This window comes from Phoxinus phoxinus (assembly GCF_949152265.1).
Source record: "Phoxinus phoxinus genome assembly, chromosome: 23".
NCBI lineage: Eukaryota > Metazoa > Chordata > Actinopteri > Cypriniformes > Leuciscidae > Phoxinus > Phoxinus phoxinus.
Window position 1 is genome coordinate 17,122,519 of NC_136898.1, and position 249,348 is coordinate 17,371,866.

At 38.1% G+C, this 249,348-nt stretch overlaps 7 protein-coding genes and 1 long non-coding RNA gene across 11 annotated transcripts; 5 read left to right on the forward strand and 3 right to left on the reverse strand.

Annotated features, from left to right (window-relative positions):
• Window positions 1-13,384: 13,384 nt before the first annotated feature.
• ppp3ccb (protein phosphatase 3, catalytic subunit, gamma isozyme, b) lies at window positions 13,385-38,331 on the reverse strand. 2 transcript variants are annotated; one of them, XM_079599725.1, is made up of 14 exons: window positions 37,946-38,331; window positions 30,751-30,948; window positions 29,567-29,691; window positions 26,015-26,126; window positions 24,463-24,608; window positions 23,350-23,489; window positions 23,123-23,200; window positions 22,904-22,998; window positions 22,563-22,688; window positions 21,954-22,031; window positions 20,314-20,398; window positions 18,900-18,997; window positions 16,359-16,385; window positions 13,385-14,037 (listed from the first exon to the last, which is right to left on the reverse strand). In XM_079599725.1, exons 1-14 carry the CDS (start codon window positions 37,995-37,997, stop codon window positions 13,862-13,864), a joined length of 1,536 nt encoding a protein of 511 aa, XP_079455851.1. In that variant the 5' UTR covers window positions 37,998-38,331; the 3' UTR covers window positions 13,385-13,861. The 2 variants fall into 2 exon arrangements, with proteins under 2 accessions (XP_079455851.1, XP_079455852.1); XM_079599726.1 differs by lacking the exon at window positions 16,359-16,385 and having other exon boundaries at window positions 37,946-38,310.
• A 3,209-nt stretch (window positions 38,332-41,540) lies between these two features.
• Window positions 41,541-50,541, forward strand: LOC306991628 (5-hydroxytryptamine receptor 7). Its single transcript, XM_079599671.1, has 2 exons — window positions 41,541-42,233; window positions 47,723-50,541. The coding sequence occupies exons 1-2, from the start codon at window positions 41,767-41,769 to the stop codon at window positions 48,471-48,473; spliced, it is 1,218 nt and encodes a 405-aa protein (XP_079455797.1). The 5' UTR covers window positions 41,541-41,766; the 3' UTR covers window positions 48,474-50,541.
• Window positions 50,542-52,833: 2,292 nt separating this feature from the next.
• Window positions 52,834-57,903, forward strand: LOC306992086 (uncharacterized protein). Its single transcript, XM_079600551.1, has 2 exons — window positions 52,834-54,286; window positions 54,389-57,903. Exons 1-2 carry the CDS (start codon window positions 53,562-53,564, stop codon window positions 54,474-54,476), a joined length of 813 nt encoding a protein of 270 aa, XP_079456677.1. The 5' UTR covers window positions 52,834-53,561; the 3' UTR covers window positions 54,477-57,903.
• Window positions 57,904-64,490: 6,587 nt separating this feature from the next.
• On the reverse strand, window positions 64,491-90,430 carry dmtn (dematin actin binding protein). Of its 3 annotated transcripts, none has more exons than XR_013796218.1 (15): window positions 90,120-90,430; window positions 78,306-78,365; window positions 77,900-77,962; window positions 77,574-77,729; window positions 77,277-77,321; window positions 75,600-75,732; window positions 75,478-75,522; window positions 75,221-75,364; window positions 74,654-74,763; window positions 74,321-74,426; window positions 73,053-73,117; window positions 72,748-72,805; window positions 70,610-70,675; window positions 70,229-70,309; window positions 64,491-64,980 (listed from the first exon to the last, which is right to left on the reverse strand). XR_013796218.1 is itself a non-coding variant. In XM_079600553.1 (15 exons), the coding sequence occupies exons 2-15, from the start codon at window positions 78,312-78,314 to the stop codon at window positions 64,867-64,869; spliced, it is 1,197 nt and encodes a 398-aa protein (XP_079456679.1). In that variant the 5' UTR covers window positions 78,315-78,365; window positions 86,920-87,056; the 3' UTR covers window positions 64,491-64,866. The 3 variants fall into 3 exon arrangements, 2 of the variants coding, with proteins under 2 accessions (XP_079456679.1, XP_079456678.1); XM_079600553.1 differs by lacking the exon at window positions 90,120-90,430 and adding an exon at window positions 86,920-87,056 and having other exon boundaries at window positions 72,746-72,805; XM_079600552.1 differs by lacking the exons at window positions 64,491-64,980; window positions 70,229-70,309; window positions 70,610-70,675; window positions 90,120-90,430 and adding exons at window positions 72,382-72,532; window positions 86,920-87,056 and having other exon boundaries at window positions 72,757-72,805.
• A 1,503-nt stretch (window positions 90,431-91,933) lies between these two features.
• Window positions 91,934-94,367, forward strand: pbdc1 (polysaccharide biosynthesis domain containing 1). Its single transcript, XM_079600677.1, has 6 exons — window positions 91,934-92,022; window positions 92,433-92,498; window positions 92,601-92,660; window positions 92,748-92,888; window positions 92,972-93,083; window positions 93,212-94,367. The coding sequence occupies exons 1-6, from the start codon at window positions 91,993-91,995 to the stop codon at window positions 93,322-93,324; spliced, it is 522 nt and encodes a 173-aa protein (XP_079456803.1). The 5' UTR covers window positions 91,934-91,992; the 3' UTR covers window positions 93,325-94,367.
• Window positions 94,368-95,756: 1,389 nt separating this feature from the next.
• On the reverse strand, window positions 95,757-112,018 carry xpo7 (exportin 7). The gene is made up of 28 exons (XM_079600676.1): window positions 111,911-112,018; window positions 108,478-108,624; window positions 108,199-108,292; window positions 107,939-108,105; window positions 107,164-107,229; window positions 106,916-107,020; window positions 106,625-106,790; window positions 105,812-105,885; window positions 105,581-105,700; window positions 104,964-105,110; window positions 104,687-104,859; window positions 104,397-104,590; window positions 104,217-104,322; window positions 103,449-103,584; window positions 101,845-101,918; window positions 101,656-101,739; window positions 101,442-101,502; window positions 101,138-101,246; window positions 100,908-101,014; window positions 100,646-100,734; window positions 100,361-100,468; window positions 98,607-98,689; window positions 98,265-98,479; window positions 98,046-98,184; window positions 97,782-97,942; window positions 97,419-97,517; window positions 96,518-96,645; window positions 95,757-96,028 (listed from the first exon to the last, which is right to left on the reverse strand). The coding sequence occupies exons 1-28, from the start codon at window positions 111,926-111,928 to the stop codon at window positions 95,935-95,937; spliced, it is 3,264 nt and encodes a 1,087-aa protein (XP_079456802.1). The 5' UTR covers window positions 111,929-112,018; the 3' UTR covers window positions 95,757-95,934.
• A 4,576-nt stretch (window positions 112,019-116,594) lies between these two features.
• Window positions 116,595-131,676, forward strand: dok2l (docking protein 2-like). Its single transcript, XM_079600012.1, has 5 exons — window positions 116,595-116,815; window positions 118,301-118,597; window positions 118,722-118,839; window positions 127,011-127,183; window positions 129,603-131,676. Exons 1-5 carry the CDS (start codon window positions 116,756-116,758, stop codon window positions 130,464-130,466), a joined length of 1,512 nt encoding a protein of 503 aa, XP_079456138.1. The 5' UTR covers window positions 116,595-116,755; the 3' UTR covers window positions 130,467-131,676.
• Window positions 131,677-212,748: 81,072 nt separating this feature from the next.
• Window positions 212,749-213,158, forward strand: LOC306991949. The gene is made up of 3 exons (XR_013796196.1): window positions 212,749-212,903; window positions 212,974-213,032; window positions 213,098-213,158. It is a non-coding gene; the product is annotated as an uncharacterized lncRNA (long non-coding RNA).
• Window positions 213,159-249,348: the final 36,190 nt, after the last annotated feature.

A 249,348-nucleotide genomic window follows, 5' to 3' on the forward strand; every position in this document is an offset into this window, starting at 1 on the left:
TACATGTATATTTCCATGGCTGATACGCAACATTTCTGAGGAAACAGCACCACACTATAATAAAAATAGCTTAATGTGTTCTATCGTCAGATGGGAACAGCTGGGAACACTATCTGGGATCAAAGAATGCCATTAGGTCCTTTATTCTATTGGCTCCAGTAGTACAACAGCGTAACATCCGGCACTGAATACACGTGCACACTCACAATTTTATATTCAAAGCAAAACTACATGATTTAAATTGTACTGCTCCTTCAATGGAAGGAAGGATCACGTCACATTGACTTCCCATTTGCACATACGCTGCTGGTTGCATTGTTAGAGGCTCTAATGCTGATCACACTCTCAGTTATTCACTGCTTATTATGTGTCTGACAACCATCAACAGGAGGACTCTGTTATGAAGCACGACAACAGTAACTAACAGTGACTCTCTGTACTCTTCCTTTACATGCCTTTTCTCTACAGTCACCCATGAAGAAGTCCTGGCTGGAAGAACTGTTTCTATGTCCATACCACACATCTATTTGCAGACTTTTTTGGTATTCTTTTTTAGTTTTAATTTCATTTTTATTTCCTCTTAGAAATAATAGCCTACATTTTGTGTCTACCTCACTTGGGGTTTAGCATAATTAAACACTGTCACTCACAACACGGTCTGAGTCGGACTGAATAAATATGAACTCGATGCACAGTTAGTGGTTTGAGAACAGCGCTCTCTAGTGGCTGAAAATAAAGGGGCCAGATTTACTGATATTTGTAGGTGATCATCCAGTCTCTGACCGGCATGAAACAGAAGTCGTGATAGTCTTTTCTTCCCTATTGGATGTCAGGTACAGTCATGTGAAAAAGAAAGTACACCCCTTTTGAAATCAATGGTTTTATATATCAGGACATGCACTGTAAATCTGGTCTTAAAATTACATTAAACGTCAGATGAACAACAAAATGACATATTACACCGTGTCATTATTTATTTAACAAAAATAAAGCCACAATGGAGAAATCATGTGTGACAAACTAAGTACACCCCATGATTTAATAGCTTATAGAACCATTTACCAGCAATTACTTGAAGGAATCGTTTTCTATGACTATCAGTCTCTCACGTCGTTCTGGAGGACTTTTGTCCTGCTCTTCTTTACAACGTTGCTGCCGTTCACTGCGTTTTAACACACACCTGGAGGCTCCAGACCAGCCAACTGCAAAAACGTCTGATTTTATAGATTTGAGCACACTTGCTGATGATCAATAAATCAAAGACATTTGGATTATCAGCTCCCGACTGCTTAAACTCTTAATTCCTGTACTTAGTTTGTCACACATGGCTTCTCCATTTTGGCCTAGTTTTTGTAAAATAAACCATGACACTGTGTAATGTCATGTGGTATTGTTCATCCAAGGTTGTATTTTCCTAATTTTAAGATCTGTTAAGAACCAGGTGATTTTATTTATTTCCTACTCCTATATACTTTTCTATATTTTCACATGATTGTATTCTTGAACATGAAAATAGAAGGCTAGAATTTCCAGCCAGAACTGCCGGGGGTCAAACACAAACAATGTAAACTCTAGGTTCATTATACTGAGACAGAAAGCCAGTTTGCCAAGCAAATTATTTATGTATTATCGAGTGTTCTTGACGTACTTCGTGGGAGATGCGACTCACTCCATTCAGTTTGGTTTAGCAACATCCATTCTCCAGATAACACAGAAGCAGAACAGGTGAGTACTTGAGCACAGACAGCACATGGGAAACTGCAGACACACAAGGACATGGTCAATGTATAGGATTATTATTGTGATATTGACATTAAAAAATGAAAAACGTCTGGACAAATTACTTGTCCCTGGAAAATAATGGTGCTTTGTCTCCGGACACAAATTCGAAAACACAAGTATATAAACATATACCGGTATACATTTTTGTCTTCAGTTGAATCGACAAATGATTTTAACACTAGTGAACAAGTTTCTTAATAGAGTTGAATAAAATAAAAAACACAAAAGAAGAAAAAAAGAGAACACCTTTGATTGGATTCTTTCAGCTGCTGTGGTTGCCATGGATTCCTGTAGGACTGAATGTAAGAGGAGCACAATGGAAAAGGAATACAGGGTTGTGTGCTGATCAAGGTTACTTCAACAAGAAAAGTCAGAATTAACCCTGTGTCTTATCTACAATCCCTGGCAAACATTACGGAATCACCACACTTAGATGATGTACATCGAGCTTTTTAAAAACTTTCTAGCAAAAAAACAAATCAAAGATATGACATAAAATAAGTTTTGTTCAATAGCTTAATATTCTGTCTTTATTAAACAAACCTCAAACAAATTCAATTACACTTTTGGTAACACTATTTTACAGAGTCATTGTTACATGTTGCATGTACTCACTACAGTATTAACAGTAAATACAAGCAATTATTAACTCTAAACAAAACCCTAATCCTAAGACTATTGTAAGTAGCTACACGTTAATTAGTGTAAACTGTAACAAGGACACCATCAAATAAATTGTAACCCATTTTTTTATTGCCATGTTTTTTCAGTAGAGGAAAAAAGTATGGAATCACTAAACGTTGAGGGGGGAAATTATGGAATCATCTTTTAATTTGCATTTCTAAAATAAATACTGGGACTAAAGTCAAAGGGGCAGTTTACCTGACACCTTTTCCAACTAAAAACGGAAAAATGTTGGCCATTCATTTACATAACGGCGTTTTGGGGGCCTGAAAACACAAACGTTTTTTGAAAACGATACCGTTATCGTCTAAACTACAAAAACAAGAATTTGTGAAACCGGTTACCTCATGTATCATGTGTTCAGTCTTCAGTCTAGGCATAATGTTTCTTTACAAAGTGACATCGCCATCTACTGGCCTGGCACGAATACAGCTTTATTATTCGTAACTTTTCCGTTTTTACTACATCATTGTCATGTAAATTTACCCTGCTAATTAGTCAGCAGTTAAAATAGTGCATACACACCTTAACGAGCTACAGTAGCTGTCAAACGAAAACCAGCTCTACAACCTAAACAGAAGAAAACAGGTTAACGTTAGAGCTAAAGAGAAGCAATAATGGAGAGTAGGCTACCATTGAAATCAAACATAACTGCCTGAAGAAAACAAATACAATTGTCCAGCTCATTTATGAAATGGGGTTGCATGCAGTAGCCTAATGGAAGGTTCGGATCATTTTACTGACTCGGATCTTTTAATCTCGTTCATCAAAATAATCGAATCTTTTTCAAATTATTTCGTTCATTTCATATAGCCAAATTCCCCAACACACCAACTTACGCTACGTGGATCACATTTAGAATAAGAAAAAAAAATGCAATGCAAGACCAAGGCCAATTTATGAGAAACAGAACTGATTAAGGCACTGCTTTGGTTCTTCAGGCTTTGCAGTCTTTTAGTTTACCTCACCTCCCGATCCGAGTTCGTTTATCCCGTGACATCTTCATAAAATGAGTTATGCTGTCGGTACCGGATACAGAAATGATTAGTTTACCAGGACACACACACACAAAAAGAAAAAAACTTCCATCACAATAAGTGTATTGTGATTGTCAAAACATTTGGTAACTAAACAGAATGTAACAACATGTAGGCTACAATGTTGTAGTAGGCTACATGTAGCTATGGGTTTTAGTATTGCTTGACACAAATTTCTCGATTTCAATACAATTCTTGTGATTTGATTCCGACCTTGTTTCAATATCGATTCAAAAATCTCACCTAATGTGCATTTGAGAGTCCTGTCAGCTGGCATTATTAGGCTATTAAAGGTTAAAAATAACAAAATGCGGTTTTTATTATAATAAAGTTATAATATTTTAATTAAATGTAAAAATAGAATAAATAAGTAATATAGTGCACATATTTAGCAAAATACTCTCTATAGCTAATTTTTCTAGCCAACTATAGCCTATGGTCTAATGGTCTATGGACTAGGCCTATCATTAATGGTTTTCCTGAGGTAAATGTACCCTAGACAGCAGGTGGAGCTGTTTACACGTTTATATAAACATGAAATGCTCAGATCAGGCTTGATTGTTTGAAGTACTGTAAATGATATCATGCTTTTTCTGCTAAGCATTTTTTGGACTCTTTATTAATTAAATATCATTGTGTGCGCACCATATATTCCGCATGAAACCGCAACACATGACAATATTCTGAAGATCTGCACACAATAGCATGATCTCATTCTTACATTTTTTTTTAAAAGCTCCATCAAGGTCAAGTTACAGCCTTAAAATTAAAATAGAAACATTTAAAATTTGTTCAGTAATACAGTCAAATAAAAGGGACTAGATCTTGCAGAGGGATGGAATTTAATGCTGTTTTAAAAGCATTAGTCAAGGCCAAAAGAATCATGTATTGTTCTGCGAGTCTTGCAACACCCTTTATCAATACAGCACATGCCTCTACTCAAGAATGCAAGCTGCACGTATTATAAACAAGTCAAATTCTTAGAATTTGGTTCTATTGTAAGATACACAAGAAAAAAACAGCCATGCTATGATGAGCTTTCTGGAGGAATCTGAAGACAACCGCTTTGACAAAGACAGTCCAAGATAAAGAGAAATACATCACAAAGAACAGCCAAAAGTAGCCACGCCAGTATGTGTGGGTGGTCAATAATGCTGTACAAACCATTTACGCCACAATGGGCAATTGCAAGAATCCAACTGTTCGGCTATTGCTAAACACACACACACATATCAAGTAGCCTACATAGAAACCAAGCTTCTTTTGACAAAAAGTAACGTGCACAGAATCCACTCATTAAAACATAAAAATAGGAAATTAAATGTTATCGTTCTAAAGTTTGGGGTCATTTTTATTTTTATTCAGCAAAGATGCATTAAATTGATCAAAAGTGAACATTTATGTTACAAAAGATTTCTAATCAATGCTGTTGTACTTCATCTTTCAAGATTCTTCGATGAATATAAAGGTAATGTATCATGGTTTCCACAAAAGTATTAAGCAGCACAACCATTTTCAACATTGATGATGAGAATAAATGTTTCTTGAGCATTAAAGCAGCATATTAAACTTATTTCTAAAGGATCATGTGACACTGAAGACTGGAGAAATGATGCTGAAAATTCAGCTTTGCATCACAGGAATAAATTCCATTTGAAAATAAACCGTTATTTTCAATTGTAATATTTCACAATATTACTGTATTTTCATCAAATAAATGCAGCTTATAAATGCTTATTTTAAAACTGCACCAAGCTTTTGAACAAAAGTATATTTATATACTGTAACCGCTCCAGGTAGAACGTCACAGGTTGCCATATTGTAATTACGGTTATGACATGGTGTGAATGCAACGTGTGCAGGGAGGTATGGAAATACATGGTGACAGGCAGACCGAATGCAATGACACTTCAACCTCTAATATTTATTGCTATCAGGATGTGAAGAGAGTTTCAACCAAAGAAATTGCCTACCCTACCTTTAAGATGTTTAAGTTGTACATACAGTAAACATCTTGGAAACAAAGATCAGTTGAGCACAGAGCATCCTTAGGGACAAACACCACCCAGCTTATGCTCGGTTTAAGTGGGTGGACAGAGGCTACAATCTGAGACACCACACTGAGCATCAGCACTTACGTCTGTTTAGCTTCTACTGTAAAAACATTTTAGGTTTCACAGACCTAACTTAAAATTTACAGTAATAAACCATATTTCACTATCTGATATAATGTTCATTTACCAACCTATTGAAGGGTTAATATCTGTTTTGCACTATTGTAATATACTTGACAACCAACAATCACAGCAGTGATGAGTCACATGATCAATCAAAGCTCATCACAAGCAGCTCTTCCACAAGAACGTTAATACTAATATATAGAAGCTGCACAGTGTCATTCACACAAACATTGAACACCATCATGGTAACACATGACATTTTTAAAATGCAATAAACATTAATTTAACAACATTAAATGTAACAAAACCCTGATGTACATAACTGATTAGAATAAAAACTAAGAAAACCATGAAGAAACAGTTATTTCAACAAAAATACATCAAATGTGAAGTGTCACGCAGGGAATTGTGGGAATGCCAATTTACGTTTTTTCACTGTTAAGTTGAGTTGTTCTTTTTCACTTTCAAAAACTGTAAATTTAACGGTATTTTACAGTAAAATTACATTAAATGTACCATTAGATCTATCACAGTTATTTACCGTACAGTAAGGAAACTTTCTGTTAACCAATTAACTTTTTCACTGTAGCATTTTGAGTCTTTTACCGTTAAAAAAAAAAAAAAAAAAAAAAAAAAAAAAAAAAATCACGATCATTTTTTACAGTAGGTTAGCGGCACAGGACATTAAGGAGGGCCCCATTCCATGTTTTTAATCCAGTTCCATTATCATTATCATTGTAATAACTTTACAATGGTGTCAAAATATTATTAATCCATTTTTATCTTTTATAATGTGTACTTATTTAAATTAGAAAGTCTATTTGTACACTGTAAAAAATGTGGCTGCGATTAGTTAAAATTTGTTCAGATAACTTAAATATCCAGTTTAACCAAACTAAACTAAAGTTAACTAAACTTAATATTTTAAGTCAAGCTTGAACACATACTTTTTAAAGTTGAAACAATGTTGGATTCTAAGTTGTGCTAAATAATCGCAGCAATTTTTTTTACAGTGTACATAGTTTATTTTTTTTACACTTTTAAAATGTTTGCTGCTCCTTGCTCTCCCTTAAAATAATTGAATAAAAGCTGACTGAGAAACGCACAAGAATTCCAATGTACCTGTACTGTAAACTTCAAACTTAATATATAGATTGAATGTAACAAGATTTAATAATAATCGCTCTAATATGAGGAAGTTCTTCTCTCACTTCCTAAAATGTTTCTTCTATTCAGCTCTTCTAATAGCTCACCGCCATTGTGGGTTGCATTGTTTACTCATCCTCCAGTATATCGGGGGAACTAATGTGGGCAAAATCGAATGTTTCCACATTACATGACCATGTCCTTCACAGTAGCAAAGGAGAAAATGTTTTTCTTTAATTTTTCTTCATTTACTGAAGAAAACACGAGTGTCGCTCGCCTCACAATGCTAGGGAGAACTGTGGACAGACACGAGAGCGGGAAAATATTTTTAAAAGCATCCGTTGTCATCAGATTACAAAAGCATTATTACAGGTACAGATAAATGATCCCTCAGATTAAATACTGCACATGATGACTGCATTTCATCTATTGGATTAGATAATCCCATTTCTCATTGAGCATAATGGATGAGACTGGCTTACATTAAATAAGCCAGTTTGTTGTTAGTACAATAGCATCTATACAGGGACAATGTGCTTTCAGAGGATTATAAAAAAAATGAGCTTGTGAAGCCAATCACATCAACGACAAAAAAAAAATCAGCAATCCTGACAGCAACTAGCTTGAATAACCGCTCCAATCCACCTACAGAAAGCGATGTTAAGTGTGGCCCTGCCCCTGCAACACCTCACTATTCAACAAGAGGGCGCTCTCCACTTGAGATACTCACTTGAGTCTCTTAAAGTGAAATAAGACATTCTGATTGGTTGATAACTTCTGGCAACATTAAATCCTGTATCCATCTTATTTTGCAACACTGAATGAACCGATTTTATCTTAATGTGTAATTCACTAAAGGGGTGATGAACTGAGAAATCAAATTTTCCTTGAGCTTTTGACATAAGAGGTCATCATACTAAGAACGACAGGTTTTTCAAAGTGGGGATCTATGACGTCAAAGGGTATCAAACACCGCCTCCGCAGAAGAAGACAAACGCCTATTTCAACACTGCCTGTTTAACCCCGCCCACCCATTCGTGCATTACATAAAACTCATTATGCAAAACTGTTATCCAATCATAGCAGTGGGCGTTCTTCAATGCGACGCCCATAAAAACCGAGCGTTTCAGGAGCTAGGCTCAAAACCAGGGTATAAAATAGCCTATTACTTATTCATCTTGATGTTTTTAAATGTAAAAACCAAGAGAACATCATAAGTTGACCTCAGACAACAACATATATATATATATATAAAAACAAGCCAGTTCATGACCCCTTTAACTATAGACAAATATGAAGAAAAACAAAATGCATTAAAAGATACAACTATTTGTGCTACAAGCCAGTGCGTTTATGATTATAATAAAATACTATAAAAATAAAATAAGACTACAAATAACTGTTTGCAATATCAAACAGTATAACAGACTTTCATCAATGCACACATCAGTTGTGATAAACAGAAGTCCAAGCATTTTTGTTTAACGTGCAAGAACCAATGAGGTTCATTCTCGTGTTACGCAGCACGTAAGAACCAATGAGGTTCATTCTCGTGTTACGCAGCACGTTTGAGCTTCTGTAAGAACCAATGAGGTTCATTCTCGTGTTACGCAGCACGTTTGAGCTTCTGTAAGAAGAACCAATGAGGTTCATTCTCGTGTTACGAAGCACGTTTGAGCTTCTGTAAGAACCAATGAGGTTCATTCTCGTGTTACGCAGCACGTTTGAGCTTCCGTAAGAACCAATGAGGTTCATTCTCGTGTTACGAAGCACGTTTGAGCTTCTGTAAGAACCAATGAGGTTCATTCTCGTGTTACGCAGCACGTTTGAGCTTCTGTAAGAACCAATGAGGTTCTCGCATGTCAAGCCGGTTCGGTTGAGCTTCTGTTTATGTTCACTGGTCAATGTTTATGTGAATAGAATTCAATCTGTTCATCATATAAAGCGATCGAGTCTCATCAGAAAATGTGGACTACACCCCTCAATTCAAATGGATTTGTTTTACAAACTTTTTGAAGCGTCAAAGTGGTAGTTAAGTAGCTGCCAATGGAGGAACAATCACTCAGATTTCATTAAAAAAATATCTTAATTCGTGTTCTGAAGATAAACGAAAGTCTTGGTTTGGTTAAAGTTTAAACTATCCCTTTTAAGCTCATCTTTGATCCAAATAACATTTATAAAAAAATAAAAATTGCTGTAAAAATGTATTCATCCCTTAAAATAGCTTCGCTTCATTTAGTCACGGATCCATGAATATGCAAACTAGTCCCCGCCTCCACACACCAGCTCAGACCACCTGACCGACAGTAGTAAACGCTACACAATGCAAATGGAGATATTGGTTTAACTCAATAATATATTTTTGAACCAGAAATTAAAGCATTTTAAATAAATCACATTAAAAACGTGATTTCACCTCAGGGGGTCTTTAAATAACACTCATATTCAAAAGGCATTTAAGAGAAATCAACAGGATGGATGTAGATCACTCGCCTTTGTAATAAAGAAGTAAAAGCTTCATATAGCCTACTATCATCATCATTATACATCATCGATGATGATCTCACCCTCCTGATGCTATGCAAATGAAGGAAAGAGAAATATGACCTAATTAACTGGGTTTTTTTATATTAGTAACTGCTCAAACGAAGGTCAAAAAGGTCTGTAAAGAAAACTTGCTGCATGAATGACTACAAAGTCATACATCAATATTTTTTTAGCTTTAATGCAACCAAATGCAAATTCATTGCACTATAGAGGAAACTTTGCAAGAACTAAAAGCTGTCATACACATGAAACAAACAAAACAGCCTCTAAACATAATATAATAACCATTTCTTAGTAAACAACCTAATCTCCGATCAACATTGATTCAAACATTGTGTAATTCTTCAGAGAGAGTAACGGGAACGCTTGTTTCTGACAGGACTGCGGAACAAATAGACTGGATTGCATGATATTAAGCAATCCAGCAAAAATTAATCTGATAACCTCCCCACTCGGTACATTTTCAATCCAGAAAGATGTGGTAGTACTTTATAGGCTCAGTTACACTTAAATTATACATTATCACATTTAATTATGTTGGTTCTCAACCTCACATGAAGAGAGCTTTATTACGTACTAATTAAAAACGGTGTATAATTGCAATCATAATTGGGTTGAGCAGTTACAAGTTAATTTAGTTACAACTAATTTATTGTAAAATCATGCGAGTGGTTTGTTTTCCTGCAGGACTTTCAATGTATGCTCCACGTGATCCGCTGACTGATAATGGAAAACTGACATTCATCCTTTTAGCACTTCTTGGAATTATTCACGTTGGTCGGGAACGAGCAGGCTTTAAAATGGCATTGAATAGGTGAATAGAAATATTCTGTGGCGCAACAAATGCCATTTCAAGGGCCTGCTTCAGTTCAAGGCCCTTCAATAAAACAAAAGCATGATTTTATTTTGTGTTCAGCTGCATCCTTCACTCGAATCTAGTCTGAAAACACCATTCAACAAGACCTTCGGATTTGAAAACTAAGCTTTTCAAATAATAAACATGTTCAGGGTATAACACAACATGGACCCACCATTTTATCATTGCTGCACGATTAATATTAATGCATACATGTAGTTATTAAAATATCTAGTAGCTTGATAAAACAACCAAATATAAATGTTTTTTTAATATATATATATATATATATATATATATATATATATATATATATATATATATATTATTTCACTATAAAAAGCGATCAGTTGACAACTTAAAAAAGAGGGGAAACCAGTTGCAATAAAATATGCATAATTTAACAAATTAAGTTATGTGAATTTGACAATTCCACAACTTATTTTTTTCAATTGCGTATGGTTTATTTACTAAATTAAAGCTACCAGTTTCCTCACTTTTTCAAGTCAAGTGATCACACAATTATTTATATACCAATAAAGTATTCATCAATATTTTGAATCAGCATTTGTCATTCTAATTTTAGTAATTTGATGTGCTTGTCATTTTATATTCCTTTTATAAATCTATATTTAGCTTCATTTTTTTTCCAGTTTTAGTTTGTCATTTTAGTGCTTCAACTTAAACCTTATTTTAGTTGTGCCAAGGCAACACTTATTTTATTTCAACTTAAGCAAGTTTTTCATCTAAAGTTTATATTTTAGCTTTATTTAAATTAACGAAAAAGGATTTCAATAGTTTTAGCCAACAATGTCTTAGTGTGCATTCTTTATCTCAAGCCTAAAATCAGCATGTGCTTGTGTGTGTGGGCTGTGTTCAGACAGGTAACTAGCTGTCCTTCAAACACAGAATGTAGAAAATGTGAGTGTCGTAATCATAGGAAACCTTGACGAGCACAGACATGGATAAAGAAGAGCAAGACAAAGGGAGTCTCACAAAACACTAGTTAACCATCAATCAGGAACTCAAATTGTAAAAGCAGATGCAATATAAAGAATCTGGAAACACAATTAAAGCAGACAAATAAAGAAACACCACAAGGTTTTTTTTTTCCCCAACATTTTTTGTATTTCATTTTACTTTCATTTTTAATGGAGCGATACATCAACATAATTCGAGATTTATAGAGGCCTCGCAATACAAGTACTTGACACAAACTCCTCCTTGCCCTCTTTTAATAGCTATTAAGAAAAGAAAAAAAGATCTTAAACATTTTTAGTAGATTCTGCAAGATATGTTTGGAATTTGCAACAGAAGCCCTCCTATAACGGGGTCAGTGGTCCGAACGCCCCAATTCCTCTCCCGTATGAAACTAAACCCTGCCCCTTCCGCCCGAAACCCCTGACTGTCTCACACCAGACATCCCCTTTTAAATTAAACATGAAGGAAACTAAACAAAATAATAGTTTGCAGAGGCTCATAACATAAAACAAAGACTCGAAGAGACAAACACTTAAAAAGAGGACACGAAAAGGTGGTCATGGGGTCATGATGATCTTTTGGTACCCGTTTAAGGATGTAGGCCTCCCTCATATCGGTTTTATATCGCAAAGAGTAAAGCGTTAACAGGTGTTTTTTCTTTTTCTTTACACGACTGCATCGATTTGAGCACTCGCCTCTTCTCAAGCGGATGCAGAGGCAATGATCATATACAATCAGCAGTTGTTTTTTTTGCCAATGATCAAAAGCCATATATTACATTAAAACACTGATTTTTCTTTGGATGAAATGTACTTTAAATACAGTAATGATAACATGTAGGTTTATCCTCGTCAAGTCTCGTATTACGATGCGCCATGAAAACGGAGTATTGCGCAAGGCATACAGAACCTGAACTGCCAGCGGCGTTAAATGAAGCAAAAAAATAATGTGCGAGCGACTGCCTCAATGCCTGCACACCGAACTCTCGCTAGAATTATTAGCATGGCACATGACCTCAAACGTGTAGCGTACGGGAAGTCAGAGTCTTTGCGCAGCGAAATCTCCAGTCGCCGGATTTTATGCAATGATAACGGTACAGTGTAGAAAAAAAAGAAAAAGAAAGAAAAAACAGAAAACAAAAGGTCTGAAAAGACGATTCGGTAAACAGTTCTTGCAAAACCTGTCCTTCTCAAAACACTCAGTATAGTAAAAGCAATCAAAATAACATTGTTTTACTTTAGGTAAAAGCAAAAGATGAGGCTTCAGTCACTCATATGCGTGGAAAATGGTCCACTAGAGAATACAGGCGTTTAGAAGAGCGTTCTGCTCAGCTATAGAAATACTAGCGCTGAAGATACTTACAAGTTTGTTGATGCAAACCTTTATAGGTACAAAAATTAGACAAATTGAAAAACAATTAAATGGGGTTTAATGTTAAAAACATCCAACTGGTGGGCTACAATGGTTTTGTAGAAACAGAAAATAAAAAAGGCAAGCGAGACTTTTTCGGTTTAACTTATTTCATTTAGCCGAGATGAGACGGGATGTAAGGCATGTATGCTCATTTTCTGAGATGCTTAACGTTTCACCTCATCCAATCACATTTCACATATACATTATGGGCGGCAAGAAAAACGTCTGTGTAAAATCATGGCAGTTAAACCGTGCCTTTTACCACTATGGTTCTGACAAAATGCGTCTAAAAGTGTTGGAAATTATGGCAGAGGCCGATAAAAGCGTGACTGACTACAAATCGAAGGGAAAAAGTAACGGGGGAAAAAACCAAGCTCCTCCAACCATCTTGCGGGATGGCTTTTTGCTTTTTCGCATTGATTACAAATCAGTATAGTAATTTGAGTTATGAACAGGAAAAAGAAAACAAAGTAAACATTACATTTGGTTCAGGGAACACTTGAAAATGTACATGTACATATAAATGTGTCAACACTTGTTATTAATGCACTCCCCTTAGCTATAATTGGCATTATGAAGGTTTTTTTTTTTCACATTGTTTCAATAAAACTTTTTTTTGTTTTGCATCAACAATTATCATACTTGCTTTGGGTATTCACAAATAAGCATTCTATATAATTATGCCGGCCAAAAAATTCCTTTGCCAAGCGCACAAACAACGATAACGTAATTCTGCCGAGCAAGTCTTGGTTGTTTAAAAAAAAAGAAAAAAAGAAAAGAAATGAAAAAAAAAAAATGTCAGAAATAAATCTAATTTATAAACGTAAATTTACAAAATGGATTGTTTTTTTTGTGTTTGTTTTTTTAAACTACTGAATCTAAGATGACCTTACACCACCCCAATGCTATGTCTATATATATATATTCTGTTTATGTACACATGTAATATTCATCACGTATGTATTCATTCATCTCAATTTTTCCACCATTACAGATCTTACATTTCTTATCATCTATATCAATAAATAAATAAGAACCATGGTTTGTTTTTCACTACGCCCTCTTCATGGTATTGTGCGATTCTCCCCGAAATGGTCCTGGAGAGTTTTGCATGTAGGGGGCATCACCTCTACCAAAAAGAGAGAGAATGAGAGGAAAACAGAGGGAGAGAGAGGAAAAAAAAAGAGAGACAGAAAGGAAAGGATGAGGGAGAGCGCTAGGTAGCTGCTGGGTTACTACGCCTGTGCGTTGGTGCCGTTCTTGTCGGGGGAATTGGCTGCGTTGATGGAGTTGGCAGTGCCTTCTGGCTGCACGCTGTCCCTGCGCGGAGGCATTCGCTCGTTTATCCGGTCCAGTCCACGTGCTTCTTCGAAGCTTTGGATCTTGTGTTGAGGGTTGAAGCCTTGGATGGCTGGAAGTATGGAAGCACGAAGTTAGATAATGCTTATGAAGTGACATACAACAATGACAATGTTTGCTTCCGTTTTGAGCATTACTGGTATCCTTGTGCATATTACCGTGTCAGTTTACAGATTGCACTAGCTTTAAGATTTCACGGCATGTCGTAATCACATCATTAACACTATCAATGCCAAAATTAATCTCTAGGGGACTGGTGGTACAGCCGTCATGTGGTACAAGTCGGATCTCTCAGAAAAAAAAAGAAAAAAAAAAGTCTACAAGTTCTATAATGACGTGAACACTTTTTACAAGTCGTCATCTCATAATAATGGGAATTACGACATGGTGTGAATGCACCGTAAGATTTGAGACTAGATTTTAAATTTTCAAAAAATTATTGGAAATTAAACTAACTAAAATTGCAATATGGATTTTTTAAATGTAAAAGCTGTGATTGAATTAAATAAATGTATGCACCAAGGCCCCATTTACACTGCATGGCTCAAGTGACCCAATTCCGATTTTTTTCCTCATGTGGCACAGATCGGATATGACCGGCGAACGTGTAAGCAGGAAAAGAGCACATGGATTCCGATATTCTCAGAACGGTTTCAGTAAATACGTCATTAAAAAAAGGGACGTCAACTCAGGTGGACACCAACTGCGATCAGATGACTTATTAATGGCGCGATGATGACGAAGGCTCAACACAGTGGAGTAATACGGAGGTTGTATGTCTTTTGAGCCTTTGGGGCGAAGAGACAGTGCAGGCAAAAATGCAGGGTTGTTAACGAAATAAATCTGTGTTTGAAGAGATTTCTGGAGAGATGGGAAGGCACGGTTTTAAGCGCTCGTGGCTACAGTGCCAATGTAACATATATATATTTTTTGCTGACCTTTGAAAATAGTGCAGAAAATAAAAGACTTGATAATCATTTTCATCCATTGCATATCGTGCCGTTTTACTTCCTTTTCCGCATCAGAACGTCTACATTGGGATGTTTCACCACTGTATAGCGTAAATGCAAATATCGGATAGGGGTCACTTTTAAAAGATGCAAGCGTGTCGTCAAAAAAATTGGATATAGCCAGCAAATCGGAATTGGGCATCAAGGGCTGCAGTGTAAACGCAGCTTAAGTGTTTCAGAGTAAGTGTGTCTTTTACACGCAAGCAGCTCAGTTCACAGGAAATGCCACACAAATTCGGCTCTGAGCTTGGGTTGCTTATAACGTGCATTTGGGAACGCAACATGCGCCAGCCGTCTTACCAAATTTGTAATGAGAAGTGCTTATAAACCGGCTACCGGCTTCCTATGGTTTTCCACCAAAATAAAAGCTTTATTTTTTAAATAAATACTATTGTAATTTTACAGTGATATATTACAATAGTAACATTAATTATTTTGGTTAATATTTTTATTTAGTAATAATAATTACTAGTACTACTATTTTATAGTAATATTGATGTACAATAAATAAAAACCGACAGCAAACCTGGAGCTTAAAAAAAACAAGTTCAAGGAAAAAATTGCAATTAGTCTTTTGTCCCACCCACAAATCATGCAGTCCTACATTCCAACATTAACTTATTAGACATGAACATTTCCAGTCACTAAAGTCGCATGACTACTAAGAGAGGTCTGTTCTTCCCCAAACAGTACCCAAAAAAGGCTGATGAAAAGTATGAGAAAGTTTAAAAAAAAGAGAAGTTGAGGGTGTACAGTAAGGGTACGACTAGTTCAGATCGCTTTCCCCAGAAAAACGCTGACATTAAAGGCAAAACCAGGCCTAGATTTGAGTTTATCTGTGTGCTCTTTGGTCAGGAAGTGAAACTGATAAAAACAAAGATTCAGTCTCATGCTGTGGTCTGCTCACACCCCTGCCTCTGGCTTCCCCCTTTAAACAGCTGTGACTGAAGCGCTGGCGTTCACGATTGTGAGACTTTGTGAAACGTCCTCTCTCAACGGCCAGATCTACCAAAAAGTTTATCCTGGGATAAAGAGATAGTTTACCCAAAAATAGAAATAGTCATCATTTAATAATGTCATTTTTATCCGTTTAGTGGCGCAGAAATTACATGTCACCTTTAAATACAAACAGACGAAATGCAACAAAACAACACAAAGGAACAACAAACAAATATCTCAACGTGCAAATCAAACTAAATTGCTAGCTTTTAAAAGTAACAAGCATGAGAACTACACACACAAATAAATAAATGATATTGGCGACTACAAAAGGACGAAATGCACACGGACGACAGACAGTAAATCACAGGGGGAGGGTAACAGACAGACAACACTGAGAAGGTTTCACAGATGTCTTGCATACCTTGTGCTTCCTCTGCTTCTATGGTGGCTGTGTAAGCATGAGTAGTAGTGCCATGCCCAAAACGAACGGGGAAAGAAAGTGAGTCAAGTTATCAATGCAATCACAAGTACATTCAAACCCCCTCCCTGTTGCCCATTCATTCATCTTCCCCTCCCAACATCAGCCCAAACGCTTCGCATGCCACACGGGAAGAAACCGAAAAGAGGTTAGTTTAGTTGCTTCATTCAGAACATAAACAGATTTCAAAAGTAGTTTTCACTTGGTGAGGGTTGTTTTTGAGAAACCATGCTTTTGAACCTGAGACGCAACGACTCTTGACATGGACAGTCTATTTTTACAGCTGAAGGTATACAATAGCCAAACAAGGAGAGGCTTTCGCCGTAAAAACGCCATGCAATGTACTGTATATGTATGAAGACAGTTTATTTGTGGCCTTCACAGGAAGATGAGAGACGAGACAGCTTTGAGCGATGTGTTGTTTTATTTCTATTTTCAGCTTCTGAAGAATCCTTTTATTTACATCCCCTCCCCCAGCGCACCATCAACACGTTACAATCACAAGACGGTGTTGTATTTTATTGTGCCTTGACGTTTGACCAATAGAGCAAGGCCTTTCAAAATGTAATGCCACAGACCCACTAAATATGAAGAGTCCCTTAGAAGTGCCTTTCAGTGTATTTTCCACTAATAAATACCCTTTTATACTACAGCTGCACGATTCAATATTGGAAAATATTTTTTATTTTACTTCGGTGAAATGGTTGTCATTTCACAATATATATCAGATGACTTGAATGGCTCTATTTGGAAAAGGATGAATCATTCAAAAATTATTCAGGTGATTTTGTAGGGGAGATCATCTGCATAGAAAATAAATTACATGTAGGGATGCGATGCACAATACTGTTCGCCATGATGGTTCTGAATTGCTTTAAAATGCGATTTAAATGACTTTGCAATGTAGTGCAAAATATGCAGCGCACATATGGGCTACATAAAATTATAATGAGAACATTATAATTATGTGCTTGGGACATGGCTTTTAATGCTTTTGTTTTTGTAATCAGGCTCTCAAAAATTAAATATTTGAATTTGGATTTATCAGCTTTTAAATATAAAGAATTATCGGTATGGGCCAACATTTTCATATCGGTGCATCCCTAATTACATGCATAGATCAATATAACCGAACACAAATACAGAAATTGTTTTCAGAAATTGAATAAAATGTAAAAATACACTTCATAGTCTTTAACAAATATTAATTATATTTTATTTATACATTAAAGTGATTTTCCCTGTCTTTTGTTTGATTAACAGCATCAGTTTTATTCAGATTACACATCCGTTTTCTTTCTCAATTGTTTACGTTTACGCTGCGTTTACAAGGACACTCGCCGAGAAGGGCATTTTGACGTGTATATGTCTGTTTAAGCGCAAAAAGACCAGAAAGAGACCTGAATTCGGTCTTCGCGTGCTGCCTGCACACAGAAAACAGGGCACAAGCTCCGAATTGAGTTCTTTTTCGCGTGTTCTTGTGCTTGAATGTTTTAAACTCATTTGAATGTATAAACTGAGGCCTTAAACACGTGCAAATTATAAACTTTCACTCTGTGATGGTTAAACTTAGCAATTAATATGCAAATCGCATGCATTCTGAAGGGGGCGGGGGGTGGGGGGTGCTGGAGCGTATGGATCAACTACGATCCCTACTTGCTTGACACCGCACATCCTGCGATGTGACAGCATTTATTTGAAATTAACTTTTTTTGGTTACAACTTAAAGTCTATGCTTTAGAAAACCAAATCCATTTAAAATGAGCAGTTTTGGCAGAACGGTGGCCTAGGAGTTTCATAGGAGTGCAGTGCTCAGACATGTTAAGCTATTGTGCCCATATGGGAAGCAAGCCAATTTATTCGCCCTAACAAACAAGTGTTTTGAGCATATGAAACTAGTCACTGTGATATCAGTGTGTTTTTCCAAGTGGATATAAAGATCCACTAGTTTCATCAAAAACAAACCTGACCATGTTAATGTGGCTGTGAGTAGGATGGCAGCAGGATGCAGCAGGCTGGTGAGTTTTTACATTAAAGGCCAGGAGAGGAAGCGTGGCATACCGACAGGCGCTGGCTTAAATTGGGTCATATTGCGTCATAGTCATAAGCTCACAGGAGCCCCTCTCACTGTGAAAGCATCACCCGCAGCAGCTCCTTGGCACTCGCTATGATCTCAGCAGTGCTTGGAAGTTTTTTAAGTCCCTGTCAGGGCAGGAAATCTGAAGCGTGTTGATTGAAATCCCCTTCATGACCAAACCCTTCTAAAATCTCCCCCCTCTCTAAACGATATCACTTTCGATGATGGGTGTGTTGCACCGTGAGAGAGGCAGAGCTGCCGGGCAAGGCGGTGACAGCAACAGGGTGAGAGAGAGAGTTATAGACAGAAAGACTGAGAAAGAAAGAGCGTAACAGGAGCAGGGGGTTGGTGGAGAGCCGGTTACACCCTCCACAACACCACTCAATAAGGGCAGGAGTAAGACTTACCGCTCTGTATGGTCTGTCTGCCTCCTGACAGGACACCCAGAGGCAACGTCCCAGTAGGGGTCAAGCCCTTTAACTGCAACACACTCTCGTTCTCCTCTCTGAAAATAAAAATGTTATGCATTTACATCAATGGCAAATAAAAGGGTCCACAAAGAAAAAGGGTTTTGAAATGTGCAAAGCTCTTAGAAATGTACTCACCATTCATTTTTTTGAAAATGGTATAACAAGGTATTAATGGTATTAATTCATTGACTCGAAATTGTCATGTGGTCCAATCAGAAAAAATAAAAATTAAGACTTATTTTAAGAGTTTTTCTAAATAAATGCATTTTAGGAAACACTATCTTTAAGGTGACGTAGTTACACATGTACTTACAATAGTAATAACAGTAAATTATGCATAATTACAAATAACTAACCCTAAAGCAAATCCTAATCCTATTCCTAGCCATAACTTTATAGTAAGTACATGCAGTTAATATATTACTCAGTACTTAAGTACAATGTAACTACGTCACCTTAAAATAAAATGTAACCCATTTATAAATGGATTGACCAATTTTAAATTCATTAGTCATATTTTACAAACATGCATCAAATGCTTTTAAAAAAATACACAGCAAAAAATGTTTGTAATTCTTACAGAAAACACTGTAAAAATACTACAGTAAAAACATGTTCATTGATTAAATGCAAGTTAGATTACCATATACGGAGAAAAACTGTAAATGGTTTAACATCACTGTGTATTTTTACTGTAAAAAAAAGGACATTCCCAGAAGTCTCTACTTTACACACCACATTTGATGAAACTGTTTTATAAGTGATTTTGTTTCTTCTTATTTTCGTTGTCAGTAATGCACATTAGTGTGCTAACGTTAGATTTATTTGACATTTTATTACATACATTTTGTTATTTAGTTAATGTATATTGCATTATTTTATTTGTCTGTTTTACCCTGATGGTGTTTTGTCTCTTTCTGTGTGTGACCCTGTACATCATCTATATATTGTACTGACCATGTCAGTTTATGGTCAGATCGCTTACAATAAACCGATTCATCATGGTTTTCTATTGTGCCATCTGTATTACTGTTGTGTTTTTATCAGTACTTTTTAAGGTAAAAAGTCAGATTTTAGTAGTTAAAGCAGGTATATTATCATTATAACACTTTTGAACACAATTGAAAAAATATACACAATTGAAAAAAAAATATATATATACAGGCATCCTGTAACGCTGGAAACAGTCACACTGTTTTTTTTCTGGCAACCACAGCTAAAAGTTTCTTACTGTAAGAATAACAGGATATTTGTTTTACAGTGGTCAACATCTCTGTTGTGCAGAAAGAAGTGTGTGTGCGTGTCAAATTCCTGGCCATGAGGGATTTGTATGTGAAGTGTCTATATTCACCTAAGAACAGAGAAAACTCTGGCCATCTTGCCAATGGCACGAATCTTATTTCGGATCACCTCCTTGCGGACTGCCGGGGTGCCACCTGCCACAAACATGCACAAACGGGGAGGGACAGAGGAAAACAAAAATAGAGAGAAAGAAGGTTAGAGTCTAGTTTCATTAATGGTACATGGGGACAATTTTGCTATATACCCGTCTACTTAAAACCTTGTTGTACATGTTATAAACTCATTTTATCCAGAAAAAATGATAAAGTAATGAGGTAATAAACATCATTACCTGCAAAGTGCAAACTAGTCCTAATCTGATGGCTAGCATCATAAATACTGCAGATCAAATGAGGCATTACATCCTGAATCCCATAAGGAATAAATAAACCCCATTTCAAAACTCAAAGGCTCACAGACACACAGAGGAAGTGTGTCAGGCCAAGTTAAAATTATGCACCATTCAAAAAAAAAAGAAAAAGAAGGACAAATCAAATGGGCATCAGGAACAGTAAATGGGACACTGTATTCCTTCATGACAGCTCCTCGATGTGTGCTCAGAACGGGTTCATCTGGTTTCATTACAGCAAGAGAGGCATCACTGTACTTCATGGCTCTTACGTTAAGAGCAGCAATTCATTTTGAATCGCTGACGTGACTGAATGGAGACCCAGTTTGGGGTCGTTTTTGAAAACGGTTAAGGGTGCCGCATGTTTAGCTAGAAGGTTTGTAATAAATTTGATAATTTAAAAAAGAAACAAAAAGAACATGCCTTGAAGGCATTCATGATGTACAAACGAAGCACTGTCTATGTACTTCCTGTCTCTGCAGTGTTATATGCATCAAACAGATAAAACAATAAGCAGGATGCCCATTTAATCACACAACGCTGAACACGTAGTTTGTATTTAAAGCAACTTTCACACGAGACCTAAATAGAAATATATGGGCTATTCACAGAGGACTAATGCACACTAATCAGAGAACTATTATTTGATGAGATGAGGGGCATGCATATATATATTTAACACAGCTGAAATCCATTTGAGGAGAAAAAAGAAAGGAGACATTTATGCGCGAAGGCTAATGGAGCACACTTTTGTTACATTTAAATTCAAGTAAATGTTGATTACATTATTTTTGCTGAGTGGAAAGTAAAAGACCGTACCAAATATTTTTTATGATATACAAAAATATTTCAGTCTGGGGTGAGTCATTTGATGAGCACCTTTCTTAAGTAAGGATCCATTAAAGTGATAGAGACATTATTAATATTACAAAAGTTTATATTTTAATAAATGTTGTTCTTTTGAACTTTCTATTTTCTATCAATGACATTAGGTAACCATTACAGTTTCCTTACAGGAAAAACAGATAATTTTAGAATGGAATCCAAATATTTTAACATTATATTAGTTCGTAGTTTTTGCTGTGGTATCGGCACATATTCACTAATTTCACTGGTATCTAAAATATGAATTAACCTTCTATGTATTTTGTGGTACTTTTATTTAAATCTTTAGCAATCTTTGAGCCCTGATCACTCACCTCTAAAAAGAAGTGGTATCAACTTTAAGTCTAGCTGAATTTATTTGGAGTAAAATAAATAAAAACATTACAATGCAGTAAAACAGCTTTACATGTTCTTACCTTCACATGTGTCGTCTCCCTCTGACATAAGCTCATCATCTGAGCAAATGTTTAACACGTTGACCAGCATCTCTGTTACTGAAGGCACATGAGAGAAGACATTACATAGACCGCCAACATATGCTCTCTGAACCAAATTTGGTCTACTTCTACTATTTATTACATGCTTAGGCTCAAATACTACATACATGTCATACTTCATAGTGTTCAACATAAGGACTATGGTCATTTTGTACAGATATGTATTTGCTTAATCCATCTCTTAGTTAGCAGATGTTTTGTCTGAATGTTTCCTTGAGGATTTATTTGGACATTTTATTTGTTTTTCATGTATCTTAGCTTAACATCAGCCTGCCCAGGGACTACGGGTGAAAATTAGCTCTTGAGCTAAAACCCGGTACAATGCATCTCTCCCTTTGAGGTTAATGTTTATTGTACGCTGTCCCTGTTTTTTTCTAAATAAAAAAATAAAAAAATAAAGGATCAATAAAGTAAACCATCAGAACTGATAAATCGCAAAACTAATTTTTAAAACCACATCCAATAATTCAGCAAATGCACTTCTGATGGGTGTCAAAAAAGACTAAGCTGTTCCCATTTGCTCTTTACCTTTCTCCCCGACGAAGGGCAGTGACCACGTGAACACATCCATGAAGTTGGGCAACCAGTATGGGTGAGGGGAGCAATTGAACTGCCGGATGTTCATAACGTTGTTCTCGTATTTCAACACAGCAGCTTATGGGGTGAAAGAACCAAACAAAAAAAATCTGAAAATATGTTCTGATTTTGTGAGACTTAATATTTAATTAAACTTGAAAAAGAGAGCGAGAAAAAAAGGACATTTTCATTTCAGCAAAAACTGGCTTACCTTGTTGAGAAATTGCATACGGCTAGATATTAAACTGCACAGCATGATAGCACAGGCTCAAAAGCTTTTTGAGAGTTCTTACCTTTATTGTTATACACATCTAAGTAGTTTGGTGCAGAGAAGATTGTGATTAATGAGGGGAAGCCTGTCGTCTGACTTTTTCTGTACATTCGATACCTAAGGAGGTCAGTGAAATGGGACCGAAATTGTCAGGGGTTCATTTAAAAACAGCTGTTAAAATTGAATTGAAGCTCTTGCTGCAAATAGCCTGGTTTAACAGTGTGCTGTGCAGTGGACTCACCCTGCATCTTGGGCTTCGTGTGCTCTTATAACTGACAACAAGTTATTATTCATCAAAAAGTCACATACTGCAGGGTAGCTGTTAGAGACGGAGAGAGGTGTAATTAGCGATTCCAGCAGTCCATCAGTCAAAACGGCATGACTAACATTGAGAGGTGCGACTGAACGGGGACTGAGTAGGCAGCTATCGAACAAATGTGCATGTGGGTAGACTGTCAGCTGGAGTACCTGTAGAAATAGGAACATCCTCTCACACTGTTGTGACAAAAGTGCTCTGAGCTCTTTTCACTGCCGTAGTCCTCGCCAGGGTCAGACCACAGCAGGTCGCACATCGGCCCGAAAGCTGGCGGCTCTTTAAACCGGTCTAACTGCAGAGCAAAGCAAACAATCAGACCGTCTCATCCATCACTGCAACAATACAAACTCAATCTGTTGGAATTCGCTTAATCTACATCGGTGAGGGATTACTGAAAGAACAAATCGCGAATCATCATCTTGTTCAGGCCAGTGCCAATTTCGTTGATGAATAATTTGTCATCAGTTGTCAACGACATTTTATCCCTGACGAAACGACAAAATAAAAACCAGTATTGAAACCATGCATTTTCGTCAGATAAAAACAAGATGAAAATGTTGGGGGAGGGTCGATTTTGGGAAGAGATCCAGTCAGAACTGATGTCAAACGTGGTAGATGCGCACATTTGAATTGTTATGTGCTTATCAACCTGACGGGTTGACATAAGTTGGCATACACTTGCTGCATGTCTCATACAGAAAATGTAAATGTCTGGGAGAAAGAAGAGCAGACATATGGATAAATCTGAAAAAGCGTGATGTAAAAAAGAGCATACACAGAAAGACGCCTCTCAAACGCCCGTGCACGAGTGCTGAATTGAGCTCTCTTTCGCATCTTTTAAAATGTCTCTGACTAAATGTAAACGACAAAAACTAAAAAACATTGTCAAAAAACTGACTAAATATAAATTTGCTGTCAAAATTAACACTGGTCCAGGTTAATAATAATTAATAAGGATGAGTCAGGGTGGTCGCTAGTTGTCCAACAACAATTTCAAATGATGAGGTAGACAAGTTTTTGGTATCTTTCTTATCTTAGTGGCAGTGCTTTAAATGGGATCCATTTAAAGAAGCAACTTCTCAGAGAGGGTTTCAACATGTTGACAGCGTCCTGTGATTTAGCGGCACAACTCCCCCCTTTAAAAGCATCATCACGACACGGATCAAAGCGCTGCCTTTGTAACGTATTCACCATCGTCTGGTACTGTCATACCCAGAATACCATATGTACACAGGACACAAAGTGATGCTTTACATCTTACTTACTTTTCGGATGTCGTCGAGGCAGGTGACCTCGGGGGACAGGCCTCCGTGAACGCAAAGGAACTGCTGGTTGAGCAGAGCGGCCAGGGGAAGGCAGTCAAAGGCCTCCATGCAGGCATCATACACCAGCTCAGAGTACTTAATCCTGCCTGCAATGAGAGAACCACAATAAAAACACTCATGTATCTCTGAACAGGCGCAAAGCGGGGTGAATGAGCTTTTCAAGCCAAGGCTGTCACGCTGTTCGTTTGACATATCGCAGTAATGCTGGGTGGGTGAGGGCAGATGGGCTTGCCAACTTTCCAAGGCTGGAGGAATAGATGGAGGAGGAGGAGGATGTTGCATGCCTTGTTAGGTGATGTTACAGCAGATCCGAGTGCTAATTGGGATGAACTGAAGAAACCAGCGTGGCGGGAGGCTGATTAAAGGAAGCTGAGGCCAGACACAGGTTACACGTGGAACAAGTGCCGCATACCGCCGTTAAATCCTGACATTTTAGAACGGGCCAACCGTGCAGTGTATTGTAAACAGCAGCACTGACAGATGAGAAACAGGCTGCCTCGTGATGAGCAAAGAACAACATTGCAACGCGCCGGCAATTGGTGAAGTAGCACATCATAATCAAAGGCTTTTTGATTAGCTCGATGGAGAAACAGCCAGGATTCTGCGGATACAAACTAGGGATGTGCAGCATGACTTCATTTCCATAATTTAGGCAAGGCAAGGCATACATGTGATGTGCTTATCTCGCAATATAATCCTAATGCCAATTTAGCCTATTTATTACAAATCAACTGAATCAATAAGCAGGACCAGTAAGTACAAACTCAATACTATTAACAAAATGCCTCAAAAGTCAGTTAACAGACTATAAGACAGAACATGTCAAGTTATTACGGTTCGTTACCATGGCCAATACTAGCCTAATTATAATATTCCAGTTTGACATGAGTCAAAATACTCCATTACCCTAATAGTCTTCTGAGTGGACATTTCTCTCATCACTCGCGAGTCGCGGTGGGTTCAAAGAAAGCAAAAGCATACAAGGTCAAAGGCAAATTTGGCTTTCTGCTCTAGATAAGACTTTTTAACACTGTAAAAAAAAAAAAGAGGGCTGAGAAAACCGCACAGTGGCAGCTGGAAGCATATTTATACTAGCCAAATTATTTAATGAACACATACAGGACAAGGACTTTATAAAATTGCATAAATGACAGGTGTTTCATTTTTGCACAGATTCTGTGTGGGTCTGCTTATGATCATCAGCTGCTGGTGGAAGGGTTTCAGTTAGCTGTCAGAGTTTGTCATGACTGAAATGATGGCTGATGTAAATCTAAGTGGGGAGGGAAGAGCCCTGACGAGCGCTGAGGGATTGTGATTGAGCTCTGCGCCCGTGGCCCGTCATCCAATACTCTCAAGAAGACATGAGCTCTCTCGGGATGCCATGGAAAAAATTGCCATGACAGAGTTGAATGATAGGATGTGGTAAAATCTCATTTCGCTCTCTTTATAACGTTTACACACACACACACAGTTTCTAAAGAGCTGAGCTTACATTCTTGTTTAAAGGTGAAGTACTCCGTGAGATGCCGACACTCGTGGTTGCCCCTGAGGAGGAAGAGGGTGGTTGGGTGGTTGATCTTCAGGGTCCACAGATAGAGCACACACTGCAGATGCAAACAGAACTCACAAATCACCAAAATGAAACACATACACTAGCAATACTGTCATATATATGATAAAAGTGCTGATGATCTGAGCAGATTATATCCTGTCAATCAAAAGGGGGCGAGAAAACATGTCTATATACTGTGTTTGAAGTTAATGTGACAATGCATTAACAGCAAAAAAAAACAACAACGTTAAAGCAGGCTCTATTTGAACCTATAAATACCCTATGAAACAAATGGCATTTTGATGCTCTTAAATGTGACAGATCGCAGCAACTCAGTTCAAGCGGCAGCGTTAGCCATCTCTTTCTCTAAATGCATGTTATAGCATGAAATAACATGCATGAATATCAGAGGGTATGTTGAAGGATACAGTACAACTTACCGAAATGTGTCATGACTTGTGTAATCGCTCAGTTTTTCAACTGCTGAACGACGTCAATGAACAATGTCACTTAACGTTGCATGTAGCTCAGGAAAGTTATCCAATGCTCACAGTTTGTGAGTTAGCTATAAACACACTAGAGAGGAGCTTATTCAAATAAATAGTTGAATATAATAATTTGGCCTCTGTTGTTAATTGTTATCTCTAATATTATAGTAATGTAGTTGGGTGATATTTTACTCCTTTAAAAAAAAAAAAAAAAACAAGATAGCATTTTAAAAAAATCAGGTATCGGTATCTCTAATCATTAGTATTTTGATTTAGCTCAAACTAATATGCAGGTTCAGTCTTTAAGAGGATTATACCTCCATTACTCCTGATATTTTAATAAAGAAATAGATCATAGAAAAATTAAAATCATTCTATCACCATAGACCACTAGTATTCACAGTATGCAAATTTCCTTTATGCACGGAACACCTAAATGGCTGACATCATCTGCCACTGAGACTAATACACTCTGTAAAGAATACTATATCCCATAATGCAATGGGGTTGACTTGTCCTTCAATTACAAATATTTCCAACAAATAAAATTTCTTAACTCCAATCAAATGAGTTGACATTTTTACACAAAACTGAATGCTATTTTTTTTTAAATAGATATATTTTGTATATCTATTTTCAAGATTGTAACTGGACAACTACCGGTACTCTTTTTTTTTCTGTAATGTGCTAAACATTTTTGTGAACTGCAAAAGTAATGATGCTGAAAACTCAGCTTTGCATCACAGGAATAAATTCCATTTTAAAATATGCATTAAAATAGAAAAGTGTCTTGAACCGAATCTCATGTACACTTCAAACACACTGAACCACTAACACATCTGAGCAGACAAAGAATATTTTGCTACATTAAGCAAGACTAAGATTTCAATCTTTTCACATTCTCTTCTGATATCATCTCAACTGGCACTGAAACGTCTAAAGTTCTCAATATTGTTTTCTTGAAAAACTTGGCCTGTCTTGTCATAGGCATGCTATCCCATTAAACACCTGCAAGGCTTTTGGGTTCACTGGTTAGATTAAATCACAGAACACTAGTATAACAATGGACAGGATGTTTTCTCTATCCTCTAAGGAAAGATACACTGCGTTTAGGTTGAAGTTATCTTTAACAAGGCCAGTCCTATAGTGAAAGAAATACTGAAAATAAAGCGTACTCCACACAGATCTGGATGTCGGGGTGGGGCGAAGTCTGGTGGCCTAACCTACGAAACGTTTGATGACTGCAGTGTCTCAGTCAGAGGGCATTAGCAGGTGGTGTGGCGGATGACTGAAGTTCAGTCCTTTGTGGTCTGTGATGTCCAGGGAGGGAGTAGGAACTTAGCGTGGCCTTTATTGTGAAACGCACATGCTCTCTTTCTGTGCATCTTAGGTGGCCCGCGGCCCTGAACCCTCAACTGTGTTTGATGGTATTGAGCAGCGGTGTGTCCGCTCTCTTACGCCGCCTCTTTTAACCATGACATTTCTCCCGTCCCTGAACTTTGCAACCAAAGCGAGATGCAGAGGTGGAAGCTTTTTGAGGACTCGCATTAGACGGCCCATTCAGAATGACAACAGACATCAAGGCCAACGATATAAAAGACTGCAGCTGATAAACTGGACCAGAATTTCTCTCAAACCAATTTACACGTAACCTCGATGTTGAGAAACGCTTTCTCTGGCCTACAGGATGGCAGGATCAATAATCCTTTAATGCCATCTGCTTCATCATTGTGGTTGCTTCACAATGACACAGTGCTACAGGCCGAGGCGACATGCTGATTGCATCATCGCAATGCATGCTGGTACAACAGAGGCTGTTTGAAAAGCACAGCCACATGGCATCTTCTGAAGGCCAAGTTACTGTGAACATCTTAAATGTGCAGTGCAAGATTTAAAATTACAAAGTACTTTTTATAGTGATTACAAAGTGGTTTAAAACACAAACTAGCCTCTTTTAATTAAACAATATTCTGGATTTAAATTGATTTGGCTATTGACAACATTTGTGGCATGCACCAAGGTAAATTTTTAATTTAGACAAAATCTAAAACCAAAAATGAAGTCAGGGTAGTTAAATTTGGGTAACTGAACGGTTCAGGGTGTTATGTTTTCAGGTGATAGTAACGTTTTTCGAATACTTTTTATGTTCCGCCTCTCAATGTTTCAGCCAAACAAATGTTATATGTTGCTACTTTAGCATCCATTTTGATCACACTGCTGACATGTTTACCTGTTGTAGCTTTGTGTGCACAAAATAAATGTTGACATGGTCAAATGCATCCTAATTGAACATCAAAAATTCAAATTCGATTTGTTTTGGCATTTAGACAAAATATATTTGGTTGTCAAAAATGCAGTGTATCACTATGGTATGCTGTTGATTACCAGAGAAAATAAGGTTGTCCACCAGTTTTTAAAAAAATAAACAAAACTTTGTTCAGTACAGCACTTATAATGGAAGACAAGACATTCTGTACAGTTTAAAAGCATAAATCTAAAGCTATACGTTTGTTAATGCGTTTATGTTGATTTTTTTTATACCAAAGGGGTAAGCTAAAAAGTTTAAATCGGAATCATTTTTATTGTTAGCGGGAGAAGAACGTCTACGAATGTAACTTCTGAACATAGTTTTCCTCAAATAACCCTTGTGTTATATTTGTTCCAATGTGAAAATTACCATAATTATCAGGGTTACATGCTATAGGGGGAAGTGAAAGATCACACCAGTCTCATGTTAGCAGGTATAAATGTAAATTCTAGTGACTGTAATTTCAATAATATATGTATATTTTAACTTTTCTCAATGTATAATGCCTTGGCAAATAGACTTTTTGCAAACAGAGAAGCAAGTTTAAATGATTTTCTATGGTATTCGACAGCATGCCACTGATAGAGCTTAATATGAATTGAACCTGTAGGATTCCTTTAAATATTCTTATAGGCATATTATAAAAGTTGTTGACCACATAACCATAACGTGCGACCATTACAGAGTAACACTCACCTCAATACTGAAATAGCCTCGATCCACATAGTCTCCCAAAAATAGATAGCGTGTGTTTTGCGGGGAACCCCCCACCTCAAAAAGCTTCATCAGGTCGAAGAACTGCCCATGGACATCTCCACACACTGAAGATGGAGACAAAACATAGTGAGAAAAACACTTGAAGTTGAAACAAAAAGAGAGTGACATCATTGGATATTGCCAAATGAAAAACATTGGAAACCCTTGTGAAACTAAGAAATATCACACTGTGTACATGCAAGGTCATCTTAAGATGGATGAAAAAAATTGGTAGCAGAAGTGCTAAGATTTAAATAACTGATCTTAAAACCACTAGACAGAAGTGTACAAATACTAGGTCCACCCAAAACAGCAGAGTGAAAAATATTAATAGTGGTCACCCTAAACAGGATGTGGCCAAACCAACATTTCCTCTTAAACCTTCACAAGGTAAAATGTGTAGAAAACAGCAAGCAGAGACACTATCTCCATTATGCACGCCACCATTTTTTCTTTTTGCTTTTCTCTTGTAGGCCAATTATTACGCACACAGTGTGTGTTATGAAAAGCATGAGAGTGTGCAAAGGGGGGGTTGAGGGGGGATAGATGTGGATAGACGTGCCCATTTATATCCACACACCTGTTTGTGTGTTTGCTCGAGTGTATGGCGAGTGTTGGGGGTTTCCTGTGGCCTCCGCTGGGGAATTAAAGTGTGGGGGTGTGTGTGAGAGAGAGTCTAGGATGCAACTGTTTCTCTGACCTTTATAGAGCAGCCACATTAGGTTGCTGTGGAAGACTAGCTCCATATGAAAATAATCACGCTCTTCTCGCTGGCTTGAGGATTATTTTGGGGTCAAGACTAAACCTTAAAGATTAAGGACGAAATCAGAGACGTCCTATCAAGTAACCGCAGAACCTTGATTGTACTTTCATAATGTTCTTCATATTACTGTGAACCAAAGCTAATCTAATTTTTCATCTAAGGAAGCAGGCATGTGGGCGAGCACCGTCAGCAGTGGGCATCGTGATTGTCTGTGATCGTACGGCATTAGGTGTAGCGAAGATCCTGCGAGAACCACATCCTGGATGTAGATGCTGGTTGTGAATCACGACAGGTTTGTAGTGTCGCCGCACAGTGAGTCATCAGAACAAGCAGCACATGGCTGAGTGCGCAAAAAGCCTACCTGTGATGGGGGCCTCCACTTCCAGCATGCACTTCTCGTGGCGGAGGATGTTGGCGCCGTCGTTGATGATGCGCAGGGCCAAGTCTTCCTCCAGGCGGCCCTCTTTCACCAGGTGGCTCTTCAAAAGCTCCACCTTGGGCTTGCCGTCCTCGTACAGCTCTTTCATGGTGAGCCGCGTCGTGGGAGGGTACGGCACCGCTGCGGGAAAGAGAAAGGAAGACTCAGTTCTTTACTCTTGTTAGTCACAGGGAAACCCTGCTGGCAAGCATTTGATACATTAGAAAAATAAACTAAGCAACTACAAGAAGACATTATGTGTGTTTTTGACTGTACAAAATGGATTACAGCTTTGTGCCAGAGCAATCCAGACCCCATATTGATTTGGAGCTACCCGTTAGAACATCGCAACAAATGTCTAAATTTAAAACAGCATGTTTACAGTCACGACCATGCAGTCGATAACCGTGTGGTGAAGTCTCAGAGTCTCTCATAGCATCCGAGACCGGGGGTGTCTCCAAGTTAAGGAAGTGCGGCTCCTTCACAAATTCAAAGCCAGATGGTGTGTGATAAAAGTGCTGAGCCATAAACAGAAAGGTGTTACTCCAAATATAAATATCTCAGCCCAAGATTTTCTGATCCACTTTCAGGCTTCCATCAAAAGTAACTCAAAGCTTCTATCTATATTGTTCAAACTAGACTTTTAAAATGTTCAGAAACTGAACCAGCCTAATTATTCAAGATTTTAAGACTAAGTGTTGGAAAAATATGCAGTTTTGCACATCACTATTGCTTGCCTGTGCAAAACTCGCCGTAATGTTGCTAGGGTGTTCTGGGTGGTTGCCATGGCATTGCTACGGTTGCTGTTCTGAGTAGCTGCTAAGGTGTTCTGAAAAAGTCAACATGATTTATTTTCTTCTGTTTTATTGTCCACCAGCCAAAAACCATACAATAAGCCACACGGTTTGAGGTATCATTCATTGCCATAGCACAAAGGGTGCGGTATGAGTTAGATGCTAATGTTTAATACTAAGCATTATGGATTTTGAAAACAACAAACTCTAAAAATATTTTTTTTTCCCTAAATGTCATAATGTGTTCTGGGAAGTAGCCATGTCTTTGCTATACAGTTGCTAAACTGTTCCGAGTTGCTGATAGGTGGTTTATTAAATAGTGCCCACACCATCTTCTAAAGTTGTGCATCTTTGGAAGCAGAGCTGCTCGCAAAGTTACAAAAAATGCTGAGTGAGAGTGAAACCTGAGAGCTGAACACTGGGGCGGGGCAGCATATATTTAAAAAAATAATAATTTCTGCAAAAAACTGAAGCTGGCATTTCTGGCCGATAATTTCGGTGCATCCCAATTAAGCACTAATCTTAATCTCAATATAGTGTTGTTGGTAACACATTATGAAGTTAGCATTACGGTTTGTCACGTTCGGATCAATTTGTGATTCTTCTGAACTTGGATTATGAAGTCGGAAATTTTCTTGATCGGTGACTGTGAATAAGTTGACCAATGACGCTGGCTGCATGGCATGATACTTGCACGTGATTCAACACTAATTAGCATTGCTTCAATTCTTTCCCTGAATACAAGCGAATTAAACTGATGTGTGAAACTTGATTGCAAGATGACAATTTATTACTCAATTCATTACGATAACTGAAAACATACAGTTTGCAATGAGGTTGTCTGAAAAGCTTAATGCCAAGCTGCCTGTCAGAAACTAAAAGTAAAACATATGCAGGGTAATAACGGATACAGTTATTGGTCAGAATTTGGGACTCTCCCACAAAGCTATGTGGGTTATCAGAACACATATGGCCACAGCTGGTCCCATCCCTTCCCCCAACCAAAGCGCACAGGCCTTGTTAAGAAGACATGAAGCCCTTGCTGTTGTGGAGAAGACAGCTTAAACAAACCCTTGACAACCTGGGGGCTGGGATATTACATTCAGACACCGTGCGCATGGGCGAGCGGCATGCAAACAAATGCCTGCTGGAATTGCTCTGCAACCCCCCGAGCTATAAGCTATTTTCAGTTGCAGGAATTCCACAACATTCAAAGCAGTTCAACAGGAGTGGGGAAGTTACGTCCTGAAGTTAGGGTGGGGTAGAAGGCCAGCTGTTGGCATTGATACGGAATCCTCTCCGCTAGGGTCACAGGCCAGGTTGGCACGACTCGCTCTTCAAAAGAATGTGGGTCTGGCCGACGGCCACAGCTTTCAGCGCTGGGACCACAGGCATGATAGACCACAATAAAGCTTCGAGCTCAGATGACAGGAACCTTCCAGGGACTCCAATAGCAGAATTAGGATCAATTTGGGTTTACAAAATCAACGATTTTTCGATGACTTCGGAGTCTGCTCAGGCTGAAATTATCAGGGGGTGTTGGTCTTGTTGCACGCCAGTATGAGGAAGAGAAACAAGGTGAATCTTTCATGCTTGACAGAATAAAGGAAGGACACCTGCTCATTTGCCTATATTAACTAAAGCCGTAACAGGGCTATTATCTGGATCGAGGGTTGAGTTCACTCTCCTGCAGCAGCGGCAGCGAAAATGTGTAACCTCTCAGTGTTGTGCATTTGCATGTGAAAATTAAGCCCTCAGGACGGGAGGGGGATTTTACTATCAAAGTACCAACATACTGTGTGTATATGATCTCAAAACCTAACCCAATGAAGGCCCACTTAAAAGGAGGACAGTTTTCAAGAACAAAAACAGTGCTTTTGCACTTGGTCATTTCATATCTGTCCAACCAAAATAAAGTTAAATTCATTCAAAGATGCATTTGAAACCAAATTTATTTGGATTCTGTAATCTTAAAGGAATAGTTCAACCAAAAATTTTAATTCAGTCATCATTTACTCACCCTCATATCGTTCCAAACTTGTATGACTTTTTTCTGCAGAGCATTACATTTTGAAAAATATTTTCAAGCTTTTTGCTCATATAATGGAAGTCAGTGGGGTCTAACGTGGTTGTTTTTGGACCTTACTGGCTTATTGTTTAGACAAAAAGATTTGAAACATTACTGAAAATATATTTTTTATGCAGAAGCAAGTAAGTTGGTGATCAAATGATAATAGAATTTGTATTCATGGATGGACTAGCCTATCCCTTTAAGAATCATTTGGACCAGACTGCATGTATATTAATAAGGAAGCTAGAAAAGTCGTTACTTCCTGTGTCAGCCTGATCTGTGGTTTTATGTGGTTTAACTGTTTTTTGACTGAATACTAGAGAACATTTTAGGTAAGAAATCTCATGGACTTGTTCTGGGCAAGGATGACGAGAGCTATCTTGGGAGGTACAAGCAAACCTAGAGAGACGCCGTTGTGCGAGACGGGCCCGAGGTCCGTTAATCATGCATGAGGACAGAATAATTACACAAGCAGGGTGACGTTGACCCTGACAGCTCTAGTTTCTATCTGTAAATAAGCCAAAAGGTCAAAACATCAAATTTACCAGCAGCCTGACAGGGGTCCAAAACTTTATAGCATCAGCTGCATAACTCATTTCCAGATGACATGCATTAGATGGTGATAAGATTTCATGTTGTTGATTAGAGGTGCACCAGTAAACCGGCTATCAAAAAGTCAACCGCCCGGGTTGCCGATCATGCGTTCAAAACAAAAAAACAGTTCTGATTGATGGCAGTTTGTGTGTGGGGTTGATCTCGGTTTTGGACTTGTACACAAACTGCATTGCAATAATTTCCCAAAATATCATTTGTGTGAAAATATTACAAAATCTATAACCATGACGTTAACACAGGCCAGAGTTGGGACATGCAGAAGGACGTAAAGAGGTGAGCACAGATGCGCAGCAGAGAAAAAAACTGTAGCAGGCAGATCAAGCTCAGATCTTAAAAAAATATTGGGAGAAAAATATATTGAATTGGAGGTGGGGGTTTATATGAATACGTCTCTGAAGGGAACGGACTGACGGAAAAGTTGACGGCATTTTCTATTTCCTCTGTATAATGCCTATTAAAGTGTGCAGTAACAAGGAAACGCTATATAGCTGCTGTTCCATAAGCGCCACCTACAGAGAGTGAATTAGCATTTTCATTCAGTCCATCTGCTGGTTTTGTTTTGTGCAGGTATGTTTTATGTAGCATAATTTCAAAAAGCTAAAGTCTATTCTGTATTTGCTTTGAATATTGAAATGATACAATCTAATTTAAATAAAAGAAAACTGCTCATGCTACATAATATAGCATATTTTTTTCGGATCTTGAGTAAAATGCAATGTTGCCTCTAGTCTTATTTCAAATAGATACAGAATTGAAGGCCAGTTTGGCCTGTATAATAGAGCAAATAGCTACAAAAACAGCAACCCAACTTAAATTGCTCTTTCATGCCAACCTTACAAGCTTTCAACTGACTGCTGGCCCATGTTTAAATACACAGCACAACAACTACAGCACTGTCTGCCGTTCTCAGCAGGGGAAAGTGAGAAAAGAGTTGCGTGGAAACGTCTAGCAACTAATCAAAGCTTTTAAAGGCACTTAACCTCAGCTTTCCTCCGCCTCCGTGGTATTGTTCCAAGCAAGGCTCGGCTGATGAGTGCGGAGTAGAAAAGTGCCGCTGCGATCCTTGATTCCCCACGCTCCGTGCTTTAGCTGTGGGAGGACTCATCAAGACACGGCCTTGGCGAGAACCTCAACTCCCACTCAGCACTTCAATCATGCTGGAGTTCATTCTCACAAAGATTATAGTCCTTTTAAAGACAAGCTTTAGTTATTTTACCTTCCAAACACAATATTTTCTGGACGAAACAACAGGCGAGCATGGAACATTTTTCTTCTTACACTCGAGTTGACTGAATTCACCCATCATCGGCCAGAAAAAAAATACTTACCCAGAACATCTCAAGGTGGTATCAGAATACGGGCGCAACAGCACGCAATGCTTGATTGGTCATTGGGTAGCGATGGTTTCAAGGTGCTAACACTTAACAATAGAGTGCAACAGTCAGGTTCTGGAAGAACAAAAACTCACCATTCATTTTCTCCACAGGGAAATTGACAGTATAACTTATTTACCTTTAAAGACAGACCTAATACTATGAGGTATGAGGTTGTTAGTCGATGGTATACGTTTTTTGTTGAAGCCATCCATCATCCGTTTGCATTATATCAACTTACTCTTAATATAACTGTTTAAAAGCTAAATGTATGGTGAGAAACTACATTACCCATGATCCTCAACAGAAAATTTCACCAATCAGAGTCCCAGAGAGAGAGAGTTGCTCTATGCAAGGATTCTGATTGTGCCACTAAAGTCTTGTACCTCCGTTTCTTTTTTTGTCTGATTTAAAAAAACATTTTCACCTTGTATCTAGTTGGCTTGGTTCATGGCTTATAACGCTTTAACAAAGACTTTTAAAAAATCCCTATGGGATAAAAATGAATGGAAAAACGCCACTGGAAACGTGGGCAGGCACTAATGCACTCTATTAACACTTGCATCATTCCACAGACAATGTTCCCTCTCTGTTGTCTTGTTATTGTTACGTTGAATAATTCTCAAGTTTGAACCTTCCGCAACATGGATGTCTGACCACCGTGGCCTACAAATAAAACATTTTTCAGACAGCCAGCAAGTAAACATACGTGTAGCGTAAAATCCAGGTGTTGGAGTGCTTAAACTGAAGAGAGGCATTCAGTGAAACCAGCTGAAATGCTGCCGTTCCTGCAAAACGGGGACCACAGATTCTAGACAGAAACAGGCTTTGGCTCTTTTTAATGAGGAGTTTTTTTTTTTTGTCTGTAGCGATTTAGATCGCTGAATGGTCTGACTTGGGAAGGAAGATGCAAGTCATTACGGATCCAGAACTAGACTACTAGAGAGAGCCCAGTGCTATCAGCTCATTACAGAGACCGTCTAATTGAGCCCGATCAGCCAAAACACATCGAGCTGACAGCAGCACATAAAAGACTGAGAGGAGAGAACACACTATATATGTCAGCGGACACACTAGTTTTAATCAAAAACAAGCGCAAGTTCCCCGGGTGCTTTATACCCATAAAGCCACGGACCAAATGATCCAATTAGCGTATTACTCTACTCTGTCTCACTCCTTTGATATAAGAAACTCCCACGAGCCCTTGATAGGGAGCTGATACACCACAACGTAACCAGGGGGTCAATCCTTTCTCGAGTTTAAAGATTATTTGTATGAGGTTAATTGGGATCACACGGATAACTTCAATTAGTTTAGTTCCATCTCAGTCAAGGGAGCAAGGTAAAGTAAGTGACACCGTTTTTGAGCATAGCGTTTTCTGAACTAAACCATCTCAAGATCACTGATGTTGCCTAAATCCAAAGGAAGGACGGAAGCTAGAGGATGAAAGCAAATGTACTACATTAATGTGAATTAATATTAGCAGAGTCAATGTTGTGCATGTAAGGCATGCAAACTTCTAACGTTACAGCATTTCTGAAAAATAAGTGGCTTTTAAGCTCACCAAAAAATTTTAACATTAAAAAAAGTTTGATTAATCTCTCATTTTAAGATTTATGTTTATTCAGTTATATATATTTCATGTAAAGTAAAAAAAAGTAGTAATTTCTTATTTTAAGATTTATATTATTTATGTATATTAAGTGTAACCAGAAAGACCACCAACATCGATTCACATTTAAAAAGTTAGATAAATCTATTGCACACACAATCATTTAATATTTTAAAATGGTTGCTGTGATATATATATATATATATCACATATAATTATTAAAAGAGAAAAACACCTGCAATATGTAAAATGTTTTTTTCTTCTTTTTGACACGGCTTTGGCAGTTTCAATTTCATGAATCATCGGGGCTTTGCATATTCAGACCACTGAGTAACATGCATTCCCACTAATATCCCTACAATGGTCTAATTCACTAAGAGCTTTTCCTTCTGCGTACTGTTTGCACACTGCAGCTTAAAACTTCATTGATCTCATTTAATTCATGCCAGTCCATCCCATGCAGCCTTAGCCAACCTGTCAAATTAGCCATCAACATGTGTGTCATTAGACTTTCTAAGTTATCCAAAAGTCAGTCAACACAACATATGTCTACACTTGTTTATCTTTATATTACACATAAACGGAATGTCACCCATCAGCTACCAGAGCGGGTTAGCTAACACAAAACCAGCAAAACTGAACAAAAACGTACGGTTTCACATAGAAAATGTACCTTTTACGAGCCGTTCGGTGGTGGATTGTTTAGTCTGCTCCTTCCCCGACATCCTTCAGTGTTTCTTGGTGGAATAATTGTAATTCCTCCTTGTAGCTGAACCCAGCTAGTCGCGTTAGCCCGCTAGCTCGGCTAAGCTACTGACGTTTCAGTTCGCGAGGAAAGTCCTGACCGCTCCGCTATAAAAGCGGGGAAACGGAGTCAGCGCGCTCGTCCGGGTCGGCTTGTTGATATGTACACTCAAACGGTGGGGGAAAGGGGAAGGGGGAGCCCACTGTAGCGGCAGAGTTTTATTTTCTGCCGTGTCTGTCCTTCGGGTTTGCTCACACAGGCGACCCAGCTGCTGTCAATTTCTCCGAGGGAGTAGCGATGTCCGATTCGTGAACGAATCGTTCGCTTGAGTCGGATCTTTTCAGGGAATCGTTTGAACCTGTTCATAAATCCTGTTTGAACGGCTCGTTGCCGAATATGACTGAATCGGTTCTTGAGTCAACAATACACCGACTCATCGACAGAACTGTCTCTCCATATGTTTAAATTGTTATTTATGTTTAAAATGTAATTTAAACTAAACATATAGCCTAAATAAGAAGACTTAGGCTATATACGTGCTGCCAGAAAAAGGAAATAGGCCTAATATAATAAATTATAGCCTACACGAGGGCACAGAAGATTAATACATAAATACAGTTTTTGTTGCTTTAGGATTAACAGAGCTTTTTCCTTATCTAGATCAATTTTGAATAAAGAAAAGAGAGGTTAAGAGCCCGAAAAAGTTTTATGATATGTGGAATTTTGCTAGCATGACATAATGTTATGTCACATGTACATGTACAACATGTAATATATTCCTTCTCTTTTGAGTATTCAAACAATCCAAATAAACATTTCAAAGATAAAGAAAAGTCACTTACAACATGAAATTGGATAAACAGTAAAAAAAAAAAAATCTCTGAGCGTAGGTATAGCCAAAACAAGCGAATAACATTTTCCTCAGAGTGACAGAAAGAGCATTTATTAAGGCTTTAGTTGGGTAAACTTTATGAATCAATAAAATTTTTATTTATTTTACGTAAGCAGATACTCAGGACCACACTTTCCCCTAATATACAATGTAAGTTATTGTTATACCTCTCTCTGAAAGAGAGCTTTTATACCAGTTATTTTTTGTTGTTCGAAAAGCATGCTTCCAATCATCGTGTCAGAGAGATAGGCTATATGCATGGAAATAGAAACATGCAGCAATAAAGACACTCCAGAGGTGATGGCATGGAAAACAACAGCATATTCATTATAGCAGTAGGAATTGTGTATTTCTGTAAAAAAAAAAAAACAAAAAAAAAAACATCTTAATAGGCTTTAAACCTGCCCTGTGAACAAAAATAGGCCCTACGCTTGTTTTGAACCAGATAACTACAAAATATAATTAGGGATAATATTCCAAAGTGAAGAGGGCTTATTCCCAAGCGTCTCCTTTAGACATGTTCGATTCACAAACAGAGAAGTGAGTTAGCCCTTTTCCTAATAAAATGCAGGCTACTGGGAAAATGTTTGTATTTTATTAACTTTTTTATTTATTTATTTGGACATGTAAACATCATTTTATTAAAACTCGTAATACAACTCGTAGTATTTATCAATATGTGCTTACAGATGGCTTAATTTCAAGGTTAGACAGAATATAAATGCCACGCCGGTGACGCAATCACGTCACGACGTAAAAGAATCGCTAAATTGGTTGCTGAGCCGGTTCTTTAAAATTAGCTCTTCAAAAGAACCGATTCCGGAAAATGGCTCAGACTTCATGAGGGAAAGGAGGCGGGGGGACAATAAAAAGGCTGTGCGCGAGATGTTGCCAGTTTTTGTCAAGCGGCCACAGTGGCCTGTAAATAATAAAGATGTTTTCTGGTTTGGTTTTATTGTAACGCTCGAATTCCGTGCCTCACTGTTTTGTCTTTCTTCTTTCTTGTTTGATCCACTGAGTCGTCCTGACTCCCTTCTTGCGGATTAAACTCTAATCCACAGTGCAAACGGATTTCCTACAACATGGCGACTTGTGCTCAGCATACATATTTGTGGGTAGTGTAGTTTTTAACATAGCCTACATCTTGCGATATATGAAGTCATATGATATGCATCGCTATAAAATAATCCATACGTCTGGGATAATCCGATGATTTTGATTAGCCAACACGAATAGCTGTTATAGGCCAGTACAATTATAGAGAAACACATTGTGGAGGTTAGAATTATGAATGGGAGATAATTCATAAACAGTAATCCAGCATTGTCACCCAGTGGTCAAATAGAGAAAAGTCAGATTGAACGATATATTATGTAGGCCTACTGATTTTCACCAACTAACCACAGCAGATGTATAAGTGTCCAGACTTATATTTTACAACCCCATAATAACATGAATATTTTTTTTCTTCTAATTTTAGGCTTTGGGGTCAGGCCTATTGTTTTTTTCTGCACACTGTAAAAATATTTCATGATTTGCTATCACAACTTTTTTTCTTTTGTCATATACACTTAGATAAAATAATGTGGTTCAGATAACAGCCTAATGAGAGTTTCTGTTATTAAACCAATCTCTTTCATTGTGTAACTAAAAATTTTAAGACAACCAGGTTACTTATTATTTTTTTACGTAAAATATTTAAAAAATACAATTGTTTACAGTGCATTTATGAAACTCGATCAGAGAAACCATGAATAATTTAGTTGTTTTAACATAGACCGTATAAAGATTGTTATGATATTACTATGATGGAGTACATTAAAATATAAAGAGAGCATTTGACAGTATAGAAGTCTATAAATATTACTGAAGAGGTGTTTATCTAACAAACTATATCCTCCTTATAGCTAATTTTATGTGGGCCTATTTTATGGAAAGTTTTTGAAGCCAAGAGTCATCCCCAGAGGGCGACCTTCTACTGATGTAATGCCTGGACATTCAAATATGAGCAAGGCGAGTGTTTGCTTTAATAAAATATAGCCAATCATCAAACCGTCTTAAATGTGTTACTTATCATGCTGAAATATGGTAATTACACATCTTTAATTTTATATCTAACACACTGCAGACCCAAAAAGGAGTGTTTCGGAATTGGATCGAGTATTTATAGGCTATTGAATGAATTAAATAAAAAAAACTAAAAAAAAAAAAAAACTGATCTGAATAAGCAATAGGCTGTTGTTATTTTTTATTTATTGATCTGACTAATATTATCATAGCTTTCATAATAGGCCTAGATAGATCTAATATTTAATATTAATAGAAAACTTGACGTTGCTATGCAACAAAAATAATCCATAAGCATTTATGTCAAAGCTGTTATATTGTGGAATAAACCAGGACTGGAACATTGTATTGGCCAATCAGAAGCCAGAACTTTTCTTAATGACGTAGGCTATAGTCTTTTTAAATTAGAATATCGTAAAGTTATTTAATATCAATATTCTTTTATCAACGTTTTGTTTAAGTGGCGTTAATTGAAAGCATATTTTAATTTCAAAACTAAAATTTGTATGTTGGAAGGAGTTGTGCACTAGCGTCTGTCAGGGTTCACTGGCAGGTTCACTATTCTTCACAGAGCGGCTATCAGAACTACTTATAGCCCGTGTTTTGTTTCTCCCCCTCAGCGGAACGAGGCTGAGAGAGTTCTCTGTGTTTCTCATCACTCTCCTCGGGTGCATTTGGTTGTTTGGACCGCTGAAGCCGGACTCGGAAAGGTCGTAGGCACCATGATGACGTTCACTGTCCACTCCAGGCGCGCGGAAGTTTTATTCACTGTCAAAATATCGATACAGTGATGTTCACGACACATGGGGCTGAACTGGTTTTGGGTTCCAGGGAGACCGAAATCGCCTTTTTCAATGGGACAACTGAGTTTCCCCCCACTGTTCTATTAACCACCGCGGAGCCCAAAAGTAATGAGTCGTGTGGGGAGCAGCAGACTCTGGACCTGGACTTGACTAAGACTGTGGTCATTGGGATGATGCTGAGCACCATCACTGCGGTCACTGTGATGGGAAACACTCTGGTCGTTATTGCGGTGTGCGTCGTGAAGAAACTCAGACAACCGTCCAACTATCTGCTTGTATCTCTGGCTATAGCTGACCTTTCTGTGGCTGTAGTCGTGATGCCCTTTGTCATAGTGACTGACCTGACAGGGGGCGTCTGGCTGTTTGGGGAGGTTTTCTGCAATGTCTTTATTGGGATGGATGTCATGTGTTGCACGGCTTCAATAATGACTTTGTGTGTGATCAGTGTGGACAGGTAAGATCATATGAAGAGTTCGAGATTCTTTAAAGGTTTTGGTTCAAGAAATTGAATTCATATGCAGTTCTGGAAAATAATTTGACACTTTTTATTGACAAACGTTAATAGATGTTATAATGCTTAACAGATAATTATTTAAATATGGGTGTGTTATATATATGCTTTGCTTGGCTATAATCAAGATGTTATGGTTTTCAAATAATCATTCAAATAAGAATAATTTAGAATTCAATTAATATTCAAATATTTTCCAAACTAAATTATATAAAATCTCTCTATATAATATAGAATCTATATAGACTAGATATTCAGAAAATTAAATACTCTTGGCTAGTTTTCAAATAATATGCAACAAAATTATATAAAATCTCTATATAGTATATAGATATTCAATGAATTGTATATCCTTGGTTGTTGTCAAGATGTTATGATATTCAAATAATATGCAACAGAAATATATAAATCTATTTTGTATAAAAAATATATAGATCGGTTATTCAATCAATTAATAGAAAAAGACCCTAAATAAAACTTATTATTATAACTTAATGAAAAAAATAGAAAATTATATAAATAACCTGTAAGAAATATTCACTGACATGCTCTAATATCAATGTGAAAAACCTGCCCCAACCTGTTATTCATTAAACATACACACACACACACACACACACACACACACACACACACACACACACACACACACACACACACACACACACACACACACACACACACACACACACACACACACACACAAATTAATTAATAAAAAAATGTCATAAACATTTATTTTGTTGAAATCTGAACTTGCTATTGCAAAATATGATAATTATGGAATTTTTCTTTGGAAGATAAAATCCACAATGTCCTAATTTGAGACTCCAAACATTATACTAAAATATATCCCCGGTCTCCTAATTGAAAGTGCATGAGCTACTGATCTGTTAGTTAAGCAAATATTGCACAATGTTTATTAATTATTGTTTAATGAAAACTGAAAAGCATGTTGTGTATCCATTTCCATAATTATATATTATATATATATAGAAACACACAAGAGACACACAACACACAACCCTAAATAAATAAACTGAACATTAAAAAAATGCTTCCAAATGTAATTTGAGGCTGAATGAACTAGACTTTGAAGCTGCGTCCTGGTGCGTATGCAATTTTGATGGTGCTCTTTGATAAAGTTCTGAGCTGGAACCCCAGGAGTGAGGACTGCATGCTGGAACACCCTGCTTGCTTGGCCGCAGTTATTCGATTAAAAAGTTAGGTCCTTTTGACGAGTCTCAATGATAAGCGCGCTGGCCTGACAACGTGTATCTGCTGCCTAAATCTGAATGTTTCTGGCATTCGTGGGACAGTGCAATGTGTAACTGTAGATGCATGGAAGTAGAATAACATACAGTAGGACCTGTGATTGGAGGTGGGCTGAGAATTATGCCTATTTTTACAACCACTTTGTTTCATGAGTGACTATAAGATTATTGCAAGGCTGCAAAACAGGTTTAGACTTTGACTACTTCACTAACCTTTAAAATTATACTGTGAATTGTAAATTTCGCAAGTGCTGAAGATAAATAATTCAAGGATTATAGATGGCTGTAGAAATATTCTCTTTTAATGAGCTTTGTGAAAAGTTTTCTCTACAACTTGAAGTCATCATTTAAGGCAACTTTAAGGCTTCAGATTTAAAAATACCAACCAACCAAAGTCTCCATGGACCTGATGGAGATGTTTCTGTTTTCAATATGGCTTATCATTTCAATACAATAGCTAGTTTTTATGTTCCCCAACAACCTTAAATCCAAATGAGTACAATATGGCATATGAAATATATATGTTCTTCAAAGGTGACTAGTAAAATCAGGTATATTGCACACTTAATATCATTCACAAATGCATGTGAAAGCAAAATACAACAGACATGAAAGATCCAGTTGAGGTAAATTAGTGTTTGAACAGATCCTCTTAATAAAACTATTCACTAAAGGGGTTTGAAGGTGACTGCTGTTCTCTCAAGTTAATTTCCTCTGATACATTTGACGGTTCAAGAGGCTTTTCGTTACTGAACAACTGTTAGTGCAAATTCAGTAATATTGATGTAATCTAAACATTACCACCCATAACAATACTGTCATAAGACCTTCAATTTTGCTTTGATCTGTTTTTTTCGCTTTTGTCTGCCCATCATGCTACAAAAAAACTCTTGCTTTGAGCTAGCTTCAGACAATCAGCTGCTACCACATAACATGGGTTCCAAACCCTACTGAGCTGCAAATAGACAGCTTCCTTCTAAGTGAACTTCCTAATTGTCATGAGATTTGGAATGCTACAAACGGCATACAAATGGTGTTCCACTCAGAAGACTTGCATTTGATTTCAATACAATTGCAAATTACTTATTTAAAATCAATTTAGATTGCGATTTATAATTGATATTAGCATGTTGCTAAGCTAACAGCTCAATACTCGTCTCAAGCATAAGGGGCTTTCACATCGGATAGTTCTAGGAACTTAGTTTTACTTTTAGGAACTAACCACCAGGGTGGTTTTCCCGAGAACTAATGGTTTCCTAGGAACGTTTTCTGGTTGCATTTGCACCGCCAGTAGGAACTCAGAAGTGACGTAAGCCCCGCTTGTTGTTGTGACTTTTATTTTGACGCCGATGAGAACGCCAGAGTGTTCATTAGTTTACGATCATGTTTGGCTTGGTCCCCTCAAAGTTGCTTTGGATTTTCTCCTCAGCGTAAAGGTTAAGAGGCCCAATCTATCACTGTTTTCCATGTTCGTAGAGTTAGTTTGTGGAGTAAATATTTAGGCGGTTATAACCGGTGTGTTTACACAGCCTTTTTTAAAATGGCGGGTGCTGGTGTTTCGCGTGTGTTCGGCAAATCAGCGTACACTAACGTCACTGTAGATCTGGATAAAATAGGCACTGGAACCGCCTTCTCTGTAATGGACACATTTGATTATTTTTATTTGGCCAGCTTTGGAGCTTGCCTTAGTTTTTGAGGTGGAGTAAACCTATGAAGCCTTAAAATACTAGGTATCTCAATTGGTTTTGCAACGGCAAATGTTGTTTTCAAAATCAATTACAGCAGCAGCGATGTTCTGCTGTGATTACATCATGCCCATGACTGAAGTACGCTGACACTGACTTAAGTGCTTGCTGATGATACTCAGAATGAAACACATTCATCCACCTGTCTGTCTGAATTAAAGCTTGTTAATCTTACGTTTAGCATCAGCTTCTTTTGTCTGGCGTACTGTCTCTAACGACCAAATATGGCATTCAAAGCTTGGGTTTCGTAACTACCAATGTCTGTCCTTTAAGTCCCTTGTAATCATTTGGCTGGTTCTCAAATCATGTCTCATTAAGTCACAGTAACTTCCGCTCATTTGCTTGACCTGCCACTGTTAGCATCAGCCGTCCAATCTTGAGAAGTGCCTCAGAGCAGACTATATTGTTCATCTCCCATTCCACTTATTTCCAACTGAGTACTGTTTTTAATCCAGTTATTATTCCTGTTTTCTGAGAGGCCTCTGCAAGTGTGCTGTATTTCATCCAGTATGACAGGAGGCACAAAGAGCAAGCTGGAGTGTAGACAGTACTCAACATCAAAAGATGCTACCCTGCTGATTTAGCCTATCTGATAGCACAGTGTTTGATGATGACATGAAGAGGCTTTTTAGTCATCTGCATATCATGAGTGGTGCTTGCTAATACAAACATCACTAATACTATTGCTCATATGTACTGTAGGGTTATTTAATAATAATAATAATAATAATAATACGTTTATTTGATATAGTATCTTTCAGAATACTCAAGGTCGCTTTACAATAAAGTACAAATAAACATGACATAGAAACATGACATAGAAACGATACAAATAAACTGAGATGGATAACAATAGATAGAGGTACATATACATAAAAATCAGATCATAGAGTCAGGGGTTAGGGAAACAAGTAGCAAAAAGATAATGTTTTAAGGTGGGTTCTGAAATCGTGTTATGATTTAAATGTATTTGAACAAACGTAAATAAATAAATACTGATTTCTAATTTACCTTTAATATAACCTCCAAATTATATTCGATATCTTTAACTCATGTTTTAATTGTCTGTATAATAAACAAAATTAAAAAAGTTAAAGAGAGCACTTTAGCAACTAATATAAAATGGTTTCATGGTTCAGCGATTTATATGGAGTTTCTGTATAGGTGTATGAAAGGTTTTAACTACCTTAAGTGTCAGGTCCAATAAGTGTGTCTCTAAGCCCTTTCTTGATCAGAGGGATTCTCATGCGTGAAATGAAAGCTTTTATTTTTAGAGCTATGGGCAAGGGTATAGAGACTTTCTGCTTTAGTAGGTAAAGAGAAGCCAATGTACCGTATGCTATTCAAAATTTAGAGCACCTTTAGTTACACTGAAGTCTTTTGAAATGCTCACTGCAGTGAAACAGATTTTGATGAAATCTGATTTTGATGAATGAATGCAGTGATTTGTGGGAAAATCTCTTGAGAATGTGATTTTTTATTTTTTATATTCAAACTCGTATCACCAAAGCTAAACATGTTGGATCACAATAACCCCCAAACCACAGGTGCGTTTCAGTCTCAACATTAATGATGTGGACAATGAGATCAGAAACATCTGTAACAGGCTATATTCCTTATTTCATGCCAAGGGTATACCTAAGAGAGAGATGCAGCAAGAATTACTACTAATGCAAACATTACATATTTATAATTAGTTCTTTTTGAAAACTTTTGAAGCTATCTAGACTAGAGTGAATATGCTAATGCTGTCTGAAACTTTTTGACAAAGCCAACTGAAACATGAAGTTAAACATCTTAATGCAAGTTTAACGCACACAGAGAACTGTCACTTTTTCCCTTGACACTGAGTGCATGGAGAAAGAAGAACTGATTGTGAACCCAATCCAATACTGTTCTTATATGTCTCTGAATCCAATGGAGCGTCCGAAAAACTGAGTAGGTACTACATTTGGTGAGGAACACAGGTCGTGTGCCTTTCGCTGTCAGTCGATTTACTACTCAGAATCTCGGCAGTAGTAGTAGGTCATCCTGGTACTTTACGCCTAATGTTTTATGAATACTGTGATTTTGGACTTGCTACACATTTTATACAGTTTTCCCCCACTATATGGTAGGGATGTAGGCATATTCGGATGCTACTTTTGTTGGCCGAGTTGCTTGGTTAGTTGAATTGTCTGACATACCAGAGATTTAGCTGTGAACACAATGTCTTTTCCACTCCGTTTGTTGGCAAAATTCAGGTCAGTAGGAATTTCTTGGGTCTGGTGCTTTTGAGGAATTCTGAGCCATATCTGGCATATACCAGGGTAGGTGCAAGATGTTTGGGTTAAGTCGTTTTGAGGAATGCAGTTCTCTGCTAAAACGTGAAACATGTCATATGAAGTTACCTCATTATCCTCTGTTTCCGCAGATACCTCGGAATCACTCGCCCTTTGACCTACCCAGCGAGACAGAATGGACAGCTTATGGCCAAGATGATAGTCGGCGTTTGGTTGGTGTCTGCATCCATTACTCTGCCACCATTCTGCGGTTGGGCTCAGAACGTCAACACTGCGGGAGTGTGTCTGATCAGCCAGGATGTGGGCTACACCCTCTACTCCACAGCTGTGGCCTTCTACATCCCAATGGTGGTCATGCTTTTCATGTATTACAAGATTTTCAAAGCTGCCCGCAAAAGTGGGGCCAAACACCACTTCGCAGCACTTCCCCCAATTCAGATGGCCTGTCCTGAACCAGCGTTGGCCACCGTAGAGGGGCTCTGCATGCAAGGAATGAAGAACCCTGCAGCTACCGAAGAGTTTTCCACCCTCTCCTGCCTGTTGAACCGCGAACGTCGGAGCGCCTCGATTTTCAGGCGGGAGCAGAAGGCGGCCACCACTCTTGGGGTGATCATGGGAATTTTTTCGTTCTGCTGGTTGCCATTTTTCCTCTTCACCACAGCGCGGCCGTTCATCTGCGGGCTGCTCTGCAGTTGCGCCCCTGTCTGGCTGGAGCGGGTACTGCTGTGGTTGGGCTACACCAACTCGCTCATGAACCCTTTCATCTACGCCTTCTTCAACCGAGACCTGCGTTCAACTTATAAAGACCTGTTACGCTGCCGATATCGAAACATCAACCGCCGACTGTCGGCTATGGGGGTGCATGAGGCTCTAAAACTCTGACTGCTCTCAATCTGTTTATATAGTGGGATGGTGCAAAATATATCCTCTTGACTCTTCTAATAGTCAAGAAACACAGTTTGGAAGGAATTCACTGGGAATCACAATAAGTCAGATTCATCAAAACATCCCAAGACAGTAAAGTTTCCTACATAGCATCACTGGAAAAACATACCTTTTTTTAGAAAAACTTTAAAACATACCTATACACACACCTTACTGCAGTTTTCAACTGAAATGTTGTATGTTCTTTTCAAACGCGATTTACCATTTAATGCCACTTACCTGACATTTAATTCCCGTAATACTTACAACAACCATCTAAATAAAACATTGCCAGATTCACAATCTGTTTCAGATAGAAACTGAACGTTCTTTTAGCACAAAAGTGACACGAAACATGCAAGAATCAATGTAGAATCACTTTGCGGAAATGTCGCCACAGGCACGTTTTTCCAGTGAGCTTAGGTTGAAAGTTTCAGGAACCCACATTCACTGTAATTTGTAAGAGACTTGAATTTATGCGTTTCAGTGGCACTATCAATGCTGAAATGAATCTGCAGCAGTCAGGCGGTACAGGTCAGAGCTCATTAAGTTGTTTTTGTTCAGTATTATTGTAATGTAATGTGCTTTGAGACAAGGTAGTTTATCGCCGTCTCTTGTGATGCTTTTGTCTGCTCGCATGCCATTATTGTCAGGGTTTGGGGGGTGGTGAAAGGAGCGAGGACTCCAATGCAAAACAATGAGCTTCAGGTTTTATTAATAAAAAATAAAACAAAATGCAAACAAAACTACCCCGAGGGGGGAAACAAGACAGACTCGACAGCAGGGAAACACACAGCGTAAATACGACGACAAAACTGATCAGGACTAAAAAGGAGAATAAATAGGGAGAACAAACAACGAGGGAGGTCAGGTGGGGCAAATTAATCAATCAGGTAACGAGGGAGGACAGGTGGGGCAAATAAATCAATAATCAGGTAACAAGATGGGAGGGGCTAGACAATCGACAGGAGAACACATGGCACAAGGAAACATATATGACAAGCCATGTGCTCACACCAAACATGACAAAAACACAAGCACATGGCCAGTAAAACAAATCACCAGCCATGTGCTCACACTTAACAAGACATGAACACGCAGCCAATGAGAACGGTCATAAGCCACGTGTTCACACAAAACATGACAACATGAAAGCACACAGCTAGTGTAAACACAAACTGTGTGCTATACAGCACAAGACAAAACAAGACAAGAAAGCACATGATACAAGGCACACAGACAAGACAAAACAGGAGTGTCAGGGCTCTGTCACAAAACCAAGAAATAGACTAGACAGAAGTGACAGAACCCTGACAAGTATCATGTGTTTTGAAGGAGGCGTGGCTTTGGAGACGCTCTGAAGGGAAGCTGGGATCTTATTCTTTCAAAGCTAGCTCGCTATTGCTAGCCTCTCCGAAGATTGCCTATACCCCAACCTTTAATTCCTATCTGTTGTGCTTCTGAGCCTTGAATTTAACATGAGATAGCTTTATTTCTATGAGTGACAAAACATATGGTATTTTCTTCAAAAACAAATACAGATGAATTTATACACAATAATTTAAACAAATAAATAGGTTAAAAAATGATGTGGGTACTAATTTCAGATTTTTAGTGATTTCTACATCAGAAATATGCATGTAAGTCTATTGCATTATTAACCCTTGAAAAGTGTTGTGGCATTTTATTTAAATTAATGTGTAGATAATAGGCCTGTGGCACATTGCCTTATTGTCTTTTTTTATTTTTAGATCTGCACTTTTACAATGTAAATGTGTTGTCTGATGTAATGTAATCCAAATGGCGAAATGCATTGATTCACAAAGGGTTTCAAGAACTTTATATAGAAAGATTGTACATATTGTGACCAAATGTGATAAATATTATATTTATAATTTAAACTTCTTAGTCAACACATGTTGTATCAGTATTCTGCTTGTACATGTTCTGCACTGTGTTTGTTTTGTAAGATGGTGTATAAACCTAGCTGTCTCAATACTCATGTTTTCTTAATAAACATTACCCTAATAAATATTCGATTACACATGCATTTCATTAGCTTGCGCTAGAAGCCCAAGTGTCTCCGATGCTTGTTTACCATGTGGTAGGTCTAGAATATGATTAGCGCAAATGTGTTTACTTAAAGTCAGCATTGTAAATTTGACTGATGCAAATGTTAAAAAAATATACTGACTAGTAGGTTTTGCACAGGCAAGCACCACTAAGCAACCACCTAGAAAACCGCTGAGAACATCCTGGCAACCACTTAGCAACACCCTAGCAACCACACTGCAAAGTGCCAAAAAACACTAAGGTGCAAATAATACACTTTTTGTTCTCCTGCTTATCAGCTAAATAAATCCTTCTTTACCTTAATGGCAAATGTGAGTTTGCCGTATTGAATGTTATGCTGTGTACAGCGATAATTACAAGAAATGTCTTTCTATCGATTTATCCTCAATAGAGCAACATACAACACAAACAGTGGCTGTGTTCGAAAGCTTAAAAATGCTGCATTCCAAGGTAAGAAAGGCATCAAGGCTCATCCAAATCCAATGATAGCTTGACTTCCTGTCTCCTGAGATACCCTCATCTGATTGATTTTTGAAGGCGGCATAGATATTTCCTTCGCTACCTTTGATATCCCACAATCCTGTGCGTTCGGCTCTTTGACAGTTGAGCTAAAAAAATAATGATGGCGTCTGAATGTTGTGGTTGGTGGTCAGTTTGTGCGTAAATGTACGTTTTTGACCAACGTTTTCCACTTCTGATGGCATTTCTAGCAAGACATTACTACTGTAGTAATTAAATGCTCACTCTATTTTGTTGTAGATCATTAAACCATTACGCTGCCTCAGAAGTCTGGTTGAAATCAGTTTTCTGAGGTACTAGTGCAAATGCTGCCTGCAAAGTCATTGCCTGTAAGAAAGCGGGGCAACAAGTAAGCTGCCTAAGTGGTTATTTTTAATTAATCCTTTAATTCGATTTCGATTAATTCAGGCATTTATAAGTCCATTTTGCTTTCATTTGAAATAAAGTGTAAATTCTACAGGGCCGTGTTTCAGATTTATCGATCTTGAGGAATCGAGCTGTCGCATAAGTTTTTGATCCACTAATAAAATGGGTCAATACGAGTTTTGTTGTTTCTGGAACGGGACTTTGGCCCTGTTTACACCTGGTATTAAGATGAGTTTCGGTCGATCAGATCACAAGTGCACGACGCTAAATACAGGTGTAAACGGAGTCTGAAACGTTTTGAGCTTGTCCACTTTCGACCACTTCCAGAGGTAGTTGAAAACGCATTTGACTGGATTGTTTTCGTAGTGTAAACGCTCATTCGGTTGAAAGCGATCAAACAGCCACAAAAGAACGTCTACGCTCTGCCTACTGACCTAATGCATAAATATTACAGGAAGTGTGCTAGCCAGACGGGATTTAAAGTCCCCTGTAATCAATAATTTATCCCTTAAAACTCATCTTTGATCACCAAAATGACATATTTAAACGGTTTTTCCTTGAAAAAAAAATATTTATGCCTTAAAATAACTTGAATGTAACAACACCCTTGTCTCATTTAGTATACACGGTTCTATGAATATGCAAATGAGCCCTGCCTCCACTCACTCACTCACGCCAGCTCAGAGATCCACTCGTTGATGATCACATGTTGACGGTAGTTTGTGACGTCAGAAACACCGGTGATTTCAAACCGCATATTTGAGGCTTGCTTTGGTTCACTGCAGTTTTAAGGAGATACTCAGCAATAGTGTTGACTTATGAATTTGCACATGGTTTGTCTTAAAGCATATTAAAAACACCACATAGACATATAAACAACATTAAAATGATTTTTAGAAAAAAAAAACCATATATGTACATAGATCCTCCCCTTGAAAAAAAGCAGGACAGAAGTGGTTATAAGTGCAAGAGACACATCTTAATACCAGGTGTAAAGGCGCAGGCGCATGCGTCGCGAGTGAGCACTGTGTTTGTGTTTGAAGCTCCGTCGACTTGATTCATAAATCGTTGATTTTGTTCTTTACACTAATTTAGAAACGAGCATTTTCTATTTTTCCAGCGTGTGAACATATCTCCGATACTACTCTCTATAAAAAACAATCGGATTGCTTTGATATCGCTAGTTATATCCAACTTTCCGAACTTCCGTTACTATCTCTAACAATAGCCCGCTAGCATTGCTCGCGTGGCCTCGCCTATCGACCGTCTTATTTACACTCGAATCACTGAAATCGCTCTGTTTGTGTTGGAGTTTGTGCTTGTGCTTCGAATCGCTTGTTGTGTTTGAAGTTTGTGTTTGTGCTTGTGCTTCGAATCGCTTGTTGTGTTTGAAGTTTGTGTTTGTGCTTCGAATCGCTTGTTGTGTTTGAAGTTTGTGTCTGTGGTCGAACCGCTTTGGTTGTGTTTGGAGTTTGTGTTCGAATCGCTTAACTGTTAACGTTAGTTTGTGAGCGTGTGAACATATCTCCGATACTACTCTCTATAAAAAACAATCGGATTGCTTTGATATCGCTAGTTATATCCAACTTTCCGAACTTCCGTTACTATCTCTAACGATAGCCCGCTAGCATTGCACGCGTGGCCTCGCCTATCGACCGTATTATTTACACTCGAATCACTGAAATCGCTCTGTTTGTGTTTGAAGTTTGTGCTTGTGCTTCGAATCGCTTGTTTGTGTTTGAAGTTTGTGTCTGTGTTCGAACCGCTTTGGTTGTGTTTGGAGTTTGTGTTTCGAATTGCTTAACTGTTAGTTTGTGAGCATGTGAACATATCTCCGATACTAACGTTACTCTCTATAAAAAACAATCGGATTGCTTTGATATCGCTGGTTATATCCAACTTTCCGAACTTCCGTTACTATCTCTAACGTTAAGTTAGCCCGCTAGCATTTGCACGCGTGGTCTCGCCTATCAACCGTCTTATTTACACTCGAATCACTGGAAGGATACGGGTTCTATCCATGATTTCAGTCCTAAATTAGTAGTGATATTGGTAGCATCACTGCTAATTTATTGTTCATCTGTCATAATGGCGAATATATCGGATGTGTGTCTACCTCTGAGTGCAGGTGAGGACACGTTTGAGCTGCATTCGGTGCGGTTGGAGCTGGAGTCCGTGGAGAAGCAGATCCGTGATCTGCTGGGGAGGCAGGCCGAGCTGCGAGACCGACGATCAGCGCTTGAAGCATCACGCGCCGATGCTCACAAGTCAGTGGTTAGTAACTTTTCGACTCCGGCCTCCTCTACTCCGTGTATTTCTCTGCACAGGACCCGAGCACCCCTGGTTTCGTTTACCCCGACACCGACACAGCACCATGGACCCTGGATGATGCCACAGCGGAAGACACGAGCCAGGACCAGAGCAAGGACCTCTCCGCCCCTCCCGGTCTTCGAGATCTCCACCCGGAACCGCTTCTCCCCTCTTCGCGAGACGGAACGCGACGACGCTGTGATCATCGGCAGTTCCATGGTCCGGCATGTCCGCGCTACCTCAGGTAAAGGTATGGTGCGCACTCACTGCTTTCCTGGTGCTTGTGTTCTCGATGTCGCTGCGCAGGTCCCCGAGATCCTGAACGGTGACGAGCGCGTCGGAGCTGTCGTGCTGCACGCGGGGGTGAACGACATCAGGCTGCGGCAGACGGAGGTTCTGAAGAGGGACTACAGGAGCCTGATCGAGACGGTACGCAGAACATCGCCTGAAGCAAAGATCGTCGTGTCTGGACCGCTTCCCACGTACCGACAAGGACAAGAAAGGTTCAGTAGATTGTTTGCACTAAATGAATGGTTGATGTCATGGTGTAATGAACAGAGACTGCTCTTTGTAAATAATTGGAATCTGTTTTGGGAGCGACCTAGGCTCTACCGTGCTGATGGCCTGCACCCCAGCAGAATCGGAGCGGCTGTTCTGTCGGACAACATCTCCAAGACGTTACACACCATATGACTAGTAAGTCAAAGTCCAAATCACATTCTTTGCTGTCCCAAATTAATTGATATAAGTACCAGTGTAGAACACTATATAGAAACTGTGTCTATTCCTCGTTTAGTGAGGCCAAACAATAAATCTACTGCAGGATCTAAGAAAAATCTAATTGTGATTAAACCAGAAAATCTCAATATTAGTGAACAAAAACAATTTCTAAAGCTAGGTCTTCTAAACATTAGATCGCTTACACCTAAGGCGGTTATTGTAAATGAAATGGTCACTGATAATAGCTTTGATGTACTCTGCCTTACTGAAACCTGGCTTAAACCAAATGATTATTTCGGTCTTAATGAGTCCACTCCACCAGGATACGGTTATAAGCATGAGCCCCGTCTGATTGGTCGTGGCGGCGGTGTTGCAACAATCTATAGAGATATTCTTAATGTTACTCAGAAAACAGGCCACAGGTTTAATTTGTTTGAAGTACTTGTTCTAAATGTTACGCTCCTAGATGTAAGAAAGAAATCCCTATTATCTCTAGCCTTGGCTACCGTATATAGACCGCCAGGGCCTTACGCTGATTTCCTAAAAGAGTTTGCAGATTTTCTCTCAGATCTATTGGTCAATGCCGATAAGGCAATAATTGTTGGAGATTTCAACATACACGTTGATAACACAAATGATGCGTTAGGAGCTGCGTTTACAGATTTATTAAACTCCTTTGGGGTCAAGCAAAACGTTAGTGGTCCCACTCATCGTCTTAATCATACTCTAGATTTAATTATATCATATGGAACCGATCCAACCGATATAGATATTATACCGCAAAGTGATGATATCACTGATCATTACATGGTAACTTGCATACTACGTACGGCTGAAATGTGTCATGTTGCGCCACGTTATCGACCAGGCAGAACAATCCTTCCAACCACTATAGATAGATTCTTGAATAGCTTACCTGATCTATCTCCGCTCCTCAGTGAACCCAAACTAACAGATGAGCTAGAGGAAATGACTAGCAGTATGAGCACCATTTTCTCTAGTACATTAGAAACTGTTGCACCAATTAGATTAAAAAAGGTTAGAGAGAAAACTAAAGCACCATGGTACAACAGTGCTACGCATGTTATCAAGAGAGAAACTCGTAACTTAGAGCGCAAATGGAAACAAACTAATTTAGAGGTCTTTAGAATCGCGTGGAAAGACAGTATGTCACGTTATAAAAAGGCTCTAAAAGCAGCCAGGTCTGAGCATCTACGCAAACTAATAGAAAATAACCAAAACAATCCAAGGTTTTTATTTAACACCGTGGCTAGATTAACAAATAAACAGACATCACCTGAACAAAATATTCCGTTACATTTTAATAGTAATGATTTCATGAATTTCTTCACTGAGAAAATAGAAAGCATCAGAAACACAATTGTAAATGTACAATCTTTGACAGCGTCTTATGATTCAGCCTCAATTATCGCCCCTCAAGAACAACTACAGCGCTTTACAACTATAGGACAGGAAGAGCTAAATAAACTTATCACTGCATCTAAACCAACAACATGTTTATTAGATCCAATACCCACTAAACTACTGAAAGAAGTGTTACCTGTAGTGGAAGAGCCTCTTCTCAATATTATTAACTCGTCTCTATCTTTAGGACATGTTCCAAAAACATTCAAGCTGGCAGTTATAAAACCTCTTATTAAGAAACCACAATTAGATCCAAATAACCTAGCAAATTACAGACCCATTTCAAATCTTCCATTTATGTCTAAAATACTAGAAAAAGTTGTGTCCGCTCAATTGTGCTCTTTCTTGCAAGAAAACGATATCTATGAAAAGTTTCAGTCAGGATTCAGGCCACATCATAGCACAGAAACTGCGCTGGTTAAAATTACAAATGATTTACTTTTAGCTTCTGACCAAGGCTGTATCTCAATACTAGTTTTACTCGATCTTAGTGCTGCGTTTGACACTATAGATCATAAAATACTCTTAGATCGACTTCAAAATTACACTGGTGTTCAGGGACAGGCATTAAGCTGGTTTAGATCGTACCTATCAGACCGTTACCATTTTGTCCATTTAAATGGGGAAAAATCAAAGATAACGTCAGTAAATTATGGAGTGCCACAGGGATCTGTATTAGGCCCCCTGCTATTCTCAATTTATATGCTGCCACTTGGTAATATTATAAGAAAACATGGAATAAGTTTCCACTGTTATGCTGATGACACTCAATTATATATTTCATCACGACCAGATGATAACACTAAATTATCTAAAATGACAGAGTGTGTTAAAGATATAAAATATTGGATGACGTGTAATTTTCTTCTATTAAATTCAGATAAAACGGAGGTATTACTGATTGGTCCAAAAAACTGCCCACAAAACCTCTTACAATACAACCTTAATCTAGATGGACGTCCTGTTACTTTATCCTCTACAGTAAAAGACCTGGGTGTTATACTAGACCGCAACTTGTCTTTTGAAAATCATATTTCAAATGTCACAAGAACAGCCTTTTTCCACCTTAGAAACATTGCTAAGCTACGTAATATGCTATCAGTTTCTGATGCAGAAAAGTTAGTTCATGCATTCATGACCTCGAGACTAGATTACTGTAATGCTCTATTAGCTGGTTGTCCTGCATCCTCAGTAAACAAGCTACAGTTAGTCCAAAATGCAGCTGCTAGAGTTCTTACTAGGTCAAGAAAATATAATCATATAACACCAATTTTATCATCTCTACACTGGTTACCTATTAAGTTCCGTATCAATTACAAAGTATTGTTACTGACCTATAAAGCCCTAAATGGTTTAGCTCCTGTGTATTTAAGAGATCTTCTATCGCCATATATTCCATCGCGCTCTTTAAGATCGGTAAATTCGAGGCTTCTGGTCGTACCTAGGATATCTAAGTCCACTAAAGGAGGGAGGGCGTTTTCACATCTAGCTCCTAAACTCTGGAATAGCCTTCCTGATACTGTCCGAGGCTCAGACTCGCTCTCCCAGTTTAAAACTAGATTAAAGACGCATCTCTTTAGCCAAGCATTCACATGATGCATCTCATACCTTTTATACTACAGTTAAATCAGATCAAATGCATTCATATTAAGAACAGCAGCTACGCTAATTATTTCCCATCTGCCTTTTTTGTTGTTATCTCGGGACGCCTGTCCCGAGATAACTCAAATAGAGTTTGTCAGCTCCAGTTAGTATCCAGCCTCTCATGGAGACTTCAGATGCCCCAACGCCTGTGATGAGACGACTCGACGCCTGTGAAGAGACGACCCAACGCCGGCGATATGTTATGCCCTAAATTTCATGATTAACTAACTGTATTTTTGTATGTATATTTTTGAAATGCATTTTCTGTAAAGCTGCTTTGAAACAATGTGTATTGTGAAAAGCGCTATACAAATAAACTTGAATTGAATTGAATTGAATTAAACAGGGCCAAAGTCCCGTTCCAGAAACAACAAAACTCTTCTGACCCATTTTATTAGTGGATCAAAAACGTATGCGACAGCTCGATTCCTCAAGATCGATAAATCTGAAACACGGCCCTGTAGAATTTACACTTTATTTCAAATGAAAGCAAAATGGACTTTGTAAATGCCTGAATTCATCGAAATCGAATGGAAGGAGCTCTTCTAGAGCTTATGAAATGGAATCAAACTGATTCTCTGCCCAGATATCTCTAACTCTTCATTTCTTTAAGGAAAGTTGGGCATACTAAACTCTAATATGTGTAGAGCCTCTGCAAAACAATTTAGCAGAGTGTGCAGATGAAACATGACGGCTGCATCAGAGGCACTGAAGAACCACACGCATCTACACCATGAGCGGAGGTGTGATGAAGCTGCAAGATGCATCATTTAGCACTAAGGATATAGTGCAAGTCTGCTGCTCAGAATCATCACATAACTTTTTTTGAGTGCTGCTCAAGGCCTTCCGCACACACTTTCGAATTTGTGTACTGAAATGTACGTTCTGAATTAGATCTTCTCACTTGAGGGTTAGCCATCTGCCCTGGTTTCTCCATCCCACAACATTGCTTCATTGAAGTGACAGTTTCTGCCATCTCCATTTCCCCTTCTGGGTGATAAAGACACACTGAACTTTGCTTAAAGCCAGCATGAAACGCAAGTTGCGATAGGCTTTTCTTCCCTATTTTGATTTAGGCCTAATATCCGAGTGAAACGGCTTCTCAAACAAGACTAAATGTAGGGCAAGACTTTTTTCCATGTGGAATTGATTGGATGGTTGTGGTTTACTATTGGTCGATGTGAGTGACAGGCTATTAGTCACACATATAATGAGCAGATCATTTTATACTTTATAGTTTTAGAATTCTGTAGCAAATAAAAACGTGCATTCAAAATAAGTTACATTTACAATATTGCATCTGCTGGACTCGTGCTGTGTTTTGAGTAATTAAAGGTGCAGTCTGTAAGAATGACCACTAGTGGTCGAAATAGGTACTGCAGTCCAATTCAGAATATCAGAGATCGTCTTTCTCCCGCCACCTGTTACTCGGACCGGACGGCGCTTACACGGGTTGCCAGTTTGAGCACACGCAACAGGAACAAGCGCAATGGACAATCAAAATTGCAAATTGTAAACATGCAGTATCACAGACCAAAACAAAAATTCCAGCCTGGAAACACACATTTCAAAATAAAATAACTGGCTGTATACGTGTTTTTCAGATAAATGAGTAGCCTATGTGAAGTTAGCATGTTTCCTCAATATAGCCTATGCATTATGGTATTTTTATGCTTTAGTAGAGTGAAAAAGTTACATACAGCACCTTTAACATGACGTGCATTTAATTAAAATGGGATCAAAGTTGAAAGGGTGAAACTTAAAAGTGGTTCAGTTTGAATTTATGCTGCTTTATGTGGGATTATTAGGCTTTACTTCTGATATCTTTGCACATTTTGACGTTCACTGCACTCTCACATACAAAGTTTCATTAAGCCTAATTGTCATTCATGTCTTAAAGCTTCGTGCTGAGAAGACATGAAAGGAATGGAAAAATACATAGCAGATTACCGTGTTCGTGGGCCGCGTTAAAGATAAGCACAATGGAGCAGCGAGCACTGGGTAAAACGGACTCACTACTGAACCAGCTGCTGTCTCGGAACCGGGGAGAGAGAGAGGGGCGCTGTTTTTTTCAATGCACTTGGCTTCCCTGTGGCTATCTTTTGTCTTGGTCTGACTCACAGGTGGTCATGTGACCTGTCTCCAGTCATTCTATCGTGGGAGTGAAACAGCCAGAAGCCCATTTAGACCTCCAGAAAGTGAAAGGTACGGCAGCAAAGTCTAAAGACCTGATGGGCCACCTGAGGGGTTGCCTCTCCAAACACACAATGGAGATCTGCAGCAGCGCTCCTGCGAATACAATTGAGCTCCACATTGTGGACAGGTTGTTTAATGAGGGAACGGATATAGTAACTAGAAGTAAACTTCCAAAAGTGTGGAAGAAGTTAGTTTGACATTTAACATCCTGATATAACACTTAGTTTGTGTTTTATTTTTTTCGCCGATTCTGCTATAGATTTCAATGCGAAAATACACATTTTTGGGGGGCATTTGTTTTCAATTGAACCCTATAGTATACAACTATATTTATTATACAAGTAGCTATAGGAGGAGAGTCTCAGAATAGACAACACAGTAGTCCTGACAGAAGTATTGAACACTGCTGACACCTTGTGTTCAGTTACATGAAACAGACTAGACAGGAAATAGGAAACACTTTTCCAGTGTCTGTTATTCTCTAAATAAGCAGGTAATTAGGTTAATGGAACTACATTAAAGTGTCTTAATGTTATGTACTAAATAGTTTATTCTACTTTGTGATTAATAGTGGTGTCCACATTTGCTGCTTAAAATCAGTAAATGCTTTGTACACCGACAGTTCCCTTTTCCATCACTATAAACTGGTTATAATTTAAAGGGGTGGTAATGCCCTTTTCACAAGAATGATGTAAAATAAATCTCCGATGTCCCCAGAGTGTGTATGATAAGTTTTAGCTCAAAATACCCGACATATATTTTTATATAGCATGTTAAAGTTGTCACTTTTGAGGGTGAGCAGAACACACCGTTTTTGTGTCGGTCCCTTTAAAGTCCACATGATATCAAAATTGACCATATTTACTTTGTTTGCCTAAATTGATCGTTTTGTGGTGATCAATTCATCCATGCAAGTCAATCCACACAAAAAAATGTTTTGGCTTCGTAATCTTTAATCAAAATCTGAAAATGCCCCTCCCCTCTGCATTGGAGGACCTTCCCTGATGACGTAGGTTTGACGTTTTTTTGTGTCTGCTTAACATCCATAACCACGGCACCCCTCCAACTGACAGTAGACAGGCTGAATGAAACACCTACTTTTCTAGATCCAATCAGGTGCTAGTTGGAAAAAAAGCCACGCCCACTATTTTTACTCATTTAGTATTCCGTTTCTCTCGGAAATACGTCACAACACTGAGATAAAGGCCCCGTTTACACGTACATGGTTATTTTGAAAAACTGAGACATTTTCCTTCGGTTGTGCCCCTCGTTTACAAGCAAACAGAGAATTCTCCCCTGAAACCGATTCTTTCTAAAAACTCCGGCCAGAGTGGAGATTTTGGAAAACTCCGTTTGCACATTTGCATGTAAACTGAGAAAAACTGAGTTTTAGGCAGTCGACGTCACAGTATGCGACAGAACTTGCCCTGCGTCAAAAGTGCGACCTATATTTTCGAGATTCTGATTGGCTAACGTGGGCTTGAGCTTCTCGTTACACTGCCACCTATAGGTTTGGCATGCTCTTGACAGCATATACGCAGACTTTAAATGTAAATGAGCTGCTGCTCCCGGCACAGGGGGCGGAGCTTCAAGAGCTCCTTTTACCTCACACAGACACACACTGAAAACATCAATGTTTATGTTCAAACTGGAGTCAGACAATGATGGAGAGACTCAAGAAGTGACAACATGTAGAATGCAACAGGACATTTCTGAATGGTTAGTTGATTAATTTAGTTTTTGTGTAGTATCTTCTAGTCATTGATTAGCATATTCTGTCATGATAATCTATTAATGTGTTCCCAGGGGCGGGTTTATGTAAATTATAGGGTTGGTGATGTCACTAACCCGTGAGGAATGTCATGTAGTCCCAACCAACCGTTTGTTGTAGTCCTTAAAAAGCGATTTCTTTAAAAGCATTCAGCGTTGTAACTTTGCAGACGTTGTTTATGCTCAACAGTGGTGGGAATAACAACGGCATTACTTTTTCCAGTCACGAGTAATCTAATTGATTACTCTTCTCATCTTAATAACACCGTTACCGTTACTGCCAAAAAATGCGGCGCGTTAGGCTACTGTCTATAACTGATGAAGCTGGGTTTTTTTTCATCAGACCAACTAGATCTCTGAGCGAGAGGCAAATACTTTTTTTTACTGTTCTTCCTTGGTTAGTAGGCAGAGCACGAGACAAGCGCATAAATGCTGACGATTGGCTGAGGTAGAGTAAAATTTCATTGTATGCCAATCAGAGTTGGGCGGGTGTTCGAAAGCACGCATAGTAGCCTAGCCTAGTGATGGGCATTCGGCTCTTTTGACTCAGCTCACTGAAAAGAGCCGGCTCTTTGGCTCACAAACGGCTCTTTAAATGACTTTGACTATAATAATATTTACATTTTTATTACATAATTATTTAATTTATATAGGCTAAATTTGTAAAAATAGAGTCGGCTCTTCAGATATGCGAGCCAGCTCCCGACGTTCACCTAAAAGAGCCGGCTCTTAGAGTCGGCTCATTCGCGGATCGCGAACGACCCATCAAAAGCTCATTCGCGAACGAGTCGATCCATCATCACTAACGCTCATTCGCGAACGACCCATCATCACCAACGCTCATGAATTGCGAACGACCCATCATAACGCATAGTCGGACAGGACAGGACACACAAGGAACAACACAAGCCAGTCAGTCAACGAGAGACAGGTATGGCGACGAGCCCAAATAATCCAAAAGTAGCCTTCTCTAAATGGAAGTAGTAGGCCTATCCATAAATACACATTATGCCCTGGGCAAAAGTGAATATATTTGTTATTTCTTTTTGGTATATTGCTTAACAAGCTTAATTTAATTTTGCCCAGTTGTGGCCTGTGGAGGGGCAGTATATCAAGTTCCAAAACATCTAGGCTATTGTGTTATTTGCATGGATCCACTAAAACATAATATATACATACATGGCATTTGATTGGAGGCTAGTCTCACTTGTCCCACAGCAACATTTTTTTTAGATGTGTGTACAATGTTTCATGTTTCTGTTAATAATGTATTGTATTAAGTGTCCATTTCATTATAATATTCAGATTTATCATAAATAATTGAACATGCACATGTATTTTAAGTTCTGTTAAAGAGGTGGGGTCACATTTGAGCATTTAAAATTTAATTTTACTTGAAAGTAACGCAATAGTTACTTTCTTAAGTAACTAGTTACTTTTAAAATTTGTAACTGAGTAACTAATTTAGTTACTTTTTGGAAGAAGTAACTAGTAACTGTAACTAATTACTTTTTAAAAGTAACTTGCCCAACACTGATGCTCAAACAGCAACATTACACACTAACTAAAGTTAGAAAAGTGAAATCATAATAAACCACCCCTTTAAACATTTCAAAAACTCTAAAAGCCAGTTTATTGGTTATAAGTTATCTTATCATATAGATTGTATATTAAAAAAATATAGTAAAATAATAATAAAAAATAAATAAAAATGTGTTCATAATATAAAATATAATAAATAAAAATGTTAAATCTTTTTAAAAGTAAGTTACAAGTAACTTATAATGTACAGTGAAAAAATATTTTAATCTTTAAAGTTTTAGGGTACGATTTTTAAAGAAACTATTAATTTAGTTATTTAGTTCTTAGACTTTTAGTTGATCAGAAGTGACAGTATAACATTTACATTGTTAAAGAAATTTAAAATAAATGCTTACTTTCTATTCATCAAAGAATCCTGAAAAAATATTAGTTTACACACACACACACACACACACACACACACACACACACACACACACACACACACACACACACACACACACACACACACACACACACACACACACACACACACACACACACACACACAAAACGAAGCAGAACATCTTTTATCAACATTAATAACAATCATAAATGTTTTGCAAAAACATTCAAAATCTCAGACCCTAAACCTTTTTCTATTTAACAAGACAATACATGTGCGCATAGTTAGCAGATTATTATAGTAATGCGCCATGGTTTTTCATTGAATATAATTGTACCTTACAAATGTTTCTTGACACAAAATCTAACATGAAGCTTTTATTTTTTCAACATTACACCGTGTTGTTACAGAAAAACAGTGATGAGACACAACTATGACCAGACACATAATGGTTGGACAGTCTCCATTAAGTGTGCAGTGCATGATTTGAGAACACCTATGCCATTTAAAAGACCGCAATGGAGAATAACTACTAAAGGCAGTGAAAAACCGTGTGTATGCATCGACAACAGACATAGGAAATGTTAGTGGCTTCGTGTGGAACAAAGATCTTCTAGTGTTGTTCAGTTATTACAACCTACTGCATGAAGCAGCAACAGTGTACGAGAACCAACAGCCAGAGCTTTCCAGCAAGCCTGAGCTTAGATATTTCAAATGAGTCCACAATAGAGCACTGTTGCTATTAGCACAAATAAGTGTCATATATCGCAGTGGCTTTTATCGGTAAAACTCAATAAATGATGTAGACTCTGTGTCCATGCATTTTTTTTAATGAATGAAAAAGGAACATTTGATTTTTTCTAGGTGTTAGAAATGTTCATCTAGTGATTTTTAAGCTGAACTGAATCAACATCACGAATAGATAAAAATAACATGATATATGTACAGTGCCATACATGTTTGGGATACAATAAATTAAGTTTATAGTGTAATATCAGTGAGCACAGTTGAAAAAAAAGTGATGGTTTACAATTTAAACTTTGTTTAAATATATAGGCCTATTATTATAAACTTCTCTGGGCACTTTAAGATTTTGAATTAGACATAAGGCGTAAAGAAAGGGCTGGAGCGGTTTATGAAATCGATATTCCATCACTAATAATCAGAGTTTTCAGATATGGAGAGACTGTAGGGGATGCGTGAATAATCATCCCTGTCTTTATTATGTACACCAGAGACATATTGAGAGACTGCTGTATATGTGATTGAAATAACGTCTGGTAATGTTGCGTCATCTTCCTTGCTTATCTTGAAATGTCTGCATAGCATCCGTATTAGATTGGAGTGGTTATTACTAGCGTCTCTGGAGGGAGAGTGTTTCAATGTCCAAATGTCCAAATGTTAGAAAAGGGACACTTTCTTCTTCAGGTCATTCCGTTTCCATAGTGACAGACGATCAAATTCTGTGATGGGCATTCCAAATAAGCTCTGGAAGTCTTCTGGAGACAGATGCCTCTATTAAAGACAAGATAACAACATTCAGCCACTTTACAGTAGACGTGCAGTCTAAACCCTAGAACTTAACTTCAAATAATGCAATCAATATTATATGAAAATAAGTCAGCTTATTGTTTCTCACCCAAAATGAGATGAGATACATGGATACCATAATCATAATATTTGTTTAGAAAAGAAAAAGTGTGTCATTTTTAATGGAAACATTTTAAATATATATATTTTTTATAAAAACTTAAAACAATATAATTTGTATTTTATTTAATAAAAATAAAAACATATTAAGAAATAATATTAAGAAAAATGTATATTTGTTTTATTTTATGAAAATACATTCATTTTTTTTACTGTGGTAGGAGTGTTTGGAAAAATGTAGTAATAATAAAAAATAATATTAAAATATTTATATATATATATAAAAAAAATCTATATATATTTAAGTGTTTGGGAAAATTTAATAATAAATAAATAACAATAATTAACAACAATAATAATAAATGAACAATGGAGAATATGATTTCCATTACACGAGAGTAGATGTTACCACTTCATGCTGATTTGAACTTGGCTCTCGCCAAGATAAGCACCAACTAAGACGTAGCTTTACAGTAAACTAATGTGATCCATATGTGTCCATCCATTTACGTTTCCTTCCATATGATGATGTAGATATCCTTCTGTCTGGTATTAATGACTAAAGTGTAACGCTGGTTCCAGATATCAGCTTGTTTTGCCTCCCTGGCGCATCAGAATGACAACCGTCTGGATTGAGCTAAGTAGGGTACATCTCTGGGGTCTTCAAGTGGGCACCTTCCATCCTCAGTGTTTCGTCGACTAGCCCACGACACCTCAAGAGGGCTCGACGGTGATCCTGGCGTCCCAGCATCACCCCCCTCCGTCCCCCACTCAACTCAGCCCAGCTTAGGTACATCAGCGTTTCTTTCTTTCTATTGTGCTTGAGATCCCCAGCCAGAATCTTTCCGTCTCAACCACAGCCAGTTGCTGCTCCTTTCTGCTGCTTCAGATAAGTTCTTCACTGTGCGACGCAACTCTTGGCCCCTGAATCCGACGTCTCTGAGAAACCGGGTTGTAGAGTGTGCCACAAATCCTCGACAACCCACTTCCACTGGGTAAACCCGGACTCTCCATCCTCGCTGTTCCGCTTCAGTGGCTAGTTGAGCATACCGCAGTTTCTTCCTCTCATACGCCTCATCTACAGCATCCTCCCATGGCACTGTTAACTCTATCAGGTGAACAAGGCGTGCTGATCCAGACCACAAGACAATATCTGGTCGAAGGTTAGTGATGGCAATCTCAGGTGGAAAAATAAGCCGTTGACCAACATCTGCCAGCATTTTCCAGTCTCTAGCAGCTTCCAGTTGTCCTGGGCGAGGATTGGTTTTAACACCTTTTCTTGGTGGTTGCTCTCCTGGGCGGAGGAATGTTGTCTTTTGTGTGTAATGTTTTGATGGAACAGGTGGCAACTTATTGGTCATGTTACGCTTGTCTTCCAATGCTAAGGCCAAACATCGCAGCACCTGGTCATGGCGCCAAGTAAACCGTCCTTGGCTAAGAGCCACCTTACATCCTGTCAAAATGTGCCTTAATGTTGCAGGTGATGAACACAAAGGGCATGAGGGATCCTCTCCTACCCAGAGGTTTAGGTTCTGTGGTGATGGGAGAACATCATATGTTGACCTGATGAGGAAACTGATCCTGCTCTGTTCCATTGACCATAGGTCTTGCCAGCCAATCTTGCGTTGTTCCACACTCTCCCATCTCATCCATTCTCCCTGCTTGGCCTGGGAAATGGCCTTTATACACCTCATCCTCTCCTCCTGCTTTTGCACCTCGTTGACTACCAGCTTCCTCCTTTGCGCTGGGGCTGCCTTGTTCCATGTAGGAGGGGCTGAACTGAGACCAAGACCCCCTCTTCCATGCTGAACTTGCCCCATGATGTCACCAATTCGAAGGGCAGCTTTTGCATCTTCCACAGCTTTCTTTGCCGCCCACTTTCTTCCAGTTTTCAACACAGGTGCTGCCTCCCTTACGCATTTGTCGCGTGACTCTACTAATGTCATTTCCAGTCTGACCTTGGCGCACTTAAACTCCTCGGTTAGAGCGGAGACTGGTAGCTGCAGTATTCCTTTACCATAAAGTCCCACTCTGCTGAGGCAGCGTGGAACTCCCAACCATTTCCTGATGTATGAACTGATTAAACCTTCCAGCTTCTCTACTGTTGTCAAAGAAACCTCGTACACAGTCAATGGCCACAGTAACCTCGGCAGTAGACCAAACTGAAAGCACCAGAGTTTTAGTTTGCCTGGTAGAGCGCAGCAGTCTATGCTCTTCAGCCCTTCCACTGCTTGTTGTCTAACTTCTCCCACACGAACTGTGTCCTTTAGATCTCCATCGTACCATCTCCCAAGACTCTTCACTGGCTTCTCAGACACTGTTGGTATTGCCTCACCATTAATGAAGAATGTTTTATCTACTACTTTGCCTTTAATTATAGAGATGCTCCTTGATTTAGTGGGCTTGAATTGCATTCGTGCCCATTCAATGTTATTGGTTAATTTACCCAATAACCGCTTAGTGCAGGCTACCGTTGTAGTCATGGTTGTCATGTCATCCATGTATGCTCGAATTGGTGGTAGTCGCATTCCAGAAGCCAAGCGCTCTCCTCCTACTACCCATTTTGATGCCCTAATGATTACTTCCATTGCCATGGTAAAAGCCAGTGGAGAAATGGTGCATCCTGCCATTATTCCGACCTCTAGGCATTGCCATGTAGTGCTGAATTCTGAAGTTGAAAAACTAAATTGCAAATCTCCAAAGTAGGCTTTCACTAAATTTGTTATTGTCATCGGTACACTGAAAAAATCAAATGCTGCCCAAAGAAGTTCATGTGGCACTGAACCATATGCATTAGCCAAATCCAGGAATGTCACATGGAGCTCCTTCATTTCCTTTTTAGCCGATTGAATTTGTTGCCAGATCACATTGATGTGTTCTAAGCATCCTGGGAAACCTGGAATGCCCGCTTTTTGTATTGAAGTGTCAATGAAGCAGTTATTTAATAGGTAAGTTGACAATCTCTGAGCAATAATGCTGAAGAAAATCTTGCCTTCTACGTTTAATAGGGAAATAGGACGAAACTGACTGATGCTTGTAGAATCTTTTTCTTTAGGTATAAAGACTCCACCTGCTCGACGCCATGCTCTTGGTACAACCTGTTTTTCCCATGCCACTTTCATCAATTTCCACAGAATTCGTAGAACTCCTGAGGCACTCTTGTACACTTTGTACGGAACTCCATTAGGCCCTGGAGATGATGAAGCCCTTGCTTTTTTCACAGCTTGCTCTACTTCTTTCCACTTAGGTGCACAGTCCTCTATTTGGTATTCTGGTGGATTGATAGGTGGGATGTCTGACGGAATTGACATAGGCTCCTGCCTTTTTGAATCTGTATGTGTTTCCTCCAAATATCTCTCCAGCTCAACCTTAGATGCTTTTAGTGTGCCATTCTTCTCACTGGTGAATAACTTCTTTACAAATTTGAATGGGTCTTTATAAAAGTTAGCTCTCGCATGCTCCTTCTTTTTGTAGCGTTTCCGTAGGCGCTCAGCTCTGCGCAATGTTGCAAGCTTATCTTTTATGACCCTTTGTAAGAGATTGAGGCCCTCCTTCTGACTTTGTTCTGCTCTTCTCCATTGCTTCCTCAGCTGTCTCCTTTCTCGAACTAAGCGTTCAATCTCTTGCTGCCGTCTAGACTTTCCAGGAATAGTTTGTACTTTTTCCTTCCTTTTTTCAACTCCAAACCTCTCACTTCCATATGCGTAGATGATGTCCCCAAATTTATCCAGCTTCTTTTCAACTGTTCCACTTAATCTTTCCAACACAAAGCAGAGATCTGTGTTTACTGTGTCCCATGCAGTTTTCTCACAAGCTCTTGGCCATTTAACTCCAGGCTTGTGCCCGTCGAGGTTCTTTTCTCTCTTATGCTGGTTTGTCTGACCGGGTTCACAAGGATCATTAGGTTCATCACTAACTGTGTCCATGCAAGTCCTCCTCACGTCTATGACAGGGGTGCTGATATCCTGCGAACTGTGGTTTGCTTCCTGTCGCTGGATTTCATTCGACTGACTTGACTGACTTCGTAAGAAGTACTGATCAATGCGAGGCCCTTGTCCCTTCTCACTCAAGCATTTCATTCTCCCTTGATGAATCTTCAAACCCCTGACTGTTGTCGCCTTGCTCCAGCCGCAGACACAAACCTGGAGTTCCATGTCTTTGCTAACTGCAGCTCTTGAACTAGTCTTTTGTGAAGTACTCTCCATACTCATATCCGTTTCCGTTCCTAAGTCTTTAACCGTGTTATCCAACGTTGAGTCATCTTCCGCCCCCGCTCTCGCAGACTCTAGGGGTATTTTTCTTTTTGATTTCTTAGAAGCCTTGGGCGGGTGTCTCCAGCATCCTGTAACCACAGAGCTGGATACTGCCGACAAGGGTAGCTAACCCTTACCAGCCCCAATGGGGTCTCTTTCCTCCTGTCAGCTGTCTCTCCAGGCTGTCACAAGGTCTTCCCCTTGTTGCCAGCTGCACTATTCACAGCAGTCACTGGACGTATCCAGATCTTCATGATTTCCATTACACGAGAGTAGATGTTACCACTTCATGCTGATTTGAACTTGGCTCTCGCCAAGATAAGCACCAACTAAGACGTAGCTTTACAGTAAACTAATGTGATCCATATGTGTCCATCCATTTACGTTTCCTTCCATATGATGATGTAGATATCCTTCTGTCTGGTATTAATGACTAAAGTGTAACGCTGGAAAAAAGCATTACACAATTTTATTTATTTGTCGAAGGGTTGTTTGAGAAACAACAATAATAATAAGTATTATTATTATTTATTGAAAACAGTATTTATTTTATTAAAATGTATAATTTTTTATTAGAATTTAACAATTTGAAAATATTAAAGTCCATTAAAAAAAGATGATAACATTTTTTTTTTTAAATATAATTGATCTATTGTAGAAGTGTTTGGAAAACATAATATAATAATAATAATAACTATAGTAATAATAATACTTTAATAAATATTTATTATTCATATTGTTTTATGAATATTCATTTTCTTTTTGAGCTGATAGGTGCACATTTTTAACACTTTGCCTTTCAAGGACCTCAAACTGACTCACTTTTTACTAATGTTAACTAGAGCTCATTTGCGACTTACTTCTAATCTGGTTCTGTCCACACCTGGAGGAAGCTTACTGCGCCCTCTGTGGGTCACAACCAGCATTTCATATGGATATATCTGAAGGGAGAGGTGAGATTTGATGATGTTTTGGGAACATTATATTCAGTACTCATCCTTTTTGATTCATTGGACACAGAAAACAGGCCAAAGGTTTCCTCTAGGGAGAATGTGTACTGCACACTCAGCCTCCAAAGTTTTCAGTTCAATGTTGCCTTCAGTGATAATGCCATATTGAATTCTGCATTCAATGGATGCAAGGCTTAGAAGCAACATGGCTGTGAGTGAATGTATGGCATGGGGTTAGAAGAGAGAAGCAGAGCATGAAAACTTTGGAGGGTCTCTTAAGATCTGCCTCACCTTCTGTTCCAGAATACTAGGAAGAGAGTTTCCTCTGTCCATTCTCCCACTCTGTGTCCCGCCATTCTATGAAGACACCACCACCCCAGCCCGAGAAAATGCCCCCCAGGACAAAGGAGATCAATATGAGACAGGTACATTTAGAGAGGAGGGTTTCATTACATCCATAATAATGAACCAGGATCTTTTGACTCATTATTAAAGGGGTCCTATTATGCTTTTCCACTTGTTCAACTTTAGTTAGTGTGTTATAATGTTGCTGTTTGAGCATAAAAAAGACCTGCAAGGTTACAAAGCTCAAAGTCCACTTTCCAAGAACTACAAAGAAACGGCTCGTTTTGACAACAACGCGATTTTTCCGGATCTTGTGAAGTCGTAATGTTACTAATTCAAATAATCCCGCTATAGAAAACACGCAAATAGGGGACGAGGCCTGGTTGAGCTGCTGCTATGTCAAAGAGACGCTGTTTTTTTTTCACTCTGTTTCCCGAAACTTAAAAAAATATTTTGACCTTCCTAAGGCTGACAAACTTTAAAGGGGTGGTTGATTATGATTTCACTTTTCTAACTTTGGTTAATGAGTAATATTGCTGTTTGAGCATAAAATGCTCAAAGTTCAAAGCAAGGGGAGATTTGCTTTTTTTTTTTAAATGGCTTTTTAAGGACTACAACAAACGGCTGGTTGGACATGTTGTCACTTCTTCTTGTGTCTCTCCATAATTCTCTGACTCCGGTTTAAACATAAAAGGCTAAAAGTTGTAGACATTTTCAGTGCATGTCTGTGTGAGGTAAAAGGACACAAGCTCTTGAAGCTCCGCCCCCTGTGACGGGAGCAGCAGCTCATTTGCATTTAAAGGGACACAAAAACGGTGCGTTTTTGCTCACCCTCAAAAAGTGACGATTTTAACATGCTATATGAAAATATCTGTGGGGTATTTTGAGCTAAAACTTCACATACACACTCTGGGGACATCAGAGATTGATTTTACATCTTGTGAAAAGGGCATTATACCACCCCTTTAATGATTTAATGGAGAACAGCTTCCAGAACCACAACGCATGCCACACACAAAAGCTTCTCCTGAAATAGATGTTGTATTATTTGTAGTTGCGTTTTCTATCAACCGTTCAAATTATACGTTTTATGATGTTGCTACGATGCAACTTCGACCGCCCTTTCGAAAAATTAACCATATTTGTGTGATCAATTACTGTTTGTATTACCATAGTTTTCCGACAAGTTTCAAGATTAAATGGTGTATAGCATCGTATTTATGTCTAAGAAAATTAAAAACAAAAAACACCAGTCTGAAACGTCCAGTGAAATCCGTGCTTGCAAAGTTCTGGACGATCCTCTTGTTTGTTAACATTCTTAAGTCTGAATCAGGCTTGAAATGGTTTTGAAATTGACGCCATCCTTAATATTTACATCTGAGTAGATGAAACTCGCGGTTGTGGTAAGGGGCAGGACATTTCCTGATCACGCGGTGCCAATCACAACACAACGGTGCCAGCTAACCAATCACAGCGTATTTCGGAAGGAGTGGCTTAATCGAAACCGGAACTAAGCGACGCGTTCGGGTCAGACTGGGCAGAGAGGTGCTGTAATAATGTAAAATGTGTGAAAAATAATGTGTTTTTTGAACAATCAAGCGTGAAAGCATATTCTAGTACACCCCAAAAACTAAATCAAGACCTTGTCAAAGGGTATAATAGGATAATAGGACCCCTTTAAACAGTATGTGGTGATCACATGAGTCAGAAGCCATGAGAAAGGAGTGTAAGCTAATGTCAGGGTAAGGATACATTAGTAGCAGGAACAGGATGTGGTTTCCATGTCAGAGCCTGTAGCTGTCAGCAAATTATAAAACCCAAACGCCATGCTTGTTAAATCAAATAAACAAAGTCATCTTACCTGTACACCTGAGGAACATATAAAGAAAAAAAGAAAGATTAGAATGAGTAAAAAAAACAAAACAGAATAATTTAGGAAATATTGAGAAAAATACATTAAGGTGTATCAATATTTGTTCATATTCATGTGCATTTCGATTCAAAATCGTACTCAACTGTATTATTCTGTTAATATAATGTATAGTGGAACTTTAATGCACGATGAGAATCTTGCTTGTGTACACTAACTTTACCTGTTTTTACTTTTCCGTTGTCTGTGGAGGTAAAGTCTGCAGACTGCAGCTATATGCAGAAAGAAAAACAGTTACACACATTAGATACAAAAAGGACTACCGTACATGAACATCTGTGAGATGATGTTTGACACATCTTTAAGAGGGTCACATGATAAATCTAGGATTTTTAGAAAAGTCTAAAAATGTTAATATTATGAAAACTTTGATTAACATTATAGGCACACTCAGGGGTCAGGGGAGGAACATATGATTCAAATGTATAAAAGACCCCTTTAAAGATGAATCTCTCTTACCCTTGTGAGGCCTGTTCGACTGCAAGGAGGTAAAGAGACGGATTTAGTAGCACTGGCTGATGATCCTGCAATGAATGTAAATGAAACATTTAATTATAAGCACAAAAGACATTTCTCTACAGACTTTCTATTCACACAAACGTATTTCATAATTTGAACACTGGGTGTCCTCTGTGACTTGCTTGTTGAGGCAGTGATGCGATAGAAGAACCATTTTTGGTTCCCCAAAGAACCTTTCTTAATTTAAAGTATATTTGAACAATCTAAAGAACTTTTTTTGAATTTATTTTTAATGTTATTTTTATTTAAATGTTTATGTAAACAAAAAGTGCATATTAATGCTAATTTTATTTGTTATTTGCTAGTTTTCAACATAAAACTTCTTGATTGATTGACTTGATTTCAATAGTTGAACTTTTTGAACAGGATTCTGCGATAACCGTGATCATCTGTCACCCTAATCATGAAATGAAATGTTCATGCCATTTCATCTCTAGTTATGATCAACTAAAATCAACTATGATTATGTGTTTTTACAGTATAATATGCAAAGTACAATTTTCTATAAAAAAATAATAATCTCTGATTCTGTTATTTTCTCTGACATTTAAAGGCGACATATATAGGCCTACAAAAACTCTTTTAGGTCTAAAACAGTTTGGATAGTTGTTAGTATGAGAGTTATGAGACATTATTTAAGATATTTAAGTATTTATTGTAACATGAGTAGCTCTTGGCCACTTTCATTTTTATAAAGTAGCTCTCAAATGAAAAAAGGTTGGAGACCCCTGGTATAGAGCAATACTCTAATGGAATTAGTGGGCTAAAGTCAGTCACACCACCTCGACTTTCTTCCAAATAACGCACATTTAATTCATAATAAAATAAATACAGGTAGGCCTATAGTTCTTGCACATTTTTGTTTTTCTGAAATGTGGGAAATGGCTAATAAAAATAGGTAATACAAATCGATTATTTGGTCACCAAGGTGAATTGGTTTAGTCTTGACTTCTGGTTGTGACTCGTGAGTGACAGTGTTGGGGGGATGGGAAATAATGTTGGTTGTGAAGGATTTGTGCAATTGAGAAGATGAAAAGGGTATGTATGGACTTATCTAACTCTGGGGGATACGGTGAATAAGCTAAAGTCCCAAAAAGTTGGCGTGTTCCTTTAAGAGTGTATCCTTTTTGCATAAAAAAACCAAACAAATCCTCAAGCACTTCACTATGTTGAAGTGCACCAAGAAGACTAAAACAGACGTCACATACCCAAATGTATGTTTGTCCCATCTGGCAAGGAACGTGTTTTTCTGCGGATGAGCCCTGATTTCTCTATTTCCTCCTTCAGGATCAATTTTCCCAAGTTGGACTGTATCTGAAAAACAAACAGCCCAGTCATGATTACAGAGCTCCATTAAGCGCTTATACTTCCAGCACTCCCTTCCATTTAATGGCCTGAAAACAAAACACTTCATCATCTAGCCTTAGAGAAAATATTCTGATTTATTCTAGGCAGACAGACAGTCGGTGAGGGATATTAATTTGAACAGGATTTATTGATATGGGGCAGTGAGTCCTGCTCCAGACAAAAGCTGCTTTCACCTTCTGAAGTTCCTGTTCCTGGAGTCTCTTTGCATCTTCAGTCAGGTCCTCAAACTCATCGTCCTCCATTGGTTTTCCCTGCTCGGCTGCTTTCTTTCTCCACTCGATCTCTGTGAGGAATTGACAGATTGTAAAAAAAGTGTATCGCCCTTGAGTGTGTACCAACTAAGGGGCTTTCGCACCGGGTAGTTATAGGAACTAGAGACCAGGGGAGTCCCCCGAGAACTAAATGTTCCCCCAGGACCATTTTCCTTGTTGCATTCGCACCGGCAGTCGGATCTTTGAAGTGACGTAAACGTTCACATGCGTGGTCTACAGTTCAAAAGTTCACATACGGTTCAAAAGTTATTAGTGCAAATTTGGACAGTTGATGGCACTAAAGGGATTGAGTTAGAGAATTTTTAACGTATATGCTAAAAAGTTAACTACTTTCTGTAAGTCTGCATGCTTCTCTAAAGATGCAGTGACAGAATGGGGAAACAATGCCACTTGTGGAGCAGGAGACCAATAAAATGTCATCGTGTACTGTCCAATGCGACAGAAAGATGAAAGCTGGTGAGCATTTACCCATAGTAGCTAGAGAGGGTGGACAGGGCCAGTACTCGGTCTCTATCTTTGAAGGCTGGTTGGGATCGGGTGCTTGGGCTGCTGGGAACTTGGAGGACTCAATGATGCCATCCTGTTTATTATGAGACATTCCAGTCTCTCTTTCTGAGGACAGGGAGAAGATAAACATCAGGATGTTACCAGTGAATCTGTCCTTACACCTGGGAAAACCAGCAATTCATGATATATAACAAAACACATTATAAATGAACAAATACCGTGTTTGTAAATTGGAGGTTTCTTATAGTAGATGATGCCACTATCTGAAACATGAATGGATGTACAGTTACAACACGTTTGAATGATTATGAAACATTGTGGTATAAAATGAACACAGTACCTGGCCTGTGGAAGTGCTGCATGGGGCCTTTAGAGGCAGGGCTGATTTTGCGGAGCTGCACCGTGGAGCCCATGTTGGACCCTCCTGGAGACCCCTGCTCTGGCCACTCCTTTGACTCTTTTGAGGCAAATATCTGAAGAAACAGGAGAGTTGCATATACCTTCTATTAGTCTGGAATGCTAATAATGAAGCGCTGGCTCATGGTAATATAAATTCATGTTTCAATCCCGAAGTTAAGAGTGGACACAATTTATGCACTCAGCATGTTAACAGAAGCCAGCCAGACCATCATATTTCACTGCCTGCATCAATAATATGACACTGCAAACTCATGCTTTACTGTAAAATATGCTAACGGAAGTCAGAAGCATAGAGAGCTGTTTGATTCCACTGTGCAATGTTCTAGAGTAAGTTAATTTAATTAAATAGCAGTGCACAATATTACAATTCTGGCTGACATCAATATGCTAATTATTTTCAGTGAGTTATTCAAATTCAATACATTTTATTATTTTATAAGATAATACACTAAAAACTAAAATGAAAAATATAGATAATACGTGGATAATTCTTTTGATATTTGCTAAATAATGATTTGTTGAATCATGTTTTACACTACAATAATGTGAATTAAAGACATTAATAATAATTGATCATTTAATAGTTCTATATTACAAGAATATTATAATACTACAATATTTTATGAAAAGCAGTATTTATTATAATAGAAATTACTAATATTTATCAGTGGAAAAAGACTACATGTTAATTATTATAAATAATGTTAATTAATAGATTTAATTAATCTTCACATACAATATTTAAAATATTACAATGCAACACTATTATATGATAATGAATAGTATTATAATAATAAATTAATAAATATTATATCATGTTAAAATTCATGACATTCAAATTCTATCTGATTACAATATGCTGCTAATTATTATAAGTGTCCAATATTAAAATTCAATAGTATTTTGATAAATAAATAAAAAGAAATATAATATGGATAATACGTGGATAATTATTTAGCTATTAGCTAAATAATGATTAGGTCATATGTCTGCACTGAAATATAGGTGAATTAAAGACATTAAATTAAATTATAATAATATTATTAATTCAATTTTATATGAAATATTACAACAATATTATAATACTATAGTATCGGCCAAATATTGTGCTATCCTAACAAACCATACATCAATAGAAAGTTTATTTATTCAGCATTCAGATGATGTATAAATCTCAATGTAAGAAAATTGACCCATGTGACTGGTTTCGTGCTCCAGGAGTAGTACAATTTTACAATCTTACACAAAATCATTTCCTGAATCCTCAGCTTTCGGGGATGTCCCCACCAATCTCAATATAAAACCTACGCCTCTGCTCCAGGGTCACATATTATTAATTATAATGAATAAAATTTCATATAAAATTCAATATAATATGGAAAATAAGCGGATGTCTTTAGTGTGAATTAAATTATACTAAAGTACACTGTGCCATATTCACGCTAGCAAGCATAAGTAAAATACAGAACCGAAACTGAATGTCATTTAAAATGGCGGCGTCATTCAGTTAATTGAGTGTCTCAGTAAAACGATCACATGTGAAGTGTGCAGGAAGATAAGCGTGCTAGTTAAAGCTAAAGCGACCGTGGTGTCTCACCTCAGGGGAAGGAGGCGGCGAGATAGAATGAGGTGACATTGATCTCTGTAGAGACAAAACAGAACACACACATACAGCGCATGCTTCGTCTTCAAGGCCTGACATTCAAATGCCACTTTTACACACACAAATCATTTAACATGCATAACAAAGCTTGACTAATAACATTACATCTCACCATTATATTCAGCTTCCTGTTTGCCAAAACACATATATTGATTCTACTTTAAGTGGAAGCTGTAAAACGTACAATAGCTCTTCTCAATGAAACAAAGACTCGATTGGTTCTGTCCTGACCTCTCTGCTTCTGGAGAGACCCGTCCGATCCAGGGCTGAGATATTAAAATGCGGCTCGTACACCATCAGATCGGGCCGTTCCACCTCAAGTATGGCTTTGTCTTTGGGAATGGCGGCCAAGTCCTTATATCCAATGACCTGATTGTCCATCCGTGCCTTTGGGGAGTTAAACAGAAAGAGGCTGAGTTCAGTTTGGCGTGAAAGAAGCGGTTGTCCTCTGAGATGGCTCACGGGGTTCCTAGGAACTGGGATATTGAGCATGTGCTTTATGGCAGATAACAGAGCGGAATGTGTTATCTGTGAAACTGAAAGCCAGTTTGACTTACCACAATAGAGGTGGCCGGGGATCCAGGAGCACTCGGACCCCGGGAAGACGGGGCCGTCCCTGTCTGCAGCGGTGGAGCAGATCAAAAAGGTCAGAGGTCATAATTTAACCGCTCCTATCCAATGACATGTCGTTAATGAGAAATAAGGCCTATATCTAATATCATCAATCAAACTGATGATGTCTGTCACTCGGCCACGCCCCCTTTCCATTCTCACTAAGGGAAATAAACCCAGTGCAGATATGATCATGCTTTAATGGGTTTACTTTGACAGAAATATAATATAGATTAGTATATATGAGAATAAAAAAATACAAATAAAAAGCTATACATATTTCAGAAACCCATAGTGTTTGGAGATGAATGATTCATGGCAACAAGATGAAATTAATTCAACATACTTTACCTTCTGCATGACTGAGGACAACTATAAAACTCCTTTCTTTGTTCTTCCAGATACACAGATCTGCAATAAACCATAAAAAAAAAAAACACAAACAAGTTAGGTTACGGTAGGTAGGTTACTGTAGGTCTCTTGTAGAAGTAACGTATTTGTTACCTGGATATTTTCTTACCTGCATACCAATTTCCAGTGATAATATATATTATTTGAATTATGTTTATTTTACTTTATTAGAATTTAAATTATTATTATTATTGTAAGTTTTCTTAAAATAAGTATTCTTACTAAGGCTGCATTTATTTGATTAAAAAGTACAGTGAATATTGTGAAATATTTTTACCTTTTAAAAATGATATTCAGATTTTCTATTTGAATATATTTAAAAATATAATTTATTCCTGTGATGGCAAAGCTGAATTTAAACAACTGTTGAAAATTGTTTTTTATTTTATTTTTGATTGAAAACTGTGATACATTCCAGGATTATTTGTTAAATAAAAAGTTATTAATACGAGCATTTATTTGAAAACAGAATCTTTTATAACATTATAAATGTCACTTTTGATCAAATTTCTTAAAAAACTAAATTAAACATTGTACCTCTTACTTAGAAAATTTAATGAAAATTAGCCCATGATTTACACCCTCCAGCCATAGGTGTATATGACTTTTTTTCTTTCAGATGAATACAATCATAGTTATATTAAAGGGGTGGTTGAGTATGATTTCACTTTTCTAACTTTAGTTAGTGTGTAATGTTGCTGTTTGAGCATAAACAACATCTGCAAAGTTACAATGCTCAAAGTTCAAAGCAAAGGAAGATATTTGCTTTTAAAGAAAAGGATTACAACGGCTGGTAGGGACTACACTACATTCTTCACCGGTTGGTGACATCACCAACCCTAAAATTTACATAAACCCCGCCCCCTGAACACGCAGTCCATGTTGAGAAGAGGGAGAGTTGTTGTAGTCGAGTACATTTGTGAGTCAGCTCAAACTTTAGCATCTGTCTTTTCACATGCAATAGAAAGTCACTCTGTGTGCATCTCACAACAGTTCCTATACGAGCGATTTATAGATTATCATGACAGAATATGCTAAGTGAAGATAGTGAACGCCACATCAGCAACATAATTCATCAACCAACCATTCAGAGACTGTTGCATTCATGTTGTCACTTCTTCTTGAGTCTCTCCATCTTTGTCTGACTCAATTTAAACATAAAAGGCAGAACAGTTTCTGTCATTTTAGTGTGTGTCTGCCTAACACACAAGAGCTCTTGAAACCCCGCCCTCTGTGTTGGGAGCAGCAGCTAATTTGCATTTAAAGGGCCAGACACACAACGGTGCGTTTTTGGGGTATTTTGAGCTAAAACTTCACACACACTCTGGGAACATCAGAGACTTATTTTACATATTGTGAAAAGGGCATTTTAACACCCCTTTAAAAAATGTAAATGCTCTTCCTAGCTTTATAATTGCAGTGAATGGCCATTTCTGTTTTGAAGTCCATAAAAGTGCATCCATCCATCATAAAAGTACATATATCCATCATAAAAAAACCTCCACATGGCTCCGGGAGGTTAATAAAGGCCTTCTGAAGCAAAGCGATGCGTTTGTGTTATAAAAAACATTAATGTTTAAAACTTTATAAAATAAAATAACTAGCTTCCGGCCAAACAACTATATGGATTCCACTTAAGTCTAAAGCGCAACTTATGCGAGTAATGCGATGTACTGCTGATATTTACGCTATGCACTACGCTACTTCCGACATCACAAGTTGCGTAAGTTGCGCTTTAGGCGTGAGTAGACTGCGTATGGCCGGATGTCTACGTGAATATGTCTAAATATGAATATTTTTCGTGCACAAACTCATCGTTTCGTTTCAGAAGGCCTTTTTTATGATGGATAAATGCACTTTTATGGACGTCAAAACAGAAATATGCTAATACGGGTCAGTCCTTCAGTGGGCGTGGGCGGAGCATGAGCATTATGACATCATAGTGCTCAGAAAATCCAAACGGCTTGATTATTGAGAGCGTTTAGAGTTTTTGAGGATTAAAAAATTTTTTTTTTCATTGTATGGTGTTGTGTCCACACTTTTACACATTTATATGCAACCACCATATAAGTGAATGTTGCACCCGGTGAACCCTTTAATATAACTCCGATTGTATTCGTCTGAAAGAAGAAAGTTATATATATACCTAAGTTACGGCTTGAGGGTGAGTAAATCATTGGCTAATTTTCATAAAGTGAACTACTCCTTTAAATCAAGTCTTAGTATTGATTGCTTCTCAAAGAAATTTTGTAAAATCTTCAAATGTTGTATATTTAGATATTTTTAGTGGAAAAATATATTTCCCATACTTCCGAAAACATACACATTAAATTGGAAATAGAAAGTTGGTCTTGATATTCTGCTATTAGCTTTGATCAAATCATAAGTAAAAAATAAATAAAAACAACATTGTGAAATTCAGATGAGTTCAGAATTTAATTGAAACATCCCATTAGCAGACTCCATCTCCGGAGCGTTCCTGAAAATCAGTCCGAGCTGATCCCCCTGAGGGTGTTCAACACACCCACTCATATCACACATTTCATGTCATCGCCCACCACAGGATATTTGGATAACAAGGTTATCCACACACGTATCTTCTGCACTGTATTCAGAGATGCATCTGTTACCTAGAACCCTATAGGGTGCTCGACTCAATTTTAAAGGACCCTCTATGGAGAAATGTCTTAAATGATTGCATAATACTTTCATGTTTAATGGGTTATTTAATTACATTTATTTCATTTATTCAGTTTTATTCATTTTAGAACTCCAACTCATTTTATTTCAGTTAGTTGCTGAGGCAACAGTTTTTCATCTAATATTTCTATTTTATTTTAGCTTTATTTCAATTAAAAAAACAATCTTTACTAGTTTAGTTAACAATAACAACACTGATTCTGTGACACTTTTAACACTTGCCTCCATCCCAAACAGCCCGACACAGCAGCACTGGCTCAACCAATAGCACGAGATGAGGGTGGTACTATCTTTTTTCCCAAATATTGGAAGAATTTCCTTTAAAAGCTGCTGTCAGTATGACTAAACATGAAGAAAGCAGTTACACCAACCGTCTGATCTCCAATAAGAGGATCAGTGGACTAATGTCTTTATGAAACGAGACATTAATTCATTAGACGCAGAGACATCCTGTTAGTGTGGGGGAGGGGAAGTGACATCACGATTGCTCACCCAATTTCACCATGAGCAGAGAATTGTCCACATAATTTATCAGGTTCCAGCATCGGAAAACAGCAGAGAATTATACGGAGTACAGCAGAGAATTATACGGAGATGGTTTCGGGTTGGCAAACGTTAATGTGCTAATTAGTTTTAAAGGTAATTTCAACTTCATATGAGCCTTGAATATTTTATGACAAGAGCATAAGTAACACACAGGGTACAAGCCTCAAGGCGTTTTGAATCCATTTCCTTGCATTAAAATAGCTGACAAAGATGCTCTATTTGCAAAAACAGCTTTTTGATATAATAAAGTTCACTCGGGGTAATGCTAGAGCTTTTTCGTTCCGGTTTGTTTTGACTGCTCATGTGTTGCTTCAGGGGAAAAAGACACAAATGTCAAGGGAAACGCATAACATTTACGGGCAAATATATAAAAAAGAAAAAAATGTCTGGGTCATATTTCACCTCAAAGTCAAAAGAAAAAAAATACTACCGGTAAATTAAATTCTATAATAAATAAACTATTTCACACAAAAAAAAAAAAATATGGCAATGTGACATTGTGACCCAACTTCTCAATACTGCAATATAATTTCAAATTAAAAGCTTTAATTAAGTACTGCAATAAAATTTCCAATTAATGTTATTGCATAAAGTTATTGTTATAAATAATTATAACAAAATACAGAAATATAATTTTAAATGATAAAATCGAATTATTATAAACATATTTAAATACTATAATTACATAAATCTTACTAAATCAAATAATTAAAAAATATATTAAAATAAACATTATTTTAGTATGGCTTAACACTTCTGAAACATTTATTAATCTCAACTAATGTTAATTCCAACATTTACGGTACTAACATATTATTAAAATCAAAAGTTGGACCTGAACTGAACAAAGAGGAATAAACAATGTAACAAATGTATGGCACATCGCCAGTTATTGTTAGTGAACACATTAACTAATGTGACCTTATTGTAAAGTGTCACCCATTTTCTTTTGCTTTTTGATAATCCAGACAAGTTTTCTTGGCAGTTTTAAGACACCCTTAAACAGCATAATAAACCTTCCCTTTTCTGTTTACTCTAAAGCCAAAAATATTGATCTCTTTTAAACCTCCATGTTTGACAGAACCAGAGATAAATATATTTTAGCACCAAACATCACTTCCTTTCCTCAGCCATAGACATCTGTCCCTGCTGGTTATAGGGTTAGCGATCGGCTCGAGTCAGGTTTACTCTGGCGTGAAGGACATGTGTGTGTGTGTGTGTGTGCTAAAGACGTGATTGATCACCCTGAGCACATTGTAAATGGCCTGTCTGTCCTCTGAGACGAAGGGACCCATGTGCATCAAGCTCCCTGTAATCCAAGTTCAATCTGGCTAAGAAGAGTCCCTGAGCACCAGGCTCAAATAAAGTTTGATTTAGTGCTGATTCACATGCCGAGAAGACAATTCAGCACTTAAACAATTGCTTGACATACTGACCAGTTACCTACTGTGTGGAGATGTCATTGTGTTTTTGTGCTGTGAACTCCAGGATATGCTGGTGCACATTAAAACGGAGCCATTTGCTGTTCCAGCGGGAATCTGATAGCACACATCACCTCAGAAGGTATGAGAACGTTTGGAGATTTTCTTTCACAGTGAAGGTCTACTACTGCAAAACTATCTGCCATCTTTTGTTAATAGTCATAATGGCCATTATCAATACAATATTGATCTTATTAGAGGAAATCAGAGACAATGTCAAAAACATTAACCAAGTTAATCTTAATAGCATACAGAAATAATAGTGGTGCAGGGCTTTCCATTGGCTTTTGGATTAGAAAATAAAAGCTTATGATTCTTGCACATTTTGTTCATCTTGATAATCTTCACAAATTAACATAAATTATGAATTTTGAAGTGTAAAAAGCTAAACACGGGTTATAAACAAACTACACCACCGCGGTCACATGACAAGGTCACCATCACTAAGCTTCCGACAACTCTTTCTTTCTTTAAAAACACTGAAAGGTCTGAGTTATAACAGTTTGCGAGAGCATGGTTATAAACACAATGAGGCTGTGGAAGCCGACTAATGTTTATGAGTTTATCTGTCCGTCCTGATGACATTTAATGTTCCGACAACCTCTGTAATCCCATTTAACCACAGCAACTGCAAGACAAGTAAAAGCTTTTTAAAGGGGTGGTATAATGCCCTTTTCACACGATGTAAAATAAGTCTCTGATGTGTGTATGTGAAGTTTTAGCCCAAAATACCCCATAGATATGTTCATATAGCATGTTAAAATTGTCACTTCTTGAGGGTGAGCAAAAACGCACCGTTTTTGTGTCTGTCCTTTTAAATGCAAATGAGCTGCTGCTCCCGTCACAGAGGGCGGAGCTTCAAGAGCTCCTTTTACCTCACACACACATGCACTGAAAATTTCAAAAACTTTTAGACTTTTATGTTCAAACCGGAGTCAGAGAATGATGGAGAGTATCAAGAAGAAGTTACAGCATGCAACAGGACATTTCTGAATGGTTAGTTGATTCATTTATGTAGCTTATGTCTTCAAGTCATTGATTAGCATATTCTGTCATGATAATCCAATATTTGTGTTCCCGGGGGCGGGGTTTATTTAAATTCTAGGGTTAGTGATGTCACTAACCCGGGAGGAATGTTGTGTAGTTCCTACCAGCCGTTTGTTGTAGTCCTTAAAAAGACATTTCTTTAAATTCTTTAAATCTTCCTTTGCTTTGAACTTTGCAGATGTTGTTTATGCTTGAACAGCAACATTACACACTAACTAAAGTTAGAAAAGTGAAATCCTAATCAACCACCCCTTTAAAAAAACGACAAGGGGGTATTACTGATGCATTTTATATCGTAGAGTAAAACGTGAAAATATCTTGAGCTTGCGTTCACCAGACCTTATTTCGAGCATTTAACAAAAAACCATTAAAAAATATACATCGACTTCAGGATGATGAAAACCAAAGTTGCAAAAATGAAAACTTGTTTTTGGGTTTTGGCCTACAAAAATACATCATCAAATGTCACAAAAAAATACATAATCAAACGTTGTTGCTTTTATGCAGAATTCTTTATTTTAGCGGTCAGAAATAACGTAGCAGTCAGTGGGACAGCTGACATTTGGACTTTTACTCACTGTCATGGATCACTGTTGAATTTTGTTTCAATTAAAAAAATTTGATCAACTTTGATATTGCGACATTGTTTCAACATAGCCTATTATTTCTACAAAATCTTGTTCAAATTGAAAGTATTTTGATTTAAGTATTTGAAAAAAAAAAGTACTATTAAATGTGGTTTCAATGCTTATTTTATTTTTTCAATTTTGAAACAACCTTGAATGTTGGTCATTTTTTTCTGACTGGCATATTATAATAATTTAAAATGTGCTAATACTTTCAGCTTTTCATTATTCATAACTAGAGGTACAATTGACTTTGACCTCAGTCACAGCCATTATAAATGAGCATCTATAATTCATGTTAACTTTGTGGAACACAAAATAAGATATTTCGAAGAATGTCGGTAAACAGTTTCCATACTATGGAAGTCAATGGGGTCCAACTTTTTGGTTACCGAAATTCTCTAAAATATCTTCTTTTGTGTTCAGCAGAAAAAAATAAACAGGTTTGGAACAACTCGAGGGTGCGTAAATGATGACAGAAATTTCATTTTTGGGTGCACTATCCCTTTAAATAAAAATAATGAGCAACAACTTTTATTAACTTTAAACCAACAACCTCTTTTAACCAAAAACCTATAGATACATTGAATACAATGAAATAAAAATTATTAGCAACAACAAAATATACTTTAAATGATAGCCCTCAGATATTAAGTAGCTAGGCTGCTAATTACTATCGATACACTTATGGAATTCATCTATTCCATTGCACTGAGAACATGAACTGGATTCAATAGTACACTGTACTACTACAAAGTACGCTGATCAACCACAGAAAAGCTTAAATGATCTACCATTACTAACGCTACTCTGTAAAAGACAGCATAGTGTGTCAGACCGGTAATGGGCCTGCTTCAAGCATTACTGAAAAAAGTGTGTGTTGATAAGGAAGCCAGGCAGTGCACTTACGAGATCCAGAGAATGCCCTTATCTCTCATCGGAGAGGTTTAGCATGAGTAATATGATTCTTATTCACAGCAAAATCTTAAATCAGCATTTGTGTCTGAAAACTAAACATCTGACACAGTTGTTAAAGGGATAGTTCACCCAAAAATGTAAATTCTGTCATTTACTCATGCACCCTCAAGTTGTTCCAAACCTGTATGAGTTTCTTTCTTACGTTGAACACAAAAGAAGATATTTTGAAGAATGTTGGTGATCAAACAGTTGACGGGGGACCATCGACTTCCATTGTTTTTTCCTACTATGGAGGTCAATGGGGTCCATTAACTGTTTGATTACCAACATTCTTCAAAATATCTTCTTTAGTGAAAGAAACTATTACAGGTTTGCTTGCGGGTGAGTATTATGACAAAATGTTCATTTTTGGGTGAACAATCCCTTTGAATTTCTATTGTTTTAAAGATGTTTAAATATTTTTACTGGAAGACAAGACAAAAATACTGATTAAGAAAATTATCAGAACTCTTCCAACACCATATAGAGGCAAACAGACCAGCTTTAGCATCATCACAACACACTTCCAAAGCATGTGCATCAGTGTTTGAGAGTTAAAGACACACGCACGCACACACACAAACACACACACACAGTCTGGTTTACCATCTATGTGAAGACTCTCCATAGACGTAATGGTTTTTATACTGTACAAACTGTATATTCTGTCCCCTTACACTGCCCCTATCCCTAAACCTGCCCATCACAAGAAACATTCTGCATTTTTACATTTTCAAAAAAACTCATTCTGTATGATTTATAAGCATGTGTACCCATGGGGACCTCAATTTAGGTCCCCACCGTGACACGAGTCCCCATGAGTCTGTGTGCATTCAGTTTAAGTCCCCACCGGGATAGAAAAACAGGTACAGGTACAGGTACAGACACACGTACACACACGAATTTTAAAAAAAGTTGAATTTTAAAAGGAAAATATCCACATTTTAATCTGGTCTTGAATATAAATAATATATATTTTTGTTTTTATCGAAGTAAACAGAAGAAACCAGTGATAAGTTTATGGTATGAAACAACTTCAAAATAAATGATATATTGCATATTTAGGTCAAACTGCAGGACCAAGCACCAAAAATCCATAGCTTCATAAAAAATGTAAGAAATTAAATTAAGGAAGGGATCGCTGAACCAATCATAATTAGTCTGAAAGGAAAGGGCAAAACAAGCCACAATACACACCAGGATTCCACCTCAGCTCCAGCTCTGTGATGAAGAGGAAATCCTACGCTGAGAGATCCAGACTTCCTGTCATCCTTCTCCCACTCCTCATCGTCTCTCTCTCTCTCTCTCTCTGCACGCTGTCTAGAAGACCCACCCACTTCTCTCTCCACCCAAACTGAAAAGCACTTATCTCAGCAGACCAAGAGCAGCCAACGCCCAATCAGACGAGTCGGTTGCGTCACCGGGGCAACGCTCGGCTCCGTCTGAAGAGAATTCTCAACAGCGCCGATGGATACAGGATCCATTACCTTGGCGAGGCCTTCCGGCTCCACTGGGAGCGCGATGTGACGGGCAGAGGAGCTGGGGAGCTTGTGTTTCTGGCTTGACATAAACAGCCTGAGGAAGCCCTCCTCTTGAAGATCTTTCTTGTTTGAACAATGGCCATGCTGCACATCACGTCCCAGAAAACTAGCCCTTCCTAACTCCTCCCCGTCACGTCTGATGTGCCGCACGTGCTCAGGGCAGACATATTTCTTTAGGCTTAGTTTTATTCTGCATGTAGAGCTATCCAGGTCAGAAGCCTGGGGGTTTAGCAGAGCTCTGCGTTGTCTTGACTTTAGTTCAGTCAACAATCCTGTGAAGATCAGACCAGCAGAGAGACTGACTGCTGGATTTGCTGGATCAGATTAGTGTCCCATTGATTAAACCTTCTCAATGTCCACTCTTAGTGAATCGCTTCACTGCAAACTGAATGACAGGAGGACACCGTCAGTGTCTTATCACAACTCTATTATACATACATTTTTACAGCCTATTTTGCAGTTTTAGGACAGGATAGAAGACCAGACATGGAAGAATAGAATAAAATATGACAGAAATGAATAGAATATTACAGAATAGAAAAAGAATAGATCTAGACCATAAATAAATAAGGGGGAAAAAAAGAATAGAATAAAATAGAATAGAATATGTCTAAAGAATAGAATATGCCATAATAGAATAGAATGAAATAGATCTAGACTGGACAGGAAAGAATAGAATCGTCCTAAAATTAGCAAAATAGAATAGTATATGACAGGAAAGAATAAAATATGACAAAAAATTAATCTAATATTACAGGAAGGGAATATATCTAGCATAATAAATGAATAAGGAAAGAATAAAATAGAATATGACAGAAAATAATTGAATATGCCATAATAGAATAGAAGGAAACAGATCTAGACTGGACAGGAAAACCCCCCCAGAATAGAATAGTCCTCAAAACTGCACAATATAAAGAACAGAATATGACAAAGTAAAACAAAATAGAAGGGAATATATCTAGGCCAGACAGGAAGGAACAGAATAGAATAATCCTAAAACTAAAAGAATAGAAGGACAAAATATGACAGAACAGAAGCAAATAAAAGAGAAGCGAAGGGAATAGATCTATACAAGACACAAAAGAACAGAATAAAATATAACAGAAATTAATAGAATATGACAGAATAGGGGGAATATCTAATAAGGAAAATTAATAAGGAAAGGAAAAAATAATAGAGTAAAATAGAATATGACAGAAAATAATAGAATATGCCACAATAGAACAATAGAATAGAATTAAATATATCTAGACCAGATGAAATAGAATAGACCTAAAAACTTCACAATGGAATAAAATAGGAAAGGAATTAATAGAATATGGCAGAATATGACAAATTGACAAACCCTAAAAACTGAAAAATAGAATATGACAGGGGAGAATAGAACATGACACAATAGAGGAAAGGAGAAGGGACCACACAGGAAATAATATAATGATAGAAAAGTCCTAAAACTAATAGAATATGATAGGAATTAATGCAATATGGTAGAATAGAATAGAGTGGAAAAGAATAGCCCTGCCCTAAAAAGTGCAAAAGGAAACAGAACAGAATAGACCAGACTAAAATAATGGAATACATCCAGCAGGCAGAATGGAAAGAATTGGACTAGATAAAATTTCTCTTCAGAATTGACTTTTCATGCAAAGTGGATCTAAATGAAACAGACAGCAGATGACCTCCTCTTCCTGCACTAACTGGATTTATAATATCCAACAGACGATCAGCCTGCTTTAAGTGTTTCATTACACAGCATCACATCTGTCTCTCGACCATCATGGGGAATATGAAATAAATGCTTATTTAGCGACAGGTAAAACCAGCAGGGGATCTGCCGTCAGGAACTGGACAGTCTCAACACTCCTTACAGCCTTTTCTCTGATGACGAGAAAGCCTTTTCACTGCCACATCAATGCTGTCAGTTCAGACTGTGTGATCATGAGGATATGTGACAGCAAATTGCTCCTTTGTTTTGTTTTCGTGTGCAAGCAATCCTTCTATATTTCTACAAATATGAATCAGAGCGTTATTATATTACTCAAACACTGGTACCTGTAAAACAGGTCTATACACTAATATGAATAATTATTATAATTATCATCATCATTGCATATTAAATTAATTCTGACAACCAATGAAAAATAAGAAGTGCTCCTCAGAGAAAACCCTGCAGGAGTGAGGTATCCTTAAAGGAAGCAGTGGTTTCCTGTTGCTTTAGACAGGGAAACGCGCGGGGACGCGCAGCTGTATTCGGGGGCGCGCAGCTGTATTCGGGGGCGCGACTTTTAGTGCCAGCAGTGAGACTTGCTGTTTTCCTTTCTGTTTTCTCCGTTTGCTGTTATTTCGTGACGCTTGTAGGGTACAAGTAAATGCAATTCGCAAATAAATCAAACAAGCGTTTATATATCTCGGACATTTAATTGAATCAATTTGTTTTAATTGTACGACTGAGTCATGAATAATAATGCGTAGAGGCCCATACACAGAACATTCATATTTAAGGTCTGTCTGAAGTCAAGATTCTGTTGAAGGTTACAGCTGTACATGGCCAACAAAACGATACATTTTATTTTAAAATCGTTGAAAAATCCCAATCTGACGTTTTTCAAATAGAACTGATTTGAAATTGTCCTCTGGAGATCGCGAGACTCTGTGCGTGTAGAAGGACAAGTGACCGATGATGTAGCCTACAACCTCTACCGATTATCATAATCGAGTACGGAAAAATATTAATACATCCATCATACAACAACAAACATGACTACACATCAGTCATTTGAACATTTCTCTGCACATTTAACTCCACTGCATCCCAGCTATATGATGAGAAATAAACATTTCGCGTGCTCGTACCTCAGATTTTAAAGCAGCGGTTTATTCTGTCCGTTCCGTCCAGAGATGCAGAATTTCAAAGGTCTCTTGAACACTCACTCAAGATCATTGCGTGGATTACGCGTTCACATGCTCGTGCCACATTGGCCGTGGCTCAAACACCAGTGAGCTGCCTACCTAGACCGCATATTGTGCGTCATAGTCGCTTTAGGCGTCAGCTGACTCGGAACGCGCTAATAAATCCCCAAAACGCGGGCTGTAGTTTTTGAAACACAGCCGCTGTGGAGGAAATGTGCGTCTGAAGCATCTTTTACAGTAAATGGCCAGCCAATGAGAGTAAAACAACTGTAGGCTACTACTCAAGACGGGACCGTCCTGTTCCTTTTAATAGGGCACTTATTCCTGATGTAAACCTCTCTTTAAACCTATGCAGTATTAGGCCTACTACAAGGGTTTGTGCTATTTATCAGGTAGGCTACTTCTGGGATTATTATTAAGACTTCTACGTTTCACATTATTCAAAATTTGCAAGTCGACTCTTACTTTAGTATACACCTGATAGGCTACCTGAATAACACAAGGTATTTAAAATAAAATAACTAACAAACACGAATGTTATAATCGATTCTCACCACTAGAGGGCGCGGTAAAGCCTTTTATTATTATGACAGCTACAATACATTTTATATGAGTAGGCTACATTTTATTTCACATGAATTCTAATACACTAATAGCTCGCTTAAAAATATTCTATTCTATTCCTTCCTGTCTGGCCTAGATATAATCCCTTCTGTTTTCTTCTATTGTGTCATTCTATTTCTTGTCATATTCTATTCTATTCTGTTCTATTCCCTTTTGTAATGTGTAGGGCATGGCTATTCTATTCTACAAAATTGTATTAATTCCTATTATATTCTATTCATTTTAGGACTATTCTATTCTTTCCTGTCTGACCTAGAGCTATACCCTTCTCCTTTCTTCTATTGTGTCATATTATATTATTTCCTGTCATATTATATTTTTCAGTTTTTAGGATAGGGCTAATCTGTTATATTCTGCCATATTCTATTCATTCCTTTTTAATTCCTAGTCTATTCCATTGTGAAGTTTTTAGGTTCTATTCTATTCTTATATACATTTAATTATATCTACTGTGGCATATTCTATTATTTTCTGTTATATTCTATTTCAATCTTTCCTTATTCATTTATTATGGTCTAGATCTATTCCCTGTAATATTCTAATAATTCTGTCATATTTTATTCTGTTCTTTCATGTCTGGGTAGACTTATGCCCTCCATTTTCTCCTATTTTATTCTGTTCTATAGTTTTAGGACTGTTCTATTCCTGTCTGGCCTTGATATATTCCCATTCTTTCCTGTCATATTCTATTGTTAAATTTGTAGGTATATTCTATTATTTCCTGTCCAGTCTAGATCTAATTTGTTCTATTCTATTGTGGTTATTTAAATAAATAAATTACAATTGTTTAAAAGCTCACAAAAAAAAAATACTGATCACTGAAGCCTCTTATTATTAGGCAATATTTCGCATACATGACATTTTATATAAATGTAGCATTAATTTTTTTTTACATTATGCTTCCACATCCACGATGTGAACTTACTTTTGTTGTAACATATCCGACAGAGAGCTGTAACACAGCCCCATTACATAACTTTTTAGTAGAATGCCGTTTTTTTTTTTTTTACATCTTAATATAAATGCTTTTACTTTTTGATTTTTTTTTTACATGATTTTAATTATTTTAAAATCAATTCCACTGCAACAATACCTGATCCGAACGGCAAACTGAAAACAACAAAACGCATTTAAATCACATGACCTGTCGTCATGACGTGTTTGTAGCTCATCCGGGTCAAAAGGCGTCAGCATGGACACAGGGAATGTTCTGTCATCTCTGGTAGGGAAATAATTATTTTAACGTATCAACAAACACAACGCACTGTACAATAACGCGACAGGCAAGCCTAGTATTTTATCGAACCGATGCTCTCAGTTAACGGATATTCACTACTGCTTGCAGCCCATATTGCTACAAATCATAGTTAGCTTGCATGCTAACAAGCATGTCATGAGCATATGGCAACAAAAACAAAACAGATCAAGAATAAGAAATAATATCTTTAATAAATCACTGAAATTTATATTAATCCAGGTTTAAAATGCTTTGATAGTTATTTAGTAGTCTAACATGAGTATTGACAGCGTTGATAATCACGGTTTCTTGTGTGCTTTTATGGCACGAGGCTTACGTATTAAGATGTATCAATGCTCCAATGTTTCATTCAATATTTCTGTTTTAATAAACAGGGGGTAGAAGGAGCCACCGCTGCTGCGCATGCGCTCTCTCTTCCAGCAGAAGCGTATGGAAATGATGTGAGATGGGATGTTTTGATATTTGCACAAATAAGCAAAACTTAAAATGTTCTTAAAAGCATTATCACTTCAAAACACTAACCGTATTTTGTTCCCTATCAGGCCCAGTTGGAAGTAATGTGGGCTATGAAAGCCTACAATCACGCAGAAGTTTACTTTAATGTAAGTGAATGAATGGTCACAATCTATCGTGAGGTGATTTTGGAACACTTGAATGTCCAGTTTAACTGACAGTTTCTTTCTCCACAGCTTATTTCCTCCGTTGAGCCTAAATTTCTAAAACTAACTAAATCAGACGAGCAGATATACACTAAATTCCGGGAAGCATTTTCTGACCTCAGTATTGAAGTTCTGGACCCGGACCTGTTAAAGTCAGCAGACGCTAAAGAGGTTTGGGACGTTACTTTTGCAGATGAGTTTAATTTTATACATTACTCATAGTCTGTCAAGCTCTGTTTCAATTTTGTTTCCAGAAATGGAGGCCCTTTTGTAACCAGTTTGAAGGTGTTGTAGATGACTTCAACTATGGTACATTATTACGTCTAGACTGTCAGAAGGACTACACCGAGGACAACACGATATTTGGTATGCAATGCCACACATGCACTCAGTTCAGTCCCCCAAGAAATGGACCAGTATCTTGCAAATATAAAACAAAATATTTCTAGAAGGAAACGCACAATGCCTAAATTTCCTCCCCGTTTTCTTTTCAGCTACCAGAATCCAGTTTTACGCCATTGAGATTGCCAGAAACCGAGAAGGATACAATGACGTCGTCCACAATGCCAATTCAAAAACCAAACAACATAAAAAAGATGAGAGTTAATCATGACAGTGTATTATTTAAAGTGGCCTTCTTGGTGTAGTAGAGATCTTACACATCAAGTTAAAAAGTGGATAAATACATAATATACGTTGTATGTAAAAGAGCTTTTCTGTTCTGTTCTTAGAAGTCAGAAGGTGGATAAAATGTAGTTTTGTTTTTCCTGTAATGTCTCACCTTTTTTTGTGTAATAAATAACAGTACATTTCCCCCTGAGAAGTTCTGATGTACTGTGTGAATTTATCATATTGTAACTGATTAATCATGGGTTAAAAGCCATGAAATTGCATTCACATTTCACTGTATGTCATTCTAAGTAAAAACGGGATATTCAACAAAAAGCAGAACTCCACAGTAATTGAGCATTAATAAAATTAGGAGTAACATCAAAGATTAATGCAATTATGCGCAGTATGAATTCAAAAGGTTATTTTGTGGAGTTCTAAGTTCACCCTTGAGAACATCTTGATGTATCCGAATGCCAACTTTCTTGCAAGTTTGTCATTATTTGGCATTTTTGCAATAACCTTTACTGCCACACTGAGATTACTCTAACAGATAGTACATTCAGTCCAAAAGTATATTGAGCAGAGCATAACTAGTAACATTATTAATATTCACTGCAGACTACCATGAATTAGATTTACAGTTAATGTTAAAGGGATAGTACACCCCAAAATGAAAATTCTGTTGTCCCAAACCTCTAAGAATATATTTCTTCTGCTGAACACTAAAGAATATGGGCAACCAGACCGTAGATGGACCCATTGACTTTCCATTTTTTGTGAACTATCCCTTTAATTTTCTTGACATTCAGGTTTTCTATGACCATGGGAACCCCCGTCGCTATTAATAACAAGAGCATTTATTAATCAAATGTGTCCATGTTGACTAAAAGCATGACAGTTTAGTCACGATGTGGCGGTCACAAAACGTGCACATACTAGTACAAACCAATGATGTTTATTTTGCAGTCACAATGCTTACACTATATGTAGCAGACATCCAAACAATTCAACCTCATCACTCAATGGACCCAACACACAGTCGCCAAAAACACATTCACATCAGGGAACCAAAAAAAGAAAGTTAACATCCATGAGTGTTGGACATGGTTAAGAGATGAGCTAGTTCTTCACAAACAGTTAGCAGCAACATCTGTTGAGTAGCACAAGTTGCTAATATACTCCTCCATTCACCTCTGTTTAAATCTACCATATTCCGATGCGTTTTCTGTGATTAAAAATAAATCTGGAATCCAGGGGGAGAAAAAAAAAAACACAACAGGGTTAAAGCTAGAGAAACTGTCGAGAGTGATCCTGTCGCAATGACTCGAGTACCAGGGTCTCTTTTTTTTTTTTTTTTAAGGACACGGCTACATTCTATAGGCTTCACTACCGAAGAACGCCAGATCAACAATAAAGCCACGAGAGACTGGAAGTCTGTGAGATTAAAAAGCAAGGAAAACAGTTTGACGAAAGCTCAGAGAGCAACTTCACCACAACCAAGTCACTTTATCTAATCAAATCCACAGACGACATGATCAAACCCTTCAGAGACAAAAGGGAAAAGGTTACACGTGCGTTCTCCTTTAACGGAGGTCTCGGAAATAATCATACACTAAAATGAGTGATTTTGGGACCGTTTCCAGGTCAGAGGTGAGCAGAACTAAACATCCTCAGCAATGGAGATGGTGGGGATGTCACGATGACCTCAAGGGGAAAGGTTGATGCAAGACGGACTTCATTATGATTTTAGGGAAACTGTATCCCTCCTGAAAAAGCTAACGCGAGGGGTTGTGTATTTACAAATCTCCCGTTTTTGTTCTATAGAGTCAATTTGAGGGGGGGGGAGGAAATAAATGTACAACTTGTGACCCTAAACGACTTTTCACCCCGCCCCCTCTGCGGACAGGTGTCAATCCCAGCACTCATGCCACAATCCCACATGGTCACCCGGATATAAACAACTCTCTCCATACAGACAAATCCGCACTAACTTACTAGACTGTAAAAAGTTTTCAATCACACTCATTATTTGTCTTAAATTGTAATAATTATAAACATTGTTGAAAATGTTATGAAAAAAAATGTACACTTTTTTTTTCCTTATGTGTTTCTATACAAGGCAGGCAAAAGCAGAGCACTATGTATACCAGCTCATCCTAACCCTTCCTCCCACAGACATGCTCTCAAACACACACACACTCACACACGCAGACGCCCACTTCCCATCATCCCTTGGAGCGGTTTGGGTGTGCCATCCACTCTAGAGTCCACACTGGTGCCGTCCCACACCCCAAACCCATTCCCCAGCCGTACCCTCTTCACTCTCTTTGGACTTTGAGCCCCAAATGACAAGAGAATGGTCAAGGAGAAGGACCTCTTGAAACTGGCTTTAAAATATGTATATATTTATGTGTATATATATATTTATATATATATAAAAAAGGGTGGGGGAGGAGATGTGAGGGGAGAGAGGTAATGGTTTTTTTTAGGGACTGGGGAGCGGGAGGTGCAGGCTTGCGCAGTGGTGGTCCCCCGGCAGCCGGGCCAGGGGCGGGTGGGAGTACGGGACGGGGCCGGGCCACATGGCCTGGTGCTCTATGGAATGTCAGCTCATCATATCGTTGCTGTTTACCCCGTATGTGGAATTCTTCATGGAGTCATTGACTTCTCTTCTAAATACTGAAAGATTCTGTGTAAACCTGCAAACAAAGAAAATGTTTGAGTTATATATGCATGCATGCATGTGTATATATAAACTTAAATGACATCTGAAAAGAAAGTGCGAGTGTCAGCTGTCCTTTAGCATGGCAAAATCAATATCAATGAAAAATTAATTTAATACTCTCAAAACTTTAGGGATGTAAGATATAGTAAAAGTGAAGCTTCTAGGGCTGCCCCCTAATAGTTGAGGAGAAGGCTTAGTCAACCAAATTTTAATTGGATTGTCACAAAAAAAAGAATAAAAAAAAAGAATCCATGTGGCAATTACAGTATGTCAGGCAGGAAATCCAAACTTTCGTCTATCATTCATCCTGACTCAGAAAGCACTAGTTTATTAAAATTACATTCATAATCATTACTTTTGTCATTGTGCGCACATGGGTGCTTAATTTATATTTTAAAGGAACTTTATTATGGTTTAGTATTTCTCTGTAAAGCAGGATATAAATCATATGAAATCAAATGACCTGTCTCTGTTTTTGGTGAGCAAGTTTCGCTCTATGCCCTCCATGAGATTTTCGAAGCATAAGTGCATGGCTTGCTGCTTTTCTGGTGGTTGGCTGTTCACAATGCTGTTCCTCAGATCTGCAAAATACTACAAACACAATGCTCTGATCACAAGTGGTGCTGTAGTGCTAATTAAAAGTTAAAAAGAATGATGGGCCTTTCATGAAAAAGACCCCAATGATTGTATAGTCACAACTATATTCAAATAGGCATGTATAGCTGTGACTATTTACAGAACTGACACCATATTTACATTACACTGTTTTCACACACACACTAACGTTTAAAAATGTAGGGTCAGAGATTTTAAGGAATTAATACTGTTATTCAACAAGAATGCATTAAATTGACCAAAGTTACAGTTAAGACATTTATTATAATTTAACAAAAGATTTCTATTTCAATCCTGAAAAATGTATACTTTTCTTGAGGAGCAAATCATCATATTAGAATGATTTCTGAAGGATCATGTGACACTGAAGACTGCAGTAATGATGCTGAAAATTCAGCTTTGACATCACGGGAATAAATTAGTTTTAAAATATATTAAAAAAGAATTTTTTATTTTGTAATAATATTTCACAATATTACAGTTTTACTGGCATTTTGATCAAATAAATGCAGCCTTGGTGAGTATAAGAGACTTCATAATTTTTTTTTATATATATATATTATAATAATAAAAATAAAATAAAAATAATATATATATATAAAAATCCAACTCCCCAAACTTTTCATATATATGCATACAAGTTTTCAGAATCGATTCAGAAGAGTTGAAGAGAGAATCATGAAGTATAAGAGAATTGATTCCCCCCCCCACCTCTAACACACACACACACACACACTCACACACCATACCTTCTCATTGAGCAGAATCAAGCCAAGCAGTGGCCGTGACATTGACCACTGATTCCTACAATCTTCAAAAATTATGATATTCAACACTGTCGACAGCATCTGGATAAGAAGATTGAGAGAACTCTGTCAGATCAAATATCTCCAATAAACTTCAAAAAGTAAATAGACGTATATAAGAAACATATTTTAAAATAAACAAGTTATAATATATATTTGCAATGAAATAGTCAAATATTTAATTGCAAATGTTTTAACAAGTCAAAAGACTAAATTCTTGAACTTCAAATAATTGAATTAATGATGCAAAAAAAAAATGTTTTATGTGTCTTTCAAAGCCTCAGATGGCTACAGATGCAGCCTCACCTGCTGGATCATCTCAGGGTGCTGCTGCATTATGTGAAGGAAGCGGTCGCTCTCCTGGGCCATGGGCGCCGCTCTTTTCTTCGTGCTGCGGGACAGCTGCTTGAATAGATAAGTGACTATGTGATCCAGGCTTGAGCAGCAACCAGTGCATACCATTGTGTCTGTGAAGGGACAAACAGAAACAAAGATCAGGCTCATAGGTTAACAAACACCCAAGTAGGATGGAACTGAAGGGGAGTCTCTGTTTGAAGAGAAGGTCCTTACCAAGTGCAGTAAGCCCTTCTGATATTGAGGACAGGATGTACATGACCACATGAGGCTCCAGGCTGGCGATGAAGTTCATATGGTCTTGGGTTAGCACCTCCAGAAGAGAGTAGTAAGACTGACTAAGCTTTGGATAGTCCTGCAGGAAGAACAACCAACAAAAAAAATCAACCAATCTGAATGCTGAAGGACACAATCCTGATACCTGACGGCTCATACCAGCAGGTCACTGTGAGGGATGGACAAGAGCAGCTTAATAAAGGTCTGCAGGGCGTTGTCCAGGGCATCATCGCCGTACAGACGGAAGACGCCGAAGTTGACATAGTTGCCGCTTAATACGGCTTTCAGCATAGAGAAACAAATGGAGATTCCCTTCAGTTTCAGTGCATAAACCTGATCTTTTGGCACCTCGCCCAGTGTCAGGATACGATTCCCTTGAAGCGAAAAAAAAAAGACAAATGAACAAATGATTATTTAACTTAAGTCATCAAAGTGTTCACAATATAATACTACTACTACCCCAAACCAGAGGAATAGCTGAAAACTGGGTCACTATTATACCATATGTTGTGATCATCTTGCTCGTCTCTCTGAACAGCAGGATTCCATTCGGTGACGACACGTCAAACTGTAATCTCTGTGACCTTCATGTAAAAAACACACTGCAAGTCAGAGAACATGCATAACCTCTCAAGGACATGTGCAAAATGCAACATATGCATACCTAAAATCAAATGTGAGTGGAAATCGGTGTTGGCGAGTATATGAAGCCGCATCAATCGCTAGCTGGCTGATAACAATTTTATGAATCCTAACGATGCAATGATGTGAGAACATGAACAACGCTCAGGACAATTGATGGGCCAGAAATGAATCGTCATGAAAGTTTAAGCCTTACCAATTTAAATTAAATTTCAAGCGCAAGAAGATGCGAAATCGATCTCTCGCAAACATTTGAAGCACGCGGCTAAAAATCCGTGTCTCAGACAGCACGCGAATACTGAATTGAACTCTTTCATGTCGTCTTGCACTTGAAAATGTACCCGTTGTTGAGTATCCTCGTAAACAGTCAAGTTCTGTTTTAAATTAACAAAGAGTTGAGAAAGAAAACATGTGTATCAGTATATTGGATCTGTGCATTAGCTCTCAAAGTGAAAGTAGCCTTAAGCCAGGGACACACCAAGCCTACGATCGGCCTTCAGGCATGTCAGGCCGTTTTTGAGCGTCGGCCAACTTGTTTTTTTCGGTGTGTTCTGCACCGTTGACTAGTCAGACAGGGTCTGTTTTTTTTTTTTTCACATGCTGAATCGGCGTCGGGCTGTGGAATAGAGAAAGTGATCAGCATGACGAAACGGTAAGCATGCGCTGCTTTGTTTACGGTTTGTGTATCTGCAGTGTTGGTTTTTCTTTTTGAATGACGAATATATCTGCAGAAATGGAACGCGCGTGCTAGCTGACAATCGGCTGTGGTCCTTTTGGTGTTCAAGCACAGCTTTTTTGCCCAGACTCAAGGCAAGTTCACACTACAGGATTTTAAAACGTCGGGCTGAACTGTGCAGTTCACACTACATGACTTGCTCTCTGTGAAATCAGGAGTGTTCAAGTTGTTGAGCTGTTCACACCACACGACACAACGTGATTGATCCGCAACAGGAGGTAACTCACTACACGAGGTGACAACAACTCTGTCAGCCAACGATTCTATCTTGTCTACAAACCACGTTTTATCACGAAGAAATCACGCGATAAAACGAACCGGAAATGACGCAATACAGCACGCGCGCCACTACCCAGCGAAGAAGAACACAAGTACACAACACGCGAGTCTTTGTTTGAATATGGACGTCAGGCTGCAAACTGTTTGCGCGATGATTTGCTCTGGAAAAAAATAAAAAATTTCCATAGACAGTATATAAACGGTATTTTCCCAGTGACCTCAACCCATGCCTTGCTCTGATTGGCTGTAGCTCATGGCATCACATGTGGTTGAGTCGTGCGACAGCTCCAGATATCTACCATGCTTTCATCAGTGTATTTAAATATATAAAATAATTATACACAGTACACACACATTTATTTACATTTATAACACAAACTTTTATTTTGGATGTGATTAATCGGACTGAATAACTTTTGAAACTTTAATAAGGACTTGAATTTCTGTACCTGGAAATTTAGAATTTTCATTGGTATCTAAATTGTTGGTGTCATAACAATTTGCTTCTGCAAAAATAGTTTCCTGGCTGGTAAAAAAATACTAAATACTAATAAGTCTCTGGCAGGTGGCAAAAAGGTAGTTTAGGCCCTGTGCGTACCTGTTGTGAACAAGCTCAGCCATGAGTTTGAGGACCGGTGTGGTGCAGGCAGGTACATGGTACCAGAGCTCTATTGCCCTCTGTAAGATGGGCATATAAGTGGGGTAACTATGTTCTGTCAAGGAACATATTAAAATTGACATTCAATATGAAATGCGCAGTTTGAATTAATTAAAATAGTTTTAAATGAAAATTTATGAAAAAATAAATAAAGAAACACACAAAATGAAGAGATGCACAAATAATTACACATAAAAACAAAACAAATACAGGTTAAAAGGATACATCCAATCAAAGAGCATCATAAAGCTGGTCTTGGCATTGAAGGCAAAGGCAATTCCCCTCAGATCTCTCACCAGTCCTACTAACGTTCTCTAAAAGAAAGAAAGAAAAAAGAAAAACATTTCTTCATCTATTATACGTAAACACACTGAGGCACAGATGCATTATAAAAGGCCCGCAACAATAAAGAAAACAAAAAGATATTTTGCAAATGCTGCATGTCACACAGAGGAGGTGCTGTATAATAAAGAATATGACATCTCACTTTTGCTTCTTGTTCATTGAAGGTGTTGGTGCTGAACATCTGAGCTACGACTTCAAACGCAGCAGTGAGAGGAAGCATGAACTGTTCAAATTGGTCCTCGTCCTCACCTGTCAGAGACAGAACATCGTCAAATATGTTCTTTGACATGACAGTTATGCTCACACAAGTCTGATGATTAAGGCCAGCCCACTGTGAATTTGATATATGAACTATAATAGGTACACCCTTACCCAAATCTACCATAAGAAGTCTTCCCAGGGCGGTGTAGAAAGTGGTCCGACACCTCATATCACTAAGGTTGGCCTGATTGTTCACGCCCAGGAAAGAAAAGTGCTCACTCTGTCACATGGAAGAAAAACAAGACATTGTCAGCTTGTCACTGAAGAAACTATTTTATGAATGAAGGAGCAAAATAGTTTTTATAAGAAATTATTATTTTTAAAAAATGACATTACGATTTTATTATTTATATTACAGGGTCAAATTAATCTGAAGTAAAGAAAAGTAAAAAAAAATCTCAGGTTGATCACTTACTGTGTGGTTGTTTAGCATGAACTGGACAGCGCTGAGTTTCACTAGTTTTCTAACACTGCTGTATGTGACAAATAAGGTTAAGGAAACACACAAGGAAATATTTACTGTCAAACACATCACAGACTGTTCTATACATTTACATTTAATTTGAAACAGTGTCAGCGTTGTTACTGAGGTTGATGGACTTGTATTTAAAGCAACATGTGTGTAAGGATATCCAATAGAGAGGTCATTGAGGAGCTGTAGTGTCTTCGATGTGATTGGTTCACACTGTCCCCAGTACTTCAAATTGGTGATTCTGCATTAAAACAAAACTCTTTGTTAAAAATGTTTTTCAATTATAATTCTTGACAAAGTAAGGTTTCCTATTAATTATATCCATCATTAGTTGACATATACTCACATTTTACCAATGAAAACACTGAGTACCATGGTCTCATCATTCAGGCCAAGAACCTCTGATAGTCTCCGATACAACTAGGGATAAAACAAAAGTAGTATTAATTCAGGTCATCTTGAACAGGTGTTTTGCACTGTAGCTCTCACTAATGTATCCTGCATTTTAAATGGAATGATTTATTAACCCAGTGTTTCCCATACATTGATTTATTTGTCCGCCACAATATCAGCATTGACCGCCGCAAATAGATAGGCGGCCTGAAAATACATTAAAACTTCTCGTAATAACATATAAGGTCGTGTTTTGCGCCATTGCTGTCAAACAAGCTAAAATCTAAAGCGTGCCCACAGACCCCCATAGAGGGACAGAGGTCCACCCTCCACAGTTTCACAAAATCCTGTGGGAAACACTGATTAACCAATCAGCATCCAAGATTGGAACCATCCATTTTATAACGCATTTAGTATGTTAAACTACTGAAAAAAAGGGGTTGGGGAATAAAGCCACGAGAAGCAAGCAACTGTGACCATTCACAGGGGTTTCTCACAAAACCTTAACCTATGTTTGGTGAGACTATGGGGATAAAGCAGTTCAATTTCATTTACAAATTAAAAACTTAATGTAACATTTAATGGCAAATACAGTATACATATTTTACTAATACGAATAAAATTAAACTGGAAGGAAAAAAAAACATTGTAGTTTATGATTATGGTTATGGCCCAGTCACAAATGGCACCCTTCCCTGAGTCTACACTATGTTGCATGGGCTGTTGGGTAATTGTACACTGTAAAGTCTGCATCTCTACAATCCAAATTAGGTGTGCCATTTGGGACACTATACACAAATTCGCCATTAAAGTCAATATATCAATGATTTTTGAGGAGCACTTTTAAGGCGTTTAATTCCAAGGTTAAGGACAACAGGCTAAAGCAGAACTAAACACAGTTTAAAGGCCAATTCGCACTGCACCGACACACGCCGACCAATGCTTACAATCACCAGATACAGTACGTCACTTATCAAACATTTCAACAAGTAACGATTTAACATGTTCACTCGGCGATAACAAGCTCCGACAGATGCCAACAGACACCGACAGGATCCCACATCGATTCGACAAAACTCCATGAAGTGTCTGTTGCCGTCTGCCGGTGCAATGTGAATTGGCCTTTAAAGGAACAGCTATGTGCACTTATCTTCCAAACTGTGAACAGAGAATCGGAGCAACAAGAGAGAAAACTTCAGCTTTCTAGTTAGTTGAGACAGGACACTTTCATCTCCAACAAAAAAACGATTTGTTTTTAAAACTACAGGTCCATTCAGAAAGCCAGACTAAAAGAGTGAAACCACAACTAAGCATGCAAAAAAGCTGAATCGACGGTCTCCTTTCAAAGACCAGACACAACACCATTGCAAAATTCAACCATTCTGAGAGTTCAAAGACAAAACCCTGTGAAAGTTACGAGAGATCAAAAATAAATTCTATAATACTAGCTGAATGATTTTTTTTTATTTTTATAGATTTGATGTCTAAACAAACCACAGCTTGAAGTTTGTGCTCATGCAAACAGACAAACTACAACTGTAAAATAACTGCAATTACCTTTGATGATTTTTGCACCTGGTCACCGATGTAGATTTTCCGAAACTGTTCAAAGAAACTTAGCATGGCTAACTCGAGCTTCTCATTTCCTGCTTGAGCCAGTCGCGAGTCTGTGAGGTTCATTAACTGCAAAACTCTGAAAATGAAAAAAGAGGATGAAGTTTATATTTAGGCAATAAACAATAAGAACTAGTCATCTCAAATGATTAATTACAATTTAATTCTTTACCACTTTGTCGCACAAATTTAAGCACAAAATCTATAAATCAACTGTTTTTAATAGAAGTGATAAACGTAAAAATAGCTTTGTAAACGTAAAAAAAGTAATCGTAACTAAAAAAAAAACTATGCAAACGGTTCCGTAACTTTTTTTTTAGTGTGGTACTCACAAACACCCTATTTAGTGATGCCACAACTAACAGCAGGGGAAGAATTCGGTCCCAGCTCTCTTGCCTCCGTACTCTTGTATGTGGTGTGGTTTGATTAACACCATAGTAATATAAAAATCTGAACAGTTTTTTATAATAAAATATGTAAATATTGTTTGACTGTTTATTTTCCTTGACAAAAGGGTGTCAGAAACGGAAAGCTGTGCAGCACTTTGTGTCCTGTGGTATTTCTGCTAGTCGAAGTCAACTCGACTTTCATCACATAAATGTAGACTTTAAAAAGACCTTGAACCCCTACATTCAAAGAATGATCAAATTCCATGTGAAACTTTAATGCCGAACATTAAGGTGTGAACAGCCTTCGGTGCCGATTCCTCACCTACACACAAGCTCCCCATCCATGGCATCTTGCTCATCCGTGCTGGCGAAGGACACTCTTCCTCCAATGACTGCACCGATGATGTACACCAGCCACGTCAAACGACCTGGACAACATTCATAACGTAAGTATCATAACGTATGTTTGTGCATCAAGGAATTTGAGGCGTTTCAAACTCACCCTCCTGCACTGCTATGTCCATTGTGCTAGAGTTGGTGGACTGCAGCAGCTCCTGGTATGACTGGGCCGACTGATCGAAGAGCTGGACCAACAGGGCACAGGTCTTCTCATACTCGCACCGCCCGATAGTAGACAGCTGGTCCAGCTGCTGTTGCACCAAGCCGGCATCATCCAAGGGATCTTCAAGACCATCCCTGTATAGAATGGATATTGTACATATAAACTAGGGTTGTGCGGTATACCAGTATTGATATAACCTTGCCAAGTACTTCAGATAGCGCTCACTCTACCTGAGAATGATGTGCACGGACTCCAGGCGAGACGTGATGTAGGCCTTGGTCACTTCAGGGGTGTAGGTCTCCAGCATGTGGGGCTCCGTGGCCTTCACATACGGGACAGATGCCGCCAAACGCTGCCACAGGCTCAGCAGATAGTGCACGCTGTTGGGGGCAAACTCCCAGTGCTGGGACACATCAAATTTTTATCAGTCTTTGAAAAGCCAATTTTCACATTTTCAAAACTTCTTTAACAATCACAAATCAGATCTGTCTATAGTCTTTCACTCACCTGCAGACTAGTTACTGTGAAGTTAGCAATCAGTCTTATGACCTCAGGGTAGTTCTCTACTTTTACCAGCTCTCCCAGTTGATAGTTACTCTTGAGTCGAGCGAGTAGTCGGCAGAACTCATGGTAGTTGTTTGGGTCCGACAAACTCTACAAAACAAAACAACACAAAACATTACCACGTCACCCAATCAACAATATACCAAATGCTATGTATAGATTTCACAATTCACACACGAACAATCTCTCTCTCTTTCACGAAGTCATTAAAATAAATGCAATCTTACCACAATGCTTTATTTCTGTGTCTGATTTAAAGTGGGCCGAAAGCTAGATATAATGAACCATTAACAAAAATAACTAATGAAAATCAAATGACCAATATAGCTAATCCCTATATGAAGACACATTCTACCAAGGTGGGCACCATCCTCGCAGCGAATGCGAATTCAAATGCCAAAGTGAAAGCGAGTGTGCATTCAAATACCATTTCGACCGAACACAAAAATCGCGGAAGTCTGAAATAATCATGCCTAATTGCAATGACGATTATTATCCATATCTAACACTACAATGCATTTATAAAGACACTTGAACAAATATAAAGATGGACAGCATACTTGAGGGTTCTCCAATATTCTCTTCACACCATCTACTAAATGGGAGAGGAACTTTGCTCTCTCTGCGTTGTTGAAGAGAGACCTCCGGACAGATGCTATTTGGACTAAACAAGACAAAACCTAAAAGACAAACAAACAGTTCACATCATTAGAGGAAGAGTCTAGCAGTATCTATGAGGCAAAGGCTTGTTTATCTTGATATGCATATCTTGCTGTTTATCTGACGCTCACCAAGGGAGACAGCGAGGGAGGGATGGAATGATACAAATCAAAAAACAGCTGCAAGGTTGAGGAATCCAAAAAGGCTGCAGATGAGAGAAAAAGGCCAAAAGTATGCATGAATTAAACATGAATGCCTCATTTTATACCAAACGGTCACATTTTTTTTCATGTTTTTGAAAGAAGTCTTTCATGCTCACCAGAGCTGCATTTATTTGATCAAACATACAGTAAAAATGGTAATATTGTGAAATTTTATTCGAATTTAAATGACTATTTTAACACATATTAAAACGTGATGCAGAGCTGATTTTTCAGCATCATTACTCCAGTCTTAAGTGTCACATGATCCTTTAGAAATCATTCTCATTGGCTGATTTGCTGCTCAAGAAACATTTCTTATTATCATCAATGTTGAAAACTGTTGTGCTGCTTAATATTATTGTGGAAAGTTCAAAAGAACAGTTTATTTGAAATAGAAATATTTTGTAGCATTATAAATGGCTTTACTTTTGATCAATTTGATGTCCTCGCTGAATAAAAGTATTCATATCTTTGACAACAGTCTTACTGACCCCGAACTTTCTTACGGTAGCAAAAATGTCAACCACGAATAATCATCTTGAAATGTTGGTTAGCCAGCCATAACAAAATAATTAGCATACTGAAGTCTTAAAAGGTACAGTAGACAAGAGAACAATACATTTTTGCAACAAGAAAACGCAACTTTATAAGCATCTCTAAAGAAGGTTAAAAAATACAGACACTTTAAACAAGTACTGTTTGCACCATTTCATTGTTTGCCAAATTGTTTTTTAAGATCACCTGATCTCCAGCTGGTGGGGATCTGGACGGTGCACAGATCATCTGAGGACTCATCGGTGGATGTACCGATGAAATCAAAATTGAGGCAATTGTGGGCCAGTTTGAGTAGCTGCATGAGCAGCCCGTGCTGGCTCTCATCGTTTAGATTCAAGTTCTTCCCAGATGCCTGCAGACAAACAGAACAATGCATTGAGTCCTTTACATAATGTTCAAGCACGCTGGTTTAGCAGCTGTGAAGGAGTATGCACAGATACATGGAGCAGTCTATGAGTCATTAAGCATTAGCCTCACCTGCTTGAGGAGGTTACAGGAGAGGGTGAAGATGTCAAACAAAGAGGAATCTCGAAAAGATGAGGCAATCTTCCTGTGTTTTGTAAGTGGATGTGATGAGTCTGCCTGGGGGAACATAAGAAGAGTCAAGGAATCAGCAATTCATCTTTAATGTGGCATACAGTTATTGATCCTAAACAAAAAGCTAAAAAATCCCAAGCACTGAGAAAAGACTAAATGAAGACACTGCTGTGAGCGGAGAAACTTACTTGGTTAATCTCATTGGTTAACTGGGAAAGAATTGTGACTCCTATGATGCAGTGTTCAACACTATCCTGAAAGCATCATAAAATGTAGCATATTAAAAATATTTTCAACCAAGCAAACCTTCTAAACAACTTCTGAACATTAGTCAAAATTGAACATTTGATCATATTTTTTTCTAATTTGCCTATAACACGCAATGTAATCATATATGCCATTCCGCGGAGTATGAACGAGTGAGTGAAAAACACTTCTCATGAGACAACTTAGCTTGAGTGATGCACTGGAATGAAAATCTTTAGCCGAAAATTAAACAAACAGGGCCATAAAGCAAAACCAAGGTGTGATTTACATTAGCATTTAAATTATGTCATTCACTGAGAGTGCACTACTAGGAAACATAAATACCAATTGCAATGGTTTATGAATTTTCACCACAAAATGTTTCTATAGACTGTTGCGGTTGTTGTGCAGTTACGTGTAAAGGTCCTAATTCATGAAACAGGAGTATAGCAAATGTGAGTCATTTGTTAATTATTCCTTTTGTATGGAAATGTAAAATGTTAACGCATTTAACTAGCATTTTAATGCAACAGTTTACATAAGATTTGTTTTAGGATTGATTTACATAAAAAAAAAAATCATGTTTCATGAATGAGGACAAATGTCCTCGCAAAATACAAGGTGACTGAGAAATCTTGAACAAGACCAAATCCAAAGAACATGTATATATTCACATGGATGTTGTTTTCTCACCTTATCAATGTTTGTTATGCCTACCTGCAGGAATCTTGTCACGTCGACTATAACATTCCTGAAGACGTAATCTTCCTTTTGGCAGTCGAACCAGCCAAGCTTGGTGATTCTGGCATAAAGCTGGATCAGGGCTTGTGTCACAAAGGCAGCAAGCTTTGGCCGGGTTGCCAGATAATTGAGTACATAATTTCCTAAAGGAACCAATGTGACATTTATTTCACAATTTTGTCTCTTCAAGGGTTTTTGAAGTCTAAATCTCAAATTGGTAGATGGTATAAACTCACGAATGTCAATGCGCTGCTCCAGGGGAAGTGGGTTGCTTGTACGAGACACCAACTTGGAGAGACACGTTGCAGCCAACAACTGCGAGTACGAGGACTGTGAAGTGAAGTAAGCAAATACACAGTCAAGCAAGCAATCTGCAATTCGAGGAAACATAACCAAACACTTAATGGTTGCTTAACCCAAACTACTGGAGGAAGAACTAGGATTTTTGAGAACATTGCTGTCTGATCTGTTCAGATATCCTGCTCTTCACAGCTTTCAAAAAGTTTAATTCTTACACTTCCTCTTTCCAGCAACAACTGGCATTTACTCAGGCAGTCCGGACTGTTGGTGAACTCCACCAGAGCTTTCTCGGCCTGTAGACGCGTGGTGGTGTCTGTGGTCTCATATAGCTGCTTGCACAGGATCTCTAGCTGGGCTAGGCTCTGAAAAAGAGACCCACACGAGTTTAGTGGCAGCAAAAAAATAAACATCTATATTTGTGAGATGAACCAATAAAATTCCTGATATTTTTGCAGTCTTTCAAGAACTTAAGCAGTAAGCACATGTCTAAACTATTTTTTTTATAAACCAAGTTCTACAAACTCTACTTGCAGAAATGTGTTAGCATTGATAATCAAGCTAGATGACGGATATGGTCAATCAATGATATTCATTTAACCACATCTACAGACAACGACTTGAATACACCTCTTCTGAGAAAAGCATGTTTTTCATTTCTGCATTAAAATCTATTTTGATACTTTTGGGGGGAAATAAAGGATTTTAAAAAATTTCAGGGTCAGGTGTCCTGATATGATATATATAAAAAAGAAAGAAAACTCAGTAGCTTCTTGGCATAATCTTTAATCTCTCTTTTTAAAAAAGACCATTTTGACAAAAAAATTTGCACACCAAATCATCAGTCATGTGGTGCTGAATCTTATATCTGTGCATCATGGTCAATAAAGTTAGTTCAGGTTGTAAAATATAATGTGGTGTGACTCCACAAAAATGTATATTTATGAATTAACAATTCAACAATTTATTATTTGTTTAAAAAAAAATATTTGTAATAATAATACAATAACCTTAAAAAAAATAAAGATCAAGAAAAACACTCGGATGTATTCAAGATTTAGGGAAAATATGTAGTTCATTTTTACTTGGTTACACCACATAGGCCTAGCATTTTTAGAGTCATAAATAGCTCCACAGCACATCTAAACGAAGACACAATTTTAAGTATTGTCAAATGCTAAAGATGCCAAGTCTTACAATCTTTTCTTAAACCAGAGGCCAGAGCTTCAGTATCTTACTGTACAATCACAACAACAAACAGCGGGTTTATGACAAACTAGTAGACACTTATGTTCCATTAAGCAAATTAATGCGCAGCCATCACATCCACAAGATATTGTATAGGTCACTAAGGGAGTATCTGGTTCACGCATGCATGAAAGACTATGGTGATTAGAGAAAAAGTCAGTGATACAGTTTGGTAATAATAGAGGAGAATGAACGAGCTAACTCGTGTTATGCAGCAACAAGCGTCTGACTCTAAACAGTCCTTTGTTCGCTTGTGGAGCATAACTAACTATACAAAATCAGCATCAGCAGAAAAACAGCAGCTGCAACAAAGGCAGTCTCAATGAAAACGTTAATGTTTATTATGCAAAAAAAATTCAGATTCTGAACTAACAAACTCAAGTTATTTCAAAATTCTTTGCGCTCAATAGTTAAACAAGGTTAGGTAGTTTAATACTTGCGCAAATATGTTTTAACAGTTTAAATATGCACACTTTCTTGTGCATTAAGTTAGTATTTCATGGCATGCCCATGTACATTTATGCTTGATGCAACCTGGTGATAACAGAATCAAGAGACCCAAAAAGAACAGGGAGGACCCATAAAGATACAAGAAAATGCATTTGCATCCTAATAGATAAAAAATAAGTTGAATTAGCAAGGAACTGCACAGACAAGATAAGAAGTAGAAAAACAAAAAATTAAGATATCATGCACAACTTTTTGAGTCGTTATTACAAGAAAGGAATTGAACGTTAATAGTCAGAAATACTGCTGAGTCATTAACTCACTGGCCTCACCAACCTATACTTTGATAATCATGTCAACATACATTGAAGTATTGGTTGGTTGGTTTATGCATAAAATAAGTATGTTACACTACCAAGATGTGATCAGCAACACTCACATGGCCTGTAAGACATAGGGCTGCTCTGATGGTAATTAATAATCTATTACTGCAAATGGAATGGCTTCTTTACCACCTACAGAGTAACAGGACGCGTGGCAACAACACTGGAAAGCTCATGTTTACTGTTGCCTGTGCAAATGAGAGTCGGGTTAACAACGGCATCGTCCCCCACTTCATTAAGTTTCATGGGAATAAGCAGTTATTCAACACTGTGTTTAACCTCGTGACCTCCTTAACCTTTGCCCTCAAATATGACCTGTCTTGAGCAGCTTGTTTACAAGACGACACATGACAAGCAGTGGCTGTGTCTGAAAACATGGTACAGTGTTTAACGCACCAGTGAAGCCTGAGAAATGCTGTCTAGGTATCGAGATTTTTATGACAACCGTGTTCAGTCTGTCAAAAGTGAACGAGGAGTAGACAAAGAATTTCTTTCAATTCTGAGCAGCCTTTATTTGTCAATTACATCTACAATTATTTTGGTTGGCTCATTAACCCATGTTATCAAGAACAATGTCGTGATAGTCAATGAAATTTAATAAGAATATCATGTCTTTTTTATGTAATTAAATTGATTACTTAAAACACACCTTGAAGCATTCATAAACAAAATACAGAATTAAATATAATCCATAATATAATGAAAATAAAATCTCAAAAGGGTTATTTCTGGTTCGCTACATTTACGTCATCCAATAATGGCAGTTATTCCGCGGAGTCATTTAACTCTTCTCAACCGCTACAGGTGAAGAAAATATAAGTAATATATATTTATTTGGATGACTTTAAAAACCAATACATTTTTACAACCTGCGAAGGACGCTAACGTGCATAGCGTATTTATAATTTTTAAGAAAAACACATTTCTGGTCGGGCTTTTGGTTTGACGAGGCGGCGCGCGGGAGAATCTCATGAGTTAGCATGCGAGCTACAGGCTAACAGCGCGAGAGCTCAGCAAACTGGACACATTTGCGTCTAGCAACAACCGAATGACAGATAACCGAATGCAAATACGCTTTTGGGCTTACCGAGAGGCTTTTCTCTAGGAACAAGTCTCGCTGAGCGACAGTTAGTATTGCTTGTTTATTCAAGGCCAGTGTATTTATTGCATTGCAAGCGGTTGGATGAGGGATGATGCCTTGTTTACAATGTAAAACATCACTGTGGCTATAGAGTTACATGCAGTGTAGTATAATTGATCTCTCGGGATCTACCAATCTCTGCTGCTTAAAATAAAAGTCTTTGCATCTTGCTTCAAAACAACTTTCAGACAACTGGCAAAGTTGTGTGTTAGCCTGGACTACAGAGTTAAAATCAACATGATGACAGGCCACAAGTCAACACTTGATAATCGCATCCAATAAAGCATGCGAGTCAACCTCTCCCGCCGCGCGACGCATGCATTTAAAACAAACACGTACGCATCGCCGAAATAAGCCCCAGGATCTATCGCTAGACTGCAGTGGATCACAATACATTAATTTAATAATAGCAAAACAAAATCATTGACTTACCTGCACATGATCCGCCATTTTGCTCCATTCATGCTCCTCTCACTCCCCCTGACAATGAGCATGCGCGCATCTACCCACAATCACTGGAACATTTACGCAATTGACGCAGGGAGTGATAAAGCCAGATGTGCGTTCGAGGCTTCGTGAATACCGTTACGGCAAACCTCCACCGCCGAAACTACCGCAGACAAGAGCCTTTGTTTACATGCTTCTTAAAGTGAAACTGCGAATTCGGATATTAGAGGTCACGTGGATTTATGATTCTAATTATATCTAAGCGTGATTGTCAGTGCTTATTTAAAGTTCAGAGGCTTCTGCGGGCGTTCTTACGTTGAAGAACTAACGTTACACCTGTTGTAAAGTGCACATAGTACTTTAGCTAATTACGAGATTTTACACACAAAACAATGTGCATCACTTTTGCTGTCATTAAAATGATGTGCACTGACATTAAATGAAGTCTCCAACAGTCTTCTAGAAATTGTTCTCTGTTGCTTTATACACTGTAAAAAAAAAAAAAAAAAAAAAACTAGGCCTACATAGTTTTTTACTAGCAATTTCTGAGTGAAAATTGTTTCCACAACAATTGCTGTGTCCGAAATCACATACTGTCTGAGTAGGTAGACTACTACATTTTAATTTGAATTTACTTTGCGACCGCATTCTATAATATAGTATGTGTACAGTATAAATTAAATATGGATGCACTATCTGCCATGTTGTCATTATCATTGCTTCACTGCCATTCATAAATCCTCTCCTGTGGTCTCATGGGATAGTAAAGAATCTCACCTAAAGTAGTAGGTCATCCAGGGACTTTTCGCCTACTGTTTTTCTTTTGCATCCGGAATCACATCCTTCCCTAGTAGGCAAAAAACAGTAGGCCTATAGGCGAGATTCTGAAGTGTGCACTCAATGGACACTTTACTATCCGATGAGGCCACAGGAGAGGATTTGTGAATGAATGAATGAGGCATTTATATAGCACTTTCATGTGTACTACTGTACACCCAAAGCACTTTACAATCATATCAGTGTGAATGACAGTGAGGCTGGTAGGTCACATGATAATGACAATATGGCGAATGTACGTCCAGATTACATTTATACTACACACACACTACTATATAGAACATATTTTTTAGTGGTCGTGAAGTAACTACATATAAAAAATAAGTACCTACTCAAGAGAGTATGCAATTTTGGACGCAGCCTGAAGGCTGTCCCCTCCAAAGGACGCATTTGTCGGCCGCACACGTCATTGAGTCTGCCTCATTTTAGTAAAGTAACCATTACATTCTTAAGTCATTAAAAAATTACATAAATTTATGCTTCACACGGGATAACGGTCAATTTTATACTGTTTACTTTTCTGAAATGAGACAGTATGACCTCCGGAGGGTACAGCTTCGAAATGAGAAAGCATTCAGACATACTACTTTTTTGGCTTACTGTTTTTCGCATACTATATAGTAGAAAAGTATTAGATTTTGGACGCAGCAATTTTTGACTAGACAACATAACTAGATGTGTTATGCAGTTGACTGATTTAGTGATATTGACAATAACACAAATAATATATATTTGTTCTATAATAATATGCTTTTCAACCAGTCTTCTGTTTCCCACTAATCAATCTGAATCATCTTTTCTAGACAGGAAGTGAAACAAAACATCTTTTTATTCTCTATTGTGAGTGTGACGTATACCCAAGTAATATGGCAATCAAATGAGAAAAAATCTAGGATGGGACTTGATTTTGTCCATTGGGAATTGATTGGATTTGTTGTCGTTTATGTTTGGATTCAATGTTAAAAAAGTTAATGTTTTTGATTAAAGATTACTAGAGCACATGCATTTATAAAATAAATTAATAATAAATTGAATAATTTTAAATGATGTGCACAGATAAGTAATTTATAATAAACACTGCAATATTCCATACAAATAAGAATTATTGACGAAACATGAAAATACGAATTCATTTAGGGACCAAAGATTTTTTGCGATTTATGCATTTCATAATAAAAGCTCAATATGAACGCCAGATGATCCTGTGCCAATAGAGCTGTAATGTAGTCATGTAGTCATAAGTTTCCTGTGATTTCTCATGGTCTGTGACTCTCTCATTTTTCACATTGGATTTCATTTACAGTTCGGCCTAATGATAAATCAATTCAATTTAACCCATAAATAACTGTCTACATTCTTAATGTGATTAAGTACAACAAGGACAACACCATTATAAATAGTGATTCAAAATGTACCCAGTTTGGTTGTTGCTTGGATTTTGCTATTGTTGATGATGTGAGGTTAAAAACATCTGTAGATTTTTTATTATTTTTTATTAAACTATAGTCTTTGACCACTTGATGTGTGTTTTAATCAGTATGAACAGCCAGTTGAGGAGCAAGATAGCTAAACTGACAGGTTTCAGGCTCTCTACCAAACAATAAGATATTCACAGTTTATTACGGCTGAAAGTTTCACTTAAGCTGTGGAGGCTAACAGCTCATTCAAAGCTTTCACTGAAGTGAAAGAGAGTGTGGAGAAAGCAACAGGATTAGATTTTTTTTTCATCCAGAGTTTGTTCCCTGTTATTGTATTGGGTTTTTTGTCAACCTGTGACTCAGAATAGCTTTGAGTCTCAACTGAGTAACATCCAAATTTTAGGTTAACTATGCAGGGGGTATCAGTATTTTTTTTTTTTTTTTTTTTACATTTAAAAAATAAATAAAATTAAGTGTTCCTTGTGAAAAATTTTATATTCTAAGATACTGTTCCATGTAGTCTCTCAATATGTGTTCAGAAAATGCGCATGCATAGTAATGATAAAATAATTAGCAAATAACTCTTTCCCCGCCATTGACGGAATTTTGTCATTACGGTAGGGGGCGCTACTACACATCTTCTGACAGACGGAATCTCCTGATCAAAACACTTTAGAAGATGCAGAAACAAGCGAAGCGATCTCATATGTAATGCATATGTAAATAACATGATCACCAACATTAATAATGTTACTGAATAAAATGTCGAAAGGGTACAAAGTATTAGAGGTGTTGATGGACGCGATCTACTCCATCTGTGTTTTGATCATCGTTCTGAATCCGATCTGGATGTAGTTTTTGACAAAAATGTGATTTTCTCAACTTTTTGCTCAAAATGTTGCTTTTTTATGAAACTTACCCATATTCAAGCGTTGATAATAAAAAAAGAATGCATGAAGCTAGAATCATTTTTTTTTTTTTAAAGCTGAGGGTCTGTTCTTTCTTTTATTGCATGTTCAAATATTCATACAACAAAATATCCTGGGGGCAAATTTTTTTTGTGAGAATGGTCAAAAACGCTGGCGGTGGCTGCCAACTTAAAAAAAAAACGCTGTTGGGTAAAGAGTTAAAACGGTGTTGTTGTTATTGTTAAATGAAACAAAATATTATTAAAAACCTATTGTTGTAACTGAAATAAAGCTAAAATAAAATGAAATATAACTGAAAACTTAAATGAAAAAATCTTTAAATGAAAATGAGACATTCTGCCATGGCAACTACCTGAAATAAATCAATTTAAGTTGAAATACTATTACTAAAACTGAAATGTCAAACAAAGAAATATTTTTAAAAATACTAAAATGACAAAAGCACACGGAAAATTACTAAAACGTAAACAAATTAAAATTAAAAGCTAAAAAATATAAAAATAAAGGCTAATTAAAATTATTATTAAACTATAAACTGTATATAAATAACAACACTATAAAATCATCTTAGAGTTTAATTTAGTATCACTGAAATACTAGTTTTTATGTTTTTCATTTTCATATTGTTGTTAAAGTTTCTCTGAAGTATTTTATGTCAACTACCCAACCTCTTAAAAGGTATGACTATGCAAAGCTGCTACTGATTGGCCAGATGACACACAGGATGGCGTTTGCACAGAGAGGTGTTTTCATCTGTGATTGTGACCTTTTGACCCTTTTCAAAACACACTGTAGTTCTGATACTAAACAAATGTACATTTCTCACTGGTTATTGAAAGACTAAGAAAAAAGTTAGAGTTTCTAAACAATAACGTTTAAGTAGCAGCAGCAAGCAGCAGCTCTTCAAAAATGTCTTCATATTGTTTGTTTGTGAACAAACACAGCTTGTTTGTGAATGTGCTGTAATAGCTCATATTGTCCACAAAGGGGCGCTCTAGACACGCGATCAGACTGTAGTAGGCCCAAGGCAAGAGAAGTCTTGTGTTCATTTGACATCCCCTGGTTAGTTTCCTGAATGTTATTTTCACATGACTTGAGGTGACAAAAGTACATATGCACAATTTGATTTGCATTTCTTTTTACATTTTTAAATGAAAAAAAATATTGCAGATCATGTTAATATATCTGGACTGACACTGTTGGAATTGTAATAATGCAGAACTTTGGATTATATTTACTGTTAGAGCACCAGTGAAATATTTGAGGGAAAGTGAATCTTTCCAGGGACCCTGTGAGTGATTCTGATGTGGCAGCAGTAGGATGTTGTTGAATGTGTTCACACTTTTCACAGACGATACACAGTCTCCAGCCCTAAATAGTGTCAAACAGGAAGAATCATATGAGTAGGAAACCAACCCTACCACAGACAAACAGACACACGCCCACTCATCTGACTTCTCCAAGTGACTGATTTAGACACCCCTTAGACAGGAAGCAAGACTGACAATGTACCTAAGGTCAGTCCGCCATTCACAGCAATGCATCTCATAGGCATTCAAACAGTTTAAAAGCAAAGGGGAATCAAAGGAACCTAAAGAAAGTGAGAGGGAGGAGAGAAAAACGAGATAAAGGCCAGCTGAAGAACCATGGAGGAGGACATCAGGAGAAAAGGGACGCTTTATTTTCATCAGCAACGCTTCGGCAAGGTTAGACTCAAAGTCCTTTTCAGAGCTGTAAAATATTGTGATGATTTTCACCAGTTTCTTTCACAAGGTAAACTAAAGACAAAATCATATTCACACTCTTGAATGGCTGTGGATTCAGCATCGGCAGACTAAACACTGCAAAGAACTGTGGCCGTACTGCCAGAGTCCAAGTGCGCAAAACTGACCCCAGTAACCAATGTATAAATATAGATTGCTATAAAAAATATGTGCAGTAAGTTTCCACAAAAATATTAAGCAGCACATTGTTTTCAACATTGATAATAATAAGAAATGTTTCTTGAGTAAATTAGAATGATTTCTCAATGATCATTTGACTAAAGACTGGAGTAATGATGATGAAAATTCAGCGTTACCATCACAGGAATACATTTTAATAGAGTACATTTTAATATACATTGAAATATAAATTAATTTTAAATAGTAATAATATTCACAAAATTATTGTTTTAATGTATTTTCTGACCAAATAAATGCAGCCTTGGTCACTGTAAGAAACATTACGTTTTACTGACATTCAAATATAAATGTGAATTATATCAGTATAGCCTACATTAGCCTATGTAAGTGATTTTAGTGGCTGTACAACACTGTTCATCCTAATAACTAACTAAAATAGAGAGAGAAAGAGATTGTTCAAATATTTTATACACTGTTCATCCTATAGCGAATCATCACTACAGTCAAATACTTTTTATCTTCATTTTGATGAGTACACTTTTATCATTTTAAACTTTTTTTTTTTTTTTTTTTTTTTAGAAATGTTTAGCTTGAAAGAGTTTTATTGCATCATTTCTTTAAAATAAATACTTATTGGTTTGATATTTGTAATGCAATAACATAAATTATGACTTTAGTGCTGTGTTTCTCAACTGGTGGGTCTGTATAACAAAACAAACAAACAAAAAAGTTTCTAAAAGTTTTCCTTTGCGAGACTTTTATTTTGAAAGACCTTTAAGTAAATAGTGCGTAAGAAAAACGCGTTGCCAGTATCTTGTCAGTTAGTGTCATTATTCTAACATTATTTTCTTAACTAAATAACTAAATTACTAAATAAAAAGTCTCTCACTTACTAACAATTTCGAACCTTAACCAAAAATACCACTATATTTTCACTTTGTGCTACTTTCTATGGCTCATACCATGCAGCTTACTAATGTAGCTAACAAAAAATAGTTTGGAACTGCAATTTAATATCTTATGTTGTTTATTCATCAGTATTAGTGATATTCTTACAATTTATGTATGTTACGTAAAGTGTGTGTATGTGTTAGAATTTTTGAGAAATAAATTTGCTTGTTTCAAATTTAAATAAAATTAGGTCATGACTCATGCATAATGACTTGTGGGTCCAATGGCCAAACCATTTGAAAACCACTGCTAGAGTGTATATAGGCGACATCTATTGTATTCAAATAGCACCAACCAAGCGGCTAACAGACTATAATGTGCGTGTGTCCTCTTCAGCGATGGAGGAAGGTGTGGTGTGTGGTGGTGGCCGAGGGCAGGCGCAACGTCGCGCGACTGGAGCTGTACGAGCACAAACACTCCTCCATCAAACAGGGCTCCACCAAACGCAAACCCGACTACAAACAGGTGATCCGGCTGCGAGAATGCATCCGCATATCAGAGAGCGAGATGGCTGACCGCCCCAAAGACTGCGCCGCCTTTCTCCTCGAGACCTCAGATAAACTTTACGTCTTCGCTTCCCACCATTCAGAGGTGAAGGACTGGATCAGCAGTCTGTGCGAGCAGGCGTTCCCTGTAGGTTGAATGGCATCAAATCACAGCACATAATGATGATGAGCGTTTTGCTAATTGCTTGTAACACATAATGGACACATTCAGGTACAGATGTCCCATTTTAAAACCACTTAATGCTTTTCAGAAAATCGAAGCTGAACAAAGATTGCAGAGAGAGAGTTGCATCTATGATCCTGTTACTGTAAGCAGTTCCAATGTCAGAGAAATGCAGGAAAACTCTCTCTATGACACGGCAGAGAGCGGTAAGCCAGTTCATGTCACGCTAACAACCGACATATATGTTATAAATTATTATAAAATCATCCTTTCTTTACAATTCATCTACCTTTAAAGGAACACGCCAACTTTTTGGGACTTAAGCTATTCACCGTATCCCCCATGAGTAAGATAAGTCCATACATAGCCTACCCTTCTCATCTCTGTGTGTGCCGTAACTCTGTCTGACGCACCCACCGCTAGCCTAGCTTAGCACAAAGACTGGAGGTAAATGGCTCCAGCTAGCATACTGCTCCCAATAAGTGACAAAATAACGCCAACATTTTCCTTTTTACATGTTGTGATTTGTATAGTCACAGCAGTGCTTCGCCTTCTGAGAATATAGTTCCCAGTATGTATACGGTTAGAAGATGGCTGTGTCTCATGTGACCTTGTTATTTGTACACGCTGTGACTATACAAATCACAACATGTAAATAGGAAAATGTTGGCGTTATTTTAGCACTTATTGGGAGCAGTATGCTAGCTGGTATTCTCCCCCCTTTAAAAAACAATATTAATAACAATATTAATATCTTAGTCTATGTTTCATATACCTGGATACTGCTTTAATGCAGCTCACCCTAACATAATATTAGTGATGTTGGAGGGACAGAGAGAGGAGAGAGAGAAGCTATTTTAGTTTGTCCTGTTGCAAGGACGAACAGCCTCTTTTTCAAGCGAAACCTCAGGCTTGAGTCAAATTGCCCATTTGGGCCACAGGTGGCCAACCTTGATTCCATTAAAGGACAGGAAAGAGGGGACACTGTTTTCAGGTGTATGTATAGAGAGAGCTCATTCAGGGGAGACGACAAATGAAATGAAGCAGAGGGATGCAAGCTGTCCTCAAATTCACCCAAGGCGACTTCTTATTGACTTCCTGCTTCTTCCTTTTCATCTAGTTCAAGATTTCTATTGGTCCTTGAGTATCATTGACAACAGGGCACTTCTTTTGTGGCGCTTGCTAAGGCAAGCATCTCTAGCACTATTACTAAGTTTTTGGTGCGTAACTTATCCCAGACATAACTGAAAAGCAATGAAAAAGAGTTGTGATTTTCCCCTGGTGGACAGTAAAACAGCCCAAACATCCAATAGAGTTACCTTGAAAGAGGGTCCTGGGCCATATCTGAGTCTGAATCGGTAAACAATTAGCTAGCGAAACACCAACAACAACTTACGAACTAGCTAGAAAAACACCCACATTAACAGTAACCACTAGCATTGTGCTAGCGTTGTAGCTGTGACTTTTGTATGGGCAATTTGTGTGTGTGTGTGTGTGTGTGTGTGTGTGTGTGTTCAAATTAAAACCATTAGCTTTAAATTATGTTGTTTCAAATCCTCATAATTAAGTGTCACTTCCCATGGGCCAGAAGAGCAGGCAAATATAGTTTTATCTTCTGTTTTATCACTTGAGGTAAAAGATCTCAGACTGTCATGAGGGCTCCGTCTGGTTCCGCTGCAAGTTTTTAGAGCAGCACATACAGACAGAATGACAAGCAGAGGAGAGAGAGAAAATGAGGAAGGGAGGTGGATGAAACTAGTTTGTCTGTAAATCTGTACTTCATGAACTTCAAAATGTTTCTATTTTTGTCAGAGGAGGGGTGACGCATCACATCCTCTTTTTTTTCTGTACGCCATGCCATCACACAAAACAGCTCTTGACAAATAAGTACATGATTTAAAAATAGATAAATAAAAAGTTAAATATATGTATATAATGTACAACATATATAACATCAATATACAACAAATATATATAATGGTGGATGCACGAATCTTGAACTTATTCTTAATGCAACAATGTGTAAAAAGTTATAAAAACAAGTCATAAAAAGTATAGAGAAACCATTTTTAATTTGATTGTGTGAAAACATTTTTTTAATTCTTGCATGACCATTTCCCCTGAAACTTTCTCTTTAAAAATGCTGCTTCAGTACTGAAAATGCGAGGTCATGTCAGATTCATTATGGGATTCTGGATCCCACGCTGCATCCCCAGTTGCATACTACACATTTAGGCCTTTATCATTTTCCATTCATACATAACATTTGCATACTTTACACTGTGTATATGGCAGACATAATAAAGAGTATTATGCCAATATACCATGTTGAACATATAGTCTCAATTTCCAGTGTCCTTGGTTGAGGACTGAGCGAATAGCTTTTAATTATAAGCAAATCGCTATTGGCAGAACATGAAGTGATTATGTTCATCATCCTCCTCTTAACTGTCTCTTAATGCCTTTTTTATTTCATTTTCTCCTATGCACATTTTACAAAATGGCTATTATTCATATTAACTGTACAAATTAAGACGTCTTTGTATGGAAAAGATCTCAATCTAGTTGCCAAGCTGACCTGAAATGCTTCATCTAGCAGCCGGAGAGTTTCTGAAAGTTTAAAGATGCTAGAGGTCAGGCTCGCAGCAGTTTAAGAATAATTGGATTGCAACCTCCCTCTGATAGATTTGATTGGACGAGCAGAAGTGTTTCAAGTCGGTAGGTTGTGCGTGGTGTATGATGTTTTGTATAGAAGCTCGCTTTTCATCACAGAAAAAAAACTGGAAGCAGGTGGAAACTAAACATGACCTTCACTTAATCAGAGAAGCAAACAGGCTGGCATCTGTCTTCAGGTTTACATTAGACGGAATCAATGATTTATTTGACCAGTCTTCGTTTCAAGTGTTTATGTCACTGGTTTTGAAGGTCACATGATTAACAGTGTAAGCAAAGCAACACACTGTTATTAATATCTATCTATCCATCCATCCATCCATCCATCCATCCATCCATCCATCCATCCATCCGTCCGTCAGCGTTCAAAAGCATGATTTAAAAAAAAAACAACTTTTATTCAGCAATGATGGATTAAAATGCTCAAAAGTAACAGTAAAAAATGTATTAAAAGTGTATTGTCACTATATATATATATATATATATATATATATATATATATATATACATGACACATTATATAACAGTACAGAATATAACTATGGTATGTAACATTATATACTATATTAATAACAAATATTTGCATAGATATTTCCTTAACGAAAACTTACTATGAGAGACAGTATATAAATAACATACAGTACATTATATAATATTAAATTATATAAACAATATAAAATAATTTTTTTTAACATTTGGCAAAAAAAATTGTTTTAGCTTCCACTTCGTTTGACACCCTGAAAAATGTCAGATGCATTGCATTGTGGGATACAGTCGCCCACGTTGTGTGCTCTGTCAAATATTACATATTTAAGGAAGTGCATACAAAATGAAATGTCAGATGGAAACAGATTTCTAAAGACAAACAGAGTGTTTTGGGACAGCAAAGCTATATTGTAGTTCCTGTTGTATATTTTTAGCCGATAGATGTAACACCCGTGGGCCAGATAAGAAGGAAGTGGTATTTTTTCTCTCTGATCTATACTTCGAGAGTCAAGATAGTATCAGCAGCTCGCAGCTGGAATCGCATTTCCGTGCCTTTCCTTCCCGAGAAGCCCCCGACTCACCATCTACTGAATCCGCAGTCTCGGAATCTTATTTATGCAGGTGTTGCAGTTTCACATTGAGGTGAACTTCACACTGTTCTTGTGGTGGTCTCTAATAATGCTGCTGTGGTTTGACTGTGCCTTTGACACCGCTGTGGTTTTAAAGCGTAGAGCACAAACAGACCAATTAGTGGCGAAAATGTTTTTGATCACGCATTGTTTGCGATGTTTGAAATTGGCAAACAGAAGACACTGAAGACATGTAAAAATAAATATACACATATGCACAATTAAATTGATGGCTAATTAATGTATCGTTTCTTCTGATCTGCGTAATATGCTGATGAACTGGTTCTGTTAAGACTCTTTTTAATCAGTGACCCAACAATCAGAGGCTGATTAACACTCGGCAGATCTCATCAGACACCCTCGAAATCAAGATGGGCACCGGGAGTCAGTTTAACATAAATGAACACATAAAAGTAATTGTCAAGTCCTGCTTTGCACCAAAGCACGACTCTGGAAAACATGATAAAAACAGAATGTTTGCATGATCCCCCCCTCCTCCAAATTGACAACTTAGTCACCTAAACAAAACTCCTTGTCAACAGCTCTATTAAAAATCAAGGGCGTTCAAGTGAATGATGGTGGCGTACAATTAAAAGACAATAGCTCTATTTGAAGACCCAGTGTGCTCCGTTGCTGCCTACATAGACACTTAAATGTAATGGAACCTCATTAGTGACAGATTCGAAACGCCCTACATATGTGCATTATACAAATTGTGCTCATCGCCCAAGCAAAATAGTTATTTTCTATTAGACTTAACTATTTTATATCCATATGGGTCCTGAATAAAGTATATTGATAATCAGCATTTATCTGAGTTTGTCGCCATGTTGGATGTAAAAACTGGCATTATGGGATTGCCTTCTCTACTAAGGATATATGCAAAGCTGAATTTGGCCAAAATGAGGCCACATTTTGTGTGTGTGTGTGTGTGTGTGTGTGTCAGGAAAGCAGCTTAAATGTATTTAAATGCTGTCTAGTCAGCTCACTAGGCTTTTAAACAGAGCCAATTCATTTCATTTTCCACTATTGGTGCATTCAATTCTTCCTGAAAAGTTATGAGTTGGGAAGTTGTAATTATGACATCAGGTGACATAATTTACTAACCGTCAAGCCATCTTTGGTGTATATGACTTTCTTCTTTCAGCCAAACACCATTGGAGTTATATTAAAAAAAATATTCTGGCTCTTCCAAGCTTTTTAATGGGAGTGAATAGTAACTGAGATTTTGAAGCCCATAAAAGTTCATCCATCCATCATAAAAGTGCTCCATACTGCTCCAGGGGGTTAATAAAGGCCTTCTGAAGTGAAGCAATGTGTTTTTGTCAGAAACATAATCCATATTTATAACTTTATGAATCACTGGCTTCTGGAGATCTAGCCGAAGAGTGAACTCTGACCCGACGCATGACATATTGACGAATGTGGAAGCGCAGAGGATATAAACAAAACACTGTCTACTCTCCCCTAAGCTTACACTACTATATCCTACGTCATACGCCGGAACTCGACTCTCGTGAACGCTTGGACGGCTGTTACCGGAAGCCAGTGATTACAGTTTATAAATAATAATGGATATATTTCTTATAAAAATGCATCGCTTCATTTCAGAAGGCCTTTATTAACCCCCTGGATTACTTTTATGATGGATGGATGTGCTTTTTTTGGGCTTCAAAATCTGTTACTATTCACTCCCATTGTAAAGCTTGGAAGAGCCAGGATATTTTTTAATATAACTCCGATTGTGTTTGACTGAAAGAAAAAAGTCATATACACCTAGGAAGGCTTTAGGGTGAGTAAATTATGGGATTATTTTCATTTTTGGGAGAACTAACCATTTAATTGGACAAAGATGGTGATGTATCTTTTCTTCAAAAAATACAGCTAATTTGGCGAATTTGTATAAATTTGTATGTTTTGGTGCAATCTCCATAGTGCAATCTGCAATCACTGAATGTTATGTTTAGGGGTGAACCTTCATGCTTAAATCTTTTTTCTACTTACTTACAATACAATAGAAACAAAATACATTTCCATTATAAATTGATACAAAATAGAGCAAAGTTTTAAACTTTAGCTAACAGTCCGGCAAGGTTCTCTCAAAGCTATGAACAAACGTTCTTCCAGTAACATTGAATTTTTGTTCAAAATCTTTAATACTGTTCTCAAAACATTAGCACAAAAACAGTATTTATTATTTACTTTTTTCTTTTCAGTTCGTCTAACGTTTTTAAGAAGATGCTTATTGTTTCCGAATGTTGGAAGAACATTCAAAACTTACGTTCCTATAATGTTTGCAAAATTATAAAATAAAATATATATTATGTAACCAAAAAAAAAAAAAGAAAAAAAACATTTTACAAACTGAAAGTTTTGAACGTTCAAAGAATATTCAGAAATAACGTTTTCAACTTAATGGGAACGTTAGCAAAATTTACTTAATTGAGGTTTGGCAATAAGTTCCTGCTTATTTTTTTTTCTAAATTGATGCTTTAAGTAACTCGAATATCAATAAAATTACAAAAGGAGTAAAGAGAAATGAACGTGTGCATACAAGAATGATTGTTAATCCAGTGGAAGAACATTGTTTGCACAGATAAGAATGATTACGCACAATTGTTGGTGAATTATTGGTAATCTTAAAGAAGACATGCAAAGGACAAAATAAAATGATTCTTGTTCATCATCCAGTAAAATCTGACACTAACTAGCATGTGTCCAGTGAGTCGTGCTTGACACATGTGTCACCTGTATCTCCAGATAGCATGAGAACTGTGTACTGCTGCATGTAACATTCTCCCTTAGCGGCACTGCGAACGAGAGCGAACAGAAAAAACAAGCAGATTTGACATTCACGGTCACGGGTGAGGCCTCACAGGGCAACAAGCCAACAGTCTGAGAGCTCGTTTCATCCTGGAAGATGTAGAGCGAGGAGGAAGAGGCTCAGAAAATGACAGCTGTGAACATCAACCGAAGGAACAAAGGCTGAAGTTAGACGGGTCTGCCTTCTCTGGCTTCTTCCTGCTCCTGTGGACATCCAATTTTGAATTTCAAAGCTATCTCCAGAGGAAAAGCAATAGGTTGTGTTCCCTGCTGACTTCGGGTGCAAGTCTGCGTTTCAGTGACTTGTGATTCAGCTATATTGTACTTGCACCCATGTGGAAAGTTCATAAGTTGAAATTGTGGGAGTGGATGGAAATATTTAAAGGAACAGCTCATCCTAAATGGTGGTTTAAACTCTTCGGACTTTCTTTCTTCTGTTGAATGCAAAAGGAGGAGTTAGGCAGAATGCTCGTCATGCAATAAATTAGTTTGTGATTTTATACTGCAAGCTTCAAATAGAGCACACATCATCACTGAATTATCATAAAATCAACACAAAAGTACCTTTAAAGTTGTACATGTAGGACATATGACAAATGTGGTTTTGTCAGTTAGCCACATGACGCAAAAACCAATGACTTAAGTATTTTATTAGCTAAAATCAATGTCTTTATTCATAAATGTGTCCTCAATGGTGTAGAATTACCTCTCCCAATGATCCGACTTATCCTCGTACGCTAAGAATTTCTTATCTTTATTTACATGGGACAGGCAACTCCACGGTGGCTTCCATGTCGTTCCGCCATCTTGAAAATCTACAATAGCAGAGAGGGACAAAAAAAAGCCAAAGGGGGTAATCCATCCGCCGGAAACTGAAGCCTCCCCGGGCCGCCATTGTAGCAGAACATCACCTGCTGTTAGCATCCCATTGACTCCCATTCATTTTGGCGTCACTTTGACAGCGAACAACTTTACATCTGAGGCGTCCAAAGACTCCATTTGTCCATTATTCATTTCTAAAGAAACACGACAATGTATAAAAGGCTCCATTACCTTGTATCTTACGTTATGGCCCTGTAGAAGCCGTTTTTGTAAAAATAGGCTAACCATTGCGTCATAAACACGCGACTCTCTGTCGCACAGACTAGACATTACCGTAAAGACAGGCGGAGAAGCTCGCAAGCAATAGGGAGGACGTGGAGGCATAAAATCCGATAAAGTCAAGGGAGAAGCCCATAGAGAGTGATAAAGTTGATCCTGCTGCTAGCTCATGGACAGCTAATACTCACGCTCTCCGTCTCTGCGAGATTCGGAAGGGAATGATTCAGATTTCTCTCGGCACAGCTAGAAGACTGACAGCTGTCAGACAGGTTGCTCACGTCACATCTACGTCGCCAAGCTCAGTTTGAGCCTGCGCAGTACGCCTGACGATCAGGAAGTGAGTGCTTCAAATGGGCTTCACTTTTCTCCGTTGAAATCTATGGGGTCGCTGTGTCCATCTTATATACTGTCTATGCAAAAAGCACTAGGCTAATTCAATGCGTTTCCACAATTTACAATTTCACCGCTAGATGGGAGAAATTCCTACACATTGTGCTTTAAAAAATTAAAACAAGGGTTGACAATGACTTATATTTTATACAGTTCCTTATTTTATTTTGTGTTTTAGTTTCAAATGGCACACAACAAGATATTCACATTGTGTTGTTTTTATTCTTCCTGCTTTCATTTTGTGCTAACACTCACAAGTTTCTTTTGTCTTGCAGTTCGAGATTTTCTGGTTATAGCAGTGGGCACAGAGGCGGCCATTCGGTGCAGTCTGTATGGGGACTATATCCTCACTCCCCTGCAGGACTGCTTGATCCTGAAGGACGTCAAAACCAAGGAAGTGCTTTTCAATTGGCCGTACTGTTACGTAAGGAAGTTTGGACAAGACACGGTAAGCTGGTGTCACTTTAAATTGTGGTTAATGACATGGTGCTATTTTTTTCACATCTATTATTCTATATATATATTGGGTGTAACATTCACAATAATAACGACTTATTACCTCATACCTCCTCACAGTCCCGGTTCTGAATGTTTTTGGTATAGCAGGGGGAAAAACAAACAATTAATGAATTAATAAAATCATTTTTATTAAACAGTGGCTTACTGAACAATGTCTGTAGTTACATTTTAAATAGTCTGTAAATATTGCATGCGTTGCAGCAACACACTGCAGTTTATGGTGCTGCTGTAATTGGGGGAATTTGAAGTGTTTACTCTTTTGGGTGCGAAATATGTTAGCAAAATATTTTAAAATAAGGTTAGAATTATTGCACTCACATTCTTATCCGCTCTGTCTGACGCACATACACACGCTGGCACTCGTTCATTGAAGTCTACTAAGTGGAAAATAGACTTATCTATATATCTTATCTATATATATATAGAAAATCCTGTATGTGAAAATGGAAATACTTGCAAGAATTTGTAACATTTACAGGTAAGTATACAACTGCAAGATGTAAGATATGCGCTGAAGAAAACTAGTATCACGGTTTTCACAAAAATGTTAGGCAGCACAACAGTTTTTAACAGATATTATAGAATATCTAACATTTTAAAGGGGTGGTTGATTATGATTTCACTTTTCTAACTTTAGTTAGTGTGTAATGTTGCTGTTTGAGCATAAACAACATCTTCAAAGTTACAACGCTCAAAGTTCAAAGCAAAGGAAGATATTTGCTTTTAAAGAAATAGCTTTTTAAGGACTACAACAAACGTACTACAACTTAAACTTTTTTAATTATGCTTGCAAACAGAACAGAGATGACAATCATGGTATACAATTTTGTAACAAAATTACAAAAATGTCTTTACAAAATATAACAACAATATGTACAATGTCATCTGAACATACAGAATAAAGGAAGAAGTTAGAAATGTGTAACTAACTAAAACAAAGAGACAATAAATGAGAAAGATGATAGAAAAACAATAATAACTAAAATAAAAAAATAAAAAAGATCATGAGGGTAAGATATTATTTTATATATAATTTAGTGTACACAAATTAAAGTCATTACAATTTGAAATTGTTTGAATTGCTTTCTTATTTACTGAGTATGAAATAGTGTTAAGGTACATTTTAAATTCTTTAAAAAAACAACAATAAAAATTGATTTGTTGAATTTATGGATATACAATTTGCCAATAAAATAAATTAAATTAGTAACAAAGCAGGCTTTGTTTTTAGTGGGGTCAGAATGGGGTCAGAATCAAAGTAATGTCTTTAAATGTTACTGATATATCTTGCTGGATATTATCTTTAATAAATATGTCAATATTTTTCCATAGTTGTTCAGTATAGAAACATGGCCAAAATAAATGATAAACTGTGTGAACTTGGCAAAATTAACATCTTGTATCAATATTACTTTTATACATAAACCCCGCCCCCCTGAACACGATTTATAGATTAACAAGACAGAATATGCTAATCAATGACTAGAAGATAACTACACATATTCATCAATTAACCATTCAGAAATGCCCGGTTGCATTCTACATGTTGTCACTTCTTCATGAGTCTCTGCATCATTGTCTGAAGCCGGTTTGAATACAAAAGGCTAAAAGTTTTTGAAATTTTCTGTGTGAGTGCCATCTCTTGAAGCTCCGCCCCCTGTGCCACCAGTAGCAGCTCATTTGCATTTAAAGGAGCAGACACAAAACGGTGCACTAGCTATATAAACAAATCTATATTTTGAGCTAAAACTTCACATACACACTCTGGGGACATCAGAGACTTATTTTACATCTTGTGAAAAGGACATTATACCACCCCTTTAACAAAACTGTTTCACATGTGGTGAAATTAACATGCAGAAAAAAACCCTTAAAACAGGAAATGGCAGCATGTCATATCACCAGTGTAATATTTAAATAAATAAAAAACTTTACAATATCGAACACACTTTTGTGCATCCATGTATAAAGATTTTTACTTGGTTACACATGATGTTATGTTTCTTTAAAAAATGGTATAAAAAGTTTTCTTTAACAATGAAACCAACATGAATACAAATATTCCATTGTGATGTTTCCTTTCCTTTATCTTGTCATTGATCCTTTGATGTAAATATGTCATTTTTATTCACTCTTTACTTTCAAAAGAGCTTTAGTGTTGTCAATGTGCAGGTGTGAGATAAAAAAAACAAAACAATTTCCTCATTTAAACATGTTGAATTTAATTTGCATGCCTTTTCTCATGGGAGAGAAACAGCCTTTCTTTATTAACGCCCGAGTGATTGTGGACAAACATCTCTGGTCTGAAATAGATTTCATAACTTTCCCTTCTCTTTTCTTTCCCTCAGCTGTCTTTTTCCTTTGAGGCTGGTCGCAGATGTGAGTCCGGCGAGGGGAATTTCGAGTTTGCAACCCATCAGGGTGAAAGACTGTTCGATGTTGTTAGTGCATCCATCCAGAATCTGCCCAAACCCTCCACAGCCAAGCCGAACAGTCTTGACCATGCGGAACAAAGGAGAGTTCAAGAAACCGTGGCCACGGATGAAACCTACGACTACGCCATAGAAACTCAAAGCTCTGACTTTTTACCTGAGGGCAAGAAGCAGAGAGCAGCAAAAATGCTCAACCCTGCTTGGAGGAGCCTTTCTTTGAACGCAATGGAGCCACAAAGCGAAAGTCGAGTGATGAGCATTGACGCCGACCTCGAGAATAAGGAAGCCGTCTACGCCACGGTGTCAAAAGCTCAGCCAAAAGCCACTTCCCCATCAGACCCTAAAATGCACTGGCAAAACCTGAGAAAAGCTCTCCAGTCTGCATCTCTCCAAGACGCTTTCAATACCAACGCTGACATTTCCCAGTCGTCTGATTTCGAGATCTCCCGGGAAGAGTGCGCACGTGAAGAGACGGAAGATTTGACGGACTTGTTGGGTGATTCCATCCAGCAATTAGCAATTAATGACGCGTTACAGGACATCAGCGGGGAGCCAATTTATGCAGATCCACAGGATTTCCAAGCCAGAGCTGAGTGGGTTGTCGGTGCTGTGTGCGAATCGGAGGAGGTCATCGAGGCTAATCAAAGAGCTTATTATGGGGCAGACCACCTAGCTGAGCAGGACTTCTTCTACAGCCCACAGGCCATGGCTGCCCCCTCCAATCCAGATGATACGTACTCAACTTATGACAATTTGCTGTTGATGGGGAGGCGCATATAATGGCATTTCTCAGTCAAAATCAAGGGAGGTGATTCATAAGAATTGTACCTGTTTGAATATACACTTTATGGACAAAATTATTGGAACAGACTCATTATTGAAATGCAGTTTCAACACTTTTATAACGTCAGTACCTGATCTCACAAATGCTCTAAAAAGTCCTACATTCTCATGTGTCTCAAGACTTTTGTCCATAATAGTGTATATAAAGGGTGTAATGGCACACGTATTCGTACAGAATGCATGTGTACCAAATGAATACAGCGTTGTTTTAACCACTGCATGTGCAGAACTTGTGCGTGTAATGTAGTTTCAAACTCTGAGTTTGCCCCATGATGGGATAGTAGCCTATAGTTTATGTCGATATATTTTGATGAATCTGAAAAAGTGGACGATCCAAGTTGTCTTAAACATGAGACATGCTTTATTAAGTGCTTCAAACTCATTGCTCTCCCTACTGTCAGATGCTTGTGTCGCCTATTAACTATTAATTGAATAACTTTTAAACTAGTGATTTTTTTGGCAATGTAGCAATAGTTTACATCATTAATGAAAATGATTATAAGTTTTACTGAGAAAATATGCTTTCTTTTTATACGCCGTGTCTTCGGCTAAGAGTCTGGATGGGGGTCATTAGGGTCTGCACTTGAAAACCCTTGGTTTAGTGAATTCGCCATGCTCTTTACTTGGTGAAAAACAACAAAACCTCTCCTGTCACTTCATGTATCATGTTTTTCCACTTAATACCCTCTTCCAGGAAATCTTTGATTGCTAGCTGGAGAAATGTTCATAAAATCCGCTTGACTGTAATGGAACAGTAATAATTACAGTTGGTGGGACAAGCATTGGCTGCGGTCTGTCTCTGGCAGGCTGATTTAATTAAGTGTGCGACGGGACCTGCGGCTCCAAGCTGATTGGGATCCCGACCTGCCGGAGTATGAAGATGTCACAGCGCTTCATTCATCTCGTGCTGTCTGTCACTCTCTCCGCTGAGATGACGCCTGCTGGAACAGAGTGTGCAGAATGATGCCGTTTGGAGGGCTTTCATTTCATTTCATTCATTTCATATACTCTACTGAAAAAGTTCATTTAATTCTCGGATGGTTAATAAAAGCAATTGTAAAAAATAAAACTAGTAATCATCTATTCCTAAATAACGTACACACCAGGATTTGTACACATTTTTTTTGTTGCTATGACTGATCATTATAAAAATAAAAATAAATAATATATATTTATTTTTAATATGTGATTTTTTGCAGTTATTACTTTATGAAGATACATTTGGAGATGTTTTCTTTTTAGCTCTATCAGGGGTGTGACGATACCCTCATGTCACGGTTCGATACGTATCGCGATACTGAACTCACGATACGACATTATTGCGATACTCCAAAACATATGATAAAAGGTTAACAAAAAATTTACTGTTGAGTAAAATGTTAAATTTGATATTACATTGGGGATGTACATGAATAGGCTTGGACTATGTGCTGGTAACCCAATGCACAGGACAACGGTGACACCAGAATAAAAAATATTCATAATTCTGAAGCTGAAAATGAATTATTTGAGACGAATATGCTTGCACTCTGTCACTGACTAGATATATTTAAAATAATACAGGCCACTTTTTACTGGTATCAGGACACACAAATATTCCCGCATTGCATTATTATACATATATTCAACATTTTATAGTTTAATGCAGTACTGAAACACAGTCTCTCAGTAATTTTTATTTTGGGTGAACTATACAAAATATATATTGTCACTCTCCACGACACATATTGTTGCATTTTTGTATTGCGCTAATATTGTCACACAACAACAATATACTGTTACACCCATACTAACTATCTATCTATCTATCTATCTATCTATCTATCTATCTATCTATCTATCTATCTATCTATCTATCTATCTATCTTCTATCTATCTATCTATCTATCTATCTATCTATCTATCTATCTATCTATCTATCCACATATATTCTGACAAGACAAGGAAAAACAGTATTTTTAGCACCACTGAGCAAAAATACTCACATATGTAATTCCCTAATCTGCAACACAAATATTATAGATGGGCTTCGTATTTCTGAATTGTAATATTGGAATAGAAATGAACAAGTTTTAATGTCCACTTTGATGGACTGGCACTAGGGGGCAGTCTCTCTCTCCCAACACATAATGACTGCTTTTGATGTTTGTGAAAAGTCCTGCTGAATACCGAATACTATTTTGCAGATGTAAAATATGAAATGATCAATTTGATATGAGTCTCCAGAGAAACCAATGAGATATGTTTCTCTGATGTGATTTTGCATTCGGAGACCTTGCAATGAAAACTAGTCTTTCTTGAAGTTTGATATTCTATTTTCCCCTGACAGGGTATTGGGTCAGGCGAAAATACAGCGGCGTAACTGCAAAAAGAATCTGTGTGGTTAGTCTGTGAAATCCTAACAGCTGAAAAGCCAAAATGCTTTTGTATTGTGTACACTTCGACAAAACTAGCGAATTCCAGTGCCTTAATTAGACAAATGGCAACACCACAAGTGTAAATGAAAGCAGACCGTGGAAGAACAGCCCAAAGGGAAACGCAACGCATTATCTTCGAGGAGAAGCGCTTTCACGGGCCAGAGGATGTTCAGTGACACCGTTTGCTTCAGCGGTTGACCTTCGAGCTCAGGCCATCAAATGCCTCCTGTTAAGAAACACAGCAAACCCTCATCAGACTTGCTGTAAACATGATACCAAATTAAGGTAACACATTTCACTTTGTCATCCTGCACGAACAATATTAGACCTGGTTATATGATCCTGTATAGTCATCATTAATCTTCAGAGACGGGTGACCTTGGTAATCTACAATAGGTCTGAGAACTCTTGCTTATGATGTTGTTGAAATAAATCATGATAAAAATGATATATAACATTTTAGTTTTATCCACTATGATATTTTAATCAAATAAATGTAGCTTTGGTGAACATAAGGGACTTCTTAAAATATTTTTCTTAAAAACACTTTTCTTATTTTAATATCACCTTTTAAAAGCAGTATTATTGTATTCAGTGCCATGTTTTCATATTCTAACACCAATGAGCATGAATATAAACCCTTCTTTCCACACAAGGTGATGTAATACGTTGTAATTATGAGATTACTTGATAATGAGCTCCACTCTGGGAATCTAGTGTCTTTTTTTTAAACTTGCCATATTCTGGAGCTTGTGTTTTTTGCACTCTCTTTATACTCTCTCTCCATCTAGGGACAAATGTGCCATGTCCTACGTAGCCTACCTCAGGGTCTGTCAGTACAATTCACCATGTGCTCTCACACTAAACATTCATCTCTACTTTAAAGTAACAGTTCACCCCCCCCCAAAAAAAAGACATTTCTGTCATTTACTCACCCCCACATCATTTCAAAGCCTTATGAATCTGTTTTTTAAGGTAGGACCCAAGAATATCCTTAGAAAAAATTCCTAAAAATAAATAAATTGCTCTTTAACTGAAGATTTTAACTCAAAAGAATGAGTAGTGCATGAATCAAATGCTGCTACTTCTCTCATTAATGCACCAGGATGAGAATATCATCTTACAATTCATTGTATTTGTTACAAAACTATCACATGACTTCAAAAGACGTCGAACATAGTGTATGAATGAATCTTATAAATAGAGTATTTGAAATAAAACATTTTAAGAAATATAATCTAAGTACAAGTATTTAATTTTTGGAATCTGATAATGTAATCCAGATTACATATAACCAGTAACTATATACCCAGCACTGTGTGTGTGTGTATATATATTATTGCCGTCAAATCGACTACATTGACTACATTAATCACATCTAACATAAACATTATGTAAAACACACACACACACACACACACACACACACACACACACACACACACACACACACACACACACACACACACACACACACACACACACACACACACACACACACACACACACACACACTTTTGCTTTTTGACATTTTGGAGCTTGACAGCCCCATTCATATCCATTATTAAAAAAAAGAGTGGTCAGGATATTGTTAAAAATTTTACCTTTAATGTCCCACAGAAGAAAGAAAGTCATTCAGGTTTGGAAAGACAGGAGGGTGAGAGATATATTACAGAATTTCCATGTTTAGTTAAACTATCCCTTTAAAGTCCCCCCCCCCCCCCCCCCAAAGTCTCCTTCCTGCTTGGATGTGGCCGTAATTAGAAGTCAGATCTATAGGAGCTCCTGCACCCCTGTCATCCGACAGCTTCAGAAGGATCTCGCTGATAAAACCAGCTGGAAGTTTAATGAGCCTTTTCTCTTGCTTTGCCTGGATGTGAATGTCGCACTAAGACTCCACACAGGCTTTCACAGCACTTGCTAAAAGCGTGAATAACCCCCCCCTCCCTTCGCTCAAGTTTTCGGTGGGAAAGTGCTAAGGCGTCCGGGTCGCTTTCTTACACTGCTGTAGTCTGTGGGTGGTTGGTAATCTGATTAGCCAAAGTGTTCACCCTCGTCCTACTCCTTTACACCAGGGGGAGAGGAGATGATGGATGTTTTTTATCGCTTTTGTTGGAAACATACCAGAGGACAGCCAAGTACATAAACGTGCGCACACACTATGTATTTACTTGGTAGAGCGGATTGTAGTGGGATTACTTAAACGGATATGCAAATGAACTACAAGTTGAATAAATGACTTAATCTCAGATTTGCATTATGTGCATAATGTCAAAATCACTTTGTGAATCAGTAATCCAGAAATCCACAATCTTATCCACCCATGGGCGAATTTACAGTAAAGTAGTTTCGCCACTTTTATTGGTGGCGTTTTAGAGCTAAAACCTGCCTCTTAGCACCCTACATTAGACAGTGGATCTCAATGTAAACATCAGCTATGTACTGTATTTCTAAACAGATTTTGCTGTTGTTGCTTTATTATAATTTACAGCTGAAGGTACAATATGTACGATTTTTACAAATAAAATATCAAGAAATCACTTGCACAGTGTGATATATTTCCTGCAGTTGTGTACTTACAATATCCCAAAAGTTCCCAAAGATTTTTAATTTCAGAGAAACCACGCTCACGCTGTTGTTGCTGTTGTTTCGTTCAAACATTATGGACCATGGCAAGCAGACTTTGGGACTAAAGGAGAACTAAAACGAGGATCAATATCAGCGTGACGTTTTCGAGACGACGAGAGCTTCACGTCCGTGACAAACTTCGACTTGACAGAGACGATGCTCTTGCATGTACTTTATTAGACAGGTGAGCAAATGTACAGAAAACGAATCAATGTTATATAGCTCAACATGATGAAATGTTAGAATATGATCAGTATCTTATTCTAATGTTGATCTAGCTTACTGCTAGTTTCATATAGCCAACAAACTAACACATAGAATACCATTATAACTTTCAACACACTCAAATGCAGTTTAGTGTGATAGTGTAGACCAAGTGAAACAGCGCTGCGTTACCTCACAAGTTTCATTTGTCTAATAAACTGACCTGTGTGAGTATTAATTCAGCACTTGCGGGTAGTTCGGTAGAATGAAATGTCCTTATTCCTTTATATCTGCGGACTTGCGGGTGCAGCTGATATCTGTCTCTTATTAGCAATCGCGCCCTACTTTATTCCACAGTCATTTTAAAAACATGAATGTATTCACTCCATAAACATTATTAGATCTATCAGCTTGACGACAAGTTCCATAATTCAGTTTATCACTGCGTCATCAACCTACACCTTTGTTATTGTAAGAGGTTAGCGACCCCTAGCGGCAAAACAAATTACATATTGTATCTTTAAAGGTATAGCTCACCCAAAAATAAAAATTCTGTCAAATCATTTACTCACCCTCATATCGTTCTAAACCCATATGACCATATTTTTATCCATTGAACATAAGACATCATAAAAGATATTCTGAGAAATGTCCTTTTGAGAAATTGTTTACAATGGAAAACCATGGGGTAACACTTTATTTCGATAGTCAACTAACTAACTAACTAACTAACTAACTAACTAACTAACTAACTAACTAACTAACTGACTATTTTAAACACTGATAATAATAAGAACTGTTTCTTGAGTATCAAATCAGCATTTTATGATTTCTGAAGGATCGTGTGACAGTGAAAACTAGAGTAATGATGCTGAAAATCCAGCTTTGATCACAGGAATAATATACATTTTAAAATATATTCACATAGGAAAAGAAAAAGCTACTTTAATTTGTAATAATATTTCGCAATATTACTGCTTTTACTGTATATTAAATACATGCAGCCTTGGTGAGCATAAGAGACTCAAAAACATTGAAAAAAATGCCGTCAATTAGCACTGGATTATTCATATACTTTATTATCAATAAATACACATAAACCATATAGGCTATTGTCGCATGTGTGTGTTTATTGTCTTCACGTTCCATCAGTAAAAACGTTTCTGCTTTTTATTCAGCTGCTGCAACAGCGAATAGCGGGATGCCTTTTTCCATATAAGGTATTTCCTGGAACGTCATAAGTTATTACTTCTACGAATCACACGACTTTCTGTGAGAGAGCGCCCTCTGGCTTTGAGAGTGAGTGAAACACATTACACAAGAGTGTTAGCTCTTCATAATGCTCTGATCGCCTCATTTGGGATAGAAATAATTCGGCATGTCATGAGTAGACTATATTGTCTCTTTGAATTTAAATCTAGGTTTATTCACATTGCCCTTTACGTGAACACACTTGCCCGAAAAAAGTGCGGGGGACGAATTTACATTTTAATAAAAGTGCAACTACATGTCAACTAACTCTCATTAGAGTATTAGACTGTCTGCTTAATATTTTCGAACACTTTATTTTGATGCTCCCCCAACAGGCATTCTTCTGACTAATAACTTTGCAAGTACATGTCAACTTATTCTACTTCCCCGAACCCTAACCTAACAGTCTACTAATACTGTTATAAGAGTTAGTTGACATGCATTTGCAAAGTTACTTACAGTTAGTCGAATGTCTGAAGTAAAGTGGACTATCGAAATTAATTGTAACCAAATCTGTTTGGTTATCAACGTTCTTCAAAATATCTTCTTTTGTGTTCTGCAGAAAAAAAGTCAGTCAAAGTTTGGAAAGTTTGAGTACCGGTAAATAGACAGATTTTTCAGTTTTGGGTGAAATACCCCTCTAATGTTGCAGATGATAAACAGAATTTAGTTTTTAGCCTGAAAATTGATTACTGCATAGGCATTTTAAAGAGTGATCTTAGTGGAGTGATGCTTGACACTCCAATAAAGCACACCATGATCGCTGTCATTTTCTACATTCCTGATTAGTCTAAAGTTAACTGGCCTGTAAGATTTGCGCTGTGCAACTGCATTTAGCACTATATTATCCTCTGTGCTGCTCAGATGTAGTCTGACTTCAATTTCCTCCGAGCTGGTTTACAAATGAAGGTGTGAAATACATTTTAAGGTGTGAAAATCGAAGATAAACCAAACAACATATTCTCTTCTGACACACTGTAGCCTACATTGATTTTCACTGCAGGATAGATACAAGATACTGATGATTGCGTTGCATCAACACCTGGAATTCGAAATGAATGATATTGTCTGGTGAATGTACTCATGTTTTATGCATATCTAAGATATGTCTGGGTTGTTTCATTTGCTTTCATTTAATGCACAGATAATATTGATCATTTCAGAAGTAGTGTGTACATACAATGGCAACCACAAGGGTTTATCTAAGAGTTGTGTTACTGTAAATTAACACAATGGTGTGAAATCTGTAGTTTGAACTTGATGTTTCTGGTCTTCCACCCTCTGTCTGAAATAACTCTCCCAACTTTACACCTCCAGAGGAACGCTGCCAGTTTAACCTTCAGTGAGCGAGGGAGGACACAAAACTACAGCCACGTGATTTAAAGGGAGGTCATGAGGGACAATGGATGCTGAGTTTAGCAGGTGGCCCGTGAAAAAGAAAAGACCCTTCGCCCGCACTTGCTGCTCTGTAGCATATGTTGGCATAATACGGTATAGTCAGTGACGGTACAGTGAAATTCCAGCAAAAGAAAAGAAAATATGTAAAAGTATCCTTTCATATACTGTAGAACGCAGACACAACTGCATAGAATTGTTTTAAAATTGATGTCCAATTTAGAAACAGTATCTTTCGGAAAGTATGTGCAAATTAGAGAGAATTATATCGTGATGAACAATTTCACAAGAGTTCCACGAGACCCTTTGATGTGTTTAGAATTTAGAAATAATTCTGTGATCCTTTGATGTATGTTTAATTTAATATCAATTGTATAGGATCCTTAGATTTATTTTAATTTAAAAGTAATTGTATTCTTTGATGTGCAACTTCTAGGATTTGTTGATACGTGTAGAATTGATAATGTATTAATAGAATTGATGTATGCACAATTTAAAATCAATTGTATTCTTTTGATGTATGCAAAAGCAATTACACCTATAGGATCCTTTGATGTATTTTAAATTGAAAAGCTACTGGATTATTTGATGACATTTATATAGGATCCTTTGATATATGTAGAATTTAGAAATAGTTATATTATTTGATGTACAATATAAAAGCAATTGTATCCTCTGATGTGTTTACAATTTAGAAACAATTGCATTTGATGCTTTGATGTAATCACAATTTAAAAGCAGTTCGAATCTTTTGATGCGTGTAGAATTGAGAATGAATTATATAGGGTTCTTTGATGTATGCATCAATTAAAATCACGTGTATTCTTTGATTTATGTACAATTTAGAAACAATTACGATCCTTTGATGTATGCACAATTTTCTATATGGTCAACTGATGCACATTTCATTTTATGTTATGTACATTCAATTTGCCAAAGGATGCTTTGATGTATATAGAATTAGCATTCCACTCCCCTGCAAATATTATGCTAATATTTTCCTTTGCATGTGAAGTTCAGTTAAGGCTTTTGATTGGTCCTGATCTGACCTGCACATCTAGAGGATGGGTGGCGAGGAGTGTGAATTGTTTAATGTGCTTTGCAGAGATGCCACTGAACGGCACGTCAGCTCTGCTCTGTGTCAACTTGTGAGGACCAGGATCCGCTGAGGCTTTATCACATGTGGCCAGGCCAGGGGAAGAGCTGACAGTGAACCAAAGTGACGACTTCATCGAGGGCCACATGACAGTGGCAGGCCCGTAACTGATGAGCCGTTGGATCGTTCCTGACAGCGACTTGTGGAGTGGGGCGCAGGGGCTAAACAGGAGCGCTTTAATAGAATTCTGTCCATCTTTAAAACAAGACATCTTAGAACACATCCAAACCTCAACACAAATGACTGAAAAACAAACGAAAGGTTAACAAAAAGGATCATTCGCAACTACCAATCACTCGAAGCCACATTTCCACCGGCTGTTTAACTTTAGCGAAGACGAAACGGTTAGACACAGAGCTGTCACTATACGATGTTTGTTTAAATGCTGATTTATGTTGTGAACCAGATTTGTACAAAACTGTTTTTAGTCCAGCAATATTTTCGAATGGATGCTGTGAATGGCCCTCTTGAGGTCTTGCCAAAGCATCTCAATCCGATTGAGGTCAAGACTGACTCGGGCGCTCCAGAAAGCACATTTTCTTCTGCTAAAGCCAATGTGTTGTTCATTTAATTCACTGCTTGTCTGGTTTCTGCTGAAACTTCTGCTGAACTTCAATGGACAAATGGGCAGAAACATGTCCTGACAATCTTTTTCAAAGACTTTTCCCCCCCTCTGCAGTGAACGATGCTTTATTCTTTTCTTGTTTCAATAGAACGTGTCTGTGTATTATTGAACGTTTTTTAAATAAATCGCATAGCCTAGTATTTCCTGCAGCTGTATATCAGCCAAATAAAAGCCACAATGTGGGGCAACATCAAAGATGTTAGTTCTGGTCTTTATTTCTATGGTAACAGGGCTCGACGCTGTATTCTTATGTGTATTTTAATGAGCATATTTTTAAAACGTAAGTCATGCATGTCGGCCCTGAATGAGCAGCACAGTGATAATCAGATTAAGAGATAGTGCAGTGAATCTGTAAACTAGAATTATCCTAATCCATTTTGCAATCTGCCTGTAACCCTGAATCAGGACGGCAAAGATGTATCCATCCTTGGAATCGCATCTCTCTGCCTGCATACAAGATGTGTTATTAAAATCAAGGTTCAAACACAAGTTTGGCTGCAATTTTTTATGCTTGATAATCGAATTATACCGTACCTCATCTTAAGGAAAGGTTATACCATGCGTTTCAGAAAGGAGTCAATGTTTGAATTTCTAAGGAGCCAGCATGCAGAAATATATTCATGACTTTATTTCGGTTTATGCAACAAATAAGAAAACGAGTGCAAAAAAAACAAATTTTACATTCTCACCAGGGATGGGTCAGGTGAATCAATCTTGAAATATCTTTTACTTCTGATACGGTGGTTGTCTTGTGATGATTGAAGTTTATATGAAATGTAGTGTTTTATACCAACACGTATATTTTTTTTCCATTCGTCTTGTAATTAAATGCATATCAAAAACTTCAATGTGAAAAAAATAATAATTTTAACACTTCCCTCATGCTCATCTTAACACCTCTGAAATGAAAAATCTGTCATAACAGGAAAGCTAAATGTGACATTTAGGCTCTGTGTCATTTTGACATAACCAGCTGTCCTGGAGTAAACTTGCTCGGTCTCTCACTTCAAGCACGAGTCATAATAAAAGAGCTGAAAGACCTGTAAAAGTAAACTAAAATGGCATTGTCACTTCAGCAAATGCGTTTTTTTAATTATAAATCTCACATTTGTTTTATGGGTAGCACTTTATTTTACAGTCCTGTTTCGCATGCACATATTATGTACTTATTGTAGTAATGACACCAACTGAGTAATAATCCAGCAACCGTTTTATCTTAAAATAAGCACACTTTATGCACAACTCACTGGATAGTGGATACCCTGAAAGTGTCACGAAATGTGCTAGAAGCAACATTATGATCATTTTTCAGAAATGTTGCCACAGGCATATTTTTCCCCCAATAAACGTGGGTTGGATAGTGGGACTCTCTAGTTAGCCTAAAATTAGACACAACATTTGTTTTTGTTTTTTTAAACTAAATTATCTTGAATTTTTTTTCACTGAGCTCATTCACAGCAATGCATTCTGGGTTGTTGCTGTCAGTCATGGCCTAATGGCTGCCCACTGCTCAGGGTGTGTGTGTGTTCAGGACTCACTACTCCTCCTAATGTGTGTGCACTAACTTAGATGGGTTAAATGCAGACAAATTCTGAGTGGCTTACCGTACCTGATCTTCACATGCCATCTTCACTCTTTCACTTTTTTATCTCACAATTTTGAGCATTTTATCTTACGATTTGGACTAAATAACTATAAATTCAAGTTTATTTTGAGAAAAAGAGTAAGAATTACAAATTATAAATACGGAATTGCGAGAAAAAGGTCAGAATTGATAGTCTATAACTTGCAATATTTACTTTTTTCTCATAATTGTGAAAAGAGTAAGAATTATGAATTATAAACTTGGAATTGCGAGAAAAAAAGTCATAATTGATAGTTTATATCTCAATTTAGAATTTTTCGAAGAATTGTGAAACGAGTAAAGATTACGGATTAACATGGAATTGCGAGAAAAAAAAGTAAAATGCTAGTTTATATCTCACAATACTTTTTTTTCTCAGAATTGTGAAGAGTTACGAATTATAAACTCGGAATTGTCGAGAAAAATAGTCCAAATTGATAGTTTATAACTCACTTTTTTTCTTAGAATTGTATATGTAGTCAGAATAGTGAGATAAAAAGTTGCAATTACCATTTTTTATATCCCGTGCATGGTGAAAACAAGCTTCCATAGAAACATACACGTGATGCTGCCTTAAAATTAGGCCAAAACGGATCAACTTTTGCAATGACAATAGACCTGTTTTTGCTCGACTTGGTTTAGCAATGCGTCTGGTGAATTCAGATAGTGTCTGACCACAAACACATTTATGCTTGCAAAAGCCTCTACAACTCATAAGATGCTTGTGTGTGTGTGTGTGTTTCATCGGTTATCAAAGGCTTCTTTCATATAGAATCTCAGGGCTTTAGGATACAACAAAATACTCGCAAGACCAGAGCTGAATGTCAGAATACGGCATATCGTGGTGTGCATCAGGCTCATTGACAAAGGACAGAAAACTGCTTGTGCCTGAAGCTTCACGATAACCCTGCTGCACTCCAGGGCAATGTGGAGGCTGCTAAAACTCTCCTCACCACACACAAACACACCACAGACAGCATACAAGGGTGTATTACAGCTGGGGTGTCTTCCTACTAGAATACCAAGAGAGGGATGAATGTTGTTTGTTGAGGTAGATAAATGGTTCATCCTTATAGGCTGGGAAATCCGCTGCTGACTGAGATGTTTTCATTGTTACCGTGTTTGTTTGCTGTGTTGTTATTGGAATGGGAGTTCTTTTTCCTCACCAAACATATATAGGAGTTGAAAGTTACACAGTAGAATCCCTAGAACACCATTCTGCACTTTGAATATAGATGTCACAGCCATATATTCATATTCTGGCATCTGTACACGGAAACGCAAATAGCAGAACGTGTAGATGAATAAAAAGACGTATTTAAAGAAGCGCGCAGAAGAACATTATAATAGAGTTGGGAAATTCATCTCTCATAGGCGGATAATATGAGAATATAAAATACAAGTTATAAGCAAAAAGAGTATGCTGTAATTATATATCAAAATATAAAATAATGTGGAATGAGTCATGCATAACTTTATGATATTTTCTGCTTAAATTAATGCAACCTATTTTGTTGTTGATAAGTGAATTGTATTGTTGACTACTTTTTTGAAGAGGAAGTCTGAACTGTTGATGACGTAATGTGTGTAAATAAGGGAAGTGATGCGTAAACATGATGGATAAAGTTTGTTACTCCGGTCTCGTGTGTCCACTGTTTAATAACTCCTGACAGATGCTGCAGAAAAAAAACGTTAATATTATATACTGGAGGCAAAAAATAAATACCTTTATATTACTTTTTACTTAAAAATTAAGTCAAGTTTAAGTATTTTGCATTATGCATTGCAATAAAAATAGTCATATTTTAGAAGTATAGCTGACCCATAAACATTATTTAGATTTTACATTTTCATTTATATAAATATTTAAAAAATTTAATATTCCATGGACATTTTAAAAAGGATAGTTCACTCATTTCTTTCTTAAGTCAAACAAACATCTTTTAAACTGAAGAACTGTTTTACAAGAACATATTATGTTAGATTTTTTTTATACTTTTTCCTAACTCAATGCGTTACAAGCCATTTCTGTGTAATTATCTGAAAATTTAGTTTTTCAAGAAATACAATATTTGCAAGTATACAAAATCTTTAAATAATATAGTATCTTGATTTAAAGTGTTACACCACAATTAGTAAAAATTTAAATTTTTCAAAATGATTAAAGAGCCTCTATTATGCTATTTTAAAGTTTTGGATGTCTCCTACAATAGTTTTACATGCATCCAAGGTAAAAAAAAACACTGTAATTTTCTCATAATAATTGCAACATCACCTAATTTCTCAAAGAGTCTGAAACCGGTTCGTTTGAAAATTCAGTCTCTCTAAACCCCTCCTTTCCAAACAACTACATTGTTTGAAGTAGACGTCGTTCTACCATAGGCTGATATTATGCAAATTTGTTACATTGTTATGTAGCCTATGTGGAAGTGAGACTGGGATTGCATGAAAGGTAATATTTGAAAAAGCATAATACAAAGGCACTTTCATTAAATGTTTTATTGTACAACCTTGTAATAGTTTCACAGATAAAACAGAATTTTTAGTGTATCATGATATAGGCTACCAACTACAAAATAAATCATATGTTGCTTAATGATTTTTTTTTTAAAGGAGGTTCCTCACATTCTTCTATGATCCGTGATGTCAACACCAAAATAACAATGACAGCTCAATCAGAGCGTCACGGTACTCATCATTGTGTTGAGCACAAGCTGTCTGTTTCTTCCCAAAAGAACAAATAAATCCATTGTGTCATGGTACACTTTACCTAGCTACCGTTTTAGAGCAGATCGAAAGCCATTTTCGCTGTGCCCACCCTCCCCACATAAGACAGCAGTAATAACAGAGCCAACGTGACTCAGGCCAGTCATGTTTTACCAGCCTAAAGTTCCAGGTGACACTTTATCAGACGGACCATTCTGGACCACATGACCCCAGTCCATTAGGGAAAGGGCTTGAAAATAGCATTACTAATGACATTCAAATCTAAATGGACAAAATGGATTTGAATGAAATGATATGAAACATAAAGTATAAGTAAAATGCATTAAAGGTGCGCTATTAACATAGAATAGGCTTTCTTGGTGACATTTACATGAAAATAATGCAATACGTCAATGCAATTTACGGGTTGAGACATTTAAATATAACATGTCAGTGGACTAGAAACCTTTGCTTTTATATTTTTTATGTAAAGATTCAGCTGTCAGAAAGACGCTTCCACTCCGTTATGTCAATCTAAGTCTTCTAGTTGGTCTGCTATCAATGCAAATCAATAATCAGCATTTAAATATGTGATACAGTGTTTCTTGTGATTGTGATTCTAGTGTAAATATATTTAGGCCACTTTGATCTGTCTTCTATGTGGAGTAAAACCGTTCTACGTGGGCTCTGAAAGCCACACGGCCCCCCACATGTCCTTTATGTGTTTCCATTTGAATCACAGCCTCTACACCCAGATAACCATGAAGCTTATGATAAATATAATTATTTTCAAAGCACAAATGATAGATAAATGGTATCTATCTTCAAAAGTCAACATTTTTCTTCACAAGCTGCAAAAAAAATGTTGTCTGCAGAATTTACAACATCTGTGGATCTTTGCAAAATAAGGGGTGGGAGTAATAATAAGAATAATGATATATATGAAACATTCAAACATTAGCACATCATTTTACAAAACCATCTCCAAAGAACTGTGGGGCAGACTAAAATGAGTGGTGGAAAGTATAATAAATCACTAGTAGCCTTAGAAAACAAGCACAAATGCAAAAAGAAAAGTGGCCAATGTAATTACATTATGTGCAATCTCATTTAAAATATAACCAAGAGGAAGAAAAATGGCTCAACATATTCTGTAAGATTCTTTTAAAACCTTGGAGATCATAAAAAAACATGATCAGACGCAGTAAAATGTCTTTAGAATGCAGAGAATGTAAAGACGACATTGTGAAATTACAGCCATGAGATGTTATATAATATTTTTTTTTATAATTAATTTGAAATGTCTAGTCAATGATTTCCTTATCTGCTATAATGTCTTGTAATTATCATAATTTGGGAGTTTTTCCCAACAATATACTGTCTGTGATTATTTGCTATTAATTAATCAGCATTTCCTATAATTCAATAAAAAAAATATAATTGACAGCCATTAATTACCACAATCTATGAATAAATTACATAAATGCTCCATTTAAATGCGTATAGGCCATATTGAAACCTTATGCCAAACCAAAGCCTTTATTCTGAGTTTGAGAAGCCACCAAAATCTATTTACTGTCAATTTTCACTATTCACATGATAGCGTAATTGAGATTTTCCAAGACAGTCTCTTGCCCGTAGAGAAGAAATGATGATGATTGCTCTAGATTTGTTTATATGAGCCTGAAACAATTCACTAGGAAGCATTCCCAATTCCCTTCACTTTCCTTTATCATTGGTCATCAAAAGCATCAATATGATTGCAATCTCTTTTCTGGGGAAGAAAAGTGTCTTGAGACATGGATAAACAATTCAAATGAGCATCAAACCATCTGACTACACTCACCAATCCTCTGGTAATTAGACTCGCTCAGAGCGCTAGTCAGCGTGCTTCGCTCAAACACTCTGGTGAGGCATGAGGCTTCTCTCAGCACTAGATTACCAGTTGTCTTCAGATCCAGCACAAATAGCTGCTATCTTTCTACTGCAACCTTTTGAGACAATTGAGCAAGACTCCCCTGTTTCGTGTGAACCACACATTCTGCTAATGGCTACAGCACAGACTCGGTTGAACTGTCAGCTTCTTTGCTCGAGTCTACAGTTGTCTGGCAATACAATAAACAGGCATGAACTGAAGCCAAGCTGCCATTTTGTGAGAGATAAAAAGACATGTCAAATTTTCAAGTGTTTTTACCTGAAACATCTCTGTGTACTTTCTTTCCTCAGATATCAAAGGTGTAAGAAGGAAGTGCTAAAAGAGCCTAAAGCTACATTTCAAGCCCAAACACACACATATTTTAACATCTAATTCTATGTTCCATTTGTTTACGTTCACTAGACATACTAGGCTAGTCTGTTTACATTAATACCCCAACAGAAACCGAATCGTTGGATCATGCATGCTAGTAACATGCTTCTCAATCTGAAGGCTGTGTCCTAGTAAGGCTGCTTATCTCGGGCGCCACATCATCAAGCGCCCTCGAAGGTCGTCTCAATTTAAAGGATCCTTGAAAGGCAGCCTTCATTTCATGTCCTTTATTCAACTAATTTTGAAGGATGCATCAAATGTATCCTTAGCGTACTTCAATCACCCACAATCCTTTGCACACGTTCCAACTAAACGAGACGGCACTGAGCTTGTCTGAGGTGATTATGAAATGTAGGACAACAATAATATTTTTGGACATTAAGGGCCCTATTTTAACGATTCAAACGCGAAACGCAAGTAACTTTGTGGGCGGATCTCGGGACGCAAATCTAAAATGGGTTGGTCTGAAGGAGCTACATTACTCATAGGTGTGGTTTGGGCGTAACGTGCAATAAACCAATCAGAGCGTCATCTCACATTCCCTTTAAGAGCAGGCGCGCTTGTTCCATGGCGGATTGCTATTATAACGGCGGGTTTGCCAGGCGCACGCAACTTACATGATGGTAAAGGTGATTTCGCAGTCTTCAGAATTTTGTTTCCTGGTTCTTGACGGACAACCCACTTTGTCAGATGTCCTTATATACCTATGTGTCTTGCCACTATTGATCAAACAGGTTTGATCTGTCATTACTACAATTAGCCTGAATAATTTGGCTAAATGTGTAAGCTAGATTTTTCTAGATCTTCATGGACACCACAATGATTTTCCTCGTGTGGTAATATTTTTTCTTGTAATTATGTACGGTTTGCAAAATGGGAACTGCTGCGTCTGTGTAGATGAGAGGAGCAAAGTGTATGCGCGTTGTGCACACGCTACATTATGGCCAAGCATGCGCCCTTACAATAGCATCTGAATAACGCGCCACTAACTTTAGACTAGGTTTTTCCTGGTCTGGGGTGGAATGGTTTTCTGAAACTGCAAAATAGCACGAGGGAACGTTTGCGCCGGAACTTCCGCTGAACCGCAAGTTCATTCCCTAATTTACCAACGTGCATCTGTGGAGAGAAAAGTCTGCTGTGCGTCGGGTGCAAAATAGGAATGATACATGCGTCGGCGTACAAAGTCATTTGTGCTGGGTGCTAGATAGGGCCCATAGGCATGTTATCTTTTGTTTTGCCGTAAATTAATCACCAAATTAAACACTAAACTGCCAATAATGTAAGCCACTGGGAGACCATAGACGTCTGTCATTCACTGTATTGCATTAGAAAGCCAGTTAATTTAAAGAAAAAAAAAAGAAACTCATTATGAAGGACTGCCCCCTAAACCCCTAAACTTACCCATCACTGGGATTTAAACCGATCGTACGAAAACATATGAGTAAGATTGTATGTATTTCTACAAATTAGCAACCAATTAAGCAAAACGTAAAAGAGTTACGAATCGCTGTGGGATGTTGGATTTGTAATATGGCCATCAATGGACCAAGACGCTTTGTGCTACTAGATGATATTGTATCATCCCTATGTGCTAACTGGACCACATTAACCAGGCAAACCCTGACCCCTTGGTATTAGCATGCATGCAACAAAATCCGATCTGTGCCAGATGCCTGTGAAAAAGTCACAAATGGTTGATAGTGCGACCAGAAAAGCTATCTGAGAACATGACAGTGGGTGGAGAGCTGTATTGTTTGTTTATTGGCGGAACATGACTCAATTAAACTGTACTTGGAGCCCCAAGCGTATTTAACATTTCACAGTCCTCCGCCAGAGTACTAAGAGTTCCTCAAATTATTTCCTCAAGATAAGAGAGAGGAAATCAAAAAGGCTTTCTTGAGGCAGCTTTGGTGCAACTAAAAGTGCATCTTCTCCAATGGTCTTTCCACTCTCCTCTACAAATGTTTATCCTAAGCAAAGGTGCCTGTGATTTTTACTGCTGGGGGAATTTATCTGGCAGAAGAACAGCATCTGGATCTCATAAAGTTGTTTAAAATTTCATGGGTCTTTCGCCTTGAGTTACAGCGCTCTGCAAAGTAATGAGGTCGTATGGGAGGCCTCTATTGATTCACACGCCTTTACTGCTAGACACTCATCCCTGCCTTAAAGCCAGCTATGCAATGAGGACACTGCACCGGCAGATGGCTGCCTTCAACTTACAAAGCTAATAAGCTCTAAATGTGAACTTCTAAATCAAATTGGAGTCACGTCTATTTGACCGGCCAACTTCTCTATCCAACCGAGGGGTCTGACTGAACATGACAGAATCTAGTCTCCTGATTGTGGAGTCATGCAAGAAACCAAATGAGGATTTCTCATCCACCTTATCCTAGCAGCGATCATCCATGCATGATAGAGGACAGTAATGAGGTGGCAAATAAGGCAAGAGAATGGCTGGAGGAGGACCAGTGTCAGCGACTCCTAAGCCATAATGAGCCACGACGTGGCCCAGGCTGTTCCTCTGGGCTTTTCCCTCGCTCCCTGTGGGACCCCGATGTGTGACAGAAAGCCAAATGTCTCCTCGTCCTTATCCGCAGGCGATGTAATGCTGAATGTAGTGTTCCGATGCTTTGGTGTGCATTCATACTGTTGGGATTCTAATCTGATTGCCAATGAGGCATTGAGCTGCTCCCTGGAAACTCGGATAAACCTTACAGCATGCAATATGAAACTCTTTAAACTGAGATTGAGGGAATAGTCCCCCCAGGCCAAGGAGATCTTTGTGGAAGACTAAAACGATGCTTTAACCAACCCCGAGGCAAGTGGTCTCAAAGCGTTGTCTTATAAATGGATATTTCTTAAAACCAATTCATATGTCAACCTAGTGACTGCACATGCTCTTTACTTCCCTTACAGTACCTTTGGGCCTATTTACACTTGTCACCTAATAGTTTTCTCGAATTATTTTTAGTTAAAACGGTTCTATTCACCTTGGCCACATAAATGTGAACGAATGTAAAAATCCGGTCTTCAACTCCATGCAGCACTATATGCAAATTAAACTGCACATCACTGAATGCATCTGTGTGTTGAACTTCAGGATGCAATGCCGAACGTTGATTTTCATTTGTGGCAGTTCGCGCGTCGGCTTGCTGGAGAGAGATGCTCATTTCCGGGAGGCCATATTTATGGAGATGAGTGTTGTTGTAGTGCTGTGAATATGGCTAATGGGAGCTATAATACGCAATCATACCTTTTTACCATTTTGGGAGGAGTAATATTCACATATGTAGCTTTAACAACCAGATGTATTTACACTTGTCCAGTTGCATCTGGAATGCGTCTCAAACCACCTCCTGAAGTGTTTTTTGCGATTGGATTGCAATCGGTTTCAAATGAGTTCTTCTGAGGGCCTTTACACATCGGATCACAGAAATCGCATGATGAGTCTAAGTGCAAATAGGCCCTTTGTCAATGTTTCTACCAATTGAGGAGAAAAATAAAGTAATTGCATGAATGAAACTTCCCAGTGTATTGTTCTCAAACCTCCGAACAACCTGCTCCCCTTCAGGCTTGGCAAAAGCGCCTTTTCCCTCCCTGTAGTTTCAGTTCTTTTTAGATGTCAGCTCTGGCAGATAACAAACTGTTATCAGCTGGGGTATGGGCCCTTTTGTAATTGCCTTTCACTCACCGGCAGGACCTGCCGGTGACGTGAGCCCCATGTTTGGCCTTCGTTTTCTCATCCCTACCGGCCCACGCCCCCGCCGCCCGCCCCGCCAGCAACCGCAAACACAGCTGATGCCTGATGCCATGCCTCACGGGGGTCATGATTGGATGTGTGATTGCAGTACACCACTGCCTGGCTGCTGCCTTTCTTCTGCGGCCTGCAACAAACACAGAGATTTCGAGAAGTACGGCTGTGTACACATCAAGCTGCCCACGAATACATCTGCATTGGAACTGATATCCATAACCACTCTATCAGAGAGTCATATGTATCTGCCTATCGCATTTCATCTAACTGCATGGTTGACTTGCAAACGATTATTCCTATAATTATCAATGCTAAGCGAAACCATGAGTGTTGTAATTGATTTGGACCCAGCAGGTGCATTCTTCAAACAATGATCTCACTCCCTCTCATCCCGGCACATCTTCATACGGAGGCTTCTTAGTGTAAAGTGTGACTCTCAAGGTTAAAGATAACAATCTGTTACAAAAGTCTGTTCCTTTGAGGTGAAGATGAACATTTCCGTTCTTGTAATGAAAGGAGCATTATTAAAAAAAAGTAATTTTCTGCAACCCTTGTTACAAAATATAAAAATAAATAAATGATTAACTGTTTGAAAACGTGTCAGGCCTAGCAGGTAATGCATGTGCTCTAATATTTTGAGCTGTGGTGCTCATTTGGACAATTAAGTTTCAATCTTGCCTGTGTGATTTCCACATCCTGTTTTTACCCATCATTTCCTCTCTCACTTTATACAGGTTATTAAACTTCACACTGTTCCTCATATCTAAAAACACATTTAATGTTGAATTATCAGGATAATACTTCAAGACTTGAGTTGTTGAGTACTGATTAATGACAAAAAAAAACTAAATTTGATAATACTTTACAAACATCCACCATGAAAAATATATGTCAAGAGAACCCAACATGTAATAAAATACAAACAAATTCAATTAATTTTCATATTCTAAGCAGTTTATTAGCATATACTGTATCAATATACTCAAACATTATACATTCTGTCCATTTCTGTCAATAGTCTATTTCGATTTGTTTTATTTTATGTTTAAAATGTCAAATTCATCCAAGAAGAAACAATATATTGGACAACATTTCTGAAAAGTGTATGCTTTAAGGTTGATAGCTAATCTTGACAGAACATAATAGTAAAGGTGCACAACTAAATATTAAAAAAGACAGACAGACAAATGAATGAAAAGATGGTCAGATATATATCTGGAGCCGTGATGGGTGGGTGCTGTATGTGTGATATTACAAAGACTCATACATCACAAAGCTTTAAAAACTGTGCCCGAAGGCACTGGCTCACGAACAGCCAGATTTATTATTCATTCTGAGAAAAAAAGGTGAATTAAATGTCTGTTATTATGCACACAAAACCACTGACATCTAAATCCATATCCTGTTTCACTGGGGTGGCAAGAGCCTCTCTCTCCCTCTTTTTTTTCATTTTATCATTGTCATCCTGCCACTATGAGGGGCCGCTCGTGTCCTTTTCAGAAGCTATTCATCCTACACATCCATCATCCAAACTCATTGTGCCATGCTTGTTATTTTCCAATTTTCAGCTGGTGAAAGAAATTATTTACTCATAATCGAGGCCCACACTCTAAATTAAATGGCACACATTGGAAAACAATGTCATTTTCAGTGACTATTTTGTGAGAAGCTGATCCAAATAATTTACAACGCCACTGCATGCCAGTTACGGCATGTGAAATGCCACTGTATGATAATGCGACGGAGACTCGAGTGCTCCCTACAGGAGATAAACTAAATTAACGAAGTGCACTATCTTGTCATGTTTAAAAGTAGGGCATCCTTAACAGATGCTGGAAAGTAGCATCTAAATCAAACCTCTGAGAAGAAGCCATGCAGAATAAAAAGACAATCCTACTGTATATCTTCCTGCAGGATTCATCAAATACTTCTGCGATGTGAGACGCAGCGTCAGGGAAGCTACTTTGAAACTGTAGCTTGTCAAACTACAAGATCCACATGATTTTAAGCAATTCATCTACTGTTAAGCTACTAATTTAAAAAATAAAAAGTACAAATTTTTCTTTTGCACTAGTTCAACTTCTTGGTACTAAAAACAGTCGAGTTAACTGTTATGCCACTGAACATTTAGTTAACCCCTTATATTGTCATATTTTTAAGCAAAATTGTCATTAATTGGCCACAGCCATTATATATTTTAAACAGTAATATCCTATACTAAACCTAAACCAATCTTGACAAACTAGATATCATTTGAAAGCTTACAATCTCTAGTTTTCATTTCTGGTGACTGATTTTTAAAATACATTACTGAAGAGCCGTAATTTATCAATTTGCAACAAGAATATTTTCATACTCCTAAGGCGTGTTCAGACCTTTATTTTGAAATAGTGATGAACATAAAAAATCATGAAAGAATGGTAGAAACCTTCATGCCAAGAGTTCAAAAGATAGCATCCATGCAATTGTTTTAGAAAAAAAGGTCTGAAAATGTTTTAGATATAAAGAAAAAAATAATAGATTCACCATTTGTGATTCACCATTCGTGGCAGCGAGCTATAATGCACATACATGTTATTTTTATGTTTCTTAGAGGTTAAATTCATTTCAAAATCTGCCAAACTTCCAATACTACTTCTGAATAGGATGTCTACTTCATAAATTGTATGAAAATTGAAAAAATAATGGTTCAGATCACTCAAACAACATATGGAAATGGAGGCGCCCTTATATGGGCAGTAATGTCAACTAGTCAAACAAAATCTCACTGAAAGCTTATTTTTTGAGATATCAACCTAAAATTTGAAACACAACTTGTTCAGATTTTTGCCTTTGATTTATTTGCAGTTTTAGAGTCCACCAGGTTTTGAAAATATATATTTTATATAAAATATTAATAATTAAATTTTTAACATTGTACATTTTCATAAACTCCAACTTATATAACTTTTTTTCTGTTTAACTGCCTTAATTTACTTCACACATTTCTTAAAAATCTGCCAAGTGTCTTCTTAAAAACAAGACCAATCTTACATCTATATTCCAAAGCATTCTTGAATTACAACCATTTAAGTTCAGAATGTGCATTGATAAGGGGTTAAGTTAGTGGTCTTGGTATTTTTAGCCAGGGACTCTGCATTTACTCCGCAACTGCAAGCAAAGGAAATGGAAGCCCTAGCATGAACGTATCTGCCAACAGCGGGATATCTCAATAATGCTTAAAGTATATTCACTCAGCTAGCACAAACCTCAGCATATACACAAGCAGCCAACAGCGAGCCAGCAAGAGCACACTATAGATGTGAGGAAGAAAATACACATCATCATTAGCTCTCTCAACTTCCTCTCTGCTTGACTGCGGCGCGGAGCAGCCCTCTGGTTGATCTACAATATTCTGTCAGCTAGAGTCGTCCTGGAGGGGGGCGCACAGCAGAGCTGACACACAGCATACTTCCCTTACTGATGTTAAGAAGTATACTAACTGTAAACTGGAGGGGGAAATCACAGCATGGAGAGATCCAAAAATACCCGTTAAGTTCAAGTCGGGACTCAGTGTACTACACAATAAATGTGAATATTGCATAATCTGGACATAAACAAAATGTAGGTTTTGAATCAAGATGTGAACCATGTCTCAAAATGTATTTCTTTAATGTAGCCTATTTTATTTGTCAAATATGCCATTAAGGTCCCATCAAGGATGATAGTTGTATCGATATCTATTAAGTTTGAATAACTTCTCTAATTCTATGAGAATAGGGAAGTCTACACCACAACTATAATGATAACAACCACAAATGATATCGGTGGAATCACTTTCAGATTTTTTTTTAAACCAGCTGATGAGTGATAAAAACATTGACAGGCAATCAGAATCAACCTGACTTTAAAGAGCTCAAACATTTAAAGCGGCAGACGCCAAACCTGTGGGCAGGCTTATAATAAACAGAACGTTATCGTGCGTTGATGTGGACCCTAATATAGTTAACATCTTCCTTTGAGTTAAAGTGCCCTTATGCTTTTTCGGATATTACCTTTCAATATAGCTGTTTGAGAATGTAAAAGGTCTGCAAGGTTTAAAGATCAAAGTGCACAACAAATTAAGTTAATGTTAATATTTAATCTTAAAATATTTAAACTTAACATTTAAAAAAATATGTATGTACATTTCGAAGGTCATATTAATAAGAAAAAAAGAAAAAAGAAATATAAGAAAAAAAATGTTAGAGTGATTCATGTGTGCATGTGGTTTACTTCTGCCTTAGTGGGTTAATAGCACACAGCCTCCATGCATGTTCCCATAGCTGATAACAGCACATTGAGAGCATTCTATGTCTTATATATGACAAGATGAGGAAGTTTAATAGCAGATATAATTTGATTCAATCAATACTGATTTCTACTCAGCATTTAAGTGTTTATTGTAGTTCTGATGTGCTTATCAGAGTGGCAGTGCAATTAGTTTAGCGAGAGCAGCAGGGTCAAAGCATTCAGCCAATCTTTCCTTGAGTGGAACAATCAGGCCATGAGAAAAACATTCTGTCCAATTACAGAAGGACATGATGGTAATGGCACACAGGTTATATAATATTGTTTGTTATAATTCTAAGGATCATATTCAATCTTGAAGAGCTCTAAATACGCAGAATTTTAGTATTTATTTACACTCTAAATGATGCTGGGTTGTTTCAACCCATGTTTGGGTCAAATGTGGACAAACTCAACCTTTAAAAATGTAAATCAATGTTTGGGTTTGTCCATATTCGATCAAAACATGGGTTGAAACATCCCAGCATTTTTTAGAGTGCATGTATTTCAAGAAAATTAAGATATTTCAAAGTATGTCTACCTTTTAAGTGCTGCAGGAAATGTGTGTGTGTGTGTGTGTGTGTGTGTGTGTGTGTGTGTGTGTGTGTGTGTGTGTGTGTGTGTGTGTGTGTGTGTTGTGTGTGTGTGTGTGTGTGTGTGAGTGAGAGAGAGAATCAGGATTATTTTGACAACGAAGGAAAAACTTTTCAGTTTTTAGTACATCTTTGTCATGTAAACTAACAAACTAAAAGTTCATGAAAGTAAACAAAAGTAAAACACAGACGATTGTGACAATAACGAGCAAACACAGAGAACACCCCAGCATAATAGATGGCAACTTTGGCACAAGCAAATACCACAAAACATAATTTAGTTCTAATAGTTGAAGCTATACAGGTGAGCTCTTGTTGCTTTTCATCTTAGAAGCAGTAATAAAATACTGAGATGCCCTGCAATCCCAAATCTATAAAAAACTGAAATAAGCTTTCATGTGTGTTGTTACTATGAGCCTTCCCAGGAAAAAGCAATTTGGTATGTGTGTGTGTGTATCAGAAGTATAAAAGAAGAAAGCGTGTGTATGTGTGTGCCTGTGTGTATGTAGCTATCTTCCTTGCCTCCATCCTTTTATGGCTTATCTCTTATCTTGACCAATACCTCAGTATCATCCCTTTGCAGCTGCACACATCAGTTGAAGCTCTTGCCATCCATAAACAGCCCCATACAGTTTCATTAACCCCAGGCGGTAACAGCGCAATTAATTTTTATTCCATCTTCTCAAGTCTCACTAAAACCTGTCCTCAGTATGTAAAGGGCAGGGGGAAATGACTCAATCCTTCTTGAAATTACACCTAAATCAATGTGTTTCTGGAATAAAAAGAGAGGAACCTTTGTGCTGTCGGTGCTGTCACATGGAAAGGGATTTACAGGGATGGTTCCCCCAAAAATAAAATTCAGACCTAATTTACTAACTCTCATGTCGTTCCAAACCTGTAAGATTTTGTTTCTTCTGAAGTAGATGTTCCCTTTTGATATGGCTCACTCACATTGCGTTAGTTCACTAATGCTTATGGGGGAAACTCAGTTTTCTCCAAATCCTGAAGGCAGATTGGTACAGACAAATGGCATTTAAGCCCACCGAAAGGGGCGGTTTGGCTGCCTATATAAGTCATGCAGAAATTCCTGACTTTAGACTTTTTCTCCTTTAGTGCGAAGATCATCTCGTTGCTCTGAAGAAGACTGAAGCCTCACTTTCCTCGCCTTTTCTCGCCATTGAATGGGCCTCTGCAAGCAAGCCGATTCAACGTGCTTTGCAAGCAAGCTGACTCAGCGATCTGTGCATCTGTGCAGCGATGATCCTGCGGCCATCCGGCATTAACAAAAGAGCAAATTTCACAGTGACGTTCATGCAAATGTTGTGCCGCGAATGCAGCCCGTGCAGGGCTCACCTGCCCACTCTAGATGAGCATCCCGACTGCGTCTCCTGCCCGGGCCGCAAACACGCCAAGGTCGGCTCTTCTGGACTCCAGTTGCCCGCACTATGAGAAGCTGAACCTTGCGAAGCTGTGCGCCCAGATCGTGCTCTTCAGCGAACAGGCCACTCCCTCATCTCCTTCCCTTCTCGAGCTGAGGCGAAAGAAGAAGCTGAGCCGCCAGGCCCAGCGCCAGCGTACCTCACTCTCCCCCTAATGCAACAAGTTCCCTGTACTCTTCACCCGCCAGGATCATCACCCCTTGTCTGGCGCGAGTGGCATGGTCTCGTTCGGCGGGTCTGAATAAGAGTTAGACTCGATGTCCCTGACCACCTCTGAGTGCAAACAGTGGGCGAACTCTTGAGATGACTCCACCCCTCTGCCGCCTAAACAGTCTTATGTCGAACAGCCTCGTATGGACACAGAGCTTTTGCGAGTCCTCACAAAAGCTGTTGAAGAGCTTAGATTGGACTGGTCGGCCCCAGAAGAGCCGCCCGCAGCCGACTTGATGAATGGTTCCTGCCGCCAGCAGCAGGCCATTCGCCTGTGTCCAGCCTGTTCTTCTCAGAAGTCCACCAGGATCTCACCAAGACATGTTGCGTGTCCACTCTTCCTCTTAGGCCGCTCTCTCCATGGTTGATAGTGCCGAAGAAAAAGGTTACACAAAGTTCCCCCCTGTGGAAGAAGCTGTCACTGTGCACCTCGGCCCGCCTACGGCCATCGGCTGGAAGACTAAGGCTAGTCCTGCAGGAACACGTCAGCGCTCGCCTCCAGAGTATTCGCCGGTGACGGCCAGGCTACCTCTGCACTCCATACAATGCTTCAAGCACGCTATGGCCTGCCTAGTGGTGTTGAGCGCCGCTTGTGGCTGAATCTCACAGAGATTCAAGACGCTGACAGGATGGCTCTTCTCGACTCCCCCGTCCCCCCGTCCCCCCGTCAGGCTTGTTTGGCTACACAGTAGACGGCTTTGCAGAGTGCTACATCGCGGCCCAGCAGTCATCGTAGGCTATGAGTCACTTCTTACCCAAAAGAGCCAGCTACTCCACTGCCTCCAGCCGCTCCAAGATGGCCCAGTCAACTCAGCAACAACCCAGGCCAACCTCAGCACCAGTCCAGCCCAGCAAAAAGCGGAGCCTGAAGTCAAGCCACCGACTTTACCGATAGCGCTGGCTTACAAGTCTGTCAACTTGATGTGCCCCCTAGGTGTTAGCCAACTCCACTAGAAGTATGGCCTCCTCATGGGCATGGTCCAGCGAAATCTCTATCGCAGATATCTGTGCGGCCCACTTTAATCAGATTTTACAACCTGGACATCCCTGCTCTGCAAGCACGGGTCTTGTCAGTATAAATGCAGCGAGTTCTCAGTCGAAAGTTTCTGCGCGGCTTATATATAGGCAGCCAACCCTGCCCCTTTCGCCATGGCTCAAATGCCATCTGTCTGTGCACTTGAACAGACGTAAAACCTATCAGGCTTCAGGATTCAGAGAAAACTGAGTTTTCCCTATAAGTGTTAGTGAACTAGTGCAATGCTCGTTCTCGTTATCTCAGGGAACCAGGGCTATGTGAGTAACCATAAACGTTTTTAAAGTACTATTTTGGTCCACATAATGAAAGTCAGCTGGGTCCAATGTCATGTTTTTTGGACCCTGTTGACTTTCATTATATGGACCAAAATAGTACTTTAAAAACGTTTATGGTTACTCACATAAACCTGGTTGACTTTCATTATTCATAAAAAAAACATTGAGACAATTTTCTAAATATCTTCTTTTGTCTTTGACAGGTTTGGAAAGACCTAGTGACCTACTCACCGTAGGAAAATCCCAGCAGGGGATTTTTCATTGGATTTTAGATTATTGCAGAAAGTATAAGCTCTGTGACCAACAAAAGTTTTGTTCATCATGATCATCTTCACAAATGAACATAAATGAACAGCTTTTATACATTTTGAATAATTATAATTGGCAGAAGTAAAAAGCTAAAGGTAGGCTATAAATGAACTACACAACGTTTGCATGACTTCAATGTCACCATATAAGCTTCCGATAACTCTTTCAGTCTTTATTTAGAATTGTTTTTCCCTGAGAGTTTGATCAGTTTGCAAGAGAGCTATACACAACAAGGCTGTAAACTAAGCACTATTTTTAGCAACCACCTTTTTTAAGACAAGTAAAAGCTGTAAAAAAAAAAAAAAAGTCACAAAGAAGTACTGATATATTTTATTTCATCGAAAAAATATATTGAACTCAAGAATCATTGAAAAAATGAATTGAACCGCAACCAGAAGTACTATAATTGAAGTACTTTTTGGCCTACAATGTCTTCCCTGCAACACTCTATTTTCATTTCTGGGTGAACTATCCCTTTAAGACCACTGTGTTTCCTGCACTAAGCATCTTGTTTGAAACCTAAAAAACCTCCTGCTTTTTGAAATATTCAACAAATCAATACTACTCATGGCCGAGAACTCATCCAACTGGTGCATTTGTAACTAAAACATACCGGTTTTCTGAGACTTACCTTGAATTCCCCATGTTTAAGGATGCTAAATTAAGTTATATCCAAGCTGAGTGTCTGACAAGCCATAGCAAATGCAAAGCCTAAAGGGTTGCTGACTTCAGGCAGTTTGGGTGAAGTCAACTGAAGTCAGTCCAAACATGAATCCTCAGCGCAGGCAAAGGAAACGGGAGTGATGTGGTGCCATGAGCCGTCTGTCTGATCTATGGAAGAGGGGAAATTAGCTTAGATCTCCCTGATATTCAAGCCCATCTGGAAAATGAAGACGGATACGGTTCTACTTTCCTGCTCCATCTTTATGAGAAAATGTTTGATTTGTGACCCAAAGAAAACACTAATCTATTTACTCTATTTAACCACATTGTTTCTGAGCACCCATCTTCAACTGTAATTTATGCACCTGTTTCCCCCCCCCCCCATTCAGGATAGCAGTGAGATGTGCTGTGTCATTTAGCAATTTACCATTGGTCTTTACAATATATGGGAAAGCCCAAATGGGGAGTAACGTATGCGCAAAAATAACGTTCCTCTCTATTATGGCCATGTATTATGCAAATTACCTGCTCCGTTCCCTTCACATTGCATGATTGGGCTGAATATGTGCATGTCTTCACTAATTTCCACTACAATAATCCTCTCACTTTGTGCTCTCCATAATTACAATCATCTGCTGCATAATTACAATTTTAAAGTATTGTATTGGGGAGCATCAGTGTGACAGAAGAATAATAGAGAGGAGAAAACTGAAATCTGGTTATTTCGGGCAGTACGTGAGATATAGAAAGGGAAAGGCCAGTCAGCAGCTGTGCTGAGTGGGAGTGGAGTGGGCAGATGTTGGGCTAGCACTGCTATTGAACACGTCGACAAACTTCACCTTACATTAATCCATTATTTATATGATGTAACCACAGATTAAAAATGTCTGAAAGGGGGCTTCATTTGGGGTTACATCATGAGAACAAGATGTGTGCTCAGAAAAGCTGTTGTAAAGTTTTGTAGCATGAATGATATCCACCAGCATTCCAATGCTGCTCAGCTAGTGCAAGAACTCCAGAGCGTATTTGAAACGTAAATCTGAAATCATCTTTAATGCCAGTACAAAGTAATTAATTTTAGAACCAGAGTGTGTAGCTACAGCATCTTCCAGCAGTGTCTAATAATACAATGCTAACAAGCTAATCCTAATTAATTCTCAAATATGAATAAGTTTATTTGTTGATTAAAATTCGTCACAACACCGGCACTTCTATATTTTAATCTGTAGTTAAAACAGCAGCAGCAGCAGCAAAAACAACCAGCAGCAACAGCAATAACCAACAACAGCAGCAGGAATAACCTACAGCAGCAACAGGAGCAGCAATAACCACCAGCAGCAGCAATAACCACCCGCAGCAGCAATAACCATCCGCAGCAGCAGCAATAACCAACAGCAGCAACAATAACCAACAGCAGCAGCAGCAATAACCACCAGCAGCAGCAATAACCAACAGCAGCAGCAGCAATAACCAGCAGCAGCAATAACCAGCAGCAGCAATAACCAGCAGCAGCAATAACCAGCAGCAATAACCAGCAGCAGCAGCAATAACCAACAGCAGCAGCAGCAGAAGCAGCAGCAGCAGCAGCAGTAATAACCAGCAGCAGCAATAACCAGCAGCAGCAATAATCACCACCAGCAGCAGCAGCAATAACCAACAGCAGCAGCAGCAATAACCAGCAGCAGCTATAACCAGCAGCAATAACCAGCAGCAGCAGCAATAACCAACAGCAGCAGCAGCAGAAGCAGCAGCAGCAGCAGCAATAACCAGCAGCAGCAATAACCAGCAGCAGCAATAATCACCACCAGCAGCAGCAGCAATAACCAACAGCAGCAGCAGCAATAACCAGCAGCAGCTATAACCAGCAGCAATAACCAACAGCAGCAGCAGCAATAACCAGCAGCAGCAGCAGCTATAACCAGCAGCAATAACCAGCAGCAGCTATAACCAGCAGCAATAACCAACAGCAGCAGCAGCAATAACCAGCAGCAGCAGCAGCTATAACCAGCAGCAGCAGCAGCAGCAATAACCAGCAGCAGCTATAACCAGCAGCAATAACCAACAGCAGCAGCAGCAATAACCAGCAGCAGCAGCAGCTATAACCAGCAGCAATAACCAGCAGCAGCAGCTATAACCAGCAGCAATAACCAGCAGCAGCAGCTATAACCAGCAGCAATAACCAGCAGCAGCAGCAGCAGCAATAACCAGCAGCAGCAGCAGCAGCAGCAGCAATAACCAACAGCAGCACCGTAGCAGACATACCAAACATATCAACATTTTCACATCCATCATTACCTTGCCAATAACTCAGAGAGTTGTCATGACAGAACTGACTTCATACACTAAAATAATTTTAGCACAAGTTGCTTTGAAGTACTGTAATTGCAAAAATTGGTCACAAAATTATTGCCTTGCATCATTTGCTTGCAAGTGCCTGTTGGTTTGATATTTTGTTGATCTATTCAATAAAACCAACTAAATTTGAAGTGTGACCTAAGTGTTCAAAAACTGTTTTGAGGGGTGGGAGGGTATTGATAAAACAGACTATCCATGGCAAGTTACTCTATAAGAGCAACGCAATGCCAGATGAAGGAATCAGATCGGAGGTGCTTTGTAGATAAATATGCAATTACAATTATTACAATCAGCATATTTCCACAGTTACACGGTCAACCCATCAATATATGGTTTGTTTTGCCATTTACCATTTTCAGTCATTACCGCACTGAGAAACCACCATTAATCAAACACTACACCATGTGTAGCCATCTGCAGTGGAACACGCCATAAAGAAGTTTACCAACCATCAAAAGGCATAATAAACCAGAGGGAATATGAACGGAGAAAAAACAACATTTTATAGAGATGCGTAAAAGAGTAGATAAAACACATTAGCTATGCAATCAACATTTCGATGCAATTTCAGGCTCACCCTCCCTGCAGTGCTAAGCCTTGATCCTGATAGCTCACGACAGGACGTAACATCAGGCAGCACATGAGAGCGTCCTGCCACATAAGAGTAGCAGCTAATGCACCCCACAGGGTGTCTGGAGACACTATACGGAAAGCCACTGGGAACAAACACTACAGATTCATCTTGAACTGCCCCAACACCAATACATATGAAATGCACTTGACGCTATTGAGCTGATGGTCAGTTTCAGAGTTGCTATCAGCACTAACAGATGGCCTTGAGATGGCCAACCTTTCTTTGAAATAAAAAAACCTTTATCTAACTCACATTCGGCAGCGACGGAGAGTATACATCAAGGTAATGGCCTTCCGAAAGCTAAACTCATCCTACACAGAGAGTTCGTGGAAATCTTTCAGATGATTTTATCAAGGTTTCAACAGAACACTTACAACACACAAATAGTGTTAGTCAATAGGAATATTAGCTCTGGCAGCTTTTATCTGTGCTATTTCGGGTCCAATTTATGAGCAAAACCTGCATCTAAACGGCAAATGAAACCATCCCAGTCCAATTGATATGAGGAGTTACTCAAGCATATCCTCAGTAAATGTCCCCATCGAGTCCGTAATATTGGAGCAATTCGGCGGCTAATTCAACGCCACTCAATTGCTGTGCTGGTGTTAATGGCGACTATCAAAAATGTAGCAATGTGAAACATTAGCATGTGGAATCTGGAATATTTGAGAGCAAATGCATTTACACAACAAATAGATCTGACTGATTGCACAGAAAAAGTGCAATTCATCCTCTTAAATGAAAAATTATCATATGAAATTTACAGAGAGTGACTCCCAGGGCTATAATGTGCTGTGTTATCAGCATCAAGGGCCTTTCTATGGCTGGGTCCTCAAGGGACTTTAATGGCTCTGTGGATCTAAAGAGCCGTATATGCAGTGAAGAAGATCATTTGAATGTTTATATATATATAAAAAAATCTATTTAAGTTAGTGTGATTAATTATACTAAATTAAATGAACCAATTATTCATTAAATTAAGACAAAATTGTGTTATTAAAATAAAAAACACATTTCATAATTGCTAATAAAATAATAAGCATGTTAATGACATTTACGGTTATACTTTATATATATATATACACACACACATTGGGATATGCATGTTATATGTATATATGTTGTGATATATGACATTTATATAAAAAACTGACATTATTTATATATAATTATCTTATAATTTTATTAGATATGTATTTAATAATTATTATTATAAAAAAAAAATAATATTTACTACATTCTACAAACATCTGACTCTTCAGGCAAAATCAAACAATTGCCTCAAAACCATTTGATCTGTGCTCAAAATCACATAATGATTTTAGATCATACACACAGCCAGCCAAAATATAAACACTACAGATCATTCATTAGATACTACATTAAAAATGTTTTAAAAAAAATAATGGAGAAAACAACATCCAAAGCATGCAGTTACAGAAAAATAAAATATTGTAACACAGTAAACAAATTTTGCAATTACGTAAAAGTATACATGAATACTGTATGCACTGCAAGTATAGTATTGTACTGACCATTACTGAATGTCTGTATATTCAGCCCTTGCATACTGTAAAAATACAGTAGTCCAAAAAGTTTAGTTTTTTCCTATTGCTAACATACAATAATGACACGCACAGCACAATTATTTAAACTGACACACAGAGAGCAAACCTCCAAAAGTCTAAACACATTTTCTGCTTCACACACATTTTGCAATTCAAAATGGCACTTTTTAAATGCACTGAACACAGTTCTCTGCATAAGACACAACAATCTGACATAAAGTTGCCATTTCAAAACACTGCCATTCAAAATGACACTACATGAGCTAATTGGCCAATACATGCCACCTGGCCAAACACCTCAGTGCTTAACTGTTAACACTGCAATCAGGATGTAAGCACTATGAAAAGAACACTTTATTCTTTTTCTTACCTCTTATATATTTTTTTCTGCAATTTTCTTTTTTCAGTTTACTGTTTCTTGCTCACTTTTGTGAGCATATTTTTGTTAAGTCCAGTGTAAATATATCTGCTGTGCATATGTTGCACTGACTTGTTTGTAGAAGAATAAAAAAATAAATGTTTCAACAGCATGTGTGTGTATCTTCAAATATTTATGTGCATCTGTGATATTTCTGCGAACGATCTGAAGAATTGTCTACAATTTGAACTATTTTAGTATTATGGCACAGCATAGATGAGAGTGCTTTTCATTATGCCCAACAGTGTGTAGTTGGTTAGACAAAAATCTGGTAATATGAATGAAGTGTGTGCCATTTCGTGCAAAAGTTTGATTTTGATAATGCTATATGTGGTTTCAGTGCTTCATTTTGCAGTTCGGGTGTGTGGTTTTGTGAAAAGTATTTTGATAAAACCAGCATAGTTTGCAAAATTGTGTGTTAGCAATTGTAAACTGTAAATGAAAAGCATGTCCAAAATCCAACCTTGACAACACTTTCTGCACCTTCCTCATCCTCTTCATCCACCACCTCTTACACAGTCTTCCTCCCCTTCCTCTGATTGTTTCCATCTATTGTTCATATCATTCAATGCACTCTTAACTGGCTTATTTTGTACAGTTGGTTTGATCACATCATTAGAAATAAGTGTGAACAGTCGTTGTGTGTAAACGATGATGACTGTGTTTTAGTTGTGTACAAGTGTGATGTGTTTCAGTGAGTGACATTGTGTTTAGTGTTTTGCAAAAAGAGTGCATATAGTTACATTTTATTTTTATTTTGATCACTTTGCCTGTGTTAATGCTAACTGCATTTGGCACAGGTGTGTATTTTTATTGGAACTTTACTATTTCACCGCCATTTCCTTTAACAAATCTTCCTCTCAGCGCCTTTTGGACAAAAATGTCCGCATTGAAACCCGTTAAAACTGCAATTTTTAATCCCAGGGCCATTTAACTATAAAATGATGCAATCTTTGTTAAGAGGCTTTCATTCTGTTGGCAAGGCTTCAAAAGTTAAATTTGTAAAAAAAATTACCAGATGGCGCCATTTTCTCAGGTTTGGCCTATAAAGCAAATATTCGCTTTATTCCTGTTTTCTGCTTCGGCATATTATAGAGCCAATTGGATAAATTAAGCAACGATAATTGTGCGGGTGTGTTGGTATGGATTTCAGAGTGTGGTTTGTATGTGTGTTATAAAAAAAATGTGTGTGTGTGCTTGTAATATTTGAGAAAGAAAAACTCAACTGCAAATCTAAAATCCAATCACTGAGTGCACCAGTGGAGTTTTGCTGGCATCCAATGGGGAAAGTCTGTTACTGCGCCCAAACAAAATCTTACCGAAAGCTCATTTTTTGAGATATAAACCTCAAATTTGGAACACAACTTGTGTTGATTTATGGCTTTGATTTTCTAGCCGTTTTAGAGTTCAACATGTTTCATAAAATATACATTTTATATAAAATAATGTTCATAAGTCATTTTCATAAAATTAAACCTTTTTTATGGATGTAGCCTACTTTTTACAATATTTTTTATTTGAGCAATAATCTGCCAAGGGTCTTCTTTAATATGAAACCAAACTTAAGTCTGTGCGGCCAAGCTTCCCATTTTTTTGACACGGACATTTTTGTCCACTATGTACTTATGTGTAACTTTTGTGTAAGTTGGTGCACAAGGGTTAAAAATTGATAATCTTAAAACTGATAAAAAAATCTTATAATTATATTATATATATTTAATAATTACAATTATTTTATTATATAATAATTATAACTATTATAATTATTGTTGTAAAATATTACACATTTCATAATTGTTTAACAAAGAATAAGCACACACGCACGCACGGACACACACACACACACACACACACACACACACACACACACACACACACACACACACACACACACACACACACACACACACACAGTTAACAATCTGGCATTGCATTAATTTATATACAGTATGCATATTTTAAAACTTTTGATATACAGTTTAAAATGTAACTACTTTAATTTATGTCTAAAATATGCTAAACAAATCATAATAGGGCACTTAGAGTCAGATGCAAACAAAAGCAATCATACGGCCCAGCCTAATCAACATACCTCTGAAGACCTACTGAGCTTTGAAGTAATTATCTCGTCATGCTCGGCTGCACATAACCTCAGGCAAGCGCCAGTGTAAAACAGTATTGATCTCAGCATTTAAGAGGAGAAAACACGAAAATCATAACTGATGAAAATTAGCCTTTGAGCCTTCGCTCTAGTCTTTTGCTTTTTTTTCTTAAACACATCAAAGCATTCATTAATAAAACTCCTTTAGACAAAGCACATAAATTGTGCTTTTGTTTAAAGGCCCAGACAAAACATTAAAGCAAAACTGAGGTAATCTCACTGGACATCCACAATAGAGCCTAAAAATGCATTTAGCTTATAAATAGAAATATCAGATGTTTGTGAGGATTTCAAGAGTTCATTAGGGAACTTGTATGGATTATTGCAGGTTTAGAACAGGGTGAATAAATGAAGAAAGAATGGTGTATATTTTTACACTTTACAATGACTGAAAAAGATATAGTGCCACGTTTCAAGGGAGTTTATGGAGAAATACACATTCTTATTCAATATAATATAGTTAGTTCAAAATAAAATAAAGATCACAGCTAAAATGGCCAACCTCCTCTGCTCCACTTGTTCACAAGTTTTGTGCATTAGAAAAAACTAATTTCATATACCTCATTTGCCCCACACTCAAGCCATGCTGAAATAACACTCATAATTATCAGATTTAGCACAGAACTGCCCTCAGAGAGAGAGAGAGAGAGAGAGAGAGAGAGAGAGAGAGAGAGAGAGAGAGAGAGAGAGAGAGAGATGTTCTGTATTGTTTCGTAACACAGCTCTGAGGCGGGATGCATTTTCTCCTGACGAAGTAAAACAAGCTAAAGTACAAAATGTGCTCCAAGGGCTATCAATGAAAAGACATCTGAAAATGTTCTGACAAAGTATTAAATATTTTAACCTCTGCTGTTGAGTGTGATCTTGCCTTGGGCACCGACAGAGACCAGGCTTTACTGCTTCAGCCTGGCTTTAGTCACTCTTACAGAGAATCATTGACTATTCCTCTCACAAAACTACCATATGGCTGCAGATGACATGCAATTTACTGTCATAATATGTTCAATTAAAACCACCACAACTCATGTATATTTATAGTTATGAATTTATAACTTACAATTCTGACTTTTTGGAATTTACGAATTGTGAGAAGAAAAAAAGAACTCGCAACTGTAAGAAAAATGTCAGAATTGTGAGAAAAAAGTTGCAACCTTCCCCCATAATATTTAAATCAATGTCGCTGCATTATTTTTTTTTTTACTAAAGCTGAAAATAAAGAAATTAAACAGGCTCAACATAGAATAAGAGTAAAACCTTGAATCTAAATTCTAAATCCTTCTGTGAATCTTTCATCTTCTTACCTAAACTCTTACAGGAAGGCAGCACAGACAATAATACATCCTCATCTTCAGCTGTGATACCCCGCAGTGCAAGCACAGTTCTTTTCAAAGTCATTTTCTGCACAACATGTTAGTGATACTGTATCCTATTATTCTCTTGTTCAAATAGCATCTTCATGTTAATGCCATTCTCACGTAAATCCACAGTAATGCTGAAAGTATCAGGGATATTCAGTCATAATCAGGGTACCTCACGATACGATACACGATATCGATAATATCAATAGCAATAATATTGCTAGACAATCCTATAATGATACATCACAATATTTATCTAACTATGAACAAAAAGGCATGTGAAAAAGTTAAGTGCAGGTTTTCTCTCTTTATTAAAGCAACACCAAGTAGTTTTTCAACCTTCATAATATATTTCCAATACTCTTGTGATGGTACATCGACTTACAATAGGTTGAATGACACGTCTGCCATAGCATGACAGGGTCTGTATCGCTTTTACTGGCACTACGGAACTTCGGGGCATCTATGCTGTGCACAAAAAGAACTACAAAATTCGACTGCTTTACGGCACCTCACTTCCCCCACTTCCTCAAATTCGGACGTGAGAGCCCAACTAGCGTTTGTTTGCCGGCTGGTATAGCGTCTGTATGTTGTTGTCACGGCCGAAGCAGCAACTAAACCGAATGAGGCAAAGGTTTTGTCGGAGGAGACTAGGAAGAGAAAAAGGGAGAGTTATAAAATCAAAGTCCGGACGAGGATCAATATTGGTCCAGCGTTCGCTAAAGGAGGAGGAGGGGTGCCCGACCGATGCTGACGTGGCCGTCATGCTGTCGGACTAATAATAGCTACATGATTAGATGCCAAAATCATCTTTTAAGATAACTATCCTAATGACTGCAGGCTGATAGTCATGTTTGTTTATTTATTTTTCTGGTGAAAGGGTCTTGCCTCGATTTTTCAAATTTGCAGATTCATCTATGGTAGCTTGATATTATAATATTGACGATATATGGCTATTACCTACCACACAAACATTGAATTGAATTAGCATATCCATTATGTACATAATGTACAAACAGTAGCCAATAGGCTACTATAATGACGGGATGAAGACATTTCACACGCAACGCAGGCAGTCTGAACCCAAGACATGAGAACTCCTTCGGCAGAGTTCGGGGGTATCGGCTTGTCAACAAATGCACGTATATCCCCTGATGTAACCATGACAGATTTTACGGCAGTTGTAGAAGACAATACTGTTTCCCAACTGTAGGGGGACCCCGAGAGCAAAAGCTACTTGGTGTTGCTTTAAAGTCCAAACTGTTAGAAAACAGCACAAACAGTTTTTCAGTCTGTAAATCAAATTAAACATTTTAAGTAAATTATGTGTGTAAACTTGTGTGTAAACAGACACATTTAACTGCTTATCGACTTTTTTTATATAAACCTGGTACATTTCATGCATGTCAACTTAAAAAAAAATAATAATAAATTATTCATGTTTAAAATCAACTTTAGCTAGATTGTGTTTGATGGATCTACATTCATGGAGTTCAGGTCTATAATAGATGCAAACGAGCATATTACAAGATCTTCTTTAATTAGTGACTACTTATCCCGAATAAAACATTAATGCACATAATCAGATGTGTCAAACTCATTCAAACTGAAGAGGACACATGCTCCATTGTATTTTTTTAGGCAAGTGGATTTTAAATACAACTTTCTTTGAATACAAAAAATTGTATGTGAATGGATATATAGATAGATAGATATTTTGGAGAAAAAACATTCTTTTTTTTAGCCTTAGTGATTTGATGAATAGATATGGCTCCACTGTAGAAGCAGCTTGTGTTTTGTTGTGCATGCCTTCAGGCTGAATAGAAAAATAAATGTGTTTTTACATCAGCATGAGCAGCAAACAGCAAAAAAATCACTGAGAGTTTCTTTCATTTCGTTTCTAGCAGGACACTAAATCTTGTAGACTTCACACAACTGACTGTTACAACTATACTGTTAAAACCAGCATGAAATAAATAACCCGGTTAATTTCTAGATACATATTCCCGGACTTATTGAACACATTTAATCAGCACATGTTATTGCAGTGGAAATAAGGGATTTAGCAAAATGAAAAAAAAAAGAAGTATGATAAATGAATGCTATAGGCTGATGATAATAATCTTTGTAACTGCACATTTGTACTTATTGGTTCAGTAGATGGTTTGGTCTATGAATATTAGCTCTGGGTTGCTTGTAAAATTCGTGTAACATTTAATGAGACTTTTATGGGAACCAGTTTTGCCCACCCAGTGATTTTATGGTACATCATCGACATAACCAAACATCTTTCACTGTTTATGTGGTTGATACTTTAACATAATTTGAACAGTCGACTTGAAGACCAATTAGCTTTATAGCTTTTAGTCTGCGTATCAGCTTTGATACATCTATTTTCTAGCATAAAATAATACAATTATATAAACTTTTATATTGCATACAAACTTTTACAAATAAATAAACACTTCCAACAATTCAAATTCGAGACCAAACAGACTAAAAATACTGATGACTCATCATGCACTTGTGGGCGTGCCCAATGTTTAGTCCAATCAAAAGCTCTCTAGAATGAGAATCTTGAGCCATTTAATACATCCCAGCCCAACTTCCTGTTTCAAAAGGAAATACATCAGAGCGGGAAAGAAAACTGCAATTGTCAAGGTCTTTAACTATAGTCTTCCAACATCGTATCATATCACATGCAATATTTCACTGCCTGTTTGAACTATATGCTATTTCGTTTTCACCATCTCTTTTGTTACTGCCTATAATCTCCAGAGATTTTATAAGAGTCAAGATCCTGCATAATGGGATGCAATCCACATCCACGATAGAAAGGGATTATACCCCGCGAGCTATATTTAGAGCTGAAAGTTTACTACTTCACAACTTGCTCGCACCTATCAGCAGCAAACTGTAACTGTGATGAATTTTAAAGGCTGCTTAATCCTTTTAAATCTCTGTCACATCCGATACATTGAGGTGCCCGCTGGAGAAATAAAAAAATCAAGCTGGCTTTGGGAATTGTGTCTGCGCTCAAAACGCAGCCTGTGTAGGGAATCTATGCTTGTGCTGCCTTGGCAGAGATAACCCGAACACTCCAAGGCCTTCACGGGGGATTACGGTGCGTCAGTGCCTGTTGGCTTTGACCAGGAGACCTCACCTTGAGAGAGGAACATTCAGCAGGGGTTCAAGTTCTATCTGGGCCACTGTGGGATTAGCATGTGAGACAGGACCAACGACTGTGAAAGGATTCCGGGTACATCGGAACACCCATTTCCACGGAGCGACTCTCTTGAACGCCATGGCTTAAATTGGCTGAACCCTGGATGTGCGATTAGTGCGAGAGAGTGGCGTTAATCATTTCTTGATGTCTACATCAAAAAGGATTGTCAAGCTACAAATGCAGCGCTATCCCATGTTATATTAGCATATTTCGAAGATAGCGTGCATATTATAAATGGAGGCCAGGGTAAGATGTGCCAATTTGTGTCTAAGCTGTTCTCTGGGCAAGAGGGAATGTATGGGTCTGCTATCAATTGTCCTGAGGGGTAAGCTGTGCCATGTCAATACTGGGGAAAAAAGATTAGTATTTTGTCTTGTTTTCCAGTACAAATGGCTGCCTTAAATCAAGTAAAACATTTTTTTTAAGTACAGCCAAGTAGAAATTTTAACTTAAATTTCTGTAAACTGACTTAATAAAATGAGTTGAATCTTTTTTAATTTATGAAAAAAGTTTCAAATTGCTTAAGAAACGTTCCACATTGCTTGGAGACGCCGGGGATTGAACCCAGAACCTCATAGGCAAAGCATGCGCTCAACCTCTGAGCATGATGATGAACTTGTCCTGTTGTTTACTTACAGTGCTATGCATAAGTTTAGACACCCATGCTAAAGTTGACTAAAAAGAGGAATAAAAAATCATCTTTTGGAAATTGAACTTAATGCCTTAATTTAAAAAAATAGGAAAAATCCAACCTTTAAGGACACCAATTTTCGTTGTGAATGAATAATGTATCGTAAATAAATAAATGTTCTTCCTTAAAATACAGGGTGCATAAGTTTGGACACCCCTATGTTAAACTCCCATAGAGGCAGGCAGATTTTTATTTTTAAAGGCCAGTTACTTCATGGATCCAGGATACTCTGCATCCTGATAAAGTTCCCCTGGCCTTTGGAATTAAAATAGCCCCACATCATCACATACCCTTCACCATACCTAGAGATTGGCATGGTTTTATTTCAGTTAGCCTAACAGCTGGTTTGATTTGCATTGAGAGATGATCTTATGGAAAGTACTCCATGCCAATCTCCAGGTATAGTGAAGAGTGTGTGATGATGTGGGGATATTTTAATTCCAGAGGCCAAGGGAACTTTATCAGGATGCTGAGTATCCTGGATCCATATAGTAACTGGCCTTTAAAAATAAAAATCTGCCTGCCTCTATGGGAGTTTAACATAGGGGTGTCCAAACTTATGCACCCTGTATTTTAAGGAAGAACATTTATTTATTTACGATACATTATTCATTCACAAAGAAAATTGGTGTCCTTAAAGGTTGGATTTTTCCTATTTTTTTAAATTAAGGCATTAAGTTCAATTTCCAAAAGATGATTTTTTATTCCTCTTTTTAGTCAACTTTAGCATGGGTGTCTAAACTTATGCATAGCACTGTACATGTGCATTTAAATCAAAATGTATAAATGATAAAGGTCAACACTGGAATGCATGCAAATGCAGTTCAGAGGTTTATCTTATTTTGATGGGTTAAATTAAAGTAATGTAAAAACATGTCATGACTTATTGATCATATTAGTTTAAAAATATGTAAACTTCCTTAGATAATTATACATAAATTATTTACATAATTTATCATCTTCTAACAGCAATTTTATACCAATTATTTTTTTTTTTTTTTTGCACAAATCTTGCTTACAATGCATCAAAACGTTGACAACTTTCCAATGGTTTGACTGACAGATCGGTAGATGACAGATCAGTGCATTATATTGAACTATTCTTGGGATTATCAGAAAACACAATATGACTTTATCAATGTAAAAGAGATAAACTAGGTCAGCTACTGAAAATCCCAGACGACAGTGAGGACGTGCACACAAAGGATTTTACAGTAAAGGTACTTATAAAAAAGATGCAGAAGGAAGACATTCAGCGCACTTTGTGTGGAGCTTTCATCTCACTGTTTTCGGCGCTCTCGGATTTTGTGATGGATCGCCCTGGGGTAATTTCAGCCACTTTTAGAGAGAGAAAGAGAGAGAGAGAATGAAAGAGAGGTGACATTTTAAGAAAATCCACAAGAAAATTTGACAAGTGGTGATATTTTGTCCTTCAAATGCCTGAAACTGTCACAGAGACTGAAACAAAGTTTTAGAAATACAGGGTATGGAGATTATGAAAGTATAACATACAAAACTGTGGGGTCCAAACATTCACACTGAAAATCTGCATTCAAAATCCTATTTAAACCTGAAAATTAGCAGAAAGTTAAAACAAAATAAATCATAATGAATTCTATAAAAATCCAAATATAAAAATCCACCCACTCCTTTTCTTAATCCCCATAAACCATAAGCAGTGTCTCAGAATAAGCCGTTTGCAGTTTCTATGCAATGAGATGTCACATATGCTTAGGCCCCGCCCACGACTGCTGACGGACTCTGCCCTATTAGCATAGACCACGCCCTCAGGGAGCTGTACACAGTCCGCCATGTTTATCACCAGAGCATTTAACAGCAGAATTCTTTTTTGTCAGCAGAAGTTTTTCTTTTGTTGCTTGATTCATATTAACAGCATATATAGCAGTATGTACTATATATGCTTTCGCTCGAATACACAGATCTAATATATACATGCGATTTCTTTTCTTGCTGTTTACGTTCATACCTATTTTTTTACAGTCTATGGTTCATACACATAACTAGGGATGGCTGACGCGAAACTGATGTTCCCGAAGCTTTCCGAGATCCTGAAGCGCAGATGTTTTGAAACACTGATCCGAAGCGTGATTCAAAACACCCATGTCACGTGACTACGGCTAAAATGAAGCTTCGGAGTGTTTCGACAGGTAGCATGGTCCGCCGAATCAGCATTTGATTGACAGGGTTTTGATTTTGAGATAGCTGATTTTTGGTGATATAGTGACATTTATAGTGCGATTTGTTTAGTTATATTTAGGCTTACATTTAAATGTACACATTGACTGATAGGCTAGAGACAAACAGAGTACATATAGTGACACATTAATATATGCATATAAATGTATATAGACAGATAGATTCATAGATAGATAGCCTACATATATAGATACATAAATAGATTAAGATAGATAGATAGATAAATAAAAATAACATTATGCACAGTGAGGAACCTACAGTTACAAGCTTCACATATTAGAAAAAACGAAAAAAAAAGAAAGAAAAAAAAAAACATTATGCACAGTGAGGAGCCTACAGGTTACACATAATAGAGAGAAGAAAAAAAAAATGTAATGGCTCGTTGTCAAGGTTGTTTCAGATCAACACCTGCAAGTGACCACTAGGTGTCACCGTTGGTACGGTATTATTTCGAAGCCTCGACACAATATGGCACATTTGCTTCAACTGTTTCATTGTTTTACGAAGCCTCGATCTGCCCACCACTAGACATAACTGACTGTGTTTATGTGAACTTTGTTTTTGACAACCTTGTGTGTATTTGACAGTTTAAGAGCAATAAGACATGAAAGAGAACTTAGTTTAATACTCACGGGATGCACCGTCTGACATCCAGCTCTGTGTGCGCGTGCTTCGGGTGTGTGCTCTCAGAAAACCATATATCAGAAGTTTAGACTAATATGGCTTTAAAACGCATTCAGATAATAAACTTTCATGATGATGAAGAACTACAATGTCACATCAGCGTGACAGTGATTGAAATGATAATCAAAACATGTTTTAGTTGTTGGCAGAGTATCCGAGGCACAAGCTGTACAGGCTCCGGCCTCTTCTAGATTGGGGGCGGGGCCGGGGAGCAGCAGCTCATTTTCATTTAAAGATACATGCACGAAAACAGCATGTTTTTCATTCTCAATAATGGTATTTACAACGTCATGGTATAATAAATTATGTGTGGGGTATTTTGAGCTGAAACTTCACAGACACATTCTGGGGACACTTGAGACTTATATCACATCTTGTTATAAGGGGCATAATAGGTCCCCTTTGAATTACATTTAATACGTTCTTCAAAATATCTGTAACGGGTGTAAAGAGACGAGATGGAGAGAAAATCCAAATGCATGCACAGTTTTAATGACAAAAGGCAAAAACACAGACACTCCAAACCAGGAAACAAATAGTTCACATGGAGAAAGAGGAACATAATCCAAAGAGCACAAAAATCCAAACACACATCCAAACATGACAATCAATGACTCATAAAACACAACTGAAACACAAGAGCGTCAGTGATAATTAATGACAGGTGTAACTAATGACTGTAACTATAGAAACTAAGAAAACAAGGAGAAACAGGAACCAAAACAGGAAGTGAGCACAGAAAAAAAAAAAAAAAAAAAAAACGGAAATACATCTCAACATAAAAGTCCATAAAAAAAAAAGACACAAAACCAGGATCCTGGAAATTCTTTGGAAATTCCTGGAAATATAAAGAAATTCTGGTAATATTTCACTCAATTAACATTACGCTGGAATTGTTTTGTTGATGACATAATTTGTAATAAAAAGGTATTTAAAAATAATAATAATAAAATCTAAACGTAACCATTTTAACTTGTGTGTTTGGACCCCACGCAATGTTTAAGATTTTTAATGAACAAAAACGTTATTTGTCAGAGTGGTTGACATTACTGACAAAAAAAAAAAAAAAGATTCTAGTGACACAAGATAAAAGAACATTAGTCCCATTACAAATGACAGTCCCCTCAAGATATATGACCTGAAATGAAAAATACAAACCTAGAGGAATTGATCTGTATCACTGGGGTCTCGCTTTGGTTTCTCTCTGAAGGTGAACAGATCGTAACTTGATCGCAACACCAATTGCTCAGGTCCACACTGTTGCTCTAGGCTTAGAGGGAAGCTATTTTAAGAAAATGACATTGCATAAATGTCAATAAACAAAACAAATTCCAATAAAAGTCAAAATTCAATCACATTTGTGTGGTTGTGGAGTGGACTGCTATCATTTTTAAACAAATTGTTTTTCTTCATCCTACTTTTCTCTATCTAGCACATTGTAAAATTGCATTCACAATGAATGCAGCTTTAAACGCGAATGTTCAGGGTTTGCAAACCACTTCCAGATTGACCTTCCTGGCACTTGACAAACACATCCTCAAACTGAGATTCGCATGCCCTCTCTGCTGCTCAACATTAATGTCAGTCCAGTTGTTAAATTAAAAGTCAACCTTATTCTCACTCGTTATTTGGGATCACACTTGACAGAAGCAGATAAGAAGATGAGGTAGCCGAGCCGTGATTTGCCGCCGATTCAATACGAGAGGCATTTTCTTTGCAGTTACGGCCAGGGGTGGGAAACAATCAGTCTTGGCTTTGACATCCTTGGTAAAAGCATCGATCGGAAAGGGCGTGAGGCGCAGGAGTGTGTAAGAACCATATCATATGTCCGCCGTATCACTCCTACACCAAATCAGACCTTTCGCCATCCCAGTCATTTGGAGGGGGAGTCAAAAATCAATGGCCATTACAAAGCGTTGCAATTATCTGCCCCAAGGCCATTTAGATCGGCCATTATTTTTTGTTTGTTCAGCAAATTGCGAGACAGTCGGGCCGTTGTGGGCTTAGACAGTCTGATAGAAGTTTACTGGAACTTCTTGTTTCTTTTCTATTTCCTGAGAAGGTGGGCAGGATGATTTTTAGCCAATATTGCAATGAGAAATGGGTTGAATTTGAACCTCGGAGTAAATGCCAATAATCTATCAGCCATGTTTAAAGTCCCTGTAAAGGCAATCCTAAAAAATAAATTCTAAACATTATAAATGTTAGAAATGTATTGCTAAAACATATTACAAAGACTGAACTGTGAAGTACTGAATTGTGGAGTTAGACCGTTAAACAGTTTTTTCACCATTGCTGTGTTCAGGATTTTTTTGGGCGGGGCTAAAACGGGAGCTCGATGACGCACTGGAGCCCCTGAGCTCCTGGACACGCCCCTACTTGATGACGCACTGGAGCCCCTGAGCTCCTGGACACACCCCTACTTGATGACGCACTGGAGCCCCTGAGATCCTGGACACACCCCTACTTGATGACGCACTGGAGCCCCTGAGATCCTGGACACGCCCCTACTTGATGATGCACTGGAGCCCCTGAGCTCCTGGACACGCCCCTACTTGATGATGCACTGGAGCCCCTGAGCTCCTGGACACAGGACCACCAATGAGTGTAAGTTGCAGCGCAGCCAGCGGACACGCCCCCAGCGTTTAAAAGCAGCGACTACTGCTAATTTTTTCAAGATTTGAATAGCTTATTTTATGTACTTGCTGGCTTTTTTTCTTATTCAAATTTGGCTGGGTGGCTAATAACAAATTTTTCTGTGGTGTGACAAACTCAGAACACTTACTTAATTTTGACTTTACAGGGACTTTAAGTTTCACTAGGGACAATCTGTCAGAGATTTATAGATTTACAATAAACAACATTAACTCTTTATAAAGGCTATTGTGTCGTATTTTATATTATGCACATTTTGAAGGCCTCTAAATGATCAACATGATAAAAACTTAACTGGTGCACATCTTCTTCATGCCTTTGTTATCAGATAGTTTTGACTTTTTTAGCAGGTAAAAGTCATTTTACTATCTTTTTGTCTATTTTTTTTGTCTAATCTATTTTTTTGTTGAAATTATCATATATACTGTACTGAAATGTGATTGTGACACTTATTTGTTATTCTCTCAATCTTAATTGCATTGCAGTGAATTGCATTATATGTTTTGCCTCCACAATCAAAACTACAGAGCTTTGATCATAAAACACATTTAAATATAATCTTACTAAGACATATTATTGGGAGATATAGAGTGACAACCTCTATTAGCATTTTATGCACAGTAAGTAGTCTGTTATACTGTATTAGTATGTATAGTATAGTAGTCTGTAAGATCTCTTTGACTACAAGCCATCAGAATTTTATCTCATTTTTTGGCCATATGAATATCAGAAACTGTACTAAATTGCATAGTTTTGCTCAGTTTGAGCCTCTGAATAAAACTGAGGTGTTCATATTGAGAGTGAGCTCCATATTCTCATATGATGCTATATGAGCCATAAGATCTTGATGTATTAAATATATTTTGTCTAAAGCCCTAGTAAGAATGTGTGTTTAAATGGGGTCGGAGCTAAACTTGGCAGGAGAGTGTCCCTTCAGGACTGAATTTTTTTTTTTTTTTCATTTAAAAAAAGATTTTCTAACTATTATTTAAATGTCAGGCTTTACAGGGTTAAATAATTGTAAGTATGTGAGTATGTTTTAAGAAATGAGTTCTTGTAATATTAATGGTGGTTTAGGCATCGTTCACATCCTCACATCATCTTCACACCATCCTCACATTCACCAATGAGATTCAACGTGACTTGAGAAAAACTGTAGTTATCACTCAGCTAGTGCAAGACATGACAAACATGTGACGTCACAATTACGATAAATACCTGTTAAAAGTCTACATGAAACCTCTCAATAGTGGATTTGTTTCAGATAGGTTACAGTAGCAATTTCAGAGACAATGAGACAAAATTTTGAGAAATTAATCAACAGCACAAAAATCTGACCAAAACTATATGTTGCCTATATATACTGTATATCACATGCATATTTTTCATATGTAAAATGCTTACTGTACATTTCAAATGCTGTTAATTGTTAACTAATCTATGATTATGCAAACATACAAGTATATTGCGTAAAATCCATATGTTTAAGACTGATGAATATGAAGGTCACACCCCAAACAAAATTAAATAAACTGAAACATGATATGATCTTACAAAAATATAGTATAAACATACAAAATACAGCAGTACTGTAAAATACTGATACAGCACGTTTGAGAGCTAGTCATCTGCAAGGTCTTTCTTATAAAGCGCTTTAACAATGTACTTTCTTTGTGTTTGTAAATATATTTGTAATAGTTTAGCATGGTTACTAAACTGGGGGTGGAATATTTGCATTGGTTTAATTTATTCAGATTTATTGTATGTTTTAATGCACTGCAGTAAGCTGGTGAGGAACAGTATTTCGTTTCTTGATGTATGCAAAACTCAGAGGAATGACAATAAAGTGAAATTCATTCAATTCAATAAAGACAGTAGTAGCGGAAAAACACTATTCTTATGTTTTTGAAATACCCTCTTGAAACCCCATCATTATAGCACTCCTATCATAATATTTATTTGTGTTCCTGTCGTAAATGAGAGTTAACCTATATGGTGTGAAATTCATACCTGCATTTGTGCTTACATTAGTTAACTGAGATGTCATCGCAACTTGCTTGATTACATAAATTGCTACATGCGAGAATGGCCTGGAGGGAGTGTCTGTTGTTTGTGATAATACAACATGCAATAAATAAACATGTTACTAACAAAGCTCATTTACCAGCTCATATTAGCATAGCAGATAACAGGAAAACTATAATTGCAAAATGTAATGCAAATCGTCTTAATTGCATACTGACACAAACACCGAAAAAGCTCACGTTAGTCCTCATAAAGTGAGAAAAGAGAGGTGAATCTGAGTTCTGATTGCAGGAATGTCTTCAGGGACGTGTCAATTTAAGATGGGATTTGCCCTGTTCAGTGCAGGATGAGTCTGATTTGCTGGTAGATTAGTATAAATTACTATAATCTTCCTCTGGGGAATGCAGCAGTACATTTTCTGCTCACAAAGCAACAGAGAGTGTAAAGAGCTTGGAGGATATAGATTTTTTTTTTTTTTAAATAAGCAGGGAAGGAAATGCATGTAAATAGCTTGCTCTTGAATAAAGACAGAGAGTTAAAAAGATCCAGATCTCACAAAATAAACGTTTTATTTTGTTTTCAATGTTTTAATATTAAAGGTGGGATTTTTTGAAAAACACTTTTGGCCAATGTTGATATGAAATCAGCAAAACAAACACGCCCCTATCCCAAAATGATCTCGCCCCTAATTCGAATGCTCAACCCCACACTTACGTACGCGACCGTAACCCAGGGAACGACTATGGCGGATCTGCTTTACCTGCTGGCCGAGGGTAATTGAAAACAATGTGTTATTATGGTAATCCATGTTGAATGTGTTCTAGTAGTAATGTGTGTTTTAACACTTCAATGTTTCAGCTCCGTTTCATGTGGAAGGAAGACGATGCTCAACACCCACAAAGTTAACATGATCAACTCGATAGCACGAGCAGTCATAGTGACGAATATATTACAACTATAACAAGATTAGGGGGATATATCGATCACTAAATGAGGAACCAAAGGAAACAAACATTAGGAGTATATTATCTTTTCAGACACACTTTAGGAGCCGACGCTTGAAACAGACAGTGGAGGAGGCTTAAACGCGCTTATGTGTCTTTTTCATAGCTGAATCGAATGACAATAATATCGCAAATGAAAAAAAAAAACAAGCAAAGATGACACACAAGCATATTCAAGCATTAGTTCTGTGAAACAAAGCTAAACAATGTTACTCGCCTATCAAGAAGAAATAAAAGCAACCTCTGCGCCCGATGTCAGGCCTTTCCGCTCCTTGAGTTCTCTCCAGCGCTGGTAAGCTTCTCCGATATTAACTCGAGTTCTACCTCTTGCCTGATTGTAAGCCTTCTTTTTAATTTTAAGTTCCGCAGACATTTTGCATGTAAAGATTTCTAACCAGCAAGCCACAGCATGGACCATTAGCTAGACCAGTACCGGACTAGTCTTGGAACAACTGTTTGCAGTGAGGAACACCAGAGTATCTCCTTCTTCATCTGATCTATACGAGCAAGGTGAGTTTTATATTTTACACCGCCACTGAACTGCAGCGTGGAGGAACTGTTTTAACAGCCACAATGACACAGTCCCTCGAGATTAATATCTTTTGTCCACACAAGCACAAAAAAGTTCTTTAGCGGTTTAAAAAAGACTGAAAAGTGAAATGTTCCTCGAGAGACTCCTCCAAACGTTATACACGGCACAGGTTGTCAAAGAGCACTTCAGTCAAGTCTATCCCCTCAAAGATCTAAATACCATAATTTGTACTTGCAACAACTTATGAGTGGCTTGACACAGACATACAAATCCTCATTCAGCACACTAAACCACAGATTTAAAAATGCTGTCTTTTTATGCCGGGAATATCAAGTGTCTAAATGAAACACAGTTGAAATGAGTTTTTATCAGAGCGATTAAATGTCCCACTCGTGTTTCATTCACCCTCCATTTACTCACTGGTTCCGGCCAATAATATATTTTGTCAGGTCCTCAATTTGCTGGTACTTGACATCTACAATGGCATAGATTTTTGAGAGGCCTCATCTACATGAATTCAATAACGAAGCTAATTGTCCAAGCTTTCAGGCGGGGATTGATTTGTCTGTTTCAGCAGTGATAACACAAGTAATTATCTCCACTCTTTGAAGCCCCGTCTCTCCAGTTACTCCTGGATTCAAGCGTAATTTACATTCAATATGAGTCAAACGTACTGCAGGAATTATGGTGGTCTGTGATTTTGAAAACAAGGTATTATAATGAAATGTCTACAATCAAGGTAGTATCATGGGGTCAACAGCTCCAAATGTCAAAATATGCACAAATATTAAAGGATCATTCTTAGTACATTTTCAAGTCCACATCACATACTGTATGTCTTAATGTATTGGATCAAATATTAAATAAAATATAAAACCATGAAAACCATCTTGTTTCACAATATCATAGTTAAGTGAACATTATAGGAGTGAATTTTAAATAATTTCACCACAAAAACTGGCTATTTATTATAAAATAAATGCCATTTCTGTCCATTTTCTCTAAAGACTGCTTTCTTTTTCAACCCAGTTACACTGATGTATGTCTATGGAATGAAATGCGCCAAATGTAAAAACATATCTAGAACTTGTGAAACAAGGTTTAAGTAAAGATTCTCATGTTGGAAATATCACTGTGTCAAAGCTTTTTTTATATATACTTTTGGTTTGACTAAGTCCGTCTGTGACAGTACAACACATCACAGCGGTGAGAATGCAAACATTTGCTTGTTCCTCCGCTGGAGGGAAAAGCAGGAGCATCCTCTTTCATGTATGGCTTCCAACAGTGATTCCTCTGTTAACAATCTGTGATCAAAAATTCCCGTCAACGAGCTGATGGAACTTCTGAAATCTCATTTTGACACATAAGAAAAACATTTCAGTAGGCCAGATCCGCCTTCCATATCTTATTTTTGTCAGCTCTGGCTGATGTTGTTTACTCTCAAGGCTGCATTTTGACTGTGACATCCGAAATAAGCTGCATCCCCAGTCTGCTGGCGTTACTTGTTGCTGATAAAGCAGGCATGGTGAGAACAGTAATTCAAAGAGGTGTGTGAAGATGACGTAAAACTAATTTTGGGAATGGAGCCTCTTCCAAGCCTCCCTGCAGGCAGATAAGTAAAAAAGAGAGGAAGCAGTTGGCTCAATATAAACACAAAAATGGCCACCTGCAATTGTCTCATATGACTAATTTAGGTATCAGTTTCTCACATTGCTGGCCAAAAATCATAACTTAGTATAATTATAAACTCTTTCTGTGTACAGTATACACTACCGTTCAAATTTTTGGGGCCAGTAAGATTTTTTAAAATGTCACAGAAGAAATACAGAAAAGCAGTTAACAATTTAAAATAACTGTTAAAATATAATTTTGACCTGTGAAGCAAAACTAAATTTTCTATCTTCTATCTATCTGTTCACCATCCATCCATCCATCCATCCATTCATCTATTTATCCATCTATCCATCCATCCATCCATCCATCCATCCGTCCGTCCGTCCGTCCGTCCCTTTGTCTGTCTGTCTGTCTGTCTATAAAGTGGATATAAGAAGGCTTACACAAACACAAATTCATCAACACTGTCTTGACTGACAAAGCATTTGAAAAAAAATAGCAAGTTAACTTACAATGCAAAATATATTTGCACCTTTTCAAACAAATGGAAAGAACTGATCACGCAACAAAAAAAAGTGCAGCAATGGCACTGAGTGAGATCTAATAATCATTTCTCTCTTGGTGCGTATCTCTATCACGGCAGGATTATGCACTTGGAAGCAGGCAAAAAAATCATTACGGCAGCCCACTTGAATTTAATCACGCACACTACAGCATAAACAGCTTACATTTCTCATTAACCTGAGGTGTGTCTCTAATCAGGGGAATACTTAAACAAACAAGGTCACCAGTTAGAGATGCAGAAATTATGCATATTCAGATAGTTCAAAATGTTAATATGAAGGCCCATAATACTGCAATCTATAACACAAGGGTCACAACATTTACTCCACTAACCTTTTTTAAGAGAAAAAGGGGTGTTTACTTCAAAGGTGTTGCTCTGGCTTTAAATACTTCTGTTATAACTTTCTTTATGTGGTTTTAAAGCATGTGTAACCGGACTATCACATATATATGTCACAATTTTTAGAAAGACATGTCACAATTCAACTGAAAAATGTCTGAAGCATCCAAAGAACAAACTGATTGCATGCAATGTCAAAAATCACATTGAGCATGTGTTTCAGTAACATGGTGTCAAAAAGACTGGAACTAATGGTCTGGAATGCAGTCACCTTCTAAGATGATTAAAATATCAATTAAGCATGGCATCAACACCAAGGACAGTGGAGGAAAAGGTTATTTGATACAGTACTGCAAAATAATACAGGTCATGTAGTATCAAATGTTGTTTTCAATGTATTCCGCCTCATGAAATCATATTTTTCTTCCTGTGTTGATGTATTTCCTATTGAAAAAGGAAGCGGAGGAAGGACACATTTAATGACTCATCCCTTTTCTTTTAAAATGACCATTACAATTTAGTTGTCATGTCATCTCGAAGTCATGAATTGCAAGCAGGTGGAATTAGAGGGTGGGGAATTGTAATTTTAATCAGAATTCTAATCAGAGAGCATCTGATTGGACAGAAATCAGTGCAGTGCAGGATGAGTCATCATTGTTTAAAAATTTGTTTTCCTGGAAGAAAGAGACTGCACATTTTAAATGCATATCGGCTAAAACACAAATTCTGTACAGAGTAAATCATCAAGGTGAGTGTTGATGTAAAACTATTTTTTCTTTTTTCAGTTAGCTATGCCTTGGTTTTTATTTTAGGCCGTGAGCATCATTGAGTTATTCATCATAAAATTCTGTCTAGCATTTAGAGCCATCAGTGGTTTCAGAATGAAAACCTTGTCATACAGCATATCTGTACATTATGTCTTTTATCTCTAAAGTGTCTCAACAGCTGAGAAAAAAAAAACCCTCTCCTTGTGCCACTTTTCACTGATTGGTTGTACTTTCGCAATACTAACAATTAAAGCAATTCACACAACCATAAAGTGCAGCCCCTTTCAGACAGCACAGTTGCTAGGTAACATCTCAGTCCATCCGGAATGAAGCACAAAAGGACATACAAATGTAGGAGACATTCTGGAATGTGACAATTGCAGATAGATTTTGTTTTCTGCCACTTTTTCCAGCAAGATTCATACATTTTTACATGTAACATGGCCACCTCTTGTTCTGATATTATCATTTATACCTTTACAAACACATCCATCAACCTTGGCTGGGCCACTGAAACAGTATAGAAGATTAGAAGCATAATCTCTACAGAAATCCTCCCAAAAACAACATTATCTAAGTAGCATGTACAAATGTTTGTACATTAACAAGCGCATCAAACCACTTGTAAGTCCATTACGTGCAACTTGATGGATCTTTCTCTTTGCTTCCACAGTTAATCAGAGACATAAGCACATTGTTGATCATTGTAATGTAAATGAACATATTCTGAGTAAATGTGTGAAAAAATAACTTTTCTTTCCCCTCCTCCTCATCTTATACGTTCAAATCCAGAGCATGGCGGTCACGTATTGCATGATGCATATTGCAGTCAAGCTATTGCATAATGCTTTGACTACGAACCAAATTATATTTTATATTTAAATTATTCATTGAATTATTAAAATATTCCTTATTTATATTTAAATAAGGAATATTCCTTATAAGAATAAATATTCCTTATAATAATAATGCAACATAGATGGATCGATCTAGGCTACTCCATCTTTTGATCATCGGTCTGAATACGATTTGGATTTTCACAGCTTTTTGTCTAAAATTCTGCTTTTTTTCTTTTTATGAAACGTACCCATATTCAAGGGTTGATAAAAACGGATGCATGAATAAAATGTTTTTAAAATGGAAAGAGTTAAAGTACAGTTAAAGGTAAAAAAATTATAATAATAATACCTAAATAGGAATATATGTACTTAAAGTGCAAAAGAGTAAACAATAAGTATGATGTTATGTTCACTAAAGTAAACTTGCAGTATAAAACTAAACTAGTTGTTTACTGAGAGTACACTTCAAAGTGTACTAAAAATGTGCTACAAATATTTGACTAGTAAACTGTATACCTAAAATTTCACTTGTAGTATGCACAAACGAAAAACTTAGTTAAACTAGTTGTTTACTACTGTTACACTTAAACTTAAAGGTTCTCTAAGCGATCCTGGGTGACGTCACTTCTTGTTGACGTTCGAACTATTGTCAAACAAAACGGAGGCTAGCTAGACCCTCCCTCCTCCTCATGCGCGCAATAACCCCCCAAACCCCACCCCACATCATTCTTGTCGGTTAATGGCTGGAACAGATATCAGCCTAGAACTAGATCTGATATCATTCACACAAATGCTACAATGCACACATATTGCTACAATGTAAATAAACTATGTGACATCTTTTTTTCTGTGTTACTTGCACCCGATATTCCCGTTTATTTGTCAGAAAAAGTTTGCTGGATGGCGCAAAATCAGCCTGATCTCATAGGAAAATTTAATTTTTTTTGCATGAACACGTACGATTATTATAAAAAAAGTAAGCATGAAGGTCCACCCTTAAACATACCCGTCACTGGGTGTTAGCAGATCATTTGAAAACACAAATTGCTTCAAATTAGTCACCAATTCAACAAAACGTAAAATAGTTATGAATTCCCATAAGATTGTGTTGTGCAAAATGCATAATTTTGTGGCAACTACAGATCGAACTTCCACATTTTTGTATTCATGCCCAACGACAATTGGATCTACAGAAGGGCGCCGCCAAAATCAAAAGTATCTTAGAGGTGTTGAAGTTTTTGGCAAAAAACAATCATATACAACCGATTTGTATTTTTTATTTTCCATGTTTCACTGCCAGCAGTAAATTCCCCTTTACGGTAAGTAAACATGCCACGTTAACCAGTGCTGGTCCTCCCACACAAAGTACGCAATTTGTGTAGGACCATCGAACCACCCGGGGGCGCACTTGCTCTCAAGAATGATTTAGGGTTTTTGATTTTGGCTTCCAACGATTATGAAAACACTTTGCCGCTTTCCGTTCCTTTCCTTTAAAGAGGTGGGCAGTCACCCATTCGTAACACCCCCCCTCCATTTGATTACTTTATTACATTTCTGTTATTAGTAGTATAGGCTAAATTGTTTATTTCACATATCTTTTTTTTCTGTTGTATTTGTCCAATTGTTTAATTTTTTTTATTCTATTACTGAACGTTTCAACTGAATCTTCAAACGCTGCTTGTTGACTGTGAAACTGCTCTGAAAGAATAGATTAAGGGGTTGGGGGGTTTCATTTTGCACTGAAAGGGACCACCAGACAAAGTTTTGCTCTGGGCCCCCAGAAGTAAGGACCGGCACTGACGTTAGCATTATGCCTGTGATGTGGTGTAGTAAGACAGAGAGAGGGAACTCTAGAGGAGGCGAGGAATCGAACAGACTGGGACAGTGAGGCCCAAGAGACCCCTCTAATTACAGTGGAGAACCGCCAAGTAGACGCAATGCAAATGTCCTTCAGACAATTACGCGCTGCCGACGCTAGCATTCTCGGATGTTTCCTGACACTCATCATCATTCTAACTTCTCACCACATAATTAGAAACGAGCAGCCTGGAGCCCGAAAGCATCGGGGCTCACGCGTTCAGTGCATCCCTGCTCGGCTGCCCCCTCGTAGCCTACTTCATCAAACCGTACCCTGCGTTCAACGGGCAGACACTGTAAATAGAAAATGAGCTCCACTATTGACCTTCCTCATATAATACAGCTCACAGAAAGACACAGCGGATGGGTTTTAATTACCCTGCCCTTTGATTACACATCATCATCTTGGGCAGCTGTTATTGCAATGTGATGGAGTTACAGGCTAATGCAATTTGTTGGAGCATCACAAATGCGGTATCAAGAAGAAATGAAGATGTGCGATTTGGCATTAAGTTGCGAATTATGTTACAAGGGACAGGGAAATGATTAAGCCGCGTCTTCACGTAGGTGACATTTAAATTTAGGTTTCCAAGTAAAATCTTATCTGGAGGAAATGTAAAGTTCACTGCTGTATTTGGGTAAACATTGTCGTCGAGAGTGCTGATAATGCCTCATAATGTAATAGCCATATTAAAAAGACTTGTAATTGTAATTAGCCCTGGTTGTTCCTCGTGGCTATGGAAACTAATTTCCCCCAGGCATGCCTTTGTATGTAAACTAGAGGAGTTTGAAAAATGGAGCTTATTATTATTATATGAAATAATACAGTGCTAATCGAAGGTTGTTGTCTTCTAGGCATTGTGGGGTTAATGGACTCAGAAGACTCTTTTAAATGGGAGATATGTGCAGATCAAAACTGTGGAAAACCACATGAGTATTTATAAATGTTTCCTATCAAATTTGGCAAACTCAATATGTGTCCTCAATGGACCCTTTTCACATTTCCAGGTCTGGATGCGGAAGTTAAAGAGTAGCAGGGAAAACGGCACAGCTGTATAGAGGCACAATGGGAGACCGTAGCTAATAATATTGCAGTGTTGTCTATTATTCCAACAGCAAAGGGGATATAAGGGTATACAATTTTACAAAAGAAGAAAAATTTGAGAAGGGATTAGGGCCGTCAGAAGAGAGGAAGGTGCTGAATTTACGATCAACTTTCTGTCACAGCTGTATAAAGTATAGTTGAAGGCTATAACCTGGGTCTGGAATGCAATACGTAAATACATTCGCTTAACCCTTAAATGCCTGAATGTTTCGCAAATCATTATTACACATTCGGGTCTTTAGTGACCCGGATCTGTATCTAACCTGCCGCGATAATATAAAACTCTCCTGATATTAAAGTAACAATTACAGAAGAAGAAAATAAAGCATAATTCGTTACCTTTTAGAGCTAGGAAGGGTTCAGTTTGAGCAGATCTTTTTTATACCATCATCACTGTCCTCGTCAGAGCTCATTTCCCAGTACATTCAGCATCTGGCTCATATTCGCGATCTCGAACATATTTACAAAACTATAATTTTCAACATCTTCGAAATCAATATTTTGATTGCTGACAGCTTCTTCACCAAATCCACCATCAAGTGATAGTGACACTAGTATTTAAATGTGTTTAGTACTTACTCTGCAATAACTTGCTGAGCCATTTCAAGTTTTGCTGATTATATTTCCTATTCTTGTGTTTTCTGCCTGCGGTAACTATGAGTGAAACGCCACTTCATCGTTGTGTATCAGACATCGCCACCTTGCGGAATAAAGGTGAATTGCACTTATTCAGTAAACAAAGATTAAATTATTGTTGTGCAGAAAAAAAATAGACTTACACTGTTGCACGCCTCGGGTAGTTAGCGACCCTATACAATTTATAAAAAAAAATTAATGGGAAACCAGGCATTCTTATATAATATTTTTATGTTTATAATGGATTGAGGAATACATTTAAACTTAGAAAAAAAGCCCACATAATGTGTCACCAAACAAAAGTCGCAGTGCTGTTATTGTAATTATTCAAGAAACTATTCCAGTAATTTAAATAATGCTACAATTAAATAAACATCAGATGAAAAACTTAAAATTTACAGTTAAATATAAATATAAAAAAACAAAAACTAATAAAATGACAAAAGCATTAATAAAATTACTAAAACTTTAAAAGTAAAGGGAAAACTGAAAATATAAGAATTAAAGTGAATTAAACATTTTAATAAATACTTTGGTAGTAATTATACTACACAGAAAAGTTATTTATTTATATTTATATGTATGTCATTAAATGTCAAAGGAAATTCATGAATGTTCATAATTAATCATACAACTATTAAGTTTACACAATTAAGTGTAAAATAATACAAAAACTGTAACATTGTACATACAGTAAATTGCAAAAAGTGTAAAACCGTATACTTGTACATACGTTTTGCCAGAGTAAATAATCATATTATTTACAGTACTTGCCCATCTTCACATGAATTCATCACATCATGTCACGGAAACCTTACTACAGAATCCACATCTTTAAAGTGCCATTCAAAAATTTTACTTTTGCCATCCGATCTGCATATGAAAAGTGACATGTACTGCCACCAGGTGCAGCGCACAGAGGATGAGTGTTCCTGAATGATTGTAGGGGCTGTAATTATGATATTATTCAGAAAGACCCTGCTCCCAAACCTCCTACTTTTCAACAGGCCTGGCATGTCAGCGCTGCTTTCATTGTGTGCAACGGATTGAGCTAAAATGGACCCTGGGAGTCAAAAAATGGAATCTGCCTAAAAAGAACACCTTAATAACTCTACCAGAAAGACTAGCTGAAAACTTTTCAAACTGAAGTCCGATCAAAGAGTTTGGGAAAGCGCTCCCGAATTGCTGGGGTCGGGAACCCAGGGAAAGGGAGGATTTATTATAAAGACCTGCTGTAAACTGCGGATGAAAAGCGCAGTGTGTAAGAGGAAGTAGCTCTTTTGAAGCCGGGCCCAGCGGAGGAGTCTGTTCAGTCATGCGTGCAACTGTTGGTTTTCAAACTCGCCCGAGACGGATTTCAGGTGTTGATTCATAACCGGAAATCTGAGTTTCAGCGACTATCACACACTTCAAGGCCGACAACAAAGAACTCACCTTTTATTTTCATCGTCTCACCCTTATTTTAATTCTAAGCAGGCTAAAAATCACAGAAAGAAAGGTTTTTGTTTCCCCGCGGTAGGTTTGCCTGTAGTCATGCTTTTAAGTATCAAGACGTGCGCGGCCCCCCACTATCCTGTCATCAGACCCTTTGAAGCACTTTCTCTCCCTGCAGCTTTGACTTCATTTATAATTTCAAACACTCAATGGCAACAGCGGAGAGAACCGGGTGCAAACGACCGGCATGCTGCGTGGCTTTTTTCCCGCCCATTCTGTATGAGTGTACATGTTCTGGCAATAGGGGTTCTTCAGAGAAATATTTCAGTATGTGTGTGTAAACCGCAAAGTGCAAAGACGAACCCTCTGGCCGTATTTATTGTGCCTCTTTCTTTCAGCTATCTTTCTTTCGACTATCGTTTATTAGGAAGTTCAGCAGGGGTGTGCAATTAAGCCCCTAGGCAATCAGGCACTTATATCATTGCTAGATGCTCTCTTACACCAATTGTGACTCTAGCTAGATGATGCACAATAACACTGACTGGTACCTGAGGAACTCGGCTCGATATTATCTGATGTTTGAAAATGCAGTCACTTATTCTCTGATTATATAACAAAGCTTGTTAAAAAAAAAAAAAGCTCACCAAGGTTTGTTTGATCAAAAAGTACAGTAAAAAGAGCAGTAATAATGTGAAATATCATTATAATTTATAATAATAACAGTTTTTAATTGTAGGATATTTCAAAATGTAATTTATTTATGTGATGTTAAAGTGAAATTTTCAGCATCATTAATTCAGAATTCAGTGTCACGTGATCCTTTAGAAATAATTCTGATATGCTGATTTGCTACTTAAGAAATTAATTATCAATGTTGAAAACTGTCCTCATAAACCACATTTAAGTTGTAATACCAGTGTAATACACGTCATTATATAAAATTTGTGTCCTCGTAAATCACATAAACAAGAACACACACACACACACACACACACACACACACACACACACACACACACACACACACACACACACACACACACCTATTTTTTCAACCGTTCACACTAATAATAGGCATTACCGCAAGGACATAGACAGGACAGATTGGAAGTCCCACATTCATTTTAGAGCGAAGCACACATTTGCATCTCCCAAATTCTGGCAGATTATCAAAGCTCCCACTGGGCTTAATTTAAGCATCTCAGGTATTTATATTTATATTACCAACTGAAAAATTAAAGGACCGGATGAAGCTGTTGAAAATGTCAAACATTATTTGAAATAATGCAGGAATTAGCGTGTATCCGCACGCCAACGCCACGTCCGCTAGATATAAAAAATAATAACTACGGCCAGATGCTGTTTGCACTAAATACCCTCTTTTCAATTTGTGCTGCTATGGCAACCATCTGTGAATAAGTCCTCTCTCTTTAACCTATTCCCTTTTTGGGCAGCTTCACCATGTTGTTTTTCCTCTTCATCCACTCAACATGTGTCTTCTAAAGGGAAGTACTGGCAGTGGCAGCCCTGTTATTCCCCACTGTATCATTAAACATGCCTGCAGTGGTGCCGAGACTGTCGACAGTCTGACAACTGTCTCTCCAGCCAAGCATCGCCTGGTTTATGAGCACAAACAAAGACTTTCTTTGGCAAATTTTGCCTGGCAATTACCTAAAACAGCATGGGATTTGACATGATTAATTCAGTTGGTGTAAACATTTCATTACGATGCTAACAGGTGGAAAAACAGATGTGGGTTGATATAGCATGGCTTGTCGTTTCTAGTGTGAAAGCAAGATGTGAGAAGACAGCAATAAAATATATTTTTCGTACGTATAAGTGAAAAGAGATAAATTCGGGGCGAAGTATAACGACATGCTCAAGCTTTTTAAATTTCATGACTTGTTTTTGCGGATTTGGCAAGTTCAAGAAAAGACCCCAAAAGAATTCCTCTTCAAGATTTAGGTCAATAGCTTGAGTTGGCGCAGAGGATTGAACAGGAGATCAGATTTCTTCTTCTGTTGATGCTACATGAAAATAACTGACATATGCAGCATATGTGACGTGTGGCGTGCTACATAAAGGTACCAAAATCATAGATAGACATTCTTTAAGGACTAAAGTTAACTAAAAGAACAAAAAAATATGTAGAATTTATCTTTTTCATAAGCAAAATTGTATATGCCGGTATATATACCCATATATGCCTGTAGCTTAGCAAAATGTAAACTAATTTAAATGGAACCTATTATGCCCCCTTTTAGATATAATATCAGCATGTCAGAATGTGTCTGTAAAGTTCCAGCTAAAAAAAAACACAGATCATTTATTATACCATGTTGTAAATTTGGTACATTTTTGAGTGGACGGAAAAACATGCTGTTTTCGTGCATGTATCTTTAAATGTAAATTAGCTGCTTCTCTCCGCCCCCTATCTAGAAGAGGGCGGAGCCTGTAGAGCTTGTGCCTCGGATACTCTGCTAAAAAACATATTTTTGGTTTTGATTATCATCTCTTCTCTATCGCGGCCACTCTCACTTGACATTGCAGTTCTTTGTCATTATGAAAATTATTATCTGCACGCGTTTTAAAGCCATAACTGTATACACTTCTGATATATGCATTTCTGAGCACACACATCTGAAGCACGCGCACAGAGAGCTGGATGTCAGACGGTGCGTCCCGTAAGTATTAAACTAAGTTCTCTTTCATGTCTTGTTGCGTTTAAACTGTCAAATACACACAATGGTATGTCAAAAACAATTCACACAAACACATCACATAAAAATTCACATAAACACAATCAGTTATGTTTGTGAATTTAAACAGCAGGGAAAGCAATTTCATGTGTATACTAGATATCTGTATTAAAGTGAAAGCAATATAATATAGAGTGCATACTGTATATGATGTTATGTGCAAACTGTATATGCTGATAATATGAAATCAATCAAACAACAAAAGAAAACCAGAAAATCACTCACTGTTCTTGATTGAATAACTTTAGTACTTTTATTAAGAATACATTTCTTTCTTGAATGCTGTTGTTAAATGCTCTGGCGAGGAGAAAAATGGAGGACTGTGTCATTCAGGAGGAGATAAACTAATAGGGCAGATTCCGTGCAGTCGTGAATTTTGCATAATAGGTCCCCTTTAAATCTGCAAGTTCTGTTCTGCACCACAGAAACATTAAGAATTCAATTTCAATTACAGTGTGTCAGAGAAAGAATATACAGCTGGGCTCAAACAATTGATTAATCATCTTTTATTTGAACACAATGCATGAGCCTTGCAAACTTTGTCAAATAATTACAAATAATTTATTCTCAGAAGTGTTCATTATAACTGCTAACTTTTCTGAACAACACCTAAAAATATGGATACATTAATGTAAAAAATATGCCATATATGATTTTAATTTAATTTTAATATTGTTAATGTCATTTCTTTACATCTTAATTAAACGTATCAGCCATTTATCGTGTGATGTAAAAATTATATATTAATTTGTCTAAATAAATACATAAAAAACATTAAAAGCTAAAATCAATCAATCATTTATATAGTGTTATGTACATGCACATTTATATTTTCTTCTTTTATTAATGCATAATGAACCTTGCAAACTTTGGCAAATCCAACACTATTCTTAGAAGTGCATATTAAAACTGCTCACTGCACAGATGTACTCTATAAATAATTCAATAATATATATATATATATATGTTAAAGGTTCTTCATGGAACCATATTTGCTTATAAAGAACCTTATTTTTTAAGAGTGCATACATATGCCATTAAGAATGTATATATTATACTTTATAACACTGACAGTTTGTAATAATATTCACATTTACGATTGTAAAACTTTTGGCCAAGCAATATAAATTGTAAAATAGATAAATAGAATCAACGTCTTGAATAGATCAATATAGATGCTAGATGCTATAGAAACCACGCATTAATATGCATGTAATATAAGTGTTTAAAGATTCACTAGGTGTTAGAGAGCAAAGGTAATCTAATGTGAATAAACAACAACAACAAAAAACATAGGAAATAAGCATGTTGACCGATAAACAATATGCTACCAAAATATTGTGCATCCTTACTTAAAACAACTGGCAAAAAGTAAATGGCATCAACACATTTTTTTATATATTTTTTTTTAAATTCACTAATGTTTCAAAAATGAATTCATAACCTCTAAAAAAATGCTGGGTTGTTTCAACCCAATTTTGGGTAAAATATGGACAAACCCAGCCGTTGGGTTAAATTTTTACATTACATTTTTAACCCAACGTTTGGGTTTGTCCATATTTTACCCAAAATTGGGTTGAAACAACCCAGCATTTTTTAGAGTGTAGTGTTGAAAGGGCAACATTTGTGTAACATAACTAATGGGCATAGTTGTGTCAGTGATTCATGCAGTTTACTAAACCTCTGATAGAGTGACCTGTTCAATGGTGAAAAAAAAACCTGGATGAAAAGGAATGGATACAACAGGAGCAAAATAGGAAGGACAGCTGTGAATGCTGGTGAGGTGAGTAGTCTGGCCCTTAGGGTCCACAGTGTTGCACTGCAGGTGAAATTCAACAAAGTCTGCATTCAAAACCGCCTTGCAACAGTGAGGCGCAGAACAGTGCTCTCTGACACCGTTAGAAACACATATTCCCTCAACAGACCTTTGGACAATTCCATCTTTAAAAAAGACAACAGAAATCAGCTAAAGATATCACTAAAGATCTAGATTGCTTTGGTGTTTTTGGGTGCCTTGTTAAGATGTATTCCATTAAGAAGACTATTTGATAATGTTAAGATTGCACTGGTGGATGGAGGCCAGAACGAGGGAAACAGCTGAGTAAGGTTTGAGGGTGATTTATTGGTGCCACATGGTGAAAGTCCAAATGTTTACAATATATAGCAAGAACAGCTGAATCCAAAGATCCAAAGAAAAGACGCCGTTTTCTGTATTGCACACACATCCAAAGCCTGTACACAGAAAAAGTGATTTTAAACCATTCAAGCGCAAGTAGACTCACACACTGTTTTCTGTGCTGCACACAAATCCAAAATGTGCACACAAAAAAACACCTCTCTTACATTTACATTTATTCATTTAGCAGACGCTTTTATCCAAAGCGACTTACAAATGAGAAACAATAGAAGCAATTAAACTAGCAGTAGGACAACAGTATGTAAGTGCTATGACCCTTCACAGTACAATCCAATGCATTTTTTTTTTAAATAGATAAAAGTCTTCCAAGTCTTTTTACAAATACGCACAAAAATATGTCAAGATATCCTCGTATACAGTTGGTCTTAAGTGAACGTAAACAGTTTACAAAGAAAACACATTTCTATAATGGATCCGTGCAGCTTTTAAAGTGACAGCAGCCCAATATTCCTGCTGCAGTCTCTATAATAATGTTTATTAAACAACTAAAAGAGAAAATCCACTTGCTGTTCTTGACTTAATGGGCCCTACACGGCGCAAGTGTTGCAAAGTGTTTTTTGCTAGTTTAAGCCTGACGCAGTTATCATTTTTAAATAGCAAATGCATTTGCGCCCATTTTCTGGTCTGAAAACGAGGTGTGTGCAGGCGCATTGTTGGAGCGTTGCTATTTTGAGACGGCTGAAATAGACTGCGCCTTTGACTAACTGAAACCTGGTCTGAAGTCAATGGCACAGTATTTTTATTTTGTTATTTAAAGAGCGCGTTAGTAATGTCCGCCTATAGGCAGGTCCACAACGCGCGTACACTCTGCTTATTACACACACAGGGATGCGAAGCAGCACACAAACATGCCAAATATTAAAAATAAAAGAATTACAATGCAAAAGATTATTATCGTGTAGCTACATAAAGATATGGTGGAATCCGGCTTGTCCCGTAGATGATCTGCTTGCACGCTTTAACCTCGGCGCACAAGCAGATCCGTTTCCTCTCTGGAGAAGTGTTCAGTCTTTCTGCTTGCAAATTTCGTTATTCCAAAACACACTCATTACTCATTAAGAGAATAGGGACAACCCTTTTAGCAAAACTGGATTCGGTGCACTTGCGCCTTACGCTTTAGACCATTAAAATAGAGCCCAATAACTTTTGTAACTGTATTTGTAACACTATAGAATGAATGTGAATGATATACTTTTTTTTTCCTTATTGGGAATTGATATTAGGAATCGATAAGCATAAGTGGAATCATTAAAATGCAAACAATACCCAACCCTGAACTGTACATTTCTGTAATATGGACATTACTTGACAGACACCTGATAACAGATTACTCTTAATTGTAACATAAAAACATGCATTTTCTGTAAAGCTGCTTTGAATTTATATATATTGTGAAAAGCTCTATTGATTTTAAGTAAATACGCCATTAAGAATTTATACATATCCTGAATGTTTAGAACACTGACAATCTGCATTCCACTTCCTGCTCAGCTACTGTTCGGACGCTCTTGCTTACTGCTCCGCGCTTTGCTCTATCGCTTTTATATTTTTTATATTTTATCTTCTTTTATCAACTAATTTTAACCTCAGCAAATCAGCACAGTGCTCAAACGCTTGGATTACTACAAAAAAGCTGAATTATTTTATTCGACCAGCCTCCCACTGAAAGCTTACATTCCGGGGAAGAGAAAACACAACTGCATAAGGATAAGAGAAAATGCCTCTTCTGGAATCTACTTGCTGCACTAACTGCCACAGACTTTTACAAAGGATTGCAGTTCTTGAAACAAAGTTATTTGCGGGACCACCAAACCAGACGGAACACACAACAGAGCTCCGTCATGGACGCCCTCAGCATACAGCAGGTGAGCCCCATGAATCTACTGCTCCTCAACAGGCTATACTGAGTGTAGAGAAACAAGCCGATCGACTTACAAACCGATGGCACACACAGGGAGCGAGACCCAAAGGCACTCGAGACATCAGATTGTCACGAGTATCACATATTGCCGCAGTAGCATCCTCTACCCCAGATACGGCTCTGACAAGGATTGCAAACACTGGTCTCCTACCACCGCCTATACATCTTGAGAACAGATTTGAAGTATTAATGAATGTAAATGAGGAATCTCCAAACGTGATGAATGTGATCGAACACAGACTGGATAAGCCAGTAGCTAACACTGATGCTAACTTGCGCTCAAGGTCGAGCAGACAGCGGCACTCAGCGCAGAGCACAGCCGAGCACACGACTCTGATAGTGGGCGACTCCATTATCCGGAACACTAGTAGCAGGGATACAACTACGTGCTGCCTTCCACAAGCAACAATTTCTGATGTAAACAGGGAACTTGAGAACATTCTGATGAAACATAAGACTGCAAATCGACTCATCATTCATGTGGGGAAAAATGATATTCATAAAGAGCAGTCAGAACTCCTTAAGAAGGATTTCAATGAACTTCTTGAAACACTTAAAAGACTGAAAGTACAAACATTCATCAGTGGCCCACTCCCAGCAAGAGGAACAAACAGGTTTTCACGGTTGCTTGGGCTTAATACATGGCTCCAAAAAACCTGCAATATAAAAGGAGTGAACTTCATTGACAACTTCAATCTTTTCTGGAGTCAGAGGCAACTGTTCCAACAGGACGGACACCACCCAAACAAACTTGGTTCAAGAGTGCTAAAGGACAATATCTACTTCTCCCTCAACCATCCTTCTGCAGTGTGTGCCAATCCACTCAACCTGAATGGCACACACACACCTGGACACAGTATGAATGACCACAGGACTTCACTCCAGCACCTGAATGGACATGACACGTCATACAATGACAATGATAACACCACTCAGCCACAACAACTTCTGCTCACGGACACAATCTCAGCTGAGCCCTGCCCACAGACAGACTGTGACATACTAGAACTGCTCCAAGATTCAACACCCAAGGACGACTTCCTGGAAAACAGCCAGGGAAACCAGGACAGCATATTACAGCCTCCGATAACACCAGAACAACAGCCCCTCTCACCAGACACGCTATCTCTATCTCCAGCATCTCCACTTCTGTGCTTCTCAGAGAGAATGGAAAAACTGGTCTATGCTGGAACCAAACTATCCCACTCTTTTGCAAGCCCTCAGATATCAACCAAAAAACGGCAGGCCCCAAAACCACCAAAGCCTGCGGGCCCCGCTCGCCCTCCCCCTCCTCCTGCAAGAGTTCTTCGGGCTCTGCCACAACGACAGGGCTCACACCCTCCTCCTTCTGCTCGAGGTGAACCAAAAACAACTGATACCAGCTCTCATTGATATGTGCCGGGTCCCCGCTATGATAACAGTAACTTTCTCAAATGTTTACAGAACAAGCGGGAACCCTGTGTGCCTGTATCTTTCTCTATTGCTGTTCGATTACATGATAGAAAGTCTAAGGCCTTCAAAAGCCGTACAGCAAACCCATCTAATCTGGTGCCTATTACACGCCAAACTAAGACTGCTGTGCGGACAAAAAGTAAGACTGTAAAGTTAGCACTCTTAAACATCTGCTCACTTAAAAATAAATCACTTCTAGTCAATGACTTAATAACCACATACAACCTGGATTTTATGTTTCTAAATGAAACTTGGCTAGAAGACAACTGCAGTGCAACTGTCCTCAATGAAACATCCCCTCCTAACTTCACTTTTATGAGTGTCTGCAGAACGGGTAGGAGAGGTGGGGGAGTAGCTGCTCTTTTTAAAGATGTCTATCCATGTAAGCAGATATCATTTGGTAATTACCCGTCTTTCGAATATCTGGGTATTGTGTTAAAAGGTGCTCCACGCATTTTACTAATCATTGTTTACAGGCCTCCAAAATACTCTTCAGCCTTTGCTGAGGATTTTACAGAACTGTTATCAACCATTTCCTCAGAGTTTGACTGTTTTGCTATTGCCGGAGATTTTCAACATCCACATAGACAATGCAGAAAACAATATGGCAAAAGAAATCAAAACTGTTTTAAAAACTTTTGATCTGACTCAGCATGTACATGGACCGACACACAATCGTGGACACACTCTAGATTTACTTATCAGTAAGGGTCTAAACATTTCATCGATTGTTATTAAGGATGTAGCACTGTCTGATCATTTCTGTATTTTCTTTGATATATTGATCTCTCCTGCCATTGAAGCTAGATCTGTGCCTGTCAAGAAGAGATGCTTAAATGAGAACACTAGTGTACTATTTATGAAGGCTATATCTTTAACACCAAGCATATCTGCTGACTCTGTTGATTTTCTCCTTGATTCTTTTAACTCAAAAGTTAAAAGTGTAATTGACGATATTGCTCCTGTGAAGGTCAGGAAGAGTGGTAGACAAAAGGCACCATGGAGAAACTCAACAGCAGTGCAAAATATGAAAAGACAATGCAGAAAAGCAGAGCGCATGTGGCGGAAGACAAAACTTGTAGTCCATTATAACATCTACAAAGACACCATCCATGCTTTCAATATGGAACTAGGCAAAGCTAGACAGACTTTCTTCTCAAATATTATTAACAGCAACTTAAACAACACACGCACTCTTTTTGCTACTGTAGAGAGATTAACAAACCCCCCGAGCCAGATTCCCAGTGAAATGCTCTCAGACAGCAAGTGCAGTGAGTTCGCTTCTTTCTTCTCTGAGAAAATCAATAATATCAGAAAGGTGATCAGCACATCCTTGAGTTGCACTGGGGTCAGACAGATCAGACCACAACCTGAGAAAGTAGTTACTATGTCTGATTTCAAAGAAATTGATGGCAAAATTTTGGAAGAAACCGTACAGCACCTTAAAACATCAACCTGCGCCCTTGACGCTCTTCCCACATCTTTCTTCAAAAGTGTGTTAAACAGCTTAGAAGCAGATCTCCTAGAAGTGGTAAATGCCTCACTTCTCTCTGGAAGTTTTCCAAACTCCCTGAAAACTGCAGTTGTCAAACCCCTCCTAAAAAAGAGTAATCTTGATAAGACTATATTAAGCAATTATAGACCGATCTCAAATCTTCCTTTCATTGGCAAGATCATTGAAAAAGTTGTTTTCAATCAGCTGAACAAATTCTTAAGCTCGAATGGATACTTTGATAATTTTCAATCTGGTTTCCGATCGCATCACAGCACAGAGACAGCGCTCATAAAGATAATTAACGATATTCGCTTAAATACTGATACAGGCAAAATATCAGTGCTGGTACTACTCGACCTCAGTGCTGCATTTGACACTGTTGATCACAACATACTTCTTGACAGGCTGGAAAACTGGGTGGGTCTTTCTGGGATAGTCCTAAAATGGTTCAGGTCATACTTAGAAGCGAGAGGTTATTATGTGAGTATAGGAGACCATAAGTCTGAGTGGACATCCATGACATGCGGAGTTCCTCAAGGCTCAATTCTTGCGCCACTCCTATTCAACCTGTACATGCTTCCAATGAGCCAAATAATGAGAAAGAACCAAATCTCTTACCACAGCTATGCAGACGACACACAGATCTACTTAGCCCTATCGCCTAACGATTACAGCGCCATTGCCTCCCTGTTCCAATGCATTGATGAAGTAAACAGCTGGATGTGCCAAAACTTTCTTCAGTTAAACAAAGACAAAACTGAAGTCATTGCGTTTGGAAACAAAGATGAAGTTCTCAAGGTGAACGCATACCTTCACTCTAGAGGTCAAACAACTAAAAATCAAGTCAGGAATCTTGGTGTGTCTCTAGAGTCAGACCTTAGCTTTAGTAGTCATGTCAAAGCAATAACTAAATCGGCATACTATCATCTAAAAAATATTGCAAGAATTAGATGCTTTGTTTCCAGTCAAGACTTAGAGAAAATTGTGCATGCTTTCATCACAAGCAGGGTGGATTATTGTAATGGACTCCTCACTGGCCTTCCCAAAAAGACCATAAGACAGTTGCAGCTCGTACAGAACGCTGCCGCCAGGATCCTGAGCAGAACCAGAAAATATGAACATATCACACCAGTCCTCAGGTCTTTACACTGGCTCCCAGTCACATTTAGGATTGATTTTAAAGTATTATTACTGGTATATAAATCATTTAATGGCCTAGGACCTCAATACATTGCAGATATGCTCACTGAATATAAACCCAACAGATCACTGAGATCATTAGGATCACATCAACTAGAAATACCAAGGGTTCACTCAAAGCATGGAGAGTCCGCTTTTAGCTATTATGCCAGCCGCAGTTGGAACCAGCTTCCAGAAGAGATCAGGTGTGCTCCTACTGTAGCCACATTCAAATCCAGACTCAAAACACTTCTGTTTAACATTGCATTTACTGAATGAGCACTGTGCCACTGTTCGTCCGACTGTTTGCACTGTATTTTATTTTATTTTTATTTTTTTACTCTAAACTGTTTTAATTATTCTTATTTCTTTTGATTATTTTAATTTCTTCTATGTAAAGCACTTTGAATTACCATTGTGTATGAAATGTGCTATATAAATAAACTTGCCTTGCCTTGCCTTGCCTATTTATATCCACATTTACAACTGCAAAACTTTTGGGCGAGCTATATGAAATAGAACATAGTTAAATAGATGAATATGCATGCATACATTCAAGTCTTTTACAGATCCATTAGATGTGGAGAGGCACTTTACAGCTGTACCTGTTCTGTATGAGCACACACAAAGCTTTTGTCACTTATGGAAAATTGTACATGCTATTGTACAGCAGCCTAGCTCTGAGATCCACAGAACAGAATGGTCTCTTTCTGCACCGTCATGAGAATAACATGAATGTTAATGGACAAAAATACAATTGTCAAACAGAATTCACCATATTAAACCATCGAACATGCGCTTTGTTTCTGTATACTTATGATAAAGTGTTACTCAACATATCAATCTATCAGATTTTAGAGCTGGGTTTAAGATTAGGGCCTGAACAACATTTTTAACTATGATGGATTTTATGGATATTAGTAAATTATTAGTGTGATATAGGGTCGGGTTTAGGTTTAAGACTGTTTGACAATGTTTTTCCAGGACTAACAACAAAAAGGTTTTGTCATGCATGCCTACTCAGTATATATTTTATAGGATATTTTAGTCTCTATACCTGTTGCAAGCATTTGTAGCTTTTTTAGCTGTAACTTCCACCAGATTCCATCCAACTACATGTTCTCTCTCCACAAAAGCAAACATGAACACACAAAATGAATCACGGGCAGAGAACATTTCAGACTGGCGAGTTTTCTTTTGTTTCGCTGCCTACAGAACATGTAGCTGTCACAGAGACAGGTGTGTTTTCTCTGGAGACCTATTTCAGTGATATATGTAAGGAAGTGGAGACATTTTAAGAGTGGTATTTAAAAAAAACAATAGCTAACAGCACTTTTAACAGTCACTGACAGGCATCTCTGTCAGACATCTAGTTTTTGCTCATAATTCAGTGTTGTGAGACACACCAGATAATGTGCAGGAAGGCTGGACAGGCCCACAATGCATTCACTTACATAACACCCTCATTAAAGGCTATATATAAATATATCAGATGCAATTATGGGATGTGCAAATATGCATAACACCCACTCACCCAAGTATCTTATTTAAATGAATTTACTAAATCTCATTGATTCTACATCTAAAAAAACAAACATGCAGCTAAATGATCATCAGTATTACAGGTCCAGAACACAATCTACTTAATGGACAAGCCAACAGGCCAGAAAATCAAGGTTAAAGTTTACAGTGTGATGACACCATTGATTATTTGCACAGTGAGTAAAATAACAAACTCAAACTCGAACAGCCCCTCTACCCTCAGCTAATTGAAACGCACAAGGCCGCTCGAGCTCCTGTTGTAGCGCATATTAAACAGAAGCAGGTCTGTTGCTACAAATGAGTTAATGCAGCACGGAAAGTGCAATTTATTTTAGAGACAGTCATAAAAACCCTCATTGCTTTGTGTTTTTAAATTATTTAGTAAGTATGATGCTTGTCTTGTATATTTCCACCATTTTGTTTATTTGCCTGGAGCAAAAAAAAAAAAAAAAAAGGAGATTTTGAAATGATCTCCAGGAAGGATAACAAGTTTTAAAAGTGCACCAAAAAAGTATAATTCTTGGGTGAGTCAATATCATTGTTTATGTACTCACTGTCATAATGTTACAAACCTGTGTGACTTTCTTTCATCCGTAGAACACGAAAGAAGATCTTTTTTAAAGAATATCCTTATCCTGGCTGCTCTTTTCCATATATTGAAAGTGAATGGGGACTAGTGTTGTTCAGCAAAATGACAAAAAGGACCATAAAAGTGGTCCATGCAACATGCATGCAATAATAATAATAAAGTGTGCTATAATTCAAGGTAGTTTTGTGGGAGGAACAGACTGTAATTTAAGCCACAATCCCCATTCGGATAAGAGCAGCCAACTATTCTACTTTTTGTGTTCTACGCAAAGGAAAGCTACAAAGGCTTGGAACATAAAACATCACACGATGACATGATTGGTTACAAGGTAGTTTGAGACGTCAAAAATACCAGCGATTTCAAACCGCATTTTTGAGACTGTCTTTGGTTCACTAGAGTTTTAAGGAGAAAATACTCAGCAATGGTGTTGACTTATGAATTTGCAAATGGTTTGTCTTGAAGCATAAAAAACAACACATAGCCTAGACATATAAACAACATTAAAAGCTGGATTTTCACCACAGGGGGACTTTAAGGTTGAGCAAATTACAGAATCTTCTGTGTAGACTTTTCCTTTAAACCATATTTTTGAAGCTCAATAGTACCAGTCCCCATTCACTTTCATAATATGGAAATTAGCAGCCAGGATATTCTTCAAATAATCTTCTTTTTGTGTTCTACGGAAGAAATTAAGCCAGAGGCTTAGAGCAAAATAAATTAATATAATTTCTGTGTGGACTGTTCCTTTAAACACTGCTTTTGGAGGCTAGTTTAATGTGTTTCTTTATGCTCCGTTTGAAAGAAATGAACATCCACTGCCTGTGGACAGACTCATCAAGCGTCCAAGGGCAATTATTGTGGATGCAGCCCATTTGTATAGTACTGCATGCCTCCACCAAACCCTCTGAAAAAGATGCATGGTAATTTGTTCCAGAAACAAACTAAAGTTGGCTAAAGTTCCACAGAAAACCACACAGCACCTGATGGCCGTGAAGGCAGCTGGCTAATAGAGGCCAGAACCTCATAAGAAAGATGAAGCCGTGTTGTGCAAAAGCGTGATGCTTCAGGACTCTCAGAATGAAATGTGGTGCTACCACCTTGCACTTCTTTAACACTGCTGGGAATGATCTCATTGCTGCCACCACTGAGTTGTGAAAAGAAGGGAGAGAATAACCTGGTGGGGTGATATCAGTGTCAACGAGGTCTATAATACCAAGCTTTCCGTTATTCATCTCAGCGTCAGTGGCTCAAACTGAGGATAAAAAAAAAAGATCTTGTCAAAGATTGGGGGGTGGGGGAGTTAAAAGGTGCCCTGCTATCATAATGAAGAAGAAGAAAAATACATAAAAACTTTAATTGAATGTAAAATTTCTCATTGTTAATTAATGTCTTAAAAAAAAGTTGTCATGTGGTGCGACCAACAAAAAATAGTAAATTATGTCATAGAGAGAACCCATGTAGACCCTCAAGACTGTGTGTCAATATCAATAAAATTCTTACATTTGAGATTTATTACAACAAGGCTAGTTCAGGGTGTAAAATGTCACGTGGTGCGACTCCCCCAAAACTTTTGATATATATGAATTCACGTTGTTTGTAAAAGGAACCTTTTAAGTTGAAAATTATATCTGAAAACTTGACAATAATTATTACGATGTGTACACTCACATGTAGGCGTAAGGAAAATTAGTCAAAACAAACAGCAATCTTAGGGCCAGATTTACTAAACAGGGCAAACTAACATGAGCGCAATTCCAAAAAAGCGCAGATGGGATTGGAAAGTTCTGTGCGTGATCTACTGACGACGCACAAATTAAAGAACACAGACGGAGCCAAATAGTTTCCATGATGACCAACACAATCTACCAAGACTAGCGCAAACTAGCGTCTGGTATAAGACATGCTTTTTGGGTGTTAAATAATGGCGCAATAAAAAAATTTATTGACAAGCACACACTTTAGTAAATCACCCTGCATAATTAATTTAAATACTCTCCTCCCATAAATTTTGCGTCTGAAATGGAAAATCCTACAAATGCATATGCAATAAAGCACTCGCAAAAATAACCTCGCCTTTTCAGCGCTAACTTTCCACAGCCAGGCAGGTGTAATAGCTGAGATACCAAAAAAAAAAAGGATTTTAGAGATGTTATTCATATTGTGGGTTTTTGGATCTCGATGGAAGCCCAGTCCATTACAGATATTTACAAGTTGTAAGAGGAAAGTACAGCCAGTTCAGCCCTGTTGACATTACAACGTTCTAGAGCTAGAACTCCACAGATATTTCCGTAGATCATGGATTCCACGTCATGATGTACTATAAACAAAGGCAATAAGTAAATCTAAACTCCATGAGAAACCAACAGCTTAAACCAACCTAAGCTGGTTCCAGAAAACCAGCTTAGATATTTAAACAGGGATGGCATTTGAAAAATCTGCATCCTGCATCTTTTAAAATGCTCTTAAGTAAGCACTAAATAATGCTGATGGGTGTAAAATGTTAAAAGCTGGCACCAAATAACTGGAGTGTGTTTGTGAGCTGGAGTCATAAGGACGGGGTGTGTTTAAGATGTGGGCTGATATTGTGATTTTCCCACCGGTACGTCAGCATTTTTTATCTGTCCGCACAGACATGAAAATAATAGAGCTGGGTTGTTCAAACCCATTTGTATGGAAGCTTGCTTCCACTTTAGAATAATAAAAAAGGTAGTTGTGACTTTTGTGTCACACTTCTGACTTTTTTCCTCGCAATTGCGAGTTTAAATCGTACGATTCTGACTTTATAACTCGCAATTGTGATCGCACAATTCTGCTTTTTTTTCTCGCAATTCTGAGTTTATATCTCACAATTCTCAGGAAAAAAAGCGAAAATTGCGAGTTTACATCCCACAAAGCTTTTTTCTAAGAATTGTGAGATATAAACTCGCAATTCTGAGAACAAAAATCTGAATTGTGAGATAAGAAGTCACAAATACCTTTTTAGGCAATTTGCTTACATAAAAACATCCCGTGGAAAACAATGCGTAGAAATACAGCTAATATTGCTGAAAAAGTCAACAATGTTTTATTCCTTTAGACATGAAGTCACACATGCCAAAGTTTTGGGGAAAATGGAAAATAACTGCTCTTATTTTGTCAAATGACACTTGGCAACAAAAGTAATGATGATAAATATTGACCGGGTATCTTGAGAAAAATACAACATCATCACAAGCATATTTTAAAGTAATTTTCTTGCCATTCATAGAGGCACACATTATTCAGCCAGAATTCAAAACAAAGACAAACAATCGCTCAAAATGCAATTTACAGCTATTTACCTGTCATCAAAAAGCTTTTATATACATGTTTGAAAAGTCCATTTGATGCAAGGTCTTTATCGTTCCCTGCCCATATTTGCATGTAAAAAGCAAGTGACATTCACAGAAGTCAAATGCTAGAAGACAAAGCAAAAGAATTGCTCTTTAAGAGAAAATACACTTGACCGAAAACAAATCTTGCTATGCTAAAGACTCACTGATTTCCTCTAAGAAAAAAGAAAGAAAGAAAGAAAGAATAAGCGGCAGACATACCAATCAGTGAAGAGATAAGGGCCAAATGACCTTAAAAATAATTAAAAACCTAATTTTAATCTGAATTGTGATTAACCAGACTGGCCGCTTATCCTTTTCTTATAGAGTACCACTGATAAACAAGTCTGCAGATTATAATGCCACTCAGAAGCTAATCTTTACGTAAAAGGTGAATTGTAAAACACGTTTTATTGCTTGCAGCGTGCCAGTTTAGAGAAAGCCTTTCCTTCTGAGATATCTTCCATTGAACTAACATACAGGAGATGTCTGTGAGAAAGGTGTAATCTTCTCCAGGTGCCAGTGGCGGCTTCATTATTTTTTTCTTGGGGGTGCTATGTGGGGGCCTAACAGTTCAGAGGGGATGCTAAGAATTTTTTTAAGTGCGTCAATAACTTCAACACCTGCATTTATTAATGTTTTACCCTTAAACCATACATTTAAAAGGTCACAGTGAACTGTAGAGCACATTATCGATTTCCCAGAACATCTTTATTAATACCTTATCAGCGCTTTGAATCAAACGGTTTATTGAAACCTGCAGACTGACAATCCCATATATAGGGGCCTACGTCTGGACAGTCCCACCTACTGGCTGGAACAGATAATGAGGGCTAAAAACTGCAGTGAGCTAAATAAAGGAACGTGTTTGTGAACAGAGTGCAGTGTGTCAAGGCTTGTTTTTAAAAGTTGAATTTAAAAGGTAGGGTAGGCGATTTTCTGAGCGGCTAGCAATAGCGAGCTAGCATTGAAAGCATAAAGCCGCCTTTTCACCATATCCGACAGTCGCATACGACTGTCACATTTCGCCCCCTGGCGGCAGTCGCATGGAACTTTCAAATTGGTCGTGAAACAACAGTTACTCTCCGCTTATTCACCATGGTAAAATGAATAATTTGAATGAATTTAATGCTTGTATGAATATACTTACACAGAGCATTTCAAAAACTGAAAAAGCAGAGGCTCCACTAGGGCATTACTCGATATTACTTGATGTTTAAAACTTTATAACACAAATATCAGGCAGGGAACTACACTGCGACCAAAATGGTCGCATATGCGACCTTTTGAAATGCCATTGCGACCCTAATTTTTAATGGGTCGCAAATGTATCACTGATTATTTTTGTACCTACCTTATGTTTTAGGCAATATGCTATGATTTACTATGAGCATTTATTAAAACAGAAATGTGTATTTTAAGTATACGTTTTATAACGTGCTCTGAGCATTCAACACAAAGTTGGCTTCAGCCCCGCGACTTATAAAGTAATCGGGTTGATGTGCGCGTTTATATGTCACACGTTTCCCGCTGTTCGCGCATAGCTAGTCTCCTCTATTGGTTCTTTGTTTTAAACAGCAGACGTAATATTAATCCGTCTCTGGTCATGATTTGGAGACAATGAGCATTGAACCGTTTTGCCGTGCTGCTTATATTTATCACGCAGTAAAAATGCCCCTCCTCGCGGCCAAAACCAGTCGTCTGTGGATGAGAATCCACAACAATTAGTGGGACGTTGTCCTGCTTCACTTCACAGGCGCTGAGTGAAATGAGAATTTTAGAATGACGGGACACTCATTTATATGACACTTTATTCAACAGGAAGAACAGCTCGTTCCGCGCGTCATACGTCATTGTACATGCGCAGTCCTTTCAGTTTCTGTTTTCAATCCGATCAAGTGTTTACATGTTCTCTCGATCGCATTACAAAAGGAATAAACCACCCCTCTCAATCCGATCGAAATTTCATTCGGATCGAGCTCAATCTGATCGATTAAGGTGTTTACATGAAGATTTTTTAGTCCGATTGAGCTGTCAATCCGATTATAAGTGTCCATGTAAACGCAGCTTCATGTAAATTGAAGCTTCATAATGACAGTATGAAACACGCGAAATGTATAGACCGGTACATATCCCGTGACGCAGCAGCACTCCGCACTGCATTTCGGCGTCAAGCAAACCGAGCAAGTGAGGAATCTGAATTGATAATTAAGTTCAATGTAGCTTATAATATAGCCTTATTTGTTGCTTATTATATTTCACTTAATTGTGAAGTGGATATGCATTGTTTTTTTTGTATCTTTAATACCGAATAGTCAATAGCTGCTGAAAATCTATTATTATATTATTTTATGGATTATATTTATTTTATTTTAAGAGTTCAGGAGTCTGCCCATCTGTGCCAACCATAGCATGTTGAAATCCAAAAGAAATTCATTTTGCACATTATTGTGTATTGTATTTTCTATTGCAGTAAATCTATCCCAACCAATGTTAAAGAAAACAAGGCGGCATGTGGTTTAAAAGATGGCAAGTAAAATAAAAAGCACATCTGTATGCAATACAGTTTCATTATTGTTCATTATTATCCAGAGCGGCTTACTATAATTAATTTGTGCGACCAAATCATGTTTTGCGCCAGTAACTGAAAAAGTTAGTAGCGCAAGTGCCACCAGTGGAAAAGGTTAGTGTAGTTCCCTGTCAGGGGAATTTGACAATAATTAGTGGCTTAAGCCACCGAAGAAGCTCACCAATTGCAGAATACAAGAGGACAGTGTGTCTGTTCCTCTGAGCTATTCTGAGATGTGTACGAAGTTCAGTCTTATGCTTTATATTTAATAAAGAATGTGAAGCTGACGTCACGCAGTGTTGAGTTCTGTGTAATTATCTTGTGTTGACGCCATATACTAAGGAGGATCGCGAGTGTCTCACGCACAGAGCTCCAGATGGATAAAAGGAGGAATGACGACACTGAAGGACGAGAGAAGACCAGGCTATTCATATTGTGTTTTGTTATGTTTGTGTGGCAGTCGTCCTTGAGGGGCTGGTGCTTTACTTTTGTTTTGTTGTTTGTTTATTTTGGAATTAAAGTGTGTTAAATGTTCGCTTGTTCCCGCCTACTTCCCTGGGCTATTAAACCTGTTACAGACAACAATAAACCTTCAGTTGCATTTAAACGTTTCCAACAAAGAAATGGCTTAACTTCTTTTAGCATGTTGAAGACCTAGTTTTATTTGGAGATTTCTACCGTGTGTCGGCTGAAGCAGCAGCGACTTCTCAGTGCGTGACACTGTTTTCACTGTAACCAGATACACAGAATTCTGCAAAATTACAGTGAAAAATCAAATTATAATGCAGTGAAATAAAATGGCATCTCTTCCCTGCAAATGATGCCATGGAGAATGTGAATATTTAATATAAAGGCAAAAACGAAACAGGTGCCGGTATCTGTATTCATTTCAGTATCAGTAGAGGGTGATCCTCTTAAGATCGAGGCATCTTCCCAGCATGCAACTCTATGTGATGTAGCTTCACATTCTCATAGAGCTCAATTATGATCTCTCTTGATGAGGACCTTATATGATTGCTAGTCACTAATGTGAGCAGTACATGAGTGTGGCCTAATTGACTCCTCCCCCCATCAAGACTAAGGCACATGAAAACATTAAATCTTATTTTATTTTTTTTCGTTTTTTAATGACTTTTCATTTTGAATGAAAGTGACACTGAGAGTAAAAAAACAGGAAAATCATTGCCAATGCTATGCAAATTTCTGTCACCACACCGCCACTGGTAGGTGCAGCTGTGTTTAACAAACAATGCATCTGTTGTTTGATATGGTCTGCTTATCAAAATGAGCCCGGTATTAATTCTCATGGCACAGTGGAGGAGCAAACAGCAGGATTTTTCACCAGTCATAAATGTTAATCAGGTGGAATATTAGAGTAATGTGTAAATCTCTGTTCTTCCAATGGCCATCTACATGCAGGAAGCTTTAAAATGGTGACGAGACAGATGGGAAGGTATCGAGAGAGTGAGACAAGAGAAAGAAAGAATGAATGAATGAATGAATGAATGAATGAATGAATGAATGAATGCTGCTTTATCTTGATACCTCACATTTTTCCTAGCACATCATGATCTTGTCTGACACTTTTGCACTTTTTTCTCCTTGGTAACTATACTATACTATCTTGATAAATTGTTGGACATGGAGAAAATGACACCAAATTGACAAAGTTTATTCAGTTAATAAAATGTCCATGGTTAAAAGGTTTAAACATGTAATGTGATCAATCAATCAATCAATCAAAAATCAATCAATCAATCAATCAATCAATCAATCAATCAAATCACATGGGAAAGTGTCTGAAGACATGTATGCTGCAGTAGAACATAAAAACTTAAAAACATCTTCATTTCTTACAGTAATTGCCTAAGTATAGAACAGGTGGTGCCAATTAACTTGAACATATTTGGCCTGGACTGAAAAGTTAAATATAGTAGCAAATGTTATGTCGTGTCTGCATGATTTTCTCTTTTTTCCGTGGAACACAAAAGATGAAATTTAGGAAAATGTTGATGCTGCTCTTTGATGTTATGAAAGTGAATGATGACCAGGGCTACGACCTCCGTATAAATTGCACACTATATTTCAACTCTTCTAAAGCCATTGTGACACCAAAAATAATTTTTCGCACACAGATGAGAACTACAATGGAGAGGATTTTTACTATATTAAAATATACATATAACTATGACTATGGCTATATTACATTGGTACATTGGAATACAGTGCACCATTTATTAGCATTGTATGGAAAACAGTACTGACAATGAATGCGTTACATATCTCTGTAACGCAGTTCAGATGTTGTGGGAAGAAGAACCGGCGAACATTCAACAATTTTAATACCAAAATAAAACAAATATAAAAACGAAAGTATAAGCCTCACGGACGACTGCTGGCCACATAAAACAGAAACAACACATCAAATAAAATCCAGGCCTGGCCTCTCTCGATCTTCACAGTCGTCGCTCCTCCTTTATGCTTCCGCTCCTCCGTGAGAGACACAAGATCAGTACGCCTCACGTGTCGTTCATCATTAATCACGCCACCAGTCTCGCGCCATTCTCTCACGTCCCTCGACCTCATCCTGCTTGCCACAATCTAATTTTTCATTATAGTGAAGAAAGAAAATCATACAGGTTTGAAACAACATGTTTCAGGTGGGATTCAACTGATACGATGGCACAGATAAAATAAAATAAAAAAAAATGCACAAAATGCAAGAAAATAGTTCTATATGGTTTGGAAAAAACCCATGTATACTCTAGAGTTGTGTCCCATATGATGCACTTTGCACTATGTACATAATACAGTACACTATGTACTCAAGAGTGTAGTGTGTACATTTTATAAGGCAACATTTGAGTACATGAAGTGTCCAACATTCCACACTTTGTTAATAAAGTTCATCATCTGGGTATTGAAAGTGTACTTTTTCTATTTGGAGTTTTCAGTGAGAACACACTAACACTATTTATACTACAAAACATCATAGAATAGTGCACAAGTACACAAATTGAGATGCACCTTAGGATGCATCACAGTTTCCATGTTTCATCATGCTATCTCAGTCTCTGCTTCCACACTCAAGGGGAAATGAACACAGATTTACTGTGTGTTGATACTGAAAGTCATTCTTCATATGTACAAAAATTCATATAGGCACATGTACGCAGACATAATCTCAGCCTGCTGCTGGAATGTGACTGATATGTTTGCTGCAATTTTACACAGCAATCATTTCACATTGTTGGGGGGGGTAAAAGCTCTCACGAGTCAGACTCTATATTAGATCCTGGAATGCGAGTAACCTCGATGGCAGTCTAAAGAGCTGACGTCCTTTCAGCAAGTGTTCTCTTCTTTTATGCACATCACCTGATCATAAATAACCTGCCAAAATATATATATCAGGGGCATTTTTACAGAGAAATCAAGGGAGAAAGTGCCTCTCAAAACAAGAAAACAAATTAGTTGGATGATATAACAATCAACAAGACATGACAACACAAATATTAAGAAATATGACATTGAATAATTTCTAAATTAGTTTTCCAAATGTGGCCGGATAAGTGATGTGGCCTGCTGATTGGTCCTTGTTGAGCGGGGCTTGGATACTCCAATCGGGGGAAGCGGCCGTAATATTTAAGGACCCTTATTTTGACGGGTTTACGGGTCCTCGTAGGTCTGGGATTCTTCACTTCCGGGCAGTTTGTTTCGGTTCTCGGTCCCCTTTAAGGTATGTTTACACTGTCTCTTCCTGGCGTTGTAAATACACGGATTATTTTAGTAATGTGCTTCATTTATAGTTTATAGCGGGGCTGGTGGCGATGGCGTTGTAATAGGTTTCTGGCGGAGTTGCTTTCAGGTACGTTGATGTTTACTACTTAAGCTCTATCGCGGTGTTTGAGGTAATTATTATGTCACATTTAGCAGTAAGAACGCGCTGGCAGATGCGGGTGAACGCTGGCCGGTAAACAGAGCCGCAACATTGGTTGCGAGTAGCCATGCAGCGCTGCGTTCGATCGTGATTCTGCCTAAACCGTAAGTAACCTCTCCCTCGTTCACATTCGGTGTTCGGGACATTTAGGTTGACTTGTGTCTCTTTGTTGAAGGTGAATGGTGAATGGATTATAGCGGTCATTAATCCATAGTGGAGAACGCTGCACGTGACGCCGCTGCTGTTTTGCTTCCCTTTTAATCTTTTTTTACTGTGTATTTGTGCTGCTGGACTAACGCCTGGTGATTTATCTGGCAGATATGTTGGAAGGCTAGTTTTCTAGCTTTGCGTCTGCCCAGCTGCTTACCCGGGTTATTTTGTTTTGTTTATACAGTTTATTTTCTTTTTGTTTTGTTTTGCCGGGTTGTTTTCTATATTGTTTCTTTTGAATTTTGGTTTTGTTTAATAGTGGGTTTATTTTGTGGTAAATTCTGTCTGTGTCATTATTTGTGAGCAGTTTTCTTGTTTATGATTGTATTATGAGTTTGTAATGTTTGTTTTTCTTCATCCCCGGTCCTGTTATTTTTGTGCCACTAGTCGCTGAGTGCCAGCTTGAGCGGCGTAAGGCACCATTAAGGGGTGGAGTATTATAGCTGCCATATTTGGTGGCTTTACTTCAGTTTCTTTTCATTATTTTGTGTATTTTATTTTTATGGTTAATTCGAGTCCCTTTCTTCTCTCTCCCCAGGAGCCAGTGAGGATTTGGCGTGGAACGGGGGAGGCTAGCTGCTTCGTTCGAGTGGCCTGCTATACCGTGTGCTACCCTGGGCTTTACACTGTGTGCTGTGTGTGCTGTCAAGGCGTCCTTTTGGTGTGGGTGTGCGGGTTTGATTTGCTGTGACTTAAGGTGGGTGTGGGACAACCTCTCGACTTGCAGCCGGCCTGCCCTGTTCCCGCCAAGCTTGGCTTGGAGAAATGATTTGTTACATGTATGAGTCCTGAGAGTGATTTTATTGGAGCTGATCATTTTATAATAAAGTATTTTTTGTATTGCCCCTCACGTCTCCGGTCATCTGCCTGTACCAAATGGTAAAACTTACCTGTGTGCCTTTTCTTGGGAGTTATTTCCCTGGTGCCCCCCAGGGTGGCGTAGTCGGATTAAAATTTGAGATTAACCATCCTCTCTGCTGGAGGGACCGCCACATTTGGCGTAGTCGGCAGGATTTACCGGGTCAGGCATAGATTTGAGTGAGACGAGGGGGTAATTTGGTGTTTAATGTGATATTGGTTGTTGTTTTTTTCTTTTTTTTTCAGAAGCAAAGCAGCAGCGTGCGTCCCGACCCTTTGGGCAAGCGGTATTTCTTTATCGGTGGCCCTTCTTTTTTTTCCATCTTTGGGGTGAGTGTAGCTATGACCAGTATGGAGGATGAGATGCAGGAGTTGCGTGAAATAGTGGCGCAGTTGAGAGCAGATAATGACCGTTTGCGTCGTGAAAGGGAGCAGGGGCCAGGTGAGTTACCTGGTCCTAGCACCGTTCCCGTGGTTGCTCCTGCAGTGGTGCCTGACCCTCCTCAGTCAGTCGGAACTAATTTTGTCGTGCCGGAGCGGCTTGTTTGTGTGCCTAGGGACAGACGATGCCCGAAATTTAGTGGCAAATCCGGCACCGGTGTTGACGAGTGGGTGGAGGAGGCTGAGGCATGCATGCGGATTCGTTATTTGTCTAGAACCGATAAAGCGTTCTTTCTCTTTGACCACTTGGAAGGGGAAGCGCGGGAGGAGATTAGACATCGTTCCAGTGAAGAACGGGGAGATCCGGATAGGGTTATTACGATCTTGCGCGAGTTGTATGGTTGCTCCCAATCCTATGTTGCACTTCAAGAAGCCTTTTTCTCCAGGAGACAGCAGGACGGGGAATCTCTGTTAGAGTTTTCCCTGGGCTTGATGACTCTCCTGGAGAGGGTTAAACAACAATCATCCAATGCCATCCCTAACTCTGAAATTGTGTTGCGCGATCAGTTTGTAGAGTACGTTGCTGATAGCTCCCTCCGCCGGGAACTGAAGCAGTTTGTTCGCCGCCAGCCCGAATCCAGCCTTTTGGTAGTGCGTGGGGAAGCAATTAGGTGGGAGCGGGAGGGAATGCCAGGGGGTGCAAGGGGTAGGAGTCAGTCTGTTCCAATGGCCTACGGTATCCAGTATGGAGTACAGGGGCATTCTCAGTCAGAGTTGAGTGAGCTGCGGGAGATGTTAAAATCACAGCAGAAACAGCTAGATCAACTCACTCAGAGTGTTGCAGGCATGCGTTTTCCCCCGAGTGTTCGTCGACCTTCCCGGACTGAGGCGTTACTCTGTCGTCGGTGTCAACAACCAGGCCATTTTGCCCGCGAATGCGATGGCGAACGTGTACTCCTTCCTCCTTTAGTTCGCCGAGAGTCGCCTCCTAGGACGAGGATGGGTCAGACTTTTTCCCGACCGACGGAAAACTAGGTCCCGCCGAACTGCAGAGTCACAGTTCGGTAGGGAAAGATCGAGACTCCAAGACATTGGGCCCCCTACCCCGATTAATGGCGTCGTGTCCGCACCTGGTTGTTGATATGGGGGGCGTGCGGGTGCCCTGTTTGATTGATACCGGCTCCATGGTGTCTACTGTTACGGAAAGTTGTTTTCTAGAGCAGTTTGCACCACGTGGCCAGGATCATCTCAGGGCATGTCAGTGGTTGCAGCTCCAAGCGGCCAATGGGTCGTTGATACCGTATGTGGGTTATCTTGAGCTGGACGTAGAACTGTGTGGTCAGGTAATTCCAGGGTGTGGCGTGCTGGTTGTCAGAGATCCTCCTGGTGGCACTGGGGCTCAAGTCCCTGGTATTTTGGGGATGAATGTGTTGGGCCGGTGCTATCAGGAACTCTTTGGGCAGCACGGCCCGTCCCTTTTTGATGCACCATCAGTGTCAGAGGCCTCCAGGCCAGTGTTTCAAGCAATGCAACACTGTCACCAGGTGAGGGCTACCCCGCAAGATGGCCAGATAGGCAAGGTTCGGTTGCGGGGTCGCAGGGCATGTCGTATTCCGGGCGGCACCATGAAAGTCGTGGCTGCCACTTGTTCCGGACACTTTGCTGGGGACGCTGTGCTTTTTGAACCTCCAGAAATGGGTTTGCCTGCGGGTCTTTTGGCGTCATCTGCGTTAATGCGGGTAACCCGAGGCACTGTGTATGTACCAGTCGTCAATGTAGGTAAAACTGATATAATGCTTTTTCGTAACTCCGTTTTGGGCACTTTGCACCGGGTATTTATTGTGAGCCTGCCCCAGGGCGTCTCGGAAGTTAAATCTGTTTCGGCGTCAGTGAATCTTCAGATTCCCACACTTCTTCCTTCAGTGCAGGAACAAATCAAGCATTTTGATTTGTCTGTTTTGACAGTGACTGAACAAGAACGGGTGAGGTCTCTGTTGTTAAAGTTTCATATGGTTTTCTCTGCGTACGACGGCGATTTGGGGTGTACCCAACTCCTCTCTCATGATATCCCTTTGATAGATTCGGTCCCAGTCCGACAACGTTACCGGCGGATACCTCCGTCGGAGTATGATGTGGTAAAAACGCATATAAACCAGTTGCTGGATACCAGCATTATTAGAGAGAGTTGTAGTCCTTACGCCTCCCCCATTGTGTTGGCCAAAAAGAAGGATGGTACGTTACGTATGTGCGTGGACTATCGCCAGCTGAACACAAAAACCCGGAAAGATGCTTTTCCTCTGCCGCGAATAGAGGAAACCTTGGACTCACTTACGGGTGCCCGGTGGTTTTCCACCATGGACCTCACCAGTGGGTACAACCAGGTTCCTGTCACGGAGGGTGATAAACACAAGACCGCCTTTTGTACTCCTTTCGGTCTTTTCGAATGGAACCGTATGCCATTCGGACTCTGCAACGCCCCAAGCACCTTCCAGAGGTTGATGGAGAGGTTGTTTGGGGACCAGCAGTGTCAGTCCCTTCTTTTGTACTTGGACGATATAGTGGTGTTTTCATCCTCGGTGGAACAACATCTAGAGCGGTTAGAGGTGGTGTTGAGTCGGTTAGAGCGAGAGGGGTTGAAGGCTAAATTGTCTAAATGTACGTTTTTCCAACAGGAAGTAAGTTATCTAGGACACGTAATTTCGGCCAAGGGAGTATCGACAGACCCAAGCAAGATAGAGGCAGTGAAGCAATGGCCGTGCCCTAAAGGGGTGCCCGAGCTCCGTTCATTCCTGGGTTTCGCCAGTTATTATAGGCGGTTTGTAGAAGGTTTCGCCAAGTTGGCGGCTCCTCTGCACCGGCTGGTAGCGGAGTTTGCTGGTCGTAAGCCCAGAGCCCGAGCGGAGTTAAGTTTTGGGGCGGCATGGATAGAGCAGTGTCAGGGGAGCTTTGAGGAATTGAAGAGTAGGCTCACCTCTGCCCCGGTCTTGGCCTATGCTGACTTCTCCCTTCCCTTTATTTTGGAAGTAGATGCTAGCCATGGAGGTTTGGGAGCGGTGCTGTCCCAGGAACAGGAAGGGAAGGTGCGGCCCATAGCTTATGCTAGCCGCAGTCTTAGGCCCACGGAGCGAAATATGTCAAACTACAGCTCCATGAAGTTGGAGTTTTTGGCGCTTAAGTGGGCCATGACTGAGAAATTTCGAGAATATCTGCTGGGGCAGAGGTGTGTCGTATTCACTGATAACAACCCCCTCAGCCACCTGACTACCGCCAAGCTCGGGGCCACAGAACAGCGGTGGGCTGCGCAATTAGCGGCCTTTGATTTCGAACTAAGGTATCGCTCTGGAAGGAGCAACCGGAACGCGGATGCTCTCTCCCGGCAGGGCCCCTCCATTCCGAGTGAATTGGAGGGGTTACTTCCTGGTACAGCTCTCCCAGCCATCGTAAGGCAGGCTGAGAAGACCGAGGTGGGTTCGCAAGCCGCCGTTACGGCTCTTCCCGGTCTGACCGTGGACATGCAGTCATTGCAGGAGGAGGACCCCGTTATAAGTGAGGTGGTGAGGTTTTGGAGGCGTGGGGTTCCCCCTAGTGCAGAGGAGCGTCAACGGCTGCCTAAAGCGGTGGTGAACCTGTTGCGCCAGTGGAGTCGGTTGTGTGAGCAGGACGGGGTACTGCATCGCCGAATTTTCCGCTCTGATGGGGGAGAAGAGTCCCTGCAGGTGGTGTTACCAGCACTATTGCATCACGAAGTGCTGATGCTGTTACATCAGGAGCATGGGCACCAGGGGATAGAACGTACGACTGAGTTGGTGCGGCAGCGCTGCTATTGGCCGGGCCTGGCGTCGGATGTAGCACGATGGTGTCAAGAGTGTGAACGGTGCCAGGCCGCTAAAGACACCCAACTCCATCCTAGTAGCTTCATGGGACATCTTTTGGCTTTTAGACCTAATGAAATAGTGGCCATAGACTTCACCGTGTTAGAGCCGACTCGGTCAGGGCTGGAGAACGTGTTGGTTATGACGGACGTCTTCACGAAGTACACCTGGGCTGTGCCTACACGAGATCAACGGGCGGAAACAGTAGCCCAAGTCCTGGTGGTGGAATGGTTTTATAGATTCGGTGTCCCCAGTCGAATCCACTCGGACCAGGGCCGAAATTTTGAGTCCTCCCTAGTACAGCAGCTTTGCGTATTGTATGGGGTGGAAAAGTCTCGTACTACCCCTTATCACCCGGCGGGGAATGGGCAGTGCGAGCGCTTTAATAGGACCTTGCACAATCTTCTCCGTGCCCTGCCTTTGTCCAGGAAAACCGACTGGGCTTTATGTCTCCCACAGGTGCTGTTCTGTTACAACACTACCCCTCATCAGGCGACGGGTGAATCCCCATACCTTTTAATGTTTGGGCAAGAGCCAAGGCTCCCCGTGGACTTCCTCTTAGGTAGAGTACAGGAGGTTGGGGTGGGTAGCGTGCACGAGTGGATGAGGGAACATCAGGCTAGGCTTCATGTGGCTTTTGAGGGGGCACGGGGAAGACTGGAAGCTGCAGCTGGTCGCCGCAAGGCGCAACATGATTCCCATGTCCGTGATGCACCACTGGGGGAGGGCCAGTTAGTATACTTGCGTGAGTATGGCGTTAGAGGGCGTCATAAAATTCAGGACCTGTGGAGCCCGGTGGTGTATCAGGTCGTGAGAGCACCTACGAAGGGTGGTGCGGTATATAGTATTGCACCTGTGGGAGATTTGGGTAAGGTTAAATGCGTTCATCGCGCAGCCTTGAAGGCCCGGATCCAGAGGAATGGCCCGGTCCCAGCTTCCCTAGATCCCCCGGTGGAGGAAGAGGTGCTTCGCCTAGAAGCATCCTCTGAAGATGTTGATCTGGTGATGTTGGTGTCAGAGACCCCTCCGGTAAGTCAGGGCCTGGTGCCTCAGGTTCTGGTGTCTCTGGCTCCCTCTACATCACCGGGTAGACCAGTAGATGCTGAGGAAGGGGCCCCAGTATTGGGGGGTTCTGGGGCTCCTAATTTGGTGTTCGGGGTAGTACCAGTGCCTGATAGTCTACCGGAGAGTCTTCCTGGTACAGAGAATGTCTCCTTGCGGAGAACTGGTCGTACTACTGCAGGCCACCACTCAAATCCGCACCGTTTACCACGGGCCATTGAGGAGGGGGGCTTGAGGGCTGCTGCAATACCAGCCCCTACATCTAATAGGATCTCTATTTTGTTTAGGCCGTGGGATATAGGCCAGGAATAGGGGATTAGTATGCCACTGCCGAGGTGAGGGTCTTTGGGTCATCGTCGGGGCGCCGAAAAAAGAAAACGGGGGTAGAATGTGGCCGGATAAGTGATGTGGCCTGCTGATTGGTCCTTGTTGAGCGGGGCTTGGATACTCCAATCGGGGGAAGCGGCCGTAATATTTAAGGACCCTTATTTTGACGGGTTTACGGGTCCTCGTAGGTCTGGGATTCTTCACTTCCGGGCAGTTTGTTTCGGTTCTCGGTCCCCTTTAAGGTATGTTTACACTGTCTCTTCCTGGCGTTGTAAATACACGGATTATTTTAGTAATGTGCTTCATTTATAGTTTATAGCGGGGCTGGTGGCGATGGCGTTGTAATAGGTTTCTGGCGGAGTTGCTTTCAGGTACGTTGATGTTTACTACTTAAGCTCTATCGCGGTGTTTGAGGTAATTATTATGTCACATTTAGCAGTAAGAACGCGCTGGCAGATGCGGGTGAACGCTGGCCGGTAAACAGAGCCGCAACATTGGTTGTGAGTAGCCATGCAGCGCTGCGTTCGATCGTGATTCTGCCTAAACCGTAAGTAACCTCTCCCTCGTTCACATTCGGTGTTCGGGACATTTAGGTTGACTTGTGTCTCTTTGTTGAAGGTGAATGGTGAATGGATTATAGCGGTCATTAATCCATAGTGGAGAACGCTGCACGTGACGCCGCTGCTGTTTTGCTTCCCTTTTAATCTTTTTTTACTGTGTATTTGTGCTGCTGGACTAACGCCTGGTGATTTATCTGGCAGATATGTTGGAAGGCTAGTTTTCTAGCTTTGCGTCTGCCCAGCTGCTTACCCGGGTTATTTTGTTTTGTTTATACAGTTTATTTTCTTTTTGTTTTGTTTTGCCGGGTTGTTTTCTATATTGTTTCTTTTGAATTTTGGTTTTGTTTAATAGTGGGTTTATTTTGTGGTAAATTCTGTCTGTGTCATTATTTGTGAGCAGTTTTCTTGTTTATGATTGTATTATGAGTTTGTAATGTTTGTTTTTCTTCATCCCCGGTCCTGTTATTTTTGTGCCACTAGTCGCTGAGTGCCAGCTTGAGCGGCGTAAGGCACCATTAAGGGGTGGAGTATTATAGCTGCCATATTTGGTGGCTTTACTTCAGTTTCTTTTCATTATTTTGTGTATTTTATTTTTATGGTTAATTCGAGTCCCTTTCTTCTCTCTCCCCAGGAGCCAGTGAGGATTTGGCGTGGAACGGGGGAGGCTAGCTGCTTCGTTCGAGTGGCCTGCTATACCGTGTGCTACCCTGGGCTTTACACTGTGTGCTGTGTGTGCTGTCAAGGCGTCCTTTTGGTGTGGGTGTGCGGGTTTGATTTGCTGTGACTTAAGGTGGGTGTGGGACAACCTCTCGACTTGCAGCCGGCCTGCCCTGTTCCCGCCAAGCTTGGCTTGGAGAAATGATTTGTTACATGTATGAGTCCTGAGAGTGATTTTATTGGAGCTGATCATTTTATAATAAAGTATTTTTTGTATTGCCCCTCACGTCTCCGGTCATCTGCCTGTACCAAATGGTAAAACTTACCTGTGTGCCTTTTCTTGGGAGTTATTTCCCTGGTGCCCCCCAGGGTGGCGTAGTCGGATTAAAATTTGAGATTAACCATCCTCTCTGCTGGAGGGACCGCCACACAAAGGAACACTGTCCAATAGTGACATCAGCATATAAAACAGGATTTTTCAAACGTTTTGACATTTCTTTAAATAAATTAATACTTTTTTTTAGAAAGGTTATAATAAAGTGATCAAAAGTGACATTCACAATTTTTAAATGGTCACAAACGATTGCCATTTCAAATGAATGCTGTTCTCTTGAACTTTCTATTCATCAAAGAATCCTGAAAATAAATTGTCACTGTTTCCACCAAAAAATATTAAGCAGCACAAGTCAAGTCAAGTCAAGTCACCTTAATTTATATAGCGATTTTAACAATATAGATTTTTTCAAAGCAGCTTTACAGTGATAATAGGAAATGAAAGTAACAGAGATTGTTTTGGCTTTACAGCAGCTCTAGAATAAAGTTAATGTCCAGCTAAAGTTAGTTTTGATTGATTCACTTCCGCCGCAACAATCATTAGTTATTAACTTAGGGGCCGCCCTTAATGCGATCCGGCCGCTCATTTGCACAAAGCAGTGCCTGGTGGCTCGAAAACACAAACCATGAAACAGTTTCCTAGGCACAAGCCTTGAAAAATGAATACTGTAAAACATAATATTTTTTATCGCTTCCGCATAGCCACGTGAACCGGAATTATTCTGACAATGTTTTATCTGTACAGAGGTAAATGGAAGGGAGGGAGGCCTTCACAGGGGAGAGACTAGTTGACACTTCAGGACTGTGTTGTCGGCGTGTCCAGGCGCAAGTCCTTCATCAGATCTGGATACGGCTTGAATCCAGCGAACAGCGGTAAACCTCGGGATAAACAGAGAGACTAATATTAGCGTAGACGCCATCCTTCTTATGATGTAACAAGTACATCAGGATTTATGGGAAGTGTTCCCGGTTCCAGCTGACCTAATCTATACAGCCCAACATTGAGTTATAATAGTTATAAACATATACAAGTCTATAATATGTTATGTGTATGCTAGGCCAAAGAGATGTGATTTTAGTCTAGATTTGAACTGACAGAGTGTGCCTGCTTCCCGGACAATGTTAGGAAGATTATTCCAAAGTGTTGGTGCTAAATAGGAAAAGGATCTACCGCTAGCAGTCGATTTTGTTATTCTAGGTATTATCAACTGGCTGGAATTTTGAGATTGCAATAGACGTGAAGCACAATAATGCGTTCAGAGCTCGCTCAAGTACTGGGGAGCTAAACCATTTAGTGCTTTGTAAGTAATTAGCAATATTGTAAAATGTATTCAATGTTTAATAGGGAGCCAATGCAGTGTTGACAGAACGGGGCTAATATGGTCATAATTCCTGGTTCTGGTAAGAACTCGAGCTGCTGCGTTTTGGATCAGCTGTTGTTTGTTTATTAGGCGTGCAGGGCAACCACCCACAAGAGCATTACAATAATCTAGCCTTGATGTCATGAATGTATGAACTAACTGTTCCACATTAGACATTGAGAGCATATGGCGTAATTTAGATATATTTTAAAGATGGAAAAATGCGGGTTTATAGATACTAGACACGTGACTTTCAAATAAAAGATTGGTATCAAAGAGTACACCCGGGTTCCTAACCGACGACGAAGACTTAACAGAGCAGCCATCGAGTGTTAGACAGTATTCTAGGTTATTACGTGTGGAAGTTTTTCGTCCAATAATTAGAATCTTTGTTTTTCTTTGAATCAATCTTTGACTGAAAATCCTTGCAGATACAATTTTCTTTCTAAAAAGGAACAGTTGTGAAGATATTGCCTTTTCTAGTATCTTTGACAGAAAAGGTAGATTCGAGATCGGCCTGTAATTGACAAGTTCTGTTGGATCAAGTTGCGTTTTTTTAACAAGCGGTTAAATCATAGCCAGCTTAAAAGTTTTTGGTACGTATCCTAATGACAAAGATGAATGAATGAGTAACATTATCTAGTATAATTGATAAATCATGTTCGAGATTTGTGCTGTTTCTGTATACAGGCCACCAGGGCACCATACAGACTTTATCAAAGAATTTGCTGATTTTTTTATCAAAGTTAGTACTGGCTGCAGATAAAGCCCTAATTGTTGGTGATTTTAATATTCATGTAGATAACAAAAAAGATGCATTGAGATTGGCATTTAATGACATTCTGAACTCTATTGGAGTTAGACAACACGTGTAAGGACCTACTCATTGCCGTAATCATACTCTAGATCTAATATTATCGCATGGAATAGATGTTGATGCCGTTGAAATACTGCAGCAGAGCGATGACATCTCAGATCATTATCTAGTCTCATGTAAATTACATTTAGCCAAGGCTAAATTCGTGGAACAGACACAGTCTCTAAATGATGATATCTAGGTGAAAGAGTCTAGGTTAGCCAGTCTGCATCCTGACCTGAGCCCCAGATTGTCATGTTTGAGCTCTAAGACTATATGCCATATTACTAGAGAGAAGAGCTGCACCATCCCAGGAGGGATGAATACCATCTCTGTTTAACAGGTCAGGTCTGCCCCAAAAACTTTTCCAATTCTCTATGAATTCTATATTATTAAAACAACTGTTTCAACATTGATAATAACAATAATTGTTACTTGAGCAGCGTGTTAGTATAGCCTTTATTAGAATGATTTCTGAAGGATCATGTGACACTGAAGACTGGAGTAATGGCTGCTGCTTTTTAATTTTTTTAAAATATTTTTTCATAATATTTCTGTATTTGCTATAGTTTTGATCAAATACTGTAAATGCAGCCTTAGTGAGCAATCACACATTATATACAGTTAATTGGAGATGAACATGAAGCGGGGCAACAGCTCACTGCATGATGTATTGGCTAAAATGCAGTTGGAATGCACCTAAAATTCAAGATATCAGGGCAAAAATGCCCCGGTATGATATTCATATTTATATCATATGATATAGTTAAGCAATATAACATGAATAACGAGTGCAATATATCATATGTGAGTGCTGTTTTTGTCCTGAATAGCAAGAGTGCAAATGTGATACTGATTTTTATAAATTTTTATATTAAAAAAAAAAAATTAAATAAAAAGTTAATATTGTGTTATATTTTGTTCACTTTTGCCAACAAAAATATTTCCTGTAAATCCACAGCAGAACTCAGCGGTGTTTCGTTTCTGAATGAATCTGCGTTTTGAGCGAATCAATCGGGCGAACCAATGATTCAATGGACCATTCATAAAGAAAGCCATTTCCTTCATTCCTGAATGAATCAGCCGTTTGAACAAATTTAATCGAATGAATGACTTGCTCCTTGGATTTGGAACTGCATAGTACTCTTACCATTTCTGCCATAGAAAGATATGATAAACGTACTGTAGTAGTGGTATGCTAGTATGCGGTTTTCATTTCAGCAAATGACTTACTCATTTATAGGGTTGGGAACCAAAAATCGAGAACAGTGGTTTTGAAAAATACCGTAACCGTGCAAAATTCCTAAGTTTCGGTTCCCTAAAACGGTTCTGGTGCGATGTGTGGGCGAAGTGCAATGAGCTTATTCTTTAAAGGATTAGTTCACTTTCAAAACATTTTTTGCTGATAATTTACTCACCCCAATGTCATCCAAGATGTCCAAGTCTTTCTTTCTTCAGTCGAAAAGAAATTAAGGTTTTTGAGGAAAACATTCCAGATTTTTTCTACACAGAATGGTCTTCAATGGCAACCATCTATCCCAATTTTCAAAAGGAGGTTAAAACGTCCGTCTCAATGCAGCTTCAAAGTCTCTACACGATCCCAGTAGAGAAATAAGGGTCTTATCTAGCGATCATCTTCTATCTATCGGTCATTTAAAAAAAAAAAAGAACAAAAAATCATACTTTATAACCACAATTGTTCGTCTTGTGCTGGTTTGCAATGCGCCACGCATTAAGTCATCACGTTGTAATATATAATAGCGACGTCTCACCTCATTAAAATAGTAATGAATGCACTGGCCCTCGTCAGATATCATTGCAGAGAGAGAGAGAGAGAGAGAGAGAGAGAGAGAGAGAGAGAGAGAGAGAGAGAGAGAGAGAGAGAGAGAGAGAGAGAGAGAGAGAGAGAGAGAGAGAGAGAGAGAGAGAGAGAGAGAGAGAGAGAGAGAGAGAGAGAGAGAGAGAGAGAGAGAGAGAGAGAGAGAGAGAGAGAGAGAGAGAGAGAGAGAGAGAGAGAGAGAGAGAGACAGTAGAGCTGCACGATTCATTTCTAAACGATCTCGATTCAAACACACGCAATCTTATTCCTAAATGACATAAGCTTCACGCCGGAACATTCAAATCTGTTTGCGCTGTTGTTGACGAGACGAGACTTTCAGTCTTTTCAACCACACAGCGATATTTCTGTGTTACAAATATTCAACTGATCACAGAAGTACTGAGATAAAAGTTTATATTTCGAGTATAAACACTGATGTCTACGGTAGCAACCAAAACAGAGTATATCACCTTTTGAAAGTTGCTGCCTTCAAATAACGAGTGTATCGCTGGCATCTGATGCTTCAAAACATTCATAAAGACGACAAGCTGCAGTCTGTAACTTTTTAATGTTCAGAATTTACAAAATTTATATAATGAGAGAGTACATCATGAATGCCTTTTTTTCAAACTGTGTTTTTGTCTTATCCTGAATCCCTACGCTAAGCACTAAGCCTATAATAAGCCTTTAGACTCGGACTACTTTACACCGGTCGGTTCGGCACCACTGCGGAGTAGTCATTTTTATTGAATGGGAACCGGATTTGGAACCGGAAAATTTCTTACAATTCCCAACCCTACTCATTTAGACATTTACCGCCACCTACTGGCAGTTTTAGCTCTTTATTTAGAGTATCACTTCATGTTTATGACAGTAATACATTCTATGTTGAATCAAATTAAATATTTATTTCTAAAGCTACTTTTTGCAATGTCTATTTGACATTAAAATGTCTAATGACTTTAAATTATCTTTTGGGGGTAATTTCTTAGATTAATCATGTAATAAGTTAGATTAGTATGCACTAATATATATTAGGTTGAAAAAAAATTCACACATTTTGAGATTTTGAAAGTCTTTTTCCCCCTCCCATACATTCATTGGATGTTGTTGTAAAGTGTAACTAAAAATATACTATAGTTTGGTTGCTTATTATATAGTGTAAGATAAATACAATTCCATAAACTGTTTAAACGTTCAATTGAGCTAGAACATTAATTGGATTTTAAAAAACAGAGAGAGGAAACATTTCCTCCTTATTACAGTCAACCACTAGCACTAATACTGTATGTTCACAGCTTTATATGAATAAATTGCAATGGATCCAGCATCTTGGATGCTAATGTACAACTTACTGCTGAAAACTGTTCTGATCACTCACTCTGCTTTCACACTGAAAAATGTCAACATCCATAATAATGATGACAGAGAGTCAATAGTACTGGATTTTCTTTGAGGTGCAGACATTTTTTCCTTTGGTTTCAACGTTACATAAGAGAAAAATGAACGATTGGGGGAAAATGATGCAAATATTAATGAAAATGGGAAAGCGAAGAGGGAGGCCACCAACAGAGCAAAATTGCATTGCACTTACCTGCCTATTATTGGAGTGATTTGACTTAATAGTCAAGGCCATTAAGGATCATCTACTGTGTCATTATTTTTTTCTCTCTCATAACACCATGCCCTTGGAGTGATGACCTTGCCAACCATTCCTGTTACCATGACAATATTATTCTGAAAGTATTCATTTATTTTCCAAATAGAAGGCAAATGTAACAAGGCAATGCTAGAAATACCAGGAAATTTGACTCTTGGAAAAAACTAATGTGACACAGGAAGTGGAAAATCCTCTCTGCCCACAAATGCACCACTTTAATTGTTGTTACACTAGCTGTCATCTGTTATAGTCAGGATATCGGTACAGGGACCCATAGGGGCCGTCCGGGACCCGTTTTAGGACACCGTCTATTTAAAGCAACCCATTAGACGCTGTCTAGATCAGTAAACGGGTCTCTCTAGTAGTACGGAAATGGCCTGTGGTCAAAATCCTGGTCCTCAATCAGATTAGCAGTAGACTGTGTCGACGACAGCCGAAACCGACGGTCCGGTTGTCCGTGTTCACCACAAGGACACTGAGCAAGCCACCTTGGTGCATTGAGAGATAAATTATGATATAAATATTCTGGAGACAGTCATTCATTAAAAACACATCGATTGCTCAATTAACTTTTGTTCAAGCCACATAACTGCGCTTCCCCACTGCTGTGTTGAAATTATCACTTTAATTATCTCTCAAAACTTCTGATGCATTTTGGAGTCATAATAAATAATTTAAACTAAAAATGTTTATGCCAGCACAGGAAATAACTTCAAAATGGCACTAATAACTATCATTCCATTCATTAACCAATATAGCAAATTTGCAACTTGGCAAACCAGCAATATTTTTAATTCTTTGTATGTTAACACAATCTTGACTAGATTAAAATTTAAAGTTTAGCTGAAACTCACTTCAAATATAGTTTGTGAATGAAAAGTTACCAAAGAGCCCAATGATGAGGGATTACTCCACTATAAACTCTGTTTCAACCCTATGTTGCCTGATTTTTTTTTTTTTTTGAAACGTTGTTCAAAAACACTGTGTCCCCATCTAGATAATGTCATATTTAATTCTTCAGCCAACATTCCCTTACAAAAAAAACTTAATCGTTCTAAATATAATGGAGTAGCAGAGTCTATTTGATGTTTTTTTCATTTAACACAATAATTACTTTAAATTATCGGTAACACTTTATTTTAAGGGGTGTGCATAATACTGACATGACACCTTCATAATGATGACATGACACGTCATGAATATGAAGGAGGTTTTATGCATGTTCATGACAACTGTCATTAAGTGTCATACGCTCAATTATGACATTTTTAATGCAAATATGACATTAATATGTCTTTTGTTATGACACCTTGACATAAACCAATACATCATAACCTGGCAGTGTCTTTGTCATGACAACTTGACATTACTAAGACAACACAACCTGTCATAAACATGACATAGCAAATTAATGATCAAACTTAAGAAACCACTTAGCTTTATGGGTTAACATTACATTAAACTGTCAGGTGGTTGGTCTTGAGATTGGCTGTCATGAGGCCATTATAACATTTTAATGACAAATTACATTTTTGAGGTCAAGAAAAATATGCATGACAGTTATAATGGTCTCATGATATCCAAGTGGTTTCTTAAGTTTGATAATTAATCTGCTATGACATATTTATGACAATTTATGCTGTCTTGGTAATGTCAAGTTGTCATTACCAAGACACTGACAGGTTATGATGTATTGGTTCACGTCAAGATGTCATAACAAAGACATCTCGAACAATGTCATATTTGCATTAAGAATGTCACAATTGAGTGAATGACACTCAATGACAATTGTCATAAACATGCATAAAACCTCCTTCATATTCATGGCACGTGTCATGATTATGAAGGTGTCATGTAAGTCTTATGCACACCCCTTCAAGTAAAGTGTTACCAAATTATCTTTTTGGGGTCATTTCTCAGAAAGATTAGATGTGCGATTAATTGGATTAATTAAACGGTGCATCATGCAAACGATAATGGCACACTGAAACTATATAGTTGTAATCACTTTCAGAAATGTTTTTTTTTCAGCCGATGAACGATAACAACAGAGATGTGCTGCATCTGAAATCACATACTTCACCTACTATATAGTAGGCGAAAAACAGTATATAACAAAAGTAGATGTCCGAATTCACAGTACTCATAAAAGAGTATGAAAAAAGTACCCAGATTACCTACAACTGTCACGTATTGTAAGAGTAGAGAGCTCATGAAGACTAACAAACTAGGAGAACAGTATAATGCAAACTTACTTCAGGGAAATACAGGGAGAAAGGCTTCACAGCACTTCTAAAAACATCAATACTAGACAAGGACTTAAAACTGAGGGCTTATTTACATGGCTGGGCTGGAGAGGACTCTAGAAGGGGCTCATGGCTGCAGAAGACTCTGAAGCGGGCTCAGGGCTAGGAGCCGTTACTGGACTCTGGTCAGGAGCTGGAGCCATCACTGGACTGCATTCTCAGGGACTGACGCAATGACTGGATAATTTCTCTCAGGAAATAGAATGATGAAATTCTCTCACAGGAACAGACTCAGGTAACACAGTCTCACCCCAAAACGTCACATACTGACGGGTCTTGACCATACGGCAACATACGACGAAAAGGGTACCCTTTAACGTCCATGTGTGACGATTCGGGTATGGTTGGGTTTAGGTATGCGTTAGGGTACCGCTAGGAGGCGCTGCTGGTGCGCTTATGTCTGCGTCTAATATTGACGTTATAGGGGTACCCTTTTCGTCGTATGTTGACGTATGGTCAAGACCCGTCAGTATATGACGTTTTGGGGTGAGACCGGGCTGACTCAGGAAGTTATCTCAAAGGAACAGACTCAGGAAGTTCTCTCACAGGAAAAGACTCAGGAATGAGTGAGAACTGGAACGGACTCAAAGATTTCAACCATTGGAACAGAGTCGTGGTTTTCCGTCTTTGGAACGGACTCAGGGATTTCACTCACTGGAACGGACTCGAAGTTTTCAACCACTGGATCGGACTCATGAGCAGGCTCAAGGGCTGGAGTGGACTCTGGATGTGGGGAACCAGAGAGGGGAACATTTCTTTAGAGCCACTTGGATGGATATGAAGGGAAGGATTCACTATTAGGTCTCCACTGTTGTACACCACCTTCCATGCTCTGGGTATGAGAACCCTGAGGTTGACTTCAGGACATGAATGGATCCTGGGTGATGAGAACACACCAATTGTGTAGGAAGAGCCACAACTCCAGAGCACCATATTAAAGTTCTAGGTTGTAACTAGAATTACCTACTGGTATCCATGGGGAAATATGTGGATCCAAACCACTCCACAACAAGTCCATCAATTGTTGGTCCGTCTAGGTTGAAATATGGCTATATTGCACAAATCCATCCACGTACGGTTCAATTGCACTGCCCTTTTTATAGATGGAACACAGAATCTCTTCAGCTGAGTCCATGTTTCAGTTTTGGTCCTGTATTCTGTCACACATTGTAATGGTAGAGAGCTCACAAAGACTAATAAGCTAGGATAACAGTCTTTAATCCAACTTACTTCAGGGAAATACAGGGAGACGGGCTACACAACACCTCTAAAAACAACATCAATACAGGACAAGGACCAGACTGAAACTGAGGGCTTATATACAAGGCAAGCAAAGGAGCATACAAGATCATTAACAAAGTGACTGACAAGGCACAGGTGAATGGGATTAATGAATGAAACAGAAGACAAACATCCAAAAACACAGAGGAAAAACAAACATAACTCTGACAACTCCTTCCGGCAGGATTCTAAAGTGAGCACACGGTGGACACTTTACTATCCCATGAGGCAACGGGAGAGAATTTATGAATGGCAGTCAAACGACGAAAATCTTTAGCGTAAGTTCTGCCGGGAAGACTCAATTGTTACGTCACTTATTACCTTCCTCATCTATCCAATCGTGTTCTAATACTTGTAGTATAAAAGATCGGTACTTGCACATGTCTGAGTTCGCAGATGCTGACCCTTACATTCACCTCCGTCCTCGCCACCACCACCAGGACGGTCCCTTCCCCTCCATCCTCCCCACCACCACCAGGATGGTCCCTGCCATACCTCCCAGGTGGTCGGCTGCGCCTCTGCCTACGTTTTCAGGCAGGAAACACAGATTCCGTACCCTCTGATTACGAGCTACGGACAAGGCCTAAACTAAATAACTTTATATCATAATACTTTCTTGCTGGGCTGTTAATAAATGCATGCTTGTTACGTTATCTTTTGTTACGTTATCTTTCTGGTAGAACTGTAGGTCACATGATAATGACAGCATGACGAATGTAGTTATGTCAGGAATACATTCATACTAAACATATTCTATATAGAAGGTACTTTTTTAGAGGTTGTGAAGTAATTACTTATTCCAAGTAAATACACACTCGACATCATTGAATTTTGTTCAGAGTTTTGCTACAGGTAATCACTGTTTGCGGATACCATAGATATGATTGAGAAATGGCGTAAACTGAATCATACCTGTCACAAAAATTTCGGTGACTTCTCTTCTAAAACAGATTTTTTTCAGTGAAAAAATAAATAAAATATATACCAGTCCAAGATGAGTGTTTAAGAGCAAATATGTTGAAGATCAGCCAATGGGCTGTTGATTAATTTGGTGTTTTATATTGCCATTTCTTTGTTATTATTTGTAAAATTCACTATGCAATTTCTGAGTGAAGATATAGTTTCAAAGTAAATCCTACACTTTATTTTTTCAAAATTTTTAATGCCATTTATAATTTATACTCAAGTAAATCACATATATAAACTGGCAGACCATGATGCCAGTCTATTTCTCGACCACCCATGAAGTTGATGTACTAGTCATGTTGCGTGCAGGACTATCACTGAGCCCCCACGCGGATTCTTGGGAATGAGATGAGGCAGTTGCTTTGCTTCCTCTATCTGAAGTCTTCACGCTTCTCTTCGGCCTATTATGACAGCGCATTGTGCCACACGGATAATGAAGTGGAACGCTACTTCCAGACCACTCGCTGTAATGGAAGCCCAGTCACAATGATTAATGCGCTATTCACCATGAACTCAACGTTTTTAGAAGCTTGTCAATTCTTCTGGCCTGCCACCAAACAAACATAACAAACCCCTCAGCTTTCCCTCATTAAAATGCAAATGCATTTACTCTGTTGTTGATTTTTAAGCAACACATAAGTACTTGCACTATTTAAATGAAAGCAGATGTGACTATCGTGTTGTAGTTGCCGATATACTTGCAGGTCGGCCACACAGTTTTGCATAATATGTAAAATAACAAATATATTAAATACCTTCCTGTATACCGTATAGGCCGATAAATGCAGAAAGACTATAAAATTAGATTGTGATCATATAGTGATGTATTTGATATTAATCAAGTGATTGGTACCTTAAAATTCAAAATGGCTTTTTTGGGATCACGGTAAACAATACAGTATTGCACACTACTATTCAAACATTTAGTTCAATAAGATGTTTTTGGTGTTACATTAAACTATAGTAACAAACATGTTACAAATAAATGCTGTTCTTTTGAACAAATATACTTGAAAAAAAAAATGCATCACGGTTTCACGGTTTTCAACATTGATAATAATGAGAAACGTTACACACCCGCTACCCACACACACAGAACAATGGAGGAAATCGAGTGTATGCTGTTTTACATAATATTAGTAATGGGTATATCACGCAGTCTCTGGCAAAACTATTTAAAAATGTCGGGGTTATTCAGGATACTCCGTCTGGTGCGTGCAATGATGATGCAGTGAATAGTGACGATTCTCTCTGACCAATCAGCAGTCTGCCGTGTGTCACGTGACATTTTAGTATCGCCTCAGCTCGCTTAGAACCTCGCTGAAGGTGATACGAAAAAAAGTACCTGGAAGCAGGTACCGGTACAACTTTTACACAGTGGAAAACCAAACAAAGTCGAGTCGAGGCGAGCTGGTACTGTGTAGTGGAAAAGCGCCATAAGTTAACCTGTTGAATCTCTCACTTTGCCTTACATTCCTGTGTGTGTTGTTCCTGAAGATATCTTTAATAAAGGCCAGTTCTGATTCATTCCTTGTTATCGGTTCTCAGCTGTTGCGACAATAGGGGGACCGCACTCCCACATAAAAAAGGGGGGAATAAAACATGCTGAACTAATCCTTAATCCCACCAATCGGCAAAGAGATCAGACTGATCTCTGAATAAATACAATATTCTTCAAAGTCAGGTTACATCACATCAGCACAGACACAGAGTAAAGACAAAATAATGCTGCATATGTTTGCAATAATTCACTCCTGTCAGACTCTTTTATGTGTGAAATTTGTAATTCTTTAGAGGCCTCCATTTCTGAGAGGAAAAAGCAAGCGAACCCTACTTAGCTTCTCCACGGAAACTACAGAATGAATATTTGCATTCCGTTTCGAACAGAGAGACTCGCAGATAAACTACAGACTGAAATTTGACTGCTCTCTCTCTAGTAAAAATAAATAAAATCCTTCTTGCATATACCATCCATAGACTTAGCGTCAAGAGTTTTGCTGTGCAATTTTTCTTATCATTTGAAAAAGAAAACCCTATATTTCTGCTTTAGACACTTCAGTAATTGACATTTACAGCAATCTCAAAGTGAATCATTCACACGCACAGAGAAATGCACAATTCATGTCATTAGCTTTAATAAATGAATGATTAACTAATGATCTGCAATAACCTAAACAAATATAGACAGCAGCTTATATATGTATCTGTAAACAGAATACACGTTGACACTACATGTATGAATGAACAGTATTTCTGTAATGCTATATTTTCACAGATGGTTGCCCAGATTTAACTAGTTCATTCTCCAGCTAAATGTTCTATTAGCAACTCTCTATCCAGTGATATGGAAAAGTTGCATGAAGCGATCTCTCATATAGCTCAAGACACATGATTACATAACTGTATTAATATCTGGTCTGTGCTGCCAAATTATGCAATCCTTTAGGGGAAATTTTATTGCTCAAAGGTTGTTCTTTCTTCCTTTTCCCCAGAAGTAATAACAATAGGCACCAAAGAGAAAACTATTGTCATACAGTAGGACTATAGAGGTATAATATTATTGTGGATAGCATAGCTCAGATTATTTGATTTTGCAGAAGTAACTGATGTGCAATTGTTTATATTGAATTTTTTTATTCAGAATGCAAAGTTTGTGATAAAAGTATTTTCAAACACATATGCCAAGTTCTTTTACTACAAATGTATTTGATGTTGAGTTAATTTGGTTCTAAAAAAAACCATTGCAAAATCTTTTAGCAAAAAGTTGACTGAAATTTTTTTAAGCCACATTTTTCAACATACACTTCATTCATTTATTACACATATCATGAGTTATTAATTTATAGAAATCAAAATGTTTTGGGGTGGTCGACATGTCACCACATGACATTTTAAAACTCGAACTAACCTTGCCTTACAAAAAAAGTTTAAATTATCTGATATTTTAAGATTGACTTATTGTCATCTATAACATCCTTTCCGGTTAATTTTTTTCTGCATGTTGGCCGCTCCAACCCGATCTCACGGCAATTCGTATACGTATTTTACAAGGTGGCTAATTCGTACAAATTCATAAGACCTCACTCGTACGAATTCGTACGATTTTTTTGCTAACTCGTAAATTTTTTACGAGTTGCCCAATTCGTATGAATTCGTACGAATGACTTACCACTGACCCCGCCCCTAAACCTACTGTTAAGACCCTGAGATATTTTCTGTTAACCTGTGGAAGACTCTGATTGGTCCTGCTAAGCACCTGACCTGGATATAAGGACCGCCCCTAACACTCAATGGAGGCCCTTTGAGCCTCGTTGACTTTGTGCTTTATGCCATCAACACATTTCAACTTCTTAACTTGCATATAAATAAGCAGTTTTGTTCAAATATATTTTACAAGAATTTATAATAAAAAAAATGATGCCAAGCTACTCAATAGGGTCTTTTCAAGAATTTCATTCTTTTAATGAGGCGTTTCTTGTCTATCTTGTCTATTCTTGTCCTCTTTTCATGCGCAGGTCAAAGCATGCATGGAGTTTGTGTCGAGAGGTGCATTAAAACCCTGTCACAATCCATGTGAAAGGGACTTTGCTCTATGCAAATCTGTGACTTCAACATACCTGCAGGTTGTCAGCAGAATCTCACAGTAAGTGACAGGAAACGTCAGATAATGCGAGAATTGAATGGTAATCTCTCACATCTTTTCGAGCTACCTGTTCTGGTAATTGCCACAATGTGTGCACTTCTTGGTGAGAAGAGTGTTTGCTAAGGACATACATTTAAACATAATTTTTTCAATGCCTTAATGTCAATCTCTATAATGACTACCCTCTATTCACACGTCCTTCTTCCATGTTAATTTTCCTGGCATATCTCATTCTGTTCATCTTATATGGATACCTTTTCAAATTAACTACTAGCCTGTCACACACGGAAGAAAAGCAGCGCAAGGCAATACAAAAACTATTACGATTATCTAGGTCAGGTCAGTATGCAGTACAAAGTCATTTAAACGGTCTACACGTGGACACTAAACGGTCAATACGTAGCTAAGAGCCAGACTTGAGTGAGCTGGAGACTGAATCATGAGAAACTCGCCCAAGGCAACAATCTATTAGATACAGAAATGAACCCAGCACACTGGCCTGGCTATAAGCTGCGGAAAGATCAAGACTTTAGATCGATAATGACACAAATGTGAAAGCTCTTACAAATTGTGAATCCATATGGGTGTTCAAACAGTGCTACTAAGGTACGAGCCTATTTAATTCACTGTAAAAAGTGATCAGTTGACTTAACTTAAAAAAAAAAAAAGTGAGGAAACCTATTGCCTAAACCCATGCGTAATTGAAAAAAATTAGTTTTGCTAACTTAAGTCCACACAACTTAATTTTTTCAATTACGCATTACGTTTATTTACTTAATTTGAAGGCAACGGGTTTGCTCACTTTTTTAAAGGCACACTATGTAGAAATTGTACCTTAATATAACAGCTTCAAAGTAATTTCGGTGGTAAACAAACTCATAGTAGGGCGAATCATCCTGGTAGTAAAGCTTGGGGGGGACGCCACTGGAAAAAACAGCAATGCAAGTTTGAGAGGAGCGCCCCCGACAAATCTCGCGAGAATCACGACTTGCTTTACGGCAACGACGTCACACACATTAACAACATATGAAGCACGAAGACACTTGCGCGCATTTCAGACGTGATACTCAACGATGGAAAAAGCTAAGAAAATGCGGTCGGAAGAGACTAGGAAAAGAGAATCTGACCGCGTGAGGAACCGGAGAAGAGTCACTTGGACAGGCTTTCACTCGTTTACGCGAGCTAAAAAGCAGCACTGGATGCAACAGCGATACTGACCTGCCGATCTTGTTGATGGACTAGTAAATAAATCTCTTATTTGTAAACATGTATGCGTCCTATGTTGTTGCGCTTGCTTGTTGCTTGTAGTAAAAAAAATTTTACGATGCCGTTCATTCATACATTATATCATCCATATATTATATTCATTCACGCTTCTATCCTACCGAACAGGTACCGGTGTACAGGGTGGGGGTGGGTATTTACGACCCCTAGAGTCGCTGTTTGACAAAAACACAATTTCTACATAGTGTAACTTTAAGTTAAGTCAACTGATTCAACTGATACAAGTTAAGTTTAATCGACAGCATTTGACGCATAATATAAACAATACATTCATTTTTAGTCTATTTTAGTGTCATTTTTTTAAAAAGCAAAAAGCAAGGTCACAGTGACCAGTGTTGGGTAAGTTACTGTAAAAAAAAATTATTTACTAGCTAATTATCTTTAACAGTGTAATTATACTACTTTCCTGTACTTAAGCCTGGTTCACACGGGACGATTTTAAAATTGTCGGCCGATTTTCCAAACCTGAGAGACCCCACACACGGCGATAAAAAAATCACGGGTCTAACAGTTTTGGTCGTACAGTGTGTGGTGCGCAACCACACGGCAAAAGCAACACATCACACACAAACCGATTTGACTCCCGAGCATTCCCAGGTCAGACGGGAAATCTTGCAAAATCCCTCAAGATCAAACGTGACTTCAGAGTAAACAATCATGGCGGACAAAGAGGATTCAGTGGCGATAGTTTGTAGTTTGTTTTTAACCGAAAAAAACCCGTTATCCTCCATCTCCGACGTCCACCGGACTTTCTAGTGCACCATACCGCCGGCTGTTTTGATTTTTTTCCTCGCCGCCTCGTCACCTTGCTTTCTGATTGGCTACACGCCACAGTCCACAGGCTGCGTGCTCGTTTGTCCCCAGGGGACACCACACACATAGGAGAAATCTGGCCAAAAAAATCCAACATGTTGGATATCCCCGATTTGAGATCGGAGCGGTCCCGACCTCCTTCCAAGCAGACGAGAGCAGTCTTAAACCACACACGGCAGGAATATCTGATCAGATTATTTTACGATAATCGGAGCATCCTTAAGATTGTCGGAAGGGGTGAATCGGGGCTAAAATCGGCCTAATTATCCTGCCGTGTGAACCAGCCTTTACTCTCTAAAAAAGTATTGCATTAATTATTACTAATTACTTTCTAAATCCCAAATCAACCTCGATCAGATGAACAACACAGGGATAGACACGAAACTGCTCTTTTAATTCTATCGAATAGCCTATATAATATAAAATTGCATACATTTTTCTTAAACTGACCAAAGTATTTAAAGGGAGAAGGTTACATTAAATACATACATTTTAATATTAGAAGTTAAATCCTGATGTTAAATCCACTATTGTTTTATATTTGTACTATAGTCTTTAAAGTATTTAATGCAATTACATCAGAAGTAATTGTAATTCAATTACAGGGAAAAAGAAGAGTAATCCCTTGATCCTGATTAAGTTTAACTTGTAAAGAACCTGAATATTCCTGTAGGGGTGAATTCACTAAGACTGAACTGTGTGCTAGCTTTCCCACCAGCTTTCCGCAGACATTACTAGCACAACGTTAAACAGCGCTTTCACAGAGTTTTGTGAATAGCAAAAATATGTACTGTGGCCTAATTGATTTAAAAGGGAGGCATATACTGCACCAGCACAGATAGCATCTAGTTAAACAGGATAGCGGTTGGTTAGTAAATAAGACGCAGATGTTTGTGCTGAAATAAAATCACAAAAGTGCCGCAATAGTACAGTAAACACACCCCTACATTTTTTGGGGTGATGACACTAACACTTTTGACACACAATCACATTATAAACCTAGCCAACTTTGAGTATGAAGTTCTGTAATTACAAAAGATAATTAGTAATTTCACAGATGAATGATTACGCGGGACGATATTTCACCACCAAATCACAGCAATCGACATCTCAGTAAGTAAACTGGCACACGCCTCATACCCAGATTCATTCTGAACAAATACAACGCGAAAACATCCATCAGCCTATTCAACATAATTACTATATATCTCTAAAAAGAAAGGATGAAGGGAGGGGGGAATCATTGTGCATTGAAAAAGGGCTCTCAGATGCAACAATACTTCCAAGGTTCCCCATAGTGAAGCATCATTTGTGAAGAGTTCCACTCCCATTAAGCTTTCACAGTAATTAACAGCCTTCATCACCACTCATGTTTGCACAAAACTAGCAAATACCCGAGCGCTCAAGGAAATTATGATGCTATCTTAAATAATCGAACATCTGAAGACTTCCAATAGCCTTTGAACCTATATGAGGTGAAGAACAAAACAAGCATTTGTCTGCAGTGCAGCTTTATAAAAACAACTGCGAGTCGGCCATGATTTCATAAAAAATGTACAGCATGTGTGACCACTTTACAGAGGACCAGAGCTGCAAAGTGGGCTTGTAAATCATCTTACGGTCTCACTGTGCCTTTGTGTCCTACATTATGTCTCGGTTAAGGATATCCTCATTATACACAATGTGACAAATTTATTTCCGCCGCTGAACCAGTGCCCTGAAGAAACTGCTTTTATGTGGTGACCCTAATGCTGATATTCCAAAAAAGTGCCAATTTAACATCCGGAAAAGTTGTTAAATAACTGCCCTACTAACTTTTAATTTTTGTGTGTGCTGTAATGGTAGATGTGTATGATTATAGGCCGAAACATGCAAAAGAGCTCAACTGAGACCCAATTATTTCCTGCGCAGTACATGACACTCGATGATTGGCTCACAGCGGCTTGGACAAGCGTTGTGTTTACATATGGCTACGCTAATAGTGCTTTACACCCAACACTTAGTCCAGAGAAATGCGAGCATCCTGCTGTTCTTTAAATGAGCACACATTTTTCAGTTTCAGTCCATTTCGGGCCTCCTAAATTGAGAAACGGGCACAATCACAACAGGAGACGAGGTTGAATCCATTGCCATGTTGACCAAAAGGAAACTACTTGGTTTGAAAGTGACTTGTGTGAGCTGTTATTCATACATCACAATACTATTGACAATAATGGACCTTTTTGCCTATGAAGTTGCACAGCTTTACTTTGATAAAATAATTGTGTTTTGCACACCAGTATACCTTTTCACAAAGAAGTTCTCACAAGCTCCATATGTTATAATACCATGAAGTGGCTAATATCAGGAAGAACAATCAGTTTTCTGTCCTGTGTCGACATACTTCCTTTTAAAAACAGGAAGTCAGGGTGGGAGATATCAAAGTCACAGCTATAGGGCCAAAACTTTCATTTGCTACTAATGACGTCTGTAATACTTGGAGAAAGCCATATTCCCCTCCACCCTCCCCACCACCACCACCAGGACGGTCCCTCCCCCTCCACCCTCCCCACCACCACCAGGACGGTCCCTTCCCCTCCACCCTCCCCACCACCACCAGGACGGTCCTTACTGGGCTTAATAAATAACTTACTGGGCTGTTAATAAATATAAGCTTTTGTTACATAATTTTATCTCCCGAGTCTTTCTGGTAGAACTATATAATGAATGTTAAAGGAGAACTCCGGTCAATTTTAACATTGAGCTCAATTTTTAGTAAATTTGGAGTGCTGTCAATACAGAGAACAACGACAAAAATCGGTGTTGCCTACACTGTGTTATCCTATTTTTAAAATGTACACCCTATTGACTTCAATGGGGCAAGTTTTAAACTTAACCAGTTCTTAGTCTTATCATCCTTGATGTGTCATTACAAGTGCCCAGCCATGTTGAGTGATTCCTTAAGAGTGAACACGAGTGAATCTGACTGCAGTAGATGTGAAAGATATGAATAAAAATGATGTTATATCAGCCAGCGCAAATACCTGTATTTAGTTCCTGTTTTCGGTGGAAGTCCAAAGTAGTCGATTGTCGAGTTCACGCGCATAGGTTTAGTTACTATGATCACGCGCGTGAACTCGACAATCGACTACTTTGGACTTCCACCGAAAACAGGAACTAAATACAGGTATTTGCGCTGGCTGATATAACATCATTTTTATTCATATCTTTCACATCTACTGCAGTCAGATTCACTCGTGTTCACTCTTAAGGAATCACTCAACATGGCTGGGCACTTGTATGACACATCAAATATGTTAAGAGGATAAAAGCAGGTTTAAAACTTGCCCCATTCAAGTCAATAGGGTGCAAATTTTAAAAATAGGATAACACAGTGTAGGCAACACCGATTTTTGTCGTTGTTCTCTGTATTGACAGCACTCCAAATTTACTAAAAATTGAGCTCAATGTTAAAATTGACCGGAGTTCTCCTTTAAGCAAGGGCTAACGTAGATATGCTAACAAGCTAAATCCCTTGTTTCGCTGCTTGCTACACTTACAGTCTTAGGAACTCATTCGCAATCTTAAGAGCATTTGATTGGATAAAAATCTGTAGTGCCCTAGTTATCAATATTTTAGCTCCAAGAGAATATTGTAAATGTGTTTAAAAGTGGATTTTTCTACCTTTATAGGAGTATGTTAGCAAAAAGACATGGACTAGAAGCCACAAAGCTCTCATTTTTATTTAATGGGGGTTTAAGGCAAACAAAATCACTCCTATATGTCAGATCAAACTGGCCTAGTGACTCTTATAGGGATCATTTTAGTCTTATTGGATACTGAAGAGTGCTAGACTATATTAGCATGGAGGTAAGCTAATGAAAGAAATGAATCTTGTTTCATTACTGATGGACATTTATGAGCCATCTGAACTGTATTAAGCTGAGATTTGAGTCCTGAGGGATTCAGCAAGTAAGCCTAAACTGGACAATGGACAGTTACTGTACAGTGTCTGGCACATTGATTTTGACCGGACTCCCTTTAGCTTCTCTCTCTCCCTCCCATTACTATAGAAATGATCATAGCAATATAGCAATGTGCCTATGAATAATAGCCATGACTTTAATGTTGGTCCTATCTTCAAAGGCTTTACTATGAATTTCAGAATTTCACTCCACAGCCATGATTTGTTCCATGAAATCATGATGTACCAAATGTAGTTCAATAGTTCATCTTTTGGTAGCATCTTTGCCAAGGTCCACTGCAAGGAGTTCATTATATGCAGGAGAGGATATTGAATAAATGAGTGTAATGAATCTTGGCATGGTTGGGACTGACTAGAGCGATGAACACATCTCACAGATGACATTTTTCAAGCTCTCGTGGAGAGTCTACTCTGCTCAGTCTAATAGACTATAATGATGAAAATGTGTGCAAAGTACTCGACCAAAGTACTTCACCTCTCGTAGTTTGGCTGAATATAGCAGGTCAGGCTACACCAGGTATAAGGCCATTAAAGAACCAGGGTGACCTTAACCTTTAATACTGTGTGCACTGTGTCTGTCTTTTTAATTAAATGCTGTCATCAATTTCAGACTATGTGTTTGTGTGGCTGATGAAGACAAAAAGAGAACATTAAAATGAATTAGAGCATTTTATCCAAAACATCCATTCAAAGACCAGAGGAAAATAGTATTACAAATTAATATGATGTATTTATGAACAATAACAACAACCATTTATAATAAATTATTATTATTATTGTAGAATAAATAAGTTACAATTATTACTTTTTAAATTTTAACATTCACAATGCTAATTAGAAATCATGAGATTAATTTATTTTTAGACAAACGTTTTATTTTATTTTATATATACATCTAAAAGTACTGGTTGATCGAACAAATGTGCACATATTTATAATTTTTGTTTATCAGTATACATTTCTCATCCAATAGTAACCATTGTATCCAAATTTGTGTCCAAAAATGCTCTCTAATCTCCAGAGCACTGTAACTCTGCCACAATGACAAGTCCTTCCAAAGCCTTTCATTGTATGTTACCTGTACAACTAACCTGGAGAGTGTCTTTGTAATTGCTCATGCTCATACAGGTCTACTTCTTGTGTAGACTGCGTCTAAGACAAGAAGTAATGTATATCCGGCAGCGTCTAAGGAATAAAGTACTTTAAAAAGTACCTTACTGTCCGTCTGTGAAATAGGCCTCAAATCAAGACTAACCTACAAGCACCCCGAAATGTTGAGCAATGGTTCTCATGCAGGAGATGCAGGTTTAATCTACCCTGGCCTGTGTGTTGCATCCAATCGTGTCCTGCTGATTCTCTGAAAGACAAGTGTAAGTGTGTGTGTGTGTGTGTGTGTGTGTGTGTGTGTGTGTGTGTGTGTGTGTGTGTGAGAGAGATATTCTAAATTCCGGTATAACCTCAGCGTAATGTTGTTACAATTGATTAGTGGTTGTTCATGGTCATCATTTTACAGAAACTTCCATACATCAGCTCAATAAAATACAATGTTTGTCCAAGGCATAAGGGTGAGCAGAGGACAGTCTCACAGACAGCAGAGGACAAACCCTCAGGGCCATTCTAAAGATATTGTTTGAATTCATTTTTCTCTAAGAGAAATGTCCAATGTCCTGTAACTTGAGGGCAGAGCTTGGCAGATTGACATTTTGTACGCTTTACGTATTACATCAACGCTTTTTGTTGTAGTTGCTTTTTGTTGTAGTTGCTTTTTGTTAAAAATGTTTTAGTTATGAGATCAAAATAGCTTAAAAACTTATATTAAAAGCAAATAGATTTTTTTTAATTAAATTTATAATAAATTAATTAATGTTGACAAAAATGACACCTTTGTCATCTTGATAACTAACAAAATAACTAACTAACAACTTACACATTTAAACAACAACAATACATAAATAATAAAAGGTTTTTTTTGTGTGAACATTAACATTATTTATTGCAATCCATTTCCATTGCTGCATTATTGATTATAGGAGTAAAATGAGCAACTAATACGCATAATTTTAAGGTGCAGAATATTCTGCATAAGAACAAAGAAATATAGATTTATATATGTTACATATAAAAAAAAAGAAAGAAAGAAAAAAATCTAATTAATTTTATCTCACTTTCTCACTGGGGAATGAGTTAAATTAAATTAAAGCTTAGTCGCTAAGGCAAATGTGCTGAAATGCATTTTAATTAGAACTTTTCTATCGAGTTCTATATCTTCTGAGCCACGGAGCAACCCCATCATTGTACCCAGCTCATATTTCCCACAGTCCCTCGGCTCCTTTTCTCTGCTCTTGCGCTGTCTAATTATATTGATGGTAAAAAAGCTTTGGCAACAGGATTCTAAAAGAATTGCTGGAAGATATCAGACCGCCTGACAAGTGAAATAGTGCTTGCAGCAGTCGTGGAAAGAACATTTTGTGCAAGGGAAATTGCCGTTATTATGGTTCACTTTATGCTTGTATCTAACTTAAAGATGCGGTGCACTGGCAGCGAAGAGCAGGGTGTAGATGGAGAACTCTGAGACGCTGGGGGACGTGAACGAGCTTGAAGGGGAGATTTATAAGAATAGGTTGGGACTGGAGGCTTAGAGAGAAGAGATTGTACTTCTTTGTGTCTTTCCTGACTGGGAGAGCGAGACTTTTTGTTTTGAGTGAGTGTTTGGGTGAAGAGACCCAGTTTTAGAAGTGTTGAGGCGACAAGGTCAGGTATAAAAATACATCCCCTCCAAAAATATCTAGGTTTGGAAAATGGAAGCATCGGCAACTGTAGACATAAGTGTTATTTTCGCTGTTCTGATAAAGCTAGCGAAGGGGATGAAATAAAGACGATGTTTTTGAGAGGAAGGTTGTTCATTAAACAAAAACAAAGATGGGACTTCACTATCACAGACACGCTTGGCTCAAAAATAATTTGGTGTTAGCTTGTTGCTAAGCTAAGTACACAATAGTCTATTAAGCATGCAAATTTAAAACATTTTGTGTCAATGAAGTACGGTGACTAGACGTCCATGTTTTTCCGGGGACAGTCCTGGTTTTTGGTGTCCTGGCTGTTCCGAGAAATGTCCCTATTTCACAATCAAATACAGAAAATAAGCCCAACCAAAAGGGACGCTGCCACTAGTCTGATTACATGAAGAACTTAACCCATAATTCACCTTTGGCTAAGCCAAAGTTACTGTTGCTACCTCCGACAACATCTGGGCGCTGGTTTGGTATCAACATGGCTTATGCTGTGACAGCTCTTCCTGCTGAAATTTTATCAAACTTTTATAAAGCAGCAAATAAAGTGTCCGATAGAAGTAGGCAAAAGGGGCTTAGTATGCGCTCGAAGGCTATATTCAAGACATACAGGAGAAACGCAAGCAACAACAAGACATCCAAATAGAGGCAAAATCATAATGTTCACAGTCAAAAAATTAACCACCGCATATCCTAATCGAGACGGAGGCTGGGACTAACAATATCAAGGAGCAACACTGTTCATGCAAAGCTGGGTCGGTCTCTATTCACTTCTATAATCGTTATTACAAAGCAAACGGACTACACGAGTATAAAGTTGTGTTTATTAGCAGCGTGTGCTAGCGTATCAACAATTAGGGTAGAGAACCGAAATCATAATCTAAAATAGCATAAAACTGTCTAACTAGTATAACTTCACAGTAAGGTTAAAAGCAAAAATAGAGCACACAAAAGTGTGTTGTTGATCTTGAGGGGTTTCGTTGACTGAGGACGTCCACAGAGTTTAATCCAAAGACGTCACTTGTCAGTATTTTACTTCGGTTTTGGGAAGGGAAAAAAACGGACACCCCCCTCCAACCTCTCTGGGAAACGCGTATCTGTGTTACAAATGCCCCAGGCACAACGTTTAACCATATTTTTGCTAAAACTACGACGGTAATAGCCTGCAGAGACCAAAAATATGAGACGCCTGTGTTAAAGTCAATGGAGCGCTGTGAAAAAGTGTCAGACCTCTGTGGGAGCTCGTTCTTGGCTGCGCTGTGATTGGTCAATCTACAATATTAGGGCGTCGCTTAGCCAAATGCGAATTGTTATCAATTATCAAAAAAAGACACCGTTTTCGAGTTCAAGGTAATGTCATGTTAGAATCATTTATTCATGATACATGTAAGTAATACACTGTAAAAAAGAAAAAAGAAAAAAAAGTTGCCTTTCATTTTTAAGTACAATCAACTTGTTTAAGTCATGTTTAAGTCATTTCAACTTAAAGGTGAACTATGCAGATTTTTTTACCTTAACTGAACAGCTTCGGAGTCATTGGAATGGTTTTATTACTTTTTACGGGTTGAATGGTGGTCGTCTTGCACCCCCCTAAGACGGAAAAACTACCCTTGCAACTTTGAGGCGGCGGGCCGTCGGCCAGTGTGATTGCTTTACGGCAAAAAAAAAAGTGCTAAAATTATGTAATTATTGCGCTCCCTCACGCTATTTGAACCCGAATGAAGAAGATGTTGTAGAGAATGTCCTGTCTGCTTTGACGTCGTTGATCTACTAGCCTCTGGTATCTGAGAGTCGCCAACGAGTTTTTCGACAGTGTTGTCAAATATCTATTCCGAAGCTGTAGGGGGAGCTCTATCGAGAAACCTGCGAGCAAAAAGCGAGAACACAGCGAAGAAATTCCCGAAGCTGCATAGCCCTGCTTTAAATTACATTAAACTGATTTTAAAAATGAGTTGAATCCTGTATAACTTATAAAAAAAGTTTAAAATTGCTTGATATGTTTTGATGAATGTAAAAACATATGTTGTCATAACTTAATGATCTTTTTTTTTATTACAGTGTACTTTATAACAGGACCTGAACAGTGTGCAGGATTGTTTTGTACACAATTCAAAATGCAAACACATTTTACTACCACATGGGTGAAAGTAAATCATGTATGCATAATAAAACAATAATCAACAAAAAAAATACACTTGCAACAATTGCATTTGCAGAAATCACATATTTTGCGCTCAAACTAATCCTAAAGTGCTAAATAACAAGCCTAATTATGGATAGTAAAGATTAAATTTCCAAAAGCAATAAAAATAAAATAACATTTGAAAAGTTAAAAACATTATATTTACTGGAAACAGTATATTGACAGTTTGTGAAAATAATTAAATACAATTTGAAAATGTAAAAAAAAATAATAAAACGGTGTTAAATTTATAATTATCATATTTTCTCATTTTGTTGAGGTTTTTTTGTGTGGCAATGTGTGCTATTGGCAAAGGTTGATATTGACTATCTCATAGTGTTATTTTTGGTAAACTGTATTAAAAGCAGTTTTAAAACAGGCATAATTATTAATTATAACAATATATAATAATAATTAAAAAACAATTGTCAAAAAAAGTATAGTCCCTGTTTTTTAAATTCATAGATAACAAATGAGATTTCAATGGTATATTCACTACTGAGCTTTAATCCATTTCACTTTACTATGAAACCTAAAAATAGTGCCTCCGTAGGGAGCCTAGCTTACCGGTATGTTAATCAAATGTTTCATTATGGTACTTTTTGTACCAACAAACTATGTGTAGATTTGATTACCTAAGGTTACCTAAATAAAGCCTATGTACAGAGCAATTAGCACATCTGCCAGAATAGTTCCTTTGTTATTTGACACATTATGTGATGGAATCTCAGTGTAAAGTCCCTCACAGCATCACAAATACACTCTGAGATTGCTACTAATGAGACAGTAAAGTGTCTCTCAAGTCGTTGTTCAAGTTTTCTAGCTGTGGATTAGTTGCGGATAATCAGCAGTGTCCCACCATATGCTGCCCAAAAATCACTGATATTATCAACAACATCATCATGATTTTTAGTTTATTGCAATCAAGGATATGACAAGAGACATATCGGAGGAGAGTGTGAGTGTTAACTGCTGAATCATCAGCAGGAGGAGTCGTCCTTTGGGAAAGGCTATTCAAATTGGCTTAACGTTAATTAAACAGCACAGACAGTGAGTTTGAGTTCTTGGCATGCTTGGAGAAACATGTAACAGTGCTATCGTTGGCCATTTCTAATTAAGTAACGTATCAAGTTCAAAGGCCTTTTGCTATTTGCATGGTAATTGTCTTTTATGTTATTGATTCGAGTACGTGAAGCTGGCTCAACACTTATTACACGGCTCACTGGAATACTTGATTCTGATTGGTCAGTCATGACGTTCCGAAGACAAATATTTTTTTTTATAAAAAGCTAGCTGATTGTTTTACAGCAACCAATTTCCTACAGTAGCTGTTGTAGTTTTAGCTTGTTGCCAATTACCAATTGGTCCATTACCAATTTACAAAACAATCCGTCTGGGTTTTTTTATGAATCAAGAGAGATCGAGTAGTGGAGGTTTAAAGGTGAGTTCACGGCCTGTCAAAATTACCGTAATTATGAGATTCTGACTTTCGCATTCGCATCTTTGTACAACTTGTAATTACAACTTGCAAACTGAAAACTTTATGAGAGCTCTGACTAACACCAGACCATGTCATGTGGAACGTGACCATGCAATGTCAACGTCATGTGGAAAAACTCAGTTTCAGCAGCGTCAGCAGTTCTGATGTAATATTTATGTTTATTAATTGACTACTGTAAATGTCTTAAGGCAAGAATAATCTGAAAAGAGATATCTGAGAACGTATAGTCAGTGTTGGGTAAGTTACTCTAAATTAACACTCTACTAATTGCATCTTCACCAGAGCATTATATTACTCTACTAATTACTCTCTCTAAAAAGAATTGCATTAGCCTACTTATTACTGATTACTTTTCAAATCCTAAATCAACCTCAACCAGATTAACAATATAAGGATAGACATGAAACTGCACTTTTAATTGTTTCAAATAAATAATATAAAGTTGCATAAATTATTCTTGAACTGACCAATCTATTTAAAGGGAGAAGGTTACATTAAAAACATACATTTTAGCATGAACCCTTTCAGAGGGTTAGCACAGGAAAATTGTTCTGGCTTTTTCCAAAATGCATCCCTCCAATTCCAGCCATGCTTTTCCTTACAATTTCGCTGCTCTGATCTTTCATCAGAACTTACTTGCAGAACGGTATGGGGCATCCCGAACTTTAATCATCTTTGACCTATAAACCTCAGCCACTACAGTGCAAAACTCCCCTCGGAGCTGCAGAGACCTCTCTATCTCGCACACACACACACACATAAACAGCAGTTGTTCAGCAATCAATTTACCTGAAGCACAGTACCGCTGAAACTTACTTAAGAATTCCCTCTCTGCATGGCATGCCCTTCATTGCAATGCACAAATGAGGATGCCTGTTTTTCTGACAATTTGACAGGTAAGATTGTGTGTTCCCATTTACGGCAATCACAAAACAACAATGACTGCTTTTACCTATAGAAGTAAAAAGTGAATTTAATTGTGGCCCTTGAAGGATAACCAAAAATTACTTCAGACTTGAAAACAACCTTGTACCTGCACTGATGAAACTTAACACTAAATTAATGCAAATTTAGATGTAGCACCTGTCTTGGCATAGTGGTTAGCGCATATGCAAACCACAAAGGGGATTTGGAGATGCAGGAGATACAGGTTCAAATCTGATTTTCAATATGTCCTGATAGCATTCTCACCCTTTCTACCTAATTTGTTCTACTTTCTACACTTGATCACAAAAGAAAATTACACAATAATTGTGTCAACAAAGTGTGACAGTAGGACTGCAAGGACCCTATATAAGGACCCTGCTGTATCACATTTGATATGCAACAATAACGACAAGGATGAGCAATAGCGTGTGCTAAGTAAGGGATAATGTAGAGCGAGGCGGTTGTTATAGCGAACACAACCCCCGACACGAAGCGGGGCTTGAATCAGCCTGAATCAGTTGTATTCGCTATGACAACCGCCTCGCTCTACATTATCCCGCTTATTACATGGCTACCTACCAAATAAATCAATAATTTGACACAAAATATTGATTTAAAAAGGAGTTTATTTA

Bases quoted from the DNA above. Each gene is read 5' to 3' on its own strand.
- LOC306991628 (XM_079599671.1), top strand. From the start codon at position 41,767: ATGTTCACGACACATGGGGCTGAACTGGTTTTGGGTTCCAGGGAGACC. The intron at 42,234-47,722 runs GTAAGATCATAT...CTGTTTCCGCAG, and splicing joins TGTGTGATCAGTGTGGACAG to ATACCTCGGAATCACTCGCC.
- xpo7 (XM_079600676.1), bottom strand. The intron at 108,293-108,477 runs GTAAGAATTAAA...TTCACTTCACAG, and splicing joins TGTTGCTGGAAAGAGGAAGT to TCCTCGTACTCGCAGTTGTT. The intron at 98,480-98,606 runs GTATAATAGTGA...TTTCGCTTCAAG, and splicing joins CAAGATGATCACAACATATG to GGAATCGTATCCTGACACTG.
- pbdc1 (XM_079600677.1), top strand. From the start codon at position 91,993: ATGGACACAGGGAATGTTCTGTCATCTCTG. The intron at 92,023-92,432 runs GTAGGGAAATAA...TTTAATAAACAG, and splicing joins GGAATGTTCTGTCATCTCTG to GGGGTAGAAGGAGCCACCGC. The intron at 92,499-92,600 runs GTGAGATGGGAT...GTTCCCTATCAG, and splicing joins CAGAAGCGTATGGAAATGAT to GCCCAGTTGGAAGTAATGTG.
- ppp3ccb (XM_079599725.1), bottom strand. From the start codon at position 37,997: ATGTCGGGGAAGGAGCAGACTAAACAATCCACCACCGAACGGCTCGTA. The intron at 18,998-20,313 runs GTGAATATAGAC...TTTTATTTTCAG, and splicing joins AGAGTTTTCTCTGTTCTTAG to AGAGGAGAACGAGAGTGTGT. The intron at 16,386-18,899 runs GTAAGTCTTACT...ATGCTTACACAG, and splicing joins CAGACAGACCATACAGAGCG to CCACCATAGAAGCAGAGGAA.
- dok2l (XM_079600012.1), top strand. From the start codon at position 116,756: ATGGAGGAGGACATCAGGAGAAAAGGGACGCTTTATTTTCATCAGCAA. The intron at 118,598-118,721 runs GTAGGTTGAATG...AATGCTTTTCAG, and splicing joins TGTGCGAGCAGGCGTTCCCT to AAAATCGAAGCTGAACAAAG. The intron at 127,184-129,602 runs GTAAGCTGGTGT...TCTTTCCCTCAG, and splicing joins GGAAGTTTGGACAAGACACG to CTGTCTTTTTCCTTTGAGGC.
- dmtn (XM_079600553.1), bottom strand. The intron at 75,733-77,276 runs GTGAGACACCAC...CTGTTTCTTCAG, and splicing joins CGCCGCCTCCTTCCCCTGAG to ATATTTGCCTCAAAAGAGTC. The intron at 75,365-75,477 runs GTATTTGTTCAT...CCCTGTCCTCAG, and splicing joins ACCTCCAATTTACAAACACG to AAAGAGAGACTGGAATGTCT.
- LOC306992086 (XM_079600551.1), top strand. From the start codon at position 53,562: ATGGCGAATATATCGGATGTGTGTCTACCTCTGAGTGCAGGTGAGGAC. The intron at 54,287-54,388 runs GTTCAGTAGATT...GGAGCGACCTAG, and splicing joins TACCGACAAGGACAAGAAAG to GCTCTACCGTGCTGATGGCC.